Source organism: Lepisosteus platostomus, chromosome 20 (genome assembly GCF_059453375.1).
Source record: "Lepisosteus platostomus isolate fLepPlt1 chromosome 20, fLepPlt1.hap1, whole genome shotgun sequence".
In the NCBI taxonomy this organism is placed as follows: domain Eukaryota; kingdom Metazoa; phylum Chordata; class Actinopteri; order Semionotiformes; family Lepisosteidae; genus Lepisosteus; species Lepisosteus platostomus.
The window spans coordinates 17,380,562-17,614,289 of NC_142630.1; the positions used below are offsets into that span (position 1 = coordinate 17,380,562).

General features: G+C 42.0%; 9 protein-coding genes and 3 long non-coding RNA genes across 16 annotated transcripts; 4 read left to right on the plus strand and 8 right to left on the minus strand.

Moving 5' to 3' along the window:
• Positions 1-752: 752 nt before the first annotated feature.
• On the minus strand, positions 753-61,978 carry nfatc3a (nuclear factor of activated T cells 3a). Of its 3 annotated transcripts, none has more exons than XM_088614389.1 (10): positions 61,521-61,978; positions 42,246-43,380; positions 38,800-38,962; positions 28,256-28,455; positions 27,106-27,278; positions 26,454-26,594; positions 20,607-20,662; positions 19,893-20,019; positions 16,820-17,836; positions 753-4,757 (listed from the first exon to the last, which is right to left on the minus strand). In XM_088614389.1, exons 1-10 carry the CDS (start codon positions 61,609-61,611, stop codon positions 4,681-4,683), a joined length of 3,180 nt encoding a protein of 1,059 aa, XP_088470515.1. In that variant the 5' UTR covers positions 61,612-61,978; the 3' UTR covers positions 753-4,680. The 3 variants fall into 3 exon arrangements, with proteins under 3 accessions (XP_088470515.1, XP_088470516.1, XP_088470517.1); XM_088614390.1 differs by lacking the exon at positions 61,521-61,978 and adding an exon at positions 52,856-53,158; XM_088614391.1 differs by lacking the exon at positions 61,521-61,978 and adding an exon at positions 50,961-51,112.
• Positions 61,979-71,536: 9,558 nt separating this feature from the next.
• On the minus strand, positions 71,537-92,816 carry dus2 (dihydrouridine synthase 2). The gene is made up of 17 exons (XM_088614386.1): positions 92,622-92,816; positions 92,447-92,545; positions 91,712-91,855; positions 87,965-88,010; positions 87,229-87,320; positions 84,790-84,833; positions 84,148-84,208; positions 82,475-82,522; positions 78,847-78,912; positions 76,946-77,016; positions 76,568-76,654; positions 74,404-74,572; positions 74,026-74,147; positions 72,942-73,085; positions 72,584-72,671; positions 72,219-72,292; positions 71,537-71,999 (listed from the first exon to the last, which is right to left on the minus strand). The coding sequence occupies exons 3-17, from the start codon at positions 91,850-91,852 to the stop codon at positions 71,795-71,797; spliced, it is 1,458 nt and encodes a 485-aa protein (XP_088470512.1). The 5' UTR covers positions 91,853-91,855; positions 92,447-92,545; positions 92,622-92,816; the 3' UTR covers positions 71,537-71,794.
• LOC148644693 (uncharacterized) lies at positions 84,153-85,765 on the plus strand. Its single transcript, XR_015928754.1, has 3 exons — positions 84,153-84,280; positions 84,580-85,605; positions 85,680-85,765. It is a non-coding gene; the product is annotated as an uncharacterized LOC148644693 (long non-coding RNA).
• Positions 85,845-88,304, plus strand: LOC148644694 (uncharacterized). Its single transcript, XR_015928755.1, has 2 exons — positions 85,845-86,125; positions 87,872-88,304. It is a non-coding gene; the product is annotated as an uncharacterized LOC148644694 (long non-coding RNA).
• On the plus strand, positions 92,815-95,038 carry ddx28 (DEAD (Asp-Glu-Ala-Asp) box polypeptide 28). The gene has a single exon (XM_088614385.1). It carries the CDS (start codon positions 93,120-93,122, stop codon positions 94,839-94,841), a length of 1,722 nt encoding a protein of 573 aa, XP_088470511.1. The 5' UTR covers positions 92,815-93,119; the 3' UTR covers positions 94,842-95,038.
• Positions 95,039-99,921: 4,883 nt separating this feature from the next.
• galr1b (galanin receptor 1b) lies at positions 99,922-121,954 on the minus strand. 2 transcript variants are annotated; one of them, XR_015928753.1, is made up of 4 exons: positions 120,582-121,954; positions 118,960-119,025; positions 101,395-101,767; positions 99,922-100,781 (listed from the first exon to the last, which is right to left on the minus strand). XR_015928753.1 is itself a non-coding variant. In XM_088614387.1 (3 exons), the coding sequence occupies exons 1-3, from the start codon at positions 121,257-121,259 to the stop codon at positions 101,450-101,452; spliced, it is 1,062 nt and encodes a 353-aa protein (XP_088470513.1). In that variant the 5' UTR covers positions 121,260-121,954; the 3' UTR covers positions 99,922-101,449. The 2 variants fall into 2 exon arrangements, 1 of the variants encoding a protein (XP_088470513.1); XM_088614387.1 differs by having other exon boundaries at positions 99,922-101,767.
• Positions 121,955-140,877: 18,923 nt separating this feature from the next.
• On the minus strand, positions 140,878-146,024 carry LOC148644697 (chymotrypsin B-like). The gene is made up of 7 exons (XM_088613924.1): positions 145,956-146,024; positions 145,227-145,330; positions 144,937-145,016; positions 144,318-144,396; positions 142,640-142,820; positions 142,033-142,166; positions 140,878-141,340 (listed from the first exon to the last, which is right to left on the minus strand). Exons 1-7 carry the CDS (start codon positions 146,005-146,007, stop codon positions 141,179-141,181), a joined length of 792 nt encoding a protein of 263 aa, XP_088470050.1. The 5' UTR covers positions 146,008-146,024; the 3' UTR covers positions 140,878-141,178.
• Positions 146,025-149,336: 3,312 nt separating this feature from the next.
• On the minus strand, positions 149,337-152,644 carry LOC148644698 (chymotrypsinogen 2-like). The gene is made up of 7 exons (XM_088613919.1): positions 152,502-152,644; positions 152,019-152,122; positions 151,754-151,833; positions 151,226-151,304; positions 150,389-150,569; positions 149,889-150,022; positions 149,337-149,555 (listed from the first exon to the last, which is right to left on the minus strand). The coding sequence occupies exons 1-7, from the start codon at positions 152,551-152,553 to the stop codon at positions 149,394-149,396; spliced, it is 792 nt and encodes a 263-aa protein (XP_088470045.1). The 5' UTR covers positions 152,554-152,644; the 3' UTR covers positions 149,337-149,393.
• Positions 152,645-154,713: 2,069 nt separating this feature from the next.
• On the minus strand, positions 154,714-165,943 carry agrp (agouti related neuropeptide). 2 transcript variants are annotated; one of them, XM_088613724.1, is made up of 5 exons: positions 165,819-165,943; positions 159,498-159,574; positions 157,482-157,729; positions 156,390-156,484; positions 154,714-155,065 (listed from the first exon to the last, which is right to left on the minus strand). In XM_088613724.1, the coding sequence occupies exons 3-5, from the start codon at positions 157,648-157,650 to the stop codon at positions 154,871-154,873; spliced, it is 459 nt and encodes a 152-aa protein (XP_088469850.1). In that variant the 5' UTR covers positions 157,651-157,729; positions 159,498-159,574; positions 165,819-165,943; the 3' UTR covers positions 154,714-154,870. The 2 variants fall into 2 exon arrangements, with proteins under 2 accessions (XP_088469850.1, XP_088469851.1); XM_088613725.1 differs by lacking the exon at positions 165,819-165,943 and having other exon boundaries at positions 157,482-157,770; positions 159,498-159,565.
• A 25-nt stretch (positions 165,944-165,968) lies between these two features.
• atp6v0d1 (ATPase H+ transporting V0 subunit d1) lies at positions 165,969-172,851 on the plus strand. Its single transcript, XM_088613723.1, has 8 exons — positions 165,969-166,104; positions 167,283-167,454; positions 167,714-167,892; positions 168,212-168,291; positions 168,822-168,899; positions 169,082-169,258; positions 169,843-169,920; positions 170,385-172,851. The coding sequence occupies exons 1-8, from the start codon at positions 165,975-165,977 to the stop codon at positions 170,544-170,546; spliced, it is 1,056 nt and encodes a 351-aa protein (XP_088469849.1). The 5' UTR covers positions 165,969-165,974; the 3' UTR covers positions 170,547-172,851.
• Positions 172,852-182,446: 9,595 nt separating this feature from the next.
• Positions 182,447-206,650, minus strand: hsd11b2 (hydroxysteroid (11-beta) dehydrogenase 2). The gene is made up of 5 exons (XM_088613805.1): positions 206,276-206,650; positions 190,855-191,067; positions 188,721-188,906; positions 186,976-187,113; positions 182,447-183,283 (listed from the first exon to the last, which is right to left on the minus strand). Exons 1-5 carry the CDS (start codon positions 206,547-206,549, stop codon positions 182,916-182,918), a joined length of 1,179 nt encoding a protein of 392 aa, XP_088469931.1. The 5' UTR covers positions 206,550-206,650; the 3' UTR covers positions 182,447-182,915.
• LOC148644702 (uncharacterized) lies at positions 192,322-193,592 on the minus strand. The gene is made up of 2 exons (XR_015928667.1): positions 193,302-193,592; positions 192,322-192,635 (listed from the first exon to the last, which is right to left on the minus strand). It is a non-coding gene; the product is annotated as an uncharacterized LOC148644702 (long non-coding RNA).
• Positions 206,651-233,728: the final 27,078 nt, after the last annotated feature.

The window sequence follows — 233,728 nt, forward strand, 5'->3', positions numbered from 1 at the left end:
TCCGCTTTGGACTTTGCTCGATTACCTTCATTACTGGGGGAGAAAGATGTTGTTTAGCATTAGACCACATCACTCCTGTCCTGTTTTTCAAAACAGCTAATGAACTTGTTTCCACTTTGAATCCATGCAGCTAAAATAACCAAGCATTTTGGGATACTGGAGGTCACAGATTTACAGAACCGTTCCGACTAGCTATACTACAAGACAAGATCCAATTCAGAACTGTAGAGTACCCTGAAGGAGTCTTGAGTCTAGTATTAAATTTTCTGAAGTGTAGATGGAACAGTATTAAACTGTTCTAGATGATTTAAAAACAACTAATATGGTTCAGATACACAGTGTAGACAGGTGTTAGGTCTACAGTTATTAGGTCCTTAGGAGAACCCTATACACAGTAACAGGCATTAATTTAAACTTAACTGTGGTGGCTTATTTAAGTGTTTTAATTTAAATTAATTAAAAATGAATTTGGAATATAACAAATTTTGAACACATTTCACAAAGAAATGTCCCATTTTCAAGTGACTTATGGCTGTATTAACAGTAACCATAACCATTTCACTGTTCATAAAATCATTCCTAAAAAGTAATTAGGAACCACAGTTAACTGCAGTGGTTTAAATTCTGTTAAGCCTCTGAATTCAGTCTTCTTGACAGCCAGCATTTACTGATCCACCGTCAGCCTCCTCAGCTGCGCCCCAGTGATGTGCAGGATCTAGTGGACATTCACACACAGTGGAGACACATGGAGGTATTTTTGCATTTGAAGTTTTATTTTTACACTACCAATTGCGAGTCTACAATGCAAGATATCTACTCCCTTTGAATATCTCCAAAAAGCACTGCAATCTTAAAAATTACAAAATGTTAAAATACAAAATGTACATGAAATTACAATACAAGGCTCTGTAAACATTAGCTAAAAGAATTCTTAACCTGTATTTCCCTTCTTTTATGTTACAAACTATTTTTTACTCCCCCCACCCCGACCTTTAGGAATGACATCCATCTTAGAGTATCAAAAATAGAGTTTTTAAAGCAAGTTTTTTCTTTTTGTCTCAAACCATGAAATACATCTTATTTTTGAAATCTTTGGTAATAAAAAGGACTACAGTTCCTTTTTGACACAGTTCAGGGGGAACTTGCAGGCTGGCTTACTTCCTCCACATCTTGAGGTGCAGCCTAATGATCTGAACACTCCACCATCTCTCATCTTTTATTTTTCACCTGGTACCACTTTTACATGTTTCTTCCTAAAACAATCCACAGAAAAGATTACACACAGTTGACTCAGAAATTAGTAGTTTTAAAACTTTACAAGTGTTAAGGCTTTCCTACAGTTGTTTTTATTTTATCAAAAAGTCAGAAAACAAAAAACAGCACATCTTTCAGAGAACAGAGGCATCTTTCTCTATGCGTAAATGTGTATATATAAATATATATAAGTACACAAATGTATGTGCAGGTGTATATATGTATACATTCACAGAAGAAAGTACTGGCACCTCTATATTTGAAACAATGTTATTTACCAATTAATGAACTTGAATCAATATTGGTTACTAAACTATACTTATTCATCAATTATATCTTTCCAAAATGTATTTTGCATGGATCCATAATCAAGGAACAGGAGTGAAGATCCCTAGTGAATTAACCGAGTTTAGTAAAGAGTGTCAATAAGTTCATCTGCAACTGTATACTTTTACACAAACAGGATGCCAACAGTGTGCCAGAATTCAATGTACTGTTGTGATCTTAGTTTGCATAGCCCAATGCATTTGTGTGCTTCTTCAACACTGAAATTCAGAAAGTATGTTAACAGTCTTGTATCTAGAAATAATCAGGAACACACACGCGCACACATAAATCTATTAAGACCCTTGTATTGAATCCTTAACAAGGCAGATACATAAAAAGAAAAAAAAACTTTACTCTTATACAGGACTACAAATGTTTAGGTATTTATATAGTAATATATTAAAGCGTCTCTACAATTTCTAGGTCTACAGGCATCAAGGTTTTTTTTAAAAGGCATCATACAGGTTTAGTGCATAGCAGTTTTCTCACGTTTTTTAAGTTTGATTTTTCATGATTGTACGGGCACCCATACTCAGGACAGCACTGCGTTACCACCACTCAATTTCAGGATTTATGAAAAGAACTCGAAAATGGTTGCACCATTTTTTAATATAAAAAATATACATGCAACAGTATAATTTTAAATAAGGTTAAGGCAGAGAATCAACCCAATCCTGCATAGATCTGTTATTTCAATGAATCCTGAACAAATCTCAGGAACTAGCCATCACTAGGAAATCTAGCCTACAATACCATGCGATTTTAATGCTGTAAAATTTTACTGAGGCTACAATGCACACAAGCATTTCTGAAAAAAAACACCCTTTTCCTTTCTCTATATTTTTTTCAGATTTGTTTGTAGTTTTTTAGCATCACACATTTTTAACTTGCTTGTATTATTGACACTTGGATATCCAGTCAAATTTTATCATGTAAAAATTCTTGATAGATGTCGGTTATTGTCATAGATTAAAATTTTGTTGCAATGGCTTTACTTATTTCTAAAGACAAACATTTATTTGAAACTATTAGTAGCCATGTTATTTAGTTTATTTTGCATTATTTAAACATTAGGTTCTTAGTTATTTTCACATGTCACACAGTATTGTTGTAGAATGTTTACCTTCTAACATAACACAAATGAAAAATTACTGGAGAATCTCACAGGCCAAGGGAAGGAAAAGTGATGTTGAACAGATTCAAAATGAATGCAGTAGTAATGCAGTGGGATGTTTGTTCTTTGTGCTTAGCATTATATTGTTCATAGAATTAAATATTTTCTATCATTTTGCCTGTATTTAATTCCAGCTTATTATACAGACATAAGGGTCATCCTTTTAATTACTTACAGTTAAGTACACTAATGTTTGTATAAACTGAAAGGCACACTTAAATGTTCCTGTACACCAGGATTAAATATTGCATGGCTGAAACAAATCACAGAAAGAAGTTGACCAATACTATAGGCCATCTGACAGCAAGCTGTCAAAGGCAAACTTTGTCCAACTGCTTCAGAATTCAAACTTTCTGTGATCTTGACATGTTAGGAAGGTAACTAGTTACTGCATTTTGAAATAAACACTATTTTATGGCTGTTTCTTAATTCAAGGAAATTATGTACTGACAGTTATTGTGGGACTAACAGTGATCAATGCACATCATAAGAGCTTGACAATTCTCTGCAAAACTATGAAAATATCTACATCTAAAAATAGCTTTGACTAATTTTTTAATTGTTTTTAAAGCTTAAACTCAGCTCAAAGTTTTCCTATACAAAAAATCTATTTTTATTAAAAGCTTTTAATGTTTTTTTCAAAGCTATTTTATCTTTATAAGGCATTTGTGCTACCTGAAGTACTGAAAAAATATCTACAAATTTTAAAAATACTTAAAGTCTGGAATGTGGCATTGTACAAATCCCAGTGCAGCTCCATGATGGAATGGTCTGTTTCATATTCAAACCCATGGCTATTTTTCAACCTGTGCACACACGCGTGTACAGTGAGCTTTGACATAAGTTCGGTTCTACATTTGGCTACGTTATGCTCAAGCTAAAACTTTATGGGGTGTTGGCTGACAACTTGAAGAGTCAGGAAGGATTCACTATGCCCCCACATCCTAAAAGACACTAGAGGGCAAAAGCTCTAAAGGAACAAAAATATGATACAAAGTGTGTTTTAAAACCGTCAATGTCCCAGCATCTCAGGCCCCTGGGAATAGCATAGCTGCTGTCTGAAGCACTCTATGTCCTGAAAGAGACTTTAACATGAGGACAGCAGAACCCTAGCCTCAGGAACCTCACCCCTATCCCGACTGCCTCACCTACAGCAAGGTAATAAGACCACACTGCATACTAGCGCTCCAGTCACAACAGCCTGATTTAAATGCTGCTATAAGCACATCACGCAAGATTTTTACTTATAGTGTATCTATATGCTTAGAAGTCACAAAAACCTCACAATCATCATCAGGCATACTAAAACACAGCTGATCAACAATAATTCAAACAGTAAGGTCAGGGAGAAATTTTAACGACCTACACATTCAAAAAATGGACTAGACTCAACTGGCGTAATTTAAAAATGGAAACTATTTGCCAGTTTTTGGTGTGGTTTTCAATGCATTCGTTTTTTCTAGCTACCTTGCAGATTTTCAAAACGGCAAACTGAGACTGTGGCTACCAGGTAACTTGCTTCAAAGAGGTTCAGACTGTGAGTTGCGAGAGTGTGGCAGCTTCTGGGAGAGGGCGTCAGCCTCTTTCCCGCTGTACACTGGTGTGCCTGTAGGCCCTGTGCACTGTCAGGCAGCCTCACAGAAATTGTGTAATTCAGTGAAGCACCAATCTAGAGTGAAGTTGACTGAGGGCACCCACAGCCTCATGGTAACATTTTGTGTGCACAAACCATACAAGCACACACATTCGCCACACATTGGTATCTCAGCTCCTTTCAGCGCAGGGTGTGTGGTCTGAGGTGCCACAGAGCTGTGGTGTTCCAGTTGGTACAGGCCACAGTGTTGGAAGCACATGGTGAATCAGGTGGGACAGAGGATCCTGTCTTGTGCTTGGGCAGAGCCTGGGCCGTGTCTTCGGCAGGAAGGCTAGGACTGGGTGTGCGTGCTTGATGTACCATGAGAGCCAGGCGACTGGGACATGTCTCTGCCAATGATCTCATTGACTGCAAGAGAGAAAAGCAGGGAGAGAAAGACACTGGGTGAGAATCGGACAGCAGCAAACTGGCCCATTACAGCACTAGTACAGGTCTACCACAGCAGTAAAGCAGCACCACATCATAGCCACAACAGCCTCTTTTAGAGCTTCCCAAACTACCTGTCTTTCGTAAAAAAAGGTCCTTGCAACAGAGAAAAAAGATTATTCTGCAGGTGATAGGAAGTGGGAAAGCTAGAATTACAGTGGGGTGTGGGTGGTACAGGCATCCCCCACGCTCTGCGGTCTGCAAAGGGCAGCGGTGGTCCTCGTCTTGTACGATTAATCGCTGACACAAGGCAAGAAAATCTCAGATTTCATGCTATTACATTTTAAAATCAGTGTAGCATAGCAATAAATTTTGATTCATACCAATATGCAAGGCCACTCTGATCTCTGAAAATTAATGTAGAAAATCCTACATAAAATTTCTAATTAAAACAGACTTTTTTATTTAAATGAAATGCACTTTATTACAAAATGCACTTTGTTAGATTTATCACTACCTCATAAAAACACATTACTGTTCACATTTGATTGAACCTTGATCACACACTATTTTAAAGGTCTTCAAATTTTCCAACACGTCAAAACTGCAGATATCTTCCTCAACGGTTCTTATAGTCAAGCACTCTGGCATTTTCCCTGTTACACCAGCAGATGTCGCTGTTGTTAAAGTATTTAAATTCCTTGCTGGTTTCATACAGGCAACACGCGAGGAAAGTAAGCCCCTGACGAAATTCGTGCACACAAAGCCCTATCATATACAGTCGCGTTATGGACTTCACTTATACCAGGTGTGATGTGAAACAACAAGCACCAAAGAACAAAACACGCAAGATCCTCAAAAACTGCACTGAAGCATAATATTTGCTTAATGTGATTCTACCATCTTGTTATAAAATAAAGAAACTGCGCTTTACATAACATTACAGCAGATGTACGATTTTAAGTGTAAGTTTTAAGATTATGTAAGTTTTGTAAAACAAAAAAGTCCTATTATTTTCATGATGAGGTACAGTACAGGAGAAAGATTCAGTGGTATAAATAAAGAAATTAGGTAATTAAGTTATTAATTCTTGCATGAAACAAGCAACTCAGTGCTGATTGAAATACTCTAATGAAAATGATCCCCTTCAGGAACCCCAGAGCTGCAGGTCACAGCTAGCCTGCTGTGTGCCACACTGACAGCAGCTGAAAGGCCTGTGTCCCTCTGTGGCCCTACCCTGATCGTCCATTTTAACGCCCGGCCCCAGATGGAAATGATACCCTTTATCTGCTTCATTATTCCAGCTCGGATCTCATTGTGGACATATCTCCAAGACAATTACTTCATTGAAAAATACCACCACTATAAAAGTCACTGTGAAATAGCTCCATGAAATAATTGCATAGCTTAGTCTTCCTGTGGGGCCAGTTTACCTATTACAGAAACAGCAAATGCCAGGGTGTGTTCCTGTTAAAATAAGCACTTCTGTGAAAAAAAAATTACCTCTGAACAAAAACATTATTGTTTAAGTAGTGCTACAGAAAGTCCATTCACCTAGCTGGCAAAATTAATTAACAATAAGGAGCAGGGAGCTTGTAAAACTGGTATGTTTTGCTTGCCACAATTTAAAACAAGGAAAAAAACACAGTGGGCTTATTTACAAATGAGGCAAAAAAACTCTATACTAAATAATATCAATTGATCATGTGAAAAACAAGAAACCGGTACGATTATATCTCTGTGTAACAAAACAAATGAGATGGTTCTAACTAAATAAGTGAGCCACCTGCAGACTGAACACGCAGAACTCAAGTTCGACATGTACAGGGCACACTGAAACATACAAGCACCAAACAACTTCAGAAGAAGATCAGCATCTCCTATCCATCAGGTGTAATTATAATATGGGCAGGTTCCTTCAGGAACTTCTACAAGACCTTTTTAAACAACGTGTGACCTGTGACATCTTTCAAAGTTATTTAAAATCACTGCATTTGTTTGTAACACATGCTGTATCTTCAGCCTGCTGCTACCTGCAGAGATTTACAACAACCAAGGTACCTGATTTGAAGGCTAATCTACACAGAGCTTTAGAGTTCTTCCACATGTGCATAACATTTAACAATGCTATGTATTATATTGATAATGAAAATGCTGACCATAAAAGAAACGTAATCAGTTATTAGATCTGAACATCACCAGCTCTTAATTTTAAAAGACACATTAACCATTCAATTAAGTATTTTATTCATGGAACAACTTAAACATTGTAGGTATACTGTCCTGCCAGAATCATGCTCTTCAGTGTTTTTTCTCAAAGCTGAATTTGCCTTACTGACCAATTATACTGTAAATCATCTTTATTTATATAACAAATACATCTGGAAAGACCTAGGCTGCCAGAATCATAGAACAACTTGATGATAGTAACCCCAGAGACCTTGGGTTTAAAAGATGAATACAACCTTGACCAAAAAGTTATGCTTTAATTAATAATCAATGCTAGTGATAAAATGCACCTTTATCAGAGACCAGTGAACAAACAAGATTGCAAAGCAGATTATAGTGCTTTCAATGACCAGGTATGAATTGTACTTTCGGGCTGATTAAGGGTGTAACTCTCATCACTGGCGCCATTGGAGGGAGCAATGGACTAGCTTGTTCTTACTTGAATATCACATGTCATATAGTTAAGCACATTCCTATCATTTCAGTTACTTTAAGTTACACCTGCATCAGTGCTCTTAGAGGCCTTGCTGTGTAATTCTATAACATGAGTCATAACCCACTGTCAAAATTTTAGAAAAACCATCTTGTTTACATATGACAAACTACAGTCAGTCATGATCAATAGTGATTACACAGATCTAATTAAAGTAACCTTGAAAATACTTTTCTAAAAACATGTGAGTGCTATCAACACCCTAAAATTTGTATTAAGTTTGTTTAAAAGTGTATTTTAAGACCTTCTGTTCAAAGACAATTAGCACATATTAATAACTGTTGTTAGAAAAATACCAGCGGCACTGCTTGACCTTTGTATTGGAAACAAAGTGACTGCAGGTGAGAGACAATTATAGGACAGGTAAACATCACCTCTGCTTGAGAAATGTCACTGTGCGGGCTCTGAACCGCTTACCTGTACAGCTCTAGCACCACCTGTTCAGATGCACACTGTGAAGCAGTGGACAATCAAGCCTCTCATTCTCGTGGATTAATGACGTAAGAACCATGCATCTTTAACCCTCATGAGTGGGGAAAACACTTTAAGCACTTCTACACTGAATGCAATACTTTACTCCTAAATGTTCTCCTAAACATATTGACAAGTTTCACAATCTTAGTATTGCAAGTCCTCAGCACAGCTAAAAGCATCTATGGTTACAGTAATACTTACAATATTATATACAAAGGTCTTGTAAAAGAGTTATTTAAAAACAAGTCTGAGTTAGTGTAAACCAAACAAAAGTTAAATGTCTTTTTGTCTCAGAGGGAGAAGATTATTTTTTATTCAGCACCTAATAATTTTACCTGATAATTAAAAGTCAGAACTGGGTCTTCAGGACCACCAAATCTGATGGAAAATGAGAATGTCTAGAGAATTATTCAATAAATGCTACATAGTCTACCACTTTCAGGACAATTGGACAGATACTGTAACGGAGCTGTTAGTCAAAAGTTCCCGGAATTGAACTTACACTCACCCAGCTCTCCATGCTCATAGTTCACAGTTCCATCGCGATGAGTAACTGGGGAGTCTGAGATTCAGAAAGGCTTTTTATTCAATACAATCTAAAATGTCAGCCAATACATTTTAGTAATTTTAATAAACATGTTAATATGTGACTCAAAGGACCACTCATTGCTTGCATACATAATTTTTGACACAAGTTCTGTGTTTTTTAAGCCAAGTGCTCATTTATATCTTTTTTACTCAGCTTAGAATAGCTACATAGTGGAAGAAAATTAATTTAATGTGATCAATGTATAAACATTCACATGTTTTGCTTTAATTGATAATGAAGATATAATAAAACATTGAATTTTAGATCTGTTTTTGAATTCTGCATTTTTGAAGCTCAGAGTTGTCCTTTCATGGGCAACACTGATGGACCTTTATTTTCCTCACAAACATCTTACAGAGCAGTGGGCTGTCTGTTGTACTGGACCATGTGCAGGTCCTTCCTCCATTCAAAACTTTCATCATGGAAGATGAATTGGCCTTGAACATTTTCTGTTGAGTGTCAACACGTTAAAACTCAAGTTAAAGTCCATACATGCTGCACCTGCACATCTTGTGCACATTACTTAAACTCTTCTAAGTAATAAACTCTTTTCCCCAAGAACTAGTACTTCATTCGGATTTATAATAAAGGATTTTCCCTTCAAATAGTATGTATCAGAGTATTCTTCCGCTCTGAAGTTTGATTTCACTTAAAAATATTTTGCTGTTGAAAAAACAGATTAATCTCTGGGTTTAACAGACCTCGCGAAGAAATCAGACAGTGAGTTTATTTTATTTTAGAATGAAGTCTAAACAAGGGAATTCTTATATACCTCTACAATACCACATCCCTTAACATAAAAGAGAGCAATAAAAACAGAAGAAGTGAAAACAAGCTTTTGCGATTTTAAAATGCCTGTTATATAAAAAACTAGGTTTGCAAAGGAAACAGGAGCAAAGTTCCAATCTAGCATTGAGAGAATTAAACACACTGCCAGCTTATCAATAAATGTAGATCAATGATACTGTAACCAGTGGTTCTTCACAATAGTCATAATGCTCAGGAAATGCAGGATAGTCATATGTTTTAATGCATGTTGAAAGCGTTGAGCAGTACATTTCCAATTTAAACAAAAATTTTGAGCAGTGCATTTCCAAATGAAAAAAAAAAATGAAATATGATATCAGGAGTCTACAAAAACAAAACATAGACAGGGTGGTTGATCAATTCTTTCAAAAATAATTAAAAACTATATGGATTCTATCGGTCCTACAAGACCTATTTAGACATTGTGTGACCTGTGACCTTTAATATTTTACTTCTTCCAAGTTACTTAAAAAAACTGCATTTGTTTCTAACACTTATTATTGCAACAGTTGTGCTAAGCAGCTATTGTTTAGTTTTTAAACCAGCACTATATCTGTACAAACAGAAAAGCACAGTGCAACTTACAGTGTTGGACAAATCCCTCAAATGCATCAGGTATCTCTATGCAGTTTTGACAGTTACTGTTTAACCTAGAGAAGAATCGTGTAATCATACGCACACACACATAAAAAAGGGAAATGGGTTCCTTCAAAACCATCTTTCCATTGTGATGCAATTCTATAGTAAACACTTGAAAAGCACATCTTTGAAGATGGTTGCAAAATAAACTGGTTTTCATACGAGGCACAGTTGTAACGCCACATGGCACTGGAGGACACAAAACTATGTATTGGAGCTGCAGGCTCATTTCAGCTTCTGTACTTCCAAGGCAGTATAATTTGCCATGGAGTTTGGACTGGTCTTCACAATAAGACTCCAAGAACTGGAACTCTAAGTAGAGATGCATTTGGATTATTTGACACAAAGAGGGTGTTAAGTGTGTCTATAGCACTTTACAAATAGTTATCTCACTAGCATCGTAACCACCAACTGCTAGGATGAACAACGTTTGAAAAACTTTAAAGTATCACTGACAACAGTGACTGAATAATGATCGTGTAATGTGGGCTAGTGATACAGCAGACAATATTCATTACATTTAACAAATCAGTGAATGGCATTACTGGAGCTGGAGGGGAGCAATACTTATGTTTGCAGCTAGTGGCTAATTTTTAAATGTATTTTTGTAAACCGGTTTTATTATTTTTTAAAAAACAACCAAAAACAAAACAATGTTATACAAAACAGAGTGACTTATTTTCTAGTGTATTTTTGTTTTTCCGGTTTATTTTTGTAGTTTCCATGCAGTGCAATATTCACGCAACTAGAAATATTACACGCCTACACTCCTTCACAGCCACAGAAGCAGTTTTATAGTGAGCATTAAGAGAAAATATCAAGATTCACTAACAACCACAATATCACCACAATAATTCATGCTGAATTCAATAACAAAACAGAAGTTCATCAAACTAGAAAAATCCTATGATTTCTGACAGATCTTTGAGAAAGATGTTGTTACACACAAAAAATCACTTATTGTAGAAAATGCACTGGCAAAGAATAATTCTGTTGTAACATTAACCAATTTGTACCAATGTGTAGCTGAATAAAAAAGGTTTGCAGTACAGCTATAACCATGACAGGAATACAATCTAGGGATAGAGACAAGATACAAGGAAACGTTGGATTAAGAAAGATAATCACAACTTGTTTGTTGACTGTGGTATTACGCCAACTTGCACTGCAGCGTGATTCAACATGTAATTTTTAAAAGAGTCATTTCTTGAAATTAGAATCCCAAAGATGACTCGGTAGGGACACCCCCCCTCCACGAGAGCCTTTGCTCTTCAGAAATAATTTCCTTGCTGAAAGAGTTAAAGAGCAAACAACAGAAACCCGAGACCACTCTACAGAAGCTGCTGTGTTCATGGCAGTGCTGTTTGTGTGGTACAACCTGGCGATTTACATACAGCTGTGCACCCTGCAGCACACTGGCTGTTCCAGGGATGCAGCTCTCTATCACAAGCTCACCGCTCTGCTGCTGAACGTGTTGTCACCTTTTCAGTCTCTTACGGGAAAATCAGCATTTTTGCAGGAGGGGAAAAAGACCAGCTCTGGTTATTCAACCATTACCGTTAAAAACAGGCTTACCATACACCACAGGCTGATCTGAACTACCAGTATGCAGTTTTAGAAACCTCCAGAGACCTGATGACTGTGAGGGATGTATCCAAATAAGTGCAAAACTCCACACTACAATTAAGAACTGCTGTGCTCTGCAGTAAAATACGTTTTGTTATCAAAGGAGGAGAATAAAACGCTGATAATAATACAAATCTTCTAATTTTCCTTGGAAGCTTGCTGAAAAGCAGTGTGTGAGTTTATAATGGCTGGGAAAATCAAACCAAGCTGTCTTCTAATAACCAACATGAGTGTCAGAACTGTTTTTACAGAAAGCATATTATTGGGAAGTTGTATTAAAAGGATGCTCCTGGACAAAATTTGAATTCTCAAAAAGGCAAACTAAAAAACAGTGCTCGGTGAAAGAATGTGAGTTTTAACATTTTAGGGATAGATATTAGCGCTCTTTAAAAAAGTAATAATAAACATGAGTATTTTGGAACTTGATTTGGGAATGGCTAAGAACATGGAAACTGAGTTCATTGTCGCTAGGTCTGCTGCTCTCCTTCCATATTAAAAAAACACAAAGAACTGAGCAATGATTGTGCTCGTCCATCTGGACCTGGCTCAGTGTGATGGTATATTCATGGAGCTCAATGATTCATCTCTGCTTGCCGCTCAGTTTCCCATCTACACTAACTGTAACCGATTAACTGGCTCGTCTTGACCTCCCTGCTGATTCTTGCCACAAGATGTCTGGGTAATCTACAAAGCCTGCAAGCAGGAAAACCACTAAGTGACCAGTCATATGCGTTTCAAAAACTGTAGTTCAATATAGAAAAACTGGAACAACAGTGCAGGGTAAAGTGACTCATATGAAGTTTTAGTTTAGTTTTTTTCAGTTATGTTTCAATCCCTTCGTTGTTAAGTCTGTCTTTCACTTTAATTGCCAAGGTATAATGAGTAATGCCGTAGATTTTTAAAGCTACAGTATTTCTTTATGCAGAACAAATACTTTACAAAGACATTGGCTTTTCTTATGTTTTAATGTTAAACAGTCTGGTATTTAAAAAAAACTGGACTCTGGGACTTCATGCTTTCAAGATGAATGATACCGTAATTGCTTAAGAACTACAGCGGTTTGCAAAACATTAAAAATTAGGTACCACATTATTACAATCTACTGTATGTGTTCTCAAATTACATCCTTGTATTTTTGCTTACACCTGATAAAGGTGCTTCCTACTTATCTAAACATTTTCAAAAAACATTGTAATACTCCAGAAAGGCAGGAGACATTCCATCCCATGAAGGTCCAGCTGAGAATAAGGGAGCAGTAACAATAACAGAAAGCCTAGTCCATCCCACTACAGCCCAGTGGCAGAAACATCTCCCTCTAGCCAGCCGGGCAACTGGCCTGACAACCTCTCAGAAAAAGGAGCCTTTTCACATTTCTGTTTTCTACAGATGTGTATTAGAAACAGTGATCATCACTGAACACCCTGCTACCCTGCATCCAGGGGACAAAAACTTCACTTCTTGGAAAAAGCACAAAGGAGGCATAGCCATGGTGCAAGTGCCATCTGTTGCTAAGGATCAGTTATTACCTAGGCCACATGTATCTTACTGTACGGAAATCTGATACACAGGCCTGCTTTTCTGTATAAGTTCCAGGATCAACAAATGTTTGTGCTTTCTTTTAACAATTACGCTTGGTTGAAATCCTTTTTCCTACTGCTGAATTTTCCAAAGATGAACTTCAGTTATGTTATTAATCTCCTTTGCTTCATTAAGTGCTGTAATGGACAGCGACAGAAACTGGAAAATGTTAGAGATTTCTGTGCAGGATTTTCAGTTTCCATGATTGGTAATGACAGGTCAGCTTTCAACATTGGCCTGAATACTGCACAGATGTTTCTCAATTACACATCTACTTCTTGCTTCCTTTTGAAGACTTTTAAAGTGAAATCACAATTTATATGGTTTAGAAGCAAACAAAAACTTCAATATTCTTCAGAGGAAAGCACATAGCGATCTGTGCCACTAGTTTAAAATAGGTAATGAACTCAAAGAAGGATAAATCTGATTTGAAAATGTATTTTGTATGGGATGCTTGTTTGTTGTTTTGTAGAAAAAACTAAGCTTAAATTTCAAACACTTTTTTAATCAATGTGGGAGATTTCTGAAGTGTTGTGAGCAACCCAAGGTACTTGAAACATTTTACTTGTACTTGAGTCGTTTTTTTGTGCTACTGTAGTAGTGAAGGTGAAAGCTCACAGAAATGTTTGCCGTGCAGTTGAAAAAAAAAACCGATTTCCCCAGTTTAGCAGTACCGCTCAGAGGGATTGTGAAGGGCAGTGGATGGCGTATGCTTTTCCTGATAAGAGCTGGCAGCCTTGTCATCTACATGCAGTGCTGCAACAGCTGTGGTAGTGTCGGGAGCCCCAGTAACTGCACCAGATTAGCTAGTGCGGTATATTTAGCCTTCTCTGTGACTGCGCACAACCTGCAAGTGGAACAGTGTCAGCTTTCACCATAGCAGCAGGCCCTGCCTATTATTAACCCAGATCGCTCTTCTGTGCTGAGCGGCAGCTGCGATTCTCGGCTGGAGCACAAAACAAAGACAGGCATATGGCAGATATGGGGCTTTGCTTACTCAGACACTGTAAACAGAATCCAATGTAAAGTGATTAATTAAACACAAGGGGCTGACACAATGAGAATTTTATAGTTATCAGAGACCATCATAATCATTCTTATGAGATCCTCTGTGTGATTAGTCAAGACGTTTAAAGTCTTGTTGCATGGTACGCGCAGGAATAGAGGATATAGAAGATGCCATGATAAAGCTTTTGCTTTCTAAGTTCATTAATACATATATTTATTTTTTGTCAGATATTATGGGCTTTTAAAGATGCCTACACAAGGTATTAGGCAAGCCCAAGCCATGAGACTGCAGTTACAAAGGAACAATAGATATTTTAGATATAGACTGGTTCTCCTCTTATCGTCAGGAAACTACACAAATAAATGTATGGAAAGCTCTTCACACTTGTTTTCTCTGATGTACATCCTTCCCGTCAGTAAGTCACGCAGCACTCAAGCAAGAGGCAGCCTGCTACACTAAACACATGGCACGTCTTTGAACACACTCTTGTTTTCCAACACGTTTGCTCATAGACCAAAAATAAAGCAAAAAACAACCATAAAACCACTTACTCATATTGTCCTAGCAACAGTGATTATTTTAAAAAAATATTTTTAAAAAATTATAAAGCTTCCAACTTTTTTTAGATGAATTATTGCTGGCCACAGACAGTAACTTCTAATTACTGATGCTAAATGTAACTTGAGCACAAAGGACAAAATAAAGACTTGCATGAAACAGGGACTCTTCTCCCGCAGAGACATAGTGAGTCACAGTGCAGGGACGAAGGGATAGCACGTGGAGCTCTTGCTAGAAATCCTGGACATGCCAAACAGCGACTAAACCTGCCCTGAGTCACAGAGAAAGTGCACTGTGTACAGCACAAAATTAGCCTTAAGATCCAATGAGCTGTGCATACATACAGCCTTAAGACTTGTATTTTAATCTTAGGCCTACGTAACAAGGATAGTGATCAATGAAACCTAAAGAGGATTAAATATAGGTCAGTGGAATTTCATACTGCAAAAAATAGTTTGATTAAAAAAGAAAGCATTTCACATCTTAGCTGTCATTTCGTCAGAACTAAAAAGAGGATTTCAAGACTGGTAACTGCTGGTACAGCAACACTGCACTCAGGTCTTTCAGTCCAAAAAGACATGAACAGTTTTAAGCGGATTATACACGACTATAAGAAATATAGTATAACAATAGAAATATAAATAACCTTGAAGGGAGATTCCATGCCTGTAGTAAATTAAAAGCAAAATGATAACGTGGTATCAAATTGCTTTTTAAGAGCCATAAATCTCTAATGGAATCCAATGAATTACATGGGTTAAAAATAAATTCTTCAAAACATTTATGCAAAACAATTTTCCTTAAATATTAAGCAGGAATTTACATCAGTGTGTTTGAAAACATAGTTGTGTTTATTAAAGTCACTTCTAGGATAGTAGACAACAAGTGATCTATTTTTTAAATGAGATTTTGAAAGGGACATGTGTTCCTTTAAAAATGTGTTCTGCACTCCAAAAACAAATTTTCTTTAAAATAACTGACCTGTTTACCTTCCTTAACCAAAAAAACTTAACTTGAGTGAAATGCTTACTTAATTAGATGTCCTATGGTGTCAGAATGTTACATTTACTATTTATAGCAGGCAGATTTCGGAGTTTAATCCCAGGCGTATACTCCTTGCCAAAATGAGTGTGATTCTCGTAGACTTTATTGCATTAAATATGATTTTTACAATCTGAAAATGCTACTGGACCTGTCGAGCGGTAAATTCTGTTCCATCCATAGATATGCTTAAGAGGACTTTGTACTGACTGATGCTCATGCTGACCAATGTTTTGGTTCTGTTCACACCTGACTTGTTATTTCACAAAAAAAAAACACTCCATAATATTACAAAACCATTTTCTTTATTTGAACACTCTTAAATTCAACACCATATATTTACTACTGAAGTACCAAAATGACAACCCTTCCAAGTACTAAAGTAAAAGAGAAGCATATCACCAGAAAGACTCATACCTATTGCTCATGCCAAAAAGCACCCTAATAAGGGGGAAATCCTCACTGCATTCTTTATGTGATTTCTAGCAGAGCAGAGGACAGTAATGTTACATGAAACAAAGTAAACCCAGATTTGAAGAGAGCAAAGGTATCTGGAGATCCCTTCATCTGGAGGAGAACAGTGAAGGCAAGGGGATCACAGTCTTGAGCTGACACGGACAAAAGACCTCCTACTGATTTACTATGTTTTGCAAATGATCTTATAGCACTTGATATGGATTAACCAATGACATGCTGCAAGAGGTGTTAATCAGCATTTCCTGTAGTTAAATGCTTGATGATGTTACAAAACAGCATGGATGATGTCTCGAGAAACAAAGTAACACATTTTAGAGATTTCTGAAGATAGCAACCGTTCTCCAGCACTCGCAACAAGCGAGGCAAAAAATCTTTAACTGCACTGTGACTCATACCTAAAACCCGTTAGTGTCAGTGAAAACAACAATTAAAGGTACAGGAGTAGTAATACTGTTCTTATGAGTAACATCAATAGCTATTACTCTATATTAATTAAAATAAACTACTTTCTCAATAAGCCTTACCGTCGTCCAGCGTGATGTCCTGCAGGCCAATGGAGCGGAAGGTGAGCTCTGTGTCCTCGGGCTCCTGCTTGATGTTCAGACTTTCCTCCTCATGAGGGAAGGATGGCTGTGGGGCTGAAGCATGTACCAGGGAGCCTGGCGCAGAAAGGCTGGCCATTCCAGGGCTGTGTGCTTGAGGGGAGGGCTGGCCGGAGCATGGCAGGTGCACCATTTGGCTGCCAGAGGTGGGAGAGGAGGCTGTCCCCGGAGTAGGGGACTGGTAGGGCAGTTGGTGCATCTGGGGGGAGGATGGCCCGGAGTGTGGGGACGGTACCATGGGGAGGGAGGTGGTAGGAGAGGGAGAGGAGGCAGACCTCTGGCTAGAGCTGTAACCCAAAGACTGCAACTGTGGTGAAGGCTGGCCAAGGGAGTGGGTGCCAGTTGGAGAAGAGACCTGGGGTGGGTTGGGACAGTGGAAGCCGAGGGACTGCAGATGAGGGGTGGGGTGAGCCAGTGGGTGGCCACTGGTTGGTGGAGGAGTGGAGTTGGAGGCAGAAGATGAGGCTGGAGAGTGGTAGACCATGGACTGACAACTCAGGCTGAGAGGGTGAGGCGCAGTTGACTCGGACTGGAAGGACATCCGCTCGTAGGCCTGGGTTGAGGCGGAGTTCATGGGAAGACCTGGTTGTCCATTGTATGCCAACTCAGACTGCATAGGCTGGTAGGAAGGCCTCAGCGGTGGGGCTGGGGTGGCATGGAAAGTCTGATGCACCAGAGGAGTGCTAATCATCTGGCAGTGCTGCAGGGCTGAGGGGCCCAGAGGGGTGTAGGCAGGCTGTTGCTGGGGTGGCAGAGCGGGGACCAAACCGCGGGGAGAGGAGGAGAGCATGCCGTCTTGAGGGTGGCCCTGGTCAGGCGAAGGCAGCTGCGTCCTGACAGGGTGAAGGACAGGGATGCTGGCAGCATGAGCCATATGCATGGGCACAGATGAGACGGTAGGCAAGTCCAGATCATCTCTGTGCTCCTGCTTGATAAGAACTGCAGACAGAGAGAAAGAAGACATCTACATAAGCCAAAGAAAACAATTTTTACAAACAGCAAATACCAAATAGAACAGAGTTCAGAGTGTGTGACAACATAAAGATGAGGTAGAAATATTAGTGCTTATCTCAAGACATGGCTGAACAGGTTTTTTGGATAATCTGTTATTTAAGCTATAGTGGGATGGCTGAGACTTTTTCTTGGCACAGTATTTTAGAAGTGAAAGATATAGAGACAACATTCAAATGAATCTAGAGTTCAATGTTTCAAATAATGGTGCATTTCTGTCATAACTCCTATGACACATTCACTTTAAAGAACAAAGCTTTTCTGTATTCACTCAGAAATGTTCAGAAGAGAAAACCAAGCACAGCAACCTAATATGCAAAACACACAATCAGCTTTTTCTCATCGAAGATGCGTATGGGTTACTTTGATGATCTGAAAGATGATGAATGAAATTAAGATGTCAAAACTGAACAAAGAGAAGAAAAGCTATTTTTAGGAATAAGAACTGTTCACACAGAACACGCAGTTCTGTAACCCACTTATCAATCTGGTGCTCAGTAAACAAATGTTTTAAAAGATATTTTTATCCAGCTCTGCTCAAGGGGGCATGACTACAAAGCATATGTTGTTTGTCCATGTGCCATGAAAGCCACTTCATGGAAGAAGCAGAGCCCCCTGCAGCACTGCTGCACAAAGAGGGGGAGAACCTGCTGCACGGCCCCTCCAGCATTGCTGCTGGCCCGCCTTCTTTGTTGTAGGAATGCTGTCCAACAAAAACCAGAGCACAGAGTAAGCATGTTCGCGTTTCAACACAACCCCATAAAAATGTGACGAGGAAGCCGGGCAGACGGGGTGGAGTGACAATAATGTGTTTTTCAACAACGCGACTGAAAGTGACTGTTTAGGAACGTTGAAAAGCTAATTAAGGAGAGAACCTTTTATATTTCAAGCCGGTTGTGTTGCCATCCCCTGCCTACGCATTTCGCACCATTCCAGCGCATGCTATCGTGTGCTTCAGCCGCCCACACGCAGGCTGTTGTTAATAACAAACAGTCTGTCAGGCGCTCAGGGCCCCTGTCTCTGCCACTCTCCCTGTGCGAAGCGGCCGTGGTTAGCAGATAACCAGTGGCTGCCGCTTGAGAGCATGAGCAGACACTTCCTGCAGACACCTGTACTTGTCACCCATTGGCTCAACACATGGCTGCTGGAGGGAAAACAGGAAACGCTCATCAAGTGGTTGCATCATGAGTGCAGAAGGTGGGCGTCAAGGTTTGGTGCCATTTAGCTTTATTTTAAATATATACACACTTTTTTTTTACTCTCTTACATTGATGACCTTGGTAAAGAATTTGAAGTATGACTTGTTTAATCATTTCAGGCTTTATTAATCTTAAATGATCATAAAAAGTTGACAATTCAAGTAAGGACAATTCAGCGCACTTTTAGCATTTTAGCTTTAAAGTATTCGCTTGTCAGTTTAATTTAAAGTTTTATCACTTTTTAATTTTTAACAGTGTGCATCTCTTTCCTTGTTTCAACCACTTTTCTACCATTTAAAAAAGAAAATCAGTACTAAAACTGAGCATTTCCTTTTCTTAAATTTAACACATTTTGATGAGCAAAAAAGGTTGAGACTAGTGTAAATGAGCAAACTTAACTGAAACTAAAGCTTTCAGCTTTAAACCAAACTGAAAATTAATTCAATTATAAAAAGAAACAAATTGCCCCCTCTCTCTTTCTCACGAAGGTTTGTTTTTTCATGACCGCTTTAAAAATGTTTTTACTTCATAAACATTTTCCCACTCCCTTATATTACTGCACATGGACACAGCTCACAAGCGCATGAGTAGTTAGTTACAAAACCAAAGAACTCCAATTTCACCACATCAAATGCCATTAAACCAATTAAAAGCAAACTTTTTCTCCTCCCCAAATAGATATAACAAACTGCAGACTATTCCATCTGGCATTTTTGCAACGAGTCACCGTAGCAGCCAGAGTAAAGAATTCACTCGGTGCTCACCGAGTCCTTGCTCTTAATTACCTGACAAGTATGTGAAGCGTTGGGACTGGCTCCTTTTCCTTTTCCCATTACACACATAAAACTGCACCTGAACCGGAGACGTCACAGTTTTACAGTGGTACGGAGGGACCTCAATGACAATAGTAGCCTGAAAGGGAGGAAAAAACTTACTTTTCAAACTAAAAACACCTAATGTAAAAAAAACACTATTTTACTGCATGTAGAACACTGTTACTTTATTTATCCATATGGTTATTCATATACTAATAATAAACGTATCTAATACATAACTGAACAGCTACACAGTGGGTTGCAAAATGTATTCATACCCTTAATAAAAAATAAAAGTTGTTTGCAGCAACATTACAAATTGCAAATGAATTTGGTGGAATAAATGTAAAATAAATTAAAACATTAAAAACTGTAAATATCAGTATTGGACACAACATATACAGTACATAACTGTCCAAAATAAAAGTATATATATAGCCTGATAAAATAGTACATTCCAAATACTTTTTAAAATTATATTAATTTCATCAGAATATTTATAAACTGATACACCCTGGAAACTGTGTATAAGAGGAACACATCTTATTAAGGAATTTAATTTGAAAATTAGGAATCAAATATTTTTGTTTTATACACCCTTTCATTTTGGTATCGCCTATTGTAAGCTTAAGAGCTTGCCTTCCCCTCTCTTCACTGTGAGAGAGAACTGCATTTTCTCCTTACCCCTTGACTTTTTTCTCGCACTATTTTTGCATCTACTTCCCACTGAGGTCGTCCATCTAGAGGAAAAAAAACACATTAAGACTCCTGGCTTGATCCAAGTTGTAGAGTTGCACAATTCATTTGCCTTGTTTTTCCCAAAGCATTTCTGCAAATCAGCTTGGAATCAGCTTACTCTGCCCATATAAAATGACATTCCTGTAACTGGGAAAAAGAAAGTGTCAATTCTGAGCTGTGGCACAAGCTGAGTGCCACAGCTTGTGCCACAGCTGTTGAGACTTACTGTCCCAACAGTTCATAAACAAACATTGAAAAAAGAAAACACGTTATTCTTACTTCTACAGTAATTTGAAGCTTTTTTACTATGAATCAGAAATGTGTAAGTAAGAAAATGGTCTACTACCATACAGTACCCTACAAAGGTATCGGGAAAATAAAGTTACAATTGTTATTTTTGTTTAAAAATAATACAATATTTTTTATTTTTCAAGTGAGAAGAAGTACTGGGACAAATTCACTTCAAGCAAATTTTAGTTTGCAACAATCAGTACTTGTTTGCATGTCTCTTTGGGGCGAGAAGTCTGTGACTCATAAAGCTCAGCCTCTCTTTGTGGGGTCATTTGAGATGTTCTTGTGCCTTTTCGTACGGTGTTCCAATTTCAGTTTTTTCTTCAGCATGTAAAAAGCAAGCTCAATGGAATTTAAATCAGGAGACTGACTTGGCTAGCCTATGATTTTCCACTTTTTTGATGGTGAACTGCACTGGCCACATGTTTTGGGTCGTTGTCATCCTGCAAAGGGCAATGCTGCTCAGTAATAATGGAAATATTTTCTTCTACATGAGCAGACAAAGTGTTCCTGTAATATCATGGATTCAATCTGCTGCTGCCATCATCAGTTACAGTATGTCACCAATTAAGATGTGTGATCCAGTTCCAGAGGTGACCATGCCTGCCCAAGCCAGGCCAGGCTTCACAGATGAGGTGATGTTCTTTGGAGCATCTGCAGTTGCTTTTTTCTCCAGTTTAAACATTCCATCACTTTGGTAAAAGTTTATTTTGGTCTCATCTCTAAATAAAACTGTACTAGTACATATTTGTACTTCCAACCAAATTCTAATCTATCTTTTCTGTTCTAGGTGTTAATGAGAGGTTTTCATCTCGCGGTGCAATCTTTGGAATGCTGCTGTCCCAGTTTTCTGACATCTGTGTGTTATCATACCTTCACCCCTTCGCTCTGGAAGCTGACAGTGTTTTCACTGAGAGTTTCCTTGAAATTATTAACAAGATGTTTTTCTTGGGCAAACTCGTTTTGGTGATTGGTAATTCTATCTGTGGTTACTTTCGTCATCTGTATACTCATATTGGTATGCCCAATTTCCGATTTATTTTAAGTTATTTTGATTTGATTTTAACTTTCGGTTATGGAATCCACACACTTAAGCCAAACCAAGACAGGCTAATAAGAGTTCACAGCTCTTTCATGAGAACCCAATTATCCAATGGCAAACACCTGACCAACAAGGTGGTCAAGGCTGAGCTGGCAGCAAATTCTGCAATACTTTGAGGTTCAACACTATCAATCTGTTTAATTGACCCAAGAGAGCAGCACTGAATTGATTTTATTATTAATGAAGTACTTCAGAGTTTGTACTTATCACTCATAGTTTTTTTCCCTTGAGAAATTATTTTTTGAGCTCATAGTGAAAATTCCAGTTTAGACTTCAAACCTAAAGCAGCCTAGTTTTGTAATATTACATAGTAGTTTTCACTTTAGTATCGTTCCACAGTACAAAGCAACACTGCTTAAACTGATTTCTCTTCTGGGCATCTTTCCAAGCAATATTGACATGAACCTCATTAAAAAGTCTTTTACGCATTCTAGGCTTACATCTTGCTTTGCTCCAATGAGATCTTATCCATTATCACGATCCCTTGAGATAAAAAGGACTAATTTATTTCAAACAATGTTACACATACATCTAGCCCAAACTCTTAACATTTAATACCTCAGATGCCTCCAATAGCTATGAACTGCTTCTTCATTTATACATATGACTTTAGTTATTTCTTTTCTTTGACTAGTTTTCTTTGTAAAGCTCACTTGAAAAAAGAAAACACCCAAATACCTTTTGTACAATAACAGGTAAGCAAATACTAGTTGTCTTATTCTGTCTAGATTAAAAAATGGAGGAACAAAAGGTTGATGGCTTTTAGTTTTACAATACAGTACATGCATGCTGAGCAACCGTCCAGTTTTAAAGTGATAACAGCACTCATCTGTGAGGTGCTGCAGGAGTTAAAGGTCTCAGGCATGGTGAGCCAGTCACTCTCTTTACATTCAAAGCCTGCATAGTCACAACCACTGAGGCTCCCCCTTTCTTTTCAGTAGCCTTTCCTCACTTTGTGACTGCCGTGCAAAATGAGAAAAGGAAGGAGCCCCAGTCAAATCTTCTAGAGTAGATAACTTGCCTTCACAGGTGGTTGTTTCAAAAAGCTGACGTCATATGTGGGTCAGCAGATTAAATCTTTGCACCTGCATAGCTTTTTACCATAGGCTTCCCCAAAACTGAAAAGCTATCCTGCCTTTGTGCAACAAGCCTAAGTATTATGCACAGTAATATTACTGGCTATATCAAAAATAATTAAGCGAATGTTACTGCATGTTCTTTATTTCAGTCATGGACTGTAGTTCCTTTATGCCTCTCCATTTCAGAGCACCAAACTTAAAAAAATAATTAAATTCACAACTTAAACCTTCATGTCAACACAGGAGAGGTGAGGGCTTTCTTTACATGGGAATCACAGTTTGAAAAATTATAATCTTGTTTAGATGTACTGTTAATGGTGAAAAACATTTGGGATGTTGTGTACTGCAGTTTATTTAAACTATAAAATCTATCTGAATCCACACCCTTAAGAAAACTTCCTGGAGACTACAATGTTAGGGGAGTTGTTTAGTGTCTGTTTGTCTTTTTGATTGGATCTTTACTACCAAAATATGCTGTCCAGCTCACATAGAACTGTCGAATCAATCATTTTTATATACTTTTCATTCAATCACTCCCCTTTTCCTTGGAAAACAAAAAAAAATTAAATGAGGGAAGCTAATGGCCCCGGTTATAATACGGAGGAAAGACTTTTTTCCTGGCAGGAAAAAGGAGGGAAAATAATCTTATCCAAACTGAGCTGCAGCCTCTGCCATCAGGCCTGAATCGCCTCACCCTAAATCACTGCTCACCACATTCCACACTTCCACTGCTTGATTCCTGCCCTTTAACCCTAAACACACGAGCCTGTTGAAAGGACAGGCAGCATCAGCCCTTTACTGCCAAATAATAACAAGGGATCACATCTCGGAGCAAGTTACAAACGTCATTGCACACATACTGACAGAAATCACTCAGTGCCTCATGAATTATTGCTGTTTTCTTTCCCCATTTAAATATTGACACTAACATCACTGCAAATAATAGGGGCACACAACAGCCAGGCATTTATTTTTCTACTCGGCAAAACGTTTTTGGTATGTCATTTAACAATCAGGGATCTTACAACAATGTGCCCTGAGGCTGAACTAATTATTTCGAGGATGCAGAACTCCATTACCTTGCATATACTGTATGATGACAAATTACAGTAGATGTGTCAAACATTCTCAAAACACAAATTTCAAAACAGTAACAAGCCAGTATTCACCTAACATTTTTTTTCCCCACACAATATTCTCTACATCTATGGATGTATCTATGGAAGCTATATAATAAAACACACTCCTGTCAAGTTCAGATTTTTAAATCTGAAAAACTGCATTTCTGATAAAAAAACTAATTTTTTAATGTTAAGCTACCACTTTAAAAACGCAAAGTGCACTGAGTAAAAAAACACCTATTAGTGAGGCAATATGAATAAATGATAACACAGCACAAAAGCGATACCTGACGTGCGACCTGCTCACCATGTGACTGGTATAACTCAAGCGCTATTCTGCCTGTTCGGAAACAGCGAGCAGCTGCTCCTCCCTGGGCTGGTGACCAGCATGTTTGTCACTGGAGTGCCTAGTCAGTCAAACCACACTGCACCTCGCTGCAACTGTTCGTCTCAACACCCAACAACAACAACGATACAACCCAGCATCAGGACTTCCACATAGTATGTGGCTAACTGGTCTTTGGGGTTGGTTCTAGCCAGCCTGTAGCGAATGTTTCTTTAAGACTGTCATAGTCCTTAACTTCACAGCAGACTGCTCAGCAGTGTCCTCTGTCTATACTCATTTCTGTCACATAGGCAACAGCAAGGTGAACTGCTTACAATAAATGCCCTGTCAGGAGCTGAACTTTTGTGTGGGCACAGATTTAAGCACTAGCTGTGAGCTTCACTGCCTTGGCCAGATGGGTACCCATACTGAACAGATGAATGATTGAACCACAGAGGAGATACTGACATTTTAAAACAAGACACTTTTTTGCCACAAAAAAATGAAATACATATACAGGAAGGTTGTGATTTGTTCTAATTCAAAGCTTTGTTTTCATAACTTGCATAAAACTGTTGACATTAATGTAAATACTATGAAAACAGCCATGCTGTTACTTTTCCTATGTGCACACACAAAACATGCAGTCAGTTATAAAAAACAAAACATCTTTATCTTTACTTTTCTTGGAAGCAAGGCCAATGTTCACCATTGAGTTCAAAGACACAGATTAATTCACCAACAGCCACTGTCACTAATTTACCATGCTCTCCTTGTCCAGGTGTCGACAGCAGTGTTGCTTCTGTTGATGAAGTTACAGAATGAAATCCTTTTTCATTGAAAAGGGGGTTACCCAAGTAATGGAATACACTGAGAAATTTGGTATTCACCAGTTACACATCGATTGTGAAGTATTTTCCTACCCTGGAATACAAAACTACAGCAGCTGTTTAGGTGCCTTTCCAAGTTTTCTATTGCCAAGTTTTAAAGTGAAATTAAAGATTTCCCCTTCCTTGGCAGTTAGAGAAACCTGCATTCCTGAAGGTACTTATTAAAACATCAGTGCAGGTCTGTCAGCAACAATAATAAGGGCCATTCCACATAGGAACTTGGTTTTTACACAAACAATCATGACAGGAATGGACGGGTAACTGAATGCCATCTTTGAAATATTTCCAATTTGGGCTCGCCTCTACTTGTGTTTATTATTGCAGCGAGAGGAATGACGTAAATCAGATCCACAGGACTCCAGGGCTTTAGATTTCCATAATGAAAATGTTTCAGTACCCCGTGTGCTACCTGCATTCTCAAGATGCTCTGCTTGGGTAAATGAAAACAGATAATATTCCAAGATGATGTGATATCAAAAACTTTATAAATATATTATAAAAAGCAAGACCACTGTCATGACATATAAATGAAAATCAAATCCATATGAATTATGTCTTATGAAAAGAAGAATGAAGGCTATGATTGTGCAGTGAACGGGTGTTTCAGGTGTCCTCTTGCTACCCTCAGCACTCATTATTACATGCTGTTAATCTGCTGTGCAATTCACAGAGGTTTCAAGGGTGGTAATTAAGATTCAATAACTAATAATCAGGGGTTTCCTGGATTCAATTCGTATTTTGAATCTCACTTTTCCACTGCAAGGTGTAATTTTGAGCAGCAGGAACTAAACACTAAAATGTTTATGCTGAATGTATAGTTCCTATGTATACTGTGTAACTTACATTATATGTAATTTACATTTTGTGTTTTATATTATTCTAAGTTATAAATAAATGCTGCACAAAGACTCTGGTGGTGCATCTGTAAAGAGTTTAGATTGTGGTTCTGTATTAGGGGATGAAGAGTAAAGTGCTGAACACTTACCAGGCCCCTTCTCCAGAAATACGACTTTGGACTCTGGAAAGAAATTTGACCCAGTGATGACCATCTCCTCCCCACCACTGACACAGCAGCTGTTCAGGCTGTACTTCTCCACCTGGGGAAGCTCCTGTGCTGACCGCTGGGCTGCAAGACCACATCACACGTGTCAGTCAGAGACAACTCTGCAATGCCATACCAGTCAGAATTACTAAGGCCCCCAGCAGTGAACAAACTCCTTAGTGTAAGCACTAATTGACTTGTCAAACTTCTTAAAGAAAGGATGTAACAGAAATCCACCCAGTCCAGTCTCAATCCAATTGTATATGCCCACTAAAATAAATATACTGTGCCATCTACTAATGGACCACTGTTTTCATTCTGCAAGATAATTCACAACATTAAAGTGATGTATGCTGCTATACACATCATTTACAAGGCTGTTTTGCCTAATTCTACCTTAATCCCATAGCCACTGTACTGAACTTCTCATGTCTCATGTGCTGCACTGCAGTGTGGGGACAGTGTCTGGACACAGCTGCAGTTACAGGTTCGGTGTGTGGGGAAGACAGGGCAGCGAGTGGGGTGTCTTGTCTCAGTCCTCAGTGGCGAGTGGTCAAACATGCTTGATGGGGGGCACAAACAGCAGTTAACTCACAGCATTCCACAGGGATGGAGGCAGCTTGCAGGGAGACAACTTTGCCATTGGAGTGCGGGATGTGCACACGGAACACGACTCGCACACGCGTGTTCTTCCTTCCAATGTCCGTCTCGCCTTTCCGAAGCTCTATATCCGAGTTCCGCAGCTTCAGAATTCCTGCACAATCAATACTAACAAAGAAAAGAGAGGGGTTTGCCCAGCCACCAGCCAAAGAGAACCAGGGACATCTCTGTAACTCTGAAACAGCTAGTGCATTTGACAAAGTGACAGACAAAAAGATTTGTATGTTCTTACTTTCCAAACTCTTAAAACTAATTTCTGTACTTTTACAATTTAGGGAAAAAATACTGATACATTGCTAGCAAGGACATAAAGCACTTTTATCACAAGAATCGAAACTGTTATTGTTCAATGAACAGGCTGATATGATATCACACCAGAACAAAGGTAATAATCTAGACTTTAGTCTCGTTGTACTATTCATTCATTTATTAATCTGTGCATACTGTAATGTTTACACCTGTGTGTTAGTTCATAACACAGATAAAATAGAGATTATATAACTGCAAGGCAGCAGAAAATACCCTGGAAACTGTGTTCCACTGTGTGTTTTGTAATACTGAAGTAAAACAAATGATGGGGTATTTTAAACAAAGAATATTGTTATGAAGTTTAAAGAAAGATTTAAAAGCCAGACATGTAATAAAAATAATAAGAATTAAGATGATGGAACTCCTATCCCTTTAAGTTAAACAGTAAAACCAGTTTAAAATATAAAAGATTAAAAAATCAAAACACACTTGTTCCCCTGTACCTTGGCTAACCTAATCTTGAAGGCTTTATTCTTCCATGGAACAAAGTTGTGACGCTGTAACAAAATACGCAAATTTATAGACGTTGCTAGCCTTAAAAATGGAAAAAATAACTTATTCTCTAGACTACCATGGCGTCAAATCTCATATTTTCCTTTCTGACTTGCTATGCTGTTGGTTTCAATTAAATATCTATAAAATTCACAGTGGAAGACATCACAGTCCCAACTACTATAAATTCTTTGGGCAACAGTGCTATTTTTATGCTCATGAGGCTTCAACAGTGGCACGCTTGAGAGTGAATAATGTAATTCTGAAGTGGTTATGACAAGTACCTGGCTGACATATTGTTTTCGGGAAGGAGAGGAATTTCGAGAACCTTTGTACTGGCGATTATGATTTCCTGGCTAGCTGTAGCGACAGTTTTCCCGGTGATTCTGTGCACCTGGTAGAAGGCATGTGGTCTTAAGTAGCGATCATCAGCTGTTCCAATGAACATCTGTAGGTTAACAGGCTTCTCATTGTAGCCTATCAGCTGAAACAGGAAACAATAACAGACATGTAAATATACCATAAATGCACAAAACAGTGCAGTGTATGTATACACATTTAAGTCACGTTGAAACATTTAAGCATGAATTCAAGATAAATCTGGCAAGATATATGGAAATTTATCTGGTGTGCTGGCATAGAACCTTGGTCAACTCTGATTCTTGAGCAATGGCTTTATCATATTTCCCCTTACTGTTTCTACCAGGGTACCAGAGTATATCTAATTGTTATAAAAACTTTCTGCCTATAATCTTTGACACAAATGTGGCCTCAAGAAAAACGGGACACAAAAACAATATCCTTCTTTGCTTCTAAAACCAGGATCGATTAATTTTGAGCATAAAAAAGGACATGAAGTTAAGACTACAAAAAAGACAGGAAGGCATACAATCGACATACGAGTCCTGTCAACCACATACTGTAAATGACTATGATTTGAGACTACGGATTACATGTGGTGTTTTTTCAAATTGAAGGTGGTAGGCACTCAGATAATTCACATATCTGGAATGGTTAATGAGCTCATTTATAGATAGAAAACAAAGTACAAATAAGGGGTGTATGTTTAAACTGGTCTGATGTAATTAGTGAGGTACTACAAGGGTACATATTAGGACCACTACTCTCCTTCATATATATCAGTTATCTAGATTCTGGTATATACCAAATTAGTCATGTAAGCAGAAGACACCAAAACAGAAGTTGTAAAATTCAAGACAGCCAGATAATATTTAATGCAGACAAGTGTTATTTGCAGGTCGCAAAAGTAAATTATAAATATAAGATAAATAATAAATATAAGCTTGTAAACTGGTAAACAGTGAACAGAAGCTGATGGAAAAGACTTATATGTTGATGATGACATTATTTACATCTTTCAGATAATGCTGGGAAGCAATAAAAAGGGCAAACAAAATAGAGAGGATATATAGTTTAAAAGTATAGAATGTAAATCGTGTCAGGTTATGTTAAAATTGTATTGAGGCTTAATTTAGAAATTTGGCTCCATGTTACAAAAAAATAATATAGTCCTAGCCAGAGCAGAGTGACCAGATACAGTCCCTGGGCAACAGCAACACTCTACTGACAAGTTTAAGAATTAAATCTTTCTTAGCCTTGAATAGAGACGACGATTTGGGCTGGAGGTGACTAAAGTATTCACAATCCTGGAAGGTACTGATAAAAGGCAATGGACCTCTTCAGAACCAACAGTGTAACACAAACCAGAGGACTGTTTTGAATGTGGAGTGAACACCACAGGAAAGTGCACTTAAAACCAAGCTTTTTGGCTTTACTAAAAGGTTTGTGGGGTTCTGGAACAAGCTATTACAAGAAAGACACGTTAAATCTGATCACTTGTTTTTTTCATGAAAGAGTTATACAAGATCCTCAGATCAATTAGCTATTAGCAACCAAACAAGCTAAATGGGCCATAGGCCTCCCCTTGTTTTTAACCTTTATGTTCTTATGAGCTCTTAATTGGCTCCCACATTGTGCTTCAGTTTCTTACATGGCCACCTCACTTTAAAAATGCATTATTTATGAAAGCTCTCCAGCACAGATAAAGGAAAGTGCAGAAGCTGCGGGTGTAACGGCACCGCCCCCAAGGCAGCCAGAGAGCCAGCCTGCCCGCTGCGTGTGCCCTGGACAGCTCTGCCCTGTGCCTTCCACACGCTCCGGGGCCCCAGGGCAGGTAAGGGACCTACTGGGGGAGGAGGCTCTCCGCAGGGAGCGGCAAAGGCTTCCTCTGCATGTGGATAAAGTAAACACAGCTCCAACAATTCAGCCCTTGTTGAAATGTTGTAGTTGGCGCACACTGGACTTGCAAAAGGGCAATTCTGACCTCTGAGCGTGGAGATCAATGTGAATTATGGAGCAACTCCTTCATCACTTGGTACTCAGGAGACACCCCACCCCCAAACTGTGGCCACAGCTGCATGGTGACCTTCTTGCATTTGCTGTTCTTCATCTCATAGCGTAAATATTTAAGCAGTTACACATTAAGGGTCAATGCTTCTACCGGCTACCCATTTACCAAGGCAGTTTCAAAATGTGCAAATATTTAAAAATCTCAACAGGTATTTTTAAGTATTCTTTTTAAGGCTTCTCCAAGAATTATAAAATTGTTTGTTAATGGCAAACAGTAGTTCCATCAGTCTCAAAGATAGCTACTAGCAATATTATTTCATTTTCTATCTTGGAAAGTCTTCCTCAAAAACATGAATTAGTTTTGCTAAACCCCAACACTGCATTACTGCATAAGGTTGTCATCCTCTCTGCCATGCAGGGGCAAAAAGACATACAGAATGCCCCATACAGGAGGAGCAGCCATAGGCTCATATAAACGGTGTTACTCAGATGCGGAATAACGGGCACAATCATTTGCACTCTGCACATCCAGGTTGAACTGTAATGCCATGGAGGACTTGTTGTGTTTGGACAGCTTCCCTGTACTGACCCCAAGCTTATAAAGGGTGGTTTTAAAAACAACTTGAGGAAAGCGAAGGCTGCCACTGTGTGGATGATTTATTTCAATTGCGAGACCCATAGTAGCCAGGTCCAGCTCTCTGAGCTAATTAACCTACAGGGTGTGCAGGGAAAAATAAACACACAACACCAGTCGGGGCTCAAAAGGCAGAATGGACTGCCAGCTTCATAAACAGGTCAATGCAAAGCAAATTTATTTTCCTAAGCATGGTTCCTATGAAAATAGTACTTTAAACCATGTACCTTTACACAGAGTGGTGATGTTCTAGCTAATCACTTTTTATTGCTATGTGAAGACCCATAATTAACAGCAGTTTATATATGTATATAATTAGCTTTAATCATATCACAAGGATGTGCGTACACAGTGTTAGTACATAGCCCTTGCAATGTTAAGCAGCAGTGATATGATGGACATCGATTCTTGTCATTAAACCTGTATAAGTATTATATAAGAAAGCCTGCGTACCAGTTTTCAAGACTGTCCACCTACAGACCTCAGAATAAGCAACTGTGTGCCAGCTGTAGACTTCAGCTTTCATAAGGAGATGGAAAGATACGACATGGGAAAGCAGTACAACAGAGTATATTGCTTTCAATGCAAAACTGCACAATGCTGTAGTGAATGAAGAAACCAGTAGATGTAGATGATGGAAAGTGAAGGATGTGACTTTTATGGTAAAAACAGAACAAGCCAAACCTGCTCATCAACAACAAAATTGGGTCAGCAGTTTTAGCAAAAACACATTTTTGCTGGTACTCATTTGAGATCTTAATGATTAAAATGAAGTGAATCCCTGGGCAAGACAATACATTGATGTGCATGTAGAATTACGGGACAAAACTATGCAGTATAAAATCTCTTCTAGCCTACATTATTTACCAAAGTACTTGCATTAGTAAAGTTGGTAATCACGGTAATGTGATTTTGTTTCAATACACCTCTTAAGCTACAAGGCAAATTTTGCATCACACATGCTTATTTTGTCCTGTCCCCATATGGCACCATACTGTGCCATTTTCTTTAATTAAAATTTGAGCAAGAGTGTCAAAGGGATTAGTCTCGCGTAGCTTAAAAAAGTTTAATTGCTGCTCAGAGCAGAGGAAAAAGGTATTTAGTGCTCTCCACTACCTTATAAACCTCAGTGGATTATAGACTGTTGTTGTTCCAGGTTTAAAGTGGCAGCCTCAAGGTTCAGAAAAAGACTGAATTCTCCTTTCAATGAATGAGGTAGACTGCAAACTAAAAGCACTTTAAAACAAGCAGGAAATAAGGAACCACTTCTTAGTTTTTTGTTACAATGCAAATAAATCTGAGGTATTAATTGGCTTTATTTTAGCTGTCAGAAAAGTAAACAAAATATACTCTGTAATACTTCAGGGTTTTTCCTCAATGCATCGTGAATAGGAAATATACATTATTTTTATTTTTAATACTCCAAAGAAAAGAACATGGGATCTTAATTAACGGTCAGCCACCTTACCTGCTTTCCTTCAAAAAAACATAAAACAACGCAACGTTGGGAAAAAATTGTTGTATTATTCCTGAAAGGCAAAAAGAGCCCGGCTGCCCGTTCGGCCCTCCAGTATAGAGAGAGACAGGGTCTGTGACAGAGACGTATGGCAGAGGGCTCCACCGGAGCAGGCTGTGTTTACACATCGCCGCCCCAGCAGCACGTGTCAGACAGGGCATATGGCGCTCACTCCGAGAGAACAGCTCTCTCCTTCAGAGCCCATCGAGGAGGAGGAACACAGCTGCCATAGCTCAGGGCAGCCCGTCCTGTGAGTGGCTGCACAGCCTCCTCTGCTGAGACGGGGTCAGAGATGGGCGAGACAGGCAGGCTGGATGGGCGGTGAACTCAGACTTCAGCTTGAGTTTCTGCACGAGACTTAGAGACCAGACTGCTAATCCAGCTTCCAAGTGTGTGGTGAGGAACAACGTGGGGGACAGCTGTAGAATGATGGGATAGGATTTTTTTTTCTCTGTTCAACCACAATTATTCCAAAAGACCCAAAAAAGACAAATCAAGTTACATATACAATATATACTGTATAATTGCACCCTGTATCTAAACCAAAGCCACTCATTCATTTAAATCTGATTATTAAACTATATTTCTCTGTAATGCCTCTTCTAAGAGATTTAAACACTCCATCATGGTACACATTAATCAGTCTTAATCAGGATTCTAATCTTTGATGCAGGGTGTCATTACCTAAGTTTGCAACTGTATAAAAACTAATATGGAGGGGGAAATTATTTTGTGCAATAGAAGACTGAAGCACTTCCTTGAAAGCCTACAAAGTAGTCCAGAAAAACACCACAATGTTAATATGGTCAAATGGGTCTTTAATCAAGGTCACAGAGTAACTCCACTCATCAACATGACTCTGGCAAAGAGATGGACTGTATTCATCCAGTTCAAGTTGTTTGACTTTCCTAGGCAACAGCCCTTACCAAATAGAAGATTACTGAGAAATGCCGAGGTACAGAGTAATGGCTGCTCTTTAATCTAACAAAACCCTTTTCAGGCCAGCTGGTAAACACAACATGCAAATTTCGACAGATGAATCTGCAGTTATATTAAACTGATGACATTAATACCAGCCAGACCAGAGAAACAGTTGCATGCCCTTTATGCTGGAATAGTAAACTCAAACTAAAATATACCCCCTGTATAATATTACATATGGTCATCTAAATTAAGCTTGTTTATTTTGGTTTGCATCTGTTCCACTGCTCCAGTAATAGCAAAAAAAAGAAAGAAAAACAAATCCCATCGGGATCATCAGGAGTGAGACTGAAAAAAAGCCATAAAATTCTGAAGCTAAAAAACAAAACAAACACGCAGTGCAATGATAGCTGCATTGGTGTTTTACCTCTAAAGGAATCCAGTATGCACAGCTCTGCATGGTGAATGGAGTGCCACATGTTTCAATGATTGACTGTAGGTAAACCTTCCCATGAGTAACACTACACTTTCTCACACAAGGCGCCCGCTGCTCTGTGCGGGGAGGCTGCCAAGCTGTGTCTCTGTGTTTCTGTATCGTTTCCATGGCAAGGGTCAGTCTGTGCGTAAGCAGAACTGCAGTCAGATGGCCAAAGACTGAAGGGCAGCACAGAATATGGTAAAAGCTCCCGCAACACCGATTTCTAACATTACTGTTACCTTACTGCCAGTCGCATCAGTGGACCCCTTAAGAGTATAAAAGAGCCCCCCCAGCCATAAACAGAGCCCATTCATCGTTCGAGCTAGTGTCAGAAATCTTCAATTATTTTTGAACACAAGACTAATTAAGTTATATTAAACAAATGCACATACTCATACGTCTAACGTCTATTATTAAGCGTCTACTAAACCCGTTTCCAGCACTGTTCTCTGTAAAATGGTGGTTCCGAATACAGACAACACACACTACAGCACACAATAGAGTAGTGACTGAGTATGAAAGTAAACAAACAGAACTGTACCTCTATCTTGTTAAAAAAACAACAAATATATCAAAGAAATCCCCTTCCGGTCTCGATAATGACATTGTAGAGTAGTATCTTCTATTTATTTTCCTAATCCCTGTGAAATAAAATCTATTTCAAGTAACGAGCATACTTCCTTTAACCTATTAAAATGAAAATTATTTTCATTATTTCAAGGTTATGACTGCATTCATGAGGTACTTTTAAACTAACAAAGGCCCAGTGTACATAAGTGATACAGTGAAGCGATAAGGCAAAGTTCAAAGTCATTAATGCCTTTTTATTTTGCCTTTTGTCAAGGAACAGGAGATTGTGCCTCTCGCCCTAAAGGACTGGCAGAGCAAGGGCCTAACTGTCATAGAAACAACAAAATTACTACACACGAAATATGCTCTTGGGCCTCATATTCCATAAGCTAGTATAGTTTACCTCTGGAAACCTCCAGAAACTGAACTGAACAATATGGCCTCACACGTATTTTCAAGCTAATAAACACAATAAAAGTATGTTGACATTTTGTGCTTCACTGCAGTACTTGGATGATGCTCCACGTGACTGGTGACTTCAGCCGAACACTGTTGGGAAATGCATAAACTCAAAAACCTCAACTTACTTCCTCACTGCTTTGCAAACGTAACATGAAAGAAACAAAACAGTTTCCCGTTACAGTGTACAGCACTCTAGCGATGCTCAGGCTGAACAGTGGATGTTAAAGGCGCTGGATTTGAATGACGGGCAGCCTGGCTGGAGACTGTGCCCCAGCAGGAGGCTCGTATGAAGAAGCCCACTTGTTCCTCTTGCTGTCAGAAAGCACAGTAAGCCGATTACATACACACATGGAATCCCCTGCCAAACCAGCTATGGGTTTACAAGTCTCCTAGCAACAGGTATGAGTAAATGGTCCACCCCATGTAATCTGAATAAGCCTGAACTGTCTTGCAGCACAGAAAAGAGTGAATTGCGTATCATACAAGGACTACATCATAGGATTTATCACTAATCAAGGGTAAATCACCAGTAATAAGCAATAATCACAGAAAGAATCTATATATTTCTGTTTCCAAGCATAAATTGTAAACACTATTACCTCTTCATCTCTATATTTTCTTGCAATATCCTTGCATGGCCAAACTAGTAAGACTGTACATTTCAGAGCTACTGCAGCGCAAAAAATGACCCTTTTCTCTTTTGATTTCATTCTTCACAAATACAGGTGGTTTATGTGAAACAGATCTTTTCCTAAAGTTCACTGACACAGTTGTATTACACTTTCTCATAAAACTTCCATCAGCTCATGTTAGGAGACGACCTTACCAGGACAAATGTAATGCCTGAAACCACCCAACTGGGTCAGGCCACACTATATGGGGAGAAAGGAAACCTCAAAGACTGTCAGTTAAAAAGACAGCACACAACAGAACTCTGAGGTCAGCAACTGAGGCAATCAATAAAACCTGAATTCTCTCCTCAGAATTATGAGCAGCAAAACATTCACTTTTATTTATTAGATGTTTTTATATTCTGCAGCAGGCCAGCACAAAGCTGTTAAAAGGCTGTATAACTATCATTTTGAAGACAGTTTTGTAGTCTTTAGCTCTGCCAAATCTTTCCTGTTCATATAGGAAACCTGTCTTAACAAAAAAACAAAAAATCAGCTACTAAGCCTGCTGTACTTACCACAAATTTTATGCAAAGGCAAGCAAGATCTATGGCCTAGCCTTATTATGAAGTGTGCACACTGGATAGGGTACATGGAGGAGGCACCTCTTTAAGGAAATGCCACAATATTGAGAACATAAAGTGTACTGCTTGAGTTATTAATAATGCATTTCATCACCCCAGGGTATCTTACACACAAAACAACACAATGGCCTCTTTCCCAGTTTCATGGTTCGTTTGTTGCTGACTCAGCAGCTTTATGCCACTTTCATCTCTCTGATAACCACACAAGGAAGCTCCTCCAGCCAGTGCACTTGATGTACAGTCTGGCCTCAATCCAGACCTGCTGTATCTCGTCAGTCTCTGACACTACATGGAGAAGCGACAGGAGTCCTACGCAGGCAGGCAAAAATTCCTACCGATAGCCCCAGAGCTCCAGTCCTGAGTACATAATAACTGCACAACAACTATTTGTTGAAAAAGATGTGAAATCTGGTGGCTCATGAGGAAAAGTAACCAAGGTGGTGAAAGCAATTAAGACAGTTGGCAGTGGTTGAGTTTAAAATGTGGACTTTTGGGAATTCTGTGCAGAAAACCTACAAATTCTCCACACACATTCTTTAATTTCTGCTCATTACATTTTGAAGATTCTGCAAAACTATGCATATTTTATCAAGATATCACAAAGATATCAAGATAACAAAAGCAGTGCTTTTTGTGTGCTCCCATTTCATATGACCTTTGGGAATCCTGCTTACTGAACAATCACACTCTTTGCTTCCTCAATGGTTGAACAAGAGCTAACTCCTGCAGTTGCCACTGTTGTAATTCTGTCTCTGCAGTGAGAAATAACAGAGGAACTGTAGGTGATTCCCCCCTTTACTAACTTGCCAAACTAGCCCAAGGAAACCACAATGCTCGTTTAGTCATGACTTTACTAGTTTTAGGAATGAAATATTACAGGTTGTTTCAAAAACCATGTAACCAGAAATCAACAAAGAAATTCCTTCACACCATCTGATTGGCTAATTAATATAAATCTTTGATTTTGGACACTCTTAGCCTGTCAAATATCCCTTTGTCCTTTAGAAAGCTCATTTTGACCCAACTGACTACTTTAGGAAGTGCGTTTTCCTGAATGTCACAGTATTTTACCATCTGATTCCTAAGATGTCCAACTTGATTTTATATTACAACATTACAAACTGTAAAATGTTTTTTTACTACTCATGCAGCAGAAGTGAGTATGCACACGTAAATACTTAATATTCCTAAAAATTCCAAAACATTAATTCTGTAGGAGTACAGTATCTACTCCTGGGTCCCATGGAACCAATGCACAACTGAGAAAGAGAACAGCAAAAGGGACAGCTGATTGTTTAGGTTGTGGGTTTTTTTCATTCAAAGAATCAAAGTAAACATTTTTTGCAAATGGTTAAATTAGCTTAGTTATCATTATTTTAACACTTCATCTAAAGATGTATATTAAAGCTACAAGCAGTAAAGTGCTAACAAAAGTGCCCAACTTTATTCAAGGATAAATGTCTACTTTCCAAAAACAAGACTTCATTCTTAAGTGAAGATCTTTAGTGGCGATGAGCCCACACTGTACCTCACACGCAATAATTTTCACATCTCCCATGAGAAATAAAGAATACCTTCATTAAATATATTGCATCAGTAACCTAAAAACACTTAACTGAGTTGTTATAATATAAATTATTATTCATAAAGCAAATCATTCCTTCCAGCTGCAAAACAGCAAGTTCAGTGTAACTGATATTACATCATTATTAGCATGACAGGCTGGTGTTGCAGATCTTACTGCAATCAGTTCTGCTACTCAGAAACCTGCTGGTTTGTTACATATGAAGGAATACTGAAGGTAATTTTAAAGTTCCTTGTTGAAAATTACACACAACAGGTGGGAAAATGAGTACTGAACCAATTCATTATGTTTTTATCTAAATTATGCATCTTCACACCCTGACTAGCTGGAACCAGGTACTGTGGTTTATAGGGGGTTAATTATTAGCCGTGGCTAATTTCAGGATAAAGATCTGTCGACAAAACAATTCATTAGACATGGGAGACGTGGGAAAGCAGAGAGGCTCCTGAAGAAAAAGGAAATAATCCCATGACCAGTAGCAAATAATACAGAGTTGGCCATCTGAAAAACACACAGTGGATAGCAAGAAACCTGTGGGACGCTTCCCTGTCAAAACCACCTGAACCATAAACAGGATTGAAATGCTGGAGCTCCTGGAAAGCAAAAACCCATAACAGGTGCAGAAATACTCACAGACTGAATTGCTGTGAAATGTAAAAGAACCCATTTTTATTCCTGAACTGCTAACATTTACAGATCTGTCCTCTCTAAACTAAACGAATATCTCTATTCTCTCCTATATTGTAACATAGCAGTGATTCCACCTTCATTAGGGTTTGTGGGTATGTAAGACTACTGTCATCTAACAGAAGGCCACTATCCTCAGAGCCATTAAATATTTACAATCTGCCTACAAGGATCTCCCAGACTTCTCAATGAAAGACAAGAATGAGGCTGAAAACCTACCTGTCCCTGGGATCAAATGACAGAAACCTGGTTCATTCACACTGTGTCAAGGCATGCTTTTAAAAGCACATTGCTGGTTGCAAGCCTGAACGAGTATTATCCAGATTTCCAGAAGAGCCTGGACACCTCACCTTGACCACAGGATGTCCCCCAGAAGCTGCTTTGACTGCCCCTCGACTGCCCTCGGTCTCATAGTGAGCTCTGTGGTGTGTCTTGGGGTGGACCTCGATTTTCAGCTCGTACTGCCCAAACTGGCTGGGCAGGGGCCAGTCCAGTGGAGGCAAGGATGAAGTCCTGGAAGAAGACATAAGAAGCATCATTGCAGCATATACACAAGTGTCACCACACTGTCACACTGTCTTCTACAGTGAAGAGGAGGAACTGTCTGTTTACTTCATTCAGAGGAGGAGACGAATGCATTCTTGCCACTTGAGCTGCATACAAAATGGGGCTACGTGCTCCTATCAATTTGGTAAGTGAGACGGATCAAAGGGCCTCATCTCGTGTGTCACCTTTCTTCTTATCTTTCTCCATACTAGTTTTGTTTTTCAGAAATTGCAGCCTACAGTACTTATTTCTAGTCATCCAAAAAACTGACTGAAGCTACAGTATGTAACACCAGAATTTCTACAGTTCATGATGCACAATGATGAACTGTCCCGAAGCTCCAATTACAGCAAACCAGCATTATGACTGAATTCTCCAAAACAAAATGGCTTTGTGAACATATTTCTGCCATGGCTATTAGGGGTTCATGCTTCGGCTGTATGTAATTACACTTCAGTTAACCTTAAAATAAATACACAGCAGCCGCTTATGGTATGACATCAAAAACTCACCAAAAATGAGTGGCAGTCAAGCTGTATAAATCATTTTGACAAAAATGTGAGCTGGCCTGTATGGAAAGTGCACCACACTGCATTCTTTATATTCCTCAGTTGATTCTTACCTTTACGGTGCTTATTTATTGAGGCTCTAGTCCTATTTGAACAGCTGCATGAAAAAAACACTGATCCACTGGAACCCCAGAGAGCTTTTGCAACAACCTCCCATTCCATTTGGTTTGTATATGACATTAAACCTGTACCTATAGTTTTAAATATATTACTTTTTCCTCAGTGAAAGAGCATGCTGTTGTATTATACAAAAAACAAAAAGATGTTGGGCCAATTTTCCACCAACATTTGGCATTCAGGCAGTACAGGTGTTTCTGCTCTATTTACAGTTACAGGATGACAGGGCTTCCTCCCCACTGTAGCTGCAATATGTTATAGGAAATAACTTCCTACTGATTGAACCTAGTCTCTTCAACGATACTCTGTATCCCTTTAGAAACAAGGCAACTGACCCGGTAACGGAATTTTGCTCTACTTTTAATAATTCAATAGCCGATAAACAAATGTTACAGAATTCTATTGAGTTGATAGTGATCAATATTTTTTTCTCTATTGATTTATTAAGTGAAAAAGAAAAGTAAAAAAAGATAGCAGCAACTATAGCAATTTTGTGTTACTCAAGCAGTAGTTGTATCGGGGTAGAACTATTGCCAATACCACAGAAGATTCTTACAATGTATACTAACCAATCTGAACAACAACTTTCACCAGCCGATGGAAGGAACTGACATTTTAAATGCTGATGTTAACTTCAGCTACTGCATTCCTCTCACCTACTTACTATGGGTTCTTTGTTTATTTTATCAGATCATGGCAATGCATCAAAACTAACTTGACCTGCAATTCAGGCACATGAAGCAAACTTCTGCAGGAAAATCACATGCAAACTGCATCAACTCTAGAAGCAAGTTCCTTTCTCAACATCACTGAGATATTGGCCACAGAGAAAGTAATTCTATTTAACCAAGCTATCGACATATTTTCTAAAAAAAAAAAAGAAACATGGCAGGCAAGAGACTCATTTCTTTTTTGACATACAAGATGTTTAAAAAATTTCACAAATAGTCTCCCAGATAAAATTAGCTTGTTGGTTTGCCAGCGACACCTTTATCCAAAAGCTTCAGCTACCATTTCATTGCACAGAGGACGCAGAGCTACGTGCTCTAGCTTTGAGAAGCACATACTCCAGAACGACATAACCAGGCATTCACTTTTTCAAACCCACTCAATGTGGTAAAACCTCAACCTCAGGGTGGAGGACAAGGTGAAGATTGCTGGGGACATGCTCATGCTGTGTTCCCAAAAGGGTCTTCGTCACCCAACCAGCATGAGCATGTGTCTGAAGAGACTAATGAGACATGAGACACAAAAAATGTGAAGCTGGCAGCAGCAATCTCATGACTGAAATAAAGCAGCCTTTCCTTGAGGCCACTCCACATCTCACAGGTGGCTAGGACTCCAACATTTTAAACCCTTTTGATTGCTCTGAGGTAGAAACAGATCCAAACTTTGCCCTGCCATCCACTATGAAAGGAGAATTTCAAGGAAACAGCACAATGCCCTCTCACCAACACAAGTCAGATTTGTAAAATATCTCAGTTTTAAACAATCAAATTGCCAAGTAGGTGCATTTTAGAGTTTATAATTCTATACGTGGCTTTCTTTTGAAGATAATGGCTTTCTGGGGCTGGGGGCTGATGTTTCAGCAAATATCTGAAAAAAAAGTGATTTTGCATGGAATATTGAGGGCATCAATCAGTAAAGTAATTGTCTGGACTACAATTCGTGAAACAGCAACTACTGTAGCTCTCAAACCTGAATTCTGAAGCACTGGCACAATTTATAATCAATTTGAACAGTTAACAGAAGGGGCTGGTGACTCTGCACTTTGACTCAGGCTTTATAGTTTATGTGTTGGCTAGCCCTCGCAACACTGGTTTTCTTTTTCTTTTTTTACCAGTTGACATTTATTTATTATCACCCTCCAAATCCTCTTTGTGGTGGAAATCGTACAGCATGTTTTTGCCAGATAAAAAATGTGCCTGCTTGACCAATTGACAGAAAAAGCACTTTGAACCATAAAATATACTGATGATGAAATTTGAGTTATGGACACTGAAAAACAACTGCTTTATGGTGAATTATATGGAACTTATGCAATTTCCTATGTTAGAACGAAGGTACTGAGTCAGCATGATCGCAGATTATACATTTCCAGGATGAGGGTTAGTTAGGTTTTTGCAGACTAGAACTGTAGCGTTCCAATAGCTTTCCCTTAAAATATGCGTTTATTGGGCTAGAAGGTAGAAAGGCTGATTACTTCAACACTTGTCAAAGAAAATGAATATGACTTACAATTAAGTTATAAAAACTTAGTTTAATATTAGTAATTTATTAACTAGCAAGTGATTAATGTGTCATAAGTGTTTTCTAGTTGAAGTGATAATTCAAGGTACTTTTGAGTAAGTCTCTGGGAGCCCCACCCCTTATTTTAAAATGAACTGACTGGAGCACTGCACATGGAAATGCAAAATTCTCAGTGGGAGTTTTGAAAGAGTTTGCTAAAAAACATCAGGCTGAGTCATGCAATGTGGAAAGTTGAGGTTCTGAACACTAGTCACCTTGGAATAAATTATGAATATTTAAAAAAATGTGAAACCACACCGAAAAGGTTCACTTACCGAAAAATGGGCGTATGGCCTGGTTTTGGTTTGTTCCAAGTGAAGGGAGAAGGGACAGAAAGGAACTGCTCTCCTGGCCCGTCCTTCTTCAGACTGTGAGCGGGGTCGTCCACAGGGGATTCCAGAGAGGGAGACATGCTTCCTGGCTCTTCCAGGCAGTGCTCCCCCTTCCCTGGCAATATCGCCGTCTGATCCTGAGAGGTCTTCCTGGTTTTGGAGGGAATGTCTGCCTCTGAGGGGCAGCACTGGAAGGACGAGACGCCTGGGCTGAGCCCTGCCGGGTTGTGCAGGGAGGGGCTGCTTATCCACGTGTCCTCGGTCACACTGCCGCGAGGGGAGTGGCCGGGGGACGGACTCGGGGAGTGGTGGGGTGACAGGGAGCTGGGGTAGCAGATATCGGCGCTGGAGTGGCGCCTCTTCCCACACGGCGAGGTGGGCCGGGAAGAGGGCCTAGAAGCTGGCCTTGGACTCAGCCAGTTCTCGTCTGTGATACTGGTTCGGGGAGAGTGGCAGGGGGACTGCCTGGGGGACAGCGAGTGGGTGAAAGTGTAATGGGGCTGCCAGGGCTCATCCCCGGCGCAAGCCCTGGGGGAGCCGCCGGGCGAGGCCAGCGGGGAGCCCAGTGTGAAGCGGGCGGCCGCTTCATTGAGCTCCGAGTCAACATCATCATACACGTGGGAGAAGGACTCACACGAGGAAGCGTCCGAGAACCAGCTCCTGGAAGAAATGCTGCTGGCAGGGCTGGGGCTTAAGGAAGAATCCCTGTAAGAGTGGTCAAGAGGAAGATAGAGATGGTCCCTTGATAAAGTTCTATCATGGTAATCACTCTCCGGGCCATTAGCTTGAAGTTCAACTGCATTTGCCTCAATGCCTTGGTGGCAATTGGGAGAAATGGAGGTTATTTGAATGCTTGGGCACTCGAAGGCTTTGGGTCCGGTCATGGGGCTGTACTTGGTGCCCTGGACGTCACAGCTGGGGTCATAGTTCTTGTGTGCCTGCAGCCGAGGTGGCGGTGAAATAACAGGAGAGTGAGACTGCAGGCCATGACGAGGAATCCCGATGGGCTGGTTGACCACAGACTGGGGCTGATCGACGTTGAAGATGTAGAAAGATGTGCTGTCATCCGTTTCGAGATCTAAGGGGGGGATGAAAGCAAGAAAAAACAGCATATCAAGGGAACAGCAGAGTACAATTCTGAGAAAAAATTGATTTATAATATGACACAGAGCACAAGATTGCACATTAAAATAGTAATACTTAAACTACTGATTAGTCATTATAATGACTACAAAAGTCAACTAAAATGCACCTTGAATTCAACATTAATGAAGGGGGATTATTACAAAGTACCCTGCAAGAGTTTGAGAACTAATTTGAACACATACCATTATTTGATTAAGATGAAAAGCACACAAAATAATACCGAGTGTACAATCAGAGAGATAAAACAAGAGCCAAAGCACTTCTCAAATATCCATTATAAAAAAGTAAATAAAACAGTAATGGAGAAATATTATGGTGAATTTTCTTTGAAATTTGCATTCAAGCAAATTAAAAATCAATAAAAGTCACCAGACTGTCTCATAACAGCCCTTTTCCAAATTCCATTTAAAAATCCAAGCAGCGCCAGCAAGGTGACGGGATGAAGCAAAAAGAATTACAACTTTTATCAGGCTCACTTAGGAGTGAATTATCAGGTGAACTTTAAATGGATAAAAGCCACCGTTTGCAAACAGGCTGGAACAATTGCCACTGCACCTGCTGAACTACATCCACAATAAAAGCCGTACTAAAGTGAAATAAAGATTTCCCCATAAAGGATGGAAGGCGTGCTTTCATTCAGCAGGAGGACTGGTGAACAAAGGTACTCAGGAAACAAATTCACACAACTGTGTGTTCTCGTGGCTGTCAACACTGCCTTGGCGCTGTGCTATTAATAACGCAGCTCGCACAGCCTGCCGCCCACACGCTGTCCTGAACACGGGACACACCGGGTAAAAAGACAAGACGCCAGTGGCCTACCAGCGCTGTCACTCCCTCTGCACAGCATGGACAGCACTGTACCTGCTCTGCTTTGTGAAGGGCACATCGAGTCATTGCCATGTCCTCCACTAGTGTATGTCAAACAAAAACAGAGGAAGTGTTTTTCAGACACAAGAGCTTACAATCTCCCCCCACCCCATTCCTCATTCATACCTTCCATGTTTTCAGATAAAAACACAATTACGCGACAATGGCATCAATTACTCAGTTCTGGCCTGTAAATGTTCAAAGCCATTCACGTTGAATTATGTTAGACATGCATGCAATGCTTCACAAAATTACATATAATCATGAAGGAAGTAGGCACTACAAATTCAGTATTATGCACTCTACACTCAAGACTAACTGGCGATAACAACTAACCATTTGAATACAATTGCTGCAATGGAAAAGGATTTATTAACGTTGCGTTGGTTTATAGTGGAAGCGTGTGGTCTGTTGTTCTACTTTAGCCCCTGGGGATCTGTCTGTGAAGTGGAGCTCTCACACCAGGCCAGCTGATACTGTTTAGCCACTAAGTGGACACATATAGCAGAAGTGTCCCTCAGAGTAACCGATTAACCAAGGAGACTGTGGTCTGTCAGTGTCACCCCAGCAAGAACGTATTTTAAAGACAAAAAATTTGCAAGTCAGGAACATCTGCATCTCCCAGATAACAAATTACAGGTATTGTGTCAGGACCATGACTTAAGTAGTCACCAAAGTCCATGGCAGACCTGCAAAACAATGTGGATTCCAGCCTAAAATAAGACAGATGCTTTTCAGAACACTGCCATTATTACATCCCATCAAATTTGAAAAAGGGCAACCACCACACTCTTTACAAAATAAAAATCAAAGGATATAACATCCAGTAAGAAGCCACGTACTTCTGTGATGCATTTGTGCAGCAGCTATCAGATGCCAGAACATCCACCCTTATTAGCACTTATGAGTATTACTTAACAATAATTCAATACTCAACTAACACTAACACAATATTGTTATTTTGACCCACAAGAAACAAACAGGACAGAATGGGGTTTTAAAATGATAAATTTATGTCAGATTTAATCAAAACAACAAATATATCATTTAAAATGATAAATACAGTATACGCAAGATTTAAGCAAAACAACCAAAAGCATAAAAAATCATCCATTAATTCTGTAAGATACTCTGTAAAGTACAGTGTACAAACATCTTTAGGACAAAAACAGAATACTAACTCCTTCTATGGCAGCCAGCAGCACAAACACAATTATTTGCTAAGTGGTTCACCCACTGTATAATTTAAATGTCACTTTGAAAAGAGAAAAATTAGAATGCTCCAGACTCCCCTTTTCACTACCTAATGCAGAACCAATTTAAACAAAATAAATTAAATGAAGAAAAACAAAAGGCAAAACCATGAGGTAGCCTAAATGAAAAGCTGCTCATGAAGCAAAACAAACAGCCTATTTACTGGTAATAAACACACTTAAATGTCCCATGAGCTTCCTCCAGTTCACTGTGCTCTAAATTACAGATCAATTAATAACAGCAGCCATCAAGCATGTTCCCTTTATTAATGATCCTCTTTAATTAAAGCCTAGAAAAAAAGAAAAAAACAATCTGTCTGTTGTTTTTCAGGAAATTCATTTTTTTGTCAGGCTCGACATTAATTAATTTCCCCATCATAAGCAATGATTCACTTGCATGATTTAGCAGAGTAAATGGAAAGAAGAGTGGATGGAATATGTAGCAGACAGGACACCACAGCCTCCTCTTTATTCCCTCAATGGGGGACAGTCTTTTCAGTCACAAGGCAACAATCGAGGGCAGCTTTCCAAAGGACACCAATAGGTCCAAAAAAAAGAAGCATGTGGAGAACTGAGACGTGGCACCACGTGAGGCTTTATAAAGTTTGTCTCCATCACACATCTCTGAACTCCTTCACATTTACACCTCTTCCCTTAGGCTCTGTTCAGTTGAGGCTCGTCCTTTGCTCACTGTACCTGGGAATAAATCTCAGACTTTCAGTGACCATCCTTTTTTTGTCGCTGCTCCATTATTATGAAATGTCCATTCCCAGACTCTACCAGAGACACAGACTTCGACTCTCTTCAAATCCAAACCCCAAACTCACCTTTTCACTAGGGCCTGTCTAACTGCCTTACATTCTATCTGTATGAACCTGTATGTTATGTTAATTTTTCCTTTTACTTCTTTTGTTTTTTTATCACTGTGTACAGTGTCTTAGCTTTTTGTATAGATAAAAGTTTTTAGTTCTAGCTTTTCTAGATAAAATAAATAATAAAGTTCTAGATAAAATAATAATATATTAATAATTTACCTGAAGGACTGCTTTGAAATGGCTAAGCCATTTTCATTTTACACCAACTATGAAGGGGTCACCAAGGCAGCAAACAGATGGCAGGGTAACTGAGGAAAATTAGGAAGATGTTAAACTGGGCATAAATGCACATCAGGCTGCTGTCCTTTTAAAGCCCGGGGAGATGTCCCAAGTCTTAAGGCTCTCCAATCCGCCACTCCCTCCCTCCTCTACCCTACTCCGATTTGCCTGATATGTGACACCAGCCTTGAATTTCAGCTCTGAGGCCAAGTGGGAAAACACCCTGGGAGGCTGGAGCAGACACCTGCTCTGAGTGGAGGGCCTGGGGGGCGTGAGCATATCTTGTCTGGTCAAAAAATGCCGCCCTGTCGCCTAGCATGGCGAGGCTCTGGTCAGCAAGGTCAGAACGGACATCATCCTCACATCTAGATCCTTCCACAGACAACAGGTCCAAGCCTGTGCTGAAGCAAAGAGGTTTTAAAACAAATACTCAGGAAAATAAATTCAGCATCATAATGATCTCTAACAACAATCACAATAGGTCTTATGTGCCAAATAAAATAGCAAGAATGAAACAAATGCCACCAATGAACAAAACAATACTGGTGAAAAACAATATTAATAATGAGCACTTGTGAAAGTTCAGAATCGAAAGCCCACGACATCTCAAAAATAGTCTGACAAACAGCCAAAGACTTAACCATAAGCGTCATTGATTACTGAAGTACCTACACAGCAGACAGCACATCCAGTTAAATAAAGAACTTTAATAGGCTTTCCCATTCTTAAGCTAATAATAGTGGGAAATCGCAACATGGGTAACAGTCCTCAATGGCTAAGGCTAGTTAATGACACACCAGAGTGAAGCAAGGCTGGGTGTGTGAGGAGCTACAGAGTAATTCGGCTTGGCCCGATGACACAGGCCATGGCGTCTATGTCAGACTCCACGTCACCAGAGGCTTCTTGCAGCCAGATAAAGCACCTAGGATTCAAGCTCCTCAATAAGGAAATCTGTGTCAGAACTCTCCACCTGTTACATAAACTGGTCGCTGAGGTTTGCTCTGATTCTTTCAACATCCACATCACATACATTATATTCCCTCCCTTAGCAAAAAACAGGGAAAAAATGAGCAATTAGCACCTTGTCTTCCTTTGCCATCTAAATAGAGCTGTTACCTAGAACTAGGAGATTCAGGTTGACTTTGGTTCTGTATGTGCCAATTTAGTATCTTCCTCTCCCTCTATCCTTTGCAAACAACCTGCAGAAGCAGGGAACAAACTTAATATGCTTTTTTGAAAAAGATCAAGGTAACCCTAGCCAGGCTTTTCTGGAGGACTGGCAGATTAAAAGAGCTCTTCTTTCACTTCCCTTTTAATGGCTTTTGTGCTGAAGCTCGTTTCCCCTTTCTATTTCATCCGGCAGCATTCAGACCAGCAGCCTGTCTGCTCTCGAACAGGAGCAGGCCTGGCATAGGGAAGCATCGCACAGCCTGTTCAGGATGTGGCAACATACTAGCTCCAAGTATGAAGCAAGAACCTCCTGCTCCGACTGTATATGGAAAATCCAGCTGGACAGGACATCACTCTGCAGTTAGGCTAACAAAAGTAGCTAACCAGACAACAAAAGAGAGAAAATAAAGCTTCCGTGTTTCTAAAAAGAAATCTAATGATTAAAAAAAGCAACAACCGAGGAAAGCTTGCTCAGAGTGTTTTTTATCTGAATTGAATGTTCATCATGGTAAAGTTGCTTTAGGTCTTTCCAAGAATTGCTGGCAAAGTGCCCTGCTTTCTAAATACAGAACCTGGTCTAGTTTACAAACGTCTGCTACATGATGTTACAAATGGACATCTTTAGCACCATTAAAAACTACAGAACACGGCAAAGGAGCTCATTCGACCGACACAGCTTCAACTTGGGTTGCTAGCAGCTAATTGTAAAAGTATTTCAATACAGCCACTTCTTGGGAAAAGCCAGGGTATCAACTGTTAAAATATTTCAGGTGGGGAGCTGCTTTAGCATGTGTAGTCTGCAAAGGAACAAGTAATAGGTTTATTCCATGCTGAAAAGAGAAGAGAGAAAACACAATGTTTCGGCTGTGAAGCCTTCTTCAGAAACGTTGCGTTCAAACTGTTCAAATATGCCTCTAACAATACATCTTCAAAGGATGCACAGAACATTGTACATATCAATCATGTTTCAGGACAAGGCTGAAGAGAGAAAAAGAACTGAAACAGTAATTATCCTCTGAGGGAAGCTGACATTCTAGAGAAGCCGACATCGAATCAGAATTTAAGAGAAACAGTGCTTCCCTCTTCCTGCAGCTAAATGCTCTATTTATCATCTTTTATTTTGAAGATGTTAGTATCATTATCAGCCACATTAATAGGAGCAAAGCCTATTTCAAATATTTGACTTGTTTGGAACAAAGGACAAAAAGGTCCTTGTAATTCTTGCAGCACAGATTTAACTTTGGGTAAGCAATAGATGGATGTGGCCATGATTAATCAGTACTTCCTGCAGTGATATAGGTTGTGTTATATCACAAATCACCTGCTGACGTCGACAACTGAAGTGCCACCTAAGCCATCATTAGCATATGTTCAGCTTCTAAAAAAAGCTGCCCAATTAGGGACTGCATGCTGGGACAACATTAGGGGATAATAAGCCAGACAGTGACCCTGTGAACAGTTTCTCTTTCTTTTCAAGAAAAAGTATTTTGGAGAACTATATTTTACTAATTATTAACTTTAAGGCTCTATTCTATATCAGACTTTAATCAAATATGGACAGAATACAACAAATTTAGATAGATCACTTTATTGGACAAGTAAGTTTTCACTTACAAGGAGTATGACTTGGTGAGCTGCACATACACTATACACATACAAACATACCATATATACATAGACACATAAAACACGATATACATTTCAGAAAGTAAAGGAAAAATATATATTGCATTTCAAGAATATCAGAACTCTACCTACGTGTGATAATCCAATATATATATACATATTTGTAAATGATAAATAAACTTTCCAGAATAAATATCCATAAACAGATAATAATATTATTAATGCACATAATGCCGTGGTTGCAAACGAAGTAATCAATATTTAATTTTAATAACACAATTTAAGTAATGTTCAGTGATTAATAGGAGTGATTAATAAGTGTCACTGTCTGAGAAAAAAAGCTGTTTTTGTGTCTTGTTGCCCTGGTGCTAATTAACCTAAATGTTGTTTTATTATAGTATAATATTATATTTATTTAATATAGTAAAGTTAACAAGCAACAGAACAGACAAGAGTTTCTCAATTCTTGTGCATTTCTCAAAAATGTAATGAATGTTTTGAATGTCTCTGGACAGACCTGTTAGATGCAATTGAATCGACTAGAAAGAAACCAACCTAAACCATAGCTAAGATGCAAGGATTTGCACAATAAAACTTTAATTTCCGTGGTGATTGTTGTTACAATGGTTATTATTACGATGGTGCAAGCACCTTTATTTCTATTGTCATGAATGAAAGAATCTTTGAGTCACATGACTCAATTGGCTACACCAGCCATTAGCTGAAAAACTCACATCTCCTCTACTCCTAACAAAGAGAGAAGCTCCTTATCAGAAAACAATGTGAATTTGGATAATTTGTCTCTAATCCCAGTTATCCTCACACAACAAGCTCAGCGCTTTACAGAATCCAAGGGGGCAGCGAGAGACTGCAATAACCTCCAGGCATATATAACATTCGGGGTTACTGCGTGAGCATGCCGAGTGACATTTAAACATCTGCCATGATTTACTCTACATCTGCCTAAGCTAAACAGCAGACAGACAACCCTTAAGACGAAAAAGAAGAGATATATGACTCAGTGTAACCCAACCCAAATATATAGCCAAAATATCTAAACTGACATGCAAAGAGAGGTCTGGGTAAGAACAGAGTGCAGGGAGAGCCAGCCTCCTATTGGTGAGGGGGTCAGAACTGCTTGTGGTGCAGACGGAATTCATGCTTTCCAAAGACACGTACAGCAGGACAGCAGGTCCAGAAATGTATCATTTACACGTCCTGAGCAAGCTGGTTTATTCACGTTCACATTTACTGAGAACATCCACAAGGCGACCAGGCAAACTGCACCTTCCAGCCCACTAGGAAAAAAGTATTTGCAAAAAAAACATCTCAATTTTCACAAATTTAGGAAATTCCTTTAATTATGCTTTACCAACAAACATGGAGGCAAAATATGTTAAGGATAGCTGCAAAAGAGCTGATAAATAGTAGATTATTCTGTTGAAGATAATTTGTCTAAAAAGTGTTTGAAAGCTCTTTTTCACTGAATAAGCAAATCATACTTAGACTGTCTGCAAGGTGGACAACACAGTTCTTCCACTGAATTGAAATGATCAAAATCCCCTTTGATAGAGGGCGATATCTCGAGTGGACCCAGCTATCTCTTCAGCCCTGCCTGGACAGGAATGGAAAGACAGCTGAAAGAGCAGGTAGTGAAAAGCAACACCGAGGCAGAAGGCAGGGCTGCACGTGCCATCCCCTCCCTCAAGAGCTTTGTTCTCGTGCTGCGCAGCTTTTTATCTGCTCCTGTTGTGAGTCACACTTTCACTCGCAAGGCTGTTTCAACTGGAACAGCTAACTGCCAGCCAGTATTTTAGCCCTGCTGAAAAGCAGTTAATTACACAACGGCAGTCATGAGATGAATTCGATTTGTGCAACCGTGCCTGAAAATGAGTGACAGAAGACACTCTTCTGAGAGGAGAGTAGAAATGGCTCCTGAAGGCCAGACACAGGATAAATGTTCCGGGTACAGAGAGATGAACAAGGTGTCAGGTGGGCAGGACACTGAATGACAGTTCAACATTCGGAACCATTATCTTCGGCGGTGACAACTTCCCTTCACCACAGACATGGAAAAGTTAACACACTTGATGGATGTTCAGAAATGAATCTAACAAAGAGTGACCTAAGCTTGGGCAAGTAACAGCATAAGATCTGACAAGTATAGGTACAGGCATCTAGGAACAGCTACAGTACAACACAAATTACTTTCTCTCATCACAGATACAAAAACACACTAAAGTTTCCTTGTCCTGTGATCTCTTCGCTCTTATTAAAAAGCACCAACACAAACCAGTGCATCTAAAAATTGATACATCCTCGTGTGTCTGTAGTCCCTTTTCACAGAGGCCAGTAAGAGTTCCCTCATTACAATGGAAATAATCTTTTAATTTAACTTTATTTAAATAATGTTTTATCTCTACCAAAGGGCAGAAGGTAAGTGATTCAACATTTTCTGGTCACTTTCAAGCACAAATAAAATGAATACCACAAAGTCAAAGAATACCCTTTAGCAGCTTTGTATAAGAGATTAAAAGTATGTATTAATGAAAATTAAACAATTTTAATTTAATAAATACAATTAATGAAAATATTCTAATGAACCTGATCTGAGAATCTGGTGACTTCTTCACCAGTGCAACACATCCCTGTCATGTTGATACAGTGCAGCCAGCAGTAGCTTCAGTTACACTAAATTTAAACCAGACAAATGCCACACATAGCTTCTCAAGCTTAACTCTAAGGAAACAAACGCATCTCTCATTTTCTAACAGAACTACCGAGCTAAGAAGTGGACGGACACACCAATGAGATGTACTGATTACTCAAATATAAGGATTAATTTTGGTAGAAGAAGTAAAAAAATAATCTCTATACTGTATATTTCTAATGTTATGTTTTGAGTGCCATTAAGGTCAATAACTGGTTAAATGAAGAAATACTTTCTTGCCAAGTAAATATGTTTCTTAAAATAAAGTGCCGATTAATCAATACAGCCTCTTTCGGCTCTACTTCTGGCACAAAGGTCAATCACTTCACCTTGACAAAAGTCTACCAAAAACAAACACCTGTTTCATGTTGCACTGTCACACAGAGAACATAAAGCACACTTACTGTCCCCTCTGCAGAGCACCTTGAAAGCAGTGCCTAAAAGCACATGCTGAGGAAAACAACGGAAATGAAACAAAAAACATATCATTCACATTTATATGAGTGCCATTCAGAGAATGCAACTTAATTCAAACACAGTTCTGGTTTAATGCACTGCACCCAGCTCTGCAACAACTAAACTCCTTCTGGGCAGGATCACACCGTGTTCTCTGCGTTTCTGCTCTCATTGCCCTTCAGGGCACACTCGCCTCCGACGCCCGCTCCACTCCCGTTCCCGCACGCTCACCTGGTGATGTGGCACACAGCATTCTTCCTCCTCCTGCACTGGTGTGACAGTCTGTTACTCAAACCACTTTGAAGAGACCTTCTTAGCCCTTATTTAATAAAATTCAAAACCCTGCCGTCTCCCTTCTGGCAGTCCCACCGAGAGCCCAAAATAGTCGACCATGAGAGCGATGTAATTTCAGTCTTTCCCACGACTGGCAAGGCTTTGAAACGGACAGTTAGATGCCGTAAAGTCAAATATCTATAGGCAACGTATATGACCGTACTTAGAGAGAGACAGATTACTCAGTTCCTTAAAAAAAAAACTTTACAGCCTACTTGCCAAACCTGAGCAGGAATGGACGCATGAGGACGAGTGTTCAGACGGGTAGAAGCACTGATGAAGGGGAAAACGAGCTGAAGAACAAGGCAGACTTGCAGCAGTGTTGCTCCCGGCTGCTCCTGAGACTGCAGGGAGCTGTGCACTCACCTCTTCTTAAATTCCACTGCCATCTGAGCAGCACATGGCGTGCCTGGGCAAATTTGATGACTTGGATGTTGTTTAAGAGCCTGGGCCTGTTGCCAAGTCCCTCTGTCTGCTCCTCTTTGACCCAATAAGCACAGTTTCAGACAACACCTATCAATCCTTTCTCACTCAAACCATCTAACCTGTTGTTTCCTGTAGGCATGCATGAATAGATTGACACTTTTCCTCTGTTGGCCTTAAAACCCAGCTCAATAAAGCAGCGAGTTCCCCATTCCAAACTAGTGTACCCAGAAATAAAGTAACTTCACAAAAGAAACCATCTACCAAAACTATGTAACAATGTTAGAGAGGAAAAAAAGTGACACTTTTCTTTAGTCATGTTTAGTACTGAATCAAACTATACTTATAATTCACTATTAAAATTCTTACTTAATATTTGAAATGTGCACCCATCATATAAAGAAATTATGAAAATTCATAACCATTATGAGCACAACAACAGGAGTCCTACTTGAAGTTGAAAACGCACTGCAAGCCTTTACAAACAAGCAATAACAGCATGAATAAAATAAGTAATGGTGATGTTATCATTATGCATATACAGGTCATCACCAAGCTGCTATGGGAATTACCAGGCAGATGACTAATGTTGCCTCCGGGTTAACATTTTTTAAGTGGCTGACACCTAGTGTAAAACTCCAGAGCTCCCTGTTCCAGTAAATCAGTTAAAAACATGTATGCACAGCAATGCTACGATTTGCTCTCCTCCACAACTGTCAGGGCAGCTCCCAACAGGTATGCAGTTAATGGCCTCCCTGTCTCAGGTAAGGCTCCCGTCTACACCAGCACACCTGTGGTAGGTGTGTGCCCTACAGAGCACGCTCAGCACAGGCTTAAGTGTTTGTGCTTCTGCCACCTGGCCTTGCTAATTAACTCCCCCCCACTAACCAGGGAGTGTGAGGGTCCCCACATAGGCAGCCCTGGCTGACTGACAGCACTGCTGTGCACTCATCAGGAAGCAACAGGGTCTGAAAATAAATGACAAATAATAACATCAACGATTAATAGTAATAATTCTGAAGCATACGTTGGAATACCAACAGCACAACACTTCCTTCCAGAGCACTACTGTCATCTCTCAGTCCTCCTTATGCCCTCTTTCACAGCATAGACACAAACCAATGATGTTCACAGATTGTTGCTGAAAGCCGTAGCAGCACACAGTTTGTCTGGTAATATTCTACACAATAAATAACCCTACTGGCGTCTTACAAAGCCCACTGAGAGCACAGTCTGTGAAACTGTCAGACTGTTCATCTGTTCTGAACCTACACACTCCCAGCAATAGTGTAGCAAGATGTAAAAAATAATTCATATCATATACTTTGTGTAGAAGCATCTGACCATAAACAATAGGAAAAACTTTGAATTTAAAAGTACTCCATAAGAAATGCCATTAAAAATGACCCATGTTTTTAATATGACTGAAAACTACTGCACAGTTCAGAGACTGACAGATTTAGGTTGTGTTAAGGAAAGTAACAACAAAAGGCCCCGTCACCATAAGCACAAAGTCTGGAGTTTGAAACCTCAACTTACTGCACAGCTATGCAGGTTTGCAGGATCATACATGTATGAAAAACGTGGTTGGGTGAAAGGTCTGCTTCTCACAATGCAGCACAGATACCAGCAATCACTCTCCATGTTCAACAACCATGCACACACTACTTAAAGTCTTACATATCAACTGCACACACGTTACTTACAATCAATTCACCCCAAAATCAGCCTTGTTGAAAATTTCATACATTAGTTGTTGGACTCTTTTCACTTCTTAACCCCTCAGCAACAGTGCTTTCCTGGCCTTTCCTTTTCATCTTCCATCGATGTACTCTAAAGACGTCCTGCCGAAGACATGCTTACATGCCAGCTGACTGTACTGTAAACTGTTCTGAGTCCTTAAGGTTAGTGGAAAGTTCTGTCATACACCCCCTCCCCCAGCAGAAAAGATGAGCAATGGATTCTGATTTACAGCTACAAAAAGGCAAGGTACCAAATAAAGAGAAGGAGAAGGACAGTGGTATTTTGGAATTAATTAGAAAAGGGAAAACATCTTCCGTCACATCCACTGCTATTTCTTTTTATCACACCAGTCATTAATAACGACTGGCCTGTGTGAATCTGCCAAGACCGACAGCCCGCAGGGAGAAAACCGTGGCACATTGGTGTTATTGTTCCAGCACAGAATCCAAATCCTGTTTTTCCTTCTTTTTTCTTCCAAGTTGTTCTTTATTAAACATATTGCTAAAAAATATTTTTTAATGGAAATTGTAATTGAGAATTGAGAATCCAGCAAAGAAATTCACTATTTGTGTGCATCAAGTCTAGATGCAACAGTAACTGACTCAGAAGGGTGATAATTATTTGCCAAAAAAGTAAGCACTTTTTTAAAATCACTCTTATGGTTTTCAAGCTGATTTTTTCTAACGAAAAATATTCCTGCCCCTTTCATCAGTGTAGACAGATTCAGAGGTTTACAGGTTAAGGTCTAAAATAGATAGATACTTTATTGATCCCAAGAGGGAAATTGCAGAAAATAGGAGCTAGGATGTGGCTGGTAGAAGAATAAAGATTTGCTCCCCATCTATTCACTATTCAAATGTCATGAGGTACTATTACAATTAAAAATCCACAATCCCAGGGCACCTCGTGACTTCCCAGTGCAGAATTACAGATAAACAAAACTGGATCAGCAATTTGATTTATTAGAACATACAAAGTCCCACCACTTAGACAGAAAGAGTCTTGAATAAAAACAGACCTGTCACTAACCTTAAATCAGAGTTGAGTATAACAAAAAATTTTACTACCCTTAACAAATCAGTGAATAACCCAGTTCTACATGCAGCCAATACATGTGCCTTCACCTGTACATGCTTAATATGTCATAAAATACCTGCTCTGCACAGAAACACATGAAATATGAGCTATATAAATATTATAATATTAGAAACACAATATTATAAATCCTGAAGAAACACAAATTTCAAATTTCACTTACAAATTCAGACCCTGAGAGTGAAATGAAAATTAACAATGTTATTCTTCAAAACATCAATCCAATCCAACAAAGCTATTAAAGGTCTGCACACACTCCAGCTTTTTTAAAGAGCTAATGTCAGACACAGCACTGCTCCTGGGTCATATGGATATGTAGGTGATCTCATGAAAATTATTCATAGTACCTGTAATTTTCAATTTAGTTCATAACTACTGAGTAAAACACCACTAAGGTTAAGAAAAAATAAATTTAAAAACATACAGAACTTACATTAGCATCCTTTATTTTCTAAAACTAACATCCTAAGCTCAAATGCAAAGTAGAAAAAAGACATTTTAAATTTAAAAGTTATTAAATCACCTGAAATGTTTCTTATTTTAGACATTCATATTCCAAACATTTTGGTACATATTTATATTTTACACCACAGTTCTCAAAATAATTACATGTATTACAATATAATGACATTCATTAATATTAATAACGTATAATAATTAAAATATTCAGATTTAACATACAAACCCAAATTTCCCTTTAGTATGTACTTTATTTCAGGTATTTTGCATTGAGAAGAGCTGAAGTCTGAGTATTCAGCAATTTAAAATCAATAATAGTCTTCAAAAGTGAACAGAAAGCCCAACTGATCAATTTTTACTTGAATTAATCAAATACCTGTCAAGATTACAGAGCACGTTCATTTCCTTTACAACAGCAATGCTTGACTACAGGATGCTCTTGTTGGGTATAAGGCTTTATACCCTCACCTCCTAACACACTAGAAGGCCGACACTTTTATTGTCACAGTAGAATGTCTTACCCATTGACAGTACAAGAACCCAGTTTTTTTAAGTATTAAACATATTGGGATTAAATAAAGTAAAAAAGTAAACTAAGGCAGAACATTTAGTGTGAAAGATAGTGCTCTCTCTGAGCCGTGACACTACTTTATTCACATATAAAGAGTCACGACCCTCCTCAGGACTGAAGGGTTGAAAATGGATGTACAATAATGACAAACAATATTTAAAGTATTACATTTACCAAACAATCTGCTCTTTGGTAGAAAGATATAAAATACATACAAGTTAAAAACAAAAACATGACAAACGCATGTACTACAAAGGAACTGAAAAGCATTTAGCAGGCATAATGGAAGACATGATAATGAAAAAGAGTTCTCTGGGAAAGCCCTGCATGTTTTCCTCGATATTTATTTCAGACACTTAAATGCTTCCTTCCAGACAGGATTGTCCTAGATTAACCTGCTAAACTAGATCACTCAAAAATTAAATTTAACTATCTGAAGAAAATTAACAACCAAGATTTCAATTAAAACAAATTAAAACCATAATTATTTTTAAAACAATACAAAATATAATTGTAATTACCTAAATCATATAATATAGAAAAATATAAATACAGAACACATTTGATTTTATTACTGATTTGTAATTTCCATCTATAAAGAAATTAACACTCATCGTCAAAGATTAAATGCAGAATCACACACAACGATAGAGACTACAGCAGGAAACCAGTGGCAGTAAAAGGGCTGGGAGAGTGGACGACTGTCACTGACTCTGCAGAGAGTCACTGTTTCAGTGGTAAGACACTAGAGAGCAAAGGCTCCCAGTGACTGAACAAAGCAAGTATGTTAAATAAAGATGGACAATAAATTTCGACTTGCCCGTGGCTTAGCAACTTTCTAACAATCATAATAATAATAAAACAGCAAGAGGCCTTTGAGGTATAAATACCTCAGCTTTATGTAAATATGACTTTTATCTCGCCCCCTCACAGTAACCCGTTTGGGCAGACACCGTCATGCTAACAGAACACAGACCATCTTACTCTTCTGCAAACAGTACCTTACAGTTCGAGAAGACAGAATGAAATTTTGCGACTGCCGGAGGTGAACCTGTCACTGAGACTACAGTGGCACTAGATATGAGAGCATAGCTAAATGAGCACTGAGACAAGTCGGGAGATTTAAATTGCTAATCCACCAGTCCTCTCTCAGGCTATGAAAGTACAGATGTTTTAAAGTAAAATTGAAAAACCAATGACTTGGAATTTTCCTTTGGTCTTACACCGCGGTGCCATATCTTCTGGCCATCAGGATGACTGAGAACAAGACTGTTTTCTCTATGACTGCCGCACAAAAGAGACACATAAGTCCATTTTAATATTCTGCTGCAAAAAATAGTTTTACACCATTTTATATAATAAGGAGTTGGATTTTCTTTAAGAAAATATCACCCTTTGCTGGAACAAATAAATGACTTCACTTTTTTAAAAGTTTGTTTATTCTATCCTGAAGTACTTTTCAATGTGTAAAATCAATGGAGCCTTATTAACTCATCCAGAACAACACACACACTTGCATACAACACATCAACAGGAGAGCACCTGGCAGGAAACACTCAAAGACCATGACGATAGATCTTAAAGATGCTGAACGTCATAGGATAAGGAGTTTTTTTAAAAACTCTTTTCTTTCAAAAAGTCCTAACATTTGTGGATATATGTGTTATATGTGTAAAAAATGAAATGTTTATTTCTGATACAGAACTACACAACTGGCTGCATGATAAACTATACTGTAAAATATAATACACTACACATACAAGTCAGTGTTTCTCAGTGATTTCAATATTTTTCACTATAGAAAACGTTGATAGTAAGGGTTTGTATACACCCCTCAGTATAAACCAAAAATGTGCAGTCTGGACAGACAGTAGTTTTACACATTTTATAAATGTGAGTTATGTCTGACACTTCAGAAGCCAAACATACTTGCTCCTCAAAAACACTGAACTGCATCACAGAACATGATTATCCGATATCTAGGCAGATGCAACTAGTCAAATTATACAGCCGATTCGAATCATACACGTTCTCAATAAAGAAAACAAGCTGCAGTTGTTAGTACACATCAGCAGATGGACTGTAAGAAAGAAAAGCAAGTAAAGGTAATCAGTATTACTGGGAGGGGTGAATCTGGGACCTTTAGGTTTCACTTTTCCTTAAAGCATGCCTGTGCTTTTATCCCCCTCTTCATAGTCACAGAGAAAGTAGCTACCTTCTGTATAAACACACCCCACTTTTTTCCCCACCAAAAACATGCGGTCACACGAATTTTTAAAGTTATGCAAACTTTGTATATTTGTCATTTTCATTTGACCCTCGTGACCTTCTTTGTCCTGTGGCGCCAGTCTCCCCGCTGCGCGCAGGGCCCCAGGCTGCTGTCCAGCCCCACTCTCGGCCCGGGGCCCTGCGCGCTCTGCCCCTCCTGACTTCGGCTTCTCTGTTGGCACAGATACTGCTCTTGTGTGCGGTCTAGAGTTAACCGTGGCTATTGTTGAGAATGGGCTAAAACCATCATTTGAAAAGCTGATTGTTAAAATGTTGTAACCTTTTCTGTATCCTATTAAACGGGATGCGCGTTCTCACGCACAGCTGACAGAGGGAAAGTGAACGCAGACACGCAGGGGTTAGAAAGGATGGACGTTTTGAAAGCTGTATGTTTGACTGCATCATCACAAGTGCTGTAGTTCTCTCCCAGACGCTCGCCAGCCCCGGGAGCCCCGCTGGCTGGAGATGTCTTTACAGTAAAGGGCAGACGCCACTGCAGCCTCTGATGTGCTGATAGCGACCTGCGAGTTACACTGGAGTCTGACCGTTTTCCTGTTTCAGACCTAACCCAACCGTGCAGCTCTGGGGTGTGCAAATGGACAAGAAATACGTGAGAAATAAAGTAAGATTTTTTAAAAAGTAAAGAGGTTTGTTTCCGGTGTAAATCCTGTTATTCTGCGAGCCTGAGGTCACTCTGACGGGACGGGTCGCTCACGGTGCCCGCTGCCATGTGCGCCGGTCTCAACTTGACAGGTGTCGGTTGATAACGGTTTCAAAATGGTTACCACAGGTATTTTTTTTTTGCGAAACAAATGCACGTAACCGCGTCTTCTTTTTTTTATTGAAACTCTCGCAAACAAAATGAGAAATAATTCGAGGCTAGGGCCAGCGCTGAGGCACGCAGGTCGCCGCCAGCTGTCCAGGCGACGCGGCCGGAGAGACGCAGCTGACCAGGCCGCGCAGGGCCCGCTGGTTATAGAGTGACCACTCTCCCACCGGCATCGCCCAAAGAGCTCCAATACCACGAGAGGAACAAAGGAGTATTTGTAAATGCTGAGCAACCGCAGCTACAAGAAGAGAAAATCAGAACTGCAGTTTCTTTTTAAAAAAGCATAAATAACTGCCAGTAGTGTACAGGGGCTTAAGATATAACTCAATCACTTCTGAAGACTTGAAAGTCTGTCTATAGACAGCGAGCCTGTTTTCACACGTGTTGACAACCTCAAACACGATGCAAAGTGATCTGATTATATTAACGGATGCACGGAAAACTAACAAATGTATTTGCACTACGTACCTATATTTTATTTTATTTTTTATTCAATGCACCTCCACAAGCAGAATTTCCACCAGCAGTGCCCCCAGGGTGAGCTTAGACTCGCTACATAAACATTTGAAACCTGTTCTTCTAGATTTTCCACAACTCCGTTTGTAAAGGAAAACAAAATTAAAATTAATTTAAAAATGCGCCAGTGACACTCGCTGCCTCGGACTCACTTTCGCCGAACATGAGTGAAAGAAGAGGCACATTAACCTGCACTCAGAGACATCACTGCAACAGCCAATAAGAGCTGGAACGAATTTCTATCATCTGGACGCGGTTTTTATGTTTATATAAAATGAGAGGTTTCATTCGATTGCCTCGCTCTGAAATGAAGGGGGGGAGCCTTTTTTGCGAGACTGTAAATTAAGACAATTAATAGATGCAAATTACAGAACATAAACAACTACAACGTGCAAACTGTTAAAGCGAGAATTAATAATAAGACAATCCAACCAGCGGAATAAGTATTATCCACACCTAGGAAAATAAGCGGCATTCCCACTTGCGGGGTGTAATAACAAAAAGGGCACCGCTGTTCCCAAAGTTTGCAAACTTCTTTCGCGCTGCACGGCTGGGAACAGCGGCGTGCCGGCGGGACGGGCACGGAGCGCAGCCGCCGGACGGGCCGGGCGCCCGCGGCGAGCGTCAGCGCGGACACAGCCGGTCCGGAAGGCACTAACCTGCGGGGCCTAGCGCCTGCTGCTGCCCGTCCTCCCCGAAGATCAGCCTGAAGTCCAGCTCCTCATTGCCGCTGCAGTTTGCAGTAGTCATCGGGTTTGACAGCTCGGGCTCGCCCGTCACTCTGCTCAGCAATGCCCCGCCGCAGGACTCCTCACAACATTTAAAAACAAAACTTTTTCGTGGTCGTCGCTCCGCAAGATTTCTGCCCCCGGTTTTGCGGACCCACAGCCTACATTAAAATCCTCGCTCCCGTATTCCGAAGCGCTTCTCTTCCCAGAGTTTTACTGCTCACGCTTCGTGCTCTCCTGCGCTTCGCTGCGGACGAGCGGCCGTGTCCGGTGTGCCGGTGCTGTTGCCTGGGCGACGGTACAGGACGGTAGGTAAAATTATCGCCTCTCGCTCTGTCTCGAGCTTCTATCCCAACTTTTACTAACAGCGCGTGACAGGGCAGCTCCAGCGGTGACGTCAGCAAACTCGGCAGACACGAGCGCGCGCTCACACGGCCACAGACAGAGCACCTAGCCTCCTGGCTCGCAGAAAGGGCTTTTGGGAATTGAAGTTCCTTAAAACCTTTCAGCTCTGAACTGAATCCTCTTCAGTCCTCATGTTTTGCATATTTATTAATTTATAGTTAGATTTGATTGATTTGTATATTATGTGAATATAATAAAATAACACATACTATTACATGATATATGAAATAAATAGAAACATATACGGCATATTAATCTCTAAATATATTCAAATATATTTAAGATAAATAGTGACTGATTGTCAAGACACAGTCATGGCAGCTTTAGTTTTTAAAAATGAAATCATTACAAATAAGAGAGGCCATTTAAAGACATTCCTCTGCAACCCAGAGGTGCTTCAGATTACAGCAGTGACAGTCTTCATAGTGCCCCCCGTGCTGTGTCACATCTTGGGGCTCCCCTCTGCACCCCAGTGCAGGCTACAAGAGCAGCAGTCTTTACGATGCAAATGTGTCCCTTTGACCTGAACAGGAGCCCTGGCTCTGCCGTTTAGAAAGCAACATAAATAGAAATCTTGTGCTCACAAGTTAATGAATGACAGCCGTATCCACTCACAAAAATAAATCTCAGTGGAAATTCCTAGAGCTTTATGGCTATTATTAGCATTTTATGAAAGTGTACTGACAGGTGTTTTCAGAGATACCTGAAGCTATAACCTCCATGCTGGCTGCGTGAGATATCCTCTTCACAGCCTGCGATTCCACCAGGATCACAGGAAATAGACTCTGTGGAGAGTGGCACCATAGCAGTGAAACACAGCTCTCACTTATCGCCATTGTACCAAATGAATGGAGCTGGATGGTGCTTGAAAATTTTGGTCAGATTAAGCAGACTGCAGGTCCAATATTTGTCCGTTAAATTAGAATATGTGCTTTTGCTCAGCTATAAATGAAGAGCTATTGTGATATAATTAGCCATACTGCAGAGTTTCCAGTGAAAAGGGCGACTGTATAAAGACAGCGGCCTTGGTAGAAGCCTTTAAATGAAACATACAAGTGTCCTGTAGCCCCAGTGTCTATGGCAGAGAAGAACAGGCCTGTCAGACTGGTAGTGGAGTGGACAGAGTAGCCCGATACCAGTCGCCAGGGTGCCCAGGCCTGAACTCAGGACTGTCAGCTCCGCTCCACCAACCTGCTCTCAATCTCCCCCTTGACGGTGGGCAGGACAGCTGCTGCCTTCTCAGATCCACACTGGGCTTTGTCCTTGTAAGGTCAGGGTTCTAGCCCTGCATCCTGTTCACAGACGCACCTGTGCAGTCTGAAAGCCTGTTTGCCCTGAACCCTGTTCACAGACGCACCTGTGCAGTCTGAAAGCCTGTTTGCCCTGAACCCTGTTCACAGAGCACGCACCTGTGCAGTCTGAAAGCCTGTTTGCCCTGAACCCTGTTTGCTGAGCATGCACCTGCGCAGTCTGAAAGTCTGTTTGCCCTGCACCCTGTTCACAGAGCACGCACCTGTGCAGTCTGAAAGCCTGTTTGCCCTGAACCCTGTTCACAGAGCACGCACCTGTGCAGTCTGAAAGCCTGTTTGCCCTGAACCCTGTTTGCTGAGCATGCACCTGCGCAGTCTGAAAGTCTGTTTGCCCTGCACCCTGTTCACAGAGCACGCACCTGTGCAGTCTGAAAGCCTGTTTGCCCTGAACCCTGTTCACAGAGCACGTACCTGTGCAGTCTGAAAGCCTGTTTGCCCTGAACCCTGTTTGCTGAGCATGCACCTGCGCAGTCTGAAAGTCTGTTTGCCCTAAACCCTGTTCACAGAGCACGCACCTGTGCAGTCTGAAAGCCTGTTTGCCCTGAACCCTGTTCACAGAGCACGCACCTGTGCAGTCTGAAAGCCTGTTTGCCCTGAACCCTGTTTGCTGAGCATGCACCTGCGCAGTCTGAAAGTCTGTTTGCCCTGCACCCTGTTCGCAGAGCACGCACCTGCGCAGGCAGACTGTCTCAAACCCAGGTGTCAACAACCTGCCAGTGAAAACAACCCTTTCGACTGTACATTAAAAAATGTACATTTTTTAAGGTAAAAAAATTAATGTACTAGATAATTCAGTTTAACAGTTTCCTATTTCCTGGAACATAGAACAACTTTTTTTTTCAATATTTAAAAGTTTGTTTTTCAAGGCAGAGTGCTGGTTACTTATTTCTGAAGCTCAGGCTGTGGAGAAAAACCTCGATTAATTGTAAAAACACTTCAGCTGCTTTGATGCAGATACAGTGATATCTAATAATAATAATAATAATAATAATAATTATTATTATTATTATTATTATTATTATTATTATTATTATTATTATTATGAAACAAGTAAAGGTTTCTTCCATGCTGAAAAGCAAAGAAAAGAAACACAATGTTTCAACTGTGGAGCCTTCTTCGGGTGCTTCACATGGGTGCTTCACACCTGAAGAAGGCTCCATAGACGAAACATTGCGTTTCTTTTCTTCTCTTTTCAGCATGGAATAAACTTTTACTTGTTCTTTTGCAGTCTACGCATACTGATGCAGCTACCAACCTGAACTTCTTCATACTACTACTACCACTAATAATAATACTTATTATTATTATTTCTTGTACATAGCTCTTTTCTGGACACTCCACTCAAAAGCGCTTTACAGGTAATGGGGATCCCCTCCACCACCAGTGTGGAGCCCCAATTGGATGATGCGACAGCAGCCAGAGTGAGCAAGTACACTCCCCACACACCAGCTATAAGGACCTCGGTTTTATGTCTCATCCAAAAGACGGCGCCTTTTTACAGTAGTGTCCCTGTCACTATACTGGGGCATTAGATCCCACACAGACTGCAGTGTGAGCGCCCCTACTGGCCCCAGTAACACCTCTTCCAGCAGCAGGCTTAGCTTTCCCAGGAGGTCTCCCATCCAGGCTCACACCTGCTGAGCTTCAGTGGGCTGCCAGTTATGAGTTGCAGGGTGATATACCTGCTGGAAAAATATGGAAATAATCACACTAATGTGTTCTTATCAGCCTCCGCTCTGGGTGGAAATAACAGTGGGATCTTCTAACAGTCACTTCCCTTGTTCTTTAAAACTCTGCAGTTTTATGCACAAATTGACAAGGATTAGAACTGCAGGCCCCTGACGCTGATCCCTTTTCCTATGCTGAGGGAAGGTGGGATTGTGTGTCTGCCCTCCGGAAGGAAATACTGTGTTCAAAGCCTGCTCTTCGCTATTGTCTGCAGGTGACACACTGGCTCATGTGAACGTTAGGAACAGGACATCTACACGCCGCAGGTGGGAGAGCTGGTTGTGTGTCAAACAGGAGGGTGACATTGAGCCTGAGAGGAGTTTCTGAAATGAAAAGAATTGCAGTTTCACCCACTTCACTTAAAAAGGGAAGGAAAAACAATTCAGTCAGGTTGTTAACTAATAATAAAAGGAGGAAAAAAGACTTAAAATTCTTTGCTGAAGATGGGAATCATCATGAAGACCTTTTTTTCTTTTTGATTTTCCTTTCAAGGCATTTTGGCCTCAGCGTTGTCCCAGAGTGATCCAGACCACGCGAACACTGCTGTGCAGTGAAGCCTGCGAGAGCAGGAACTGAGTCACCTTTCTTCATGTTGCATTTCCATTTGACTCAGGTGTTCAGCGTGCAATAGACAATGTAATTATGAAACCTTGTCGGTTTCTCAGGTTTCCTGAACTTGGGCACAGTTCTCTTGGCCCATTCTTCCCCGCTGTGTGTTCTCATCCCACTGCTGCTGCAGCCCATCAATGCTAAAAGCTTCAATCAACCTTCCGCTCCGCTATACTAAAATATTTAAGACAAACTAATTGTATGTGCCGTTTTGCATCAAGAGATCTGCCTGTTGCAGGCTCAACAGTTCTGAAATTGTTCCCTGTGTGAGTGAGCTGAGATTAATTTGTGTTTTCCCTATCATGTGCAACACATGGTATGTGTTTCATATCATGTGTAACATATCACGTGCACATGATATGAATAATAGAGATGTAATCTCAGATCACTCACACAGGGAAAGATTGAAAGATTGATGTCCCTGTTTTCACTATACCTGGGGACATAACAGAACTGTCCAGGTCACCAAAAATTACCTTCAATAAGTAGTGTGAATAATCAGGATGCGGCTCTCCTCTAGAACATTCTTTAGCTCCAGTTCACAACCCTCCAATGCCCCCAGACAGGGATGAATGCAAATCTTGTCTTGCTTGATCAGCCCCCGAGAAGAGAGGCTCTTCAATAATGCAGGTGCTGCTTTGTTGTGGGTTTGCAGAGCCTCTTTCGCTACGGATGAGGATTGATTCGTCCAGAGGGCCCTTCTTGAAAGATGAAGACTGGCTATGGGAGAGTAGCTGGAGCAGAGTGGCTGCAGTACTAGGTGTACAGAGAGTGAGGAGTTTGAGATGCTGAGGCAGAGTGTGTACAGGGTGTGAGGAGAGTGAGATGCTGGGCAGAGTGTGTACAGGGATTGAGGAGAGTGAGACACTACACCAGAGTGTGTACAGGGTGTGAGGAGAGTGAGACACTACACCAGAGTGTGTACAGGGTGTGAGGAGAGTGAGACACTACACCAGAGTGTGTACAGGGTGTGAGGAGAGTGAGACACTATACCAGAGTGTGTACAGGGTGTGAGGAGAGTGAGACACTATACCAGAGTGTGTACAGGGTGTGAGGAGAGTCAGGAGCTGTGGCAGAGTGTGTACAGGGTGTGAGGAGAGTCAGGAGCTGTGGCAGAGTGTGTACAGGGAGTGAGGAGAGTGAGACACTATACCAGAGTGTGTACAGGGTGTGAGGAGAGTCAGGAGCTGTGGCAGAGTGTGTACAGGGTGTGAGGAGAGTCAGGAGCTGTGGCAGAGTGTGTACAGGGAGTGAGGAGAGTGAGACACTATACCAGAGTGTGTACAGGGTGTGAGGAGAGTCAGGAGCTGTGGCAGAGTGTGTACAGGGTGTGAGGAGAGTCAGGAGCTGTGGCAGAGTGTGTACAGGGAGTGAGGAGAGTGAGACACTATACCAGAGTGTGTACAGGGTGTGAGGAGAGTCAGGAGCTGTGGCAGAGTGTGTACAGGGTGTGAGGAGAGTGAGATGCTGGGCAGAGTGTGTACAGGGATTGAGGAGAGTGAGACACTACACCAGAGTGTGTACAGGGTGTGAGGAGAGTGAGACACTACACCAGAGTGTGTACAGGGTGTGAGGAGAGTGAGACACTACACCAGAGTGTGTACAGGGTGTGAGGAGAGTGAGACACTATACCAGAGTGTGTACAGGGTGTGAGGAGAGTAAGACACTATACCAGAGTGTGTACAGGGTGTGAGGAGAGTCAGGAGCTGTGGCAGAGTGTGTACAGGGTGTGAGGAGAGTGAGATGCTGGGCAGAGTGTGTACAGGGAGTGAGGAGAGTGAGACACTATACCAGAGTGTGTACAGGGTGTGAGGAGAGTCAGGAGCTGTGGCAGAGTGTGTACAGGGTGTGAGGAGAGTCAGGAGCTGTGGCAGAGTGTGTACAGGGTGTGAGGAGAGTCAGGAGCTGTGGCAGAGTGTGTACAGGGTGTGAGGAGAGTCAGGAGCTGTGGCAGAGTGTGTACAGGGAGTGAGGAGAGTGAGACACTATACCAGAGTGTGTACAGGGTGTGAGGAGAGTCAGGAGCTGTGGCAGAGTGTGTACAGGGTGTGAGGAGAGTCAGGAGCTGTGGCAGAGTGTGTACAGGGAGTGAGGAGAGTGAGACACTATACCAGAGTGTGTACAGGGTGTGAGGAGAGTCAGGAGCTGTGGCAGAGTGTGTACAGGGTGTGAGGAGAGTCAGGAGCTGTGGCAGAGTGTGTACAGGCTGCTCTCAGGGAAGATGTCCAGATAACTCACACCCAGCCTGCTGTGCTTGCAGTCGCCCCACAGTGCAGCAGTGGGAGCCCGATTCTCACAAGAGGGTTTAACTGTGAAAACCAGGTTCCTAGAACTGCTGTGCTGTGATCTCTGTCTAACCTCACATTAGGTCTGTAAGTTGAAAGTTCAACTCGGCTGTGCTTTAAGGTTTTTGTAAACATTAATTCCTCCATTACAGAAATAACCCGTAGTTGCAGTGTTAATGACAGTATCGTAGTCACGTTTTTGCTATGCCCAGCTGTAAAACTACAATCCGTCTCGCAGTTAAGCAGGTCGGCAGCAGTAACTGCAGAGTCCGCCTGGTTAAACGCTGTCATCAGGTCCAGTCGGATCAGAGGGGCTCCAGACAGACCGGTGTGCCACCAGGACGCGCTGCGGACAGAGACCCGCGCTGGCAATCCAGTAGAATTTAAAAAAACTAAGCAGTTTTTTGCTGATTCTTATCAAGACATTGCTGTCTGGAAATACCAGAAAAAAAATATGCTTTAAATTTTACAAATGTGGGTGGAGAGGTGTTATCGGTCACAGATGCGCGCGAATTCTTTGATTTCCTGTGCACAAAATTTCCTTTTAAATGCACATGCACAAATCAGTAGTTTTTCAAACGCGAAATAACAGACTCAAATATCACAACTCCTTAATGGTCTTCACTATTTACTATTTAAACTTTCGTTATAATTTTAAAGGCTGTTTGTTTTTCATTTCCTGGTTTAATCACATCATCGTACTACAAAAGAGCAATTACGAAATGACAAAAGAGCTTTTCTCAATTTCAGCTTCCTCACTTTGGATTTCGTTGGGACAGACCCGACTGCAACTTGTAACCCGACTTACTTTCAATGATATATCTGGAAAATGAAAACAATTTCAGTTTGTTTAAATCTGTTTAAAGCCGAACCTGCAAACTGTTTGTGGTGAAGAATGGCGCTTGTAGATCTCTGGGAAGAATGAAGAATGAAAAGTTGCCTTTAATTCGAAAGCTGTTCGTCTCTCACACTGACAGTGCTCCAGCAGCTCTTGTCTGCTCGGCACACCCTCATTGTCAAAGACTCGCTAGTTCGCAGTTCTGTGCGCCCTGAGCTACACAAGAGATGGGCCGCGGTCGTTCCTAAAAAGTGACGATTAAGCATTTTTCTGTCTGCCATGTGGCAGCACCGGCACACACAAGATTCTCATTTTGTTTACAGTTCAGATTACCTTTGTTTTCTATCTTCTCTGATGACCTTTAAAGAAGGAGATAAAGTGCGATATCCGCAGATTGTGTAGGAGGGTGTAGATGTGGTTTATGATATTATGTTCTCGTAAGAAATTTGAAAAAAAAAAGAAAAAAACATACATGCAGACACGCATTGCTCCCGTTTAATTTTGTGTAGATTCAAGGAGAAACCCTCTTTAAGTCTTTGATATTATATCTTACACAGAGGGCATTGATCTACATAAGAATAAAATATGTTAGAATCAGAAAAAACTAAGATTTTCCTTTTGCTTTCTTTGAAGGAAAAGTATGAGACGTAATCAATGTCATACAAACCTTTATAAAATCAGGCATGTTAAAAATGAAATTCAATGGACCTGTTACATTTTTTCTGACAGGAAAATTATCCTAATATTATATAAAGTTCCTAAGTGTTATCATACATATGTATCACATATAGGCTGCAAACTGCAAACTGAACGTGGCTGAAAAAGTCAGCATCATCCTCTCACACTCTACACTACTGCACTAAAGTTAGATGTGGGGTGAGTAGTGTGCTGCAGACACACAGACCAAGGAGGAAGATATTGAACAAAAAACCAAATGTCTGAACTCCCAAATTACAACAGAACGCTTCCTTGACCTCACTACAGATTAAGACTATCATAAACGCCCACCAGAACGGAGCTGTGAAGGTTAAGAGCTGCGGCCACCTGCAGTTCGACATATTCAGAACTGTAAGGGAGGGTTAGTACTGAGAGGAGGTCCAGTCTCCTTGCTTGTCTGCTATTAATGTTTGGATTGGAGAACCTCTTCCAGTCCTCATAAAAGGCGCCAGACTGAAATGGCGACTAGGACGTTAGATCCTGAAATACCTGCAAAACTCCATGCATGACGAAATGCCACCTATTTTCAATCCTAAATACACATCCTTCTTCATTCTCCGTATCTGTCCAGAGGTCGGTTTCACTCAGTGGCTCAGCAGGACTGGTATTTGCAGGCATTCAGGATCTTGAGTATGCCGTTAGCGGGGACAGACATTGTAAACTCATACAGGAAATATATTATTCAATTCACTGACTGGGATCACGTATGGTCAGCTAGGGAAACTGTAGTTATACCAGTTAAACTGGTGATGTGAATATATTAAAGACACTAAATGTTCCATCCAGTTAGATGAAATCACTTTATTAGCCATATACAATTTATTGTATTAGGAATTTGTCTTTTTTCACATACCCCAATTTGCTCTCTATGAGACACACAGACAGGGAGAGAAGCTTGGGGTCAGAGCGCAGGGTCAGCCATTTATACGGCGCCCCTGGAGCAGTTGGGGTTAAGGTCCTTGCTCAGGGGCCCAACGGAGTAGGTTTCCTCTGCCAGCCGCGGGATACCTTCCAGCCACAGGCGCAAATTCCTAACCACAGGTCTGGCGTCATTTTCTCAGAGAGAGAAGCTGCTGCCCTACCTGCGATGCCAAGAACTCAATACAACCTTCCTTTATGAGCGGACTGAAGCGCTAGGTTTGGTCCACAGCGCCACCCCGTGGTAGAGATACGATTTGAAAAATTAGCTGGGGATCGGAAATTTTCTAAAAGTATGTATCTTGACCGTTCTTTTTGGATATGTGATGCTAATCTCATCTAGTAGTATCTGAAATTAAGTATAATTACAAGGAGTTCTATCTGGTACCAGGTTACAATATCTAAGCAGCTCTTTAAGATGTATAATAATTACGAGATGGGTATTTTCTATGCAGATCACCATACCTTTCTAAAACAACTGAAATTGATTATATGTACATCTTTGTCAAAAACATACCTTAGAAAAGAAGGCTATGTAAATCTGCACTTACACCACTGCTAAGAAGCTATGAAAAAAGTGTGACAAATAAGGAATTTGTTTTGTATCAGACCGAAAATCAAACCTATGTTTAGATGCTCTTGCGTGCCACTGTTCAGAGTTACACCGTAATAAAACTAAAAGAATCTTAAAGAAGCCTGGATAGTAACACTTTTTAAAATTTTCCGGAAGCCAACCCACTCACAAATAACTAGACTAAAACTTCAAAAGGATGGCCTGTATGATTGTATGAGAAAGATGATTGATGAGATCTGAATCTCTTCCTTCTCTTCCACTATTTTATTGGCAGAAGAATAAAAGATGAGCATCTCTGGCAGAGATCACTTGCACCAAAATTTGATGGCTCTGCCAGAGTGGTCCAGCTATTGATTTAAATAAGGTATAAAAAAATAAACGGTCTTGAAGATGCAGCTCAGAAACCCGCTGTTACAGCTACTAAAGAAAAGTCTTCTCTGAGGCAAGTCACTAAACCCATCACTGTCCTCAGCCTTGTCACCTTGGTCTTGCCATTAGCTGCATCACTGCCACCATTACTGTCATGCCTTATCGATTTCTTTAAGCAACAGCACTCATCAGTGTAAAATAAAGAGTCTTTATTAAATAGGAAAGTTTAGCTGTTTGTGACCATTAAGATGCCAAATCAGTCTCCAGGCAGAGAAGCTGCTAAGGTCCCCTGGTGAGGGAGGGAGACAGATCTGTCCTGCCCTTGCTCCAGGGGACTTTAAAAACAGAGATAAAAAAATAAAATCAGCCAGGCAGCCGTGTGTGGACAGGCCCCTCGGCCCGATGCCCTGAGCGACTGAAGCAGGAGAAGTGCCCCCTACAGGCCGGTGGCTTCACCTCTCCCGCGGCAGGCTGGGCTGCTGCTTCTCGCTGGCGGGGACAGCGGGCTCCTCGGCGACATCACTTCCTGCCGGGTCCTCCCGCCTCCTCTTGTTGACCAGGCCGCTGTCGGCCTCGCCCAGCCGGCCCTCCGGCAGGCCCAGGCTGCGAAGACTCACGATGGCAGCTGCCTGCTCCGCCAGCTTCTTGGACTTGTCCCTGGAGAGGGGGGGCAGTGTTAGGCAGCGTTAGGGTCAGGCTGACCAGCTGCAGCTTGAAAAAGGGGCAGGTTAAAAAGAGCAGGAAAGGAGAGGAGCACAAGAAGGGAAAAGAAGCATATCTCTCACAGTAATGAGAAGCTTAATGTCTAGAGAGTGGAGTGTCCAGAAAAGTGCTGTAGAAGTGTAAGAAATTATTATTAGCTTCCTGCACACTAACCACACAGTAGATCTGTACTTCCTGCCAGCCGCCGTCACAGTGGAGCAGAAGAACCTGTCCAGAGGTCTCTGAACCTGCAGGAAGAGAGCCTGGTTACTCACACACTGGACCACACTGGCCCAGGTCACACCCCGGATAAAGTCACACACACTGGACAACATGCAGGACCATGCTGGACCACACTGGCCCAGGTCAAAAACACTGGACAAAGAACACACTCGCCTTCCTCTGCTGTGTCTGGAGTAACAGTCCTGAACACAAGGCCACTTAATTCTGTCTGCTGCTACTCTGGAGCCACAAGAGTGTATTTTTAACTACTGATTTGCTATCAGTTTCCCCAGCAAGAAATTAAAATGTGGTCTCACCGTCTCATACACAGGCTGGGGCAGCTTCTCCTTTCGACTCCACTCCAGCAGGAACATCTTGGGTGTGATCTGAGGAGGGTATTCTCTCCTGGAATATGAGCACAAGGGGACCTCAGTCTTCCAGAAAGCTATAGAACAAGGGACTGTTGCCCACCACTGCACTTCAGTGAAAAAACAAGTGAACACACCTTCTCTGCACTTATCTACTTATCCACTAGGTGGCAGCCTCTGGCCAGTTCCAGGTCTGCTGAGATCACGACACACCAAATGAGATGCTCCTCAGCAGAGAGGACTTTCTGCAGATCAATTTAGGAACAGAATTTCTTTAATTCACACACAGTATGAAAAAAAATCAAACCTGTCAAACTTCACTGGCATTTTGATGACGTCGGAGTCCTCGGAAAGATCCTCTGTGTTGAGGTTCTTGGCTGGGACAGTGGACTGTCGGTGCTGAAGTCTATCTTCTGTCTCCTTCCAGAAGTCCTGCAGCCCAAACACCTCGCTGTGGCCAGACGGGACCCGAGGGTAAGACAAAGGAATTCAGTCATCAGGACAGCTGTCTCTGCCGAAGCCGCCCTGACGTTGCTCTCGCTCACCACAGGCGCTTGGCGGAATGAATTACTTAGCTGGTTCAGGTTTCCATAACGCTACTTCACCAGTGTGGAAAGCCAAAAACAGCTGGGGCTAAAAGTAAAGCCTTTGACTGTGAGAGAGTGTTTGGCGGGACTTCTGCTTTTTTAAAAGCTCAGAAAGTATCACCGCCCTTTGTGCCGTGGGGGTGTATTCAGTCCTGAGCCAGTGCCGGCTCGCACTGACAGACCGAGCCTCAGCTCCACCAGATGCAGCACAGACACACACACAGCTCTCATCCCAGCTGGAGCGTTAGTGATACTTCCCTTCTCTCAGGCAGACCCAGATTGGACCGCTGACACATACTCATTGAATCAGCTCTCCAAACATCAACACTGTTAGCTCCCTTCAATGCCTACAGGGGGAAGATAAGAGCTGAAGGCTCAATCAGCAGGGTTTGATGTGCTTTTCCAAGGTCTCGTGTTCATCTCCCCTCTGCACAAGTCTACAGGCCAGCAGTCTGGATTGCTTTACAACAGCTGGTTGCAAACAGCAGAGGGAAGCATTTAGCATTTGAGACACTCTCACCAAAACACCGCTGGGAGGGCAGTGGTAACCAAAAGGTTATACAGGAGTGAAGGCTATTCAGCCCACTGACTTTATTTTACAGTATTATTTAAAAGTCTGTTTCTTCTTAGGGTGGATAAGATTCCCAAAGATGCAATCTAATGGTTTGATGGACCCTATGGTCTCCTCTTGTTTGTGATCTTAGGTCCTTAAATAAGAAAAATATGAAAAAAGACCATAAGACCTTCTGAACAGTGCAGCAGTGCCACAGGACAGGAGGCCCGGGCTGGCACAGGTGTACCCACCAAATATCTGCGGTTGTCTGGGCGGCATGCAGCTGCTTCCCCAGTGGAGACTCCAGTTTCTCCCTCAACATCTGGCACAGGCAGTACTTGGTGTTGGAGGCATGGTTGTCGTAGCGTACCGCCTGCAGACACACCCAACGCAGCTCAGCACTGTCGCCACACAGGACACAACCTGGCCACTTGCTAAGCAACAAAGAAACTTTCTCCTTGGTAAAAGGAGAGCTTGACATCTGAGCACAGTGCTGTCTGCTCACAAAATATTTCGCAGCTAAGTGTTAGAAACTATGCAATATCACTTTCTACATATCACAAATCCTAAAGAGAAAAAGACAAAGTACCAGGCCACCCAAGTAACTGGCGCAGCCTAGGAGGACTCACATATCGGAGGTACTGCGTCATGACCTCCTCCAGGGGCAGGCTGCCCTCCCTGCGGAAGACAGAGGGGTTCCACATGGCCGCACGTGCCAGCATGATCGAGGACGCCCCCGTGGCTGCCTGGAACGCTGCGATGTCTGCATGCACTCGGACATGATCCAGGGAGCCGCCACTGCAGACACACATACACATCCAGCTGCGCTCACGGTATTGCAGAACACCAGTGAATCACATCCGGCTGCGCTCACGGTCACGCAGAACACCAGTGAATCACATCCGGCTGCGCTCACGGTCACGCACACCAGTGAATCACATCCGGCTGCGCTCACGGTCACGCACACCAGTGAATCACATCCGGCTGCGCTCACGGTCACGCACACCAGTGAATCACATCCGGCTGCGCTCACGGTCACGCACACCAGTGAATCACATCCGGCTGCGCTCACGGTCACGCACACCAGTGAATCACATCCGGCTGCGCTCACGGTCACGCACACCAGTGAATCACATCCGGCTGCACTCACGGTCACGCACACCAGTGAATCACATCCGGCTGCGCTCACGGTCACGTACACCAGTGAATCACATCCGTCTGCGCTCACGGTCACGCAGAACACCAGTGAATCACATCCGTCTGTGCTCACGGTCACGCAGAACACCAGTGAATCACATCCGTCTGCGCTCACGGTCACGCAGAACACCAGTGAATCACATCCGTCTGCGCTCACGGTCACGCACACCAGTGAATCACATCCGGCTGCGCTCACGGTCACGCACACCAGTGAATCACATCCGGCTGCGCTCACGGTCACACGTGACACCACTGAATCACATCTGGCTGCGCTCACGGTCACTCACACCAGTGAATCACATCCGGCTGCGGTCACGGTCACACATGACACCACTGAATCACATCCGGCTGCGCACATGGTCACACGTGACACCACTGAATCACATCCGTCTGCGCTCACGGTCACGCACACCAGTGAATCACATCCGGCTGCGCTCACGGTCACGCACACCAGTGAATCACATCCGGCTGCGCTCACGGTCACGCACACCAGTGAATCACATCCGGCTGCGCTCACGGTCACGCACACCAGTGAATCACATCCGGCTGCGCTCACGGTCACGCACACCAGTGAATCACATCCGGCTGCGCTCACGGTCACACGTGACACCACTGAATCACATCCGGCTGCGCTCACGGTCACGCACACCAGTGAATCACATCCGGCTGCGCTCACGGTCACACATGACACCAGTGAATCACATCCGGCTGCGCACATGGTCACACGTGACACCACTGAATCACATCCGTCTGCGCTCACGGTCACGCACACCAGTGAATCACATCCGGCTGCGCTCACGGTCACGCACACCAGTGAATCACATCCGGCTGCGCTCACGGTCACGCACACCAGTGAATCACATCCGACTGCGCTCACGGTCACGCACACCAGTGAATCACATCCGGCTGCGCTCACGGTCACGCACACCAGTGAATCACATCAGGCTGCGCTCACGGTCACACGTGACACCACTGAATCACATCCGGCTGCGCTCACGGTCACGCACACCAGTGAATCACATCCGGCTGCGCTCACGGTCACGCACACCAGTGAATCACATCCGGCTGCGCTCACGGTCACGCACACCAGTGAATCACATCCGGCTGCGCTCACGGTCACACGTGACACCACTGAATCACATCCGGCTGCGCACATGGTCACTCACACCAATGAATCACATCCAGCTGCGCTCACGGTCACACATGACACCAGTGAATCACATCCGGCTGCGCGAACTTTCACACATGACACCAGTGAATCACAGCCAGCTGCGCGAACTTTCACACATGACACCAGTGAATCACAGCCAGCTGCGCAAACTTTCACACATGACACCAGTGAATCACAGCCAGCTGCGCTCACGCTCATACATGACACATGACACCAGTGAATCACAGCCCAATGTGCTCACACTCTCCTACGAACCACAGCCAGCTGCGCTTATCAGTGAATCTCTCAAATAAGAAGTCAGTTTTGGATAATAAGTGCCAGCTAACAAAATAAGTGTCACCAATAAAATTAGAAGGATCCTGACATGTTTCTATTACATGAGCTCATCCAGACACTCGTGGGCTGTGTCCCTGCCCAGGACTTACTTGGCAATGACAGGAATGGACAGCGCCTTGGTCACAGCCTCGATGACGTCACAGTGCACAGGGTGCTGGGGTCGCTCCTCTTTCTTCCTGAGAGGAAAAGGAGCTGTGATGAAAAGCAGGACCCCTCTTTCCCCATCCCTCCCCTACGCAATGCCCAAATTGGCAGGCAGACAGGGAGGGGGAGGACACTGCAGCTCTTCAGCACACCTGCAAAACACTGACTGCAGCACTGGTCCCATGTGGGGACACAATTTACCCAAGATGAAAAGGGACCAGAGGCCCAGTACAGGCTTAAAATATGGGTCTACTATATCGGAAATGGGACAGATGGTCCTCTATCAAAGCAGCCACAGGCCATATGGCAGCAGTGCCAGGTACCTGCCATGGACAGCGATGGCCGCCACACCAGTCTTCTCGATCCGCTGAGCCAGGCTCACTGTGTCTTCCAGCTGAGAGGCAGAAAACAGCCGGTCAGTCAGCCGCCCACTACCTGCTGCCCAGCCTGTCTGTCACCCGCACAACAGCAAGGGTGTGAAACTGCCCCACAGCACACCAATCAACCCCTAAAAGGGAAATTCAATTTGATTAATCTGTGCCATGCACAGCCTTGACTGCTCACTTGAACAGCTTGAATGACTTATACTAGCAGACTCTAAATCCCCAGCAATAAGAGTGGTGTCATGTTGTTGTACAATCTGTTTCCTAACTAAAGTGTTTAGGCTAAAAAAATACTACTTAAATTTACCTAGTTATTTTACAATAAATTTAAAAATTCCCAAAATTACACAGTAAAAACAATTCCCAGCTTATTCATAAAGCCAAGAAATTCACAGAAACAAAAGGCAAAATGCCATGCAGGATGGAACTATTTCAAATTGAAGAGCAAATTGATTTCTCTGATGATCATTCTCTCGTCCAACAGAATGACTGAGTGTCAACAAAAGAAGAGGAATGTGATGGGATTTTCAGCTTTGTTAATGTGTAAACTGTTATCATTGTCGCCTTCTCCAATTGACATGTTCATCTTTAAAGCTCCGCAAGGAAAATAAACTGATTCATTAAAATGAAGCCCAGCCTGAAGGGAATCATCAGTCTCTGGTATCAGCCTGTCTCAGTGTCTGCTGTGCTGGGAGACTCCTCGAGCTGAAGAGGCCCCGTCAGGCCACAGAGAACTCCAGGTCGGTCAGTCCAAAACACAGCACTCTGGAGAAGATGTTGCTGAGCTCAGAAAGGCTGACCATGCCAGGAGGCAACCATGTTAAAGAAAACTGGGGATTCTAAGCTATGTATGAAAGAGAACACTTCTTCACCCATTTTTAAATCTCAGCATCTATTTTCTTTAATTAGAAGCTTTAATTAACGGAGAACACTTCCCCAAAGACAATCATTAGTCACAGACTGAAGATTCTATCGCTTAGAAGAGAAGAGGGGGTCCCACATTGCATGTTTTCTGGATCACACAGAAATGAAAGCAGTTCTTACTCCTGCAGCCCAAGCTGCACACACAGCAGAACAGCTCTGCTCAACTACACAGTGAATCAGTCTGCTGCCGTAGGTTTCAGGCATGGCTGCCAGATTTTAATTATTTGTCTCCCCTGACTAACACCCTGGTAAGCAGCAACTCTTTTGGAAGCCAGAAATGCACACAGACAAATCCATTTAGAAGCAATTAAAGGAGGAAAACAGGATGAAATAAGGTAGCAGATTTAGAAATGCTTCACTAACACTAACCAACAGAGTGAGAGCTGGAAGCCTGGGAGAAGACTTGGGCCCATAGACCCAGCACAGAGATCTGTCCCCCCACAGCCTGACCCGTAGACCCAGCACAGAGATCTGCTGCCCTCCACTGCCTGACCCGTAAACCCAGCACAAAAATCTGTCCCCCCACAGCCTGGCCTGTAGACCCAGCACAGAGATCTGTTCCCCCACATCCTGGCCCGTAGACCCAGCGCAGAGATCTGCTGCCCTCCACAGCCTGACCCGTAGACCTAGCACAGAGATCTGTCCCCCCACAGATCCAGCACAGAGATTTGTCCCCCTACAGATACCCAGCAGAGAGATCTGTCCCCCCACAACCTGGCCCGTAGACCCAGCACAGAGATCTGCCCCTCCACAGCTTAACCCGTAGACCCAGCAGAGAGATCTGTCCCCCTACAGCCTGACCCATAGACCCTACACAGAGATTTGTCCCCCCACAGAGACCCAGCAGAGAGATCTACCCCCCCCACAGCCTGGCCTGGGTGGCTGATTCCCAGCAGAGTTGACATGTGGCAACTTACCGAAGGCAGGATGCGAATTTTGCAGGTGACAGGTTTTGAAACGCCTTTGACAAGGGAGCGCAGAATCTGGAAGAAGAACAAGAGAGAAAGGTACTGAATGGTTCCTTCAGTATTCAGCTCCCCCTGCAGTCTGAGGAGAGAGCAGAATGACATCATCTGCCCCGAGGGGTCAGGGGTCACTGCCTTAAAGCAGGGGGAACAAACACTGGACACAAACGGAAACAGATCCCTAATTTCCGAATAACATCAACCTCTCCTCCTCCGCCTGAGGCCCCAGAGGTCAGTCAGCTGCAATGCATTGAGATGGTGTTGCTGTAAATAAGGTGGGTAGCCACATCAGCAAGCGTAGGCTGCAAAGGAACAGGTAATAGGTTTATTCCATGGTGAAAAGAGAAGAAAGAAAACACAACATTTCGGCCACGGAGCCTTCTTAAGGAGTGAGCCTCACAGCACCCTCCTCCAACCGTACTGGGGCAGAGGGCCACTTTGTCCTCTGGAATATTTACTTTCAATGTAGAAGTACTGTGTTCTTCCTGCAGTAGTAAGTCAACAAGAGCAGCTAGCCTGAACCCATTCCTGTGACACAGCTACTATGCAGGTGGCAATGCCAGCTCTGGGAGTCTGAGTGACCAGGTTCATACGAGGCGCTCTGGTCACCAGACAGATGCAGGTTAAGATGAAGATATCTGAGGAGCCTTTATACAGACCCAGAATTCACAGCCCTTAGGAACAAAAACAAGCATTGGCACATTTTACTCCTTGAGAAACTGAAACATTCAAACTGCATTCCAGAGGAAAAGGAACTATTTGCATAAAACTTGCCTGCAGCCAAACAAATGAACTTCTGAAGGTTGGATGCTGCACATTGGTGGTGGTGGAGGGGAGTCCCCATTACCATTACCATTGAGTGGAGTGTCCAGAAAAGCGCTATGTAAGTGTAAGCAATTATTATATTATAACTGTACAACTAAACGGCCTTCACCAGAACAAAGAGCAGAAGGCAAAACCCTTTGCTCCCTGTTTCACTACGTCCAGCAGCTTTGTTGATATGATAATGGTCCCTGCAGCAGCTTTCATTTATGGATGCCTCTGACAACAGCCTGTCCATAAGATAAAGGCTAGGTAAATAGGTGTGATGGCTTTGTTGATGTAGATGATGCCCAGACTGGCCTAACACCATTGATTTTAGATCGCTGAAGCACATGGAAGATCACCCAGAAGCAAGCGATACCTGGAACAACACTGTGCTTTGAAAACCGACTCTTAGAAAAGAATTTAATTGTAGCTGAAAGTGAGATATTGCCAGCCCGGCTAAAGAAACATCCAAAATTCACTTTGGAAGAAAGAAGAGACCTTGAAAAAACTTAGGAAGAGATGTTTTCTTTAAAAAAAATAATTTGTTAATTCAAAAAAGAATGAGTCACTTTGGCTGAATTGTGCTTTGTCAATGTAACATTAGAGGACAGTGTGATCAGATTAAGGTAATGAAACACACAAAGCTTATTTTATCTTCTCCGTGAGCAGCCCACACATGCAATGTTTTACCTCTGGAGAGAGACCATTCATCTCTCTCATATTAGTCTGTCAGCTGTGTTCACTGGGAGATCTTGTTAATCGCAGTTTCAGCTGAACACTGCTCTGTAAGTTCTGTACTTATACTTGTAAGCAAACCAGAGGACAGAACCGATAAAAAGAGAGAAGGAAATCCCAGTAGACGGTCCCAGTCCTGAAAAACACTGTAATTGACTCAGTCCGCACCCACACCCACACTGCGTGCCCCCTGAGAGCGGACCCCAGCCACTCGGCATCAGCGCTGATAGAGGTCAGGAACTGAAGGAAGACTAATTTTAAAGCCTCTTCCTCCAACCGCTTTGGCCATGACTCGTGCTGCTAAACCTGTGAGTCAGTGAGAACTGAGCACATTAGTGCCCCTTTGTCAAAGGGGGAAGTCACTACGCTGTGCTGCCTGCTATTCATAAACTCATATGTGTAAATAATCAAGTGTTCCTTCCTCCAGCTGCGCAAAATCAATTTGCTTCAGCGGCTGACGACCCAGCAAATGAAATGTGTGATTTAATAGGTTCACAAGCATCAGGCTGTGCAGCACATTTTCAAAGAGCACCTTAACAAAACATTCCGTGTTGCTGAGAGGTGCTTGAAGTGCTCTCTGCATTAAGACACAGATTGTTCAGAACACACCAGCACTACTCGTTTCGAATCAACGTGTAAACTATATCCATTTAAGTACTTGATTCAGAACTGCTAATTTACTGAATCAAGATATTTTGGAATTGCAGCGGCGATGTTTACAGCTCTGTTAAAGCTTCACGACTGGTGTGTCACAGCTGCCTCTGCAGGGCTTTAGAGTTTCCCCTGATGGCTCAGCTCTGCAGGAGTGCACAGCGCCCTCACTCACACTGAGCAGGTCTTCCTGCAGGAGAGCAGGCCCCCAAATTAGCACACAAGCTGGAAAGAACTGAAAAAAAGCACTTAGCATAACTAATTAAAAAGCCTGCAATAATTAGTGAGTAAGTGGTTAACAGCTGGAGTGGAGAGCTCTGTGATGACTGCTGCAAAGGGAGGGCAGGCCCGAGCTCCCAAAAGCTGTCATTGCTCTGGCATCAAAAGGCCATACTGCTCTCATTAGCAACAGCAGCGACAGACTCATAGCCTCACTCTCATCACATTGCTCTATACTTCACTGCCTCCCTCTCATCACACTGCCCTCTGCCTCACTGCCTCCCTCTCATCACACTGCCCTCTGCCTCACTGCCTCCCTCTCACCACACTGCCCTCTGCCTCACTGCCTCCCTCTCTCCACACTGCCCTCTGCCTCACTGCCTCCCTCTCACCACACTGCCCTCTGCCTCACTGCCTCCCTCTCTCCACACTGCCCTCTGCCTCCCTCTCTCCACACCACTCTCTGCCTCACTGCCTCCCTCTCATCACACCACTCTCTGCCTCACTGCCTCCCTCTCATCACACCACTCTCTGCCTCACTGCCTCCCTCTCATCACCCTGCTCTCTGCCTCACTGCCTCCCTCTCACTACACTGCCCTCTGCCTCACTGCCTCCCTCTCTCCACACTGCCCTCTGCCTCACAGCCTCCTTCTCACCAGACTACCTCCCTCGCGCCACACTGCTCTCTGCCTCACTGCTCATTGACTCTGAACTGATCAGAACACTTGTGTTATGGTTTAGGACAACAAACATATAAACAGGAGATGAAGGAGATCGGTCATTCAGGCCTGAGGGGGTGCAGGTGGCTGAATTAATCCTAGCCAGAAATTTCAGAAATTAGTCAGGTTTTCCTCTGTGTTTATCTTTTAAAGATGGCTTCTTCTCAGAATTAAACTCTGAAAAGATTACAAGAAGACTGGGGCCATGCCTCATTCCTGTTATTTATTGTGAAAAAGTAATGCTTCATATAACAGACTGGTCTCTTAAGCTATCCTCCCAGCCTTTGCACTCAATCATGAGGTGAAATAAAGACTGTGAGACACCAAAGCTCTCTGATCTCCCCGAGACAGAACCTCTGGGAAATGAGTGTCACTCCTGAGTGGGAGTGGGTACCGTGTGTGAGTTCAGAGTGACAGAAAATCCAGCAGGACACCTCGGAGATACTTACGGCCTCTATCTTGTCCGGGTCTGAGAGCAGCGCTGCCCCCATGCCACCCTACAAAATAAACACAATTAAAGGCATCAGCACTGAAGCACACAGCCTGAGACCTGATGCAGGCCCAGGTTAAATCACAACTCACACACTCTGTGCTTGATGGCAGCGGTTGTTCTTGCTTCGTGCTTCCTCCTAGTGGAAACCTGATTTCACGAACTAGGAATAGTGGATGAGCTGAATTCAGGTCTACAGGCCACACACCTATACATCCTACAACAGGGTCTGTCTCTCTTAGACAGGGAGCCCGGGGCGAAAACTGTCAGTAAATCTGGCTATAGTAATCATAGAGAAAGTATGCTCGCCAGCAAAATCTGCTTTTCAGCACTGAGGTTTTAAATTAAAATTGCTGACATGTGGAGGAGGCTGCAGTATAAAAAGGTCATAGGCTGCAGTTAAAGCTCTGGTCTGATGAAGAAAAGCTTCCTGGATAATTCTGAAAAAACAAGTAACTTTATAAGCTGGGTGAAATGAAAGGAAAAATGTGATTTTTATCACATCTCTGGCAATTTGCACGGAAATTGCAAAGAAAGAACATACCTCAGGTCAATTCCTACAAAACAGGTCATCTTTGTGAAAAGAGCATTAGATGAAAGCAATTTCAAAAGCTAAGAATGAGGTAAAAACCCATTAAGACCACAATCGCTTTCACAAAAAGCTCTAAAAAACACACCTATTACAGTGCAGGATTTGTTTTCATCAGGTTTTGTCCTAGAGGCCAGATTGTTCAGGATGGGGATGGAAACGAAAGCTACATGGTGGTTTAAGACAAAGAGCGACAGACCTGTATGGGCAGCAGCTGCTCACCACAATAAGGAAAAGCGGAAACATGGCAGGAAAAGAAAACCGTGTTGTAAACAGAGTCGCACAACACAGCAGATGCAGCCCGAGTGCGGCTCAGTGTCCAACAGCACACACAGAGGACAACGTGTGTTTATACAACACGCCAGTCCTTATCGTGGGAAAATTTGCTTTGTAGTTTTATTTCTCCCTTGCTTTGTGTTCAACTAATCAAATATTGGCAGAGTTAATAAAAGAGCACACAGATGCCATTTTCAATGCTGAACACGGTTTCAAGCTTAAACTGGAGTAACAAAAGAAATCACAAAGGTGAAACAAATAAGGTGAAGCAGGAAAAAAATAAATTTGAAAAATAAAAGAGACAAATCAGCTTATCCACTGTAAATAACTGCAAAAAAGTGAAGACAAGGAGAGGGAGAGAGCAGGCAAACAGGGAAGAGGGCACCCTGCTGGACTCTCTCTGCAGTCATTTTCCACTGGGCCACAGACATCCTTTATCCAACCTGCCAACAGGCCCACAACTCAGGAACAACAAGCTTCAGACTGCTCTGGCTGCTGGAGCCCGTCGGTGTCAGTACCGACCAGTGCGCTGGGGGCAGAGCCCCTGTCGGTGCCAGTACCGACCAGTGCGCTGGGGGCAGAGCCCCTGTCGGTGCCAGTACCGACCAGTGCGCTGGGGGCAGAGCCCCTGTCGGTGCCAGTAGTGACCAGTGCTCTGAGGGCAGAGCCCCCGTCAGTACCGACCAGTGCGCTGGGGGCAGAGCCCTAGCTGGGGAATCTGATCTCCGTGACAGCTGGCCAGCTGAACAGTGTGTCCCGTCTCTCACCTTTGTAGAGTACTCCTTCGGACAGCCCATGTTCACGTCGATTCCAGCTACGTCATTCTCGCTTTCAAGAAGAAAAACACAGAGAGAGGAACGAGTCATTGGCCACACCCATGGAAGAGGAGAGTTCAAAGAGGTGAATTGGGTAAAATACTCTTCAGAAGTTAGAAAAGCTGAGAAATTTACAGCAATTTACTCCCTGACTTGAATAAGAACAACTTAATCCAGCTCCTTATCTGGCATCTGGTTGATTACCACTGGTATTACTGTGGAGCACTTTATTCATTTTTCTTTTATGTGGCCTTTCCAAAATATCATGGTATACCGACTAACGTCCGTATGCACAACCGGTTTAGGAATGCAGCTCCAAACCAACCTTTTTTATTTAACTAATTAATTGGACAGCATTAACTCTTTCCATGTTTTAAATTACAGCACACAGAGGCAAGAGCTACGTAGCTCACAAGTCCTTAAAAACCCCTCCACTGCCGAACTCCAGTTCGACCAGAGGCCTAAGGCTCGTGTGGAACCCGAGTAAAGTCAGTGAGATGACGAGGAGTTGGCAGGCCAGAGGACTGGATCGAGAGTCCAGCTGCGAGGTGTGGGGGTACGGGGGGCTGCAGAGGACGACGATCGAGGACTCACACAAGCTGGGCCACTCGCAGAGCTCTCTGTGGGTCAGCTGTGCCCTGAAAGACAGACAGACAGCACACAGGGCTGGAAAAGAGCAGCACAGGACTCCCCCTCCGCTCCACAGCCAGCCCTGCTCCTAGCTCTGCCTCTGACTGAAGTATCCTCCTGGTTTCCACTGCCTGCACACAGCTGCTGCAGTCCAACGCGGACCACTCTGTCTGGTTCCTGGACTTTACAGCACAGGTGATTAAGGGTGACCTATGAAAAGGAATGCGGCGGTGCACTCCAGGACTACAAAACCCTGCTCTGAACTGACATTTCTTAAAATGAGGGTCGCAACCTAAAAACAGGTCAACATTTCCAATGGATTGCCAAATTAGAATTAAAAAATGAATTCAGGACACCATCATGAAGATCTACTTCAACATCCTGCAAGTGAACAACATTGTCGGGAGAGACCAGTTCATCGTCTGGCTTCTAGGACTTTGAGATCTGTGCTCGTGCTTTGCCTGTCAGACCAGCAATTTTAAAGGGGAACTGCAACGCTATTTTTATTTTTTCCAGGTTATAAAGAATCAGCATTGGTGAGTGCATTCCAATCCACTGTGAAATTAAAATGTACATAATAATGTAAAACCTCCAATTAACATCACAAAATAGATGATTTAGTGCTGAATTGGGAATTTTTAAGATTTTGCAATACACTCAATTATTATTTAAAAATACATATTTTTTTAATATAAGGTTTAATAACTGGTCTAAAATTGGGAATATAATTCCCCTTTAAGTACAATTTTGAATTTAGCTAAAATTTAGATTAAAACAGAAGTATAATACATAAAATGAACATTGTGCTTGAATAAATGTACAGAATTAATAAAAACATGCAATCTGATTGGCAGACCACAAATATAAATTATAGAAATATGCACTGTAAAAACACTTAATCAAAATCACTTTTTAAAGTTAACCCTTTATCCAAACAGACTGTCACGAGTAAATTACATGGTGTCTAGGTACTGTTCAGAATTTAAAATAATTCTACATGTCCGATAGTATATGTGGCATCAAATATGAACTGCAACTCGATGCACTGAGAAACATTTCTGTTTTTGCATTCATTTGATCAATTTCACAGTTTTACACAGTAATCTTGCACTGTTTTTTTATTAAGCTTGTAAAAGGTACATGTATGCTTTAGTTACACATTTTTGTTTCATCCACCCTGAACACGACAGTTCAGAAAGTGGTTCTTCTTTCTCCTCTCCCTGGACCTGCAGCGAACCAGTGAGAGGGGCATCACTCTGGAGCACCATGCTGCTGGCGCCTGCGTCACCACGGCAACAAGGTGATGCCAGCAAGTCAGCTCTAATTTAAGAGAAAATACTGGCAGAGATGGGGGGGGGGGGGGGGGTTTGCTTACCAGAAGAAGCAAACAGCAGAAAGCATTTATCAATCATTTATAAATAATAAAAGACTCAGCTTGCCTTAGTTTGGGCACCTTGAGCTGCCGAAGATAGAGCAATGGAGCTCAGTGAGGTCTGGAACAATCCAGTCCCATCTGAAGGACTTTGTTTACAAATGTTTATTGTGTGAACGTTGCCCAGCAGTGCATTAGCAGAGAGCTGACACAGTGAGCACAAACACAGTTAGCCAGCAGCCATATCACCCTGCAACTCACAACTGGCAACCCACTGAAGCTAAGCAGGTGTGAGCCTGGTCAGTACCTGGATGGGAGACCTCCTGGGAAAGACTAAGGTTGCTGCTGGAAGAGGTGTTAGTGGGGCCAGCAGGGGGCGCTCACCCTGTGGTCCATGTGGGTCCTAATGCCCCAGTATAGTGATGGGGACACTATACTGTAAACAGGCGCCGTCCTTCGGATGAGACGTAAAACCGAGGTCCTGACTCTCTGTGGTCATTAAAAATCCCAGGGCGCTTCTCGAAAAGAGTAGGGGTGTACCCCGGTGTCCTGGCCAAATTTCCAATTGGCCCTTACTAATCATGGCCTCCTAATAATCCCCCTCTATGAATTGGCTACATTACTCTGCTCTCCTCCCCACTGATAGCTGATGTGTGGTGAGCGTTCTGGCGCACTATGGCTGCCGTCGCATCATCCAGGTGGATGCTGCACATTGGTGGTGGTGGAGGGGAGTCCCCATTACCTGTAAAGCGCTTTGAGTGGAGTGTCCAGAAAAGCGCTATATAAGTGTAAGCAATTATTATTAATTATTATAATTAAACAGTCTTGCTCCAGCGGGGTCAGCAGGGAAATGCAGGCAAAGCCTTGCTTTATTAAGAGGTCAGCGTTTAAAGAATTTCAGCTGCGTCTATTCAGACGCTGAATGCCTAAAAATGCTTTTCCTTTCCTACATTTTAAGAAATGCATAATTGATTGGCTGATTAATTGACTGGCTGATTGGCTGACTGTCCCAAAGCTGGATTTGCCCTTACCATCTGGAAAACCACATGCTCTTTTTCCCGCTGGCAGGTCCTGAAGACCACCTTCTCATCTGGAGCCACAAAGTCCACTGTCTCCAACACTTCTGTGTGGGCAAGAGAGCAGGCAGACAGGAGGGTCAGCTCCTGCACCAGGCTTGGCCTCTGCTGAACCCCCACAGCCACTGTCAGGCCAGGGCTGACCGCAAGGCTTGCAAGTGCTCAGCCCCACACCCTTGTAGCCACTGTCAGGCCAGGAGCTCACTGGCATGCAGGGAGTTGACCACCAGGCTCTGTGAGGGCTCAGCCCCACACCCAAGCACTGTCAGGCCAGGGCTGACCACCAGGCTGGGAGCTGACTTCTAGTTCACTGCTCAGCAAGCTGTACAAACCTGTGCTCTTACAGAACTATTCAGGTTGATACCTGACACAGGATAATGTCATGATGCTAGTTTAAAGTCTATCGAAAAGCTAAAGTTTTATTTTGTTTAGAGATTGAACTGGCACTTCTGAAAAGGGTAAAGAGCTGATTTGGGTTCTCAGACCCATATGGTAACAACAGCCCATATTTTCTTTCCTTCTGAGTGTCGCATTGTGTTGAAACCGGGTTTGTTAAAAGAGGGCCTTTTGTAACTGGAATGTTTTCAAACATTTTCAGGAGTGATGGAGGCATGCAGTTTTTCAGATCTGGGACAAGTCAGCTGCTTCCCAACACTGAGATGTACTCTGTTCTGACAAAAGGGATACGCACCGTTCTCCACCCTGCGGCACTGCAGCATTTTGATATCAATCAGCTCCTGTTGAGGGGAAAGAAAAACTGCTGATCAGCTGACAACACCACCCAACAAAGATTGCTCAGAGACTGCCACTACCCCCTCTACTGTGCTGAGCTACACTTTCCGGGGGACGCCCTGCACCGATGAGCACACCTGAAGGGAGCCTTCACCTCCTCATCTAGCTCCACTAGAAAAACAGAGGAGATAAGACATGGGCCTTGATTCCTTATAGTCATCTATGTAAACCAAATCAATCTGTACCATGAATGTCCACAGACCTACACCAAAATAAAAACCCAACAGCTTTGACTGACAGCCCTGCACTCTCACAGCCTCTGTGTGCTTGGCTCTGCTCCCTTTGCTGTGTGTGATCATCTGCAGATGGATAGTCAGTCTACGTAGCAAATAGAAAACAACTATATCCAGAACAGCCGAGAAAAGGAACAATTTAAAAACAAACAAAAAATGTATGCTGTTGTGACTTTATCTGGCACCCCAAATTCCTACCGAAAAAGCACTACTAACCCTGCAGAACACTTCTACCACTCAGCGACAGACACCCTCCCCCACCTTCACTTCCAACCATGCTTCAGATGCATCTCGCTCAGTCCTGATGTTGAAATGTTATCAGCTCAAGCAGAATCTCTGATCGCTGTGGCCCCGGAACCTTTTTTTTCAGCGCTCTTTCCCTGCAAGCTGGCGGCTCTCTCAGGATAATATACCCACTCCTCACAATGCCACCACTCTTTCAACAGCAATTAGTGATCCTAACAATCACAGTCACAGGGTAATGGATTCAGTTCTACTGAGTTCATTAAATAGGGAGGAAAACATTAAGAGAAAAGCACTAATGGTGTCTTAATGCCGTCTTAACAATAAAGCTGCCAGTCTCTCTCCAAACGCCCTCAGAAAACATGAGAGGTAAAGATCTTTAGCTTTCAGGATAAAAAAAAACCTGCAGCAACAAAACAATTGTCTTTCTTCTTATTTCAAGTCTGCACATCTAAAAATAGGCTAAGGACGTTACATGTCAAATCATCAACAAATGTTATGAAAATGTCACCCTGCCTTCTTGCACCTTCAGATTTGGAAATCGCTGCAAAGACTATTATTTGAATGGTCAATCCCAAAGGAGCTCCTAATACTTGTGTTCCAGTTATGGGAAAACACGCACAGCTCTTTTAAGAGCAAATAATTAAAACACATGTGACACAGCCAACAAAAACCACAGATATTTATCATAAAATGTAAAATCCGCATTAACAGAATTGTAAACCATACTTTTCATGGTTAAACACAGGATCAGTGTGTGTCTTTGCTTTGCACTGTTAGATATAGAAGAACAAATGAGAGGAGGGCTTTTGGCTCATCTAATTTTTTGGTAGTTTGTAGCTTATTGATCCAATTGATCAAGCCGTTTCTTGTAAGAAGCCAGGGTATCACCTTAAGACAACATAGCTGGTAGCTCGTGCCCCCTGCTCTAAGTTTTAAACGGACTTCCATGTGGTTTTCACTTCCAGTGTTCTCAGATCCCTTGAGGATTCTGAATAGTTGTCTCTCGGTGTAGGACATCCCCCAAAGCTCTGGTTGCTCTTCTCTAGACTGAGTGCAGAGCACAAATATCTTTTCTACAATGTCATGATCAAACTTTTACACAACACACAAAATTTGGCCTTACTAGTGCATTATACTATTATAACTTTACAACTCTTTCCATGTTATTATTTGCTTACCCACACAGTCTAGAAGATGTAAATGATGTATCAACATAAACATCAACATCATTTTCATAAGTAACCTATTTTATTCAGGTGTTTGTCCAGGTTGGATTTTTATCTAAATCTTCTTGAATTTCATTTATAGCTTCTACAATGCTTGATACTTTTCTAATTTGGTATAATTTGCAAACAGAACTACTTCACAGACTATCATGATCATAGATATAAATTCAGAAAAGCAGTGGTTCTCGAACAGATCCCTGAGGTACTCCACTAACTACATCATCTCAAGTTCGTTAATGCCTCAATGTGAGAAAGAAAAACAGCTGTGGCCCAAGTAATACCACAGTCATCACACTGCTCTAACTCTAAATACAAGTACAATGTTTTCAGATAGAAAAAGGGTTTTCTGAGAGGCAGAACACATTTTTTTCTAGTTTGGGTAAAGTACGTAGCAATTTTTTTCATAGCATTGTTTCAAGGTGAAAGTATAACTTTTGCTAGACTGTTTACTGTCTGACTTTGGTTGTACTTTAAATATTCCTGATTATAAAAGAGTTAAACAGTAAAATTATTCAGAATCAACAGTGAAACATAAACAAGAGAACACAGATGTAAACCACAGTGAAATTCAATTAAAAACTACTTATAGAAGGCACATTTTTACACAGAGGGTTGCAGGAGTCTGGCACAAGCTACCCATTCATGCTATTCCTTTCAGGAAACTTTCAAGTGAATTTCATCTTTTTATCAGTAAACAAGACAAGAGCAAGACAAGCCATATGGCCTCCTCTTGCTTACAACCTTTCTTCTGTTCTTGTGACTGTCCTTTGTGGTAGCAGAGCTGGTGTGAAGCACCCGAAGAAGGCTCCATAACCAAAACGTCATGTTTCTTTCCTTTGCTTTTCAGCAGGGAATAAACCTTTACTTGTTCCTTTACAGCCTACGCATGCTGACACAACTACCTACTTGTACTACTTCATCCACAGTAGCTACACCTGAGATACACATTAGCTATTCGTCCTTCTCCAGCCTAATAAATGGAGAAGCATTGCTTGACCAACTTTTACTCTGTATTGATGCTATTGTGTCTTTGTGATAAAGGGAAGAGATGGATTTATCGTTTAAATCTCCCAAAATATTCTCAAGGACAGCAATTTGCAAGAGATAGTATAGCTGCAAGGTCACTGTCGAGCAGTGTTATAATTGCTGTGGTACTGGAGTACACAGATAAGACTCTGGCAATACGGAGAGAGGTTTTCATCTTTTGTCTCCTCTCTCTCCAGTGCAGGGTGACACTCTGACACACTGAGTCATCACCAGCCGATGTAAACCTCTTATGGCTCTGGATCAGCCTCACTGTGAACAGGAGAGAGGGAAAGAGGCAATTGTCTCTTTGAACTAAAGTCATGGATGGCTCTTCAAAAACATGAAAGAGCAGCCTACTTGATTCAAGTCATTTGCTGCCCTGTGACATCACTTCGCAATGACAGTCAGACACAGTCTCCAACTTCCAAGCAATAATTTTCAATTATATAAAAGCACCATCTTGGCTTACATCATTAAGTGCTATGCAAGAAACTTTTTAAATAAAGATTTTGTGTTTGCCGAAAACTTTTGTAATATTTGAAGACAATACAATAAGGTCAAAAAAAGTCAGGAGTTGTTTTTTTTCCCCAACTAAATATACAGTAGTATTTTGTATTATCAGCTGCAGAGTATTTAGCTTTATACATGTACATATCCTCTACTACTCTGCTTTAGAAAACAGGACATATTTGCACATTTACCCCGATAATGCAAGACTGCAACCAGAGCATAAAAACTATTCCATCTTGTGCGTCAAAAAAAGTTCAGTTATCCTGATTTCCCTTTTTGCAACATCAGAACCATTTAAATGAATGCCTGCATACACATTGGCCCTCATGGCTTTTACCAACTTACCCCATAATAACAATCTTGGTGCCATCCTTAGAAGATGGATGTTAACATAAACCCCCTCACCTCACAGTAGACAATATCTGCACCATAGTCCAGGGCCAGCAGGCGCATGGGCAGGGTGCCCACGCGCACCATGGGAGCCAGCACAAGCTTGTTCCGGAAGCAGAGTCTCCCCACGGTCGGCTGCATCCCGACTACTTTCATTATCTGCAAGAGGGACAAGGATGTCAACCAGCTGTCCGAACTGTTTATCAAGATGCTTCTGAGAACTCACTTCCTAACCAATTCCACTGGACGACGGTCTTGAGTCTGACTCGAGACCTCCTTCTACAGGGCTGTGAAGAAGTCAGATGCATTTTCAGTTTTAGCAGAAAAAAAGTAGCAAATACTGAGAAAGAGTTATTAGTACTAAAGCCTGATTAGCTACAGCACACATCATATAACGTTTAAAGACATCCATCTGAATCAGGGAGCACCCTGGGATTAACAACACAACAGCAGCACTACTCCCTTTCACATCAAGGCACGAAAAACCCTTTTTTCTCTTTCACTCTTAAGAATCCAAGTGCATCTCCAGCTTCAAGTCAAAGGAAATGACACCTCTTCCTCAGACTTGTTCTCTTCAGAATGTTAATATTAGTTACTGAAAGAAAGGGAAGCAATGTTTGTGTTCAATACTAGGAGGTGAAGACCACTATTTCTCACTTACATGACTTGTTACACTACAGATTTTTTACTATGTAGTTTTCTACTTCTATCAAAGCAACCACATAAGAAAGTAGGGGTTTAATGTTTTACCTTATCAAAGAAATTCTCCTCAGTCCTGCTTCGCTTTCACGCAGCTCCCTTCGAGGTACAGTGCAGGGCTGAGCTGGTCACGCTGTCTGCCTGCCCATGCTGTAGTTCAGAGCGGAAGGGTTATAATGTGATCCGAGTTTAGAAAATTAGTAGTAAAGCCAGTTAAACACAATACCTCGGTTTGTACTAAGTTAAGCACACGAATCCTGGTTTCAGGTACACCTCAATGAGGAAGACTAAGGGGACAAAATAATAGTCAGAATATCAGTGTTTCCATGATGTGGCTACTACCCGACAATTAACCAGCTGTAGGAACATGAGGGATAGTGATGTCATCCTTCCTGTGCGACACATTCTTGTATACGTCATCATGCCGCGTCGGAGTGCTACGGACGGTACAGTTAAGTACACGTGTGGACAGTTCTGAGTTGATTTTCTAAAGGAAAATCGTGATTTTTATCCGAAGTGGTAGTGTATTATGGTTACCTGCTAAGTGATGCGACATTTTATATGAAGTTCTAAAGGACTGTTTATGAAAAACCTAGTATAGTGCTGATCACCTTAGTGACAACTAGTTATTGTTACTTTTGAAGTCATCTGCTGTGGGAGATTAATATGTAGTGCTGGGATAATTGTTTATTTTCACAACAAATCTATTCTGTCTCAGTTCAAAATGTACTGTTTCGGGGTGACTCGCGTCACCTTGTCTGCCGTGACGCTTAAGACAGCTAAAGAGTTATGTTCAGCGGCGAATTACATGAGAGGCTCTCGGAGCCCCAGCTGGGTCATGCCCTGTTCTGTCCTCCCGAGCCGAGGCAAGTCGAAGATTGCACACAGCGGCACGGAGCAGACAGTAATCCGGGTTCCTCGCTGGATGCAAGAACGCATCGACAGCGTCGAGAAGGTGAAAAGCAAACAGTTCCGGAAGGTAATTACGGCCCGACCCGGCAAGATGCTGGTAGTCAGCAGACGTCCTCAGTTCAGCCAGCCCTCCAGCCACACCCTGGGCAAGTTTGAGACGCCTCTCCTTGCTTCCAGAGGCTGGAAACACAAGAAGTCATTCGGGGACTATTTTACCATAAACAACACCCAGGACGCACCGCCGTTCATCATGGAGGACCAGAAGGGGGAGAAAGAGGAAGGCAAGAGTAAAGTAACCTTTAAGTCTTTACACCTGTGCACAGAGTTAGTAGAAACACTTCAGGCTATGGGTATCGTTAATCCCACCACTGTGCAGCTGGAGACCATTCCCAAATTACTGCGCGGCCACCACGTTCTCTGTGCTGCCGAAACAGGGAGTGGAAAAACACTGACCTATTTACTGCCCGTAATCCAGAAGCTGATCAGTGCTGCTCGGGAGGGTGAACCGGGAGCCCAGACTCGGTGTGTGGTGCTAGTGCCGTCCAGGGAACTGGCTGAGCAGGTGAAAGGGGTGGCCCAGTCCCTGTGCAGCCCCCTGGGGCTGGCTGTGAGAGCAGTGGGCGGGGGCAGAGGTGTTGGCAGCATTAAACGGGTCTTCTCCTGCGGCCCGCCGGATCTTCTGGTCGCCACCCCAGGGGCCCTGTACAAGGCCCTCCGCAGGCGCTGCGTGGACCTGAGCGAGCTCAGCTACTTGGTCATGGATGAGGCAGACACCTTGTTCGACGAGAGCTTCGCGGGGATGGTGGAGAACATTCTGCTGCAGACGCAGGTGGCGTCAAGCCCCCTGGAGACCACGGGCCTGGACCGCGGGACCCAGCTGGTGATGATCGGGGCCACATTCCCGGGGGGCGTTGGCGAGCTTCTCGGCCAAGTCACTGACCTCGGGAGCGTTGTCACCGTTAAGAGCCGAGGTCTGCACTGCCTGATGCCACACGTCAAGCAGACCTTCACGAAGGTGCGGGGCGCCGACAAGCTGCTGGAGCTGCTGCAGGCCGTCAGCGCTGTGGCCGCAGAGCAGGAGGGGTCGGGGGTGTTGGTGTTCTGTAACAGCGCCGCCACAGTGAACTGGCTGGGCTACGAGCTGGAGGAGCAGGGCATGAAGCACCTGAGGCTGCAGGGACAGATGCCAGCGGCCAGGAGGGCTGGTATTTTCAGAATGTTTCAGAAAGGCCAGGTGGACGTCCTGGTCTGCACTGACATTGCGTCCAGGGGCCTGGACACCCAGAGGGTGAAGCTGGTGGTCAACTACGACTGTCCTCCCACGCTCACCGATTACCTGCACAGGGCGGGGCGCGTGGGGCGCGCGGGCAGCGGGGCCGGGGGCGTGGTGCTCAGCTTTGTCACGCACCCCTGGGACGTGGAGCTGGTCCAGAAGATTGAGACAGCCACACGGAGGAGAAGGAGCCTGCCAGGGATGGAGTCTGCCATTCACAAACCTCTGCCTAGTGCGGCAGCCGATAGTGAACTTCAATAAAACTCGTCCTTCATTATTTAATGAAATGTCATGCTGTTGAAACCTCTGGGTAAATACGTGACTTTTTTGTGTAAAAAATGCTTTCTTTGCCTGTGTTGATAATTAACATCTGCACTTATTTTTATATTTTAAATGTGATCTCAAATTAAAATGATTGTGCAGTCTAAAAGGAATTATTAAACCTCCAAAGTGAAGAATGCCCAGTTCATTGATTGCTACTTATTGTTTTCCTAAGGAATATTAAGTATTCTTTTGGCTTTCTTTCAGCAGGTAAATCTTTAATTATTACAGTTAATAATTTACTTTAACTCTTCTCTTTCACTTTCACCCAAGAAGTAAGCATATTGAAAGGTTAATGGAGTATTTTATCACACGATTTGGCTTAAAAGGGAACTGCGGTCCCAATTTCTCAGACCGGTTCTTAAATCTCAGTAACAAAATAATTTCATTGACAGTTTAGAAAAAATTACAAATTTCATATTAAGCACAACAAAGCACAACACGCCAGCAGCCATTATCACCCTGCAACTCACAACTGGCAACCCACTGAAGCTAAGCAGGTGTGAGCCTGGTCAGTACCTGGATGAGAGACCTCCTGGGAAAAACTAAGGTTGCTGCTGGAAGAGGTGTTAGTGGGGCCAGCAGAGGGTGCTCACCCTGCAGTCCATGTGGGTCCTAATGCCCCAGTATAGTGACGGGGACACTATACTGTAAACAGGTGCCGTCCTTCGAATGAGATGTAAAACCGAGGTCCTGACTCTCTGTGGTCGTTAAAAATCCCAGGGTGTTTCTCGAAAAGAGTAGGGGTGGATGCTGCACATTGGTGGTGGTGGAGGGGATCCCCATTACCTGTAAAGCACTTTGAGTGGAGTGTCCAGAAAAGTGCTATGTAAGTGTAAGCAATTATTAATTGCTTCATTAGCTCTCAAACAATTGTGCATTTTGTTCGTTATTTTTATGTTTTATGTCACGTTATTTACTCACAACACTGAAGCTTACATCTCCTACGACCGGAAAACATTACTGGACATCAGAAACAACTGCAGGGATTTCTCCTTCAGTTCGCTCGACCTGGACTACATCAGCTCGTCCATCCTCTACACCGCGGAGCCGCCTGACCATGACCGCCGGTAGAGGAGACGGCGCACGCGGTGCAAGCGCAAACAGAAACGCCATAAGAGAGCCGGGCTGCAAATTAGACTAAAAGAACCACCTTTACCCAGTCTGTTCCTTGCTAACATACGGTCCCTAGACAACAAACTGGACGAAATAAAACTCAGGCTCACTACTCGCCAGGAAATAAAAGACTGCTGGACTCTTGTGTTTACGGAAACATGGCTTCACAACAGCATTCCGGACTCCGCCATTTAGCTGGACGCATTTTAACTCTTCGCTCGGACAGAACAGCCGCCTCTGGTAAAAATAAAGGAGGATGCCTGTGTATATTATATAGTGCTTTTCTGGACACTCCACTCAAAGAGCTTTACAGGTAATGGGGATCCCCTCCACCACCACCAGTGTGCAGCCCCACCTGGATGATGCGACGGCAGCCAGAGTGTGCCTGAACACTCCCCACACATCAGCTATAGTATCAGTGGGGAGGAGAGCAATGTAATGAAATCAGTTCATAGATGGGGATTATTAGGAGGCCATGATTGGTAAAGGCCAATGGGAAATTTGGCCAGGACACCGGGGTTACACCCCTACTCTTTTCGAGAAACGCCCTGGGATCTTTAATGACCACGGAGTCAGGACCTCGGGTTAACGTCTCATCCGAAGGATGGCGCCTGTTTGTTATGGAAGCAGTCAAAACGCTATCCAAAGCTATTGGTAAACAAGAATCAGCACACCCTGATGGTGTTTTTATTATTGCAGGTGAAATCTAAAATCAGTTGTGCCTAATACAACTGAGCAGTACTGTACCTCACCCTCCTCTTGGACAATCTGACCACATCTCTCTGTTCCTACTCACAGCCTACAGACGACTTCTCAAACTCACCAAGGCATCAGTTATAATTGTAAAAACATGGACCAAAGAGGAAGAATCAATGCTTCAGGACTGTTTTGAGTGCACAGACTGGAGTGTGTTCAAAGATGCAGCCTCCCACAGATCCCACACCAATATCGAAATGTATATTTTTCTCTTTTTGCGTATTTGCAGTTTTTGACAATTTTGCACTGGCACCATACTGTTACTGTTTACTCTGTTATTGTTATTGTATTACTGTCTATTGTCTTGTCTGCTGTTCTATTTATATACTGCACCTGAGAGACTTAATGAGAAACACTTTTCACTATACTGTGTACCCATGTAAGTACTGTATAATGACAAAGTTGAATTATAGAATTCCCATGAACTGCAAAATCATGCGGCCCTTCCTGCTCACTAGTTACTAGAATAACTAATGATAATAAAGATGATGCAGTGTGCGAGCAAATTATGTACAGGCTGTGTACCAGATATTTCACTGCAGAAAGTTGATAAATTTAATCTGCATGCAGAGTTAAAGAGTAAGTTTAATTTATTGGCAAAACCATCTTATTTAAAAATAGAGTTGTAGTTCCCCTTTAACCTGATTGGCTGAGGGCTGACCTATTGGCCACAGAGGGAGGAGGCTGGGACTCCCATGTGGAGTGAGAAGTGACCAAGGGGCAACTGCAGCGGTGCAGATGGGCTGGAGGTTGGATGCAAAAAGATGTATGCGAGGCAGATGGGGATAAGGTATAGTAATTTGTCATGTTTTAGGAGAGGAAGTGATGTCAGGAGTGATTACGAATTACTGACAGCTGAGGCTGATTGAACTTGGCTGTTGTCATGCCTCCTGAACCTTTGTTAGAAACTCCATTTAGTCTGAAACAGCCAAGAGGCCAGGGAGCTGGGAAGTGAAGTTGACAGCAGTGTCCTGTCTTGTTTTCAAGCTGAAGGAAACCGTTCTGCCTCCACTGAGCTCTTGTTTGTTGTGGCCCTTGAGTTTCTGAGGTTTAATCTGACATTTCACAGTCACCGTAAATCCTGCGGTTTAGTCTTTGTGTTGCTTGTGTCCTGGCTGGAAAGACAAAGTGGAGCTTCACCAGAGTTTTTGAGACAATGCAGCACCATGTGAGACTTAAGTCAATGATCTTCAGCGTGCTCTTCTTAATGGCTCCCCTTCATTGAGGACACCTTTATTCCGCTGGCTAGGATACTTCCTAAAAACCCTTTTCAAATATAAAGGTTTGTATAGCTGCATAATTGACAAAACAAACAACATCAATATACAATTAATTCCAAGTGTATATTAAATATTTCCATCATTTTGTATTATAATTAAGAATGTGTTTAGTATTCAGTTTTTTGGTTTATCAGATGCTTGTGTAGTTGTTATTGAATATTCATCTATTTTCCAACTGCATTAATCAGTACAGAGTCATGGGAAACCAGCAAGCAACAGCACCACTGTGCTGCCCTGTTATTTTTTAAATGAAGACGTGTTTGGCATGCATGCATGGAGCTTTGATGTACCCTTTTATAGTTCATACAGGTGAAATTATAATGCTGTTGGGTTAGTTTGAGAGGTCTTTCTAAAGAAGCAGACTAAGGACTTCGAGTTCTCAGTCAACATGGAAGCTAGTCTGCATGGCCTGTGGTGCAAAGGCAGAAGAAAGATTTTTACTGCTGGCCATGTGGAAGGGCTCTAAACAAACATGATCCTGGCCAGTTCTTGATGATTCACTAATGTAGTTTGAAACTGTGTTTATCACCCAGGCACAACTTGCATGTAGGTCCTGGTTTATTTCTCTGTGAATGAAGTGTGTGTGGTGTACTATGTTCATTTAAACCCTAATTTGCTAAGATAAACAGAGATAAGTTATGTTCCTTGTCCATTAATGCCATGCTGGTATGCTGGTTTGAAAGATTAATGAGCCAAAAAGAAACAGAAATCCTGACTAAGTGCTGAGAGACACTCTCACTGAATAGCAAAGCTGCCCTTCTGTGTCTCTCTAGTCTCTCTGTAGAGCTGTCTTTTATCGCCCATGTGTCATCCTTCTTTCCTGATTGTTTTCTAATACCACATAATGACTGAGACAAGCTGTCAGGAGACGGCCTGGCGCGGCAGCGAAGCAGATCAGAGGCTCAGTGCCTGTCAGGCTGCGGGAGTCCAGATTCACCCCCTGTGGCTGAAGGCACGGGGTAGCCTGGCCCACACCTTCATTAGCAAGACCCCACGCTTCGTCTGCAAGGACTTTCCCTCCGAGCTCCTTAGAATCTGGGTTCCAGTGTAGCAGTGGCACAGCGCTCCAGCAGGCTGGAAGTAGGCCGTAGCAGCTTTCTTGTCTCCCTCACTGCACCGAGTGATACTCCTGAGCAACACAGGTCCTGACGTCTGGACCGACTCAGCTCGGGGTCACTGCAGCAGCAGCGGAGTGTCTCTGAAGTTTATCAGCGATACAGACTGTCTCCTTCCCTCACTGGATACCTAGCTTGAGCCTTTCATGCACGATTCGCTAGGAAAATAAATTTAATGTTTATCGCAATTTCCCGCACACAAAATGTTTTGCAAATTCTTTGACAGGGAAAAACTATTGCAACTTCACAGTTCATTATCCAGCAAAAGTTAGTAATAATAAAGAATTTCCAAGAGAATTATGACTTATTTTAAATTTGCATTGCTACGTTTTGTATAACATAACTTGTAAATCACAGGTTAAAAAAGTTCTCTAGGCCTTTTGCCATGATTTTGCTTTATTTTACTACACTTTGCTCTTTCACTTGTGTAGGATGACAGACCTAATATAACACTATTGGGTAGAAGCTTCTGGCAAATATAAAGGCACCATAAAGTGTTGTACCTGGGCTGTTTAGCTGTTGGTTTGACAAACTGTGTTAAGGTAATCTCAAAACGAGAGAGAAAAGGCAGCTCCTCACACAAGGAAGATCTGGGGTTTAGGGAACACACACGACAACACCAACACACAGAAATGATCTGCAGCTTTCCTGTACAAACCACTGCTGGCTCTCTTTCAAGAAGACACATTCTCTGAGGAGGATGGGCTGGAAAATAGAATAACAGTAAGTAAATGCCAATCAATGCATTTAACATTATTTTTTTAAAGTGGAATCCATTTTAATGAACACACTGGTCAAATACTGTCACACATATACATTGTAATGAAAGGAATTTTAGGTTATAACATTTATTCTTTCTTAGCCTCCTTTTTTTCCACAGTTCACTCTGTGTACTTTCACTCAGGTGTCCTTCATGTTGCATTTCTCCTCCACGGTGAGACACGGTGTCACAGCATTAAAGACATACACACAAAAACAGACATAAAAAGTACTCTTTCTTACACTATTGTTCTCTTTCCTGTTTTACAATGCCTATAAAACTATTTCACTAGGAATGACAACAACCAAGATGAAAGCGTCATGGAGCTAAATTGTGGCTTTACCCACTTGGCTTAGGGTTGGCCTCCCGGCCAGAGGACAAGAAGACGAGGACCCCCATGCAGGGTGACCAAGGGGCAGCTGCAGAGGTGGAGATTTGGGTGGAGGCCTGCACACGAGAGAGATAGGGATCTCGTAGGTGTTTATAGCATTTGGGAGAGGAGTGGATTGTCAGGAGTGACTGCTAAATACTGACAGTTGAGTCCAATTGAGCTTGGTTGTTATCATCTCTCCCGAACTTTTGTTATAAACTCCATAAAGAAACATACAGATCGTTTGGTTGAGTGGAATCTTTCTGGTTTTGCCATTGATATGTTAAAAACTGTCAACAGGGTGTGCTCAGGAAAAACAATGTCTGATTAAATGATTATATAACTGTCTTGATGCGCACAGAGGCTGTAAGCAGTCAGGAGTGCACCAAGACAAGAACAGAGTGTCTGAGCGTGGAGAGGAGCTCTGTGCCTGTCAGCCGGAGAAGTAGCTCCTCGTTTTCTCTCTACAGGAGTGCTGCTGCCCTGCACGGTGGAAACATGACAGGAAGTCAGAATAGATTGTCACTATCGATCATGCCTTACCTTTGCAGCAGTATAGTTAATAAAAGACCACTGAGAACAAAAGATACAGGTCTTTGAGGAGGGTAGAGAGTATGGGATTAAGCAGAAGAGGTATGTTCCAGGAAACAGGAAATAAAACACTGGGCTGCTTGTCTGTTGGGCTTGTGTACACCCATAACTTGTTTGATTTCAAAATGTGTTTCATTGCCATGTGCTGCTCTTCCTAGAAAAACAACACAGGAGTCTGCCAGAACTTCCTCTCCTGCTACCTGCAGTAGAATTGGATGAGGCCAATTATTTTTTGAAGCACAATAAGAGACTTTTACAGGTGTCGGAAGATAACGCATATAAAGCAACATTCTTCTTTTTCTTGTTTGTGTTACCAGCTTACCGCGAGGCAGGAGCAGACGAGGGACATAAGTGGCACTGCTTGAGCTCAGAGAGAGAAGCAAAGCGGGCCTGTGTCCCTCTGCTGGGTACCCTATCCATAGCCCCACAGCAGCCACATAATAAATACACAGAAATACAATTACTTTTACTTTGAGATAGAAGTGTCCGGTGCTTGTTTCAGCACCTGTTCTGTTTGTGGGGAAATGTTCCCAAAGTCCTCTCCATCTGGGCTGCGGAGTTCAGACGTTGGTGGTGGAGTGGGTGGTGGAGAAGTTCTCCATGCGGATTCGGACCACCTTCTCCTCGGGTGGTGGGGGGAACAGGAATCTGCAGGTGAAGACCTGCTGGCAGGCCTTCCGGAAGTTCTCCGACAGGAAGGCGTACAGGATGGGGTTGACGCAGGAGTTGCCGTAGGCCAGGCAGTGAGAGATGATACGGAAGGCGAAGGAGGCGTCATTGAGGGGAAACTCCCCGAATTCTGCCCACATGGCGATGATGTGGTGGGGCATCCAGCAGATTAGGAAAGCAGCAACGACCAGGAGCACTGTCTGCGCAGTCTGGAAAAGAGAGACACTGGGCATGTCACCAACATAACACACTATCTATCAACATTATCTGCTGACCAGAGCAAGACTACTGACAGCTGAGGACACGAGTGTGACGTTAGATTCCTCACAGTTAGCTGAAGGTGATCCTGCTGGAAATACAATTTTGCTGTAAAGGTTTCAAACCTTTGCTAACACATAAGGGGCTCACTTTTACGTTACATTTAGTAATTTTGTCAGTCACTTTTATCCAGTTACTTACACTCCCATTCAGTCAAGATTCCAAGTAATGTCTTTGCAGAGGTCATTCATAGTATTTAGACCTGTGTCTGTACGCATCAATTTACAACCAGGCCACTGATTTTAATTTTATCTATTATTGGAATTAATATACAGTATACTTTGTCATGAGTTAGCTCTAGCCTCTGTGAGCTGTGGAAGTTCACTGCAGGCCAATATTATTTAATTGCAGTTATGCATGAGTTTCCCTGGGTATATCTGAATGCTATTGTGTGTGTAAATAGCATTTTGGAATAAAACAGCCTCCTGCCCATGTGGTTGAATGAAACCTGGAGACTCTGTAATTACAGCCGCTGCCTGATTCACTCATAATTACTGTCATTTGCATTAACATGAGTTGCACTCTGCAGTTCTGTTTAGTTACAGGAAACATGTACCACAGCTTATTTTGTTCTTCAACCCAGCTCCATCAGAACTGAAATAAAGGGACAGTCCATCAAATTGTTGGTCTGACATTTAAAGTTGAAAGATGAAAGGGCTGCAAGACAAATTGTGTTTTTATCTTTCTTACTGTGGCTCAGCATGGATATATAGAAATAAAAAGTAGCCTTTCTATTCTGTACACCATGTCAGAAATGCCTGCTATAATTTCAATTTGGATGCTGGATTTGCTTTAAATTAAAATTACAGAGGTCCTGCACACAGGTTTGGCTTTGTAATTAGATATGATTTCTAAGTGATGATATTGTAACTTGCTGTCTGTGAAGTTTGTAAGCCTGATTCTATAATATTCTGCAGGTGGGACACTGACCTGTTGCTCTGAACTGCTGAGGTTGTCTGGAGCCCAAAAGCTCTTCTACCCCTCAGTTCTCTGAGGTTACAGCATTGTAGAAACCCTGTATCAGCTTTAAACTTCTGCAATTTCTATCATGGGATCAATAAAGTATCTATCTATCTAAACAAGTTCATAGAAAGTTACTTCATTCTAAAAATATATTCTAAACATCGGCTTCCTCAGTATCCTCTCTGGCTTATCCTAGAGTGACTCATCACGCACAGAGCTGGCAGTATCGAATGCCATGTGCTCACTAATGTTGCTGGAGGGCCTCTTGCATTTCAAAGGAAAAACACAAAAAATGTAATGAATCACAAACAGTAGATTTATTACACACAGTGCAGCAGCAAGTCAAAATAAAAGCAGGAAAGGGATTTGCGACCAAATTGATTTTTTTGTCCAGTGCTGAACAGACATTGTGGTAACAGCAGAGACTCATCACAGTGCTGCAGTGTCTTTACAATACAGACTATAAATGTGTAGCAGGATAAATCTAGTGTGTTTTGAAAGCCCTAGTAATTGCATCATTGCATAATCTGTGTCCTGTAGCCCAATTGTTTTCTTTCTGAGATAAAGGACTCACACTGTGATCTGATTCACACAGTCACTGCTTAGCTGAAAGCATATCAACTAGAATAGAACATGGAGGTTATACACACTGGATAGAGAGCGTAAATCAACAGGTACATTTAACCAGTGTTCTGCAATGTGTAAACAAGGCCATATGTGCAGAATGTTTCCCAGACAGTCCAGCCTCAGATGTAACTACGGTGAAGCACAGATTCCTGAGAAAGCAGGCAGCGGACGAGGTTCTGGAAAGGTCAGCACAGACTATGGCATGAAATCGACAGGCGCTGGTGCGGTTGTGTCCAGGACTGTCTACTGATCAATAGATCAGAAGATGCCTCCCTGTACTTAATAAGGTCAAAACACTGGCAGGGAGCACAAGTGCATGAAGCTCCTCCCCATGTCTACATAGGCCTCTTTGCGGTCCCGACTTTTAGAGTTTTAAAAAATAAGCACAGCACAAAAATCGAACAGCTTCCACAATGTTGTTATTCATACAACCTCAAGCAAATAATAAAGAAAATTGGCCACATGGGAGAGTCAGAGGAAATCTCAAAGCCAAACAGCACAATGCTGCACCTGAAAAAAACTCAGTCGGCTAAGGAAATGAGCAGCTGTCTGCCTGTATGTGCATGAAGGACTGTTCTTCCCCATCCTGCCAGGCTCTTTAGGCTGAGCCTACATGGGTTTGCGCTTCACCTGTCCACTTTGTGTCATGTGTTTACTTCTTCTTTCCTCAGGGGGGCAGTGCAGAGCAGTGGTCAGGGCACTGGGGCTCTAACTGCAAGGCTGTGAGTTTCAGTCCCTCTGCAGACACGACTGTTGTACCCCACTGCTAGGGGAACCCCCGTGATCCAGGGGAAGTCAGGTCTGTTAGTGCTGACTAACTCTTACAAACTAAGACTAACTCAATCTGTTAGTGCAGACTAACTGTGAGGAGCCTCTTGGGTTCAGTGAGCACTTCACTTTTCACCCCTTCCTGTGGTCTGGCTCAGCTCCTGTAATCAGTGGTGAAAGTAACTTGCAATTTCAGAGAACAGGAGTGCAGACTGCTGTCTCTTTCAGCTGCTGAGCCTCTGAGGACCAAAGCATTCCCCTGCTTCTCAGTATCATCTTTTCAGACTAGAAAACGCACTTGGCTGTGAGGAGCAGCTATCAGGGAGCTGTCAAACTTTGCACAACTCATTCGTCCCCAGTAGGGACACGCTGCCGACACAGGCTGGAGGACTCAGGGCCAGAACAGTACTGTATCCAGGAAGCACCTGTTATACTGAATATTACAAGGGCTCAACACACTGTTACTGAAATCGCTACTGAAATAAAAAAAAATCATAAAGGAATGCCTGTACCTGCTGAAATAAAACAGAACCAGGCTTGTATGTAGCTATTATGAAGAGCTTTTTTATATTTTTTTATATTTAAAAATATATATATTTAATTTATAATAAATAATAAAGAGCTGTTTAGAAGTTCAATTCACCTGGCAACACCAAATACATCCTCAAAGACCAAAAAAAATGTTAATATTCACAATGTTTTTAATTGGCAGACATTCCAGATACCTACTAGTGTGATACTCAGCAACGTTCATCTGTAAGAAAATCACAGATGTACTAAAACCCCAGGTGTATCCTCCCAATTGAAATGTGTCTGACTGCGTGTCACAATAAAGTGTATGAGCCGGTGGAAAAGAACGAACCCTATGCGGAGCTAATAGGAATCCAGTCAGACTTCCAAAGGACGTAGGACGAGGTTCGAGGTCGGGGTAGCCAGGCTAGGTCGGGAATCCAAATCCAAAAGACGCGAGACAAAGACGTAGTCGAGGTCGGAGGCAGAGTAGGGTCAGGAATCCAAAGATCGAGGCAGCGAGGTATCCAAATCCAAATAACACGAGTCAGAGATCGAATCGTGGTCAGAAGCAAGCAGGGTATCCAGTAATCAGAGACTAAATAAAGCGCACAAGAGAAAGTAGAAGGCTATCTCAACAGTGAAAGAGGAGTAAAGGGAGTGAAGGGGTATATATGAGAGAGCGGGGAGTGATGGACTAATTGCTAAAAGCAGCGCAGGTGTGCACGCCGGGAGGTGCAAGCGTGAGTATGATTCATGACACTGCGGCTTAAACACGTCACCTGCGACAAGAGGGAAAACATAGTTGTGGCCATCAGATCATGTCCATATCCCCCAAAACCTTCAGGAACATTCACCTGAAACCCCCCACTGACCTTGTGAGGAAGGATTTCTCTTCATTTCATTGCAATAAGATCCCATAATGGATACCAGTCAAAGCCAGATGGCACTTATAAAATAACTAAACATCATAGCACAGTAGAAACACAGAGAAATAAAGTAGAGAATAATGCTGTTACAAAGTAGTGTGGAAATAACCAGCAAACCATAGCAGTCTGCAGGAACCCATAGCATAGCATAGCAAATCCGAGGTCTAAGCATAGTCAGTTAACAACGACAAATCAATCGAACATAACTGTACCTAACATCATCCATACGGAAATTTTCAAATACCCTGCTTTGCATTCGTCTGCTGCATCCCTCTTCCACACCATCTCCATCTCACAGCAGCCCCTTGTGTTAAGGAGATAGCAAGGAATGGACCCTGTGCAGATCCAGGGAACTCAAGAGCTGGAAAAACAGAATTAAACAGGGAGTCCAAATATGAGGTCCAAATGAGCAGTAGGTCAAAAGCCAAAAGGTCTTAGAACTAAAAATACCTGAGGGAGAATCCAAAAGTCGTGGTCAAAGACTGTCTCAAGGTGAAAAAGAGGTGTAGCTCTCACAGTGAAAACCTAATACTGAGCAGGGGAGGGACCCATTACCCCCTCTCCTAGGGTGGCTCCTGATGCCCTTGAGGGAAGGTTTGGGAATCTACGATGAAATTCACGGATTAGTGTAGGATCTAGTACTGTATGTCTTTTGCAGGTACCCATTAGCACTCCTCAGGCCAGTAGCCTTCCCAGTCAGCTAGATATTGCAAAGATCCGCTGTGCCACCAAGAGTTGAGGCAGGGAGGCCGTCGATTAGACGTGTTGACAACCATACGTATTGAGCTCGGAGCTGGGGCACTTTGTGACGATGTTGATTGGCGGACTTCTTCTGGAGTTGTGAGGTACGTACTGTACCTGTATAAGGGTGGCTTTTGCTGATTTCCATAATTCCTGTAGTTTAGAAACATAGTCTTAGACAGAGGGTACCTAAGAGTCGGTCGAGGATTTTAAGAAGAGGGGTGGCTGGTAGCCTAGAGTGCACTGAAACGGGGACATGCCCATGGAGGAGGTAAATAAGCAGTTGTGGGCATATTCACCCCAGGGAAGGAGGCATACCCAGTCATCCTGAGTTGACGATACCTAAGCTCGTAAGTACGTCTTCAGTTCCTGGTTAATACGCTCAGTCTGTCTGTTAGCTTGGGGGTGGTAGGCAGATGTAAGAGAGACCGAGGCTCCTAAAGAATCACAGAAGGGTCTCCAGAAATTAGACACAAACTGGGGTCCATGATCGGAGACAACGTCTTTAGAAATCCAGTGTGGGGACATGTTGAACAAATAAATCTGCCATCTCCTGGGTGACCCTGACTGATGGGTAAGTCGCTGATGAAATCCAAAGAGATGTGGAACCAAGGTTGATCGTGTACAAGGGTTGTAGTGGGCCAGGGGGTTTCGCGCTGGGTGATTTTATTCTGGCACATATGGAGCATGCTCAGAGACAGTCTGTGATGTTGTCCTTCATAGTGGGCCACAAGAAGTCTCTCAAGAGGAGTTCTAAAGTGCATCGAATCCATGGATGGCCAGCGAATCGGGAATCATGCCCCCACTGAAAGACAAAAAATCATACCTGCATTGGAACAAATAAATGGTCCGGAGGACACTGGGGAGGAATGGTCTTGCCAACCAGGGTGCACCTTACCACATCCTTGATGTCCTACTTTAAAGCCGCAAGGAATTTGAGAAGGGGCAGAATAGGCTCCGGGGTTTCTTCTGCATCTGGAGGATCAAAGAGGTGGGAGAAACCATCAGCCTTCGTGTTCTTCGAACTTGGAGTGTAAGTGATAAGGAAAACAGAGACCATCTGGCTTGTCGTGGATTCAGGCGTTTAGTGGATTGGAGATAAGATAGATTTTTGTGGTTAGTGTAGATGAGGAAGGGGTGTTGAGCTCCTTCTAGCCAGTGTCTCCATTCCTCCAGACCCAGCTTGATCGCCAGTAGTTCCCTATTTCCCATGTTATAATTAATTTCTGCTGGGGACAATCATTTGGAGAAAAAAGCACAAGGATGAAGGATGAGCTTTTTCACCGTGACGCTGGGATAAAACTCCATGACTCGAAGCGTCAATTTAAACAAAAAAAGGTCAAGGAGGGGTCAGGGTGATGTAGGAGGGGAGCAGTGGTAAAGAGATGTTTGAGATGCTGAAAAGCCTCATCATCCTGTAAAGTCCATTTTCCCTGACGTGGTCCTTTTCGAGTTAGAACTGTGATGGGTGCGACCACTGTGCTAAAATTGCCAATAAATCTTCTGTAGAAGTTAGCAAACCTGCTTGAGATTCTTGGGAGTGGCCCAGTTCCTTATTGCAGAAATCTTGCCTGGATCCATCTCCACACCCTGTGGGGAAAGGATATAACCCAGATCGTGGACTGTAGATGCGTGGAACACACACTTTTCCAATTTGACATACAGTTTGTTTTTAATAAGACATGAGAGTACCTCATGAAAATGGGAGACATGGTCCTGAAGGGAGCTGGAATAAATCAGAATATCATCCAGGTATATGAGGGTATACCTCCTAATTATATCCTGGAATATGTCATTTATGAATATCTGGAACATGGCTGGAGCATTAACCAGAACGAATGGCATGACAAGGTATTCGTAGTGCCCATGGGTGGTCATGAAGGCGGTCTTCCATTCGTCACCTTCTCTGATACATATTAGGTTATAAGCCCCCCGAACATCGAGTTTGGTGAAAATTGTGGTTCCCTGTACAGATTCTAGGGCCGCTGGTATCAGGGGTAAGGGGTAGTTCTTGATAGAAAGCTCATTCACACCAAGGTAGTTGATACAGGGTCGGAGGCCCCCATCCTTCTTTTCCACAAAGAAGAAGCTGGCACTGGCCAGAGATGTGGAAGGCCGAATGATACCTGCCTTTAGAGAGTCTTGAATGTATTTCTACAGAGTGTCAGGAAAGCGTTCTTTCTGGACCCTATGTGGATGGCACAATCCGGGGTCGGGGAAGGTGTAGCGAGGCAAACAATCTGGGGACGAGTCCAAAGAGAAATCCAAAGACGAGGCAAAAGTCCATGGCCAGGAGATCCATCCAAGACAGGAGATTAAAAACCAGAACAGGGTCGGGACTGGCAGGGGGAACGGGAACAGGAACAGAAACAAAACCATGACGGAGCCAGACGCATCCAGGACCCGGGCTCGCATGATACGGGCTTATCGGCTTACCGTATCACGCGAGCCCGGGCCTGGATGCGTTCGGATTGTGTCGTCTGCATAGAGTTGGAAAGAACTGTCCGTTACACAGAGCTTCTGACTCGGTGCATGAGAGAGGGTAAACTCGTCCATTGGGGGGTAGGAAACCAATCCTGAAAGCGTCCTCTAAGTCAGCATATTGCAGAGGTATTACAGGGTGTTCAGTCTGAGGCAGAGCAGTGTGCATCATCTTCAGTGGGAGACGACAGAAGTTCTCACAACAGAGAATGTGTGGATCATGTTTGCATAACCACGGAAACCCTAGCAAGATAGGGTGGGTCGGGTATCCAGCAAAATAAACCATATGCTTTCAAAGTGAGTGGCACAGATCTGCAGAGTAAGTGGGGCAGTCTGCCATCTAATACTGTTCATCCAAGAGCTACGGGGGAGCCATCTAAAGCTTGTACTCAGAGGGGGAGGTTTACGGGTTCCAGAGGGTTCCAAGACCGGGCAAGAGAGGAATCTATAAAATTTCCAGCTGACCCTGAATGAGTATTTCGCCATGAGAGGGTTATGTGAATGCAGAGCTCTTCAGGGGGCTTATTATCGCAGGGGGTTATACTCACCACTGGTTCCTTCACTGGTGGGGCACAGTGGGGGCCTCTTTGCTTAGCAGGACAAAGGATCCGGTAGTGACCATGGGATCCGCAATAGAGACAACAGTCTTCCATCAGGCACCGTTCCTTTTCCTCCGTGGTGAGCCTTGCACAAGCCAGGTCCATGGGCTTTTCTAGGAACTCTGGGAGATAGTCCTTAGGAGGCTCAGGATGTAATACTTCAGATCTGGATGTCTGAGATTTTTCAAGGCGTCGCTCTTGGATTCTGTCGTCAATGTCGACAATCTGGGTATTTACCTCCTGCAGTGTTTTTCCCTTCAGGGGCAGTACAGTCAGGTGATCTTTAATTTCCTCCGATAAGCCTTGACGGAAGAGGGAGATGAGTGCCTCATCATCTCAGGTAGTTTCTGTGGCAAGGATATGAAACTCTATTGAGTATTCGGTGGTGTTGTAGCTGCCTTGTTGGAGGGTAGGGAGATGGTAAACTGTGTCTTTGCCCGAGGCTCAGTGGTGGAAAATGGCCTTGAGTTGATCCAGGAGCTGGAAATCTGATATCTTCTGGGTGCCTCTCTCCAGTAAAGCCATGGCCCAGTCCACAGTGTGTCCTGTTAGTAAGGGAATGATAAATGCAATCTTTTCTTGGGACGTGGGGTAGTCTGCAGGGTGGAGTTTGAAAGCATGGGAACATTGAGCAAGGAAACTGCAGCAATTGGCTGGGTTACCATTATACCTCTCAGGCGTGATTAGAGGTGGAGACTGGGGGTGCCAGCATTGAGAGGTGATTGTGATACCTGCGGAAGTGTAGGTGGTGTCAGTTGGGACAGGTGCTCTGAGAGTTGCTGAATAGTGCCCTGTAGTTGCGACAGTACCTGTGAGTACTGAGCCAGCACGACACGAATCTCATTGGGATCCACAGAGTCCATGATGGTAGCTCAGTATTCTGTTAAGGAGATAGCAAAGGATGGACCCTGTGCAGATCCAGGGAACTCAAGAGTTGAAAAAACAGAGTTAAACAGGGGAATCCAAAAGCCAAAAGGTCTTAGAGCAAAAAATACCTGAGGGAGAATCCAAAAGTCGTGGTCAAAAGCAAGGCTAAATTCCATAGGCGAAAAGGGAAGCAAAGAATGGCTTGAGGTAAACAGGAGGTGTAGCTCTCACAGTGAAAACCTAATACTGAGCAGGGGAGGGACAGAGAGCAGGGCTTAAGTAGGCTGGGAAGGGGAGGCGCGGTGGTGAAGAAGTGCTGGGATTAGTTGACGAGGTCTAGGTCGTTGGAGTCTTCCCTGAGTAGCTGAGCCCCCTGGTGGCTGGGTGATGGTACTGTAACACCTTGGGTCACTCACTCTGAATGGGGTTCGAGCCTCCTTGTCCTGTGGCCAGGAGGCTGCCCATTAATCAAGAGGCTTAAACCAAACTTATCTCACCAAACAGTATTCCAAACATTCACAAAGCATTCAATTCTTAGATGATGTCCCTTGTAAATGTGAAATGTGAAAAATCATGCTAAAATTGTTCAATTATAATGGAAAGACTCAGACGTTTCCAGAGATACCTGTGGTGATGTAGCTTCTTGAGAAGCCAGTAACAATGTCTGCTTATTCTGGACTCATTGTACTACTGTCCAGGGCAGCTCGTCCTTTGGAATAAACACCATAAAACTTGTAAAACAGGTTATGCCATATAGACATGTAACACTTTGGAACTGATCCACTCTCAAAGATCAAAGACAGACACTTGCCAGGAGCAGTATGAGAGCTCTCCGGTTTCTAAATCCTATACTCCAAGAAATGTTACTTTGGTGCATCATACAAAACTAGAGAAAATTGTTTTAAAGCACAGCAATATCATTGGCAGGTAAACCAGACCATAGCCAAACAATGTACAGTAAAGACTGGTCGAGAAAATGCCATGCAAATTAAGCATGATGACCTTTCATGAGAAGCAGATGTATATTGTCAAGAGTAGGACATAACATGGTAAAACCAAAATGCAAATGTCACAGCTGTCTCTCCTCAGCAGTACGCACATTCCAGTAAATCCAGAATTAGCGTCAGGATGAGTTAATGAAGAAGGCGGTCAGGCACATCTGTAGAATAGCAAGCCAGCCCCAGGAGACCTGTTCTGCAAATTCAATCTGCTGTGTATCTGCACTGACCCAGGAACTAGATCTGAAAGACCAGCTTAAAGACATGCCTGCAACTCCTTCAGTCTCCCAGTGGCTTTGTGGTCTTCACTTCAGCACGTGCCCATTCTCTCACACACTGCAGCAGCTTAACTAATGACACTTTGGTTTCAGACGTATTTACACCACCGATCACACAGCTCACTATTTCTGTACTGTAACATAATCTCTGTGCTTGTTTGCTGGTATAGTACAAATTTCTATTCTTATAGATGGTACAATAACTTACCATTAAGCACAGCATTACTGGGATGCAGTAAGGTAATATGAATTTTTAGACAAAACCTAAATTTTCTATGCATTTAATTTCAACCGATTAATAGCCATCCAAATCATTTCTTTCTTGCTGCACAAGGCTGGTTACCGACTCTGATTCTTGCAGTGACACTGTTGATATGACTAAAATAACCTGCAACAGATGAAGGAGGTATTGGATAATAAAGAAATTAAAGACACTGTCCATAGAGTTGACACAATGTCTTTGCATCACCTTTAAATGTTTTTATATTTTTACCTTTACTTTATTGGACAGATCACGTCCATTATGAAAAAAGACAGGTCAAATGATGAATGCAGAGCTCAGCACACAAGCCTCTTTTAAAAAACTGTAATATCCAGAATGGGAAATGGTAAGGCCCTGCATTAAAGATATTTAATCCCTGTTATAGCCCTGCTGTAACCTTAGTATTTTCTCTTAGCTGTCACACACACTTTGTCCAATTATCCCAGAGATGATGCACAGAACAAACAATAATTATAAATCCTGGATAGGTACTTCAGACAGATTAGAAGGTTCTTGAATCAAATCAAATTGTAAAAAAGATAAAAGAGCATTAAAATGTTATAGAATAGTATGTAGCAAGTTTTATGTGTTTTTTTAATGAGGTTGTTGAAGACTGAGTGAAAAGGTCAAGACAGTGACTATGTGCGGGAAAGGTTTTCTGTTTGCACCGAAGACCACTGTCTCAGGTGCAAACTAAAGCCTGTGATTCCTCACACCCATTCAACCAGAGAGAAATTAAACAGATTGCAGGATGCCAAATGGCATCTCCCTGTCCTGTTTGTTTGACTTCTGACACTGCCCCTTTCCCTGTATGTTCCTTTGATATGTTAAAGTCATGCCTACTTTTAATGTATAAAAAGGAAAGTGTAACTTCAGTCCAGTGAGCATGTCTTACTGAGTGCTAGGGGAAACCCTTGCTCTGTGATATGCTCCCCTTCAGCTGATTTAATTAAAGATCTCTGTTTGACAATCTCCTAACCTGAGTGAAGACTGAGTTTTCTTCGACAAGGTGTTTTCTAAATTTGTTTCCTGTCATAGTAGTCCTGTCATGTTGTTAATAATTAATTCTGCTGCGACCCTGTTCATTTGTATTTATTTGCTAACAATATGAATGACTACAAATTCCAAAGCCCTGAAAATGAATGTTGCTCTGTCTGTTCGTCCTAAAAATGCAGTTTGACCTACAGTACATGAGAACTGACGATTACAGATGAGTGGACACTGCTAGGCCAGTCTTGCTAGACTGTTCACCTCACAGATCTCATTTCTAAAGGTTAAGGAGGTCTGGGAAAGACCTTACTGCAGAAGTATCAATGAAATGAAGCCTGGATTTCAAGAACGGATGACTCTCATCAGTGCAGTAGGTTTCTGCCAAGCGTGAACAATAGCCCCCATTAGTGTCTGTCATGTGCAAGACACAATTTGCATTACAAAGCACTAAATAATTCCATGAATACCAAGCAATACATTACTAATACCTGCAGCCTCTCTCCCAAATCCTAGATGAACACTGTCTTTATGATTATCTTGTGGTGACAAGCACATATTGTATCTTATCGCATTTCCATTTTTACGCAATAGCTAATGCACTTCTTTGTTCTCCAAAATGAAGTTTAAATAATTGAAAGGTAAATGCAGAAAGAGTGATGTTGTAATAATCTTGTATTACTATTGTGAAAAGTGAACCAAGGGAAGGAAGCTGGAAACTTTTGTATTGAAGTTTTCTTCATTGCATTGGGTTTAAATGCCCCAGTTGCTATAGAAAATCATAGGTGCCTTTTCAGTTCCCATTATATTTTAAAGGTATATTTAGAATATAATTATTTAATGGAGTTCCTTTATTCTATTCAACAGTCTCATTTATTTTTTCAAAGCAAATATTTCTTTACGCTAACAAGCTCCTAAATATTAATTTATTTTAAACTTAAATGAATTTATTAACCTCCTAATTTATGATATAAGGCAAAAGCAGCCAACCTACAGAAATAAAATAATAAAAACTAACTAATATCAGTTTCAGTTCTGGTCAATGTCACCTGGAACAAACCATGCCCTAGCTGTGACCACGCCCCCTAATCCAGACCAAAGCCCTATCGCTAACCGCACCCTAGTTGTGACCAAGCCCCCTAATCCAGCATCCATCCTCTAAAACAAATAACACCCTATCTGTGACCATGCCCCTTAATTAGACCCTATTCCCTGGAACTAACAATACACAAAAGCACAGACAAGCAAGGTCATCTGCATGTCCTTTAGTTTTTAGCCTCTCTATGTTCAATATCCTTAGAGAGGCATGGACACAAACAATGGTAGCCCACAAGGCCAGTTAATGGTTTAAGAAAGCTGTGGAAAAATTACTTAAATTCTATGCCATTTTACCATGTTATACGCTGAGCCCACTTCATGGCCCTGCGCCTGCCCCTGACCCTGTTTTGCTGAGAGCTGCTCTCCTCCCACTCACCCGCACACTCTGAATGCTTTTTTGCACTTGACATTTCCCACTCCTGCTAATGGCTTGGCATGGATCTTTTACTTCTACTTGTTCAAGCAATATCACCTGTAATTTGCACTAATTAGACATTTTTCATGTATGTGAAGATGAGAGATTGAGAATTTGCAAGGTTTTAATCAGCCCAATACAGACAAAAAGAGGAAAGCTTGCTTTTCTTAAAGCAAAAGTCGTCTGAAAGTCAAACAATACACATATTACTTCTGAATACAAAGTAAATACAAATTGTGGTGTAAGTGTACAGTATTTAGGGACCCTCAGCTTGCTCTCAGTCTTCTGGACAGGAGTGGGTTAGATTCCTATGTCAGTATCTTTCTGCTGTCCAAGTTGCTGAACTTAAATAATGTATCTTGTCCACTTCTTCCAGCTGCAATCAGCCTGTTCTTCTTTACTAAGTGCAAGAGCAAGAGAAGCAAACAGCATAAATAAGAGTAAATGTAAACTACTCATCAGAGAAATGTGCTGCATAATTGATATTATGTTGACATGGAGAACAATATAGTCCAGCTCTGCTATAGGCTCAGAACTGATACAGTGTGTGGAGCAGGTAGGGCCGAGATTCTTTTCTTACATGTGTTTGGTACAGTATAACTGCCCCTCATAAATGCATAGAGCACCAGATAAAAAACTTCTACTCTCATTTTTTTCATATTTAAAGAAATCTGCAAAAATATGACATTCAGCTATTTTATCTTTTCAGGAAATACCACAGATTCTTGCTTTGGCTGGTCTAAAGCACACTTAAACAAACTTGTTTCAGCTACAGACTTGTTGCAGACGTGCATGATCTTTATAAAACATTTTATGAATATTCATTAGAAATCCACAGTACTGATGTAGAGTTTGTACTTTGCATATAGATCATATTTCATTACCATTTTAAAGTGCTCATCAAAGTTAAGGAGGCTGTCATAACAGAATGGAAATGTTTAATATATTGACTTTCTAAGCCTGTGTGCTAAAGTCAAGGGCCCTCTTCCCAAATTCTTCAGCTACACGGCTTTATCGAGGGCTGGCATTGTGTGTCTGGGGGGGCTGTGCAGGTCTCACTCTCATTACAAATGAAACCTTCATTAAGGGAAGATGCAGGCATGGCTCTAGAGAGTCCTGCTGTGGCCGTAGTGAAGGGTTTCTGGATGGTTGTGTACATGGACTGCTGTGTCAGTCATCCCTGGGAGTGCTCTCCTACTCTCACACTTTCTGAACTCCCGCAGGTCCTTTGACATTGCTTAATGAAATAAACAATAGCTGAACTCACAATGGTGTTGTGTGCAGTTAATTTCCTTTGAGGTTAATTCTATATGAGTTCTATAGATTTGCTAAAATACTGTAATTGTCTGAAAATGTTGTTCATGGTGATCCGTTGTATTGTGTTCTTGCATGCATCCCTGAGTTCAAAACTGCTTACAGATAATGACATCTCCACTGAAAAACCCAACAGAAATGCCACATGTCAAAAAACCCCAGTGCCATCTCTCTTTCTACAGGTCATTCTGCCTTTCAGTTGCACAGGGTTTACTAATGCTATTGATTTCCAATGTGGAAGAACACAGTTAAGACTGAAGCCTATTTCTAGTGTGCTGTGCTTTTAAAAAACCCAAACTCTGTCTGCTACATCACACTGCTTTTTTTGTTCTACAGCAGGACTGTATACAGTAATCTTTCGCTGACAAAGATTTCGTGTGATCGATGCAGAGCGCTGGACCTGCAGCTCTGAAGTCCTTATCCACTCTGAACATCAGGGGTAGTGATTCCCCAAGGCCACAGCCTCTACAGCCTCTAGTTCTCCACTGCCAGGCCTTGTGTGTTCCCTTGTGTGTTCCCTTTCCCTAGCGATTGGTCTTGGATCTTAGGATAAAACAAAGCTTTTGGTGGATATCAAAATATTTCCCGTGATACAATGAGTATCATGTGCACAAATGATATACTGCACCTCTGTATGACAATGTGTAATTTAAATATGTCCAAACTCTTTTTGAAAAGCCATCATAAAAACCATGATAAGAGCTACACGTGTATTTTCTCGGAGTTTAAAGATGTGCCTGTTGTCAGACCATGCACCCATGACTCACTGCCTGTAATAACGTACTACAAAGCCCACAGCTGGTGAGCAGCCCTTATATACCGAAGGGTGAACATAACATGGTGCTTCTACCACAGCTCCCACAGGAATTACCTGCTTTCCTGCTGCTGTTATCGTGCACTCTCTTTACACACATTTTGCACAATTTCAATTACTTTATCAGCATTTATTCTCATACTCTTCAGTATTGTAACATATAATTCTAAAACCTTCTATTTGTTTTAGTATTATTATTACTATTATTTATTAGTAGTAGTAGTAGTATTCAAAACACATCTAGTTGTTTTAGTATAGCCATTTAGTAGTTCTAAAACAATCTAGAATTTGTTGTGTTTATTATGTCTCAATATATAAGAAACTCAAGATACATACTGTATAACATCAGTATAGAGTACTAACTTTGGATCAGGATTGGAAAATATCATTTTATGTAAACGTCAGGTCATTATAAATTAAGTGGGGAGAACAGGAATGACTTTCTCAATGTGTAAGATGTTATCTTTGCAACAGCACAGTTTTAACATGATGGCAGTGAAGAGAAGGCTGGGACTGCATCTCCAGTCATCAGCCCATCCTGCATGCCTTTTTCTGCTCTGCCTCCCACTCTTTAAATAAAGGCCATCATTATCTCAGCCATCTCCCTGGCGCACCAGGAGAGAAGCGACTGCAGTAGCACATTGTTTCTGACATGTCCAAATCAAACCCTGGAGCCTCTCGGATTCAGCTGCTGTAGACTGAGGATCCACTGCTGCTTTTATCTGTCTTCAAACAGGGGCAGTGACAGAAGCTCTTCCTTGTAGTCAGTACTGTATGTAGTCACAACTGGGAAACATTGCCAGAACCAAAACATACATCAACCATGGCACTGATACTTACAAAAACATCTCAAAATCCGTCAAAATAAAACATTAATCTTTTCCTGCTTTCGAGGTTCTTTTGTTCTTGATCCTTCTCTTGTGGGCAGATAACGAAAACAAAGGAGTTACAGTAATTTTCAGGTTGTCCTAGCTGGGGGCCATAATCAGCTTCTTATGTATGAAAACAACACACTGTCAATATTATACAACAAATACAAGACTTCGCTTTGCGACAACTGCCTCAAGGCAGTCTCTGTTTTCTGCAGAAATCCAGTCTTTACTGAGCTCAACATCCAAAACAGTGTGGGTATTGCTGTGTTTTAATTAAGACTTGGCCTCAACATAAGTCCTTGGAATAAATGTAAGGTCCTCAACCAGGTCCCAAGGTCAGTAGTTTGTTGCTATAGCTACTGATCGCTACTCTTCCATTAAGCTGTAAAACCAAAGACTTTAAAACACATTAGGGGAAATTTTATCTCATTATTATAATTACTGTTTTCACAAAATTAACTAGCTTGTTGGAGTTGTTCTTCCTCACATGTCAGATGCATGTTATCTAACATCCTGGAAAAAGCTTAATTGTGTTCTTTTCTTTTGGGAGCAGCACACACGCAGCCTCTGTAGTCAATGGTAACACAGCCATTGTTCCGATGTAAAATCGTTCATAAAAGAAATTACAGGTATTCTGGCTTTGTGCTGCATAAGCCCAATGCTGTGAAGAAATCAGTGAGACACTGCGGTGACCTTTTGGCTTCTGGTGACCACATGTGTGAGTAGATTCACTCTGCTGAACAGTACAAGAAGTGTACAGCAATGCCACATGGGTGACTAGTGTAGCAGGCAACCCTTTAATCTCATAGATCTGAAGTTGTGGGTTTCAGTCCCTAGTACAGTTGTACCTTTAGTGAGATATTTTACCCCAGTGGCTCCTGTCCAACCAGCTGTATAAGTGGGGTGATCCCTCTGATGTACCACTCTTGTGCTCTCTGGTCTGGTTACTGCTACAGGACCCCACGTGATCTCTGATCCAGGGTGCCTCTGTGGCTCTGTTCTGCATGATACTGTACCTTTACCTCAGTAAGGGATTATGATGTGAGTGACACCATGATGAAGAGACCCTGGGAAACCAGGTGCAGTAAGTGTTCTGAAGCTCTGGGATAAATGTGAAAAATCCCAGTTATCTGTGTACTTCCAAGACTTTTCTTTTGGACTTCAACACTGTGGCTTTGCCCAGTAGAAAAAAACAGAACCGCGATAAAGCTTTCACAGAAGACAGTGCTAGTGATCTGAATAATTTTCATTCAGTTCCTGATACTTCACACTCACAGAGAACTGTTCAGCAGCCCATTAAAACACTTTATATTATTTACAGGATTAGGAACAGTAGTCAAAATTCTGTTCTGCTGTCATACATGCTGATACAGGACGTCTTCAATAATGTTTAATTATTCTTTCCCATTCTTCTGATTGCTATTCTCATTGCGTTCTGTAAAGGTTGTGCTCCTAACTGATAACCACCCTTTAAAAAGACTATTTTAAGTCGTCATCACTGCCTGCCTGCCTGCACTGCTTGCGTATGCTGAAGAAGGTTATGATCACAGCAAGTCCTACCTTTTTCTTCGAACGTTCTGACTTCTTGGACATGTTCTTCACTTTTTTATGAAGATGGTACAAAACCTACAAAAATAAACACAAGCTTAGCATAAAATTAAAGCTTGACTTAAATACTTCCAGGTTCCTGTACTCCAAGACATGAACTACAAATTATATTCAACTTAACAGAACGGTTATTATATCAGCAGATATTAACCTTGCTCCACTCTTATACAATATAGCTGGCTAATGGAACTGGCACACAGATGTACCCTCTTGACAGCTGCACATCTAAAAATTACACCTTTTATCATGAAACTGCAATGATTTCCCCAGACAACCTTTTATTCAGCAGGACTTGGGGCTGCTGCAGAAGCTCCAGTTCTGTATCATTACCCGTCTATGTAAATACAATTGCTGCTGATCTATTCTCCTGCCATTATAATGCCAGAGTTGCAGGACTGACTGTCCACCTACATAATCCACACACAGGTGCAGGTCACTCCAAAACACAGCACTTGACCAAACTCCAGGTCTTGAAACTCCTGCTGAGTGAGAGTCCTGGCTGTCAGCTGTCTGCTGCTGCATTAAAGACCACTTGTTGAATTGCTTTGTACTTGCCATCTTTTTCAGCACTGTGGAGATTGAGAATTGCTCACAACTACACTCCGAACATTTCTTTTTCTAGCTTGCTCATTTCTGTGGAACAGGAAAGCCAGTGCATTTAGAATCCCTCCAGTCCAAGAGCTCTGCATCTGGGTGCAGTTGGTCTCTAAAAATCTGAATTAATGCATCTGGAAACACTTGACCTTTTAACACACATGGTGTCTGGCAGCAAATGGGGTGTAATCTACGCTGCTGCCCCCACAGATCCACCAGGCACTGCCACACACTCCTGCACCAGAGTTGAGGGCAGATTGGCACTCAGAGGGGGAGTCTGACAGTCCTGCACTATGAATATGCTGAACAAGGAGCTCTGCTCCATGTCACACAGCTGAGCTAAGACCGCAAGCAGAGTTGCTTGAAGCGCATACGCTGTTTCACACATGCTTTATTACAGCCGTGTGGATTATTAGCAGTTACTGTATAAAGAGTTATGAGCATACTTAAAAAATGTACAAAACACTTAATATGTTGTTAATAATGACTATATTTAACCAAGGCCATGTGCAACAGCTACAATGTCGAGACCCAGAGGATCACTGTTAACGACCCCCGCCGCGGCAACGCCCCTTCAGCCAGCAGCTCAATCGCACCCCCAGCAGTTCCTTTTGACAGAAGCTCCAAAAGTCCTGTCCTGAACTGTGGGGTCTCAGGGACGTGTTATCCCTGCCGGTTCACCCACAAGAGCTTGTTTTTGTGAAATTCTCCGGCGAGAGCTACTTCGCCGGAGAATTTAACGCTCGCATTTCCATTTCCAGCGAGCCGCTGACACCTGATCCTTCCGCTCTGCTCGCTGGCTGCTCCTGGCTCACCGGCTCTCCGACAAGGGACAAGCGAGTAGAGCAGAGCCCGGACACGCGCGAGTGTGCAGCTTCCAAGAGCAACAGGTCAACTTTACTCCTGCTAGCTACCCTGTTAAATGTAAAAACAAACTATCAAATACAAACACGGTAAAAAAAAGAGGTATATTCCCTTACCTTTGCATAACAGCACGTAATCAACACCAGCGGCAGCAAATATCCGATTACCAAAATGGTGACTTTGTAGGTCTGTTTGGTGGTGCTGTCAGCCCACTCCTCCCAGCAGAAGGAGCTGTTGGGAGCCTCTTGGTGGCCGGTGAGGGTTTGGTGTTGAGCCGCGGGGATGGCGAAGACGAAGGACAGCACCCAGATGACACTGACGCCAATGGACGCGTTCTTCTTGTTGCGAATGCATGGGGACCTCTTGGAGTGGACCACGGCTATGTACCTGTCCACAGACATGGCCACCAGGGTGAAGATGCTCACCAGCATGCTAACCATCACGAAATAGTGCACGAACTTGCAAAGGAAGGCGCCAAATATCCACTCCGGCAAAGAGTAAATAGTGGCTTGGAACGGGACACAGAACAGGAGGAAAGACAGGTCCGCTATGCTGAGATTGAGGATAAAAGTGTTCGTAATACTTCTGGAGCGCCTGGACTTGATCCTCCCGATCACAATCATGACCAGAGTGTTCCCGATGATGCCCAAAAGAAATATCAGCCCAAAGACAATTGGCACGATGACCACTTCCGCGCCCCCGTCCTTCTCACTGGTGCTGTTCATGTTCCCCGGACCGTCAGTCCAAAGGTACCGGTAGGTGTCATTGCCAGAGAACATAGTGCTTTCGTCCATCCTCGCAGTCCGCAGAGAGCGCTGAAATACCAGCGCTGCGAGTTGAGAGGAGTCCTCACAGCGCTGCTTGGCACATCACAGGTCCCCACAGCGCCGTGTCCGCCTGCTGCCGGAGCTGGGTCTCCCAGACACAGAGCTGCGGCGACTGAGCCGCAAAGTTGAGAGGTGGACCCACGACAAGGGATCCGTCAGTTACCTACTTTGTCACACAAGCCTCTCACCAACAGTTCTTAAAGCGGTAGTACTAAATGTGCTGTAAGCGCAACACCTCCAACCAGTCACAGGTTATCTTTATTATAGTATAATACATTTCTCTTTTATTTATATTTGTTTACTTAGTAGAAAAAATACTGCTGCTTAATTGCAATTTAAGTATTTTGCTATTTAGTCTGCTGTTTCCTCTTTTGGCATGTGTAAGAGTCGAGTTTTCGGATTTCATGGTTTCGGTTTTTTTCTTATTCCTTTCCATTACGCTGGAGTGTAAAGACAGTACTGGGTGTATCGCTGGATGTATCGCTGCACCTCTGCTGTAGTTTGATGCACAAGACAGGTGCTGACTGACGAGCCGCGGAGGCAGGGAGCTGCACGCGAGAGGCGCGTCTGCCTCGTGATTTCAGTTCCATCATCTCCGGCTTCTGACGAGCAATATCGCCCCGGTCCCCTTCTTCAACCGCTGACTATAATCTATCTATAGCAGGACTCTAATGAGTTTAGCATGCATATATTTCTCTGTAATCCCCACACTTTACCCCACACTAAAGAGTTTGTTAAAAGTGCCAAGCCAGTGAGAAACCAATGCTCTGTAAGACACCAGACCCACCAAGGGGCTGATCTCTTGCAATGAGCCATATTTCCAGGCAGCACAGATGGGCTACGTGTCTTCATACAAAAGTGTGTTCAGGGCTTTAAAGATTTGAAAGCAAGCATTCTGAAAAAAGTCAGTGGTTCTTTCTTAACAGAACCAGACTACAGCCTGGAGAAGGGTCCGGAGTCCAGCCTGTAGCATTGAACTTAGGACAGATCCCAGGCTAATCTCATCATGGTGGGGGCAGAAACGCCCTGAGGATCAGGCACAGAGGCACATGCTGGAAAAGGGTAATGAAGCTAAACATTACTGTGGATTTAGAAACCACACATCTGTCTCAGAGCACTGGAAACCTGTCTTATGTCATATGTGTACTCTCACAAAGCAACAATAAAACACAATGTGTCCAAAAAATAAATTCTCTGATCAAAAGGGGAAATGCATGTAGGAACGCATTAAATAGAACAAAACCATTTGGAAAAAAACTCACTGTAATGAATGTTCAGACGTTTCATTTTAAACAAAATCACAGTAAAATACACAACATGCTTTCTGTAAATGAAGACAAACACAGTAAACTGCCAAAACAACTATTGTATGAAAACAAGAAACAAATGCTGCCTTCAGAAACTGTCCTGTCTGTCCTGTGGATTTGGCCACAGGTTTTCGTCTACATCACAGCTGATGTTTTCCCTGGCCAAGCAGTGGGGAAAACATCTCCTAGCATGAAGAATCCATGCTTGGCAAGCAACTGCACGAGCATCACAATTCTCTTCCAGTGCCTGGAGTAGACGGACTTGCTCATAAGATTTACGGTCGTAAACCTTCCATCACCATGCAGAAAAAACCTCAGTTGGATTGAGGAATGGAGAATATGGTGGAAGGAAGACAACGTGGATTTGAGAGTGGTTGGTGAACCATTCCCTGACAACCACTGCATGGTGGAAGCTTATATTGTCCCCAATGACAAAATACATGTAAGTGTTGTCTGGGGCCCTGAGTTGAAGCAATCGGTCATGCAGCGCATCAAGGGATGCCAGCAGATGTGTTGAGTTGTGAGGCCCAAGACTTGCTTGCAGATGAACAACCCCTTGGTGACTGATTGCAGCACAAAGGGTGATGTTCCCACCCCTTTGGCCTGGGACCTCCACCGTTGCTCTCTGTCCTGTGATGTTTCTTCCCTGTTGTCGCCTTGTAGACAGATTGAATCCTGCCTCATCAACATAGATGAACTCATTAGGGGCAGCATTTGCTTCAAGTTCCAAGATTTTTTGAATAAATTAATAATAATAATTGCTTACACTTATATAGCGCTTTTCTGGACACGCCACTCAAAGCGCTTTACAGGTAATGGGGATCCCCTCCACCACCACCAGTGTGCAGCCCCACCTGGATGATGCAATGGCAGCCAGAGTGCGCCACTACTCTCCCCACACACCAGCTCTCAATGGGGAGGAGAGCAGAGTAATGAAGCCAATTCATAGATGGGGATTATTAGGATGATTGGTAAGGGACAATGGGAAATTTTGCCAGGATGCTGGGGTTACACCCCCACTCTTTTTGAGAAACTCCCTGGGATTTGTAATGACCACAGAGAGTCGGGACCTTGGTTTTACGTCTCATCCGAAGGACGGCGCCTGTTTACAATACAGTGTCCCCATCACTATACTGGGGCATTAGGACCCACATGGACTGCAGGGTGAGCGCCCCCTGCTGGCCCCACTAACACCTGAAGAGCAGCAGCAACCTTAGTTTTTCCCAGGGGGTCTCCCATCCAGGTACTGACCAGGCCCACACCTGCTTAACTTCAGTGGATTGCCAATTGCAGAGTGATATGGCTGCTGGCTATAATAAAGACATAATCATATACTGTAGGTACAGCGATGAGGATATTATGCATTTCTCTTACAGTACTGTATACTGTAACTTTACTCCCCTACACCTCTGTGCAAGACAAGTGCACACTACTGTACCTACTGCATGGAGATTCATAGCTTACCTGCACGTATAAGTAGGGCATCTCTTTCACACGATCACTGTTTCTCTCAAATGGCACACGATATACTTGCTTCATAGACATCCTGTGCCTTCTCAGCACGCGATCAATGGTGGATATGGATATACGGTCTATGTTGTGAAACATTCCTTTGTCCTCTAGTATATGGCGTTGGATTGCCTTGAGTCTTAGTGCATTATTTGCCAACACCATGTTCACTATTTCAACCTCTTTCTGGGTTGGGCAGTCGGACTCCCCCACCAGCCGCTGGGCGTCTCTGAATTCTGCATACAAACTACACTCAAAGTCGTGCTCAAACATGCTGTCCTCTTGCTGCTATGAGAGCCAGATATCCTGCTTTTTATCCACTCACCTGTTCTCAGTCATAAGGGTTCAGATGATTCCAGCTACAGTGAACCGGCTCAGATTGGGCTTCACTCTTCATCCTGCTTCAAGCATACTCATTCCATGGTTGATCACATCATCAATTACAATAACTCTTATTTAATTTGAAAGTTGTTGTCTTCCTCTTCCTCTATCCTATTCCTCTATAACACCATCCATCCACCTTTACTGAGAGATAAGCTAAGGGCGGCACAGGTGGACACTCCCCTGCTGTCCTGGATTATAGACTATCTGACCTGCAGGCCACAGTATGTACGGCTAGAGCTGTGTGTCTGAACAGGTTGTTAGCAGTACTGGGGCTCCACAGGGGACTGTCCTTGTTCCATTCCTGTTCACCTTTTACACCTCTGACTTCAGGTACAACTCTGAGACATGTCATCTGCAGAAGTTTTCGGATGCCTCTGCAATTGTGGGGTGTATTAGAGAGGGGAGGGAGGAGAAATATAGGAGCTTGATTACCAATTTTGTGGAGTGGTGTCATCTTAACCATCTCCAGCTTAACACCAGCAAGACCAAAGAAATTATCTTCGACTTTCGAAGGAATAAGTCTCCGCTGAACCCTGTTTCCATCCAGGATGAGGACATACATTGTACATTCCTACAAGTACTTAGGGGTACACCTGGATGATAAACTGGAGTGGTCTGGTAACACTCTCATCCGCTTCATGGGACTGTTACTGGGCAGCGGAGCACTTTTAGCAACAGACTGCTCCAGCTACGGTGTTCAAGGGAACGTTTCCGCAGGTCTTTCCTCCCGGCGGCTGTCACTGTGTATATTTAGCTGCCCTACGCTAGGACTGTTAGCCCTTCATTTGCTTGTCTATGGACAGCATGTTTGCTCCATTGTACTTTTTGGACAATCAGTCTGTATAAACCTATGCACATTTTGCACATATTTTATTGTTTTTACAGAGACTATGATCAGCACATTTGTTGTCTTTTGTTTTATAACTATTCTGATGTCTGTTTTGCTTGTCTTGGACTGGATTGCTGTAACACATCAATTTCCGTATGGGATTAATAAAGTATTATCTCTCTCTCTCTCTCTCTCTCTCTCTCTCTCTCTCTCTCTCTGAGAACTGAGTGAAAATATTTGACTGATTGTGTTTGTTCAGGTGAAGACTGTTGTAGTTCATTGTCATTTTGAGTGATACCAGGTGATTCACGTATTAGTAGTAGTGGCCCAAGTGTTCTTACAATGCCTGTTGTGCTTATATACATTGAGGATTGTGTGAAGTGTTTTGCAACCTATAGTCAACCTGAATTGCAAATTGATTTGAAACAAGTAGAATGTATGTTCAGTTTTGCAGAGCTGGTGCTTTGTTCCGGGAATTTTGTGTTGAGATCAGATCGCTCTCTGTGTCCATTTTATCACAGTGCATGAGCAACTGGGAAAAACTGTAAATAATACAACTTCGGTCATCCATGAGAACACTGCTGACTAGTCCAGTAGCACAGTCTTTAATATCACATTGTAAATAAACAGATCTCCACAGAGCCTCAAATTGTACACTATCTCCAGCCTCCTTACTCAGATCTGCACTCCACAGATGCACTTATTCTAAAATAAGACTGTTTTTTCTCATAGCTTTTGAAAAAAAACATTTTTGTTTTAATTTGAATAAACTCTGGTACATGATTTAATTATACATTTTGCTTAAGGAATGCTAAAGAACTGTCATGATTCATTAGTATTTGTTGTGGATGGTCTTTCACTTTAGTTATTGATAAAAGGCCAGTTTGTCTTGTTGTTTATCTTTTTATCTCAGTGCATGTTTTATGGTTGTGTGTGTACATTCTATCCACTCTGCTGTGATTATTGGTAGGCATGTTTTTATAGTACTCAGTACAGTTCACAAACAAGAGACATCATAAAAACTGGTTTATGATGAACCCTTAATCTCAAGTGTTCCTCCTTCAGTCTTTTTAAAGATATGAGGGAGGAGCTGACTATTCAAGAGACATTGTGGAGGATAAAACAGACCATTACGTTGCAGAGAAAAATATGGATGCTCAGATCTCCATTGTATCGGGGGTTTAGTGCTTAGACCAGCAGGAAAGTGTCACAGCTGGCTGGTAGTTATGTATTAGGGTTGTGTGTGCATCTTCATTCACACACATGTGTGATCAAAGATAAAAGCATGAGAGCAACTAACAGACTGCATCTTAAAAAAAATTGGAGCATACAAGAAAAATACTATTCATTTGACTACAGCACTAAAATTACAATTGAACCTCTTAATGGGGGACTGTAGTGAAAACTATCTTTACTTCCAGCATGATTATATTTCTTTGCATGAATTGAACTTTAGAAAGAGACATTGGTAATTAATAATACTGAGGTCTGAATCTCAAACCTTTGGGAAATGGACAAAATGTAATAAACTGAAAGATCTGTAATGGGTGTTGCATCCACCAACGACCTGTGATAAAACTGCATGGAAATGAAAACACACTTTTCCAGTAATTGAAGATCCTTTAAGGTTTCTACCTACAATTACATAATACAGACACAGAAAAACAATGGGGTTTTTTTTCGTGGGGTTTCTGCACTGCAAAAGTGATTTTACTGTCTGCTGGTTAAACCTCATTTTAGTTCATAAAGCCCAGTTCTACACTTGTATTGTTTGTTAGTCAGGGTGTAACTCAGTCCCTTGGCTCTGTCATTTGCTAAAGCACAGAAATCTCCAGTGAGCAACTCAGTACTAAAGAGGAATGTTCAACCGAGAGAAAGCAATTCTGTTGAAAATAAAAATTGTCTAGCAGCCCCTAACCATGTTCTGTTGTAATATTGAAGTCCCTCTAGGCACAAGGATATTTTAAATTATTATTTAAATTAGAGAAGATGACATGAAGGGGGGTTGAATGGCTTCCTTTGTAGCCTTTCTTAATTAGGGATATAATCCAGGATTTGGCATTATTCATATATTTATGTTAACATTTGTAGATGTATCAGTTATTTCTTGGGTGTCAGAAACAAATTACAATGCTATCTTGTTGACAGCTCTCGAGAAACATCTGAGATCCTGTCAATCTTGAGGTCAATTGGCTTCTAGTAACCAAATGAGCCAGAATGACCTTAATGAAGCTCCTCTGGTTTGTGACCTGTACTGTTTGGATAAGCTGCAGTTCTGTGTGCGGTTGGTCGAGAAGATGCCTGTCCGTGTCTCTGATCAGCAGGCCCCTCACAGCCCTGGTCAGACACCGCACATCGCTGCCTTCCTTCCTCGCCTGTCAACTACAATTTTAACAGAATGCACTCAGCAGTCACAGCTTGTGTTTTGAAGAGGCAGCATGAAGAATAGAGATTTCCAAGCTGATTTGTTGTTTAATGGTGTGTGACCAGCAGACAAAAGGCAATAAAGAGCTGTTTTTCTGCTACTGATCACTCTCACCTCTCTCACACATGTACTGTAGCTCTGTGGAAAATGTATTTGCTTGAGGTTTCACCTCAGCTACCATTGAGGACTTAGTCATTTGCTTACAGGAGTAAAGGCAGGTTTGAGGCAGGTTTGAGAGAGAAAATATGTGGTAGTTCTTCAAATTTGAAAATGATCCATAGAAATTAAATTTCTTACTCATAAGATTATGTTATAGTACCTCCAGGCATTCCACTATACTGTATACATATTGTATAAATTACTGTATAAATTACTGTATATACTGACAGGCAGAAAGCAACAAATTATATTGCTTCCAAAATGCAATTGCATTGCTGCCTTTAACTGCTGCTCCATGCATTGCTCCATTGCTAATACTGCTCCATGTATTATACATACTGTACACAATGTATATTGGACAATTGTGAATCCTACAGAGCTGAAGAGTCATCTCATCAATGGGACACACTAGGAATGCAAGCCTCCCACACTGACTTGATTGGCTTTTAAAACGGTGAGTTTGTCAGCCTGCTCTGTTGTCTTTATGGTTTGTTCCTTTTAATATCTTTTTGTTTGATTTAACAAGAAGAATTGTTTTATTGAAGTAATACGATACCTTCCCTTAAAGTTGGTAAAACATTAATTTTTCCAATGTTCCAGGAAATCTCTTTATCATTCTCCCAGTATTAGTCTGATTCAAATCGAGACCCAGTTCAAGCTTAGAAAATTGTTCTTATCTAGAGTTTTTATTTCACTCTTGTACTTGGAGAGCTTGCAACCATGCTATCTTGCAAAATTACCTTCATGAACTAGATGAAAGGTTCTTGAAGGGGAGGGGTAGTTGAACTGTGTGTATTTTGAGATGAATGCTTATCACACAGGACCATGTAATACAGGACACACTGAGGAGGCAGTGCTTGAGAAACAAGCTGCAGTTTGTGGCTCTTGATAAATTGTTTTAACTGGCAATAAATTATTCAGAAGTATTTTGTCCTAATTAATTCACATGTACATTAATCTCTCTCTTGCTGTCCCTCTGCCCCATCTCCACCTGCGCAGATCCTCACTCTGCACGGGTTCTGCCCTTGGCCATGGAGGTGGGGCCAGAGCTTCTTATACCCCAGCTCCTCAATAAACATTCCTTTATGTACTGTCTTCCTGGGTATTGTACAGTAAAATATTCAAGAGAGTAGTAATATTCACAAAGAGCTGCAACCTTCCGAGAAGAATTTTATTGCTTTGGAGACAAATTGCCAACAGCCTGCACAGAGACAGGATGGCACACTGGCTCCACTTATTATAAGGAATCGTTACAATTATAGATATTATTCATATCTGCATATTAATAGATTAATATATAAACAAAAACAAATGCCTTATCCTTAACACCTACAGTGCCTTGCGAAAGTATTCGGCCCCCTTGAACTTTTCAACCTTTTGCCACATTTCAGGCTTCAAACATAAAGATATAAATTTTTTATTTTATGTGAAGAATCACCAACAAGTGGGACACAATTGTGAAGTGGAACGAAATCTATTGGATTTTTGAAACTTTTTTAACTAATAAAAAAATGAAAAGTGGGGCGTGCAAAATTATTCGGCCCCCTTGCGTTAATACTTTGTAGAGCCACCTTTTGCTGCGATTACAGCTGCAAGTCGCTTGGGGTATGTCTCTATCAGTTTTGCACATCGAGAGACTGAAATTCTTGCCCATTCTTCCTTGCAAAACTGCTCGAGCTCAGTGAGGTTGGATGGAGAGCGTTTGTGAACAGCAGTTTTCAGCTCTTTCCACAGATTCTCGATTGGATTCAGGTCTGGACTTTGACTTGGCCATTCAAACACCTGGATACGTTTATTTGTGAACCATTCCTTTGTAGATTTTGCTGTATGTTTGGGATCATTGTCTTGTTGGAAGATAAATCTCCGTCCCAGTTTCAGGTCTTTTGCAGACTCCAACAGGTTTTCATCCAGAATGGTCCTGTATTTGGCTGCATCCATCTTCCCCTCAATTTTAACCATCTTCCCTGTCCCTGCTGAAGAAAAGCAGGCCCAAACCATGATGCTGCCACCACCATGTTTGACAGTGGGGATGGTGTGTTGAGGGTGATGAGCTGTGTTGCTTTTACGCCAAACATATCGTTTTGCATTGTGGCCAAAAAGTTCGATTTTGGTTTCATCTGACCAGAGCACCTTCTTCCACATGTTTGGGGTGTCTCCCAGGTGGCTTGTGGCAAACTTTAGACGAGACTTTTTATGGATATCTTTGAGAAATGGCTTTCTTCTTGCCACTCTTCCATAAAGGCCAGATTTGTGCAGTGTAAGACTGATTGTTGTCCTATGGACAGACTCTCCCACCTCAGCTGTAGTTCTCTGCAGTTCATCCAGAGTGATCATGGGCCTCTTGGCTGCATCTCTGATCAGTCTTCTCCTTGTCTGAGCTGAAAGTTTAGAGGGACGGCCAGGTCTTGGTAGATTTGCAGTGGTCTGATACTCCTTCCATTTCAAGATGATCGCTTGCACAGTGCTCCTTGGGATGTTTGAAGCTTGGGAAATCTTTTTGTATCCAAATCCGGCTTTAAACTTCTCCACAACAGTATTACGGACCTGCCTGGTGTGTTCCTTGGTCTTCATGATGCTCTCTGCGCTTTCAACAGAACCTTGAGACTATCACAGAGCAGGTGCATTTATACAGAGACTTGATTACACACAGGTGGATTCTATTTATCACCATCAGTCATTTAGGACAACATTGGATCATTCAGAGATCCTCGCTGAACTTCTGGAGTGAGTTTGCTGCACTGAAAGTAAAGGGGCCGAATAATTTTGCACGCCCCACTTTTCATTTTTTTATTAGTTAAAAAAGTTTCAAAAATCCAATAGATTTCGTTCCACTTCACAATTGTGTCCCACTTGTTGGTGATTCTTCACATAAAATAAAAAATTTATATCTTTATGTTTGAAGCCTGAAATGTGGCAAAAGGTTGAAAAGTTCAAGGGGGCCGAATACTTTCGCAAGGCACTGTATGTTCAGTTTGTATCGATGCCTGAATAATCATACTCTTCACAGTATGTTCAGAAAAGGAGAAAGGTGCTGACCTCCCCAGTACTGTGCAGACGTCTCTTGTAGCTGAGAGGTGTTCAATGTCAACCCCTGTCCAAGAGAGACTAGTGTACTAACATTTTATTTATGTTCAATTTAGAAAAATATTATCTTTGGACATTGACTCAGGCATCAGCAGGAGATATACTAAATTAACCAATTTTAATAACACACAAAATACAGTAGATGTTGAATCTCACCAATATAATCCTAGTTATAATCTAGACTCTTGGGGTTTGTTTACTGATAAGTTCACATGTCATTGAGACGGTTTCAATCAGAAAATATTGAAGATTGAAGCAGAGGATTTTTACTTCCCTGCAGACAATAATGCATCATCTATGCACAGAGGGGGTGATGAGGAAAGAATGTGATTGTCTCAGTGCTTTCCTTTCTCCGCACAGACAAAGGGGAGACATCTTAAGAGCGTGTGGACCTTCACAGCGTCTCCTCAGAAGAGTAAGAACTGCCGATCTTTGAGTTTCTTTGTCCAGTGTCCTTGAGAGCCAGACTGCTTGCAAGCCTGGGTGAATCGTGTGGTTTCAAAGAAATGTAAATAAGACACTTTCTTTTTTTGAATATGAGTGCTATGAATGAAATCAGGGACCCCGAAGTTCTAAAAGGTCTTCTTTTCCACAATTGAAACCTGTCCATAAGAATCTAATTAAAGGCTAAATCTAAAACCTTTATTTAAAATATAATTTTTATTCAGTTAACACAACCGGGTGAGAACTATAACTGCTGCCTATGACAATGTCTTTCAACAAAAGAAAGAAATCATCAGACAGATGGTAAGGCATCTTTATTTAGAATTCATCATACTTATTTCTATTTTGTGCTTTGTTGAATAGTGATGTGTGCAGCAGAAAATATAAATGCACTCAGACAACACAAATGCCTACGTGGGAGCCAGAGGAGATGTCAAGGCTCTGACGTCAGGATAGGTATAATTGTCAAATATATGCCAGCATCTCTGGCTTTTAGTCAACACTTCAAATGGTGCTGTTCCTTTAGATGTATGTTTCTTTACATACTTTACAGTATGTCAGAAGTCCTTCTTTTTATGAGCTCAGAATGTGTGGTTGCACTCTGAACCCTGTCCTGGTGCAGCTAAAGGGAACAGCAGAGTTAATATCCTCAGCAGTCAGAGATAATGTGTGACCCAGTGTGAAACTTATAATACAGCTCGTTAGGTTTGGTTGTCAGATTCTGAATCTCGCCAGGGGATTCCCACAGACAACCCAGTTTAGCTTCATAAGAGCAGGACCCAGCAGAATTAGACTTTGGGATTAAAAACTAAGAGACATGCATCCAGTTCATATCCTTTTGGAATCATGCGCAGTAACATCCCACCTTCTTCACAGGTGCTTGTGTGACACTTCCCAGCCATCCAGGTAACTGCCAATGATAGTCCCTGTTATTTTCATTATTTTCAGATATGCAAAGTATATCCAAGTGACAAACTAGCTATTTAATGCAAACTATGCATTAATTATTAATAGCCTATGTGTAAAGAAAAACTGTTGCCTAATACCTTCTTACAGTTACAGGCTACAAGGTCACTGGATGTTATCCAGCCCAGCAGAAAGTCTCACCTCAATGCCCATGTGAGTTCAGGCAGTGAAGTCATTGGAGTTTTCATCATGGAATGAGAACACTGCAGCTTTGGGGAGGAAGTCTTGTTCTGACACTGGAGCTGAGAGCAGGAAACCCCAAATCCTCAAAATGTTCTTTAAGCACATTCCTGCCCTGCTGCAGGTACAGGTTTCACACTGTATTACTAGGGCAGCAGTGGCAAAGGTTCTGCTCTTGTCTTTGGAAGGTTTTTAACTCTAATCCCAGACGAGATGCTGCTGGAAATTATCCAAATAATTTCCAGATGCAAATGCTGGTGTAAATGCTTCAGATGAGCTTGTCAGTCCAATAATTTACTAACAATGTTTCTTTGAGGACAGTAAAACATGCAGCAGCACAGTATGGTCTCACTGGGTATGTACTGTAGCTGCTTGGAAACTTCTGTGTCACCATTTTGTTTTGTTTCTTCTGCTTTGCAAATGCCTGTTTTTCTGTTCTGGTTACTCTATCTTCTTGGTAGCCATTGCCTGACCCTGACTGCTTGCCTGGTGGAGTGTCAGGGATGGACTTCATTCCTAAACCCACCTGAAGCCTAATCTTAATTAGGACAAGTAAAATTGCAGTGCTAATTGCCTGCTGAAAACTGGATGCACACATTTACAGACAGGAGCTAGATTATGGGAATTTACAGCCACGCGTTAACAAATTGCAGCGTGACTGTCTAATTAGTTAAGACTTGCGCTGCTGAGCACTCATCTCAACAGCAATATAAACAGAAACCACCAACACAGCGCACAGCCCTGCTGCACCTGGGCTCTGTCATGCAGGGGACCAAGCATAAGGTCTGTCACACGCTGAATGACTACATAAACAGAACAGAGGCATATTGTAAATCATCCTGAATGAGGGCATCTACTTAGCAACTGTAAAGAATAGCACTGAGTGTTCATGCTTCTTATGTCAAGCAACGTTCACAGCCTGCCTGTTCCAGATGTTGTGGACCAGAGATGTGATGTTTGATACACAGTATCAGTTACAATCTTCATCAGCTTTTCTTTGCCAGTCTGAGCAATAATGTGATCTCAATGCTGACACTTAAGAAGCCAACAAGAGATTCTGCACTTCTCTGAGACATCCAAGCAGTAGCTTTTAGCTCAATCTAGAAACGACGGTGTCTCAGAATGCTGTTGCACTTATTCTGAGGGTACCTTTTATATTTTGGCTTCTTAAGGATCATCATTGCTTTTTGGAGAACAGGCACACACCCCTTTCCCTCTGTAGGTGCATGTTAACTCAATTACAGTAAGAGAGGTGTGGTGAAGTGTGAGGGATACAGTGGTATAAGCATGGTAGAAGTGCAAATTCACTGTGGCAAAGGGCTGTGCAGTCTTCTTCAGGTGCAGGGGATTCAGGCCACTGCTGTCATGTGCTTCCGTTTCAGCGATGTTTGCTTGTTTTCAAAGTAAAGGGCATCTCAACAAGCTCCTGTGAAAGGCATATAATGATGGTAAAATAGTGTTTTAAACAGTAGCCACTTATTGAATTACACTGGACTATTACCTCATCAGCCAGCATTGACAACAGAGGCAATTTGGTAGATGACTGTAAAATTACAATTAGTGTCTGAGAAAAGAAAGAGTAAGGAACCATAACACATGAAAACCATAATTCTGTGCTAAAGGTAAAGACACAAAGGACACGAGTGTCCAATTTATAACAGGCAGAATTAGTAGAAATAACAAAACAATATACCTTGGCAAAGACCAGGGGGGCAACTGTGTGGGAAAATCAGAGCCCATCTGCTCTCAGTCAGAGCTCTAGAGAAAGAAGAGGAGAGACAGGCACATTGAAGACACGTGTTGAGGTGAGAAACTGATTTGAAGACCTGAAAAGCTAGCAGGACATGGAGTGACTCATCCATACTGTTCTGTTGATACAGGATTGAAAAACCTCTTTTCTCCTCTCAACGGGCTTTTTAAAAATAAGTTAACTGAGCCTGATGATCCCAGCAAGCTTTAGAATAGGAGTGCCTTTATCAAACAAGCTGAAATAATACAGACATATTATAACACTGAACCTTATGTCAAATAAAATACTAAGAAACACACCCAAAACAAATCCCTAGTCTGTAGTTCCAGAATGAGGAACTGCAAGATAAAGTCACACGGAAAAATGTCCAACACAAAATCCAGAGATGGAGATTCAGGACAGAGGATCCTGTCTAATGGCTCAAACACAAGTTTAGATCAAAAACGTAGTTGAGATGTCATCACATTCAGTATCTCTTCACATGTGTCTGTTTCTCGTTACTGTCTGATTGAAGCAGATGGTTTTTTTGATTGGAAAAAATATTCCATTTGCTTCAATATATGTCTTGAATTTAAAGATTCCCCTAGATAAAATAGTTTTTATGTGTTATCATAGTACAGTACACATTGCCTGGTCTTTACATCTAAATGACATCAAATGAGAACCAGAAGCACCCAGAGCAGCAGGGAGAGACGAAGACTCCTCCACAGCGGGCACAGATGCAAGCCCTTCTCAGCACTGTCAGAGGAAACAGCAGCAGAGATAGTGAAGGGGGACATGTGTATCGAAAGGATGTTACAACAGGAGCCAGCATGCATGAGTGTGGGAGTGACAGACCTCAGGTTTCCTACTTAAAAAAACTTCTAACCAAAATCTAACCAATACAGCAGCTAAACAGGAAAAATGAGATTTTCCACTTAAACAAAGAAGTAAAACAGAGGGCTACATTTTGGGATTAAAACCACATATACAGTATCAAGCATATCAGGCTAGCCAATTACACTCTTGTGTATGATGTTTAGACATATTGCAATGTGCTGTATGTGTCAAAAAATATATACTGTACAACAAAATGCCAAAATGGGAACTTTATGTTGCAACATCAGCAGTAACATATTCAGGTTTCCAGTTTATTGGATCCTGCTGTTTGTAACGAGCTGCCCAGCAGAGTTCACATGGGACAGGGAAATTGATCCCTGTGAGTGCAGGTGCCCTCACCTACAAGGCAAACAGTGCTTGTGCTTCCAGCATATTGATATGTCTGCCCTTCCCTGCAGTGTGTACAGTGTAACAATTGTGGTTACACTTGCAGCAAGGCTTGAACACCCTGGTATAGACTTCTAAATGGAACAGTTTACTTCCATTGTGAAATGCTCTTATCTGTACTACTGAATGGATTAATCAAAAACCTAAAGCCACCTTCTAATTCCCTATACTTAGTATTTGGTGACTGATGGGAAAAATAATCGGGCTTCTACCCAGTGAAACACAAACATTCAGTGCCAGGGCTGTGATTATTGACTGGCAAGTGGGTAAAAATGTTCATTGAATCCAGACCTGAGTTTGTATGTCCCTGCAGCCAAGCTCCTGAGTAGCATATCGACTCTGGAAGTGTTTCATGAACCTCGCTAATGAAAAATGCCTTCTGTCAACAACCAGGGTGTTCACTTTATAAAAAAACAAAGGGTAACTTAGATCACTAGAAATTACTTTTTATTGCTATGAAGGTGGAAGGAATGCTCCATCATTAGGATTTTTAAAAAATATATTTTTTCTCTAGACGTTTGTAAAAATAACTATGAAAGATTTTCTAGGAACAAATGCAGGAACAAATATTAAAGTTAAATTAAAAGTAATTTAATTGAAATATATTGTAATTGCTGTTTCAGTAAATTACACTAATCTGAGATACAACTGTTCTCATAATGGAACATTAAAAATGAGTAAATCAGCTGTTTCTGATAAAATGAGACTGGTGGGTGGAGAAGATCATGAAGCTACCCACATACTGACTCAACAGCAGGTGACCTAACAGATATTTTTAAATAATAAATTTGAAATTTCTCCCCAGGTATTGTATAACTAGGTGTAATCCAGCAAACTGCAGTTGGGGTGTCATCCACACAGATTACACCCCATCAGGGAAAGGAAACTATTACAACCAGACTCATTTTTAAACTCACAGTTTACCAGCAGTGGTGCCGTAATGATACAGGTTTGTTATTCAGAAAACCCAGTTATACACTGGATGGTGTTTCATGGCACCAATGGGAGCAAATGTTTTAGTACTGCTAATGAGAATTCTGTTTAATCATTTTTGAGTAAATTGTGTTTTATTGTATTGCAATAGTGTGCTAATTCTGTTAGATTTATAAAACAAAGGAAAGACGTGTGTCTGTGCAATGAGGGAGGCTGCTGTGTGTCTTCTTGTGGATGTGCAAGCTCAGAGGAGTGACCCTGTGACCTTTGGGGGTAAATGTTGAGGACTGTGATTGAGCGATGTCAAGTTAACATAATCAGAAGCTGGGAAGCAGGTTGTGGTTGTCCTGAGAGACTGGTTAATGCACTGCTGCTGTGATTGTTATTGTCATTACTGAGTCAGCTGGGAAAACTCCTGCTCTGTTATTTATTAATTAGACACAGTCACTGCTATTTCAGTTAACACAGATAAGGGTGTGAACATATTGTCTCGCTAAAATATTTATCAGCCAAAAGGCCATTGTATGTGCCCTGTTTATTACTCCTCTGGGGTGTGAAAAACCTCAAATGGCTTCTCCTTCCTTAATCAAACACATACTGTTCTCAGCTCTAGGTTACTGAGACACTTCTGGTGTAATAATGAAACAGATAAAAAAGAATGGTATGGAAGATCGGATTTTTGTCAAACCTCACACACTTTTTTACATTGAATCCTAATAATATGGCAAAAATGAATGGTTGCTCTATCTCTCCAGTGGTGAGATATTAAAAATAGCTGATTTCAATGGTTTGATCTCTTTTGGGAACCCGAGACAAACCAGAGCCTCTCCTGCCATCCTGATCTGTCACGGGGGGAGGGGTGAGCTGGTGCTGGCCGGGGGCAGACCTACACCCCCGGTTTGAGCCCTGCTGCCCACTGTGTGACCGAGTGCTTACAATTCTACATGTGCTTGCAGTAATAGCGAGATTAATTTAATTCAGACAGAAACTGAATTCCATCACCTGTTTTTCTCTGCTCCTTAAACTCATTCACCTGTGCAAATCCAAAGCAATCCAAGCTAATCCGAAGAGTGGAAGGCTGGTGTCCTCTGGCTCCTGGAAATTTAGATAGAGGCCAGCTGGTTTGAATGCGTGACAGTCTCACTTCAATCAGAAGGGCTGCTACACCTACTGTAGGTTATGTATTCTCATGGATAGAGTTACTGGCATCAGGTAAATAATAACAATGTTATTGGTATTCAAAGCATGAAACTCAGAGGTCCCTGAGTCCTTGCTGAGCCCCTCTCACGGGACTTAATTAAGAGAGCGTGGAGAATGGCACACAGCTGATAGCCAGGGGTGATGCTCGTCATGCAAACCCCGGCTGGTCTCAAACCAGACACTTCCCTGCAGGAGCACAGCGCCCCACTGCGCTGACAGGACTTCATCATGTACTGCGGTGTCAGGGAGTACTGAGTAGCTGATACACCCTGTCAGTACTGCTCAAGTGCAACAATTGTCTCAGTTTGGATGCCCAGCCCTCAGTGCCCAGATCTTGGAGGTGAAATGTTCTTTATTGTAAACAGGGCACCTGGTTGCTCTGATGCTATGCTTGACTGGCTCCTGCAGCTGATTTCCATGCAGACTCATTGGCAGTCATTGTAAGCAGCTGCCACCCCCCACCCTCTGTGCAGAGGGAACACCTGTGGCCATGTTGCTGTGCCTTGCAGATTACCTGAGCTGCAAATGGCTGAGTATTACAAGGCTCACACCTAGTCCAGTTAATCCCCAAAAGCATAGGAATACCGAGTCTGCCCTCTGAATTTGCCAGGAGGTGATGTAATCTCTGTCATTGACAAGAACCTGCCCACCAGGAAGATAATTCTTTCTTTATGTCCACAGGTAGGAAGCATAAGTATTTTATCTTTTTCATTCAGATTGGCTAACTGGTTGCTGCAACAGCATCTCACATCATCTCATCTCATAAGAATAGTTATAGGAGAGAGAAGGCCATCCACACCATCTAGCCTAATTAATCTTGAGTACATAATTGATCCAATGATCTCATCCAGCTTCTTCAGGGAAGAAGCCAGGCTGTTGGATTAAAAAACATTGCTTACTAGCTTGTTCAATACTCCCATGAGACTATGATGATACAGTATCTGTAAAAATATTACTAATCCTCCTCCAATCTATGAAACAGACGTGAGTGTATCTGGGAATCTGAATATGCGCTTGTTTGGGCTGGGAAGTCCTCAGCCAAGTCACATGACACGTCTCAACAGCCAGTCCTTCCATATTGCCATCTGCCTTCCTGCATCGCCAACAGCAAGGATGTGAGGAAGTTCAAGACAAGCAACAGTTTCTTCACTCACCACCTCTGCTGTGTGTTAGATGTGACCAAGCTGGTGCTGAGCTACACAACATACTCAGATCAAAAGCTGCTCCTCAGCTTTACATCACTTTATACAATGAATCTGATGGCCCTTCACAGCTCTACAGTCACACTGCACATTCCTGAAAGGCTCTTAACTGTGCTTGAAAACTAATGATAGTTTTTTATTATTGCAAAAAGCAAAAATAGACATTAAATATCACGTGAAAAAACACAGATTTTCCTTTGCTGCTTTTTTCAGAGTCAGTGAGTTTTCTGCTCATCAGGGGACTGTGAAAGTAGTGGCCTGGCTTCTGTCTGCTGAATCCACAGGACTGTCTTCGCCCTGGGGGAGTAAGGGCAGTTGCCATGGGGACCAGCCGTGAACACGGGTTGGCCTGTGCAGGGAGGTTTCAAGGATCGGCAGTGTTAGCATCTGCACTTTTTATAAACACAAAGTGTATGTATGTTTCTCGAATACAGAAGGACAGTCCTGGTTGGTTTTTCCTAAAAAACATCTGATATTCACAGCAACATGTGAGTCGAGGTACCCAAGAGCAAAACACAGTTATCATTTCTCTCAATTTGTCTTTCCCTTGTTTTCCACAGACAGCTGCTGCTGGTGTCGGAGCTGTTAATACCGAATGTTCGCCCCGCGGGGAGACAGTGCACACTGTCTCATGTGTCACAGCACTGTGCTGCGTGTTATCGACCTGCTCAAAAACACTCAATAGCTTCAATGGGACAAAGAAGAGCTTGTAAACCCTGTAAAGCCAAGAGTCATGATTCATGAGTCCTGAAGGCTTAAACTGACTTGCTTGTTATTATTGCTGTTCCTTCAGCTACTGTTTGTAGCACCAGGCTCTGACCACTGATTCACACATTGAAGCTGTGCACCCCAAACGAGCATCAGAGCCTCCTAATATGCCAAAAGCCTGCAAAGGAACAAGTACTAGGTTTATTCCATGCTGAAAAAAAGAAGAAAGAAAACTTCAGGCTCCACGGACGAAATGTTGTGTTTTCTTTCTTCTTTTCTTTCTTTTTTTTTTCAGCATGGAATAAACCTAGTACTTGTTCCTTTGCAGCCTACGCATGCTGACGCAGCTACCCACCTGAACTACTACTGCCAAAAGCCTGGTTCTCTAAGGGGAATCTCAATGGCCTCTGTGAATCCAAAGGTCTTTACTTTGTTATTCTGCAGTATCTTTGTAAACAACGTGTGATTACAGGTTATTCATTTGACAAGTCACAGATTTCCTTCCCCAGCAATGCTGATTGTATTTAGTGCTCCTGTGGAGCTCAGTGTTCTCCCACTGTCAGAGCCTGGTCATAACTAGCTGATATTAAGGACTCTTTTTGTTCAGCCAGACACCTGTGGAGACTGACACCATGTGGGTCTTGAATGTGCTCTGTGAATGATAGGGCTATTTTCAAACTGTTTTCCTCTACTGCAAAATTTATTTTATTTTGTTCTTTGATCCCCACACAGAATTCAGCTACAATAATATTAATGAAAAAACTATCTTTTCTACACCTTTATGGTCTTTCATTTCACGATATTTACTTTCAGAAATCTGCCTCAGGTGCTACACCTTTTGAAATTCCTGCTTTTAAATGACCCGCTGATGTTTTTCCTCTGCACATTAACCAGTGGGAATCCAGTGTCCAATGTTTAACAGAACTCTAAAACCAGCAGCAGAGTTCCTTTTCCCCTATTTCATGCTGTTCTTGATTTGAATTTCCTGATTCATGTTTGAAATAATATCTGTCTTAATCAGGCCAATTACAGATCATGCCTGAGATATAATCTGCTAGTTTAGCTATGCAGGACTCAACTTTTCTACATGGCTGTGCAATCTGTCATCTATTTAAAAATGGAAAGCCATGAGCTGGATCATATCAAACCATGGCTTCTTCCCAGGCATATCAGTGTAGAATTTAATTAACTTCAGTTCAATATTGTGTTTAGCATGTGTAACAAAAAATGAAACCCAAACACGTTTTAAATGTATCATTTATGACCAATGAAAATAAAACAGAGAAAACAGCGATGAGTAATGAGTTTTGAAATTGATCTCTAACGTAGAGACTGTTGTATTTGAAACTCTGAGGCTGCAACAGGGCTGAGTAGGTCTGGTCTACTGAGGCGACACCCTCCCCAAGGAGTTCTGCCAGGTGACCCCCTTGTGCCCACTCACACACCACAGTACTAGAAACCTTAACACATACGAGTCTGTCTGTGTCTATGGAGGAATAAATGAGGCCACACTGCCAGACTGCCTCTGCGCCTGCTGGCCTTAGTTTGCAGCCAGCACCTGGCCCACCCAGGAGCGCAGTGCGGTGACGCGGGTGTACACCGCCGGCGTGGTGGTCAGGCAGCGGCTGCTTCCCCAGGACACGATGCCGACCAGGTTCCAAGCGCCATTGCGTTCGCACACCAGGGGGCCGCCAGAGTCGCCCTGAGGAGAAGGACAGGGCCAGTCAGCTGGGGTCACAGACAGCCCACGGGTCTTCATACTGGGGGAAGCTGGCAGCTGTCACCCTGGATTCTATCTATAACAGCATGCACTGCCAAAGATAACTGTCCTGGACTGGTACAGGTGCAGCTCTCCAGACAGCTGCAGCATTCAGTGGTGCCAGCTGATTAAAATATCTGGAAGCAGAGGTTGTCTCAATCCAGCCTCTAAGGATTTTGTGGTCTTATAGTTTCTGTTACCTCTTTAGCTCTTAGGTGCTTAATTTGTTAAAGCAATAAACCAAAGTTTTTGTTTTATATTTCAAGCAATTCCTTATTTAAAGATATCTATAAAATCTGCTTTGAAACATGTCTTTTTAGTCCAGCTGCTTGAAGTACAGCTAGCTTGTCTTTGTTTGTTGTGAATGTACAGGAGACACAGGAGACATCCTCTGGTGGTCCTGGTTTAATTCAGAGACACCAGACCTCTCACTGGTCTCCCTTACAGTGAAGGAGAAGTGAAGTGTCTTACCTCACACTGCCATCTCATGGCAGCCTTTAGCAGTAACATGTATTCACAACGTCTCTGTACTGCCTGGATCACCATTTCAGACTAATACTGAGCTTCCTGAAACTCCAGGCCTTCAAGAAGATGTTTATCCTGTGTCAAAGCCCCTGCCGTGGGGCTGAACGTACCATGCAGGAGGAGGCTCCGTCTGCTCCAGCACAGATCATCATGTCAGTGATGCTATCTCCCCAGTGAGCCTTGCACTGCTCGGGCGACAGCAGGGGCAGGGCTGCCTGCTGCAGCTTGCTAGGAGTGAGGAGAGCTGGGGAGGAGAGAGAGGACCAACAGACCTCACACAGAGCAAAGACAGGACAGGCTAACAAGCCTTTCTATCAGGAGGCTCTATTTGCTTTGACTAACTCAAGTGGCCTATCTAGTCTTCATTGCCTCTCTTGGGGTAAATATTTATTGCGCCTGGAGAGACTCACATGTTATCTTGGGATTTTGAGACAAAATACCATACCTAGTTAATTCTCTGATTTTTTTTAACAGAGGAGTCTACAAACATGCTGCAGCTAGTGTCCAAGAATCAGCATAAAGAGTTATTTTCGCACTTTTCCCTGGGTTTCACTATGATTTAACATGTATTCATTTGGTTTTCCCCTGCTTCCCCTTGATTTGCACCATGCTTTTGCTTTTCTTGCTGTGTTAAACGTGACTTCTAGCACAATTTCACTATTTGCCACGGTACATCAGACACGTTCTGTGGATGCTGGCTAGATGTCAGTGACTCACCATTGTAGCGGGTCAGCCCCCAGCCAGTGGTGACACACCTGGTACCAGGGCTGTAGACATCTGAAGCGGCTGGCAGGCACACTGGTGCCACACGGGCATTCAGTGTTACAGGTGCAGTGAGCTTGATCAGAGTGATGTCATTGTCGATGGTATTGGGGTTCCACTGGGGGTGAGTGATGACCTGGGGGAGCAGACAGAGGTTAGAGAGGGGTCATGGTTCCTTCTCCTAGCTCCGCACACTCTCTTGAATTCTCACTGGTGACCTTGCTCTCTGCTGGAGCTGCACGGAGTTATTTCACTTCATCGTGGATAATAATGCAGCCACATACTTGGAATCTTGGCAAAATGAATCTGAGAGGCAAGAAGAAGGGAAATCAGTCCAATTGCCAGCAGCCATATCACCCTGCAACTCACAACTGGCAACCCACTGAAGCTAAGCAGGTGTGAGCCTGGTCAGTACCTGGATGGGAGACCTCCTGGGAAAAACTAAGGTTGCTGCTGGAAGAGGTGTTAGTGGGGCCAGCAGGGGGTGCTCACCCTGTGGTCCATGTGGGTCCTAATGCCCCAGTATAGTGATGGGGACACTATACTGTAAACAGGCGCTGTCCTTCGGATGAGACATAAAACCGAATCCTGACTCTCTGTGGTCATTAAAAATCCCAGGGCGCTTCTCGAAAAGAGTAGGGGTGTAACCCCGGTGTCCTGGCCAAATTTCCAATTGGCCCTTACCAATCATGGCCTCCTAATAATCCCCTTCTATGAATTGGCTACATTACTCTGCTCTCCTCCCCACTGATAGCTGATGTGTGGTGAGCGTTCTGGCGCACTATGGCTGCCGTCGCATCATCCAGGTGGATGCTGCACATTGGTGGTGGTGGAGGGGATCCCCATTACCTGTAAAGCGCTTTGAGTGGAGTGTCAAGAAAAGCGCTATATAAGTGTAAGCAATTATTAATTATAATTATTATTATTAGTTAAAGGATAATAGTGGCTGTAAAATATATAAATGGAGTATTATATATTAATATATTTTAATTATCTTCAACATGGTTTAATATAAGATAAGATCACTTTCTTAGCCATATACAATTTCTTGCATTAGGAATTCGTCACACACTTTTAGTGAAATGAGACGGAGCACAAGGGACTGTTCATTACCAGTCTTTTCATGCAATTTGATACCACAGCGTGATCCCCTTCACGCCTTCTCCAGGTTGACATTCTTTCTTTGCCAAGATTGATGGTTTTCTAATTACATTATTGAACTGATTGCGCATAAGAACGGTCACAGACTAGTGAAGGACATTTAGCCCATCTAGCAAACTTGTAACATTGAAAGAACAGCCTCTAAAGAGCTCCAAGGTAAGTCATATCAGTGGTAAGTAATATCAGTGTCTGCTGCTTTTTAATTGAATTCTTTATCAAATACAAATTTATTTTTTCTTTTTTGATTTATTGAGCATGAAAGTAATTGATCTGTTGCTAATTTATAGATTGGTCTCCAAGAGCTCAATTACTTTCTTCTAGGTTACAAACACATGAAGATAATTTATGAGTACCTACTCCAAGTCAAATCCAGAACACATTCAGTATTTGTAGTGAATTCTGCAATGATAGTTAATGTCTTTCGCTAGAGCTGGGAGCCCATGTGGCACCCAGAACGACTCCCTGGCCTGACCTTGCCCACTCTCATGGTCTGGATGTCCTCGTTGCTCTTGCTCCGGTCATGTTCTCCAATGACAACGCGATGGCTGGACCTGCAGAGCACAGACAAACTTCTTCCACACTGAAAGTAATGGGACTCAAACATCTCTCTGCCTTTTAACAATGTTTTTAATCTCTTTTCCCATTTAGAATGTTGTAGGTATAATACAGGATGACAAAGGGGACAAGGTTTTAGTCCAGAGCAATGAAAACTGATGAGGATGCAGGGACATGCAGTTTTCACACTGCAGCAGAAAGATGATTTCAAGAAAATGTGTATGATCAATGGAACCATGTGGGAAATAAAAAGGATGCAATCAAATTCCTCATGTCTCTGCAGCAAGTGTTAGAAAAAGACTAATCATTTGCACAAAAACAGTGAATGGTATGTGTTTTGAGGATTGAACAGACCATAATCTTGCAGACCACTTCTCAGACCTGCAGAACAGCATGTATAATTGGCTCTGGTCTCAGAGGATGTGCTGTCTGTCCTGCACACTCAAATCATGGTGCAACCTTTCACAGTTATCTGCTGTGGCGCAGTCAGCTATGTGCTGCGGGTTAGCCTGGTTCAGTGCACGGAAGGTACTGACCTAACCCCACAGTGAGCTGCGGTTACCACCCACTGCTCCGAGATCAGAGAGCCTCCGCAGAAATGAAATCCAATGGCGTCCTGTGTGCGGAAGATATGATAACAGCATTTCTTACACTGAGGCCTGTTTACTGCAAATACTGTCAGTTATCACATTGAAATGGATATTCCACTGAATGCACATATTGCATATATGGCATCTGTTTCCCTGGACACCCTTGAAAATCACCACCAGTCGCTGTCAGAACTAGTACAACCAATGATCAGAAGTGTTTAGCAGCAGGGAGTTACCTGCAGGGACACCTGCCAGGGCCAGGATCCTGGCACAGCCTCCTCTCCGTTCACAATCCGGGCGTAGCCTGTGATCACTGGCTTGATCTCCTGCACTCCGCACCCTGGCACAGATAGACCGACAGCCTGAGCCCAGGCACTGGCACACAGACCCAGAGTAACGCCTGACCCCTGAGTCACAGGGCTGCAGTACTGAGCCTTCTCAGGCTCTGGGCTTTAGGCTGATCTTTCTTGCAAAAATAAGAGCAACATACATTGCTGTGCACTGTGTGGATGTGCACAGCTGAACAGTGCTACTCACCAGAAACAGTTAGTGTTGTGGGTGCAATAATAAAGCAGCTTTAATCTATAAATATGTTATAGCTAGCACTGACACATTTAATAAGAGTAAATTACATATACAGTATAGTGCTAAGATAGCAGAAACATACTGGAAAATAATTTTTATAGTATTTAGATTGCAATTATACATATAATTTTATCGTGTTTCTAAAATGTATATGTCAATAACATTTCTGACATAAATTCATTCTGTAAGCAGCGGCAAGGTAATACATTTAACTGCCTCTGAATGGATTAGATTATTTTTGCCTTCAAGGAAGTTAAGAAGTGAAGCGTGAGGATCGATCCCTCAGTAACAGACTGATCGGAGCTGTGGTGTTCAGCCCTTGCTTACACCTGCGCCACAGTGTCACCTGCCTCGCTGAGGGATGACAGAGGATTAATTACCGTAAACTGTGCCAACGAGGGCCATACAGCCCACCAACAGGAGAAACGCCATGGCCGCGCTGGGTGAGCTAGACACGTCTCCTGGTTTTATATAACACGGCTGAATGTCAGAATGATGATAACTGAGAGACGTCCACCAATCAAAACTGAGAGGTATTGTTTAGAGCAAACAAACTGCTGTAACACATTAAACAAGACCTTGAAGAAATATCCCAGTCTGTTTATGACACAGCCTGGTCTTACAGAGACTGAGATCGTAAGAAGTGTAAGCCTTATGAGCAGACTTCTGTTATAATATATGTTGGCACTGTAACTACTGTACACTGACAATCAAATACCTGGGTGTTGTTAGCCTGAAGCAGTTCCACTGATCACCACATCATTAACGCTCCCTTCATAATGGAAACCTTTAAGGAATCCACACTTTGAAAGTCTTTGCAAAAGCAGACACAGAGCTTTATAATATCAAGAGTTACCACTCTGCAATGGCTGAGTGCAACTGGACACACAGGTGAAGACGGGCCGGCAGGGCGTCCCCTGTGCCTGAGTGGCCCAGCTGACAGGACAGAAGGGGGACTCAGGGGATCAGTGGATCTGACTGCATGCTCTGCACATGACAGCACAATCGCGCTAGATTAAACCCAGCTTGGATTAAGACTTCGACTGAGTCACTCATCACAAACTAAAAACTAAATCTCAGTGGAGACTTTGTAATGTCTGGCTTCAAAGATAATCTAAATCAAAGAGTTAGTTTTCTTGTTAAAATAGAGCTAAACGACAAGTGTCATTGGCTATAAAAGCAAAGGTCCACATTCATAAAATTATCTTTCACATTTCTTCAATTATCTTAAGAAATCATTTAACTATTTTAATATTTCCCAAGCAGTCTTACTAGGCTTCAATTGTGTCTGGTATCAGGACAATAAAAGACATTTTACCAAGAAAGATAGACACTTTAGGAGTCCTTAATCTTTGTCCACTGTCCGTATGACTGTGCCTGGACTATTGAACAATATTTGGATTTTCTTTACCTGTATCCTGTTCCACGTAATTCCCCCCTTCCTGGTTTGAGCTCTGCAGGAGCACAAGGTATGGGGAACAAGCTGATACTGCAAAAAACCCACAACCAACTATTTAATCCCATGTATTTATCTTTATTTTATTAGTTCACACATTGATACATAAAATAATTCAATTCTTTAAATCTTGCATTTTGTGACTAAACAGCTTTTGACAGACAGAAAATGACTGAGGTGTGAGTGAATTCCTGGCGATAAACACCTGTGTGCTGTTTATTTCAAATGCCCCGATAAGAGCGTCCTTATTCTTTGAGCAGGTGGGTATTTTCCTTTGTCCAGTATTTAAAAATACACTGTGAATTTTGTTTTCTGCTCCATGTGGAGGCACTTTCATAGCAACTCAAAATTTTATTTCCTTCTCATGTAGTCAGTTCAAGTGGAGCGTGAGTTAATGTACAGTAAAATCTTGCATTTTCTGCATTTCTTAGATTTATCCTCACTTTGTAGCAAAAGTTTAACCTATATTATGATATACTGCACAGTATGTATATCTGAATTACAAAGTGACAGAACACCTGTCCCGTTCCCAGTTCATTCCAATTTAACTTTATACATGTTTTGTGAAATACTGTGCCATATATGCCATATTTATGAATTGTGTTATATATTAAATTTACCAAGATTTTTACTATTAGTTTTTAACAACTAGACTATAACAAAAGTCTTATACTTCCCTGAAATTGACTAGAAGAGCTAATTGTGATGCTTTTAACTGCATGTAGTTCTGAATTCTGATGGATTCTTCATCAGTCTAAACCTGAAGAGTGCAGTCTTTGCTGCCACTTCAATGGTCATGTGCTCTGTTCCTTCCCAGATAGAAGGAACATGTTATAGTAAACTCAAAGTCTACTATAACATGGGCTTGGGAAAATCAGTGCCTCAAAACAGCACCACATGTGCATACTGTATATAGAATTAGATTTCAAGATCATTCAAAATTCCTTTTCCTGCTGGCATCATCAATGACAGAAACACTGCCAGCAATGAAATCACTGATGCTGTGACTTGTGGCACTGTAATACCAGGAGTCTCTTAGATAAAGGCTCCTCAGGCTTTGCATGGCTTGGCACCTCAGTACCTGTGTGAGCTATTATTGCCCTACTCCCAACCTCACAACCTTTGCTCCTCTGATTCTGGTCTCCTATCTGTCCCCCAAGCCCGTCTACACTCAAGGGGTGACAGGGCTTCTCCTGCTGTGCCCCCAAGATTTGGAACTCTTTCCCCAGGGATATCAGAGAGTCACCTTCTTTGAACTCCTTCCAATCCAGACTCAAAACCTTCTTCTTTAGAAGAGCCTTTACTTAACTGGTTCTGTTCTTTACCCCTCTGCTCCTACTGTATTTAGTACCCCCTACTCTACTCTCTCCTCTGTGTATTCTCATTGTGTTTATCTTGTGTATTTTAAAATGTTATTGTTGTTGTGTTGTTGTTGTCATTCTGTAAAGTGCTTTGAGAGGCCACGTTAAAGGCACTATATAAAATAAAGTTTATTATTATTATAAGGCTTCTGCTAAAGAACATGCCAATAATTGAATAACGAAAGTGTCTTTCCCACCCCTTGGAGCCTATTCCGCTCGGAAGCTAAGGATACACTCATCGGTTAAGAATGTGTGTGTGGTCAACTTCTGTAAACTAACACATTTCACATTTGTACAGGTGGTTTATAACATCATATTCACCAACTAAAAGGATTTTGCTACAGGTACTGTAATATCTGAGGAACCTTGTGCTGTCTTTGCTCAAACACAGTAGTTTTTGCCACCCTTTCATACAGTAACTCAGTTTCACAGGGGTAGGGATGGTAGAGTCTTTTAGCATCAGTATGACTCCCCCCACTGACTCCTGACCCCCAAGGGGAGAGAACAGCCATGTGACAGCTGAGGGTTACAGGGCCAGTGAAACTGACCAGGGCTGAGAAAACTGTGAAAGGAATCAGAAAGGTCAGATGAAAAAAACTGTCACATTTATCCTGAGAAAAGTTCAGAAACCTGTAGTGACAACTGAAGTGTTTTTTAAAATAATGATAGTGAGAAGAGGCCATTTCGATCATTTTGCACTTGAAAATACAAGCACAGGCACCTTGTACCATAAATTAAACAAATCAAAAATATTTTAAATAATTCCCTCCTAAAGAATGCCTACAGTATGTAAACTAAGCAGAGTTTACTGATTCAAAGAAGCATAAATGTACCAACAATCCATAAATTGCCTTGGGCTGAAAACCGTTTTTCAGAACTGTTTATATAAGGGGCATTTGTGAGTAGACCACAGTTCCAGGTAATGATGACACCAGACAGGAATATTTGCACTAAAAGCTCTTTATTGAGGAGTAAGAAAACTGAACACAGCTGTCTCTGTTCTAGTTGGCAGCCAAAGTCTGGTCGATGAAGGATCTGAGCTTGGAGACGCGGGCGTAGACTCCGGGCATGGAGGGGGAGCAGGTTCCACTGCCCCAGGACACAATACCCACCAGGGTCCAGGCCCCATCTTTCTGACAGACCAGGGGGCCACCGGAGTCACCCTGGAACAGATACACAGAGTCAGGGACTGATGCCACACACTAAAACTCAGCTAGCAAACATCCTCCCAGTGACATGCAGGAGTTTTTTCTTTGCTAAGATTTCTTTTTATTACTACAGCCATTGCATTAACAACTAACTTTAAGATCTTTACTGTGAATCCAAGGCAGAATATCATTACTGAAATAATGTAGTAGAACCAGGCCAGTAGACCACCATGCAGGTTCAGAAAGTGACCATTAATAGTGTAGACGTCCAGTAGTGTGGGAGGCTATGGAGCTGTGCTGTGGGCTGTATGAGAGATGAGGGCTGCAGCTGGAGATGGGGACAGTTACCATGCAGGAGGAGGCTCCATCAGCCCCAGCGCAGATCATGAGGTCGGTGATCTTGGTGCCCCAGTACTGCTTGCACTGCGTGTTGGTCAGGAGGGGCAGGGAGGCCTGCTGCAACAGGGCAGGGGTGTCCGCAGCTGGAACGAGAAGTGGAGTGGTTAGTGCTGGGAGAAGCTGCTCCAGTTGCACACTGCATCACTGTGATGCAGACCGACTGCAAATTTTTGTATTTTAGTGTATAGTGTTTTGTTAAAACCTTCTTTAATTACAGAGAACCGAGCAGAAAATAACCCCCTGGTAATATTAGAAAGAGCAATAACTCCATGCAGTGTCCTAACCCTGCACTGTCCTGCTCTGCTTGTTGAAAAGTACTGTACAGGTCACAGAGTTTCTGCCTGTAGCAGGGTCAGGGGTCCTTGGCAATACAGTGATTACAGATACGCTCAGGTCTGGGAGAGGGCTGAGGTGTGCTGGGGTCTGGAGGTCCAGGCCGATGATGTTACCATTGTGCTTCGTCAGGCCCCAGCCAGTGGTCACACACATCATGCCCCCTGGGAAGTCGTCTGAGGCCTCACTCACGCACACGGGAGACACACGGACACCCAGCCTGGCAGAGGTAGCCAGCCTGATCAGAGTGATGTCGTTGTTGATGGTAAAGGGGTTGTACTTGGGGTTCTTGAACACCTGGGACAGACAAAGGAGCAGACCCAGAGCTGGGTAACTGGGGTCACACATTCTGAGTTGCCTTTTTTAAGTGCTGAAACTCGTCATTCAGAGTGTCAATGGCACAAACTGGCACAGCTTCCATTCATCATTCTAATTCATTCCTTTGTGCAGCATTCATCATTCAAAATCTCACAATTAAAAAATAATTAGCATGCAAAATCATGTAATAAAAATCACTTTCTTCCCATTAATGACATATTCATATACATAAAATGATATCTAACTGGATTTCTAGAGGCTTGTCCAGAGTGACTAAGGCGTATGGGTACACAGACTTGAAACTCTGTCAGGAACTGATAAGTCAACCCAGAGTGAAACCAGGATGTGATTCAAGAGAAATCTCAGAGGAAGACAGCTTGGGTCTGAAATCAAGTATCATTTTCATATATAGAGAGTTATTGGAACCAGGCACCAGCTGCCTGTTGAAGCAGATCCCCTGGAATCTGTCTAGAAAGGACAATACAAGATCCTTGAATCCATATCCTCCAGTACCAGCAGTCTAATTAGCAAGATGGGGTACATGTGCTCTGCTGGTTAGAGTAAGAGCTGTCTTGACAGAGCCGTGGTCAGTGAATGGCCCTTCCAGGTCAGCCCAATGCGTCAGCTCTGCTCACCTGGCCAACTCTGATGACCTGGATATCCTCAGCAGGTGATGCGCGGTCGTGCTCCCCCAGGACGACAAGGTGGGAGGTCCTGTAGCAGACACATGGATTAATCACAGAGAGTTTCTGCTGTCATGATCACAGGGGTTCACACAGTTATTCACAGATCACAGGGGTTATTGGGTCTGGAATCAATGCTGATGGAAGGGGGTGAGGTGTGGTGATCTATGCAAAAGTACCATGTCAACACAAGGCACAGGGCCTGACATACTCTGTTGTGTACTTTACTGTATTCAAAATGAACAGATAGGACCAACACTGTACCGTACTGGATAGGTACTGTAGAAAAAGAGGGGTTTTAATAGTCTACCAACTGACACAGGTATGAAGCATTTGAAAACAGACCTCAATCAAGTATGTTTCTTGGTAGAAGAATGGAGCTGTGGTCAGGGCTTCCCAGCCTGTGTGCTCAGACTGGAGACATGCTGCACTGACCCAGGACCTAGGGCCCAGGGTGTGAACTGGTCTGGCCGGTCTCACCTCACTCCGCAGTGGGCTGCTGTCACTACCCAGTCCTGGCTGATCAGAGAGCCACCGCAAAAGTGGAAGCCAGTGGAGTCCTGAAACACCAATTTATATTTACTTAGTTTTGCTTTAATGCATACCGTGAAATTAAAAAAAAGGACTAAACTTTCACTTTTTCCATCCTAAAACTCTCATTCTTAGAAGAAATTCAATACAGAAACAACATTCTGGCTGCAGATCATGAGAAAAGTGCAGGAAGGAGGAGTGGAAGAGCTCTTGCCTGCAGAGACACCTGCCAGGGCCAGGAGCCGGGGATGGCTTCCTCGCCGTTGACGATCCTGGAGTAGCCGCTCACAACTGGCTGGATGGCTGGGGTCCCGCAGCCTGGGGCGCGAGCAGACAAGGCACAGACATTACAAGGAAGGAGCAGCATGAAGCATGTTCACCATTTTATTTTTAGATTACAGCACATACTGTAGTTCCATAATAGACGAGAAACCAGAGAATCTGTAATCTGGTCGTAACTGATCTTTCAAAATGAGGAAATTACATTTTTCTTTACAATAACCAACATCCTTCAGCTATCATTTTTAAAATTAGTGTCATTATACTGAATAGTTCATCTTGGCATCTCGGCCCTCTCGACTGGAAGCCCACCCCAGCAGAGCAGCTCTCTCAGTGGGAGACCCTGGAGACTATCGAGCTCTGACCAGCAGTGCTGGTGTCTGAGGAGAAGCAGCATCACGGTAATACCATCTCTTACCATAGGCAGCGCCGAGGAAGGCCAGGCAGGAGAGGATCCACAAGAAAGCCATGTTTCCAGTTTGTTGTGACCAGTGGACCAGCGCAGGGTTTTATATACACTGATCAGGCAAGGAAATGAGCTTATCTTATCAGCTGTGTTTGAAGAACTTGGTGTTGCAAGGATTCAGGTAACATTTTCACACAGTATTGCCCCAGAGGCCTTGGAAAGAGTCACATTTCCCCTTGATGTTCCCCGAATACATACGTAGATACTGAATTTAATTTCTAGCTGGATATGCCAAAATGTTAAATGAAATGAAAATACATTATGGGTCAGGTTTATGACTTGTATTTATTTGAAAAATGAACATTTATTTTCCCTAATAAATAAATAAGTAAAATTATAGCATAGTAAGTAAACTTATTTACTAATAAATACGTAAATAAATCTGTCTTCTGTACACTGCCAAGAAGAAGGATGCCTGGTACAGAAGACACTGTAATTTCCACGCAGGGGAGACTGCACTGTAGCCACTGTGTGGCTGGGACCCCTGAGCTGTGGGCCTGTGTTGTGGGGTTCTGTAGGCAAAGAACAAGGAGCACCAGAAAGCTTTGCTGTCATTGCACTGGGTGCCACAGAGTGCTTGTTTTCACTATAAACAGTGGCAGGTCTCTTGTGGGCCCAGAATTAGGATCAGGGTTTTAACATCTGTCTCAAGACACATTAGAATACACTCAGCACAGTAGTGAAGCCTGCAGATCCCAGGTTCTTAAGTGGTTGGTTGATGTATCTGAGTTTTGTGCTGCTGGGGTGGTGACAGCTTACTGTGTCTCAAATAAAAACTGCAGTTCAACACTGTGAGGAGCCCTGACTGCTGGGAGGCTGCAGGTGTCTGTTTGTGAGCACAGCTGTCAGAGCCGCAGCTCCGGAACAGGGCTCTCAGTACTCAGTTTCACAGTTCTCCTCCCCCAGGACACCCCTCAAGCTCTGCTGCAATCATTCAAGATGAAAACTTAGCAAATATGCAGTTTAAAATATGAAATCTTTTTTTCAAATACATTGTTTTCACAAAGAAAAAGGAGTCTGGATAAAAATACACTGTAAAATCACTGAATCCCCTTCACAGTGGGCTTCCAGACCTGATGGTTTCAAAGGGGGATGAACTGTTAATGAGGAAAGTCAATCTGCGCCTGTACAGAAAACACCGAGTTACTGTAAAATGTACAGGGCCAAGCTTATGTAATTCAGCGTTTAAATCACAGCAGAACAAATCTTCTGAAGACATCTCTCTGTCACCACTCATAAACTCCTGACAATAAAATTAGGAAGAACAGGGACTCCTTTTAAAATACAGTTGAAAGGGAATCATTATGAAATAGTTTTTTTCTGTGGTCATTTGTACTGTGTTGAAGATTCAGCTGCTCATTTCACTGCAGACGCCCAGGGCGATGGACTTCTGCAGTGAAAGCTGCTTTGTTGGAGGCCAGTTTACTGTGACCTTGTTCTCATGTGAAACGCCTGCATGCTGAAAACTGATAGGAGATAGGTTGGAAAAATTCTCTGAATTTCTCCTCAATTTATAGTTGCAAACAGACTGCTGGCCTTCCCAGGCTATCTCTGTGTTTGTTCACTGAAGAACTTTACTGCCCTCCAGAGCCTTTCATTTTAGGGGGAACAACATTCAGAGTCTGAATTTTCTTTATGGGAAATATAGGAAAACTAAATTTAAGGTCACTTTCATTCTTTTAGGTTTCTAATGCAGAAAACAAGTTCTCAGGCTGCAGCCACACAGAGTGAATGAGCCGTGAAGGGATAAAGTATTTCCATACTGTACATCTCTCAGATGCCATGTTCAGTTCTGGACCATGTATCCTTCAGTATACATGTCTGCACGGTTTGTTCATGCCTGTGATTGGTGGTCTTTAGGCGCTCTGGAAGGACTGGTGTCTTGTAACTGTCCCTGAGAGTGAGAGTATGAGCTGTTAGCTCTGGAGAGCAAGCTGTCCCTGAACTCATCTGTGTTTCACAAGCACAGGCTTCCAGCTGTTCCTGAGGGGAAACCTGCCACCCTGCTCAGGGTTTAAGACTGGGCATAGCAGGTGAGTTCTGGGATGAGAATGTATCGCCGAGCTGCACAGCGGTGATCCTGTACTGACAGGTGCAGTAAGGTCAGGTAGGCTGGGGTTTGTGAGGGACTGAGGTTATAGGACAGTCAAGACAGGAAGTGAGATTGGTCATTTTGCATCTCCTTTATTATGAATCAAATTCAATCTGAAACAAAATATAATTCTAATTATAGTCATAACATTTCTACAGAAGTCTAAAGATATACATGTTATCCTGCTGTTGCCCCGAGGTGGCTGGGATATGTACAGAGGCGGGTGCGGTCACTGGTGGCGCCCGTGCGGGCAGGCCTTGCTGACCCGGCGGCAGTAGCAGATGGCGTTGAAGAACCGGCAGTAGCAGGTGTCGCAGGGGTCACAGCAGGGCAGCTGGTGGCCCAGGCAGGACTCCTGGTGTCGGACACAGCGGCGTGGAGAGCGCACCGCGCGGCTCTGCAGCTCCACTGCTTCGGACACGGCCTGGCCAGAGGAGAGACAGGGCGTCACAGGAAATTCGAAACTCAGAACTGCGCAGCTGCGGAGAGGTGCTCTTCACTCACAGGCACAGAACGAGTAGTGTTCATTCGGGCATTCTGCCACAGTGCACAGCCCAGTCTGATACTTTAGCTTTGGATTATTATTAGATGGTTAGAATACGGTGGCCTGGTTGAACAGTAGTTAGCTTTTCTGCCTCACAGCACTCTGGACCTGGGTTCAATTAAAATCCTGAGGTACTATCTGTGTAGAGTCTGTATGTTCCCCCTGTGTTTGCATGGTGCATCAGGTGCTCTGATCTCCTCCCACTGTCCAAGGAAATTTGTTTTTTGCTTTTCGGAAAACCAGTCCTAGGTGTGCATGTATCTGTGTCTGTGCGCCCTGCGATCAACTGGCTTCTTGCACAGAGTGTATCCTGCCTTGCACCTGCCTAGCTCCTCCTTACCTTTAACCCTTAATGTATAAAACAGTTAGGAATAACATGGATTATTCAAATTGCTGTCATTAGGAAAAGGAACCATCCAAAAACATATGCACATATTATATTATATAATATATAATATAAATATATAATATAATATATCAGGTGGGTAGCTGCATCAGCATGCGTAGGCTGCAAAGGAAAACGTAATAGGTTTATTCCATGCTGAAAAGAGAAGAAAGAAAACAACATTTAGGCCATGGAGCTTTCTTCTCTTTTCAGCATGGAATAAACCTATTACTTGTTCTAATATAATATATCATGTATCATATATAATATGTACATATTATAAGAAGGAGGTAATGATATATATTAAATATTGTTGATTGAACCTGCCATCCCAGTTTCCAGGTGTGAGGTTTACCTGCCCGAGGTGAGTTCATCACCTGGGGGCAGGGGCCCAAGGTTTAATGTCTATTCATCCCTCTGTTGTCAGAAAACTGCTTTTCCTGATGAGGGTCACATCAGGCTGGAGTCTATTACAGGTGTCAGGGAGCAAGATGGGCTTGAAAGCCCATGACTGCTCTTCACTGGCATGGGACACCAGTCCATTGCGAGGCTGAGGCGGAAGGGACAGGTGAGAACAGCCATCAGACCTCACCTGTTTCCTACCTGATCACGGAGAGAGCATGCAAACTCCACACGGACAGACACTAAAGGCCAGAATCAAACACGGGATCCTGGATATGTGTGACATGAGCCCTATTTTCCATGCATCCTTGCTGGCCAGTTTTATAAATATGCAAACATTAATTTGCTTCAGGCAGAAAACATTCCCAACTGTATGCAGGAGTTGCCAGTGACAGTAGGGTGCTGTCAGGGCCTCACCTCCTCATCAAACAGCCCAATGTTCTCCACTAACATCGCCTCCTCAGATTCTGTGGACAGACGCTCAGGGTCCATCTTGGAGAGGGACCTATCACCTGGAAATGACACCATAGTTCAGGCACTGCTATACCGCATATTAATAAATAGGAAAAGAATACTATGACCCTGATATGTACTGTATGTGTTGTACAGCATTGCAGGAGATCATTGTACCACCCTAGGGAAATACAGTAGCAATGCCACTTGGAAGTTCCAGAATGTGCCTATTATTGTGTGAAAAGCCCAAAATATACAAATCTGCGAAAACGTAGAAGTGAGATTTATACTGCATCTCTTTATGATTTGTAATTACAGTATCTCCACAGCGTAATCCAGAGGGAGGCACTCTGCAGTACTGTGCAGTATAGGCAGGGACCACACAGAGTTTATCCATGTATAATTAGCTCTACCAGAAACTTCTCTCATAAAAAAATCTAATTTCAAAGCTCAGATATCAGAAAAGTTTGAGTCTTTTAGTGTCAATTAACTAATGTTTATCTATTGCTTATTTTTTCAAGAAGAAACTTGATTGTGGATAAAATGTTCAACTTCCAATTACTACACTTAGATACAAGTATCAAGAATGCGTGTAATGATGACTATTAATAAATAGCCTATATAGAGATCTCTGTATTCTTTATAGATCAAGTGACTCTGTACAAAGTGTCTTGTGAACAAGAAAGTCACAACATAGGATTTAACAGATGTGACTAAAATCATTCACAAAAAACAAAAAACAAAACCCTTGGCTTTGTAAATTCTGGGATTATCAGGAAACATAAAGATGCCAGAAAATATTTAGAGAATACAGCGATAAGTTGGTTTTTATAGTTCAGTTTGGAGCAGTCTACATTCGAACCATGCAAGATGTTTAATTTCATTGTCACATAAGAAAGCATCACACAGTTAGTTTTCCCCAGAATTAAATAATTCACAAGCACCACAGTACGACCCCAGACTGCCACTGCTCCATGTAACCACACCAGCGCGATGAGAGTGGCAGGCTGTGCTTATTCGTTGTTGTGGCCAGGCTGTCTGGGGGGGAGGACTGACCTGTCAGAGACAACGCCCTTGCTGGTCTGGGAAGGCTGGGCCAGGCATGCCTCCCTGTTCCACTGGCAGAGGCACCGTGCTCCTCCACACGGGCACCACCCTGGGCAGTCCCTGCAGCCACCTGGATCCCCAGAAGGACCCACCAGCACAGCAGCAGTGAGCTCCACATGGTGGCGCTGTGACTCCTCACAACAGAAAGCAGCTCCAGTCTCACGAAGGCTTTCAGTGATGGACTAACCCACACCAGTCTGCAAGGAGGACAGGCCTTCTTATTGGGAACCTTAGGCATCTTGAAAGCGGAAGTCATTAAGTTTAATTGTAGCCTTTATAAAAAACTATATGATGTTTTTTTTATGTTCAGTAATATTGCATGAGAACTTAAACATATTTCAAATTCACCCATACATTTTCTAACCACTTCATCACTTCAGGGTCACAGGGGAGCCAGAGCCTGTCCCAGCAAGCAACGGGTACAAGGTGGGATACACCCTAGATGGGATGCCAGTCTGTCCCAGACACAGCATAAATCAAACAATGCTTAATATTCCACATTACATTGTAAGTTACATTGCATATGAATAGATGACTTATTAATGTTTAAATTCCAGTGTCCCTCAGAATTCCCACTGTGCCAATGGGAAGCAGCCTGTTAAATCCCTCTACCAAAGGATGATGGGAAGGTTGTGTGTACTCCAACACAGAAAACAAGATGACATGTCAAGTATATTTATTAATATTTAGTTTTGCTGTTAACTTAATTTCACCTGATCTGATGAAGTGTTTAAATTGAACCCAGTACAGCGGATATTGAATAATATGAAAATGACAGCTTGTCTAAAACTGTCTTTCTGCTCGCAGTTTTGGAATTAATGCCAACTCTGCAATAGGAGAACTGAGGAAACGTTCTTCAGCACTGAAAACAGAAAGAGGCCCCAGCCTGTTCCTGCAGGTCTGTGTTGGTGTTGCTGCTGATAAGAAGTGCAACAGAATGATTCCTGGACAAGGTCAGTGTTTCATCTCAAACTGCTGGTTTCACTGGTCGGTGGTGAAACACACTATTGGTGCACTATTTTCTTCTAAAGTGTACACAAAATAAGAATAAAGTTCCAAACTCAAAACAGTGTTTGAATGTTTTTAAAGCATTTTGGCATATTTAGTTTTATTTTTAATCACTTTATCATTTTCCAGATAGATTTTGATATACAGCAAATATGGATGTCAAAGCGCTAAAGTTGTATGCTGCACAATTTGAAAGGAAAAATCAGTATGTTACCTTATGCTTTTAAGTACAACCAAACAATATGTAATATTAGCAGGTTTTCCATGGTTATTAAATCTATATTTATATAATTCCCTTATACTACAATAATTTAAAGACATTGGGTATATATAGTGCACACGTCATAAACAGGATCTAACAGGACAAGAATAGCACGTCTTTCTTTTACGGTCTTTGGCTTCAACTTCTTTGGAACTCTCCAAAATATTTCAAAAAAGGTTTGAGAATGGTATTAGAATTGATAGCATGTGAATTAAAGTTATAAAATTCACACACAAATTGCTCTAAATAACTTCATTCCCAAACTGATTTTAAACATCACAATCTAAACTAAACATTCTATAAGGCACGAAAAAGATCCTCATCCTCATTTGTAAGATTTGTGTTGCATCCGATGGAAAAATACCCAACAAGCTTGAATAAACAGTATCAAGACAGCTTCTCTCAGTGAAAAAATTGAAAATATCTGATTGAAAGGATTATCAGATATTTTAAGAAATATTTAAACGTTCAGGCACACAGAGACTCACCTGTTGCCTCTGCAGTATATGTGTTATGGTGGTGGGCACACGGGTGCCTTTTAGAAATCAAGTATGTTTAACAGGAGGATTCAAAATTGAACCTAGATCGCATGGAGCAAGCGATATCCCACAGAGTGCACATCCCACCGCATGCATATCCCACAGCGTGCATTTCTCACAGCGTGCACATCCCACAAGACAAAAATTTCAACTTACCAAACCTGCAGCCCCACTGCCTTGACCGAGTGGGATTCTTCTGACACAGTGACCCTGGGGTTCTGCTTTATACGGGTCTGCAGAAGTGGAAGGCAATGGACACATGATCAGGACCAGTGGGTGGGAGGTGTGGTTTCAATTTTCTTCTATATTGGCTTATCCATTCACATACAACCACAGCTTACATGTCTTCTCCCCAGAGAGACACTGCGTTCACCTGTTTATGTGCTCTAATCAAGAGAAAGGTCAGAAAATTGCTTAGAAAAATAATAAAGCCAAAACTGCACAAACAACTCAATATCCATAAAGAACATTTTGATTAAATTATGTTTAATCTTGTTATGCACTTTGTAGTAGTACGGCTTCTACCATGAATCTGTGTACGAGGTGCATATGGTGACCTACAAGGGCAATGTGATGGTGTGTCAGGATTTCCAGAAATCCTGTGATAACTTACAGGATATAATCCTGACTTTTCTGATAATTAATGGGTGTATTATAAGCTTGCCTTCATCAATGCTTAAGACAGTCATTTAATGAAGTGCCTTTCCTTACTCCCTTTTTTATAAAAAAAAGTTCAGTTATAAAACCCAAATTGTGAAGAGGACAGATTTCCTACCTGATTAGAGAGTGTTAAGATCGATTCAAGAAATGATTATGACACCCAGACAGAATAATATACGTTTGTTTTACATGAAAAGTTTAATTTAAAAAAATGTTTCAGCTTTCATCTTGTGCGTTGCAACTCAGCCTCTTCAAGGTAAATAGAGAAAATGATTTAGAGAATGGTCCCATTGTTGCATTGTAGGTATTTTAAGGTTAGCAAAGGGACTGTGATTCCATGCTCTGTAATTTACTTTTGAAGTAAAGCAGTAAGGCAGTGCTAGAGGCTTTTCTTGTGCAGTTATTCCTCAATGTTTTTTCTTTCAGAATCCATCTTTAATATGAGGTTGTTTGTTGCTTTGCTCTGGGTCATGGTGCTGTCACATGGCAGTAACTGCTTCTTCAAAACCATAAACAATTCACAATCCCCATGTCTGTGCCACTGACTTGCTTTTCATTCCCAAGCCTGGCTTCACTAGAAGCCCGTAGGACTCTTTAGAGTCCTTCGCCTGCTGGCATCATTTACAATTTCATTCTAATAATACATATAGCTAAAACTCAATAACACAGTAACAGTGAGATCAGGAAGAGTCAGGTTGATTTCAAAGAGCTGCAGGCCTTAAGGCAGATGTGGCAGTGCTGTTTTCTCTTGGTGACAGAGGCAAGCAAAGACAACACAGAAGTGTCTCTTAAGTCTTTGTACAGCTCTCTGCCCTTTGTGCTTACTTCCCACTCTGTCCACTCTGTGTCAGCTCCACTCTGTGTCAGAGTGCTTGTGGTAGTGTCCTACTTGTGGGACAGAGCACTGCTCCATCCTCCAAACCTTCTGGGTCACAATGGAAACAGATTTCCTATGCAGTAATACCCTTCTCCAAAGAGACAGGACTTCACTCCTCCTTACTGTGTCAAAGACTTCCCAGAAAAACATTAGAAAAGGAGAAACCTGTCAGGCATGTGTCAGTTATAACACATTAGTACTTAACACACCACGGACACCCCATATAATGTAATAACTGAAAAAGCACCTGGTACTTCTTGTCAGCAATAAATAGCTAATAACTAATACACACCCTTCAGATCTCACCAAAAAGGTGAGTATTAAACATGTACAAGGACTTACTCTGTTTTGGTAATAAAGTAAAGGTAATCTTATTGCGCATGTTACCAATTTTCCTAATTTCCCTTAAAAGAACACAACCCCATATATTCTTACATGAAACATTACAATCAGAATAACAATTTTTTTTAAAGCAGTATTCCCTTGAATGGATCTGCACTGTGCTCAGATACATGTGAACAAACCTGGGCACTGACAGATTTAGCAGCCCAGTTAACATTTCTTTTAATTTTTTCCATGTATTTTTCACCAGAAGATCATATGTCCTTTACTACCTAATTCAATTTTAAAAGTTAAAAAGAGCTTCAACTGAAAAAGGATGGGACTGAGCTTTTAAGACTTGATGACTCAGTTCTTAGATCCTGCCATACAAACAACAATCTGACTGAATAATTGCTTTTCTGCTGAAGCCTTGATTAGATCGGTCAGCCTCTGAAGGACCTATTACAGAAGGAATTTCTTGTTAGACTGTCTTTTGAGTGGGAGCTACATTCATGGTTAACATCTTATTTCCATTGTGTAAAATAGCAGGAGGAACGTATGAAAAACAAATAAAGACATTCTCCATGTATACCTTCTTTTTGAAAGTTTAATATGTGTTTCCTTGTATTGCTTCCCAGTTCAGATGTTAAGATTTATTATGCAGATACATGTGCTCATTTCTGTTGCTGTTGTGTATATTTCTCATGTCACTTCATATGTAGAAAACAAATGTCATATGTGTTTCCCATTTAAATTAAATTTGATTGCTAGTTTATTTTTAACGGTCAGTGTTTGTCAGCTTCTCTTTCATCTGGAGGAAAATATTTCAGCTCTTCTTTTGTAGTTCTGTGTTCCTCAGACACTGCTTACGTAAGAACAGAAGGTTGAAAATGAGAGGTGCCATTCAGCTCATCTTGCATATTTGGTGTTTCAATAGCTAATTGATCTGAGGATCTGAATCAACTCATAGTAATCAAAGTATCTACAGTATTATATCAACATGGTTGATTGTTTGTGCCAAAATCCCACAACCTTTTGTGTAAACAAATGCTGCCTGGTTTTGACTTTGTCAGCACCAGTTGTCCTGATGTGCTAATTGCATTTGAGCAGTTGTAGAGAAATAAAAAAGACTCAGTTACCTTCTCTAGATCAGTGTAGGATTACATTAACTCGTTTATTGTAATATCCTCTTTAAACACCTGCCTTAGAACAGCCCTCAAGCATTTCATTTCGACTTGTGAAACAAATGGGACATCCTGGAAGTCTCCCCATAGTCCGACTACACCAGAACAAACTGCCTTAGGAACAGGGTGCAAAGGAACTGAAAATGTTGCTTTGGTCTGGTGCTGTGTGCTTTCACAGGGAATACACTGTCAGGCAGACTATACTTTCACCGGGTGTATGTTTTCAGAGATTGTTCTGGAGTATCATGATCTGGTCCTTTGTGTCTGAACCAATGTAAGAGGATAAGATAAGATGAGATCACTTTATTAGCCATATACATTTTCTTGTATTAGGAATTTGTCTTTTCGCATACCCCAACTTGCTCTCCATGAAACACACAGCCAGGGAGAGAAGCTGGGGGTCAGAGCGCAGGGTCATTTATACAGCACCCCTGGAGCAGTTGGGGTTAAGGGCCTTGCTCAGGGGCCCAACTGAGTAGGATTCCTCTGCCGGCTGCGGGATACGAACCTTCCAGTCACAGGTGCAGATCCTGAGCCACAGAGCTACCGCACTGCCCCTTTTCTTTTTTTTTATGTAATCAAATATTTAACTTTTTATTACTAAGGAAATGTTATATATCCTATGTGTTATTTTATTTATAATTTGTTATCATGTAAAGATACTGAAATGTTTTTATTATACCATTTAAATGTATTTTATAAAATTGTTCATTTTTATTATTGATTATGTAATAAAGGTCACATCTGGTGCATAACATTGATGTATAACATTGTGTTTCTGGAAAGAAGCCATCATTGAAGTAGGAGTGCATGTTATAATAAAGACCTCATATTTAAGAGATCACTTTATTAGCCATATACAATTTCTTGCATTAGGAATTCATCTTTTTGCATACCCCAACTTGCTCTCCATGAGACACACAGACAGGTAGAGAAGCTGGGGGTCAGAGCACAGTGTCAACCATTGTACAGCACCCCTGGAGCAGCTGGGGTTCAGGGCCTTGTTCAGGGGCCCAACGGAGTCAGATTCCTCTGCCAGCCGTAGGATCTGAACCAGCAACCTTCCAGCCACAGGTGCAGATCCTTAGCCACAGAGCCACCGCTCCACTCATATTTTGCTTTATATGGTAATTCCTTAAACATCAGACATTTACTGAAGTTTTAATGATTTCTAATGGCAAAAATAACAGAAACAGACTTGGAGATGAGATGTGCAGTTTTTGGGACTGACAGGGGTGTTGATGTTATGTGCAGGGATCTAAACTGCTGCAGTTCCTCCACTTCTCATATGCCTGTTATACACAAGGGCCTTTAGAAAAAGACAACCTGTTCAAATTAAGCCATAGAAAATTCCCAGAATAGCTTTCTTTATAGTGGCAAAATTAACAAAGAAAAACAGCAGCCAGCAGAGGTAGTGTGTGATCCTAAATGTAAAAATAAGCCACCTGCATGTTCAATTTACTGCTCATTTGAAGTAATGGAACATTTTAAACAGCCTGTGATTAAAAACCCATTTTATCTGAATAAAGGTAATATTAAATTATTTTGCTAATGTGCTGCTTAGAGAAGGCAGAAATCAGGGAATATTGCAAGTGATGAGTACTGATATACCTCTGAAAGAGGCCACATCTCAATATTACTGTGGTTGTTTTGTATAAAGGAAATTACCGCTTCACAGAACACCAGACTGAAAAAAATGTCACAGTAATTTGTAACATTTTTCAAAGCAAGTAAATGGCAGGATGTTTTTTGTTTTTTCTGATGATACTTTAAAGAGAAATATTCCAGCTGTAGTTAAAACAAATCTGCAATAAAAGATGTTTTTGATTAATTGCAGTGGTGTGAGCAAGGGATGTGTGGAAGGGAAAGTGAAAAAGTGAGGGCTGGGGAGGTTATATGGGTACACTAGGCTAGGCAGTCCCATACACAAGAACACAAATACAATGACACTCACAGTGCATGCAGGGGGCTTCATTGCAGCTTTTTAGCACAGTCTTATAGCACAGTACAAAAAGTACAAAAGTAATTGAAACCCCTCACTCTATTCACAGCCGTTCTATACTAATCACATGATAATATCACCAATAATATATCATACTGTATATTTTAACTAACCGGTTATTACCTGGAGTGTAGTATGTATTTACAAAGGAACAAGTAATAGGTTTATTCTATGTTGAAAAGTGAAGAAAGAAAACACAACGTTTTGGCCGTGGAGCCTCAGGTGAGCTCAACGTTGTGCTTTCTTTCTTCTCTTTTAAGCATGGAATAAGCCTATTACTTGTTCCTATGCTACCCACGTGTAGTTACACTGCATGGAAGCCCTAGTGGTGAATCTGTGGAATTGCAGCCCTTTCCTTGGAGGGACAGCCCCAGGATGCAAACGTGTAAACACAGCTCAAGTGGTGCTGTTCTGCAGAAATAAAGACTTTACGCGAGAGAATGTGAGTTTACAGTCCTGTTCCTGAAAGGAGGTACTCTTCACATCCTGCTTTGCCATGCCCTTGAAGAGACTTTAAAACTCAGCTCTGCTGTGTCTGTTGTCAGAGTTTGAGCCTTTGCAGGGAGAGCATCGCTGCTGTGCACCTCTGTTTAAATGTTCCTCCATGCTACTAGCCCCAGTGTTTTTACTCTACTTTTCACTGTATCTAGAGCTAAGCTAAATTATGTTTAACATCCTGAGAACCCACTAATATCTCACATTTGTTGGCATAATAATTATAAGGGAACAAGTAACAGGTTTATTCCATGCTGAAAAGAGAAGAAAGAAAACACAATGTTTCGGCCGTGGAGCCTTCTTCAGGTGTGAAGAAGGCCACCTGAAGCCACCTGAAGAACGCTTCACGGCCGAAACATTGTGTTTTCTTTCTTCTCTTTTCAGCATGGAATAAACCTATTACTTGTTCCTTTGCAGCCTACGCATGCTGGCGCAGCTACCTACCTGAACTACTATAATAATTATAAGCAGATGATATAATTATAAAGAATCTGCTGATCTTTGCAGGTGTTTAGTAAAACACTGGCATTAATGTGAAAGGTCATTTCTGATACCCACCACTTTCAAATAATCTTATATTGATGACATAACATTATTAAAGAACTAAAGTGCCTACAATCAGGATTGTGTCTCACATTGCTCTGCTCTATTTCAAACGCTTTCTATTGTCTTCAGACACTTTAATAACATTTAAAAACATTTTATTTTTAGAAACATAACCTTCAATTTAAAAACGTTACATAGCACAGTGTATCTGCCCGGCTACAGTAGATACTAGTTATTAAACATTAAGCATGTCTAATCTACGTAGATAGGTGCTAACGAACATAAAATATCAACAGCAGTCATAAAACACAGAAATTAAAAGACACCACAAATGAGCTCAAACTAGATACTGTAGAATATCCCAACCCGCTGGATACTGTATTTATACTCACACTGACGTCAGCTCCAGCAGGCGGCCCGTCACATGATCGGACAAGTCACGTGCCTTCACTTCCTGCTGCCACAGCCGGGACTCTGAGCGCTGGAGCTGGAGGTGTTTTTTCTCATCCGACTATATAATTTATTCTAACAAAGAACAGCAGGCAAAAATGTCCAGCTTTCCGGAGCTGTACTTTAACGTGGATAATGGCTACCTGGAAGGACTAGTGCGCGGCTTTAAGGCTGGGATCCTGTCACAGGGCGACTATTTGAACCTGGTGCAGTGCGAGACGCTGGAGGGTAAGTGGATGGCCTGCGACTCGTCATGTTTCAGGATTTTAAATTGCTGCAGAAATATACGCCGCCTTTTTGTACGTTCTGTCGGTACTTTCTTGGGCGAGGGAGTGGGGTGGCGAAGTTGAGACAAGATGCCCGTCTGCTGTTGGGGCCTTGAGTTTGTTGACAGCCGGGACTCGCTGTCGATTCAGAGATACAGACTGGCCGCACAGACCCAGAGACACCCGTCCGCGCTCGTATTCCTCGGGCCTTGGGCCCTGTGCCGGGGAGACGAGCCCGGGCGAGCCGCCCACCGTGCACTGGCGGAGCCCTGAGCCGACTCCTCAGCTGCAGGGGCGAGTCTAGCCGGCCGATTTAGCATCAGGGTCATGTGCTGAGTTAGAGGTTTGGTGTTCTGTTTTTTTAGGTACGGAAACAAACTAGTTGTTTCGAGTTGAGAGGTGGGTTTTCTTTTGGGACACTTTTACATTGTTAAAATAACAAACAAAGCGTTTGGTGTATTTTGTTTTCATGTAAGCAGAAGTAACGAGCGCAGCTGACGGAGGTGCCACCTGCCCCCTGTGAGAGCGGCAGTAAAATAATTCACACCCGCATACTCAAGGCAAACGCTTTGCTTTGCCGAGAAAACCGCTCTCTTGGACGACAGAGTGAAATGTGTGTTTTTCAATTTGGTATGATACTGAGCACTGACCGCCTAGGTGTTAATTGAGTTTCTTTGAGACCAGTGACACTGATTGATGTGCCAGTCATGACAGGCCTGTTGCAATTACTGCTTTTGTAAACTAATCTGCCAGAACAGATTTTGTGCCAATATTAATAAACACAGTATCCTGCAAATTCATTTTTTTTAGTGGTGTATCAGTGCCTTAGGTGCTCTTTACTGTATCTTCCAGCTCAAGCTCTCTTTGTAGCGAGCCCCCCTCAACCACACACAGTATTTAGGATTTGTGTACCAACAAAGAAATGTGTTGACACAGCAACATTCCTGGGTTGTGGTGGAAAACAGGCAGTTGCTGAAACACATTTTGCTGTAAAATTTCCAGCCTTGGGCTTTCTGTTCTGCTTTCTCAGGAGGGGCTATTACGCCACTCAAAAGTGGGGCATTTGAGCTAAGAGTGTGGTGCAGTGGTTGGGCTTTGAGGGCTCAGGTGCCTGATGTATGTGCTCGCCATCTTTAACAGACCTGAAGCTGCACCTTCAGAGCACGGACTATGGGAACTTCTTGGCGAACGAGGCCTCCCCCCTCACTGTCTCTGTCATCGACGACAAGCTGAAGGAGAAAATGGTTGTGGAGTTTCGCCACATGAGGAACCAGTCCTACGAGCCACTGGCCAGCTTCATGGACTTCATCACGTAAGTGGGCACTGCAGACGAGAGATGACAGTACAGGCGGCAAAGCGGAACAGGAAGGAAAAGATAAAGCTCATAAGATGTCTAAAACAAAAAAATACAGAAAGGAAAATACAGCAGTTGTTGAGGACATGGGCTATCCCCAGTGATTTTATTGACCTTAATTTTTCACTAATTCTGGGCTTCACTGCTGTTACTCTCGACAAGCCAGGCCCAGACTGTTCGCTGGCAGTGACTGGTCTCTCTGCTGTGTTGTTTGTAGGTACAGCTACATGATTGACAATGTGATCCTCCTGATAACGGGCACCCTGCACCAGCGTTCCATCTCTGAGCTGGTGCCCAAATGTCATCCCTTAGGCAGCTTTGAGCAGATGGAGGCAGTGAACATTGCTCAAACCCCTGCTGAGCTCTACAACGCTATCCTGGTGGACACACCTCTGGGTGAGCAGCTCCTTACAGTGTGCAAAGCGTAGGACTGGTGAATAGTGAATCAGATCAGCGCTTTAACATTTTCATCTCATAACAGTCACAGGTGCCCAACCATTACAACTAGGATTCTCCCTACAAGTGTAAATTTTAACACAAATGTTTTAGTCTAAGAATAGGGATCTCTTTTTCAATTAAAAAACATAAATAAAATAATTTTTAGGTTTCCATAATATGTTAATAGTCACTTTGTTCATTTTAAGTACATTCATACTTTTAATGATAAACTTTAACATGCCATCCTCACAAGTCCTTTAAATGTTCTGTCTTTCAGCTGCCTTCTTCCAGGACTGTATATCTGAGCAAGACCTGGATGAAATGAACATTGAAATTATCAGGAACACTCTTTATAAGGTGAGGTTGCCCGCAGACAGGAGGAGCAGCAGTTTTTCTGTTTTCTCTCCAGTGTGGAATCTGTGAAGAGTCTCCACATCTTCCTCTTCTGGCTGATGGCTGACATTCAGCTGAATACCCACCCAGTTTTCAGGATTTAGGGTGTGCTGATACAGACTTTTTAGTACGTAGTACTGGGTAGAACCCAGTCTATAATGGTGAGCATGCCATGGCTACACAAGGACAAATAGTAACCTACAAGAGAAACGGAAAACAGTTGTGCAATGGGTCACAACCCACAATAAGTTAATAGCTAATGGTCGACAGCTGCCAATCCCTTCACTGGCCAGACAGTTCAAGATTGTGGAAACAGGAAGTTCCCCAGTGCAAAAGGTACAGAAATCACCCATGAAGGCATCTGTGCCATGAACAATTACCTTCATGTGGGTAAACTTTTTTTCTTGATTATTGTAAAAAAACAAAAACAAATGTTAAGTGTGATGTTTTGGTGTTCTGTTTTTTCAGTGCTTTCCCTGCCTTTAATTTCTTAGGCTTACCTGGAGTCTTTTTACAAGTTCTGCTCAACCCTGGGCGGCACTACAGCAGACACCATGTGTCCTATCCTTGAGGTGAGCTAATGCAGGTCATCTCATCATGCTGCACTATCTCCTACAGCTTTAAATTCTATCTCTGTATCCTTTTAGGAAACTACTTCCAAATCAACTAGAACAGATATTTTAGTCTCTATTAAATGACTGTAGTTGAAAGTAGGCCCACTGTAGCAAAGCTGACTGTGTGTGTCCGTCTGCAGTTTGAAGCCGACAGAAGAGCTTTCATCATCACCATTAACTCCTTTGGGACGGAGCTGTCAAAGGAGGACAGGGCCAAACTGTTTCCTCATTGTGGGAAGCTGTACCCGGAGGGACTGGCCCAGCTGGCCCGGGCTGATGACTATGAGCAGGTCAAGGCAGTGGCAGACTACTACCCTGTGAGTGTGCTGAGGTTGACCTGGGTGTGAAGGTGGGGCTGGGTGTCCTGGTAGGCACTGCTGGCTGCTCAGTGTGACGCTGTGATGATGGTGATGTGTAGCACTATGGTGAACCAGATGGGCTGCTTCTATTTTCTATGCTGTTATACACTGTAATCTTGCTTAACGTCCTCACTTGAGTTTTTGGCTGAACCAGTGAAGGCCTGGTGGACTAATCCGCCAGTCTATCAATATACTACTGAATAGGCAAAATTCTGCTAAGTATGTTGTCAGCAATTATAAATAATCCTGTGTGGAATAGAAAATCTATTGTCAAATAATTGTTAAAGATCGATGATGACAAATAATGAAGCAATAATTGTAATGCTTACAGTCCACCTAATACAACTATTAGTGTAAAGACAGATGGCAATGTGGAATCCCACGATAAATTAATAATTTGCCCTTTTAAATGAATCATTGCTTGACTGGCAACAATGCATACGTTTTTTTATACTGCTTTCACCAGTTTCAACAGCTATGTGAGCGAAGCAGACTGAAGAGTTGTAGCTGGATGAAAACAATGTGTTCTATGTCTATTGCAGGAATATAAACTTCTTTTTGAAGGGGCTGGGAGTAACCCTGGAGATAAAACTCTTGAAGACAGATTCTTTGAGCACGAGGTGAGGAACGTGAAAGCTCTAGGGAGATTCTGGATGGGCGTTATCCTTAACACATTTGTTTGTCTGCTTTACTGCCACATGCTTCATTATGAAAACAAGTATAGCAGTAGTAATGCCAAGAAAGATCAAGGCAGGACATTGCTGTTAGCTACGCTGTTTACATATTGCATGCTGGAGAGGCGTATTACAGATCCCTTTAACAGGCCAATTCTAAGTTTCTACAGAGGGTATTGCAACATAATTTACAAAAAAAATAGATTGAGAAATCCAAACTTGAGCTTTCTTTTAAGGAGCTCTATGATGGTTTGGCTTTTGAGTTAGCATTTTATTTTCTTTGGTTGGTTTGTTGCACATCTTGAGCAATTAAAATGTATAGAACTGTACTTGAGAAGTTATGAACATTTGACCTAAATGTTGAAAAGTGGTTTTGTCCGCATGTGGATCACATTCTGTATTGTTTTCAGGTAAAGCTGAACAAGTTGGCTTTTCTGAACCAGTTCCACTTCAGTGTGTTTTATGCCTATGTGAAGCTGAAAGAGCAGGAGTGCAGAAACATCGTGTGGATCGCCGAGTGCATTGCTCAGAGACACAGAGCCAAGATCGACAACTACATCCCCATATTCTAAAGCAAGCTCTGCAGAGCTCTGCACTGGCAGGTTGTATGTGATGGTCTATCACTTTGTATGATCATTTCAAAAATTATAAAAACCATACAAGGAAAATTATATTGTACTGTTATATGAAGTGTCTAATCTCTTTTTTTTTTAATTGGCTAGTTTAGTTATTTAATTGGTATTGTTTCTAGATGGATTTTAAGAAATAAAGGCGCCAAATGGAAATTGAGCCTGGTTCTGTCTAGCTAGCATCAGGTTATTCCTAGCAAAAAAATTGGATTTGTCTTTATTTTACATGTATTCCTGGGATCTGGCTACAGAAAGCATGGTTCATTATGCAATGTCATCATCACCTGATCTGCAGTTTCCTGAAGAGTTTCATGCTCCTAGTACGTTCTCACCCATGTAAAAGGTGATGTTCACAGAAACACTGTGTTCTTAATTGTTACAGCTTGAAAACAGTTGTTCTTAATGTGAAAGTCTTGTGATTCCCTTGATTCTTTCAGAATTGCTGCTCATTTGGTTCAAACTGTAATAACCCTCTGGGTCAGTGAGAACCATTTTACCTGATGGGTTTTTATTGTGAAACACAACAGATTTGTTATTGAGGGTTTAAGTACAATACAATGTACAAGTTCAGTTTATTTTAATTCCTTCATTGTTACCATTAAATTGCCCTCTAAGAATCTAGTTGTACAAATTGAGTTGGTGTTTTTTGTAATCGTTTTCCTTTAATACTTTAGATTTTGCCCAATTTTTCCAGTTTTTTTTGTTGCTGCTGTTTGTTTTCTGTTCACTGATCTGTCAGTTAAGCTGAAACGTGTCCTACTGCCTTTAGAAAAGGCCTCTGATGGGACATAGTCAGTCTGATAATCTTCACAGCCTAAGACACACAAGCGAGTGATTCAGACTGGTTTCTTGCTTCGCTGAAGCTGGACATTCCCTTATTCTCAACACTTTCACAAGCCCCAGAACTGCATGCTGACCAGAGGACCAAATGGTTTGTATGACTCGTCCGGGACTGAAATACTTGTTACTGGCCCTAGATTTCTTGCCATATTCATTCTGATAGTAGTACACAGTGATGGGTATCTCAGACCCAGAAGTGCATCACCAGAACTCACACAGTACAGAACACAGACTGGAAGAGCCCTCAGTAACAATCTCAGCCGCAGGGGCACCTGGAGAACTGCAGTGGCTTCTGTTCCAAAGCAGAACTTCAGTTTTAGTGTTACTTACAGTATGCATGTTTGAGAAACTTATAACATTCCACTGTCAGGTGTTATTTCAGTTGTTTGTATGGATGTAGAATTTTGTTTTTCACTGAATTTTGTTGTGGACAACCAGGTGTTGTTCCCTTTATTGTTTCAAGCAAGCAGTGTTGCTTCTAGGGTTCTGTTTCTCATCACCTCTTTCAGCATGTTGCATGTAATGTATAGATCCCATATTTGAGTAGTCAGAATTGTGTTTCTAAAAGGAATATTCTCCGTCATGAGTGCTCAGTTAAAATATCTGGGTGTGCTGTTTGATTTTCACCGTGATCCGGATGGCCAATCTCTGTGAAAGCATTAAAACTGAAAGAAAAAAAGCTTTTGTGGCAAATGTGTCAATGAGGGCGTCAGTGTAGATTAAAGTTTAAAAAATATGACAGAAGAAAACTTTGAGTAAGACACATTAAAAATAAGTTATGAAGCCAACTCCTTCTGCAGGGCTCCACTTTCTCCAGATTTATTGAAACAATGTTGTAATTATAGACTGTTTTATACTGTACTGTAATGGTTTGGGCATCATAACAAACGTGCTTAAACTTGGGGTTCACAACCATATTTGTTTTCCTTGTTATTTGGGGTTATGTGGTGGAGGTTTGATGTTGTTTTGCCATGAATAGTACAAAGATGGAATGTGGCTTAGATGGAATAATCACTTTTTCAGTAATGTGTGTACTGTGGTTGGATGGACTCATGGGGTTCTGTCTGCTAGCTATGTCGGTTCTGTCTAGAAGCAGCTTGGTTGAGCTGTGCTCCTTCCCCTCATATAGATGAAGACTTTCTTGGAAAGTATACAGTAGCAGCAGAATTTAAATTATTGTAATGGAATTGATCAAATGAAGTTGTATTATGTGGAAGAAAATATTTAACATTTAAAATAATATGTATAGTTTATGAAAAAAATGCCTGACTCTTTGTAAAGCTTCATTGTGCTGTATATATTTGTGTGGCTGACTGCCATCTGGGATTCAAGATGTGCTCCTAATCTGGTTTCCTGTTGTGTGCATATTGTGTTTATCTTCAGTGTGACAATAAACACCTACCCTCAATTACATGGTGCAGAGTTTATTTTTTGTGGACATATGTTTAGAAATGGAGCTTAGAAACAACACATCTAAAGACGATTTGAAAACAAAATCCAAATTATAGTACCTTAAAATTCCTTGTGCTTGGTACTTTGTGTAATTATTTGTACTCCGTAATCAGAGTGTTTTGGATTAATTTAGAATTTGATTAAATTGTGTTTTTGGTCACTTAGCATTTTATTGAACTTGCTGAAAAATTGAGTTAATGTACTTTTTATGTAACACCACTGTTGCCACCTTCTCACCTGATTATGTCAGATCTTGCCAATTAAGCAGGGTTGGGCTGGTCAGTACTGGGAGAGATGACCTTTGAAGAAAACTGGGTCACTGCTGTAAGTGATGTTGGTGAACCAGTAGGTGATGCTCTTCCTTCTGCAAGAATTTTCCAAGAATTGCCCCAGTATGGTGACTGGTACCACTGTTGTAGCAGATGCTGTCTTCTAAATGAATGGAGAGGTTCATTGAAGGTTTCATTTCATACCTCTCTACACCTATTCTGACTTAACACTTCTTGATTGGCCTCTCTTTCTGTCCCCTGCTCCCGCCTCTCGCTCCTCCTCTCTCCCAGCCTTTGTTCTCCCGCTACATTACCTTTGCTGACTGCCCTGTCTTTCTCACACCTGAAGAAGGGTCCATGGCCGAAACGTTGGGTTTTCTTTCTTCTTTTTTTCAACATGGAATAAACCATTACTTGTCTCTCTTTGAGTTGTTGGCTTTTCTAGGTATTAAGTGAAATAAAGATGATTTTTGCTTGTCTGCCTGGTCTGTGTAGTGTGGTTGCTCGAGCATAATGGTTGTCGTACATCACCCATTGGGATGAAGGGGAGGTGTCTCCTATATGTTAAGCATTTTGGAATCCTTTGGAATGAAAACAGTATATAAATGCATAGGAGATTGTGAGTAAATGACATAAAACATTTTCAGCTTGTAAAGATTAACTTTAAAAAATAAGCTTCTGTTTCTAATCATGTTTAATGTTTTGTTAAAACTTTTGCCTAATGCAAATGTATTTATAGAGGCTGTAACTATGGACCTGCCAGTACAAAAATATTTGTACTTGTACCTGCTGTGTTTGGTCAATCCTTTGGAAAACACCAGAATTAATGTACATCTGCATTTCTTCATAAATATGCTTATTATTCAATGGAAATGACTACAAGTAGGTTTACAAAGGTTACAATAATGTTTTCATTCCTGAACAGAGGAGATTGTTTCCTCCTTACAGAAGTTATCAATAGCCTGAAAAGTATTGACAAAAGCAATTGATTCAACTTCAGAATTGGAAATTTAATAAGCACTTAGGGAGACAGTTAGCTATAGGGATCCATACAAATTCTCAAGTTAATATTCATAGATGGTCCTGGATGTATCCCACCTTGCGTCCCTTGCTTGCCAGGATAGGTTCTGGCTTCCACTGACCCAATATTGGATAAAGCGGATAGAAAGTTAATAGATGGAATTTAATACCATTCCACTATTTAGTCCAGTGTCACATCAACTGAAAAGTCTAATGCCTAAATTTGACTCCTAAATTGAGTATTTGGACCTTAGGACAGGATGTAATATATGAGTTGGCACATGTTTAATTTCTTCTGCAAAATAAAAAAAGCTTAATAAATCACTTCTGGGAACATTAAACACACCTTTATTTGCTATTTGAAAAATAACCACAAGGGGGGGCCATTATCTTAGCAAAAATACTGCGTTTTTTACTTCCTTTTACCTGCAGAGGGCAACGTTTGTGATCTTATCCACTAATACTGCCACAGGGCTGTCTCTTTAGGCGTACACAGTAGCTGAAATATAGCTTTAGAAATGAACAGTACAAGAAATGAGGGAAAGCATGTTATGTGTGGGCTTACATGATTCCTGAATTGTCTGCTATGGTGGAGCACAAGTGGAGCTGGCAGTGTAATTACAACAGTGTTATATTAAACATGAGCCTGATTATCTCGGTGGCACACACCACTCTTCTGATACAGACATGTACACTGGCCACTCACGTGGCACAGAAATTATTACACAGTTGCTATGGAGACAGTTGTACACTGTGATGGGAGCCCAGTCCTGTCTGGACACATTAGGGTTAAAGTGCTGTAGCAGTAAGAACCGGCAGATTGGATGAGCAAACCTCAGCATGGTTATGGAAAGAGCTGGATCCAACTGTTTGGATTTCCTGGTATCCTTCCGGAAACAGCTGGACTTGATCCTTGGGTCAATAGGCTACTGAGCAATTAAATGAACATTTTTTATGTACCTATGTTCTTATTTTTAACATCAATGAATCTGAATTAAAAACATTTTCCTTTCTAAATCTGCATAACAATTTAAAATAAAATTTTAAAGTGTGCTTTGGATAAACCCAATCTTGTTTCTAAAAAGAAGGTTTCAATTACAAGCCGTAGAAAGCTATAAATTGCTTTTGAAAGCACAGATTCTGAATCCACTGTTATACAAATTTAGAAACATAAATTCCAGCCCTAATGAGACAGTAAAAGGAGAACCTGAAATATTGCTGTCTTTAAGATTAATGTTGATTGATGGTGATTATTGTTTCAACATCTCATCTTAAACAAACTACAGGTGTGTGTGTGAGAGGGGATCATCTTGCCAGCTGGATCATGCTGGGACACTATGAAAGCTGTGAAAACATCCTTGGGCATTTACATAAGCAACTGGGTTTGTGTCAATTTTGTGAGTGTGAACATGAATCTCTTCTTCCTGCTAAAGCAGCAGGTTATGGCTTGATGCATCTGCTGATGTGGGGTGTCCATGCTCACCTGCCACACCTGCCCTCCTGCATCCACACCTCTATTCCTGCAGCCACACTCCTCTCCGGCAGCCACACTTTCTGTCCTGCAGCCACACCTCCCTTCTGCATCCACACCTCTATTCCTGCAGCCACACCTCCCTTCTGCATCCACACCTCTATTCCTGCAGCCACATCTCCCTTCTGCATCCACACCTCTATTCCTGCAGCCACACTCCTCTCCTGCAGCCACACTTTCCATCCTGCAGCTGCACCTCCCCTCTTTCAGCCACACCTCCCCTCTTCTACAGCCAAACCACCTGGCACTAAAACACTGTATAAAGATTATTTAATTTCTCCAGGAAGGAGTTTCAGTTTCAAAGAAGCCCCTAATGTGCCTCTGTTTTTCTGCCACAGCTTTAAAAATTAATTTTGTCAAGTCTATAATTCCAACTTTCATGTTCATTCATACACCTCTATTCTATCTACCAGACAAGTGTTACAGTCTGTGCTGATTCTATTTTGTATCCTGGAGCTGTTTTTCCTACACTTGGGTTTCGAACTGGGACCCATCCCTGGTCAAAATTACACACTTACATAAAGAGTTCAGAGGTTCTCCCCATCAATGGGCAGATTTCAGTAGGCTTACAGACAAAGAGAAACTGAACCAGGGTGTCAAGAATATCAGTCAATTAGTCATGTGACAAAATAAAACAGGACATGTTTCAAAGCTTGGTTTCTTCCCACAGTCCAAAGACATGGTGGTGGGTTAATTGGCTTCTGGAAAAACTGGCTCTGGTGTGAGTGTGTGTGTCTGTCTGCCCTGTGATGGACTGGCTTCCTGTGCTTGCTGAGATGGGGTCCCCTGAGACCCTGTACTGGACTAAGTGGTTAGCAAATCTTCAGATATTTCAAAGCCTGAGGAGGATTACAAGTCTAGTCTGTGGGGAACACTGGATTTATAAGGCTGTTTCCTTATGAGATCTTATTACTTTATGCACTGAACGACTTATTCTAGAGGCTCAGCTGATGGTGTCCCCATCCAGGGCCCTCTGTTTAAACCAACAGCTTCCATAAGACAGCACTATTTTTCTGCTATTATTTGTCATAATTTCCTTAGAATAATTGCCCTGTTTTCCTTTGTTTTGTTATTCTTCCCTTCCAACAATACTTTCATTATATTATTTATTCCTTCTGTGATACCCACAGCATGTGCTCTGGTTTTCAAAAAGACAAGCAGAGGAATCCTTTCTGTGGCCCTGTGTGCCAGGAAGTGTGTCTCTTTCAGGGCACTGGGCGGTTCAGTTACTGCACCTTCCTTCAGACATCCCGATTTAATTTCAGCCTAAAACTGGCATAGATAAAATAGTTAATCTACTGTATATATCTAAATGATACATTCTTTTTAATAACTTTGTTTCGATCTTATTCCCAGACTTTGGGGAAAAAGATTAAGTGAAATGGATCAGGAGAATGTGCCTTTGGTCCCCCTTTCAGGTTTTTGGAAGTGACACTCCTTTCACTCCTTTTTTTCCTTATTCTATTAGTTCCACATTTTCAATTGTCAATGATCCAGGGAGCCTGAGCTGTGTGTGTGAAAGGTCTATGTGCTCTCTGGGTAAGGTGTATGTACAAATGGTGGAGTCCTGGGTTGAGACAAAGCTCTTACAACACGTAACAGGTGATCCCAATGGAATTCACAGGAGCCCAGTGCCGGAGGGAGAGACACCTGGAGGTCAATGTGAAACCTCTCTGACAAGGTGAGTTGCTTCCACTGTTCTTCCTGCTGTGTGCTGTGTAATAATCATAGCCTGTAACTTTCCCATGACTCTGTTATATAGTTCAGAGATGACGTATGGGCTGACCTGTGAATTAACATAATGAATGTGCAACTCCTGGTTTATCCTGCTAGTAACCATCGCTGTATAATAATTGGACATTATTACATGGCTTACATGTTTGGAAGAAATGTGAGATATTTAGTAACACTTCTTTTCTTGAAACAGAAGTTTGTCTTCATATCCATTTATTTCTAAGAAGGTTGCTCTTGGAAAGCAGGAGGAAAATTGGCAAAACAATCATTCTTGGTAAATTTTACTGTGCACTACTGGCAATGCAACTGTTTGAATAGGAGTACTGGATAACAATGAATAGAGCATGTGAAAGATGTGTCTATCATTAAAATGCAAAGGCTGCTTAAGGATAGTGGCCAAACATTGGAAAAGTACATCTTGGGTCAGCCAGGAAATTAAGTGCAATGCTCGGAGAGAGGTTGTGTGTGTCTGGCAGCAGGGCTCTGCAGTTCAGATGTGTCCTTATTAAAACATTTTAGCTGAACAGGCTCTTTGCTCTTGAGCAACACATAATCAGTGGGACTTAACGACAGCACTGGAGCTTGACTTCTCTTTCTCTGGTCTGCTCTTTCCCAGTGGATGAAATTAATGTACATAAAAAGACTTCAAGCGCCAACATTGTGAATGGTCAATATGATTAAACATGATGTCCTATAAATAGTTCTGTCACAAAGGAAGGTAACGAGGCACAGTGGGTTGTTTTGTGCTCATCTTTAACCTCATTCCCGCTCCTCTTTCATTCTCGCTCTGCCTGAGGACTGGCCTCCCTGTCCCTTGTGCACTCAGGAATTTGGCACTCCAGCAACGTATTGCCTCGCAGAACACTGAGCACCGTGCTTCAGCTCCAGCGCAGAAGCAGCTCTGGCCTGTCAGATAAACAATTTTTCAGACTAATCTTTTATAGCCCCCTGCCACCGAAGCCTTTGCTTTGGTGAGAATAACTCTGAGCCTCCCAGTGTACCTGTTAGATTGGACAGCTGGCTTCACTCTCTGTCCCAGTTTGCGCCTTTACCAGCAGCACTTCCACCAGTTTTGCACACCAAGGATTTGTCTTATGAAGGGGCACCTGTGCTTAATCCCTTCATGCCGGCTAGGCCTGTTTGAGCCCCAAAGAGGACCTGAATGGCCATAATGCATTAATTGGAAAAGACGCAAACAATTGAGTTAAACATTTGAACAAGCACCTTCAGCACTGCCATAAGAATGTTTGTCTGAGTATAAATTAAACTGAGGCTCTGTACGTTTTCAGTACTACTGTGGTAATGAGCAGCAGGCACATACTGTAACAGTACACTGTCAAACCCTATTCAGGTAAAAGTGTTCCAATTACTTGACAAATCAGACAGGACAGGAGGCTGACCTTTTGGACAAGACAGGAAGACTAATAATATAGCTTGCATGAAGCTTGTAGATTGTTATTCCATGTGTATTTTGAAGCACATCCCCAGGTTCCTAACCTTGAACATGTTGAATGTCCCAGAATTTTATACGGGAAAGCATTTATGTTCTTAATGCTCTTTGCGGTAAAGTTTCCATAAGCAAAGGTACTGCCAGTGCACAGTTAGACTTAATGCCATGTTTCCCCAGTGAAAAAAAAAACTTCAAGGAATTACTCAGAATTCAAAAGAGGGAGTTCTCAGAAGTGCTTCCCTTGGTTTTGAGCTGTTCCTAGCAATATAAGAGATATTTCAGCCAGTGTGTCCTGACAATTTTCCACCGACAGAAACATGAATTCAGATACCCACATGATAATGCTGCCAAGTGTAGAAATTAAACTTTTTGCATTTTCCAGTGTTCCTCTCCTGTTTTCATAGAAGTAATCTATTAAAACTTAGAATTCATTTAAGTCAAAAAGATCTTATCAACAATGGAGCATCATTCTCATCTTGAATCCTGAAAAGAGTCCCACAAAGCAAACAAACTGATTATTTTTTTTAATTCTTGGACAGCTTTGCTTTGATTTCACATTCTTTACGTTCTGAAGAGAGAAAGGTGGCCTGAGCAATGACAGGCTGTGAGAACAAGCTTCATGATGATTTTGTAGTACACAAGGATATGAAATCCTGTTATTTCAAATCTCCTTCCTAGCAGCTCATTGTGGATCATCTTTATCTAACAGGAATAATTCTTTGTATAATACCATTACTGTACAATCAAAATCCTGCAGCCACTGCACAAAGCACTAGGACAAAGATTGACATTACACCACAAAATGAGCTAGTCATCAGTAAACAATGGTAAAATAAAAATGTAGTCATGGGGACCATGGAAAAGTAGATTATGACTTGTACATAAACTGACCAGTTATTTTATAGATTTACTGATGTTCCACATAAACTGTGACATAGTCTTGGATTTATATAATATTTGTAAAATCAAAACCAACCAAACCAGATAAAAAGAAATACTGTGCACATTTCACCATGCCAGAGTTTCATGATCAAAACCTTTAAACCCACAATGAGCAGTAGAGTTTCCTAATCTTTGGTTTAGTGGCACATGCTATGTGCAGATTTGTACTGGTTTCTCAGAAGGTAGCAGCTGGGGGGAATCCTGATTTAGAAGGGCCATGGAGAAGAGGGTTTTGGGAGAGGATGATGGAAATGGTCCTGTTCCATAAGGATGTCAGTGCTGAATAGCATGTCTTTCTCCTGGAGACTGGCTCAGGGAGGAATATCCCTGAATTCCACAACAGCAGGCCAGTTCAGCCCAAGGCAGGACCACTTTTCTTTCTTGTAACTACAAGTCTTCTGCATACACATTTTCTTATTACAGAACTTAATTGTTATGTGCCTGCATCAGTTCCTGTTTGTTTTGCACCCATATAATCTTACAGCTCTGGTCCTGTTACAGAAAGAGTGAGCAAGCTTTGCTGTGGGGCAGAGAGCTCCAGATTCACAGCTCCTCAAGGTCACCCCAGACCCCTCTGCCTTGAGTGCCTCTCTGGGAGGCCTGAGGCCAAGTTCTGGGATAATTTATTTACTCCACACACTATTGTTCCTCTGTGGCATGTAGAAATCTGCCCTGCATCCTTTAATCTTCAATCTCTTCTTTTTTTTCTTAGTTTTTTTTTTCTGGCAGAGACAAGATAAACACTTGCCATGGTTGGGTGAAGCTGTCATTAATTCACAGAGCTTCTCAGAACACTCTGTACGGATACTGCGCTGTAGCTGGATAGACAGGCCAAACATAAACACTTCCACAGCACGGAGACTGGGTCTGAAAGCCCAGCTAAACAAACCTCTCTCTGCTCAGCAGTGACCCTTGAGAGGCTCCTACCTCTAATTGTGTTGAGCCCAGCTCCGTGTAGATAGAGACAGGCTGCCAGCTGAACCGTGTGAACAGACAATGGGTCTGTGGATTCGAGGGGTGTCCTGTTGATTCCGGAATGTTGTCCCAGCCAATTGCACAAGGGGAGGGGCACTGCCCCCAGGTCTCTCTGTGTGCATCGGAGGCAGCGCTTCGGCACAAGTTAGTCTGGCTCATTGTCTCTGTGGCCGAGGCCAGCTGTCCTATTGTGAAAGTACAGTCATGTTTATGCATATATAACTGGTTGCTATAGTTCTCATAACTTGACATGGCATGCTGTTGTTTTCATTCCTTTTTTAAATTGCCCGTTGCTTCACAGTGTTCTTGTTTTATTGTTGGACAGGCTTGTCCGTACTTTGTTCAGGCCTATTGTCTCTAAATCACTTACAGTACAGTGTGAATAAAACCATGTGCTGCATATATTGGGTGAGAGGTCATCTTGATGAACCTACCATGTTGTGTAGTACAGGAAAACGCAAAGATTGCCTGTTTCTGTTCTAGACATTCTTGTGTGAAGGTCACACACAAAGTGAGAGTAACTGTTTTGTGCTTTAGTGAAAACAGCACAGCACATGTTCCATGTTCACCTTTATGCAAAGAGTTTAGCAAAGGAGCCATTGATAATATTGCATTATATTCAGTTTATTTTGTTGGAGATGAAATGTCAAGTAAAAAAAAGCTTGACCACTATGGAAGAGATGTCTCAAGGCTGCACCAGCGAAGTGCATCTGCGGAGTGCCTTGTGTTCAGACACCTGCCTTCCAAGCACAAATTCTCCACAGGGACAGGAGTTCAGTAACCTATGTGTCCTTGAAAGTTTGGCCCAAAATAGGCCCAAACTTTCAAGGACACATAATGACTGAAAAAAACCTTCTCTGGATGTCATGTTGATGGCATTCTGCAAATTAAAGGGGTCTCATGACTGACAGAGAGAGGTATTGGGTTATTTCCAAAAATAATACCAATTAAAAAAACTTGATAAGAAAACAACTGGCAGTATCGTTCTGCTTTGGTGGCCAAAATTCCAAGCGGCCGTCATTGGGAAATGTTCAGCTCCGCTGCTCACATCTCATCATCCAGAGCCCAGCTTCTCTGAACTCCTAGCGAGTTCTAGGAACAGGACGTCGAAGTGCAGCCAAACCTCGATCTGCGGTGATTCTCTGTAGAGGAGTCTGAACTGACATCTGTGTGTAGCTGGAAAAGATTTGAGTTGCTGACCAAGAGAAAAACGCTTGCAAAAGCTTTTCTTTCTTTGTTTTTTTAACATTACAAACATGTCAGTTCTGACCACTTGGATTTCTGGCTTAATTGGTCAAGTTAAAATTAGGAATTAGGGGTTCTGAAGCCAAGCACTCATTAAGAGGTTTCAGGAGGGAGGGTGAGATGAGGATGTGTAAATCATGGAGAAATCCCAGGTTACAGGCCTTGGAAACTGAGTTTCATACTGTATGTTCCCGGATAGAGACTAAGCTGGCCATTAACTACTAACATAGTATGCTAGGACAGAGGATCCCTGCACAACATATCATCAAACACTAGGTTTCTGATTAGCCACTGGTTGGTAGGCTGAAGTTTTAATTTCTTCCAGGTATGAATCTCTGCTGTTGAAAATATAGGATTTTTTTAGCTGCAAGAGACAGATGGAGACTGTGGTTGAAAAGTTCTTTAATACTAAATAAGAATAAACAAGTGAGTGATTCACTACTTTTTTCTTTAGTTTTTTCTTTCTTTTTTTACAAAAATTTCACAGTATCACTGATTCATAGCGAAAAACTGGCATGAAAAAAGCTGCAACACTCTGATTGGATGAAAGGAAACAGACGAGCAAGAAAACACATTAAAAAAAAGGTAAAACAGCAACACAAAAATTAAAACATTGTTAAAAGGTTTTTTTTGCAGAGAAGAATTTGTTCATGAATTTGCTGTTTCCAAACCGGAGACCTGAGTTTATTTGTGTGAGAATGTGTTCTGTGAGGCCAGGCTGCTGTGCCTTTTCTCTTTCACAGAAAATTTGGTGTAATTCAATGATCCCTTCTAAAAATGAAAGTACAAAATATAACCAAACATCACTAAGAGTACTTCTGTAAGTGAGTGGTGCTGTTGGATGTATTTTCTGTTTATTTCTGAATTTGATTGTTGTTGTTGTTCTGTTTCTGCAACGCCCTCGGCAGCACTTTCTTTCTGACGAAGAGCCGCTTCAGGAAGCGATCGCTGACGGACGTGGGCAGGTAGCTGTAGATGAAGTACATGAGCCCCATGCCGTGGCCGGCGTAGTAGCGTGCACTGGGCTGCGTGGACAGCAGCGAGTGCGCAATGGCGTTGATGACGGGGCTGAAGTCCTCATTGGCTTTCCTGGCATGGGCCTTGAACAGCTCTTTAGTCTCCAGCAGGTACTCCTCCCCGTACTCCTCCAGCAGGCTGGGGGACAAGTTCTGGACCAAGTGCTGGTGCTGTTTCTCCCAGTACTCCAGATTACTGGACTGGCCTGGAAGACAGAGCCATCAGCGAATTAATGGTGTGCAGGTCTTGGGAGCAATGCTGTGAATTTTTTCTCTTAGGCATCCGTCACACCAGAAGGAAAGACAGGTTGTGCTGGGAATGGAGCTGGGATCACTGGTTAGCTCAATACTGCATTGTGAATAAGACAACCTAGCAAGGTGAAATTGCCAGGCCCTAGGGACCACACATTGCCATACAGAGGTTCCAAGACACTTTAATTGTTTTTCCCTGCTGTGGTTTCAGTGATGACAATAGAAATTTACTGTACAATTAAGGAAAAAACAATGGTAGAGTAAAGTGCTTACTAAGTCCCTTCAAGCACAGCAGTAAAACAGGCATGTTGAGGCCATGTTTAATGCTCTATATGCTTGCAGAACCCAGGTTTGCTTACACAGTTTCCAGTCTCTCATCTTACTGCTGTAATCATGTTGTTTTCTGTCATGATTGGAGCCACTGGAACCCCCTGGCATTGACCCCATTGCTTGGGTTGGCATTGCCTGATGTGAGTTGTTCCAGCTGGTAGGGAGCCAGGCACTTGGGGGCTCAGCTGGGGTGGTGTTTTGAGTCTCTACCTGCTCCTCTTCACATATTGTACATAGTGTACATGCTGTACATACTCCTCTGTTCTAGCCTCTCAGATCAGATCTTTTCTCTGTTTTCTTGCCCTTATTGGGATTGATGAGAATTGATCACTGATGTATTATATTGGGCCAGGTCCCAGGGAGGAGGAGGTGTGTGGCCCTGGATAGCAGTCCAGTGGGGCCAGTGTAAAAGACTGCTGACTTACATTACCGTTCATCATGCATCCAATAGTAAGAGCGAGAGGACCAGCACAGCATGAGCACCAGCACAACGAGAGCACGAACGCAGCGAGAGCACGAACACAGAGTGAGCACCAGCACAGCGAGTGCACCAATACAGCGAGAGCACGAACACAGTGTGAGCACCAGCACAGTGAGAGCACCAGCACAGCGAAAGCATCAACACAGAGTGAGCAACAGCACAACGAGAGCACCAGCACAGCGAGAGCACAACCACAGCGTGGGCACCAGCACAGCGAGAGCACGAACACAGCGTGGGCACCAGCACAACGAGAGCACCAGCACAGCGAGAGCATGAACACAGCGTGAGCACCAGCACAACGAGAGCACCAGCTCAGCGAGAGCACAAACACAGCGTGAGCACCAGCACAACGAGAGCATGAACACAGCGAGAGCACCAGCACAGCGAGAGCACCACCACAGTGTGAGCACCAGCACAACAAGAGTACTAACACAGTGAGAGCACCAGCACAATGAGAGCACGAACACAACGAGAGCATCAACACAGCAAGAGCACCAACACAGCAAGAGCACCAGCACAGCGAGACAAGAATACAGCGAGAGCATGAACACAGCGAGAGCATGAACACAGTGAGAGCACCAGCACAATGAGAGCACCAGCACAACAAGAGCACGAACACAGCGTGGGCACCAGCACAGCGAGAGCACGTACACAGCGTGGGCACCAGCACAGTGAGAGCACCAGCACAGCGAGAGCACGAACACAGCGTGAGCACCAGCACAGCGAGAGCACGTACACAGTGTGGGCACCAGCACAGTGAGAGCACGTACACAGCGTGGGCACCAGCACAGTGAGAGCACCAGCACAGCGAGAGCACGAACACAGCGTGAGCACCAGCACAACGAGAGCACCAGCACAACGAGAGCATGAACGCAGCGAGAGCACGAACACAGCGAGAGCACAAGCACAGCGAGAGCAACAACACAGCAAGACCACGAACACAGCGTGAGCACCAGCACAGCGAGAGCATCAGCACAGCGAGAGCACGAACACAGCGTGGGCACCAGCACAGCGAGAGCACCAGTACAGCGTGAGCACCAGCACAATGTGACCACCAGCACAGCGAGAGCATGAACACAGTGTGAGCACCAGCACAGCGAGAGCACGAACACAGCGTGGGCACCAGCACAACGAGAGCACCAGCACAGCGTGTGCACCAGCACATGAGAGCATGAACACAGCGAGAGCATGAACACAGCAAGAGCACAAACACAGCAAGAGCACCAACACAGCGAGAGCACCAGCACAGCGAGAGCACCAGCACAGTGTGAGAACCAGCAAAACAAGAGCACTAACACAGCATGTGCACCAGCACATGAGAGCATGAACACAGCGAGAGCATGAACACAGCAAGAGCACAAACACAGCAAGAGCACCAACACAGCGAGAGCACCAACACAGCAAGAGCACCAGCACAGCGAGACAAGAATACAGCGAGAGCATGAACACAGCAAGAGCACAAACACAGCAAGAGCACCAACACAGCAAGAGCACAAACACAGCAAGAGTACCAACACAGCGAGAGCACCAACAAAGCAATAGCACCTATACAGCGAGAGTACCAGCACAGCGAGAGCATGAACACAGCAAGAGCACCAACGCAACGAGAGCATCAACACAGCAAGAGCACCAACACAGCAAGAGCACCAGCACAGCGAGACAAGAATACAGCGAGAGCATGAACACAGCGAGAGCATGAACACAGCAAGAGCATCAGCACAAGCGAGAGCATGAACACAGCGAGAGCATGAACACAGCAAGAGCACAAACACAGCAAGAGCACCAACACAGCGAGAGCACAAACACAGCAAGAGTACCAACACAGCGAGAGCACCAACAAAGCAATAGCACCAATACAGCGAGAGTACCAGCACAGCGAGAGCATGAACACAGCGAGAGCATCAACACAGTGAGAGCACCAGCACAGCGAGAGCATGAACACAGCGAGAGCATGAACACAGCGAGAGCACCAGCACAGCGAGAGCACGAACACAGCGAGAGCACGAACACAGCAAGAGCATCAACACAGTGAGAGCAACAAAGCAACAACAGCTGGAGCAATACAATAGCTGGAGCAACACAATAGTAAGTGCAGGGTCCTGCACTACTTTCCAGTGGCCATTTAAGGTTTTTTCCATGTTATTTCACAAGGACAAGGCACAACATCTGTCGTTATTATTATTATTATTATTATTATTATTATTATTATTATTATTATTATTATTAAGTGGCCAATAAAAAGTTTTTGGAGGGAAGCAGCTCATCTATAATTCACCCTGAATTTTTTGACAGTTTCTGTGAGCTTTTACTGGCCGTGACACTTGTGAAACGTTCCAGATAAGTCCGATAGTGAGATTCTCAGTACCCTTTATGTTTTTGAGGGAATATTTTTTTTTAATCGTGACTTTTGTATATGAATGATAACACAATGGGCCTGTTGGTCCAAAGAGAAGCATTCTTATCTGGATTGAAGTATAATTGTAATGTACACTTGATGGTGGTGAATGTAGGGAAACAATATTATGGATCATGAGACATCAGAAGTACAGAGTTACAATCCCAAGTGTGCCTGATGATTTGTCAGCATACAGTCAAGGGGCAAAAGGGGCAAGGCAGATCAGATGGTTACTCCGGATCTTGGAGTTTGGTTTAAAGCTAAGATTTCATGGTGAATATTTAAACTCCTCAAGAGTGTGTGCCAATTGAAATATCCCTTAATTGACAAGTTTACAAGTCAAAGGCACACAAGTCAACATTATGTGATAGAAGTAACATCTTCCATCTTCCTTAGGAAAGCTGGTGAGACAGGTGTCACTGAGGCTCCAAGTCCCTCACCTGTCTTGTAAGACGCAGGAAGGATGGTGGAGACCTTGACCCCCCAGGGTTCCAGCTCGTGCCTCAGGGTGTTGATGAACAGATTCAGGGCAGCTTTAGAGGCGCCGTAGGCAGCCAGGCAGGGAAAGGGCTGCTCCCCTGCGAACAGACCGGGAGATGGCACACATCAGCCTCTGCTTGGGACCCAGAATGGAAAGTTAGCTTGTCCGTCTGTAAACGCGTGACATACAATACTCTACCAAAATCCCTGCTCTTGGAATCATCCTGACTTTATAAGGATCATATTAAGAGGAGTAATAAAGATAAAATGTTCTGGCTGTGAGACCTTTATAGCATTATTTAGAGGTTGTCATGAGACAGAAAGTCCTAACATTGAAAACATTGACAGTTAACCTCAAAGACCCTGAGCAGATGACAGCTGTCCTCTTTACTAAAACATACTCGTCTGGTTTTATGTTGCCACAATAATTTTTTTAGCGTTCAAGCAGCATGGCTACTATCCTATATTAAATCATCTGTACCCTTGGCATTTTCTTTGCCCCTCTTTATGTTTAAAAAAAAATTGTTATTTCAGACAGATTAACTGAAGGCTCTGAGCAGAAGCCACAGTACATTGTGAATTCAAAACCGTTTTACTACATGATGGGTGATCGTGCAGCTCACTGGCATCAGCATAAACACCATGTTCTGTTCACACTGAGAGGGAAACGTTCTAGAAGGACATAGTTCTTCCTGAGTGGGTGGGCACAAAGTCAAGTGATAATGATTAATTCTGTCCCCAAGTGGGAAGGACAGAAGCCCTGCCTTTTAGGGCAGGTCTCAGATAAAGAAATAAGGAAATCCAGTTCCCTCAACGAGGGCTCATTAACTTATGTGAATCTCTGTAAAAGAGTTGACTTGCCAACAACTATGACGTGGAAAAAAGATTCTGTATCCAATACATGATTGGAATCGCTCCACCTGGAAGATGTCTTTAATAAAATGATGTTTAGCAACTCTTTCACTTAAGTGAAATGTTCTATAATAGTTCAGGTGGGTAGCTGTGTCAGCATGAGTAGGCTGCGTAGGCTGCAAAGGAACAAGTAATAGGTTTAAGGCTTCACATCTGAAGAAAGCTCCACGGCCGAAACGTTGTGTTTTCTTTCTTTTTTTCAGCATGGAATAAACCTATTACATGTTCTATAATAGTTTGGCAGCCTATCAATGTAGCCCTAATAAACCTCCCTGCCATACTAGCAGGCTGGCACACTACATCAGAAAAGCTCAGCACTGCGCAACAACTGACTGGTTGACCAACAAAAAGTGTTTCATCAGCATAGTAATCCACAGACCATTTGTTTCAAATCAGGATGCCATAATTGAGATAGCATTAAAATCCACAGGGAACAGGCTGTGGCGGATGTTGCAACTGCTAGTAGGGAATGTATTGCCTGAGCCTTGTGCCTGGCTGCTGTACATTATATCATAAGCCCTGGCAAGGCCTCAGCAATCTGGAATGCCACAAAGACAGTTGTGTGCAGCACCGAAGAGACACACAGTATATGTTATCACTCAAACCTCTGACTCAATGGAGCCTCTGTTATTAGAAAGCTACATGTCTTGTCAGTAAGGGCTGCAATTATAGTATGATTTTGGGGGTAGTAGGTTGAAGATGACTATATATAAGTTGATTATTGTAGTTCAATGTAGTGTTTCATATTGCTTCAGACTTGGCAGCTGAAAAGGACTGAGGACAGGAGAGGTACCCGAGGGGCTGGAAACCGTCACAATCCTCCCTTTGGCTTGGCGCACCACTGGCAGGAAGGTCTTGGTGACGTCAAGCGTGCCGAAGAAGTTGACCTCCATGCAACCCCTGTAGTTGGACGTGAGAGACAGCTCTGCATCGCCGAAGTTGACACAGATTCCTGCATTGTTCACCAGGCCCCACAGGCCTAAAGGAAACACAAGTGCAGGTCAAAGGCAGCTCTTGCACACTTTCAGTCCTGTGGAATTTTTACCCATTTGTGCTCATCTGCAAAAATTGGAGGTATTTTCATTTTCCATAACATTTTAGAACATCATCCCAGTCCTTTAATAGCTGCAGTGTAACAGTGTCACAACCTGATTCCTTCTGGGAGAAACTCCTCTCCAAGTATGCTTTGGAGACAAGTAGAAAGTAATTGTGTAATACTTGGATACACGTGTCTGTGTCCGTGTGTGCCATTTTCAATAGTTAGAAAACAGTTCTTGTTTCTGCATTAAAACATATGTGCATCAAACAGGTTGCAAAACTACAGCGATCCTCTGTAAATAACTCATAGAGCAAAGTGCATTTTTTCTTTCAGTTCATTTAGCTTTTACTTCACTTTTCTTTAATGTTTTTTTTTATTTTAACATATAGTCAATTTCAGTTCCAGAATTTAAATGTTCATAACTTTCCAGGCCACTAGGACATTCCAGGACACCACTGATGATTGGGACAAAGGGGTTGAATGTGAGGAAAACAGAATGATTGGGCAGGCAGCAAAGCAGTGATGGGTTACATAAGAGCCAGGGGAGCAGTGAAAATTGATCTAAAACATAATTCAGAGGCTCAGAAAGCATCAGGAGGCTAGAGCTCTGCTGAGACGTGCCTGAGAGGTGCACTGCAGCCCATATAAGAACAAATCTGCTTGAAAAGAACCATCTGTGGGCTGCACTCATCTTGGGGACCTGCAGGATGACCTTACACTTCTCCAAATTTTTGTTTTCCTCAGAATTGCTTATGGGGTTTGTGTATCATGAGGAAAATTGTCTGTGTTGGCTCTACAGGCTGAGAAGAAAACCAGCACTTTCCCATATCCTGGGTGGCAGCATTAGACTGGAAGAGTGACAGGCATTTGGCTTGTTATATGAGTAGCAAATCATATAGTAGTAACAGGAAGTCTTTAAGTCCTCCAGAACCCAAAACAGGTGTAGCACAAAGTGAAAAACTTAACCCCTGCAGCACATAGTGTCATTTTCTGTGTTTTAGAACATCGGATATATTATTTATGTTTCTTTACTGGAGCCACAATTCCTGCAGGAGTCTACGTGGAAGCAATTCTAATTTTCTGCTTTTCAACCCAGCAATGTTATAATCTGTGATGTATTTCAATAGCAGCAGTAAATAACCACTTACTAAACCCTGAGAGGTAGGCATTACTGTTGACCGGAGAGGGATCTTAATGCTATGAGGCTGAGAGAAAATTAATCTGGTGACTGAATTCCAAAAAAGCTTCTTATCTTACAGTATCTCATTCTTTAATAGAAAACCAAAGAGGAACTTCTTTAATTTCTGTTTTGAAGTAAGTGCCTATATTATTCTCTCATGATACGGTACACTGAAATGTGTATCTGTGTTTCTTGATATGTTTTTTTTTAATCACCTGGAATGCTGCTGAGTTGCAACTGCAAGATATAGTAAAAAAGCAAATCTTTGATCTGCAGCCAAAGCCTTGCCAGCCCACAGGGAGTGGAGAAAGTAAGTAATCACAGGAAAGGCTGGGATTTACTGTACTCTACACCATTCATACAAACTGCTCAACACAGGCCTTGCCTCAGCATGACACTTGTACAGCAAATAAAAAGTCTGTTTAAAACAACCGCCATAGCAACATGCAAAAATTCCTACAAACACCCTCCCACCACTCTCCTTTCCTGTCTTTTGAATGTGATATATATATATATTTGTGTGTTATTTACCATAAACCTCTGAATAGATTTGTGAAACTTGTACAACTGCTTTCACCAAGTGGGGAGCACATTTTGTTGTGGATCAAAAATAAATGATCAGAATCAACTTATCTAGTTTATTTGTTTTTAAAAAACAAACATCTTGATAATGGTTTTTAGATATTTCCTTTGAAAGTACTGCCTCACCTCTCCTGCCAAGTTTGTCCACAGTGCAGCGCAAGGCCTGCTGGACCTCCTGGGGCTTCGTGATGTCCATCTGGATGAGGGTCAGCCTGGACGAGCAAGCGTGTTGCAGCTCCACAGCCCCCGCCCCGCTGAGGTCCAACACACTGGCAAATACCTCGAACCCCAGCGCATCCAGGTGCAGGGCAGCCGCCTTCCCAAAGCCGGAGTCACACCCTGGAAGGGGCAGGAGCTGCTGTCAGAACTGACATCGCATACAAGTCCATCTCTCACCGTGACAAACAGGAAAACAGCACATTGAAGCTGGTGTCAAATGTATTCTTTAGGACTCTGATATAAGATTCCTCATAAAGCTAAAGTACTTTGGTTAGTTGCAGAGGCTTCCAGGGCATAAACATGTCCCAGTTTCTAAATTTAAACAAACTGCATCCATCAGAGTTTACATTCCCAGCAATGGTGTGTCCATGCAGGCAGCTGTGTGCACCAGCGAAACTGGGTTAGAGCACCAGTTACATCAACAGTGTCTACTTTGGAAAGCTTAATTCTTCCTCAAATAATAAGTCCAAGGTGCAGAACCTCTACTCTCACTCTCACTCTCACTCAACTCACCAAAAGCACTTCACACTACAGGAATGCTTTACTGATCTATTCAGTGATTAATTTTAGTGCATACTGGCATTAACCATATCATTCTGCAAATATCAATTCCAGGTGACGTGGATAGAGGAAGCCCAGCTTGTTACTGAGTCATTGCAGTGCATTAATTAAAAAATACACTTTGTGTCTAAGAAACCTGATCCACCTGTTTCAGAGATCGGTACAGTATCTATTGAATTTCATCATTCTTACCAAAGCTATCTTGAGCTACAGTATGTACAGTATTTACATCCTGATTATTAAAAAGAAGAAATTGTGTGCCAGAACAGAATGCAGCTGGCACACATTCAGTGCAGATAACTCTTCAGACTGCAGCTTGTATGAGAAGGGGTGAATAGGCAGAAAATTGCTTTGACTGTATTCCAGATTTAAATCTGATATATGGAATGTGACTGCAACATGATAACCTCCTCCAGGAACAAAACTGCAGTGTACAGGAGTCTGTACAATCAGAAATATCAATTTATTGCCAAAATGAACAAATGGGTTTGGTTGTCTCTGTAAAGGATAAAGAATTAACAAGAGATGAACCCTCATCATTTTTGTTTAATTCTGGCATGAGGAACTGTAGAGTATTTTTAACCCTTTAAAATATTTTCTGCATTTTTTATGCTTCACCAAATATTTCTTCTAGTTCCCTGGCAGGTGGTTGTGTTAAGAGGTTCTTTGTCACGTGTGTGTGCCTGATGGGTGGTGTTTTTTTGTGTTCTGACTCTGCTGAACCAAGGGCTACACTACTAAAAATGGGATTTACTGGCTATAAATTCTGTGCATATGCATCTAGTGTAACATGAGCACCTTTGATTTGCTGCCTGGAATGAAAGAAATGAAGTGGGAATAATTGATACATGCACATACACAGAAATTTAAGTAGTTTTTTTAATTTAACTACTTAAATTAAAAAGGAATTCCAAAACAAGTTTACATATCTGTCTTTAGTAGAGTGTTGGTTATTTTGATACACATAAAAGGTACAGTAGATGTAAAGTAGCAGTAGAGTTGTTACACATCTCGTTCGAAATCATGAACCTTACAGCTTCTAATGTCTCTGGTCCCTGATATTACTCTTTATATGACCACAGTCCTTCTGTTTTCCAGATCTCTTTAAATTGCCCATAACTGGAGACCTGAGAAAAAAAGACCTTTTGCACTGTGAACTTTCAGTACCAGATTCTGTTACCCCTACTTTAATGCTAATCTGACTAGATGGCAATTAAAAACTCATAACTAAAACTGTGAACAGTTTTAAGAGGGGACATCACATAGATAAAAAAAAACATTAACAAATACAGTAGTTAAACTAAAGAGGTTTGAGCCAGGAGTTGTGCCAGTGAGCGCTAGCTGCACAGGAACAAGCAGAGGTTAATTCTTCACTGAAAAGTAGAAAGAAAAAACACATTTCAGCTGCTGAGTCTCCTTCTGGTGTAAGCAGTAAAACTAGTCTACAAGTTAATCTCCATACTCTTTGCAAAGCCATTTATAAACTTCTTTTGATCTCAAAAAGCTTTGTTTGAGACACCTAGAGAAGAGGTTTCTGTGAAGCAGTGACTGGTCTTAGGAGGGCAAGCCTTGAAGAGCTTCAACAGGCTGACGTTTCTGCTGACTCCTCGCACCATGTTGGTGAAGACGACCACAATAGCACTGACTAGAGCTGCCAAACCACACCAGACCATCACAGAACAGCTGGGCTGCTTAACAGAAATACAGTACGTTCCATAGAATATAGGACTCTTGTCTACTCTTACAGGGTGTGCACAGGCCTGAAAAAGTGAATTTGTTCTCATTTGACTTACCTGGTGAAATAACCTGAATTAAAAACAACACGATGGGCAATTGATGATAACCCTAAGCCAGCCCACAGATGTCCATGCTGTAACATGTTTCAGATGAATACATGGCTTTTGTAAGGTGTTTAATTGTAGCTTGCATATAGAGGTGAATATATAACCACACTGGTCGTAGATTACAACAGTCACCAAAGAGTTCACTCAGCTTCCAACGCAGAGGCAGTGAGAATGAGATGCTGTCTTGTCCAGAAGAGCATATGGCCTGTGAGCCCAAATCTGTCGGTTGCTGTATCCTCAATGGCATGATCTCATTAATCTCCCTGCAGGCAGAAAAGTCATCACTGATGAAGAGGACATACTGGTAGCTCAAGTGAAGTGGAATCACTAATAACAAGCTTTATAACAGAGGCCCCTTGGCTATGGTAAGGAAGACCCATCCACCCACAGCAACAGGCACAAGGCAGGATACACCCTGGACAGGATGCCAGTCCATTGCAGGGCAGACACACACAGACACACACACACACACACACACACACACACACACACACACACACACACACACACACACACACACACACACACCCAGACCCAGACCCAGACCCAGACCCAGACACAGGTACACACCTGAAGAAGGCTCCACGGCTGAAACGTGTTTTTTTCTGTGTTCTGTTTTCAGCATGGAATAAACCTATTACTTGTTCCTTCTCAAACACAGACACAGACAAGTTAAAAATCCTCTTCCACAGCTGGGAGTGTGGTAGCATGAGAATGGAACACTGGTACTCTGCTCCAGCCCAGATCTGGAGTCGGTTACAACTGATCTACAGTGGACTTTAACCCACAACACAAACTCCAGTGGGTCCCACGCAACTCTCTATTTATTCAGTCTGAAAAATGAGTGGTGTGGAGGAGGAGGGGCTGTGCAGGGCAGGAATTAGGTGTGTCTGTAATCGGTCAGAGTCACTCTGTCACTATGTCTGACTCCCTCACAGCGCTGAAGTCAAAACAACATATTCTAGTGCACAAGGAAGACAAATAAGGAACCAATTCCCATTGTGCCCACGACCATATCTGTGTCTTGAATTCCTGGGTGGAAATTGTAATTACTGTGAAACAGAGCGAAGCCAGTCCAGCCCAGCCAGGTCTGAACAGTGCAGGGCTGCACCAGCAAGAAACTGGAACTTTGCGTTCTAAAGTTAATCCCAAAGGATCAAAAGCCTGTAAACAAGCTGAATGCAGCTTCCTTGTCCCCCAGTTTGCATACATTTAATGGACGATATGTTTTCAAGAACATACTGTATATGTCTGGTACATGTCAGTCAATGCTTGAAAATAAGATATGTAATGGAAAAACAAAATGTGAAAATAATCTGTTTAGTGGAGATTTGAAGAAGATAGTGGAAATGATATGCTGTGATTAAAGTGCTGTGGGCCTTAGTGAATATCACTGTTAGCAGGAAATTGATTTTACTGTATTTGAAAACACGTCTGCACCACACCTCTGCAAGCAGCACCTTGTTAAAGGTTACTGGCATACCACAATAAAACTCTCAAAACACCCCGTTGGGTGTGGAAGTGTTCTGAAGAGTGTGATGTCTCCATTCCCACCCTACACACTGCTTGTCACCTTTGCCCCTGGTGTTGTGGGTGCTGCGCTCTGAGATCCTTATCAGACTGCCACATGCTAATCTGCAGTGTGCGTCTTGAGGACAGGAGCTTTTATCTCAGGAGAAAAGGGCTCAGAGGACACTCTTCGAGTTCACAACCAAACTGAAACCTCAGTTATGTGTTGTGAGTGGAGAGATATCTGGTTTGTGCTGTGCTTGCCACGAAGCATGCTACTGCAAAAAACACACAGGCTGCCACCCAAAAAATATTCAGAGCAACCATATCCAAAATGAGCTAGATTGTTTCACAACAGAACACAGCCCACAGACATATTTAGTAGTGAATATTTTCAAAATAATAAGAAATAGGGATTGTTTCTTATAAATAACCTTGCCATTTCCTGGACTACTAAAATAATCAATTAAAATAATTTGTGCACATTTTAAATGCCCACAGATCTAAACATTCTGGCCAGTTCTCTTTTAAATCGCTCACTTCTGGACCCAGAGGGTTTGAGGTCAGTAATGTGCAGGCGGTCTGTTCGCCGAGGGTTCAAGGGAGTGCCAGTGTGAGCAGCCATGCTAATGGGCTGAGTGTGCTGATGGCTTAGAACTAGAAGTTGAGTACTTTGTGTTGATTTTGGCAGTGACTGACATGCACATGATGGCAAGAATAAAAACTTAACACAGCGGAAAATCGAAGTGGACTGCGGCAATATGTAATGTAGTTTGTACAAAGATCACAGGTTAATGGCTAACAAGAACTGCTTTTTGAACAAGTTAACTTCTTATTTTTAACACATATTAAGAGTTACTATAGTTAGCAGTAAAAACATTCTACTGCCCTGTAGTTTGAACCCTTCTTTTGCTACATTCTGTTGTGATTCTAATTTCTTGATGCTTTATAATGAACGTTTTGACTATTTAGGCTACTGATTATACAAAGTAAATCTATCAGACTATATCCTGTCTGATAGTATTGGGCACTAAAGACTCTCTAAAGTCTATTACATTTTAAAGACATGGAATGAGTGCAGTCTACAGTCAATAACTGTACATAGATGTAGTTTTTTACAGAAGTGCAATGCTACACAAAGTGTTCTAAGCAGAAATCATTACATAAGAGCATCTAGTGAGAATATGTTTGGCATTTGGTTTGCACTGCCTTTCAATGAGACTTTTGCACTGGATGGCTTCCAGGAATCCTGAGTAAATTTGATTGTCTCATTCTAGACAGTGTATGTTAAAAGTCATTCAGATTTTTCCACTGTATCACTCTGAGTTTGGGAAGCCCTGGAGTGGGGGTAGTGCCTTGAGCAGAGCAGAGCCAGGGTGGACGTTTATGGAAGGATAAAACAACAGACTGCAGCTGTGTACTGCACACCTTAAGATGATGACTCAGAATTCAATATATTATAACACGGAGATATTTTGGTCCCCATAAAGATAAGTTCAGAGCCTGCATCCCATAATACTTTTCACCATATTATTTTGTTTTTCTTTGCTGTTTTGTCTAGATCAGAGGTTAAATAAAAATGGAAAATGTTATGATTACTATCCTCTTTGCACAGCCTGTAAATATTTTTGACCAAATGGCTTTTAACCTAATTTCACAAGGGAAATATTTAATTCATTTCATTCCTTCCTTTCTGTTTGGAGAGCTGTGCTCATTCAAACCATTTATTCAGTCAGCACCATGTGCTTCTTTCTAGGTTTTAGCAATGGGCAACATTATTGCATATTCTTCCATAAACATACCCTTCCTAATCTTCAGCCATGGAACAACCTCTGCTCTTAACCTTGGTGCCCTGTACTTGCCATAGAGAAATAATAGGAACAAACTTGACATTCAAACCATTTAAAACATCCCAAGAACATCCTACTGCCAAATCTCTGACCAACGACTAACTTTTCTATGCACGAACATATGGATGTACAGTAGGAGGTACCTGTACTTAAAAAATCCATTAGCAGAGCAGAGGCCATTAAGAGCTTCTGCTCTTACCTACAGTCTAGGCTGAGCCTTGGTACATAACCAGTAAAGGGTAATTCCACAATGAAAAATAGAAGAAACGATGTTCAAGCTGTTGAGCTTGAAAGGTGAAGGTAAAGGAAGGTGAAGACCACCTTCACAACCGTCACCAAACAGATGAGTTTGTCTTTTCTGTTACTCACCGTGGGTTTAGCCTTTACTTGTTCCTTTGCAGCAAAAGCACACTGACACAGCTACCAACTTGAACATCTTCTAACAGAATTTATAGTCTTTTGTGGCTGAATGTAGGTTTTAACTTTATTTTCCCTATGTTATCCTGGTCCCTTACCCCATGTCTTTCCTGACACCTGCTGGGGCACTGCTGTGCTGACCATGTGCTTCAGAGGTAGACCTCTCCTTAGGAGGAGTCTTCATTCTTCACCCCTCTGCCACACCAGGGCTTGTCTCTGCAAGGCTCTAGAAGGCCGATCATTTACATAGTAAATGTCTGTGCTGTTTCTGCCATGCTTGGCAATTGTATTTAGGATTTTGTTTGAAGTCAGAGTTGGTATCCTTTGTAGTTTTGAAAGAAATTACCTTATGCCTTGGAAATGAAACTTGAATCAGATCCATTCCCACCCTCTAAATAAAATGTAACTTATAAGACAAAATAATTTTAAAGGATTTATTAATTCTGGTATTAATAACAATTTAATTTCATTTCTTTGTGTGGAGTGAAGTGGGGCAAACCCTCTCTTAAGGGTTGTGTTATAATATACAGTATATAATGAAATTCCTTTTTGTTTCCACTCATACACATTAACAGCAATTTAAATTCACTAGATCACTCTGTGTATCTGTGTCACAGTTTTGCCACAAGCACCTTGGAGACTGTAAAATTATTCAGCTAAAGCTATTTCAGCTCAATGGTCTTAAAGAACACAGAGAATCCACACAGTTTGTATAATTTATTCTGTCTGAACTCCAATTCCATTGTCTTCAGTGCTCACTTAATGTAAAATGATTATTCCTGATGTCTTGCAAAAGACACTAATATTGTGCCATTCTAAAACATTCCTGAATGATCAACACCAAGCCCACAGTTTTAGTCTGGCACAGAGTCATCTGGGAAGATTTGCAAGTCACCTAAAGCGAAACCACTTGTTGTTATTGTAGTCACGCACAGAAACGATAAAGACATTGATAAGCCAATGACAATTAAGAGGCTTTAACTGCAAAGGCCTTTAAGCTTAAATAATACAATCTTTGCTGTGCTTGTAATTCATTAAAGAGGTTTAGCAATTACATTGACATTATAGTTGAATGTAATAAAACATGTAACATTTTATAAGCCATGATTAGGGCAATGACGCAGTCAAGGGCTTTAGCATTTATAATCCTTACTAACATGCATTGATCCCGTGTTTTCAGATTACCTAACAAGTGGCACAGTGTGATTAAAGTCTATACTTTTCGTACGATTCTGCAATAGGCCCATTGAAACACCTGAGTCACCCACATTGTAACACCTCAGTAGGTCAGTACTGCCTGGATCTTCTGGAGATACCGGTGCTATACAGCCTGGTGGCTGGAGATTAGTTGAACACGTTGCAACTGAGCAAACAAAAACAAATGTACTTCTGTTTCTATGGTGTTATATCAAAGTTCATTGTTGGATTTGTTTATTTTATCTTTGCTCAGGAAACTCCTTTAAGTCCTAATAGATTAAATCGTTAATGAACGACCATAGTGTCCAGTTTCAAACAAAAAAAGCAAACAGATGTTACACAATAATTACAGAACATATGTACACCTTTATTCCCATCTAAATCTTTATTAACATTTATAATGAAACATCAAACTTGTATGAGGTTTAAAACCTCTTGCTTGACCGCAGCCTGTTCTTAGAATGATAAGACCACTAATGTGAATTTAATCTTTTCTTAAGCTTTTCTCCACTTATCAATGTCTCACAATTACAACAAAAGGGTCAATAAACTCTCATAAACTCCTGAAAGAGCCTCATTACCTGCCAGAATGTACTGCAGCTCAGGCACATTAAACAGGGGTTAGAGGGTTAGCGATCTGGCCTGCCTTGCCGTTCTGTGCCATAAAAATGCACACAGAAGTATTTGTAAAGAAACATTGTGTTTTCTTCAACAAAATGGCTGTTTGCCTGGTCATCTGGTGCAGGAAGGTGAAGGTCTTCTTTTGATGAACTTTCAGCTGGCACACTGTCCTTCTCATCAACTCTGTTGAGGGCATCTCATAAAAAATCACTTAACTCTCTGCACATTCCTGGTTCTCTGGCTCAGCAAGGCAACAATCTGAAGAGGAACCCAAATCTTTCTGCAGGCAGAGCTCATTGTAAGGTTAAGAATTGAACCCCACTTTAGCCCTATGGGACATTATTCATGGTTAATAATGAGACTGTGAACCAAATCAATTATTTCTTGACTGTGATTCCTACATTTGGTTGTTGTGCAAACATCCCAATGTTTAATGATGAGTGTGACACCAGGCATGGGCTCACAAAGGGACAAATGGACCAGCTGAGCCGTCCATTCCTGTGGGAAACCTGGGAGTCAGAGCCGTCCAATAACTCCTTTGAACACCAGGAAATGCAGTCTGTTTAATCTCCCCTGTCAGGGTCTTATTAAAAGACTAATTTCCCCACTGTGGTTAGAGAGGAAAAACAAAGCCGATCTGTTCAGACCCCAGCCAGTCCATGTTCCCTGCTCCTTAGTGCTGTAATGGAAATCAGCTGTGCAGAAATGACACCATGGGAAACAGCCTCCCTGCAGGCGATGCTTGCTTTCAGCCTTTCAGTAATATCTTTGATATTGTTATCAACAGTCGTCCCACAAGGTGGTCCTGCAGGCAGGGCGCTTTATTCAAAAATGTCAGCATGTCTGTTGTTGCTGCAAATGAGTGGATGCCTCCTGAACAGGATGTTGCACTTGCAGCCTGCTCTTGAGGGAAGCATGCCTCCTTCCCACCTCAAAGCTGCAGTCGCTCAGATGTGACTTCCTTTCTTACTCATTAGCAGCAGTAAGCTGTGATATTGCAAACCTTATGCAAGTTTTTCAAGGTGAGTTACGGATTGTGTTTTCTTAGCTTTCCTATGGATAATAATAATAATCATCATTGCTTACACTTATATAGAGCTTTTCTGGACACTCCACTCAAAGCGCTTTACAGGTAATGGAGACTCCCCTCCACCACCACCAATGTGCAGCACCCACCTGGATGATGCGACGGCAGCCATAGTGCGCCAGAACACTCACCACACATCAGCTATCAGTGGGGAGGAGAACAGAGTAATGTAGCCAATTCATAGATGGGGATTATTAGGAGGCCATGATTGGTAAGGGCCAATGGGAAATTTGGCCAGGACACCGGGGTTACACCCCTACTCTTTTCGAGAAACGCCCTGGGATTTTTAATGACCACAGAGAGTCAGGACCTCGGTTTTACATCTCATCAGAAGGACAGCGCCTGTTCACAGTATAGTGTCCCCGTCACTATACTGGGGCATTAGGACCCACATGGACCGCAGGGTGAGCGCCCCCTGCTGGCCCCACTAACACCTCTTCCAGCAGCAACCTTAGTTTTTCCCAGGAGGTCTCCAATCCAGGTACTGACCAGGCTCACATCTGCTTAGCGTCAGTGGGTTGCCAGTTGTGAGTTGCAGAGTGATGTGGCTGCTGGATGTTCCATGCCTGTAACAGGTACGTTCTTTTCTTTGTGATTGTTTCCCATGTGTAGCACCATGTCTCATCATAGAGAAATGTTTCTCCCAACACAGCTGGATCCAATGCTATTACGAGGAGTCCTGGGGATCACAACGTGGCAGCCATCCAAGAGGGGACATCATTCTGGGTGGCATGCAACACAAGCCAAGGCACACATCTGTCATGCCCTCTCTAGGGACACAGAAACCCGAGCTGCCAAGTCCAGCTTCCCTTAGTAATAGCAACGCAATCTTTCCAGAATGACCAGAAAAGTTCTGTCTTGGTGTGGAAATGCTAGGTTGCAGTGCTTGCTCTTTTTTCTCATTCTGTGGTTCCTCAGTAAATCTATAAGGACAAAGGCTGTTTACATACAGTATACCAATGTACTGTAGATTAATATATGTTAGAAATATGAACTATGTATTTACAGTACTATATATTTAAATATATATTACAGTCAGTTTTCCCTGTGATCATACTGGGCAAATTGCCTATCTAATACATTCGCTGCACAGTGGGCAGTTTGCCCACATTTGCCCTCTGAGGGAAAATAAGAACCTTTGTATCAGTTTCTTTTTTTCTCATGACATAGCTCAGAGCAGGCGCTGAAAAGGCTTCAGTCATGCTTGGGGAGGCAGCATATTCAGCTAGTCCTGGGACTTTAACCTTCATCCTAAAAGGAATTTCTGCAATTCCCTTGACTCTCAAAGCGCTGTGTAAGAGGTTTAACATTTTTTTCTTTTTAATTTCATGGAATGAGCTACAGAGTGATTTAATTTGAATTATCGAAAAACTAAACTATGTTCTTGTAATGATTATTTTTTACATTATGTAACATTGTCTACATAAGCTCAGATATTTCAAGTAATACTCTAAATAATTCGAAGTCTTGATCTTGGGATGTGTCTCTAATACATGTCTTCCTATTGCTTTGGAAAAAGAGTATAGAGATGCTGGGATGGAATCCTACAAACTGTGGTCTGTACCTCAGTTTTACTCCTCCGTTTACACGTCATGAAGAGTTATTTCCACCCTCTCTGTGGGACAATGTGAGGCTGTGTGGGAGTGGCACAGTCCCTGATTAAGGATTCTGTGATGATTTAAACTTATTTAAACTGGGTAAAGAATGAAAGGATTGTGAGAGGAAATCCTTGAGATATTTTGTTCCTGTAATAATTGAGCTTCCCATTTCACACTGTAAGGGAAGCACAATTGTATTATTCATTCAGAAATACCTGGAATCACAGCTGCCTCTGTTTACCAAAGAACTTTAATTACAGCTTCATTTCATGTTCTGTCACTTACTATTGGTCATGTTAAGAAATAAAAAAGTAGAAAAGCCACCCAGTATTATATAATATTTCTAAGATTATACTGTTGGTGTACAATCACAAAGATAATACAAATATGACTATAACACGCATTCAGACATTAGTTTGAAGCTAAAACTTGCATTAGATTGTTTGTTCCCCAGGTAAATATTAAAGGGATTGATATGTCAAAAGATAGTTGTTTTAACATTTTCGTCCTTAGCGTGCCTGTCAAACATACTGCACGTTGCCCAAACATCCCAACTCTTACAAATGTCTGGCAACACTATGAAACAGCTGTGAAACATGTCAATGTGTAGAACAAGCTGCACTCTTTCTAGACAAAGAGCAAGCTGCTTTAGGGTTTGTCATTTCTTTATTTTACAATGTCTTGATAATTAACTCCATTGTATAATGGTCATTAATGTATTTCATTCACTGGCAATAATACAAACTTTCTTTCAACAAATACTGCAAAATTTGTAAATGACTTGATATTCTTGTTTAATAAATATTCTTGATGGTTTCTTTTCAAAAACTGAGATAGGGAGTGGTGTTTATAGTCCCTACTATTAATAGGATACCTATTCACCACATTGAGTTCTGAGCCCTGGGGAGATCTGGGGTTGTTTTCCTGGAGCCCATCAGCTTAGTTTGGTGTTTGGCTTGTAACGTAGGCGCTGAGCAGCACACTGTAAAAGCTGAATCGGAGAAATATTGGAGGAGGTGATTCCAGTCTGGTTTCCATGCCACTAGACAAGCTCCTCCGTTGCGAGCCTCAGCCTGAGAACACCTTTTCAGACTTGCTCTTTAATCTGCAGCCTGGCATCCTCACAGAGCTTGCTTGATCCCTCAAGGTAGGAGCAGAAGTCCACTGCCAGACAGCACAGGACCTCGTAATCCCTTCCACTGTAGTACCCATAAATTATGTCATCAGTTGCTAATTAATTTAATTACTAATTTAATGGGGTGATTGTCCTACAGAGCTGACAAGGTGTACACTCCCCCAGGCCTGGTCAGCTCAGATGGGGCCTGGGTGAAGCCATGAATGTCTGAGAATATTCTGGTCAGTAGGAGCTCTGTCTGACTCAGAGAGTCTGATTATTTCCCCTGCCAGCCAGGAACCTCATGACCTGCGATTTACAAAGTAAATACAGGAGGCCTAGACTGAAAGGAAAAATCTCTGTTGAGGTGTTAGTTGTAGATTCTTACTCAGCCACACCATGTTACTTTCCTGTGTAGAGAACACTACACTGACAGAATTCACAATGGACAAGGGGAAAGCGATGGGTTAACGTTAAACGTTTCAGGATTTTGAGCCTGTAGTATTGGACATTAGTATCTGGTGAATTGCAAAAAGAGGCATTTGATTTGCAAATGAGATCAGGCAGTTTCAGAGAGTTGGTAGTATTATTTTATTTGGATGACTCGTTTATCCAAAGTCACTCCCATTTATAGAGCTAGGAATTATTACACCCTGTGAGTGAATGTGAGTGAAGCACATTTCTCATAGTAAAGCAGCAGCTCCCCTCTTTGAATTCGAACCTACAATGAGTTCAAAGCCCCAACCAGTCCCCAAACTGCTGGCAGCCCATGTAAGGAATGGAGCAGGAATAAGGAAAAAGCAGACAGGCATTCCAGGAACACAGCAGGAACTAATCCATTAGTACTCCGTACAGTTCAGGGGAGCAAAGAGAAGAACCGTATCATCATCAAAGACATGGCAACAATAGATATTTGTTCACATAGCTTCACTGTGATGCATTATCTTGTGATGAGGGCAAAATGGTTAATCAGAAGGAAAGCGAGCAAGAGGATACTGTATTATGAATTGGAAACTATAAAACATGTACTGTACTGTACATACTAAACTGAAACACAAAATTGTTTAGGAAGCCTTTCTAAAGGTTGTTCCTTCACTGATTTCAGTTGCCAGTCCACAGATAATGTTTATGTTGCATCATGGTAATGTGTTGGTTGAATTCTGATACTGCATCACAGTTTTCAGTATAAGAATAAAGGGAGGTATCAATCTGTGTTCTATGTGGTCTGGGTGAGAGAGCCCTGTATATGACTGGATTTTTGCAAACATAACATTAGATCTGGACCTTCCAAATTCTGTCACTGAAAACATGCTCGGTGTTAAAGCAGGCATGTTTTTGGAGGAGCTCTATAAAGGTGTCTTAAAACTTGTGTTGAGGGACTGTGCACTGTATCGTGGGATGGCTTGGTGAGTATTGCCAACATCTTTGTTCGAAGGATGGGGAATTAATGTGCTTCAACTTGAACCAACCAGGAAAATAGGAAGTATTTTTTAATTTTTATTCAAATGAAACTCTTACCACATGTCCAGATTTAGAATTTGTGAGTATCGATTTAAGGTAAAATTCTGGTTTTCTTAAGTCTTTGATCTACAACAGCATGATAAAAGCACTTAAACTGATCTCTGATGCCATGCCTTGAGTCAGCCTGAGCTACAGTGCAACCCTGGAAAAAGTAAATTGTCACTAGGGAATAAAACCACAGACAGTGTGAGCAGGATATGAAGTAATTAGCACTGGAAGCACTTTTTCCAGCTTTTGAGCATTAAACATTTTTAAATTTTGCAAAGATGAACTGGAAAATTTCAGAACTGCAAGCAACAGCTTTCTAGGATTTTTTCTCTAAAGTGGTTTACAAATGGCAGATTAACCGCTGTAACCATTAAGCCTCTTTTTCAATTAAAGAAAAACCCGTCACTTGGGGAGACAAGTATTGCAGGGTTTTTAAGACATAACATTGGTCTGAAAATAAATGTGCAAATTCATTGAGGTAATGAGCTCACATTCATGCACCTTTATAGCAGAATCAACATTCTCTTTATCCCCTGAGTTTGTGCACAGAATTCCACCTCCAGATGAAGAAATGTCCAGACATGCTCTTTTCCTGAAGGCCTCACTAAGAGGATTTAACAAGAAGAAAAAGCTTAATCATTAAAAAACCTCATCACTTCTTTAACATGCACTTTAAAGTACTACTTTAAGTGATATGGCAAAAAAAAAATGAATCCACCAAGGGTTACACTGAACATTAGTTTAGACATAATAATTCCAATACCAGTTGTTGTTTGTTGTCATCTTTTAAAAGTATCTTGTGTAAATACTAATTTCATCACTATCACTAGATAGTGAACTAAACACACTTTTCTCAAATTTAACTTCTGTTGAAATAACAAAAACAACTTAGAAATGCATTAGCAAGCAAATCTTATTAGTTGATTTGTTAAAGTACATAAAATGATTAGTCTTTAATCATTGTAGGCTTTTTAGTGAGCTTAATGAGCTCATTAGTTTGTTCAGTTACACTCAATTAGGATACATTAAAATCACAGCAAAGCTTTGAATACCTCAAACAGTAATAATTATATTTTCACTATTAAAGTAGATGATTCTGCGCATATTCTACGTATTTGCATTCTAATAGGTGATCCGTTATGTGCCAATTGTTATATGTGTCCCTGTGAAATTCACAAGTACCTCAATAGTGTTGCAGGATATCTACTATCTACTATACTATGCAGATATCCTGCATAGTACAGTATGTCCTGCTCTTCACATGAGAGCTCATTGCTGTTCTCTGTGCTTCACCTTCAAAGACTGCAGAAGCAGCTCTCACTCCTGTGTTGCTTGAATCCAAATCCATAAACAACATGTTTTCATTCTGAAGCAGGTGTTAACAATGAGCCTTTAGCTCCTCTATTGCAGGGACTTGAAAAGATGCAGTTAAGACCAGGTCATACATTACTGTTAAAATCCATATTTTACTAAAGCAGTTTCTAGTCATAACGGCTTTTCACACAATAGGAAAACCTCCAGTGGCAATGGCACTCATTTCAGTTCCCTTTAATTACTTTGATTAAGATGTAAACACTTATAGTCAGTCTGGACTCACCATCTTCCAAATGTTATTCAAATATCACCTAACAAAGGAGAAGCACTTTGACTTCAGCTTTCTTGTTTTACTGTAAATCCATTGCTTTTATATGGGAAGGGGACGATTATTAAACTGTTTAAAACAATAACAGAAATATAACATGGCATTTCCTTTGCAAATACAAGCAGTCCACATTGTTTGCAAGATCAGTCATTGTAAATATGTTAACATTTTGTGTGTTCTTTCAGACAAATTCCGGACATGAAAAACTCAATACTGCAGGTGCACGTGGTATTCAGAAGCCACCCGCAAACAAAGAGCAAACCCGAAGAGCTGAGTTAACAGCCTGAACGACAGCCTTGCGGAAGGGAAAAGGGGAAGATTGTGCAACAGCACAAGTGAGTTATAAGCCAAATCCAAAACAGTCAGTGAACTTTCCTACCTGTTATGAAAACAGCTTTTCCCTCAGTGGGCAGAGTCTGTGCAGCTGAGCCCTTCCTGGTGATGAGCCCACAGCCCGCACACAGGACAGCCAGCCCCAGCACGGCGGGCAAGCACAGGGTGCACAGCCTCTCCAGCAGGACTAGTAGTCCAAGCCACACCACAAGGGTTGGGACTGCACTGATGTGCGAAGCCAGTATCTTCTTCATTGCTCCTCCAACAAACACAGACATCACCCCCATGTAAATCCAGAAGGACAGGGCATACTCTTCCATGGCTCTGGGAGTGAAGGGGAATGAGAAAAGCTTCAACAACCATGTGCCTCCTGCAACGCTGCTCTCACACACGGAGGGAGCACAGGCAGATGAATGGGTTGTACACACTGTTTATATACAGAGCAGACTGCTCCAAAGGGGAGGGACTACAGAGGGATCTAATCTGTGGCCAATGACTAAAGTTTAACTGTAGTTTAATGTTCCTTTTCTTGTTATCCTTTGCCTTCTTGATTTATTTTCCTTTAGTTTTCTAGAGCACATTCACTGTTAGAAACTGCGTAACACAAAACCCCTTTTGTCAAAGGTGAGCAATTAATTGGAAGTGGTAGATTGTCAGTTCAATACAGAAAATACTCGGGAAGGAAAAGAAAAAGCACAAGTACTTTAGAAAAGCATAAAAAGAAAAAACAGGGACTGTGGAATAAAAAACAAATACAGTTAGACAGTCTCCCTGAGACACATAAGAGGAAAATGTCTTTAATGTTAGTTAAATAAAACATAAATTTTGCAGTTTGACTTGGGGGATAGGAGAAAGGATTATTTCAGCAAGTAATATCAACCGTTATTATGAGTGAGAAAAACTACAGCAAGGACAAAAGTTCTCACCTGGGAAGGTTTATCACACTAAATTTGCATGGTGATTTTGCTGTATAGTTCTTTCACATGGTTTTCCTCTCGTGTGCTCCGTGTTCACTATGGCTAGCATGCTTCTGTCATGATTCATCACCCTGCATGACAACCAGTGCCAGCGAGTGCCTCCTGAGACTGGAGTGGCTCACAGCAACACTTGATGGATGTGTAATTTGATGTAATTTGATGGGCTACAACATCGTCCTCACTGCATCACATTGTGATTTGATGATTTGTTTCCTGTCAACACTGTTAATCTTCTCCAGATGTGCTCTTTAAGAAACACACAGAAAGCGAGTGTAACAGTTCCATTCTGCGCTCAGGTCTCTTGAGGATAACTGGTGATAAGGCTGAATTATGTGCTCTGCGTATGTTTGTTTTCCACGTGCACAAACACAGCTAAGATACTGAGGTTTTCTTGATGGTGTTACCCTGGCTGTGACATTCAGTCACCCTTCTGCTCACAAGTCAGCTGTTGTGCAGTGTTGCACTGGTGACAGAGGGCCACCTCTATCCTGCAGTGTGTAGCAGCATTTTCAGTTTTTTTTTTAACTCGCATTTCCTTTATTGCACTTATTTTAAAAAGTAAAATCATTTTTTTTTCAGAACAGAAAACAAAGCAAACTGGTTGGACAGCTTGTAATTTATCATGCTTTACTATCCTTTTTTAACTAATATTAATGGTGTAAAGTTAGCACAAAATATTCTCTGACTATTTTCTTAAACCAAGTTTATTCAGTTTGTTCACTTTCTAATAAAATTTTAGAAAATTAATCAAAACTGAAAGTTTTTTAACTTAAAACTTAAAGTTTTTAACATAAAAATAATTGTGTGGATTGATTTGGAAATACACGTTTTTTTTTAAAACAACAGTTTTTGGTTAAATCAAATTCTGACCCACTTACAGATAAATGACCAACTGCCTCTCTTTCCACTGTGAAGGACAGCTGGCAGGTAGGAAGTCAACACCAACTGACATGGATCAAATCTGTGATTCCCCTAAGTTAGATTTTCAACATAACAGAAGAATCATCTGATATTATTTTAGGGGCTCTGCAATCTTTTTGTATTACTTCAGGTAAGCAGAACTTTAGTTCTGCAATTTTCTATTTATCAGTTTTTTTTTAGGTTGAGAGGTATATAGAATGAACTTCAATCTGTTAATATTTGCCACCTACAGTATTTGTGCCTTGGGGTGCCCCTGGCCCTTAGTTACCTGAGCAACATTGAGAGCGCCTGACTGTCTGCTATCTTTGGCAAGGATGGGGAGTCAGTCTAGCAGACCCAGCAGATGGTGAGGCCCAGTTCTTCTTCAATAAAAGGCCTCCTACTGGCTATTGAAGGTGATACAGGCTGCAGTGCCTAGAATGAGAGGACCTAGAGTGATTTGTGAACCATGTATGGGCACTGTGGAAATATTTCCAGTATTTTATAATGGCCAGATGATATTCTGTGCCAGGAAGGGGAAAAGCAAAGGGCAGTCAGCCCCCGGTGTAATCTCTGGAAGGGGTGTGTAGCTCGGGCTGCTAGGAGACCATCTTGAGTCCTGTGAATGAACACTGCACAGCTGCACTGGAACAGTACTGGAGAGAGGCAAGAGCACCCAGGAGACATGGAAAGGGGAGTATCTTACACAGAAGGATTTATCCTGGATTAGGTTCATATAATTAGATGTTATGACCTTGAGTTGTTGGCAGCCATAAGGTACCTGGATTAAATTCTATGATAAAAATCAAAGACAAAATGAATTCCTCAGAAGCACTACATGTGTAGGTCACAATTTATGTAATTGTGATGAAGGGCTGGTCAATGCCTTTGTTGCATGTCCTCCTAGGAGGTGTTCCATACCTGTACATACATTCTTATAAACCTGTTCCACACCACTGACATGCAGATTCATCCACCCATCACCATTTTCCATCATCCCAGAGCACACATAAAGAAAAGAACCTCATGTAGCATACTGATATTCACTTGGCATTATTATTGTTAATTGTGTATTGAATGTTGTCTTTTGTTCTTGTAGTTTTGTGTTCATATGTTTGTTGTTGTGAATCTACAATAATTAATCATTGCTAGGTTGTTGTATCTTGTCTCTTGTCTGTTCTACCATTCTGTGTTGATTACAGATCCTGACCATCCTTGGTTCAAACTATTTCTTACCTGTCCATCAGGTGGAGCCAGGGGTGGAGTTTCGGGTGCTTAACCTGGCACTCATGGTGTAGATATCACAGTTCTATGTGGCAATAAACTGAAAAAATAGTCCTTCTTTAATTCTGGAACCAGGAAATCTTTGCTCTGTATCTTTAACTATTTTTCTCATGTGCCTTATTGAAAATAGATTTTCTGATTCTCCAACCCATGTGGAAATTGAAACTTCTTATGTGGTATCTAGTGTTCATCAACAGGAGTAAGCAGCGCCATCCTCTGCTTGTGGAAAGGATGCTCCAGAAAGAACTTGCTCCTGTGTCCATGTGGCATTCTCAAACTGATCAGAACTCTGATCAGAACTCTGCCAAGTTCATGTAACTTCACTCTACAAAAGTCCATCACTGTGAAAGAATCAACGCCGTGTTTTGTTAATGGTCCTAACCAAGCAGGCTAGATGGCATATCCTCCTCTGTTCTTTAACTGTCCTTGTATTCCTATTTAACTACTGTCCCCTTTAAGTTGAAAGGGAGCTGTAAGGTAGAAATGAAAGTCTAAGCACCCATGAAGTGCTTTGTGGGCTGCATGCAGAGTGAGACAGACTGTTGTGTCTGTGTTTGTGTTACTGTAGCTGGTGGGCAGGAGGATGAGCTCATCTAGAGGGTCTCCTGTAGAGGAGTCTGTGAAGACTAAGAGCAGACTCACTCCCAACTGTCCTGGAAAACCCTACCCTCAAACATCTGGGGAGATTACAGGTTTCTTAATCACTGTTTGGTCTAAACTCTCCCCCGACCCCCAAACCCCACACACACTTCACTTCCGCATAATCAGCACACTCAAATTTAAATCACCCTTACAGCTCTGCCATAAAGACATTTCTTGATTCCCTTTTTTTATTAGGGTCTCCTGTAGAGGAGTCTGTGAAGACTAAGAGCAGACTCACTCCCAACTGTCCTGGAAAACCCTACCCTCAAACATCTGGGGAGATTACAGGTTTCTTAATCACTGTTTGGTCTAAACTCTCCCCCGACCCCCAAACCCCACACACACTTCACTTCCGCATAATCAGCACACTCAAATTTAAATCACCCTTACAGCTCTGCCATAAAGACATTTCTTGATTCCCTTTTTTTATTCAGTGTTCCTGCCCCTAACCCTCTTGAGAAATTGGAAAATAAAACAAATCATCTCCTATTTACTGTCAGAATTTTAATCACGGAATTGTTTTGCCATGTGAAGACAATATTTAATTTTAGAATTATAATTTTACGGGGGGCTGTTTATAATTCTGTTTTGTTTAAGACATTTATGTTCCTGTTTTCCCCCATTAGTTTCAGCTTGCCTGTTGCACAATTGCAATTTTTTGGTAACAATGATCACTCATTCATTCTCTGCTTAACAGCAGTACTATTTCAATTTCTGTGTATCAGGGAGGTCAGAGCCTTTTTATTGAGTTGTTGCAGGGATGGGCAGTTCGTCAGTGTGTCCTGAGTCTGAGGGCATAGTCTGAAGACACTGTAACAGATCAGACAGCTGGTTCTATGTTAGAGTACTTAAGGAGAAAATTATGTAAATCCTGAAACATTGGTGTACAATAACTTTGAAAACCCATATTGTATAGAAGCTATGTGTCCTGCACACTGATCTGACACTGCATTCCTGCATAAAGTTGTGCTTATGCCAAAGCCAAAACTTTCTGGAGATTAAGTAAGGTCACTTTAAGTAAGGTCATTTTAATAACAGCTCTTTTCAGCAATAAAATAAACTACAAAAGGCAGTTTCTATTGAAACATCTGCAGGCACATTTGCAGAGAAGATTTACAGATCAGATATACAGTCCAGAAACAAGTACAAAGTCATTTTAAAATTAACTATCGCATATAGTAATGTTTCTGGCTCTGTAATGCCATCTGCTGTATGTTCATATTAAAACACTGTTTAGTTCATGTTGTATCCAGGAGTGTCCTTTCCTGAACTTGTGGGAAAATTCCAAAAGCATACTTTTCTAAGACGAGCACAGATATGCTGAATTAACATAAATAAGATCTATCAGCAGAGCTGAGTGGTATGTTGGGTCTTTCATATTTTAGTTAAGACTGCACTGAAGGTTTGCTAGTAAAACAATTGCATAGTAGAAGATGGTGACACTTGAAGGTCAGAAGTGGTGTATTTGATCTCTTAAGCAACGTTTCAGATGTTTTTTAGACCTCTGTCGCTTGTTGTCTTTACCCCTCCTCAGGTCGTCTCTGAGCCTGAGCTGCCTACCACCCCACGTGACTGTCTGTTCTGACTCTCGTCCGTGGGACTAGTCCCAGTTCATCATCGCCGTGTTTATGGGGGACAAAATACACCAGACATATAAAATGACACTTCTTGATTATGGTCACTCAGAGGCATGATTGCTCTCACACTGGCTAAGGAGATCTATCATCACCAGCACTTACAGTACCAGCATAAGCTTTGATCTAAAAAATTGTTTATTTTTCAAATGTTATTCAAACATTTGCAGTCTGCGAAAGAAAGTGTAGGGTAACATCAGGACCTCAGATCTAACTTTAAATAACAATTGCTTTTTAACAGTTCATCTCATATTATACTGCACTTCATGTGAGTCAGTGCATGTTGTAAGACCATTAGTAGGTACAAATAATTATATTTCTTACTATTTCCAATAATTTGGTTTGGACTGTGTAAATAAATGCAATACCAAAACACAGTTACAGTATATGAATGGCAGTTGACAGAGACTACAGTCATAGTGTTTAGTGGACTATAATATGTTTTTTTTTTACTGAGCACATTGAGAAAATGAGCTTGAAGCCAGTAATGTTGCTTTAATTGTGTTAAAAGGAAACTCAAGGTTTGTCATGTATGAAGGCAAACCCTTCTTCTAACCTTCTGAACTGAATTCAATCCCTACTGGCATCCATTCACACAGTGAGTTAGACAGTCTAATCTACTAATGCTGCTAATCATTGAGCACATCAAGAACAAAGCCTGGCCCTGAGTGTAAAGCTCTGTCTGTTTTGTGGGTTCAGTCTTGATTTCCTGACCTCGTCAGGAGCCTCTTTCAGCTGAGGCCATGAGTCAATGGCGTGAGGGCTGTGCGCTGGTTGCTGGAGAGGGAGTGCTCAAGATGCTTTGAGATGCTCAGGTATCTTCCTAGCACGTGATCTCTGCCCCTCTCTCTAGCACTTCCTGCCCCTGCGGCCGGACTGGGGAGGATGAAGGCAGATGTGCACAGCCAGTGTCTGGACACAGGCAGGCCTTCCAGCGGCATAGAGCACTCACCATGGCGTGTTGTTTCACAGCAGGATGTGGAATCTGAAGTGGTGTACGAATCTGCCAAAGCTTTATTATGGTTTAATGAGTTATAGGAAAGATCTGAATTCCAGTTTGTTGCAGTTTAAGAGTCTGAGGGTCAGGGAGGAAGAGGGATTCATATTTTAATTAAAGCATTCCATCACATCCCCTTCACCTTGATTAATATCTCTATTGTGTCAGGTCTTAGGCCAAGACAAGCAGAGCAAGGTACTATTTCTCATACACTGAGACAAACCATAAGAAGCATCTGAAGAAGTCGTTTAGATAAAATATGTTATGCAGACGACATGCTAAGAGTTTAAGGATCTTTAAAAAATATTGACATAGAAATGTTCTGTGTGATATGCTTTTTAACCATTTTCACCTTTCATCTGAAGCTGTACTGTACCTATGTGAGGACCACAAGGTCTGTTGTAATTCTGGCTGATTTGGAGTACACTCTGTTTTTGTTGCTGCTGGGGTTTCTGCAGTTTTCAATTGGTCTTCAGCAGAAACAGGAATATAGGATTTCAAAGGACAAAATTGCTTAAGCCTCACTTCCCTGTTCCTCGGAATCTGAGAACACACTGTTCTCCCAGTGCTGTTTGTATCCAGTCTTAATACAAGCCTGGACTGTTGAAGTGTGGGACCCTGGGTGAACTCTGTCTCCTTCAATGGCAGACAGGGCAGTTGAGGACAGCACCAGTAAGAGGGTAAGTGTGAGGGAGAGGCCAAGGTTAAGCAGTCCCTAATTCTTCACTGAATTTATTATTCTGAATTAAACACTTATTTTTTGAATTAGTAGTGTGAACACTACTTCAGTTGGAGATATTCAGATTTGGAGGAATGCGCTACACTACAGTATTTGTACTACTACAGTATTCATAATAATCCAAGTGCTCAGTCCCAGAAACTGTAAAAGTGCTTCACAGACCATGGCATCAGCCCTGTTAGATTACCCCGGAGTGTCTCTGTTGTCAAATAGTTTGCAGATCCCCTTTCAAATTGATCAGACAATAACTTCTAGCAAAGACAGGCTCTGACCTTGCTTTGCTGATACCTGCTGTATGTCTGAAAGTTGCCCAAGTAAATCCCAGTTATGGCTCAGCCTGCAGCTCTCTCCCTAATTCCAGCTAAAATGACAGAGCTGCCTGGTTTATGGCAGGTAATCAGAGAGGTGAATGCCCCTGTCCTCCTCAATCTCATTCTTTTACGAGGGGGCTGACCTTGCTTGTGGCATTTTCCCACATGCACAGCTGTGTGCCCAGAGGAGCCTCAGCAGGAGGCCTGGCATCAGGAAGCTGTGTCCTGGGCACTGTTCAACTGCCTTGGCCTTTGGACACATACAGTATATTAAACCACATGTGTAAAGGAGCTGATTGTTGGCTGCCAGGCTGATGATATCTCAAATTACTATCATAAACCAAAACTTGCTTCAATGAAGCTTTGGTAAGTGTGGCAGTGAGCCCTCTGGTTATCTCTCTTCTGATGGGAACTCGGAGTCCTTGTAAGAGCAATTGTCTTGATTCTTTCTAAGAATCTCTGCTCTCTGACCTTTCCAGACGTCTGTAAGATTTGTGCATCCATATGCAAATCCCAGCACCCTTTGTGTTTGTACATGTGTTGTCCCAGAGCAATGGATGCGCACTTGTGAGATAAATAGGAAAACAGAAAACCTGTGGAGGTAATAGAGTGGCCCCAAACCAGAGTAAGAAAACCCTAGACCCAGCTGCCTATATTGGTGACTGAGATTATTTACACAAAACTGGATTTATGCGTGAAAAGGACATTTTGTATTAATTGCTGTTAAACATTTATCATGAAATCTGCACATCAACATTTGCAATCTAACATTTGCAACCTGTGTTTTTTTTTGCTGTTGGACTGTGTAGGAGTCCTTTAATGAGAAGGTCTCACAGCTTTTGAAATGCAAACACTTTTTTTCTCAGTACAGTCTTGTTCCCCTGGAGGTCATACCAGATATTTTCTGAGTGCTGCCACAGGCTCTGCACCGACCATCTGCTGACCTTGCTACATAGAGTCTCAGGGGAAGTCAGATTGGGAGACTTGGCGATACAGCACCTCACTAATCAACAAGCACAAATCCTGTTTGCTTCAATCTGGCAGGTCAAGCAAATTAAAAAATGCTCACGGCTAATATTGATAAAAACTCTTGGAAGCACATTTTGATGGACCATTGTAGATAAGGACAGAAAGGCCAGAAAAATATATGTACAGTGTATACCAGTTATAGGCCTATTCCATACTGAAAAGAGAAGAGAGAAAACACAATGTTTCGGCTGTGAAAGCTTTTTCTGGAGTGAGAAAGACAGGGCAGACAGCAAAGATTAAATAGCACAGAAAAACAAAAGCAAGGAGAGGGGAGGAGGCAGGAGGGGCACAGAGGCCACTCATGAAGTGCAAAGTGGAGAGAGGTGAAGAAAGGTCTGAAGTCAAAACCTGCATGAGAAAGAGAAGATTGTGCGAAAATAAGTCGGTCATTGAGAGAAGGGGAACGGTGTGAACCTAGTTTCAGGATGAGTTTAGTTTCTGTTGTCTTTCTGCTATGGGAGTTGTGAACCCCTTCTTTGAAAACAGAGACAGAAAGATCAGTGTGATCATAGACGTCTGAGGTGAAATGAGAAACTATGGGCTTGGAGAAATCTTTAATCTTCACAGCCCTAACATGTTCTCTGAAGCGGTTGCCTAGTCTCCTTCCTGTTTCACCAATGTAGATAGCTGGGCATTTTTTGCAGGAGATACACTACATGAGGTTGCAGGAAGTGCAGGATGTCTTCTGGGTGATCTGGAATTGACCTGAGGGGCCCTGAATGAGCGTGTTGTTAGACATGTATTTGCAGGTGATGCAGTGAGTTCTGTTGCAGGGGAAGGTGCCTGGTGGGGATGAGTGCGGTCACTGAACCAGAAGTTTACATAGATTTGTTGGTCGATGGTATGAGATGATTGGGTGGTTAGAAAAAAGGATACTGTTGGAGGGATCGCCCTGTAGAATGGAGTAGTTGTTAATAATGGTCCTGGGGGTAGAGTGTCTTAGAGTGGTAGGGAAGCTCCAAAGGAATGTGGTTGTGAGACCGGGAGTTCCTCGTCGAGTTGATGATCCCAGGGCTGTTTTTGGCCCAGGTGAGGGCCCTATCAATAACATGGGTGGGGTATCCTCTGCTGATGAAAAAAAAAAACATTTTGAGTGCTTGGTTCTGGAAATCCATGTCGTCACTGCAGAGTCAATGTAGCCTGCGGAACTGTGAAAAAGGGTCTGGTGTGTTTTTGGTGTGAGTGGGATGAAAACAGCTGTACAGGAGATAGCTGTGTGAATCTGTGGGTTTGTAATAGACTGAGGTTGAGTTGTGGATGGTTAACAGATAAATTTATGTCTAGAAACGGAAGAGCGGTGGAAGATATGTTAACTGTATATTTGAGTGATGGGTGAGAGTTAGTGAATTGATGCAGGAAGTGCTCTGGTAATTAGGGCATGTAGCAGCACCGACGCAGCCATCGATGTATTGTTAGTAGAGGTCAGGGACAAAGCCAGTATAGGAAGCAAAGAAGTGTTCTTCTACCCAGCCGACAAAAATATTGGCATATGAACTAATTATACCAGTTATGGTTTTGGAGTGATTAGATGATAAAAAAACACTGTTGTCTGAAACCATAAATGAAGTAAGGTGGAGGAAACTTTTTCATTTTGCTCATTGAGGCTTTTACATTTAGTGAAGAACCACAAGTGAAAATTAATCTAAACAGATTTTTTATGGGAATAGTCTCAACACTTAAAAATGGCTGGAATGTTTGAGTGGCTCATAAAACACATACTGATTGCCAAGATAAGATTAGTACTTAATTTTGCAATATTCATCAATTTCATATATCTAATGTGCAGTAGAGATCATTTGCAAGTGCAAAATAAGTAAATGTTATTCAAATACAACACCACATTTGTTATTCATTTACATGAACCTGTTTTTGCTCTTCATGTGAATGTATTTCAACTCTGTCTTAATTGTTGATTTTAGCCAGTCCTGTCCTTTCTGGTCAACACTGGCAAGCTCCTTCTCAGAAATGTGTTCAGCGTGTCGCATGTTCCATAGTGATTGTGCCCTCAGACACACAGCTGTGCAGCGTCGGAGAGAGTGAGTTTTATTTTTGGATTAATTGCTCACTTGTGAAGTGACATTTTTTCTAGATTGCTCAAGTGCTGAGAGACTTGCTGTTGCATTAGAAATAACTTGGCCCTGGAATCTGGCAAGAACAGTTTCGCAGCAGTCAAAACATAAAACGCAAGAATGAAACTGGAGTAAACACTACAGCACTCTTTCTGCTTAATTAAGTAATCAGTGCAGCCAGCAAGCTGAACAATTCTAGTAAACAGATTTGAGTCTGAGTGCTGGAAAGATTTAAAGAGTGTTGAGTTTCCATAGGAAAAAAGAAACAACATGATATGGTTTGAGTTACCTGTGCATTAAATAAATGAGGTAAAAAGATCCTTGCAACAGAGAGATTTTTTTTTCAATTCTGAGAATGGATGGTCCTTAAGGGAAGAAGAGAGATTGTGTTTACCTCACTGATACTAAAGTATTGTACTATTAAGTCATAAATAGAAAAGAAGACATTTTCTTGGCAGTTGTAGAAAACCTTAAAGGTGCCGTGAAGATTTTTTATCTGTAGCTTTAATTTAAGGATAATTCTGCAAGGTAAGGTTGAAGATTGAATTTCCACCTTGAAAATGAAATCTCAAAGGTCTTATCTTTCACCAGCAGGTTCTTTGTGCCCACTACTGAGTTTATTAAGGGCCGATGAAAGGTGACTTATAGCACTTGGCAAAAGTGAATGGCTGCACATCTTTAGGACAGTAATGTCCTCTACAAAGAACCATCTGCCACACAGTTAATCTCTCTGTAAACAGTGCACCATCTAAAACTCACACCTCTAAAGCCCATTGATTTTGGTTTAGCTAGGGACAGTAATCAGCATAAAATTATTGTTTTTTCAAGAATCGTTTTATCTTCACAGACCGAAAGTACACATCAAGAAAAATATCTTGTGGTGAAAATGTTTCGTGTGTGTCCTATTAAAAATATTATTTTGTGTTAAACGCTCTCCACACTGAAAGTTGCCACAGAGCAGACCTGAGGGGTGTGTTGATTTTAAACACAGTGTAGCCACCCAGTTTACACAACTCTTTGCTAACCGCAGAAGCAGCGGGAACAGGAAAAGCAATTGTAAGCATGGACTGTTTGGGTTTCGCTGGTCTGTAGCGCAGTGGTGTATACTAAATTCACAGTCAAACAAGGCTGGGTTACACTCAAAAAACGAAAATCCCAAGATCCTCAATATCAGGCTAAATATTGATCTAGACATCACTGTTCTTGGGGTATTGACTGTGAAAGTCAATACAAGTTAGAGCATGTGCAGCAGTCACATAAGGCTTGGTTCTATGCCATAGAGAAGAAGTAGATGGTTTTCTCTGATGATTGATATTGTACCAATTCTCTACAATTATCACACTAGAATATTTTTTTTAATTAATAAATTGGATTTAATAGATAATTAGAGATCATAATTATAAATATGTAATAAATATATTAGCCTTTTCAAAATGGTCTTGAATAACAGTCTATATAAAAGCTCAGGTCCCAGGACAGAACAGTGCTTCGATTCTTTTTCGTTAATATAGTGAGTAAACAACCCTTCAGAGCTCAGGCTCACTGAGATTCCCCATTCATACACCAACGATCATGATCACCATTGATTGCCTGATTCATGTTTAATAGAGCATGAAGGTAACTGCTTACCAGATTTCCACTGAGATACAGAGAGGCAAAGTTCTATTGGGATTGCTGAGAACTCAAGCAGAACAGAGAATATGATGCCTTTAGGACAACAATTGCTCTCTACGTTAGGACATGGCCAAACGTGGAGAGCAATTGTTGTCCTAAAGGCATCATATTCTCTGTTCTGTTTTCCAAGAGCAGGGCTTTCATTGTGCAGATCATAATGTTGATCATCACTTAATGCATGTACAATACCAGGGCTCTGATCTCACTTCCCAGATAAATCAAGCCAGATAAGAGGAGAGAATTGATTCACATAGCTTGTGAGTTTCCAGATTTTTTTGTTTTTCCGTTGTCATTCTAATGTCATAGCTGTCTTGTACCCTCTTGATAAACCACTTTAGTTTTGAATTTGGTTGCTGAGTCATAACTTTCTTGCTTTGAGAAAAAAAGAAACATTTTGCAGTTAACAGATAGGAGTTGTACAAACTGTGAAAAATAATGTTTGAAGTGCATCCAAAGTTTCTGGATAAGGCATTTTAGTAGTAAAGCTTTGATGTGAGTTATGAAAAGATTTTGTGCAGGATCAGAGCTTGTCAGATCTTCTTGCAGAATTCCAGTTAATTCCATTCAAGCTTTATTGTCCCCTAGATGAAATTTGTTTTACAGCACAGTCAAACACAACACAATGACAAATAAACATCACCAAAAGGGAAGAGAATACAGTAGCGTTACAGGACATAAGAAATAAGAGACAAGGTAGTGACTCTGCATTGTTTAAGATTGTAATTGCAGTGGGAATGAAAGATTTCCTGAGTCTGTTGGTTTTACACCTGGGGCACAGAGGCGTCTCCCAGGTGGGAGAAGTGTGAATTCGCAATGGAGGGGGTGAGATACAAACTCCCTGATGCTTTTGGCTTTCTAAGTCACCCTGTTTGTAAAGGATACTTAAGTTCATTTGATTATTTTCAATTATTTTGCCACTTATATTCACTAATTTACCCAGCCTATTACAGTTACTGGTACTTATACTGCCAAACCAGCAAGTGAAGCAGTATGTTCAGACACTTTCAATGAATGATTTGTAGAAAAGTGTAAGAATAATTTTATCTACCTTAATGTAGCTGAGTTTCCTAAGAAAAAAGAGTCTCTGGTGGCCTTTTTTATAGATAGTGTCACAACATTTGTCCCATTTTAGTTTTTTGTCAATCACCAGTCCCAAGTACTTATAGTCATTGACAATTTCAACAGGCTGACCATCAATTACCCGTTCCTTTGTTTTTGGAACATTTAACTGTAGGAAGAACTCGTTGCACCAGTTAGTAAAATCATTTAGAATGGGTCCATGATGGTATTCTGTGTCCTCTAATAAACTGCCCAGGGCTGTGTCATCAACAAACTTAATGAGATGTCTATCTGTATGTTTGCTTATGCAATCATTAGTGTACCAAAAATGTACAATAGAGGGGACAAGACACACCCCTGTGGTGATGCAATTGATGTGTAGCGAATGTCAGATAAGCACTTCCTCAATTTGACCTGTTGAGACCTGTTAGTTAGGAAGTCTAGCACCCACCTTATCAAGTTACCATTCAGATTGAAGTACTTTGAGAGTTTCTGTGCAAGAAACAGTGGTTGTATTGTACTGAAAGCAGAGAAGTCAGCAAATAAAATCCTTACAAAGGTCCCTGGTTGGTCCAGATGTTGATAGACCAGATTTAACAATGTGTGTATTGCATCGTCTACTCCCCTCCTTTCCCTGTATGCAAACTGCAGGGGGTCGATGAGGGCTTGTGTGCTCTTTGTGATGTGTTGCTTCACTATTCTCTCAAGTGTTTTCATTGGGAGAAATGAGTGGACAACTGGCCTGTAGCTGTTAAGGCCACTAGACTTTACAGTTTTAGGAATAGGAATAATTATGGATTTCTTCCACAGAGAGGGAATGATCTGTAAGTTTAAGGACATCTGGAAGAGAAAACTAAAAATATTGCAGAGCTGATCTACACAAGATTGTAGGACCATACCACACACATTATCATTACAATGTTATAACTATCACAAAATAGAGGAATAATGATGCAGGAGGGACTCCTGTTATGTTTTTGGTTTTAAGATTGTAGAAGATTTAGATGAGCTTCGGTGGGTATTTGATAGCAGAAATTCAGGGTTGTGGGGGAGCCTATCCCAGCAAACAAAGGGCTACAAGGCAGCTACACCCTGGACTCGACCCAGTGCATCGAAATGCAGACACACACATTCTCACCAGGACCAATTTTGCCAGAAGCTAATTAACCTACTAGTATGTTTGTTTTTTTTAACTGTGAGAAAAACATTGCGAACATTCAGAGAACTTACAAACTCCACAAAGTCAACACCCAGGAGCTGAACCCAGATCCCCAGCAATGCAAGGTAGCAATATTAACCGCTCCTCCACCCATGTTAGAAACCATTGAACCTGAATATTATATTTTTTCAAGTATTATTTATGTCTGGAAACAACACAGCTAAAGTGGTTTAAAGCTACACATTGTGTTTGATTCCTAGTATGAATGGGCTCTGAAACATATGCAGGAGAGTTTCACAATGTACAGCACAGAGGTGTGATTTCTGATGCCAGTGTTTTCCAATGGGAGACAGATTAGTCAATCAGTTACATGGAGGGTCTGCAGTGCTGCAGTTCGTGCAGGTCTCTCTGTGTCATTCTGTCTCCATCAGTAAGGCCTTTCAGGCGTGTTCTGGTAGTGCAGTCCGTAAAGCAAAACAATGTTTCAGAGAAAGAGAACTCGTGCTCTCAGAGCAGTCATTGCATTTCAAATTGTACTATTTATATAGTCACTGATGTAAACATTTACACATTACTGTTTTCCAGAACTATCCCACATCCAAGTACAACCAGTGCTCTTTTGTTGTCCAGAGATGTTTCCTGTTCCAAACTGTGCTTCACCTTTTCCACTTGCTTTGTTGATCATGTATGATTCAGATACATGTCTTTTGCTTAGATACTTAGAGCACCAATAACGTTACAAATATTTTTGATGTTCTGGGACTCTTCGCAGATGTTTAGATTATCTGAAAGTGGTAACAAGGGGGAGCTAGGAATGCATGAGTATGTGTGAGGAGGATATTCATGAGCCATCAAAACTGAATTGGTTTCTCACCGGTTAGGGTGAGGTTTGAGATTTACATTTTAATTAACTGATAAGCATTGCTTTTAGGTTCCAAATATGCTGACAATGAGTAGGAGACGCCCCAAAAACTGTGCTTACTCCCTTTCTGCATGCTTTTTCCAGAGAGTAGTGCAGTCCAGTTTGTGTGGTGTGCTGTAAATTTGCTCTGTCTTCAGGTTAAAGATTCCTTAATTGTCTCTAAGATGAAAGCTCCCCTTGCTTTCAGCTTAAATAAAGCTCCCTTCCTAATAAAATCAGAGTGCTGCCTGAAAACAGTCTGATATGGAGCAATCTGCAGCATGTGCCCTATAATAACCTATGGAAGAGCAGAATGGTTAAAGTAGCTGAACATGGAAACTACAGAATACAAAAAATGAGTGAGAGGAACATGGGGTTTTGAGCCCTAAACTCTAAACTTACACAGGTGTCCCTCGTTCCAGCCACTGTGGGAGATAAGCTATCCACTACAATGCTCTAAAATCCATATTGAAATTCCAATAGCTCATCTCCATATATGCATCTTAAAGTAATACTTTTATTTAATATGGGTTACTAACTTCGAAGTAATGCTTTGCAATGCCAGTCAGGCCTTACAGGTTATAAGTAATGGCAGCGCTTACCTTTGGAAGAGGCCTGTGCCAGGAGGTCAGTCTGAATCAGTCAGGCAGGAAACAGGCTTGTCACACAATAGCACAGGCAGTGAAGAAAGTCCGGAAATGAAGATTAATCTCTCTTATCTGACAGAATGAGGTCTGCTGCTGAATTCCACATGAGTATCAATCTCTTCAAAATTGCATCTGAGTTTTCAACATGCAGATGATTACAAGGAGTGTATTTTTGATTCTACAATTACTCTCTCATCTGAAATGTTTATTTCAAACTTATCGTTTTTTAATACATAAATAATACTGATAAGAAACAGGTTTTTTTAAAAACAATATGCAATGTTTTTTTATTACTCTAAGTCATACTGGATGCGCCTGTTCTTTAAATAAGCACATTATTTTTAAAACATCCAAGTGCTGTCTGTTCTAGTACACACAGTACATCCTACCGCTGGATTAATGGGAAATGGCTTTTTAAAGGATCTTTGTTTTCAGAATATTATAATGTGCTTCAGCAGACACAGGCTTTTATCTAAATATATTTCACATATGTGCCACAAATACAGAGTGTATAGTCGTGCAGAAGAAGACCAATTAATAAACTTTAAAATGAGCTTGAATGAGATGTTCTTCATGATGAAGTGTAAAAGAATGAATAAGGACATAAGAATGTTAATGAACAAAAAGCCTGGTTTTTAATCCACAATTTAGAATATTTCTTTCTAATGTAGAAATATTTGTTTACCTCCATTAAAGAGAAACGATGGGAACAGGCAGTATAATAAGTATAATCTGTAAACCTTTTTATTATTAAAAGGTTTATGTTTATGATATTTTATTACTTTTAAATTACTTTATATTGTTATTTTATTATGTTTAAGTTATTGTTTAAAGTTTAATGCTATTATTTTCTTTTCCCTTTTGCTCTGCTCACTCCCTTGTGTTTTTAGGCTGAAGTATTTTTGAAGCAGAGGATGCACTTTGCTGTTGCTGTTTTCCGCTGAGTTTTGTAGTACCAGCCCAATACTAATCTACTGGCACAACTGAGCCAAACAGAGACTCTGCGGGGGCAGGCTGGGTATTTTAAAATTACATTACCTGAGCTGTGGGGCATGACATCACATTTCTTGGGAAGAGCACCAATTCACAGGAAACACACTTGGCTGGAAAAATAAATGTGTACTCTTGCTTTATATTTTTTAATTATTTTACAGCACTCCTTATGTCCTTTACTGATAAAACAAAAATGAATTATAACATAGATCTTTTAATTTCAGTTTTTAATTTTTTATTTCGGTTCACTTACTGCTGACAAAGCAGCAGGTGGACTGTGGTTCTGGAGTTTAATGGGTTCATTCAGAATCAAACCCCATGGAGCCTACACTGTAGTAGTACCAGCAGGTATGCCAGGGTGACCGGAGAAACTCAGGAATTTTCCATGTGGAGTTAGTGGCACAGAGATCTATTCTCAGTGCCAGCAATGTGCACTTTGAAAAAAGTTTGACTCCTCTGTGCTGTATCTGGACAATTTACAGAGGGGTCAGAGTGTTCTCAAGTTTGTATTTTTCAGTGCTTTGTGTGGGAGATGGCATGCTGTATGATCCATTCCTGCTCCGCTGGCCACAGTCTGTGAACTGTTGGCCATTCAGTGTCCAGTTGAAGAAAAGCTGTGGCTTTGAACTTTGGATCAAAACTGGGACTTTCTGCCACAGAGCAACTCCTCTCCATCAGTCCTGCTGTGTCCAGCTGTGTTTAGCAACATATCTGGGGTGCTGAAGTCTGCTAAGGCCTAGCGGGTGTGAGGAATGAGGTTGACATTTCTTCACAAGCTTACAAGAATACACAAAAACCCACAATCATATTCCTTTTAAGCATTCTTGTTCTCTTTAGATCTCAGCTGGTGTAGAAACGGAAGATGGTAACAATTATTCTGAACAGTTTATGCAACATTTGTAGTTTTCCATTCATTAGTTTATGTGCAGAAAATGGAACAAATCTGTTTTTTATGAGATATCGCAGTTTAATATCTTTACGGTAGCCTGTTTCCTGAGAGTAACAGAAACCACATAATGTCTTTTTTCAGTAACCTGAATGAATAATAGGAGTCATAAAATTGCTCTTTTTAAATGTTTGAACATTTAACAGATGGTATGCAATACAATTTATCAGATTATACTGGAAAACACGTGTTCAATCAATGTCCTGATCCTTTCCTGACTCCATGCTCTAGCATGAGAGCTAGGTAGCTGTCTGTTGTAGAGATGTTCTTTGACAACATGCTTTTGTTATGCATAAAATTGCATAAGAAATGGACTGATTGCTGGTCATCTGTCATAGCAGTCACTTTACATGTTTGATAATGCAGCATCTCTAAAGTGGGAAGACCACAAAGATCTTAACCTTGAACTTTTCTCCTGTGTTTTTTTTCTTTCCTGAGCTGCAGCCCAACAGCAACTTCCTTTGAAGTCAAATTAACTTTTTTATTTTAACATCGGTTTTATTTCTCATATCAATTGAAGTTAATGTAACGAACAGTTCTTTCCGGACCCTATGCGGACGACACAATCCGACGAAGTGGGGGAACACTGGGGAAACGTCATGCAGGAATACGGGGCTGAAGACAGGGGGGCGTGTCCAAGGTGCGCTGGTGCACGGGGGAGGTGTGGCCGAGGCGAACAATCCAAGAGTAATCCTTAGGGAATATCCAAAAACACACGAGTAAGTCCAAAACCAGAAGATCCATCAGAACAAGATAAAAACCACGAAGGCCGGGTCGGAACCGGCGGACGGGGAACGGGAACAGAGGTTAAAACCTTAACGGGACCAGGCGCTTCCTGGTCCCGGACTCGCACGATATGGAAATCAGAGCAGAGCCCGGAAGAGCGTCAGCGCCTGGCTTATAAGGTGGGCAGGGAATAGGGCGCAGGTGCATGGAATGAAGTCTTTAGTGAAAGGGCTGGAGCACCCTTAAGGAGGGGGGACTATAGTCGTGACAGTTAACTGACATGCCCTCTGGGATTTATAAGGCTGCCTTATCTCTTGAAGGAGTGAGCCAGTAGGATGCCTTGGGAGGCGAGAGTGCTGAGCCATAATGTGTAAACAATCAGCAAACACACACATCTTTGTTGTTCCAAAACAACAGTGACACCCACATATTGATGATTACTATCAGGTCTCAACATAGAATTTTGGCTGATAGAAAAACTGTCTTTTATCAAGTCTCCACTTGTGTTTTGACATGGCTGAATTCAGCAGAAACGTGCCAAGCTGTAATGCAGAACATTTGATTTAAAACCAGTTTTAACAGAAGACAACATTTTATTTTATACTACTTTATTTCTGTTAAGAATTTTACTGCATCCATTTCTGGTCTCAACCCATTAATCATCTTTTGACCACCAGGAAAAGAAGAAATACAATTATGTTTTAAAAATTCAAAGGGTAATGTGTAATGGGTGTTGGGATTTTAAAAACATTATTTAATTCCAAGAAATCAGTGAATTAATTTAAACGTTTAGTTTGCAATGCTTTAGAAGTGCACTGTAAGAAGGCAGTATGTTCAGACAACATGGAGATCTTTGTCTGAACCACATTCCCCAGAATGCTGTGGGAATGAGCGCCTTCTTACAGAAGAGCTATTGGCAACTGCATGGGACACCTTTACTTGCAGTACCACAGCATTGCCTCTTATGACTACAAGCCTGTTTATTCCTTAAAACCGCTAATCTTCCTAGAAGGATTATTTTACAACAGACTGTGAAATGGATTAAAAAGTAAGACATGACTGTGCTTTATAGTGTACCTAGTATTGATAACCGGCAACAGTTACAGACGGAATACTTAAGCTGGTATGAACCAACAATTAATTCTGGGAAAACATCCATTATTGTAATGGATATGGTAAAACCTGGACTTTATTGAACTTTATTGTAGCACACTACTAGCAAATTACTGTATGGTGTGGGCTTGTATTCATCCTTAAGTGTGACTGTTTAATCACATTTCCATTGGTCACAATTGTAGCACAATTGTCAGTTTCTTCGAATTCCAGCTGGACCTCCTTCACTCTGCTGATGTTGCCCTCTGTAATGACAATTGTCCAGCTGCAGACCAGATGCTCAAAAAGTAAATTACACATTCATCACAGAGGGGAAAATATTATGCACTGGACCTCCACTTCAAAAGACTGTGACTATAATGGCAAATTGTGAGATCTGAGTCATAAACATCACCAGCAGGGCAGTTTTATAGGCATCAGAGGCATTGAGGGAAGGACAAAGGTCACTTTTAAATGTAACTTCTATTGGAATAATTAACTTTTATTTTACCCTTCTAGAAATCTTTGCAATTAGTCCACACATTAAAAAACAGTTTGCAAATGTGAAGAGGCCCATCTAGCTCATTTGATTTAAATAAGCTAGATGAAGTAATTTAAAAAACGAGAGAAGATGGTTGGTAAAGTTTCTGAGGATCTGAAGAAACATGTATTCACCACCATCTGTCTTAAACTTGAACACATTCAGGTTTTCTTTTAACAAACCAGATTGTTTTAGAGAGCATATTAATTTAGGTTATCAATGTTTTATCAGAAGTTATTACATTAATGACTTGTTTACTTTAATGATTTGTTTTTCTGTTTGAGTCTATCCATGGCTGGGCTGGTATAGGTATTGTATGTTTTTCTTGTCTTGTGTGGGACAAGTCTGCATCAGTCTCTGGTTTTCCTCTTCAGAATGGAAATGCTGAGGCAAAAGGCCAGCAGCTTGTAGTAACATTCAATTGAAACAGTTTTTCTTAGATTAGGAGCATGTAGCCAGGAAAAGTAACACATAAATCCTTTACATTTGTTTTGGCTGCAGGAGAGATTTTAAAAAGCTGAGACCTGGGTTTTAGCTGAAAAGCACGTCACTGTGGGCACATTCTCTACACTGGTGGGAACAAGATGTCCCATGGCTCTGCTGAACGTCCACCTTTCGCCTTTTTCTGACTACTAAGTGAATCACAAAGACTTCACGGGTTTTCATTTGCTTGTAACACTTATTTTCCTTTACTTGGTAGCACTAATTGAACATAATGCAAAATCTCTCTTGTTGTGTAATTAACAACAATTACAGCTAGGTTGCAGTAGGTGCTGAGGTTATTTTTTTAGATCCACTCTGAAGCACATACTGTACTATACAGGGAGACGCCAGATGAACTGTAGTAATAGAAAGGATCTGTTAGCTCCCTGCAGAGATATTGGATTTCAATTTGAAATGCAAGACGTGCTGTTCTACAGCTCAATCTGTCACAGGCAATGAGGAATTAAAAATAACGGAGGCATTAACCACTATTGATGGAGAAAGAATCTGAGTAGGTGAGTGACAGAATTCCACTGCATTAGCCAAATCTGGATACTGAGAACATTCAGTACAGAATTTTTGGCAGAAGGCATTGCATTTATCTGGGCTATTACTGCGTGTGTCTGTTAATGTGGGAGAGAGAGTATATACATGCTTGGCCAGATTCCATTATTTATTTTACCTTTTCTCAGAATTCATTGTACATTTCTTTCTGAAGATGTTAACTGATATCTTTCTTGATCCCCTTCAGTAGTACACATTGATGAGTAAGATTTTGTCTGCTCTTTGATGCTAAAAAGTATATTTTTCCTGTCTCTAAGCACTGCAGAGCTTTCATCATCAGACCCCTGCAACCACCAGAGAGCTTTACTGGGGATTGGGTGGAATATTTTTCTCTGTTTAAAAATTTAGAGTGTCAAATAACTGCAGAGAACTAAATACATTTACTATGGTACAGCATGGTAAAATCAGGACAAGGTGTAATAAGGCACAGTAAAGTAATGGTAAAGTAATGGTAAGAGCATTCTGGTAAAATAAGAACATAAGAAAGACTACAAATTTGTAGCTCATTTGGTAGCTGGAAGTTAATTGATCCAAGCATCTAAATGTCATAAATGTGATTCTAAAACACACGATAAAACTGCATAAATATCCTAAAGACTGACCTGGACATACCTCCATAACAGAAGCAGTGCTAGCACAGCAGAATGGAAGGGACAAGGGTCTGAGTGGCACTGCCTGCCACCCAGCCAATACCAGAGAGATTGTGAACCCATTGATCTGTTACACCCAATCAACTCTTTGTGCATGCCTTCTTTCATTTTTTGCATCTTTTAGAAGCTTATTCAAGTCAGTAGTACCATCAGTGGGTGACCTTTTAAGCCACACCAGTATATCAGAACCATGCTGTGCTGTCCATTTCTCACCCTTCCAGCAATCTGACCCTAGACTTTCATTGGATTCATTCATTCCCCAACATTGAATTCTTTAGCTCATTTATTTGAAAATGCTTCTTTATTCCTCAAAAGCTTTTCAGTTTATTGCCCTCAAAACACTCAACAGTGGTAATTGTTTCGAAATTTCAGCATGATCTTCTGAATGGATTATACTGAGTCCTGCCACCTCCACCTCCTCCCCTTTTTAATGTACATTGACGTAAATTCAAGATTTTGTTTTCAAAGACAGTAATACTGGTAATTATTGTAACATTGGAAAGATCCCCAAAGAATGTCCAACATCAAATCCTCGATTAACACAGAAATCAGTATTTAATTTGTAAACAATAACTCTATTTATTGCTTTTGGCCAGTGAGGGTATGATTTGCTCCTTTTGTAACTCAGGCATGCCAATGATTTGCACTTCATGGATCTTCTAACTGTAATAAAAGATTTGCCAAGGTAGTGTTTGATGTCATAAAGATCTCACAAAAAAGCAGAACCTTAAAGTTAGAGTTCAGCAAGAGTTCAGCTGCATGGGGAGAGTGCGGTGAAGTTCTTGAATCTTTTGGGCCTCAGAGTTACTTTACAATGTGGGGGAAAAGAGGAATAGAGATGATGACTCTGCTGTGCTCTTCTTTCTGGTTTAGACACGAGCAACACTGACTGAACCTTTCAGACAGCTGAAAAATAATGAAATAAAATGTTAAAGAACAACCACCTTTACTAAGCTATTTTTAGTTACATTTTATTGTTCACTCACAGGTTGCTGCAAATCAGCAGCTGTCTTGGAATGTGCCTGGTATTCCAGATAACAGATTCTTTTTTATTATATTTGTTAAATCTGCCTTTTTATTTTCTTACAAAAATCTGCCACTCCCTAAATGGGCCAAGAGAATGGATATAAAAAATAAATTCTAATTTGGGAAAATTTTGTCCCAAAGAATGAAACTGAGACATGAAGCCCAAATATCCAGAATACTCTTATCTTATAAATCTGACTTTAGAAAGATGAGTCGTGTTCCAATACACATTGCCTACTGTGCTTCCATTGATTTCTCTCTGCACATCCTGAAAGGCAGCTGAATGTCGCTGTGGCTAACAAAGCTCAGTACAGGCGAACACAGCCATGCAAAACACAATCCAGTGTTTGTTGAAACATCTTTTCTTTACCATGATGGAAGCCTAATTGCTTGATCAGTGATCAGTGGTGGCTTATTTTTTTTTGATGCCTTATAAAACTTTTAGTATTCTTGAAGATCCCTCTAGTTCCCTTTGAGAAGCAGTACTGATGATCTACAGTTGAATATGTGGAGGCTCAGAGAAAATCACTTTTAAATTTAAAAAGCATCAACAGTTACAGCACTGCAGAAAAAGGATCATTAAGAATGTTATCATTCAGTGTGGAAGGATTCCTGCGGTATTTTGACCTTAAAGAATAATCATTACAGGCTCTGCATCTGTCTCCCAGTTATCTGGCTGTGCTGCAGCTGTCTTGGACAAACATACAGTAAGCATTGCATGATCTACTTTTACAATGAAAGATAACAATTACAGTAAGTGAACTCTGCCATTTGTGATACTCCCCTGTAATCTGAAAGAAAGACATGAAATTTACCCAGGTTACATCTTTCTAGTGAGAATAACCTCTGGCTTTTCTTGTGCGCGTTTAATACTCTCAACCTGATTCCTGGCTACCCGACCTTGTTTTTCCTCCAGCTCTGACTTCGTCTCTTCTCTCGTTTTGGATTTGGATGCTCTCTTACTGTCTTTTGTGATACCCGACCTACTGTAGCTCTTCTACTATGACTACGACTCTCAACTTTTGCCCTTGGGATTTGGATACCAAACTGCCTACAGTACATAATCAGCGCCACATAGGGTCCAACCAGGTACTCTAAATGACAACCCTGACAGGAATGCTGGCAGATACCACTGAATTTGTATACTGTAGGCCTGGAATATGTTCTGATTTGTTTACTTTCTTTCAAGTACATTGTCTCAGTGAAGAACATATAATATAAATGTTGTGAGCATAATACTGTTCTGCCCTGGAATAACAGCTTGTTCAGTTTATCTGCACATTGGGCTCCTGGAATGTTTAATAACACGACACAGTGAGAGTCAGAGAGGGGATGCTCACAACATTTATCCCCCAATCTACTATTATTGCCACAGTTTACAGACCACCCAAACCCAGTGGAGTCTTCTTAGGTGAGTTTGCTGATTTTCTCTCATTCTTATCCCTTACATTTAAAAGGATCCTTATTCTAGGGGACTTTAATATACACATTGATTCAACTTCCTCCAGTCTGGCTAAAGACTTCCTTTCTCTTTTGGGATGCTTTGACTTTGCTCAGTTTGTTTGTACCCCTACACATAACAAAGGACACACCTTAGATCTAATTATTGCAAATGACTCCTTTGTCTCCCACTGCTCCCCCCTTGATCTAGGCCTCTCTGACCACTTAGCCATTCTCTTCAATCTGGAATTACCTGTTTCTAACACTTCCCCCTCACGCTCTGTAAATTTCCGCAACTGGCGATCAATTGATCACCCAAGGTTTGCAAATTCTGTTCTGTCCTCCTTATCCTGTTTCTCTTCCTCTGACCCTCTAGAGGACAAAATACAGTTACTTGACAATGCTCTTTTATCTACCCTCGACACCTTTGCTCCTTTAAAAACTCGAACCATCTCCTTCTCTCGCCCTGCCCCCTGGCACAATGACCATCTGCGTTTCATGAAGGCAGCCTCTCGCAAACTTGAGCGTAGGTGGCGTCTTTCCGGCCTAAATGTACATTATCAGGCCTGGAGAGATTACTTATCTGATTATAAGGTTACTATAGAGTCTGCTAGATCCACCTACTTCTCTCACATCATTGAAAATCACCAAAACAATCCCAGACATCTTTTCTCCACCATCAACAGACTGCTCAAGCCAAACTGCCCCACCACATTACCTGCCTCATCACAACTTTGCAACACATTCTTAGATTTCTTTAGTTCTAAGATTGACAACATCCGGCATCACATTCTCTCCACTACGGATATAATTTCCACACCTCCTCCCTCCTCATCCAACTTCTCTGGTTCCCGTCTCTCCAGCTTCTCTCTTCTTGACTCAGCATCCCTAAACAAACTAGTTACGCGCATGAAACCCACCACATCTATTTTAGATCCCATTCCCACCACTTTATTCCAGTCCTGTTTCTCTTCTCTCTGTCCCATTGTCCTCAATATAATACATGAATCCTTGAGCACCGGCATTGTACCAACGGTCCTCAAAACTGCTGCTATCACCCCAGTGCCAAAGAAGCCTAACATGGCTCTCGACAATCTTAACAACTTTCGCCCCATCTCCAACTTACCCTTTCTCTCTAAAATTCTAGAACGTGCTGTCACACTTCAGTTACATAACCACCTCATGACAAACAACCTTTTCGAACCCCTCCAATCTGGCTTCCGTCAACTTCACAGCACAGAAACCGCCCTAGTCAAAGTCACCAACGATCTCCTAATAGCTTCTGATTCTGGTTCTCTTTCCATACTCATCCTTCTTGATCTCAGTGCTGCCTTTGACACTGTTGACCATAACATCTTGCTTTCTCGTCTCGAGACTGTGTTTGGAGTCTCTGACACTGCCCTCAAATGGTTTAAGTCTTACCTCACTGATCGCTGTCACTTTGTCTCTCTCAATGGGTACAGGTCTGAAATTGGTCTTGTCAAGTCTGGTGTCCCTCAGGGCTCAATACTGGGCCCCTTGCTCTTCAGCATTTACATGTTCCCACTTGGTCAGCTTTTAAGATCACATGGCTGTAACGAACAGTTCTTTCCGGACCCTATGCGGACGACACAATCCGACGAAGTGGGGGAACACTGGGGAAACGTCATGCAGGAAATCAGGGCTGAAGACAGGGGGGCGTGTCCAAGGTGCGCTGGTGCACGGGGGAGGTGTGGCCGAGGCGAACAATCCCAAAGAATAATCCATAGAGTATCCAAAACACGAAGGTAAGTCCAAAACCAGGAGATCCATCAGAACTCGGAATTAAAACCACGAAGGCCGGGTCGGAACCGGCGGACGGGGAACAGGAACGGGAACGGAGGTTAAAACCTTAACGGGACCAGGCGCTTCCTGGTCCCGGACTCGCACGATATGGAAATCAGATGCAGAGCCCGGAAGAGCGTCAGCGCCTGGCTTATAAGGTGGGCAGGGAATAGGGCGCAGGTGCATGGAATGAAGTCTTTAGTGAAAGGGCTGGAGCACCCTTAAGGAGGGGGGACTATAGTCGTGACAATGGCCTCAGCTTTCATTTTTACGCTGACGATACTCAAATATACATCCATACCAAACCCGACACTGATGTGGCTGTCTCTATTCTATCTAATTGCATCTCTGACATAAAAATTTGGATGACTCAAAACTTCCTTCATCTTAACTGTGACAAGACTGAAGTCATGCTTATTGGTACCCCCCATCAACTTCGTAAAGCCAGTCCTGTAACCCTGTCTGTAGATGGCTCTGTACTTGAGCTCCAATCAAAATTGAAAAACCTTGGGGTTATATTCGATTCTGGCTTAACATTCGACCCACATGTACAGCATACTGTCAAAACATCTTTTTTTCACCTTAGAAATATCGCAAGACTACGCCCTATGCTATCATTAACTGTGGCTGAAAAGCTGATCAACATATTTGTATTCTCTCGAATTGACTACTGCAATGCTCTGCTCCCTGGGGTATCTAAATCTACTCTGAACAAGCTGCAGTATGTCCAAAATTCAGCAGCCAGAATCCTGACCAGATCTAGTGCAAGTGTTCACATTACTCCTATCCTGGAGTCCTTGCACTGGCTTCCGGTCAAATTCCGCGTAGACTTTAAAATCCTCATGCTCACCTACAAGGCTTTACATGGCTTGGCACCTCAATACCTGTCTGAACTTTTATCGCCCTACTCCCCACCTCGTAACCTCCGCTCTTCAAATTCTGCCCTCCTTACTGTCCCCCAAGCCCGTCTACATTGTATGGGCGACAGGGCCTTCTCCTGCTATGCCCCCAAGCTCTGGAACTCCTTGCCCAAGGATATTAGAGAGTCACCTTCTCTAAACTCCTTCAAATCCAGACTCAAAACCCTCCTTTTCAGAAAAGCCTTTACTTAACTGGTTCCATTCTTCACCCCTCTGCTCTTCTTAATACCATCTTCCACGGTCTCCTCTATTGTTATTGTATTGTACTGTATTGTTGTAATTATAATTGTGTC

What these genes read in the sequence shown, in the direction of transcription:
- LOC148644697 (XM_088613924.1), bottom strand. Translation starts at nt 146,007, where the DNA reads ATGGCGTTTCTCCTGTTGGTGGGCTGTATGGCCCTCGTTGGCACAGTT. An exon ending in GCAGCTCACTGTGGGGTTAG is followed by an intron (nt 144,397 to 144,936) that starts GTCAGTACCTTC and finishes TGTGCTCTGCAG; the next exon opens with GTCCAGCCATCGCGTTGTCA. An exon ending in AGACCATGAGAGTGGGCAAG is followed by an intron (nt 142,821 to 144,317) that starts GTCAGGCCAGGG and finishes CTGCTCCCCCAG; the next exon opens with GTCATCACTCACCCCCAGTG.
- dus2 (XM_088614386.1), bottom strand. Translation starts at nt 91,852, where the DNA reads ATGAAAGTAGTCGGGATGCAGCCGACCGTGGGGAGACTCTGCTTCCGG. An exon ending in GCCATCGCTGTCCATGGCAG is followed by an intron (nt 76,655 to 76,945) that starts GTACCTGGCACT and finishes TTTTCCTCTCAG; the next exon opens with GAAGAAAGAGGAGCGACCCC. An exon ending in CAGACAACCGCAGATATTTG is followed by an intron (nt 73,086 to 74,025) that starts GTGGGTACACCT and finishes GTCTGGCCACAG; the next exon opens with CGAGGTGTTTGGGCTGCAGG.
- hsd11b2 (XM_088613805.1), bottom strand. Translation starts at nt 206,549, where the DNA reads ATGGAAGAGTATGCCCTGTCCTTCTGGATTTACATGGGGGTGATGTCT. An exon ending in GACGGTTTCCAGCCCCTCGG is followed by an intron (nt 187,114 to 188,720) that starts GTACCTCTCCTG and finishes GTCTGTTCGCAG; the next exon opens with GGGAGCAGCCCTTTCCCTGC. An exon ending in TCCTGCGTCTTACAAGACAG is followed by an intron (nt 183,284 to 186,975) that starts GTGAGGGACTTG and finishes TCTGTCTTCCAG; the next exon opens with GCCAGTCCAGTAATCTGGAG.
- galr1b (XM_088614387.1), bottom strand. Translation starts at nt 121,259, where the DNA reads ATGGACGAAAGCACTATGTTCTCTGGCAATGACACCTACCGGTACCTT. An exon ending in TTACGTGCTGTTATGCAAAG is followed by an intron (nt 119,026 to 120,581) that starts GTAAGGGAATAT and finishes TTATTTTTGTAG; the next exon opens with GTTTTGTACCATCTTCATAA. An exon ending in CAGAACGTTCGAAGAAAAAG is followed by an intron (nt 101,768 to 118,959) that starts GTAGGACTTGCT and finishes TCTCTTTTCCAG; the next exon opens with ACTGCGCAGACAGTGCTCCT.
- ddx28 (XM_088614385.1), top strand. Translation starts at nt 93,120, where the DNA reads ATGTACTGTTTCGGGGTGACTCGCGTCACCTTGTCTGCCGTGACGCTT.
- LOC148644698 (XM_088613919.1), bottom strand. Translation starts at nt 152,553, where the DNA reads ATGGCTTTCTTGTGGATCCTCTCCTGCCTGGCCTTCCTCGGCGCTGCC. An exon ending in CTTCCTCGGCGCTGCCTATG is followed by an intron (nt 152,123 to 152,501) that starts GTAAGAGATGGT and finishes CTCGCGCCCCAG; the next exon opens with GCTGCGGGACCCCAGCCATC. An exon ending in CCTGGCAGGTGTCTCTGCAG is followed by an intron (nt 151,834 to 152,018) that starts GCAAGAGCTCTT and finishes TTGGTGTTTCAG; the next exon opens with GACTCCACTGGCTTCCACTT.
- nfatc3a (XM_088614389.1), bottom strand. Translation starts at nt 61,611, where the DNA reads ATGACTACTGCAAACTGCAGCGGCAATGAGGAGCTGGACTTCAGGCTG. An exon ending in GCAGGCGCTAGGCCCCGCAG is followed by an intron (nt 43,381 to 61,520) that starts GTTAGTGCCTTC and finishes TCCCCCCCTTAG; the next exon opens with ATCTCGAAACGGATGACAGC. An exon ending in GGACATCACGCTGGACGACG is followed by an intron (nt 4,758 to 16,819) that starts GTAAGGCTTATT and finishes TCTCTCTTGCAG; the next exon opens with TCAATGAGATCATTGGCAGA.
- atp6v0d1 (XM_088613723.1), top strand. Translation starts at nt 165,975, where the DNA reads ATGTCCAGCTTTCCGGAGCTGTACTTTAACGTGGATAATGGCTACCTG. An exon ending in AGCTTCATGGACTTCATCAC is followed by an intron (nt 167,455 to 167,713) that starts GTAAGTGGGCAC and finishes TGTTGTTTGTAG; the next exon opens with GTACAGCTACATGATTGACA. An exon ending in ACAGATTCTTTGAGCACGAG is followed by an intron (nt 169,921 to 170,384) that starts GTGAGGAACGTG and finishes TATTGTTTTCAG; the next exon opens with GTAAAGCTGAACAAGTTGGC.
- agrp (XM_088613725.1), bottom strand. Translation starts at nt 157,770, where the DNA reads ATGCCTAAGGTTCCCAATAAGAAGGCCTGTCCTCCTTGCAGACTGGTG. An exon ending in AAGGGCGTTGTCTCTGACAG is followed by an intron (nt 156,485 to 157,481) that starts GTCAGTCCTCCC and finishes TGTCATTTCCAG; the next exon opens with GTGATAGGTCCCTCTCCAAG. An exon ending in TTGGGCTGTTTGATGAGGAG is followed by an intron (nt 155,066 to 156,389) that starts GTGAGGCCCTGA and finishes TCCTCTGGCCAG; the next exon opens with GCCGTGTCCGAAGCAGTGGA.